Source organism: Lissotriton vulgaris, chromosome 10 (genome assembly GCF_964263255.1).
Source record: "Lissotriton vulgaris chromosome 10, aLisVul1.2, whole genome shotgun sequence".
Taxonomy (NCBI): domain Eukaryota; kingdom Metazoa; phylum Chordata; class Amphibia; order Caudata; family Salamandridae; genus Lissotriton; species Lissotriton vulgaris.
In genome coordinates, this window is record NC_141698.1 from 1,145,863,053 (window position 1) to 1,146,151,410 (window position 288,358).

General features: G+C 45.1%; 1 protein-coding gene across 1 annotated transcript; it reads right to left on the minus strand.

Moving 5' to 3' along the window:
- Positions 1-13,756: 13,756 nt before the first annotated feature.
- LOC147689490 (vomeronasal type-2 receptor 26-like) lies at positions 13,757-207,189 on the minus strand. The gene is made up of 3 exons (XM_086942253.1): positions 206,962-207,189; positions 88,523-88,646; positions 13,757-14,664 (listed from the first exon to the last, which is right to left on the minus strand). The coding sequence occupies exons 1-3, from the start codon at positions 207,187-207,189 to the stop codon at positions 13,757-13,759; spliced, it is 1,260 nt and encodes a 419-aa protein (XP_086798379.1).
- Between the last annotated feature and the right edge of the window lie 81,169 nt (positions 207,190-288,358).

A 288,358-nucleotide genomic window follows, 5' to 3' on the forward strand; every position in this document is an offset into this window, starting at 1 on the left:
GTGCTGTTTATGCAAAGGCCTCGCAGGGCTGTTTATGCAAAGGCATCGCAGGGCTGTTTATGCAAACGCCTCTCAGTGCTGTTTATGCAAAGGCCTCGCAGGGCTGTTTATTCAAAGGCCTCTCAGTGCTGTTTATGCAAAGGCCTCACAGGGCTGTTTATGCAAAGGCCTCTCAGTGCTGTTTATGCAAAGGCCTCGCAGGGCTGTTTATGCAAAGGCCTCGCAGTGCTGTTTATCCAAAGGATGATGGCCGAGGGTGGCCAGGGATGGCGTTTCCGTATGAGAACAGCATTTTTTCCCATTCCTTCGACTCAAAATAGGAGAGAACTTTCTCAACTATCTCTGCTTCTTCTGTGATTTCCTCAGGCGCAGGTTCTCTGATTGTGCGGTGTTCCTGTTGGGCTGAATCTGTTTTGCCATCTTCAAGAGGAATGTCAACTACTTCCTCCTTTGTATCCATTACACTAACCTTTTTAGGATGGATTGCAAATTTATAATTTTGACTGCACGAGATGCTGAAGCTGACCTCATGAGGGAGATGCTACCAAACCTTCACAGAAGTTACAGACAACTAAGGACTTGAAGCAGGGTGTGTTCTTACCTCAGTGTTGTTCAAAATATAAATTTCAGACCTACCACATTCTCTAAACACCTTAAAAGCTCACCCCTCCAAAACTTGCTGGTTCACCCTCTATGCACATCCTGCTCGCCGACGACTTGCTACTAATGAGTCCAACCCCAGTAGACTTACAGCGCCTTTTAAACATCATTTTCTCTTACACACAGCAGAAGAAATTAGAAGTGAGCATCTCAGCAGTTGCGCGAGCGTTCAGATCAAGACGGCCACCTCCCGCTGAGCTGCAGCGTAGGTGCCCGGTATTGATGATTTGGTGTTAGAAGGTAATGACTGCAGGTTATATTTAGAAAACTAAGTACCTGGTCTTTTACGTATAACATTTCTTGAAAAATGTTAAATTGATAAGGCACATAGAATTCTTTCTCATCGTAATGCAAGACAAGATAAGCCTTGTCAAAAGATTTTCAAAGTTTAGCATCATCACCATTTAGTTTTGAAATGAAAGACTGCCAGAGACATTACTTCTTTGAAGGGGAGGATAACATTTTTATTCATCAAGATTTTGCTAAGGAAACTGTCATCATTCTCAGGGATTTCACTGATCTTCAACTGAGAAATTCTGGGTATAAATATGGTCTATTTGATCTGTCCACTATGCGAATATGGAAAGATAGGACTTCTACGTTTTTTCAGCAAACAGATAATCTTTGTTGCTTCTTGGATCAACCTTCACAATCCTCCAGGAAAACAAATGAGATGGATACCTGACTTTAGTGATATTTGAATATCTGTTTTGCTAGCCTTTTGATTAGAGTATTTTATAAGTGCATGCAAAGTAAGGTTATTCTTGGCATGCGTGTGTGCAATTCAAGAGGACTATCTATGTTACTATGTTATCTAATGTTTATTTTTTTGTGTCAGTTTGTGTCCTTCTTTTCTTCTCTTTATTGATGTTAGAGCTAATTTATTGTTTCAATCAACCTTACTCGTCAATCTTTTTATCTATCTTTGTTCTTTTTTCATAATGTCTAGCATTAACGGTATTAGTATTGTTTCATTTAATGTTAATGGTTTACTGCACCCTGTTAAACATACTAAGGTTTTACATTATTTAGCTAGGCATAAAGCAGATATATTTTTACTTCAAGAGACTCATGTAGATGATACAGTTTTTTTCTTACATGAATAAAAAATGGGTGGTTTCTATTATTTAATCTCTGGCTCTCATTAGGAAAAATGCGGTTGTGATTCTTTTTGTAAAAAAATAACATGTTCAGATTTTGCATAAACGTTCTGTTTCATTACAGCCAATATTAAAATTGACACTAAGGATTTACACCTAATTAATGTATATGGTTCTACAAATGATGATTCTGATTTTTGGTCCAGATTTACTTCAGAAGTTCTAAAATTGGGTAATGATCCTCCGATTATTGGAGGGGATTTTAATCTTATTTCTGAACCATTACTGGATATAATCTCCCAAAACAAATTCCGTCCTCCAAAAACTTTTTTAAATCTCAAATCCTTCTTTAAAACTACTTAAATGGTAGATGTTTACTTTTTTTTCGAATCTACATAATTCTTATACTTGACTTGAATATTTGTAAATTTTTTGTAGTCTAATATCCTTAATTTTTAATCCCACTGTTCAGAATATAGATATTTGTGACCATGTACTATTATCATGCATTTTATCCATCAACATGGTCAAGGTCGTTGGTGCATGAATACCAATATTGTTCATATTGGCTAAAATAAGCCAAAGTCTGCAATTGATGAATATTTTTCATTCAACCCTGAAGGTTCTACATCTATCACTAATCAATAGGATGCATTTAAACATATTTCAGAGGAGAAACTACTTCCATTATGGCACATGAAAATGAATTATTTAATACTAAAATTAAAGACTTGGATAAACAAATTAGCCAAATATGAACGTCTATATATTACCTCTAACAACATCAAATATAAGGTACAATTGCAGAAATGTCTTTATGAATTGAACTCTATTTTAAGCAATAGAAAAGGCATACAAATCTCTAATAACAAAGGTAAATTTGGCTTTAGTGCCTATAGATCTGATAGAGCTCTTGCAAACTATCACTGTATAAAAAAAAGAAATAATGCTATTCACCCTCCAAATGGTTCATTTTATTTATCTCACAATTACATAATTAAGGAGTGTATGCAATATTATTCAGATGTACATAACAAACCATCTTCTAATAATATAGTGCATATTGATAGTTTTTTGAAAGTTTGTGGTTTACCTAAGATTTCGCAAGCAAATGCAACTTAATTGGATCTTCCTATTACTTTAGATGAAATATTTTCAGCAATTACATTTCTGAAGACAAACAAATCGCCAGGTCCAGATGGTATTTCAGCTGAATTTTATAAGGAATTTTCACCTCAGCTTTCATCGCATCTGCGTTCTTTGTTTTCTTAGTTTAGTAATACCGGGTCTACTTTGAGGTTGTTCACGGATGCGATAATTAAAGTCTTCTCGAAACCGGATAAAGACCCTTCGCTGGTTACAAATTATTGCCCTATTTCTTTAATAAATCAAGATTGTAAACTCTATGCAAAAATGATTGTACTAGATTAGCTATTGTACTTCCTCATATTATACATGTGGAAAAGTCTGGCTTTATGAAAAATAGACATTCAACAAATAATGCTAAATTATTACCTTATGCAATTGATGAATGAATGAATGATTAAAATGTATAATGCGCAAACAATAACCTACAGGTATTAAGGCGCCTAACAGAAAGAGGTCAAAAAAGAGTATTGCTTTGCTACAGGTACGCTTGCGTGAAAAGGTGAGTTTTCAGAGCCCTTTTAAAAGCCTGAAGGGTAGACAGTGATCTTATTTCCAAAGGAAGTGCGTTCCACCATGTAGGGTCTAAGGTGGAGAAGGCCCTACCACCCCATTTCGCTCTCCTGAAGCGTGGGATCGTTAGCAGAAGTCTACCGGAGGATCGTAGAGTTCTGGTGGGGAGATAGCGGAACAGGATGGAACGTAGACCAGAGGGGCTGTTTCTGGCCAGAGCATTGTATGTCAGACTTAGGATCTTAAAACGGATCCGGGCCTCTACGGGGAGCCAGTGTAGCAGCTTTCTAGCTGCTGTGGCTGAGGAACGCTTGGGGAGATCCAGAACAAACCTGGCAGCGGCATTTTGGACTCCCTGCAGGCGCTGCAATAGGCCTTTTTCAGGCCCGCATACAGTGCATTGCAATAGTCGATCCTAGAGCCTATCAGAGCAACTGCTAGTTGTTTCCTGGCCCGAAGGGAGAGGTAGTTCCTAATCCTTCTCAGGATATGAATAATGCCCCAGCAGGTGGAGATGGTACGACTAACCTGCATGCTCATGTCCAGGGCGGGGTCAATCATGACCCCCAAATTCTTGGCAGAGGCAGTAGGGGTTGGACAGGTTCCCAATGACTCTGGCCACCAACTAGACGACCATACTTCCTCTTTCCCTCCGAACACCATCACCTCAGTCTTCTCTCCATTTAGTTTAAGCGAGTTTGTTGTCATCCACTTGCCGACTGCCTCCATGCAAGATCTAAAATTGGAGGCAGTTGGAACGCTAGCATGGGAGAGAGAGACCAGGATCTGGGTGTCGTCAGCGTAGGAAATTATCTCCATCCCATAAGATCTAATCAGCCTGGCAAGTGGGGTCACGTAGATGTTAAAAAGGGTCGGACTTAAAGCCGACCCTTGCGGAACCCCACAATGCACAGGGAGGGATGGAGATAAATAGTCCCCCAGCTTCACTCTTTGTTCTCGGTGGATGAGAAAAGATGTGAGAAGATCCAGGGCTGCTCCATGCACCCCAATCTCCCTCAGCCGAGTTGTTAGTATAGAGGGGGAAAGGGTATCGAAAGCTGCTGTCAGATCTAAAAGGATCAGGAGGGTGGTCTGGCCCTCATCAACCTGTGTGCGTATGTTATCCAACACAATGGTGAGGGCAGACTCCGTGCTGTGATCCCTCCTTAACCCGTGTTGTGAGAGATCAAGACAGTCCGAGCTTTCGATAAAAGCGGCAAGATGGGAGTTGAGGTGCGCTTCTAGCATCTTTGCTGGGGCAGGGAGAAGGGAGATTGGTCGGAAGTTTTTTAGAACTAATGGGTCCAGGGTGGCCATTTTTAGGAGAGGTTTTACCACCGCTCTTTTCCACTGAGTGGGAAAGACCCCATCTCTCATGGCTCTGTTCATGATGTCAACCAGAGGAGGAAGAAGGGTTTCTCTGCATTGTTTAAGGATCCTTAGGGGACATTCATCCAGGGGAGAGCCAGACTTCGTTTTGTTAAGTAGGCCGTCGAGAAGGTCCACAGAGAGAGGAGGAAAGGAGTCTAAGGTACTCATGCAGGTTGATACTGTCGGGGGGAGATCAATAGGACCTGGGAAAGGGGGCCCATTCATAGTTGATTTTTGAAGTTCCAATGCTGAGTGTATATCAGATATCTTGGTCTGAAAGAAAGAGGCAATGTTGTCGCAGAGCTCTTGGAACGCTATTACCGGATCAGGGGATTGAAGGGTTATGAGTGAGTCTACCACCTTAAAGAGCTCCTTAGAGGAGGTCAAAGAGGTGGTCAGAGTGGTGAAGTATTCTTGTTTAGTTTTGATAACTTCGGTCTTGTATTTTCTGAGCAAGATCTTGTGGGCGTCCTTATCTTTGAAGTTCCATCCTGTATGCCAGAGCCTCTCCTGTCTCCTGACCTCCTGTCTGAGAAGTCTCAGATGTTCTGAGAACCAAGGAGCAGAGGGCTTTTTTCTGGTACGGCGGCAGTATTGTAAGGGGGCTAGTTCGTCTAAGGCTTCTGTCATGGTAGGGTCAAACTGCGTAGCAGCTGAAGAAGCACTCTCCTCCAGAGGCGGGCACCATTTGGATGTCCACTTGGAGAGGGAGCTATTAGAAATAGCCTTGAATTTTCTGCGAGGTTCCTGTATGCTCGGAAAGTTAGGAGGCAGAGGTAAGGTAGGATACTTAAGTAAAAATGGAACTGCCATATGGTCAGACCAAGACAGAGGGATGGAATCCTCAGTCGATAACCTCGCATCATTAGTGAAGATGCCGTCAAGGGTATGACCAGCTTGGTGAGTGGAACCCTTGACCAATTGGTCAAAGCCACATGCTGACATGGTGTCCAAGAGGGAGATGGTATCTTTGTCATCGAGCCTTTCTAGATGAAAATTAAAATCACCTAGTATGGTGAAATCTTTTCGGCCGAAGAAAGGTTCAAGGACATGGAATAACTGTTGACTGAAATTCGAACGGAGGCCTGGGGGACGGTATACCAGAATTCCATTTAGAGGAGTTCTGTGGCCACCTTTTATAGAGAAAGAAAGGGCCTGAAAGCTGTCTTTATGGTCCGTGATAGCGACCGTGTGACAGTGAAGATTGTCCCTGCACAGAATTGCGAGTCCTCCACCCACACGACCCGGTCTGTCGAAACGGGACAGGTAATAGCCCTCAGGTACTGCATCAATAAGAGCCGGACCAGAGGATTCCTTGGCCCATGTTTCGGTAATGAAAACCATAGAAGGCTTTCTGAGGGAAACAAATTCTCTGAATATAAGGTTATTTTTGATGAGAGAGCGGGCATTTAAAAGGATACCCCTTTCGGACTCAGGAGAATCGACCAGATTGGTCTTAAATATTTTGGGTCGGAGTCTTTTTTCTAGAAGGGATGTGACTATCCCTATTGAGAGTCCTGCAACTACAAGTAAGAGGGCAAAGAAGATCCTCAGGGGAATAGGTATTCGAGCATATGCGACTTGGGGGTTTAAGAGCGAGTAGCATTTTAAGGGCATACTTCAGAAGAGGGGGATTGGAGGTGACTTGGGCAGCTATCCAGCTGTCGAGCCCGTCCTCAGCGCGGACGGGCGCAGACGGGCTGGACTCTGGCGTGACTCCGGCGGGCATCCGGCGCGTCCGCAAAACGCGTCCGCTACGCGGAGAAGCCCTTCCCCTTATGTAGGCAGCTAGAGCGCAACAGGGCGGGCCTACCTCCAATATGGCCGCTGTTACACCCTCGCCTCCCCGGGACCAACTCTCAGCGTCAACACTCAGCTGAGAGTGGCCCAGGCGGTAGAGGGAGGAAGGAGGGGTCAGAATGTGAATTCTATCGCTTTTTAAAATCAAGCGCGAGTAATACACAAGTCAAATTACACAGTTTTAAAATGCTTTTTCCTACGAGCGTAGCTCTGCTAGCAATGCAGATTAAAAGGAAGGGCGAGAGAACCTCCGGCTTCCGCCTCAAAGGGTGAAAAGGAAATTCAAGGCGCGAGCTGCAAGCCCCCTTATATAGGCAGCTAGAGCGCGACAGGGCGGGCCTACCTCCAATATGGCCGCTGTTACACCCTCGCCTCCCCGGGACCAACTCTCAGCGTCAACACTCAGCTGAGAGTGGCCCAGGCAGTAGAGGGAGGAAGGAGGGGTCAGAATGTGAATTCTATCGCTTTTTAAAATCAAGCGCGAGTAATACACAAGTCAAATTACACAGTTTTAAATTGCTTTTTCCTACGAGCGTAGCTCTGCTAGCAATGCAGATTAAAAGGAAGGGCGAGAGAACCTCCGGCTTCCGCCTCAGAGGGTGAAAAGGAAAATGCTAGATCATTATTGCCGTTTCCAGCAGGAGCTCTAGCATTAGATTCGGAAAAGGCTTTTGATAAAATTCCTTAGCATTACCTTTTTTGCACCTTGTCTGCTTTCCATTTTGGTATATTGTTTGTTCGTATGATTTCAGCTCTCTACTCTAGTCCGTCTGCCAAACTTTTTATTAATGGTCGACTCTCCCAACCATTTTTCCTCTTTAGAAAAACTAGGAAATGTTGGGCGTTATCTCCCTAAAGTTTTCTTCTTGCAATTGAACCCCTATTAACTGCTATTTTAAATTGTATAGAAAAAAATGGTCCTTCTTGTGTTTCTCATGGTGGGGAATATTGGATGCAATTAAAATGATTGTAGCTTCTTAACTTTTTTATCTTTTTTCAATGCTACCTATTCAACTCCCTCTTAAATGTTATAAGACCTTTAACACATGTTTCTCTAAATTAATTTGGAAGAACAAATCTCCTGGGTTAATTTATAAAAAAAATAAATTGTCTAAAAAATGGTGGGTTTGGTTTACCAGATTTACTTGTGTATAATAAAGCTTTTATGTTAAAACAATGTTTTTTATGGTTACAACATTTATAAACCTAATAATTAATCTTAATGGCTTTGTTACAAAAAAAGATTTCATTTGCAACCGTCAGATATTGTTAAATATGAATTGCTCTGTAACTCTATTCTTGATTCATTCCCGAATGACTTTCTTTCAATAGTTTCTTCTGATTTAGAAGTCTATTTTCAAACAATTGCATCTTCAACCCACATGGTGTCATTGTTATATAAAAAATTAAAGAATTCTGATCGGGTGATGTCAATTTTCTTTCTGCCTTTTAGAATAAAGAATTAGATTTGTCTTTATCTTTTGGTATATGGAGGAAGATTTGGTTGAATTTTGTCTCGGGATGGAAGCATGTAACTTTATAATTCCTTTATATTTTTTAATTGTCTATGGACCCTCTTAAAATTATATAATAGAACACTTTTAAATTCTTCCACTGTTTGTTTATTCCCTCCTTGGTCGTCACCTTCCCAGTCGGTCTTTAGAAAGACTTCCTTTGGTCTCTACGGGTGTCTCTTCCCTTATCCTCTGTCTATTTAAGTCTCTCCGTCTCTCCTCTCTCAATGTATTGAGACTGAACTATTTTGTCTGATGCCCGATGGAGCTACCTGGTTTAGCTATAGGGGAGATGGGCCGTGGATTCCCTCCTTGGTCGTCACCTATCCAGTCGGCCTTTAGACAGACTTTCTTTCGTCTCTCCTGTCGTCTCTTCCCTCATCCTCTGTCTATTTAAGTCTCTCCGTCTCTCCTCTCTCAATGTATTGAGACTGAACTATTTTGTCTGATGCCCGATGGAGCTACCTGGTTTAGCGATAGGGGAGATGGGCAGTGGATTCCCTCCCTGGTCGTCACCTATCGAGTCGGTCTTTAGACAGACTTCATTTCGTCTATCCTTGTTATCTCTTCCCTTATCCTCCCTTTCTCACCTCCCCTGTCCCCTCTACTACTTTTCTCTCTCCTTTCTTCCTCTCCTAATGTATTCCCTATTTTTTGATGTATTGTGTAATTGTTGATCTCTTTCTGTTACATTGTTAATTCTCATGTAAAGCGCTCTGATACCTTCGGGTCTAGCCAGCGCTATATAAAACTCTTTCAATAAATAAATAAATAAATAAAGGTTCGTTAAGACATATGTTATATGAGTGTCATAGTGTTAAGAAGTTCTGAGATGAAGTTTGGTAGATAAATACTCATATATTGCATGTTATTGATACTTTATCATATACAATAGGTATTTATAAACCCTTTTCTCTCTGCACTCAAATGTCTCTGCTGAACAATGAACTTTTTGATTTCCTCATTTCCACAGCTTTAAAGTAAACTACTACTAATTGGAAAGATACCTTATTAATATCAGTTCATAGGTGATGGGATTGGATAATTTTTACTAGAAGTGGTGGTAATTTGACATTATCTGGTATCTTTCATAATACTCTGAATTATTAAAATGTTCAATCAATCAGGGAGGAAAATATAAGTGCGCTACTCACCCATGAGTACTGTGAAAATCTATTGATGATTATTTGAATTTGAATTGTTAGCAAGTGTTAGTATAGTATAACTTTCTAAGGTTTGGCTGAACACTTAACTTAGTAGCTATATTAAGCTGCAGATATAGAATTATAATGTTGTCCTTTTCATTTATTTTACAGTGATATGATTTTTGAGTTATAGGTACTTTTTAAAAATATTCCTGATGTTTATTTATAAATTATAATGTTTATCTACTTACATATTGTTTTATTGGATTAACATGTGTACTTTTTCGCAATTCTTTTGGGTATGTTTTCTGTTATCAAAAACTGAATAAAAAATATCCTCTATAAAGCTAAAGTAGTAAATTTCACGATGAAATGTCGACCTCCAGGGGCCTAGTCCAAGGCTGATCTCTCCTTGAGTGCACCTCACATTATAAATATCTTGGAGAGATTTGATTCTGGAGGGTCCTCCATCCCACAGAGGGAGAGCACGGAGCTAAAGTCTACCTCTTTAACAACAGGATTTTGGCAGCTCACAAATCCTTGCATGATCCAATTCTTGGTCCTTCGCACAGGACTTTCTCACCACCCAATTAGGATGGCGCTGGGTACCGCGGCAGACTCAAAGTCTGTCCGTCACTTCACCGCCAAAGGCAATCGGTCCGATTGCCTGGCGGAAGGTGCAGGATGGCTAAAATGGTGACGGTGCCTAGCAGGCACCGTCCACCAAATTAGGATGTGTGTTCAAAAATGCCTTTCCATGGCGGCTGTGTCAACGTGGAAAGGCTGGTGGGGATTGTGTTTGGGGGCCCATTGCTGGCCCCCTCTGTGTGGGAGGAGGGTGGTTGTGCACTGACCCCCTGCATTTCCCTGCACAGAGTGGCAGGCACCGCAGAGAAATGCACTACATGGCACTTTCACACTGTGAATGGTGCTGCAGCTAGCAGCACTGTCAGCAATGTTCAGGGCCCAGGATGTTCCCCCGTAATGGGGGGCACATCGTAATTCACTTAGCAGGACCACTGCCTTACCGGCACCTGGTCCCCACCATGCACTGATGGCCGGCGGGCTGATGTCTGCTTGCCATCCTAATGAGTCCCTGAGGCAGGCTTAGATAAAGGAGCTTCTATTGGGTTTATGAAGCACCACAGATGGTACCTTCTCATGGACAGCAGTGTCTCATGCTTTTTTAACATCATTGAATCTCAACTTCGAGATACAACCCATGCCATCCGCCTGCAACAATATGCAGTTAAGGTGGTCTCTAATGGACCTCATGTTTGAGAAAGTGTTGACGCCATCTTATCAGATAATCTACGACTCAGCACCTCACCTGTACAGTATCGGAGATGGTGTTAACCTCAAGAACATATGAGTCTATGTCCCCAACAGATGACAGTGTGGCAGCAAATAAATCAGCATTGTGTATCTTATCTTATCTTAACCAGAATTTATACAGCGCACGTTCACCCGGGGGTTTCATGGCGCTCACCAATAGGTCTAGAAACTGAACCCAGGGAAGAGAAATGGAGTACTAGGCCAGCGTCTGAACAAGCAGCCAAGTTTTAAGCTGCTACCTGAACTGAAGGAGAGTGGTAGAGGAGCGGATCTCCAAAGTGAGGGAGTTCCACAGTTTAGTGGCAAGCATGGCAAACCTGCGACCTCCCTTCCGTTGGAATTTAAAACCGGGGACATTCAGAAGAATCTGAGAAGCGGACCACAGGTTGCGAGGAGGAGTGTACTTGGGCAAACGTTCCTGGATGAACCTAGGACTGCGTGCTCGAAGAGCTTTAAACGTCAGGCAGGCAGTTTTAAAAAGTGTACGCTGTGTAATAGGAAGCCAGTGAAGTTGCTTCAGCAGCGGTCTGGCAGATTGCCAGCGTGGGAGGCGATAGATAAGTCTGGCTGCTTGATTTAGGGCCAACTGGAGGCGTTTACTGAGAGCCACAGGGAGGCCAGGTGGATGGCATTAGCATAATCTAAGTGTGATAATACCAGTGCCATACCAACCTGGGTCAAAGCGGACTGAGTAAGCATTCGGCTGATCTTTTTTATTTTCCGAAGCTGAAAAAAGCAGGATGACACCACTGCGTTAACCTGAGGCTTTAGTGAGAGCTCATCATCAATAAGTACCCCTAGACTTTTGACCAATTTGGACGGAGTAGGGGGCCGACCAAGTTTTGAGGGCCAATAATGTGGCCCCCAGAGAAGTTTGCTTTCCCCGAAGAGGACCAGCTCCGTCTTTTCAGGATTCAATTTAGGATGGTTACTGTCCATCCAGTGACCTATAAGGAGCATGGTGGACTGAAATTGGCAAACAGATTCTGGGAGTCATCAATGGTGAAAGTAAGTTGCAGATCATCTGCATAATTAAAAGTAGTGACTTTTACATTTTTTAATGAGTGCAACAAAGGAAGCATATAAATATTAAACAAAATATGATTGAATAAACCTGCTACAAGGCTTTGAACCCATGAAGGTTTATCCAATAATAAAGTGCGATACAGAAGCCAACATTAATAGTTACTCAAAATGCATGGTACATCAATACAGGTAATTAGCATGAGGCTGAGTCAAATGCAGCAAAGAGAAGGACATGAAGGCACATCTCAGAGTAAACTACTCTACGTCATAATCAGTGCAAATCATGTTCCACTTACCGACTTACAATCTCAAACCATAATGTGCACTGCAGGAGTACAGGCAGTAGGAGCCTTGAAATGTAGTAAATTCTCTCTTCGGCATTCTTAAAGAACAGCATGTCAACGCATGATTCACATTTTGTCACATGTGATGAGAGAAGAAATGAAAACACACATCATGGCTGCTTTAGAATTCAAGATGGAGTTTAGGCCTAGTTTGCACCTAGTTCTAACAAGCACAGCAAAATATAGTTTTGCCAAGTGCAGTGTATTTCTTTTAGCGCATAAATATAATGTTAGGTACACATTTACTTAAATCAAAATAATCGCTCTCAACAGTAAAGCTTTGATCTCTAGAAAAACAAGCTGATAACGTATTCAATAAGGATCACATGTTCGAGTCAGTAAAACTTTGTTGTGTACAATACAAAGCTAATTGTGTGTAAATGACCAACTGTGACAATACACCAGTACAACATGACACCTCTTTGCTTTTAATACGTTGGTCTCTGGTGAATTTTCTACCACAAAACTGAGTGCAGAATATTGGCCTGCAAAAATATCAAGTCAGAACAGCGTCTGCAGCTGTAAAGTCAAGGTAAGTACATTGGTAAGTCAAGGTATCAGTGCTGCACTGCACTGTGTGATGGAGTAAGGGCATGAATGTGGCACACTTAACAATATATGTTGTATTCCTGTCATTCCTCTGCACTGGCATGCAATGTCCTGGCTAGCATCAATGAAGGTGCCCTTGCCCCATGGTGCAAGGGTGCCTGTGGGTTGAGCAGGGACTCTCCCTGCACAAAAACATTCCCCTGAGGAATGTTCCTCTTTCTGTGTGTGCTGCCGAGTACAGCACACAATAAAGATGAAGCAACAGGGGGATACACAGATATTTCTCCTTGTTTCGCCTCACCTGGGAAGGCGTGGCCACTCTGATGTATTCCCAGGTCTACAAGTATTGGTAAATCTGGGAATGCTTCGGAATCCATGGGTGGATACTTGGGAACAACCACTCATCCACCCCTGGAATCCCTTTCCCAGGGCAGAGTAATGCAACACATTGATTTGAGTTGCATCACTTTGGATTCATTGTGTCACTCGGGCCACGTAAGGTGGCCGTGCATGGCTTGATGAATCCTACCTATAATTTACATGGCCCTTGCACCCACTTGAGTGGCCCAAGGGTGATTCAAAACCCATATAAATCGCCCTTAATATTTTTACCTCCACATCAATGTGCCTTGATGATATATATGTTGTCAAGATACTTAGGGGCTGATTAGGATGGCAGGGACACTGCCACCATAGGTTGTCCGTGGCAGTTATCCTGCCATCCTATGCAGCTTTTACGCCCGCCATATGTTGATGGCTGGCGGGGTGCAGACGGGTGGAAATCCCGACTGCCATGCATTTGACAGGCTCCTTGAGCCCACAGATGCGGTGGAGGCCGCCCAATCCCTAAAATGGTGGCGTTGCACACCAGGCACCGCCGTAAGTTTTAGGATGGTCCCACCCTGCCAGCCTTTCCTATGGCGGTCCACAGCCTGTAACAAGCTCCCCTACGCCCCAGAGCCTTTTCTTTTGGGGTGGGGGGCACCTATGGTGCCCCCAAATAGATCCCTGTACCAAGTGACAGGTACTGCATGGTGCCTGTCATGTAGCACAGGGATGCGTTGCACATGAGTCTGTCCGCCATCAAAATTAGGCCCATAGAAGTGAAGTTAAGAATAGTAAATCTAAATACACACTTATACATGCCTAACTTGACGGTATAGTGCTATCCAATGTTCTGCACTTGATATTGTTGTAGAACAATAATTTGTCACTTAATATTGTGAGATACAACTATCCCAGTCCTGTAGGTCTCAGAGGGTTCCTTGTCTCCCCATTAGATATTCTTTGGTGTTGAGCTTATGCCTAAGGAGGATGATGTAGACTTTGGGGATGAAGATACAGCCCAGCAGTCCAGCGCTAGAAGTCAGGATGGCAAAGATCTCCACGGCCACCATGTACCTGCCCTTGGTGCTCATGTATGCCGGGATGAAGGAGACCCAGACGCTACAGAACACCAGCATGCTGAAGGTGATAAACTGGGCCTCGTTGAAAGTAGCCGGTAACTTTCTAGCTATGGAGGCGACAACAAAACTCAGAAGAGCTAAGAATCCCATATAAGCAACCGCAGCGTAGAAGGCAACAGCAGAACCCTCGTTGCATTGTAAGATCATCTTCCCAGTTTCTGATCTGGTGTCAATGTCTGGGAACGGGGCCGAGCTGAGGAGCCACACAGTACAGATCACCACCTCCCCCAGTGAGCAGAAGAGCACCAAAAAGCTAGAAACGCGTGGGTCCACCCACTTCCTCAGTTTGCTGCCCGGCTTTGTGGCGTTGAATGCGATGATCACTGTGATCGTTTTGGCTAAAACCGAAGAAACAGCAATAGTGAAAATGATCCCAAAGGCAGTTTGCCGGAGGAGGCAGGAAGTCTTTGAAGGACGTCCAATGAACAGAAGACAGCAGAGGAAGGACAGCAGGAGGGAGACGAGGAGGATGTAGCTGAGATCTCTGTTATTGGCTTTAACCAGAGGTGTGTTCCGGTATTTAATAAAGACTGCCAGCACTCCAGCAGTGAGGAGGGAGAAGAAACTTGTAATGGAGGATAAGGCAACTCCCAGCTGATCCTCATAGGCCAGAAACTCTATCACCCGTGGAATACAGGCATCTCTCTTCTGATTGGACCACTGATCTTCAGGGCATGCTAAGCAGTTCACCATATCTGCAGGAAAAGAAAATTGTTCAGTATTACAGAAGATGCTTTCAAGTTGGGAGAGATGAGTGGAATGTGACACATTATAGTCATTCAGACCTGTCCTATGGCTAGATGTGTACCTGTTTGCCGGTGTACTGTCTGTAGAACATGCACACTGGGCTTCGGAAAGCCATTGCTAAAAATGGATATTGACCCGGCATCTCCATTGAGGTGTCCATAAGGAGAGACATGGGCACAACTGCCAGCTTGCAGGAGTCACCATACTGCGCTTGAGTGCCATCACAAACCTAGGAGTAGTACCTACATATTTGTGAAGTGATTGGCTGTAGGGTGTGGATACACTCACCCTGTCTACATACATGTATGTATTAGTCTGCAATGGGTTATGCACATGGGCAACAGGAAGATGCTGCTTTTCACAGAGGCATGTCCTCAGCCAATAAAAAAATATCCTTAGAGAAGGGATCCTCTAGCAGCACCTGTAATGTAGGGGCCTGGCCCCTGCTTGGAAAAAGTCTCTTTATTGTATTTACCCTGGTGCTGCTGGGTTGGAAATGCAGCCCCTTATGCTACATTATAGGAATTTCTCAATGTTTTCATCTAATCTCCTGATCTTACATAAGCCTCATTAACTTCAAGACCCCTCCTCTGCATTATGGACACAATCTTGAAATGTCTCCTCTCTCTGTGCTTGCGTCCCAATACCTCCATGCACAGCTCTTTGTTCTCTAATTAAGGTTTCCACTGTCAAAACTTGAACTATAAATAGATAATTATCATACTTTAAACAACAAAACAGTATTTAATACTTTAGTCGCAGCCGTTTTTTCGCGGCAGTGTGGCAGTTGCGCGGAGTGGGTGGGGCCGCGTCGGTCGTTGGACATTCGCAGCACCGGCAAGGTAGTGCTCCCGACGGTGAATCACCCAGAGCAACACCCATTTCACACCCTTTTCATGAAGATACCTGCATAAAAGGGTACCATATTTACAAAGTGGCGTTAAGCCACAAAAAGTGACTTAACTCCACTTTATAGATCTGATGCAGGGCAATGCGCCACTGGAACATTGGTAAAAGTGACGTTCCAGTGGCGCAATCCCCTTGTAAATATTCCCCATGGTTGCTTTATCAAATCAAATTTGAATCAATCCTATTATGCATTTCCCAGAATAAAGAGTGTTGCTTTTTTGAAGAAACAAATCTTATTCTAGAAGATTTAGAACCAATTCCTTGGATAATGTTTGAATGCCATAGTGCAGAAGATTGTGATTTGACACATGTTGTGTGCTAGAGCCTGTCCCTTAGACACACAGGTGGGATACTCTGTTCTAACTGGTGCACATGAAAGCTTTTCTTCAGAAGGGGTTGTTTAAGGCATTTTAGGGATGTCTTCTGCTAATTATTGTATGGTTTACTTAAGTAGCATGGACAAAGTCACATGTTTAAACTAAAGAGGAAGGGTGCCAAATTCACAAAGTTTAACTTAGACCTGAGGTTTAAGTTTAGATCTAAAGTCTATCTCTAGACCTGACATCAACGTTTAGACCTCAACTCTACGCTTAGACCTGAAGTCTAACTCTACATCTGAATTCTAACTTAAGACCTTAAGTCTGAGGCACATGTTTAAAATATTTTTGCATGGGGCAGCGCCACAAGCCTTCTGGCTGTGCTGCTCTACAGCAAAATATAAGGGGAGGAATGCACAGTATCTACAAGATATAGCATATTCCATGATAATTTTTGAGCAGGAAGGGGCATCAAAGGGTACATTGTTCTCATTCTGTGTATGCTTCGGAATGCAGCACACATGGAAAGAGGGAAACATGAGTAATAAACACATTTCTCCTTGTTACGTCTGCTTTGGGAAGGCATCAGCTTTGACACTGACCCAGATTTACGCTATGTTGTAAATCTGAGTCCGTGTCAAAGCCCATGGGTGTTGCGTGGGAACACCCACAATAACACCCATGGAACGTCCCTTTCAGGCAGAGTAAATCATTGCCTTAATGCATATTTACAAAGCCATGAAAAGCCACACAGGGTGAACCATATCTAAAAATCGTCACTAACCCACTCCACAGACTCCTGCTAACAAAATTCAGGCTGAACTTAATTCATTACTCACTTGGCAACTTCCCTATGTGGTCAAAACCTGAAGATGGACCACCCTGTGATTGTGATCAGTTTTCAATCCAGGATACCCTCCATTTTATATTTTTTTGTGGTCTGTATACTACTGAGAGGGCAAAATATTTACTCCCTGTTCTAAAGGCTGCTGGATTAATTTTCCTCCAATCACTGGCAGACACTCATACTATCTTTAGCGTTGCATGTTACTTAACAGCTGCCTTCAGATCAAGGAAGAAAAGAATATCTGGGAAAGCTTTATTTTAACTTAATTTTAAATCTGGTCTTATCTCCGATTTTAATTATTGTAATTATGAGGATAAATGAGATTAACAATTCATGTTATAAATTAGCAATCAAATCCTTTGCTGTTTTTTAGAATCTGTATTGTATTGCATCTTTTCCTTTTATGATTTTAACAAAAATCGAATAAAGTGTATTTTGGCTGACTGACACACAGGGTGGCTTTGCTTTGCCTTGCAGCTATAGGCCGGCACTCTGCGCCTCCATAGTATCACAAAACTGACGCTCAGTAAAAGTGCCACAGGGGCATTGTAAATATGTCCCTGAGTTTAGATCTAAAGTCCATCTTTAGACCTGAAGTTTAATGCAGCCGGGCCACATATGCGAAGAGGTCTTGGATTGCCATTTAAGATGTTCCTTAAATGACTTTCCAGTTACATGTCTGCAACTTCGGAGCTCTCATCTTTGATCTGTAAACTGAATGCCTGTGCCCTGAGTGTGCACGGTAAAGCGCTGTGCTGCAGAAAGTGAGATCTGTCCGTGAGTCTGCACAGTACCATACTGTGCTGCAGACACTAACATCTGTGCTGTCAGTGTACAATGTACTGTACCGTTCTAAGCCTGAGTGTCTACAGTAGTGCAGAGTACTGTCGAAACTGAGATCTGTGGCCTGAGTGAGTGAGATATTCTACTGTACTAAAGAAAAAGAGTTATGAGCCCTGAGTGTGCAAGGTACAGTACCGTAATGCAGAAAATTAGGTCCTTGCCCTGAGTGTGTGTGGTAGAAAAGGGGTACCATCCTGAATATCCTGGGGGCAAATAATTTGTACAGGTCCTACTCCCCCTCCTTCTGCCTTCTTCAAGCATGATGCTCCCATTTACATTCAGAGAAGGGCACATAAAGGGTCTTATTCACAAACTGCACTTTGTAGTACATATTGCAGGTCCTACAGTCCTACATATTGCAGGTCAAAATCCTTCAGTTCAAAATCTCCACCACCAGCTGTTGTATATTTTTCATGCATGTCTTTCCTACTAAGGGCCCAATTACGATGCAGGCTGAAACAGCTCAGACCGTCGGTTGGAGCCCTTCAGACCTCATCATAATCGACTGGTTGGATTCCTTTCCAAACGACCCATGTTGATAGGGTCAGTCAGAAGGGAATCTGAATAGGATTTCTGAATGGCCTCCGATGGGCACAGAGAGCCCGTTTGCCATTCGGGAGCCTTCAGTAATTCCTCGGCCGGCTCTTTCCGACTGAGGGATTACAATGGCCGATTCCCACAGCCTTTCTGTGCCAGCCACCTACGACTGACCCAAGACCACCACACATTCAGAAAACACCTCAAGACCTGGCTCTTTGAGCAGTAGCGGCACTCCCCCCTCCCCAGCGCCTTGAGACCCACACGGGTGAGTAGCGCGCTCTACAAGTGTATTGATTGATTGATTGAGTAGTTTAGGGAGGAGCAGGGAGGGGATTAGGATGAGGTAAGGAGAAGTTTATTAATGAACATGCTAATACCAGCCACCACCCACAAATAAATAGGACCATTGTCATTCACAAGCTACCTGCCTAAGGTTACTATTGCCCTAAAGGTGACAAAATAGTAGCAAATGGAGTCATGGCTAAGATGGCAGTCAGGAAGGAGGCATTTTGAGGTGATCTGTTCATGGCCTGGCCCATCATCATGGATATACCAGCCCCCCTCCACAATGTGCCCCCAGAGTGGCTGAAATCTGTAAGCACAGTATAGGGGGCCGCTGAAACGGGCAAAAGCTTGATCCAACAGAGCCAGGAGAGAGGCGAAGACAAAAGGTGGTGACCAATGGACAAAGTGTGGGGGCCGGCTGGGTGCCTTTGCCACTTAACCCCTTCGATGCTTATGGCGAGCTGAGCTCGTCATGCAGTACACTGCTCGTGTGCTCATGACGAGCTGAGCTCGTCATGAACAATGGTAGTAAATGAGAGTCAGCACAGAGGGGGAATTGCTGCAGCACTGATGGTGTTAAAGAACCCTGATTTGCTCTAGTGGGACAGTGGATGCTGGGGGGGCCCTGAGATTGGGGCTCTGATCAAACAGCACAACGACATCCAGGTGGCTTGAGTGCCTGTGGGACCCCGGATTTGATGCAGACCACAGGAGGCCATAGAAGGGACCAACTGGAGCACAGTAGACTCTGGGAGGTCAGGGAAGGCCCCTGTATTGCGACCGGCTGAAGAATGACCTCCAGAGAGGTTGACTAGAAACAATGACCATAAAGAGGCACCTCTGAGCACTGTGAAGAAGCCTGCTCAGGTGGTGTCTACATGGGGGTACTGAAGTACCTGGGACTGCAGAGCAGCCCCCATGAAGTACACTTGTCCCTCTTGGCTGTGAGCAGGAGGTGTGATGCAAAAGAGGGGAGACACGGGGTATAACGAGAGCTGTAGTTGAGAATGACGCAGTGACGTGCTGTGGAACTAAGAGGTAGGTGGAGGGTGCTTGTGCCTAGGTAAGGGGCTGTGAGTTGATGTCCTGCTGGGCGTGCACTGTAAACATTGCAGCTACATGGTTGGCCCCAATGGGGGTCAAGTTGGGAGGCCCTGATGGGGGCAGAAGAAGACGATGTTTGACCAGACATCAGACCTCACACTGCAACCCACCCTGAATGATGGATGACCAAGGGGTGCCCCCGAGACCTAGGGAGGATGTCCCGCCAAAGCCAAGGAATATGTGTCCCATGTCAAACCCTCCTAGACTCCCAGACAGTAGGGATGGATGTAGCACACCAGAGAATGGACTAAAGAATCACACAGGCACTATCCAGCAATTAAGAACACAAAACTAGCCCCAGAAAACAGGACGAACGCATTAGACTTGGATCTTGGTCTCCTGAGGACAGACAACAAGAAACTGGTGGAGAGAGTGGATGGAACAGAGCAAATCATGGGAGATCTGGGGCCCGGTTTAGGGGTAGCGATGCAGAATTCCAGCCCCTACTACAAACCGTTGCCCAACTTTAGGAAAATGTCGAAGACGCAGAAGGGCGTTCGAGACTGAACAATGTGAGAATAGTGGGAGTCACAGAGTTAAAGAAGGAGCCATGCATGTTTCTGGAGGACTGGCTCCCCAGGGAGGTTCTCAAAGGCAAAGCAGCCAAAATACTGATGATTAAACAAGCCAAACTATCTTAACCAATAGTGGCACTGCCGCACAACTTCCACAACAGGGACCATATCCTGCATTTGGCACGGACACACAGACCCTGGCAAATGGAGGATGCCAAAGTGAATATTTATCCCAACTATGCCAATGCCATCCGCAAACAAAGAAATAATTCTGTGTGGTAAAGCAACACATCCACACAACCTTAAATACACTTTTTCCACGCGACTGCGGACGACTGGGAGTGGGGTTGCTACCCCCTCCTGGATCAAGGCAAACAATCTACTAATCAAAAGTTCAGGAGGCAAAAACTGAGGCAGAGAAGACCTTGGGGGTCAGCGTTGGCTCCAATAAGATCCCAGGCAGAGGCGGAATGAGTCAAGGTGGTTGCGGACATCCAGAGCTTCAGATTTTGGGGGTCAAGCAACAAAAAGGCGGCCTTGATGAATGACTCAGAAGGGAATTAAAGCGACTATGGGGACACATGAATGCTCAGGAGAAACTGACAGGCCAGTAGTCACTCCAATGACGGCGGGCACAATATTTTTAAGTTACAGATGGCTCGTACAGGCCGATGAGAGACTGTTGAGTGGCCTACGACTTATTCCAGATGCTGGGCTGCCTAGATAAGAAGAGTGACTACAGCAAGGGTGACAGGAAGGGTGACTACAGCCTACCCAGCACAATTATAGTTCTGGAGTTAGATTCCTGAGTGAAGACTTGTATTCATAAATGCAATGTGTTTATTGTTGTTGGTGGGGCTACAGATACCCCGGGCATTGGGGGCACAGGACATTTTGAAACCACAATGTGAGGCGCTTGGGAGGGGGTCATTCAGGGGATGGTTAATGGTACACTGAGATACCTACAAAATGGAAGAATATGGGCCCAAGTGAGACACTCTCGACAATGGTCACATATCGCCTAACAGACAAGAGTCTTCTGCTTAAGGTGTTATCCTGTAACATAAGTTGGCTGGGATGCAAATAGAAGTGGGTGTAACGTGGAAATATTTGACACAACTGAATCCAAATATTCTCCTCCAAGAGATGCATCTCACAGGAAATGCTAGTTGAATACTTCACCATTGCAGGACACCCCACTAGTACATGACAGATACTCACCAAGATCAAGAGGGGTAGACATTCTGGTTCACTGATAGCTACCCCTCAGGGTATCAAACACACGGACAGATAAGTTGGGATACCAAGCAACAGTGAGTGGTCAGTGGACTGGGCTCTCCTTCACACTGGCCACTTAGTTTTTCCTGCCGGTTTACAAACAATTGCACTAGACAAAATGTGAATGTGACTAGCGGAAGTGGTGGACTCGGTCCTGCTGATTGAGATGACCTACATTTAATACATCATGGAGAAATAGATAGAATGACAAAATCAGCCGATCTACCAAGACCAAGACACAACCCACTCCTAGAGATTTTCCTAAAGACCATGGGATTGGTACACCTGTGCTGAGAGGAACATCAAGAAACCCACCAAGACACATGTAACTCCAATTAGACTCCTTCTACTATTCCCTTGCCATTAAACACCAAGTAGGATGATTTGGGCACTCAGAGAAACACTCACAGGGCATATCTAACCATTCACCACTGACAGTACTTCAGCAGAAAAGCATGAAGAGATCAAGGGAGGAGTGGAAATTTTACCCCTGGGACCAGCAGCCTGGTAGAATAAGAAACGCATGATGGAGACTGGCCCCTAATACTTCCAGAAGAACTGGTGAACAGCTGCCTCGTAGGTCACCCTGTGAGAGACATACAAGACAGTTTCAAGAGAAATCCTATTTGCACACATTATGGGCAAACACAAATAGAGAGATAAAGAGGTGGCAGCTCAAGAGGCACAGATGGCTCAGGGGGAGGGTCATGAAGAGTCAGCTAGAGACAGGGAATAATGAATTGAGGCACCCGCTCTATCAAGAGGAAGTGAAAAGTTACAGGGCAAAGAAAGGCAAACTCTATGCGAAGGAAAGCAGACATTTGGGGGATTCTAAGTCCAGTGCAGAGATCCTCGGTTTTTATAGCATGAGCCTTTGTGACACATTTGGAGATACTTTATTACCAGGCTAGAAGGAGTTGACCAAAGGGCCCTTGCTGACTTTGTGGGAGAGGAGCTGGTGCCTACGTTAAGGGAGATTTGAGTGATTTCCTGGATGTAGACATCTCTGGTGAAGAGTTAGCTGATGCAATCAGCCAAATGAAAATCAGAAAGACTCTGGGGCCAAACAGATTTCCCCCAGCATTGTTCAGGTGTGCAAAAACGCATCTAAGACGCCGACTCCAATTGATGTACAACAGAGCCCGGGGAGTGGACTTTGCTTAGGGGCATCCATAGAGTAGCACTCATACACAAACAGTGAGGGTTTATGCCTTTTAGGGGCACCAGGCACAGTCTCCATAGATTGGTGGGGTGCCTGGTGCATTGCAATCATATTGCTGAGCTGAGGCTCTTCCTTTCTTTAGACACCAGGAAGGCGTTTGACTCTGTCTAATGATAATCCTCCAAAAATGGGACCCAATGGAAGGGCTTGTCATGGGTGAGAGTATTATACAAAGATCCATTGGCCAGGGTGAAACTAAATGATGGCTTTTCCAGAGAATTAGGCAGGGGCACCAGACAGGGATGCCTATTCTCCCTCCTGTTGTTTGAGATGGCGATCAAACTCTGTCATGCTGGTTTAAAAAAGATGTGCTAATACACAGGTTAGAGAGGGACACTGATTGGGAGGAGTTCATATCCCTATTTTCAGATAAAATCCTGCTTTATATCTCTGACCCAGATCCATCGGTTCAGAGGGTTTTTGAAATCTTTGAGGTTTTTGACTTGTTTTCATGGCTCTTCAATAACTGTAATAAATCAATTGCATTTATATTGTTTGGGAAGCTGATGGAAGCAGACTGGAGGAAATCCCTTGCTGGGAAGCCCTGGGGGTCAAGCACCTGGACATATTCATAGCATGAGATTGCATTTAATTCCTAGCAGAAAACGCAGAGAAAAAAATATAAAACAGCAGCTGACCATAGAAGGACGCTGCCTCCCTGCCCATGGGTAAAGGAGCACTTTACACAACTATATATACCTTCCAGAGTTCCTGAAGGTCCTATAGAACACTTTGTTCCCTGTGCCCAAGGGCTTTTTTTAGATCAGCAAATGTAGTCCTGAGAGGTTGGTTCCCAAGAATAGGTGTATGACATGGGCATGGATGGCTAAACCACGTGTGCCTCTACTATGAGACCCCAACAACTAATGCATATAAACAACACATTTATTCACCCTGCATGCCTTTACCATGCATGCCTTTACCCCACATGCCTTTACCACACATTTTTGTGGTAAAGTCTTGACCGGTAAAGGGATGTGTGGTAAATATCACACTCTTACCACCATTCCCTGAGCCCTAAACACTACCCTGACCCCTCTGAGCCCTAAACACTACCCTGCCTGAGCCCTAAACACTATCCTGACCCCAGGTCCTAAACACTACCTTGACATCCCCCTGAGCCCTAAAAACTACGCAAACCCCCAATCCCTAAACACTACCTTATCCTGGGACCTAAACACTGCCCTGACTCCCCATGAGTGCTAAAATGACCCCAAAACTCCTGAAACTAAAGACTACCCTGCCCCAATGAGCTTAAGACACTATCCAGACCCCCAGCCAAAAAACTATCCACACCGCCTGAGCCCTAAAACTATCCTTATCCCATAAAAAACTACCCCAGCCCTCAAAACCCAGACCCAGCTCCACTTACCTCAACGCGCCCTCTCCCGATCCTTCCAGCTCCTGGGCCTGTCCATCCAAGCATCTAGACCTTGCACTGCTGTAACCACATGTATGCGTTGTTAAGGCATATGCTTGGTTAAGGCATGGATGGGTGAGCTTGCGGGGAAACTGCATGCGTTGCTCAGCCTGCATTGTTAAGGCTGATTCCCCCAAGCATAGCATAGGCATCCCTTATGAGGAATGTGTTAGATGGGGGCATAGCCCTCCTGTGGAGGGATTCTTCTCAGGTACGGAACTATACTTGGGGCTATAGAACATCGGTATGTCGGGAATGAGTAACCATACCGCCTCAGTGTCTATAAGCTTGAGTCTGACTAGATATAGTGCCTCACTTGCCCTCCTAAGCTTACCAGAGGAACAAGCAAATTGGCATCCCAGAACTCAGCACTCTCGACCCTTTCAGGGATCACAGTAACAGGACACATATTTTCACTCTCTCACTCACACTTGTCCGCAATAAGATAAACAAGAGACACAAACGTAATTTAGAATATGTATTTAAACTATTGTGCTCTGAAATGCAGTACTCGGGCCACAATTATAAAACAAATGCAAAGTAAAAATACTGTTAGGATAGACAATAAACTTTATACCATGAAAAGCCCTGTCATGTTATATAACAGAGTAACCTAAACCCCTACCCTTTTACAGAAGATAAATGATTATAAATCAAAGATCTCTAGTACCAGACCCGTACCATAGCATACACAGAGGAACGTTCTGGTTCACTGACAGAATATCAATGAAAATAAAACTGCAGAAAAAAGGTAAGTACATAAATATTGAGAACAATATATCATTTACAATAATATAGTTGCATTATATATTGATTTTTAAATATATATTTGATTTAAAATATATTTTACCAAATATAACAAATAAACTTACTGTTAAAAATACATAACAAACTAATATTTAAAATAATAATATAATGAAAGAAAATGTAAATAATATATTATCAAAAATATATGTATACATATTTAAATACACCATAAACGTAAGATATTTAATAAGAAAACCAATTTAATAAAAATAAAAAGTAAACAAGACTTTTGTTTTACAATTTATTTATACATAATTTACAAAGAAAAAATATTAACATTTTAAAATATTATTATCATAATAAATCAAACACATAATTATATAAATCACAACACTGAGGAACTGTTACCGACATAGCCGGCGCTGACTTCTTAACGAGCCATGGTGTTCCCCTCTGCTCAGCCAATCACTAAGGGCGTAGCGGAGAATTAGGCGGGGAACTTGTATTTGAATGCGTTCTAGCACGGGAGTGGGCACTCTGAAAACTGTACCGCTACCTTGCGGATAACATTTTTTATTTTTTTGTTTTAAAAAAACGCTGTGTCGCACCTTAATGTACGTTTTAAAACTGTGAATTTGAATTGAATCTCGAAACTGAGAAACTGTTACCAACATAGCCGGCGCTGACTCCGTAACGAGCCACGGTGTTCCCCTCTGCTCAGCCAATCACTAAGGGCGGGGCGGAGAATTAGGCGGGGAACTTGTATTTGAATTTCCAATGGTGCGGGAGTGCAGCGAACGTGCGCAGCGGGCACGCCAGCGGCGCGCCAAAGGCAACCCCGTCTGCGCCCGTCCGAGCCAGCACAGGACTAGGGGCTAGTCACTCTGCCCGATTCCTCAATTTTACCTCAGAGGAACTTTGAGGGCTTCACCGGGCGTTGCTCCCACTAGACCCTGCCACTAAAATCTACCTGGACAGGAATAGGATCTATCAGCCACGCAATAGCTTTCCAGAAATTTCAACCAGTATGGAGCAGAAAGTTGATGCCATCTCTTCTAAGCAGGTAGCGCTTCGCGTACACTATTTAAATGCATGCTCCCTAGTTAAACATCAGTTAGAGGTATTCATGCTATTGGTAACTGATCGACCTGATATTTTGATTTTAACTGAAACCTGGTGACCCCTGATTCTACACCTGATATCCTGGCTGCACTACCTAATGATTATTATATTCTCCATGCAGACCGTTCATCTGGTAAATCGGGTGGGGGAGTAGCTGCAATTATTAAGCATGGGCGAATTTTGCGAATCTCGCGTTCGCAAATTTTGCGGATTTGCGAACTCGCAATCCGCAAAATCCGCAAATTCTAGCGAATTTGCGGATTTGTTTTTTTTTGTGTTCGCAAGGATTTCTGCCAGTTTGCGGGGGTTTTGTACCAGTTCGCAATTGCGAACTTACATTTCGGCACGCAACGGTCGCGATTATGTTGTTTCTACGTCTGGTTCATCATCACAGGTTCCCAGCACCCTCTGTTTCACCACTGCAACCCTCTGTTACATCAATGCCACCCTCTGGTTCATCATCACTGTAGATTATGGGGGGGAAAAGCAAGCACACCAGCCCTGCTTCAACTGACATGAATTAATTTGGGGTTAGTTTATTAATGTGTCACTGTTTTAAAATTCCAGTCTGGCACCTGCTTCCTTATCTGTAATTTGCTTTCTGTTGCAGTGCATTTTTTTCCCCAGGACCTTTGTGGCCTACTTGTAGCTATTCTATGAGCCTGCTGTGAGGGTCAGAGCAGGGTCATACAATTGTTGCAACTAGCAACTGAATTCTGGAGGGGCCCCAGTCAGGAAGCACTACAGGGAATTCTTACTAATGATGAGTTTGAACTCTTGCACCTGCCGAGTGCTTTCAGTTTTCCAAAACACGTTTTACTGCAATTTCGCTGGATTTGCGGGGAGCGAACACTAGCGAGATCAAATTTGGAAGCCGCAAATTCGTGCGAATATGCAATTTGTTTTTTTGCGGCGTGTTAGTTGGCAAGGTTTTGTGCGTTTTTGCGAGCCGCTCGTAGCGCAAGGCGCGAAGTTACCCTCGCGGTCGTTCAAGGGTGCGGCCATCTTGTTTGCCTGACGTATTTCCATTTCCGGGCGCGAAGTGTAATCTCGCAAAGTCTGCGGCTTGCCTGTAGAGTTTCGCGCGTGTTCGCAAGGAAAATCTCGCGCGAACTTACCCGCGCGGTCGTGAACGGGCGCGGCCATCTTGTTTCTCATTCATTACTATGGTTCCGGACATGGTCTTTGTATCCTCTCTAAATCTCTGCCATCCTTTGCTTGTTTGAAGTTTTTTTTATCTATTTTACTTAATATCATCCATGTTTTCTGTTTTTCTTTCTTTCATGTAGTACATCAGCTTCCCCCAGGGGCAAGAGGAGGACACAGGAGGAGGAGGAGGGTGCTGTTGATGATGCAGGCCAGGACCGGGCAGGCGAGGGCTCCTTTGCTGGCCCCAGTAAGTTTTAATTTTAATATAGAGTACTTATTTTTTCCTAGCGTTCCTCATTCGATTTTTTCTAAATCGTCTTTGATCTTCTTGTAGACAGAATCTAAATTCTTATCCTGCCTCGACTATGACTCTGTGTGGTATTACTAGATTATTCTTATTAGTCTGTCTGTGTAGCTAACTAAGATTACACATTTGGCATTTCCATTGGACTCCCATTCTAGTCAGCAATAGCTCTATGCACTGAGTGCAGTCCTCTGGGATTGTCCATAATGTCTTTTCAAGTATTCTAAATGTTTATGCTTTGACAATTGCCAACAATAAAAAGGTGAATGACCACCAAGAAAGAATAAGATACTACTTTACTTTTGGTTTGGATAGGAGGACAATCCATTGTACTACTGTTGCAGGGACAAATCTGCACAAACAGAACTTTGGACACTAAATAATGCATTGCTTAGCTTATCAATTATAATAGGTGCTGTTAGACTTTCCACATACCTCAGTGATAACAGACTTTGTAGTTGAACCCCCAATCTCCTTACTGACTAGATAGTGTGGCAGAGTCATTTAGCTCCCAAAGTCACCGATGGCAGAGGCACGGACTCATGCTTGCAAAAATTCCAAAACCTTTAGCTCATCCACTCTAGTCTGGAGGACCAAAAACCACAGAGTCTATTTAAGTTTAAAAGCTTTATTAAAAGTAAACACATTTATTAAAATCAAGTTTGTCATAAAAGTAAACGTTTAACTGAAAATGGAAAAGTGCTTAGTGCTGAGCGATTAATTGGACACATTTCTTGCTGTCGAGCCGAGCTCTCACCTGGTTTGAACTTGATCCTCCTCGTGTTCTTAGAAGTCAAGGTTCTGTCTGTTAGGAGAAAAAGTGGTGCGTGTTAAAAATAAAAAGCAAGCATTCATCAGTTGTGCCAAAAAGTGCAGCAAGACAACAGCCTTCCCTATTACATTGTATACTGTTTTTTTCACATTTCTTTCTTCCTCCTAGACCAAACATTATATAGTAATGAGTGGTGTATTCTAACATTATTAAATGTACTTTGTAGGTGGAACATCTGGGGACTGGGCCAGCGCGGAGGTGTGGGCGGCATTGGACGAGGAGGACAACTCTGGGGAGGAGGCGGTGCAAGTGCCGGACAAGGACATGCCTGTGAGGGTTCACACCGTGGTGGCGGGCAGAGGTAAGCTATACATTCCTTACTCATTGAGATTGAAGACTGCACAGCGTGCTTTCTGCACGGGTGTATTACAAATAAACCAGGTATTAGCCTCCTCTAAATGTACTTCGACTTAGCTGTGAAGTTTTTGGCGAGAAGAATCCCAATCAGATCTGAGGTGAACTTGATGGATGGGATGAACGAAAAGCGAAAGAAGGGTGTAAGTGTGGAAGGACGAGAAATGTATTGATGACTGGCAAAGAAGAATGATATGTGTTTGCTTGGTCCCCGAGGTGGCTGGGAAGGAAAGAATATGGTATGGCGCATGGCTGGGTGAATGATGAAGCAAAGATGGGTGAGACAGAAACTGTATGTGTGCATATACTTTGAATGGATGGATGCCTGGATCATTCATGGTACTATCTGACTCTTAGATAGCATATGTGTATCAAGGGAGAGTAGACGGTCACTGGATGAACTAAGTGCCCTAACTCCCCTCTTCCACCATGGATTTGCTTCAACCCTCTTGCAAAGTAAAGTATCGATAGCCAGCAGTGCTCCCAGACCCCGGAACCCACCCGCACGTCCGTTCCAGTGTAGGAAAGGCAAGGAAAAGAAGTGGTAATGTTGTCCAAATACTACCATGAATAGTAGCAGTAGTTTGTATTGCAACTGCAAGCACAGCATATATCCGGTTATTACGGTGGACACTCCCTACCTCTCTTAATAACATTAGTTTAGTAGTAGTACGTCATTCATGTGTGGGGGTATCACTGTTCACTCAATAATAAGCAAAGCACCTAAAGTCATCCCATATGTCATCAAATACATCCCATGTGAAGTGATAGATAATCAGATAATTTAGCTTTTTCATTTTCCTTTTCTAATACTCATTTGCACTGTAGGGTGAAAGCTAAATTAATTAAGCAGTAGCCCTTTTAACAGAGTATTCTCAGTGTCACCCGTAATACAAAAGTAAGAGCTTCACCACCTGCATGTACTGGACCGGTACAGTAACGCAAGTCTGTCTCACTCACCATGGTGTGCGTCTGTGTTTCTCGGGTGCAAGTTCACTGCGCTGGCATTATGCCGGCTTGCATAAGATAACGTACCAATTTTCCTAAACAAGAGAGAAGAAGAAGAATAAGACTGGTGTACTGTCATAGTTGACTGTAATGGAAGTCCACAGTGCTCGTAGAATTTGTTCCTTAAACTCCCACTAATGTTAGAGCAAGGATGAAGAAGTGGGAGGTTAGATAGATACTGTCCTCAATAGTTATGTACTGTGCTTTCAATTTGCTACTTGTACTGTGACAACTTTCTGCTCAATCATTTTGTGTTAATCTTAAGGAGCATTGGTTACAGACTATTTCTTTCTTTCTTCATGTAGTTGCTCCTTCCAAATCCAAGACACCATCAAGGAGGAAGGAGCTGGCTCGAATGGCCCGGCAACGGAGGCTGGATGCCACTGTCGCGGAATATCGGCGGCTGGTGGCCCTGGAGGAGGAGGAGTCGCAGTCTGGTACAACAACAACGTCCACTGGGACAGCTGCATCCTCCTCCGTGCGGGCTGCCAGCCAGCGCAGTGCTCCAGCGGTACGGAGCCGGGCTACCAAAGCCAAACGCCACCGCCGAGCAGCAAAGAAAGCAGCTGCCCCTCACAGGATTTGCAAGGCACACCGGCGCCGCTTATCCCTCAGACTGTCCTACCTGGAGCAGGAGGTCCTGAACTATAAGAACTTGGTGGAGGGCCTCTGCTTCGAACATGCCACCCTCCGCAAGGAGCATGATGCCCTGGCTGCTAAATCCAACATCACCCTGCCATAGTGTCCCTTGCCCCTTTTTTAGAGACTTTTGGGGGGTGGAAATTGGGAGTTGGGTTTTTTGGGGACTTTTGAAGGACAATCGTTGGGGTTAGGGAGGGTCTTGTGGGAGATTATTTTGTTAGGGCTATAAAAATATACTTTTTGAAACTTTATCTGACCATACCTGTTTTTTACTGCTTTTGAGTCTGGTGGGTGGGGGTTTAACAGTAAGTTTGTTTTCCTGAATAGTCCTAGGACTTTGGTAGTACTACTGTCAATCTCTCGTATCTCCTAATACTCCGTTATACTACCTCCAACCAAACGCCTATCTTACCTGTAATTTCTGTTTGCAAGTAGGGCTAGGCCCAGGGATGGCTCTACGGGAAACAGCAAATAAGGTTGGCAATCCTGGGCGGATAAAATTTCCTCATAGCGGTGGTACTAGTGGTGTGACACAGTGGCAGTTGCATGCCTATGAAAAAAAAGAAAATGAAATCTGGTTTGTCCTCCTGAGCAATACAACGTTACAATAGAGAATATAGCAGGTGACAGAAGTACACTAGAACAGTGCCACATTGTAGCCTAACAAATGGTTAATTATAACTACTAATTTGGTTGAAGTTCTTTGACATTAGCCATGGGTCTTTGTCAAGCAGAGTAAGAATATATCCTCAGATTTCTTCACCAGCCTGTTGCTATCACCGTATCGTCCCCAGCAAGTGTGTGGATTTATTGCTGTAATTTAGTCACACATCAATCAAAACCACACAGCCCGGGGGAAGAGGGTTAGGGTTTGAAAAATGGATGGGTACGGGGGTTTTTGGGAAAGGTTTTGGGAGACAAGAAAAAATAGCACAGCATGGACAAACAATTGTGAACATAAACAAATCTTTGGGTACAAACCTATCCATTAATCTTTGAAAGTGCATGCACTACTGCATGCATGTCAGTGAAAAGTAAGTGGTACTTTCGACAACTGTTGAAGAAAGAATGCGACAGTACAGGGCGTGTGTGGAATTATTGATAACTATATTCAACATAAGGTCTCTGTTGCCAGATACCTGAGAGCCTTGCTGGTCACTATAAATCCATTCACAACACTCAATGGGGTTGGTCTGGAAGGTATATTAGATAGAAACGGAGAAATTGCTCTTTTTGTAGGTGTCCCCTCACTCACCAGGGTTGCCCCTTGGTGACATGCTTCATCATTGGGGCCATCCCAGTCCTCTACGGGCTGGGGCGTACTGCGACTTGCAAATTACGTAGGAGCACTTACAAATGACTATGTGTGGTGCAGATGTGATAGTGGAGTGGACTAAGTGATGTGTTAAGGGATCAATTTAGAAGCAGAGAGAGATCCAAGAAATGCAGTCGCAGTCTTAGAAAAACACAATGGATACTGTATCTGTATGTTGTTGTAGTTGTCCTGTTGAAATTGGTAAGTAAGTTGCATGCAGAAAAAAAATCCTCTTATTAGCGGCACTCCTCCATTGCAGCTGACGCTTCGTCAATCGATGTTGGTCACCAGAAGACACCCTGTAAAAAAAGCACAGCATGGACAAACAATTGAACATAAACAAATCTTTGGGTACAAACCTATCCATCAATCTTTGAAAGTGCATGCACTACTGCATGCATGATTGTCAGTGAAAAGTAAGTAGTACTTTCGACAACTGTGGAAGAAAGAATGCGACAGTAGAGGGCGTGTGTGGAATTATTGATAACTATATTCAACATAAGGTCTCTGTTGCCAGATACCTAAAAGCCTTGCTGGTCACTATAAATCCATGCACAACACTCAATGGGGTTGGTCTGGAAGGTATAGTAGATAGAAACGGAGAAATTGCTCTTTTTGTAGGTGTCCCCTCACTCACCAGGGTTGCCCCTTGGTGACATGCTTCATCATTGGGGCCATCCCAGTCCTCTATGGGCTGGGGCGTGCTGCGACTTGCAAATTACGTAGGAGCACTTACAAATGACTATGTGTGGTGCAGATGTGATAGTGGAGTGGACTAAGTGATGTGTTAAGGGATCAATTTAGAAGCGGAGAGAGATCCAAGAAATGCAGTCACAGTCATAGAAAAACACAAAGGATACTGTATCTGTATGTTGTTGTAGTTGTCCTGTTGAATTTGGTAAGTAAGTTGCATGCAGAAAAAAATTCCTCTCATTAGCCGCACTCCTCCATTGCAGCTGACGCTTCGTCCATCAATGTTGGTGACCAGAAGACACCCTGTCCACTGCCTGCCTGATGCTGAATTGTGGCTCGCTAATGTGAAGCCTGACTCCATCCTTTTTTCCCCATTGCACAGACTGAAACCCAGCCTGTAATTATTCAACGAAAAACAGGAAGTGATATAATATTACAACACCACTGATAAATAAATATAAGGTATGTAGGCTGTGGAGTGCAACAAGTCACACTTTGATTTTCCTAGTAGACAGTACAATATTTTTGAAAGTGCGTACTCTGTCTGAGTCACCTTTTGAAGGATAAACAAGTATGGGCAAATTAATGTAGCGGATCTTTCCCCTCAAGCTAGGTGTACTGTAAACTGTGTTTTAGAACAAAATTAGATCTTCCCAGCAGTGCTCCCACCCAGACCCTTACTAAAGCCAGTCGCAAAAATGTAGAAGACCCCCAATCAAATCTCAAAAAACGAGGCCTAGCGGAAAACTGGTGACAAAACGTACTTTGAAAGTAAAAGTAGGCCCAAGTACCCCCTTACCCACCGTGGATTGCATTCAAACCACTTGCAAGCAACCAAGCAAAAGTATCCATAGCCAGCATCGCTCCAAGACTCGAAAACCCCCCACCCAAACACATGCAATAGAAATACTGCTAACCCTAACGAACCCTAAGTTAAGAATAGTGGCAAAGGCCAAATCCCCCCTTTCCTACCATGGATTTTCTTCAAATGACTTGCAACCAAAATTACACATTCTCACGAGTGCTCTAAGACCCCAGAACTCAGTTGCAAAAATCTAGAACACCCCGAAACACATGCAATCCTGCTGCTAGGGCTAACCCTAACGAACCCTAAGTTACAAAAAGTGCCAAAAGGCTTTTCCGCGAGGATTTTGTCCCAACCACTTCTACCCGGTATTAGACCTTCCCAGGAATGGCCCAAGACCCGCCAACCCACCCGCCAAAAAGCATAACACCCCCAAACATTCCAAAAGCAACATCTCCTACTTACAATATTTCTCGGCCTTCGGTCCAAACGCGCTGCGTAGCTAGGCCATAGGTCCGGTTTGCCACCACGGATTTCCTGAAAAGCAAATGCAATCAAGATTAGAGTGTCCCAGCAGTGCTCCCAGACCCCGAAACTCACCTACAAACAGACGGAACCCCCCCTAAGAGCACCTCAAAGGCAAGCAAGTCATCAAAAACACAACAAAAAATTCCGCCTGGGATTTGGTCCAAACCACTTTTATCCAGTATTAGAGCTTCCCAGCAATGGCCCCAACGCCGTCAACCCAGGAGAAAACGAGTAGAAGACCCCCAAACAGCCAAAGAGCAAAAGTACAAAAATGGGGACCTCGTCATTTTTGTCCAAATTTCCCAAATCGCTCCGCGCTCTCTGCAGCTAGGCCCTAACTCCCCTCTGCCACCATGGATTTGCTTCAAACCTCTTGCAAAGTAAAGTATCCATAGCCAGCAGTGCTCCAAGACCCCGAAACCCACCCACAAACACCAGGAAGCCCCCCAAACAGGCCCCCGAAAATGCTACATTGAGCAAAATGTCAGAAATAGCACAAAAAAAATCGGCGTGGATTTAGTCCCAACCACTTCTACCCGGTATTAGACCTTCCCAGGAATGGCCCAAGACCCGCCAACCCACCCGCCAAAAAGCATAACACCCCCAAACAGGCCAAAAGCAACATCTCCTACTTACAATATTTCTCGGCCTTCGGTCTAAATGCGCTGCGTAGCTAGGACATAAGTCCGGTTTGCCACCACGGATTTCCTGAAAAGCAAATGCAATCAAGATTAGAGTGTCCCAGCAGTGCTCACAGACCCCGAAACTCACCCACAAACAGACGGAACCCCCCCTAAGAGCACCTCAAAGGCAAGCAAGTCATCAAAAACACAAAAATATTTCCGCCTGGGATTTGGTCCAAACCACTTTTATCCGGTATTAGAGCTTCCCAGCAATGGCCCCAGCGCTGTCAACCCAGGAGAAAACGAGTAGAAGACCCCCAAACAGCCAAAGAGCAAAAGTACAAAAATGGGGACTCTGTCATTTTTTTCCAAATTTCCCAAATCACTCCGTGCGCGCTCTGCAGCTAGGCCCTAACTCCCCTCTTCCACCATGGATTTGCTTCAACCCTCTTGCAAAGTAAAGTATCGATAGCCAGCAGTGCTCCCAGACCCCGGAACCCACCCACAAACACCAGGAAGCCCGCCAAACAGGCCCCCGAAAACGCTACATTGAGCAAAATGTCAGAAATAGCAACAACAAAAAATCGCCGTGGATTTTGTCCCAACCACTTCTACCCGGTATTAGTCCTTCCCAGGAATGGCCCAAGACCCGCCAACCCACCCGCCAAAAAGCATAACACCCCCAAACAGGCCAAAAGCAACATCTCCTACTTACAATATTTCTCGGCCTTCGGTCTAAATGCGCTGCGTAGCTAGGCCATAAGTCCGGTTTGCCACCACGGATTTCCTGAAAAGCAAATGCAATCAAGATTAGAGTGTCCCAGCAGTGCTCACGGACCCCGAAACTCACCCACAAACAGACGGAACCCCCCCTAAGAGCACCTCAAAGGCAAGCAAGTCATCAAAAACACAAAAATATTTCCGCCTGGGATTTGGTCCAAACCACTTTTATCCGGTATTAGAGCTTCCCAGCAATGGCCCCAGCGCCGTCAACCCAGGAGAAAACGAGTAGAAGACCCCCAAACAGCCAAAGAGCAAAAGTACAAAAATGGGGACTTTGTCATTTTTTTCCAAATTTCCCAAATCACTCCGTGCGCGCTCTGCAGCTAGGCCCTAACTCCCCTCTTCCACCATGGATTTGCTTCAACCCTCTTGCAAAGTAAAGTATCGATAGCCAGCAGTGCTTCCAGACCCCGGAACCCACCCACAAACACCAGGAAGCCCCCCAAACAGGCCCCCGAAAACGCTACATTGAGCAAAATGTCAGAAATAGCAACAACAAAAAATCGCTGTGGATTTTGTCCCAACCACTTCTACCCGGTATTAGACCTTCCCAAGAATGGCCCAAGACCCGCTAACCCACCCGCCAAAAAGCATAACACCCCCAAACAGGCCAAAAGCAACATCTCCTACTTACAATATTTCTCGGCCTTCGGTCCAAACGCGCTGCATAGCTAGGCCATAAGTCCGGTTTGCCACCACGGATTTCCTGAAAAGCAAATGCAATCAAGATTAGAGTGTCCCAGCAGTGCTCACGGACCCCGAAACTCACCCACAAACAGACGTAACCCCCCCTAAGAGCACCTCAAAGGCAAGCAAGTCATCAAAAACACAAAAAAATTTCCGCCTGGGATTTGGTCGAAACCACTTTTATCCGGTACTAAAGCTTCCCAGCAATGGCCCCAGCGCCGTCAACCCAGGAGAAAATGAGTAGAAGACCCCCAAACAGCCAAAGAGCAAAAGTACAAAAATGGGGACTTTGTCATTTTTTTCCAAATTTCCCAAATCACTCTGCGCGCGCTCTGCAGCTAGGCCCTAACTCCCCTCTGCCAACATGGATTTGCTTCAAACCTCTTGCAAAGTAAAGTATCCATAGCCAGCAGTGCTCCCAGACCCCGAAACCCACCCACAAACACCAGGAAGCCCCCCAAACAGGCCCCCGAAAACGCTACATTGAGCAAAATGTCAGAAATAGCAACAACAAAAAATCGGCGTGGATTTTGTCCCAACCACTTCTACCCGGTATTAGACCTTCCCAGGAATGGCCCAAGACCCGCCAACCCACCCGCCAAAAAGCATAACACCCCCAAACAGGCCAAAAGCAACATCTCCTTCTTACAATATTTCTCGGCCTTCGGTCCAAATGCGCTGCGTAGCTAGGCCATAAGTCCGGTTTGCCACCACGGATTTCCTGAAAAGCAAATGCAATCAAGATTAGAGTGTCCCAGCAGTGCTCACGGACCCCGAAACTCACCCACAAACAGACGGAACCCCCCCTAAGAGCACCTCAAAGGCAAGCAAGTCATCAAAAACACAAAAATATTTCCGCCTGGGATTTGGTCCAAACCACTTTTATCCGGTATTAGAGCTTCCCAGCAATGGCCCCAGCGCCGTCAACTCACCTGCAAAGAGGTAGAACAACACCCCCACAAGTGCTGAGTCTTACTTCATTGGGTGTAAACCAGCCCTCTGCTTTGATGGAAATAGGAGTCTGGAGGAGGACGTTAGAAGAGCATGTTCTTCTGAACTTGTGAACCTGAGGAATGCAGACTGCGGCACCTTCAAATCAATTAGCAAACAAGTGAAGACAGTTCTGCTGATGGGCTTGTTTTTGTGATTATCTGATTAAAGTTTGAATTATATTAACTGTGCACAACAAAGAAAGACAGACACACAGGAATAAAAGTGAATAAGGACGAAAAAGAAAGTTAGTGATTCGTTGTCTCATTTTCAGGGCTCGGTATCACGGTCCGTGAATAAGAATAAGGCTTCGTCATCATACTCTGCGAATTCAGGCAGGGTGAAGTCAGTGTCACCTGACAGAGTAGAAATTCCCTCATCTATGTTGCTGTCCACCTCGTCTTCATCCGGCGCGCTTTCTCGTACTCTGAAATCTGGTGGTATGAGGTGCTGATTCATCTTGATCATTAATAATAATAATAATAATAATATGAAATTTATAATGCGCTCAGCTTACCCAGGGGCGTCCCGGCGCAACAGACCAGAAGGAGAGACTCAGCTAATCACTACTGTGGAAACAAGTGGGTCTTAAGAAGTTTCCTAAATGGTAGGATCTTGGGCTCTGAGCGAATCCTGAGGGGCAGAGAGTTCCAAAGAGACGCCACCTGCACAGAAAAACGCCTGCCCCCAGAACGAGCTCTTCTTACTCTCGCTGACTGCAAAAGGTGTTTTTGGTCCGAGCGCAGCAGACGTGGGGGTTTATAAGGACGGGCCATATTAGCAAGGATGGGGGGGCCTTTGTCATGTAGAATTTTGTGGGCTGTACATAGCGCTTTAAATTTCACCCGCTCCTTCACGGGGAGCCAGTGAAGCGCTTTGAGGGCCGGAGCAGCAGACTGCCTTCTGGGAACATCCATAAGGATTCTCGCAGCTGCGTTTTGCACCTGTTGGAGGGTTTTAAAGGTTGCTTCGGGAGCACCGAGAAACAGCGCATTCCCATAATCGAGCCTCGATAGAATTAGGCCACGTATCAACAGCTTCCTTGCTGGATCAGGAAGCAGAGGTTGCACTTTTCGGGCTGATTTCAGTAAGCCAAAGCAAACCCCTGCGGTCTTCCTGGCATGAGTCCTGAAGGACAGATCTTCTTCCAACCATACTCCCAAGGACTTGATCTCCTTCTTGGGGGATGGTGGATCACCAAGAGACCGGGGCCAACAGCTCGCAATAATGGAGGGACTGGAATTGCCCAGGAGCATCAGCTCGGTTTTACCTCCATTGAGCTTTAGGGCGGAGATAGACATCCAACGATAAACATTGGCGAGGCAGTCGTGTAAAACCTCAGGTTGTTCCGCCAGCTGAGTGAGGCCCACCACCAGCTGAGTATCATCAGCATAGCTGATGATCTTCACCCCTGAAGGGGCGACCACTCTTTCAAGTGGAGTCATATATATATTAAATAAGGTAGGGCTCAGCGATGAGCCCTGCGGGACTCCACATTGAAGAGGGATTAGGGCAGATTGCTCTGACCCTTCCCAGACTTGGTAGAAACGGTCAGAGAGAAAAGATCCCAACCATTTCAGGGCCGTCCCTGAGACACCTACCTCTGACAGACGTTGGCGGAGCACTTGGTGACTCACGGTGTCAAAGGCAGCACTCAAGTCCAGGAGGATCACTGCCACTGACCCTCCTGTATCTAGAGTGCTCCTTGCCTCCTCCACTACTGCCAGCAAGGCAGTGTCTGTTCCATGGCCGGGGCGGAAATCAGTCTGGGAGTCTCCTAGCAGGTGGTTAGACTCAAGATGGTGAGAGAGCTGACGGTTAGCCAGCTTCTCTGCAATTTTTGAGAATCCAGGCAGAAGTGAAATTGGCCTGAAGTTGGTCAAGTTGGATGAATCCAGTCCTGGCCTGTCATTGTTAACCTCTACACATTTTTGGGCGAGAGGCGGCTCCGTTTGGAAGTTACAATTCCACCAGCAGCACTGAAAACACGTTCAGAAGACACACTTGCGAGTGGGCAAGACAAGTAGTTTAAAGCCAGGTTGGTGAGCTGTGGCCACAATTCTTTTTTCCCATGCCAATACGCCAATGGGTCAGCATTAACATAGACCTCTGTTGAGTCATTCAGATAGTCCTTGACCATCGAATCAAGGTTCTCCTCCAATGTTCCTCCTCTTTGCTTAGCTGTTGCTGTGACCTTTTGAGAACCAAACCCAAGCCGAGCTAGCCAATCCTCTTCAGCCTCCAATGTTACTGTTGCGTCTGGTGGTGCAGATGATCCGGTTGCCGGTCTCTTTAACGGCTGAGAGGTCACTTGTGCCGCAGCCACAGGTGCAGATGAGAAATGTTGTGACTGGGGATGGCCTGCTGATGCTGATGTACTGCGTTCTCCTTCAATTTTCTGCCGTTCTCTTTCAAACCTCTTGGCTGAGGAGGCTATCCACAGTTTGTAACGTGTAACATCTTCATCAGCAAAAGGAAAGAATGCTTGGCCTGCCAGCGCTTTTTTGTAGCGTGGATCCAGAATAGTAGCACAAATGTAATGCTGGTCTGAGTGGATCATTTTAAGACGTTGATCACCTTGTAGGTGCTCTAATAATTTCTCAGCCAGAACAAAAGAGTCTTGGTTTTTTGGATCTTTTTCAAACACAGAACACACCTCCTTCAGTTGGTGCTCCAGCATGTACAACAAAATAGCTTTTCCCAAATTACAGTCCTCCTTGCTGACTGCACGCGTGAAGAACTCAAAAGGACGAAGCATGCGTTTCAGGCTTTTAACTATGTTCCATTGCGCCGCACCCATCCTCAGGTCCTCCTTCTGAGCTGTACCCTGTGTTAAGAAATAGTGATCGAGTACCGTATACTGCTCATACAGACGCTCAAGCATGTAGAAGGTTGAGATCCAACGTGTTACCACCTCCTGGATGAGTGCTTTCACTGGCATTTGACGTTGATATAGCAGGCTTCTCAGCTGCTTCCGGGCCTTAAAAGAATGGCTGAAATGGTTGCACATTTTTCGGCAGGTGTCCAATACTCTGTACGCTGCACTGTCTTTATTACCCAAGAATTTTTGGACAACCAGGTTTATACAGTGCGCCAAACACGGCACTCTGAAATAGTCACCCTGCTTCATGGCCTTAACTATATTGGCGCCATTGTCCGAGGAAACATAACCAACCTGGCGTTTTTTTGGGGACAGCCAGTTAAGGACCTTTGTGTTAAAGACATCCAAAATGTTTTCTGCTGTGTGACGTTTCTCCAAACCAAACATGGCTAGTGTTGCATGTTTCCGAGCAGCTTTAAAAACAATGTCCGTGTCAACACCTGTGTTTAGCTTTGCTTTAGCCCCTGAAAAAGAGCCCCAGTGTGCAGTGATGCACATGTAATCAGCGCCTGCGCCACTGGTCCACATGTCTGTTGTCAGATGTATAGTGGGAACAGCACTCTTCTGCAAAGCTGCCCCAATCACCTCCAGAACATCTTCATGTAGTGCTGGAACCGCAACTCGGGCAAAATAGAACCGGCTAGGAACCTTCCATTTAGGGCAGAGCGCTGCCACTAATTCTAGAAAACCAACCCCTTCTACAAAAGAAAAAGGGAGAAGGTCCAGAGCTAGCATTTTAGCCATCTTAGTTTTATACAGACGTGTCAGTGGGTGGTTGCGTTCATATTGCGCTTCTGTAAACAACATCTTTTTAATGTTGCCCTGGACCAAGGATTTACGGGATGATGATATCTTCGACCCAGTTACGCTCGCTGATGAACTTTTTCGCATTGGTGTCTCACTCTCTCCCACACTCTTAGTGTGGCTCACACGGGGTGTGCTGCTGACAGGGGTACTGGGTGTAAGTGAAGTGTTTGAATCGTCTTCTTCCTCCTCGTCATCATCAGATGAAAAATCAACGTTTTCATTACGTGCAATTCGGGCTTCCTTGATCGCATCTAGGTGCGCAAACCATTTGACAGTGTGCGTTCCCCTAAGATGACCTCTCTGGCCTCCGGTACCATAGTTGGTACCAAACTTACCACAACTAACTCGAAGCTTACAAATGCTACAAATGGCTACGTTTTGCTTTTTTGGGCAAACACTAAAGAAGTCCCAAACTGGAGACTTGAAATGTCTTTGGGGGCCGGAGGAGGCGGCGATACTGGTGGGGTGGTCCTGCTGCTAATGCCAGATGAAGTGGAGGATGTGGATTGCCGAACTTTAGTACGTTTTGCACTTTCACCACCACTAATTGAGGTCGAGGTGGATGGAGGTCACTTCTTGCGAGGAAGAAATATGGAAGCGGTAGGTGTTGGTGTACTAGTAAACTCAACTCCAATGATTGTTGTCTTTCCATTGCCTCCTCGTCGACATCATCATCACGCTCAGCAGCTTCTCGGGATAGGGTCAAAATGTCTCTTTGCTGCATGCCCGCTGGGGCTGCAGTGACCTTTATGATCAGCAGGAGTATCCGTCACTTCTTGTTGAGCCTCATCACACTCCATAGCTATGAGTTTTTCAACGACCTTCCTTGTACGCTTAGGTATCTTTGTCAGATCATGGTGTGCCTCACTCCCAGACTGCCGGGATGATGGTTCCCAATCTTCATCCAGAATGGGATCATCAGAAGGAGGTGGGCTTGAAGAAGATGTAGACACCCCCTTGATCTTTTCCTTGCTAGGGATGTGGAAGACAATGAATGATCATCAGGAGGAGGGGCTTCCTCAAATGATACCTCAGTTTGATTGTCAATTTCCTGATGTGCCCCTACTTCGGGAGGAACAACTATTGTGGGCACTTGTGACCCTCCATGCACCTCTGCTTGCGCATCTCCTTGCGCTGCCTCTCCTTCCACATGTACTTGGGCTTGTACTACTTGCACATGTTGTTGTTGCGGCTGTGGTTGTTCAACACTTGTCAGATGAGTTACAACAACCTGTGTTGATTCAGGGACATTGCTGCTACTTTCTTGCGATGAGCCAACATCACTGGTCGATGGTGATTGAAGAAGTACACTGACTGCCTTTGAAGCAGTCAAGGGCTTTGACTTAAGTTGGCGTGGTGGTGGAGGCACTGAGCCGAATGGAGCGGGGGTGCTGCTCCCAGCTTGGTCCCCAGCAGATCCCGCTGCTGCTGCAGGCATACTTTTTTTTTTACTCCCAAAAAACGCAGCGGCCGGCACACCAGCCTCCTTGGTAACTTGCTTCTTCTGCTCCTTACTAGCAACTTTCTTGCTAGAGGAGCTACGGAGAACTTTATTTGGGGCCATCTTCTTCAGAGCAGGTCAGAACAGGAGGCCGCAGTTGCACGAGTTGCAGAGTTGTCTGAGGCCAGACGTGACGTCGCGTGACGTTATAATGCACACACACACCGCTGCAGGACTTCTTCCTGGCACTAGTGGTTCTCTTGAGTCTTGTGCACCTAAAAACAATGGAAGACAGAGGAACATCAGTTCAGTTATACACCCCAAAAAAATCGAAAAAAACCCAGAAAAATCAGCACAATCCCATGCCCTCCATGATGCTTAAATTCAAGACACCCCACAGAAAGACTAGGCACATGCAACACTCACTAGTCACTACCCCTGGTGAAAAGGCCACTACAACAGGCCAAAAAACGAAAATCACAGAAAAATCATAACAATCCCATGCCATGATGTTTAAATACAAGACAACCCACAGAAAGACTAGGCACATGCACCACTCACTACCCCTGGGCCCTGGGCATAATGGATGAAAGCTAGGCAAAATGGGTGCAGGCCTGAGAACACTCCCTGCATTCAAAATGGCCCCCTCCATCACAGCACATGGCCAGGGCCTGTAGCAGCACTCAAAATGGCCCCCAACCACATGGCCTGTCCATCCACAACAGGCCCAAAAAACGAAAATCACTGAAAAATCACCACAATCCCATGCCATCATGTTTATATTCAAGACAACCCACAGAAAGACTAGGCACATGCACCACTCACTACCCCTGGGCCCTGGGCATAATGGATGAAAGCTAGGCAAAATGGGTGCAGGCCTGAGAACACTCCCTGCATTCAAAATGGCCCCCTCCATCACAGCACATGGCCAGGGCCTGTAGCAGCACTCAAAATGGCCCCCAACCACATGGCCTGTCCATCCACAACAGGCCCAAAAAACGAAAATCACTGAAAAATCACCACAATCCCATGCCATCATGTTTATATTCAAGACAACCCACAGAAAGACTAGGCACATGCACCACTCACTACCCCTGGGCCCTGGGCATAATGGATGAAAGCTAGGCAAAATGGGTGCAGGCCTGAGAACACTCCATGCATTCAAAATTGCCCCCTCCATCACAGCACATGGCCAGGGCCTGTAGCAGCACTCAAAATGGCCCCCAACCACATGGCCTGTCCATCCACAACAGGCCCAAAAACGAAAATCACAGAAAAATCAGCACAATCCCATGCCATGATGTTTAAATTCAAGACAACCCACAGAAAGACTAGGCATATGCACCACTCACTACCCCTGGGCCCTGGGCATAATGGATGAAAGCTAGGCAAAATGGGTGCAGGCCTGAGAACACTCCCTGCATTCAAAATGGCCCCCTCCATCACAGCACATGGCCAGGGCCTGTAGCAGCACTCAAAATGGCCCCCAAGCACATGAACTGTCCATCCACAACAGGCCCAAAAAACGAAAATCACTGAAAAATCACCAGAATCCCATGCCATGATGTTTATATTCAAGACAACCCACAGAAAGACTAGGCACATGCACCACTCACTACCCCTGGGCCCTGGGCATAATGGATGAAAGCTAGGCAAAATGGATGCAGGCCTGAGAACACTCCCTGCATTCAAAATGGCCCCCTCCATCACAGCACATGGCCAGGGCCTGTAGCAGCACTCAAAATGGCCCCCAACCACATGGCCTGTCCATCCACAACAGGCCCAAAAAACGAAAATCACTGAAAAATCACCACAATCCCATGCCATGATGTTTATATTCAAGACAACCAACAGAAAGACTAGGCACATGCACCACTCACTACCCCTGGGCCCTGGGCATAATGGATGAAAGCTAAGCAAAATGGGTGCAGGCCTGAGAACACTCCATGCATTCAAAATGGCCCCCTCCATCACAGCACATGGCCAGGGCCTGTAGCAGCACTCAAAATGCCCCCCAACCACGTGGCCTGTCCATCCACAACAGGCCCAAAAAACGAAAATCACAGAAAAATCAGCACAATCCCATGCCATGATGTTTAAATTCAAGACAACCCACAGAAAGACTAGGCACATGCACCACTCACTACCCCTGGGCCCTGGGCATAATGGATGAAAGCTAGGCAAAATGGGTGCAGGCCTGAGAACACTCCCTGCATTCAAAATGGCCCCCTCCATCACAGCACATGGCCAGGGCCTGTAGCAGCAATCAAAATGGCCCCCAACCACATGGCCTGTCCATCCACAACAGGCCCAAAAAACGAAAATCACTGAAAAATCACCACAATCCCATGCCATGATGTTTATATTCAAGACAACCCACAGAAAGACTAGGCACATGCACCACTCACTACCCCTGGGCCCTGGGCATAATGGATGAAATCTAGGCAAAATGGGTACAGGCCTGAGAACACTCCATGCATTCAAAATGGCCCCCTCCATCACAGCACATGGCCAGGGCCTGTAGCAGCACTCAAAATGGCCCCCAACCACATGGCCTGTCCATCCACAACAGGCCCAAAAAACGAAAATCACAGAAAAATCAGCACAATCCCATGCCATGATGTTTATATTCAAGACAACCCACAGAAAGACTTGGCACATGCACCACTCACTACCCCTGGGCCCTGGGCATAATGGATGAAAGCTAGGCAAAATGGGTGCAGGCCTGAGAACACTCCCTGCATTCAAAATGGCCCCATCCATCACAGCACATGGCCAGGGCCTGTAGCAGCACTCAAAATGGCCCCCAACCACATGGCCTGTCCATCCACAACAGGCCCAAAAAACGAAAATCACTGAAAAATCACCACAATCCCATGCCATGATGTTTATATTCAAGACAACCCACAGAAAGACTAGGCACATGCACCACTCACTACCCCTGGGCCCTGGGCATAATGGATGAAAGCTAGGCGAAATGGGTGCAGGCCTGAGAACACTCCATGCATTCAAAATGGCCCCCTCCATCACAGCACATGGCCAGGGCCTGTAGCAGCACTCAAAATGCCCCCCAACCACGTGGCCTGTCCATCCACAACAGGCCCAAAAAACGAAAATCACAGAAAAATCAGCACAATCCCATGCCATGATGTTTAAATTCAAGACAACCCACAGAAAGACTAGGCACATGCACCACTCACTACCCCTGGGCCCTGGGCATAATGGATGAAAGCTAGGCAAAATGGGTGCAGGCCTGAGAACACTCCCTGCATTCAAAATGGCCCCCTCCATCACAGCACATGGCCAGGGCCTGTAGCAGCAATCAAAATGGCCCCCAACCACATGGCCTGTCCATCCACAACAGGCCCAAAAAACGAAAATCACTGAAAAATCACCACAATCCCATGCCATGATGTTTATATTCAAGACAACCCACAGAAAGACTAGGCACATGCACCACTCACTACCCCTGGGCCCTGGGCATAATGGATGAAAGCTAGGCAAAATGGGTGCAGGCCTGAGAACACTCCCTGCATTCAAAATGGCCCCATCCATCACAGCACATGGCCAGGGCCTGTAGCAGCACTCAAAATGGCCCCCAACCACATGGCCTGTCCATCCACAACAGGCCCAAAAAACGAAAATCACTGAAAAATCACCACAATCCCATGCCATGATGTTTATATTCAAGACAACCCACAGAAAGACTAGGCACATGCACCACTCACTACCCCTGGGCCCTGGGCATAATGGATGAAAGCTAGGCAAAATGGGTGCAGGCCTGAGAACACTCCATGCATTCAAAATGGCCCCCTCCATCACAGCACATGGCCAGGGCCTGTAGCAGCACTCAAAATGGACCCCAACCACATGGCCTGTCCATCCACAACATGCCCAAAAAACTAAAATCACTGAGAAATCACCACAATCCCATGCCATGATGTTTATATTCAAGACAACCCACAGAAAGACTAGGCATATGCACCACTCACTACTGCTGGGCCCTGGGCATAATGGATGAAAGCTAGGCAAAATGGGTGCAGGCCTGAGAACACTCCCTGCATTCAAAATGGCCCCCTCCATCACAGCACATGGCCAGGGCCTGTAGCAGCACTCAAAATGGCCCCCAACCACATAGCCTGTCCATCCACAACAGGCCCAAAAAATGAAAATCACAGAAAAATCAGCACAATCCCATGCCATGATCCAGCCCCTTCATGATGTTTAAATTCAAGACAACCCACAGAAAGACTAGGCACATGCACCACTCACTACCCCGGGTGAAAAGGCCACAACAGGCCCAAAAAACGAAAATCACAGAAAAATCAGCACAATCCCAAGCCACCCAGCCCCTCCATGATGTTTAAATTCAAAACACCCCACAGAAAGACTCAGTGCACCCACCACTGAGTACCACCTGGGCAAAAGGCCCCAAAACAGCCCAAAAATCGAAAATTCCAAAATTGTACTTGCAGCAACTGTAATGCCCGAAACAAACTTACTTGTGAAATTTCTAATCCAAAAGTGATCCAAAGAAAGTCAAAAAGGCCTCAAATCCAAATATCCAGCAGCATCCACAAAAAGTAATCCTTCCCGCTCCAGATCCAAATGAAAAGTGACCAGGAGATGGACAAAGCACTGGGAGGAGCCTGCTGGACAGGAACAGGAAGTTGAAGACTGTGGGGCACTTCCTTCCTCCCACCCCCCCCTCCCCAAAATGGACTCCTCGCAAAAAAAGTGCAGGCAAATGTCAACCTAAGGAGTTATTCAGATAAAAATCAGCATTTCAAGGTTTATGCTGCTTGCTGGTGGATTTCTTGTGCAGAATTGCAAATTTTATATTTTCGCGTGTGCGAGATTGTTGCTGCTCGCCGCATCTCAAAGCTCGCAATTGCGAAGTACCGCGATACGTGATCACGGCGTACTCGCGTCGTTGGCAAGCCGCGATTACGTAATCGCGCTTGCCAAATTCCCGCGGGGTCCCGCAGCAAGATCCAAAATGGCGCAGCACTCGCAAAATATCAAGAAAAGTAACTCGGCAAACGATGATAAACGCCGCGCGCCGCAAAATTGTATCACCAAGAAAAAAAAAATCCGCTGCGTGCGAATTTGCGGATTTTGCGGGAAATTCGCAAATCTCGCGGATTGCGAATTTACCGAAAATCTGCAAAATCCACGAGCGTAACGGATTTTCCGCCCATACGTAGCAATTATCCATCGCAACCTAACATTTACCGCAGTCTCTTCTTCGAACCTTGTGGCAGTGGATAATTTGGTCATTAAATTGGAATCAGATTCTACTTCACTGTTTTGTGTTGTAATCTATAGGCCTCCTCAGTATATGCCATTATTTCCCCTTACACTGAGTGAGAAGATAGCAAATTTAGCGACCAACTACACTAATATTATACTAATTGGTGATTTTAACTACTGGTTTAGCGACACACTCGGTGGCCCTCACTCACATGAACATACAGAGTTACTAACTAACCTTAACCTTATACGCCACAAGAACGTTATTACCAATCTGGGAGCTGTGTTGGAGGAGGACTCACGGAGAAGCCTGCTCTTTAACCCTCGGTTTACCGCTGTTTGCCGCTGTTTGCCGCTGGAGCTTGCTGCACCCGCTTCGTGGGTGCCGCTGCGCGGTTTACAACGAGGGGCGGTGCTGCTTGGGCGCTGTGAGTCTCAGGGAGCAGGTCTTCACTTTTCCAAGGGCGTGCACTAGCAGGGATTCGGAACACCAGGAGTCCCTGCGCTGCACAGGTGTGTACGGCCATGCCCCCAGCGAGACACGCCCCCGCCCGGCCAAGACTTAAGGCGTGTGGCTGCTGCATTCCTTGGGACGCCACAAGAACGTTATTACCAATCTGGGAGCTGTGTTGGAGGCGGACTCACGGAGAATCCCACTCTTTAACCCTCGGGTTACCGCTGTTTGCCGCTGGAGCTTGCCGCACACACTTCGCGGGTGCCGCTGCGCAGTTTACAGCGAGGGGCGGTGCTGCTTGGGCGCTGTGAGTCTCAGGGAGCAGGTCTTCACTTCTCCAAGGGCGTGCACTAGCAGGGACTTGGAACACCAGGAGTCCCTGCGCTGCACAGGTGTGTATGACCGCGCCCCCAGCGAGACACGCCCCCCGCCCGCAACGCTACCTATTTCACAGCTCGCCTAACGCTTAGCGGGACGCGAGCGGGACGCCGAGCGAAGCCCAGGCAAAGGGCGGGCAGTCTGTGGCAGTCAGAGGCTGGGCTGGGCCACGTTCCTAACATCTTGCCTGTGGACCTGGTAGGTTGCGTGACTGTGTCAGAGGGAATATACCCCACTATGTCTACCCGCTCCGGGAAATTACTTAGGTGCGGGGGAGAGGGCGGAGTTTCTGGGAGTTCTACAATAGGAACCATGGACCGCTTCATAACCAGAGTAGCAGCGGTCATTGAGAAGGAGATCGTTATGACCGAAAGTCGCCTCTCTGCGGTCTACCTACCAGCTAGACGCTCCTCTCTAAGTGCTGTGGCCCAGGCCTTGTCCTCTACTTCTGGACGGGTTCCATCTCCCCACCCCTTAGATGCTCTAGTGCAGCCTCGGTTGTCGGCAATAGGAGCAAGTATAGATAGATTAGAGAATCATGCTGACCTACTGCCAGTGGGGGATGGTATCGAGACGATGGGGGAAAAGATTTCTCATAGTCCACCGTACCCCGCCTTGAGCCAGACTTCCCCAACGTTAGATCAGGATCAGGCTCCCCCTGCAGAGCTGCTACCGACCAGCCAGTCTTTAGGCACTACAAAACAGGCGAAAAGGAAAAGGGTTATGAGCTCCCACAAAGGTAATCACACTACACTTCACAAGCGACCAAGAAAGCAGGGGCAAAGGGGCTTTGGGTCAAAAGTAGCAAACGGTCTAGCTCCAATGTATACTGGTAGGATAGGGGAGCCTCCTATTGTGGGAACAACTTCTGACATTTTGCTTGTACACCCTAAGGCCCATGAGAGGGTAGTTGCTCCCCTAGAACCTGACTTACCTAAAATAATCACGGACCTGATTAAAAGTCTAATGGCTCCGTTGATGGATCAACTTAAGGGTTTGGGGGCGAGAGTGGACAAATTCGAACAATCCACCCTTGATAATTTTTTCTCACTAAAGACTCTGATTAAACATCACTCTAGAGCAAGTGAGGATCCTGCGGGTATGAACACAGGAAAAGGATTGCCAGTAGCTCCTGTCCCAGCGCAGGTTGTCCCAAATTCAACCCTTCTCCCTGAGGTTATACCTTCTAGGGACCTATCTTCAGTCCCCCTGGTCCCTTCTACCGCCAAGACAGGCCCTGCCCCGCATATTTCCCAAAAACAAAGCCCCCTGGGGTCCTTAAAAACCAGCCTAAGAAACCACCTCAGGTAATGACACCGGCAGGTGCGGGTTTGGCCAAGAGCAGCCAAGCTGCCCAGCCGAGTGTCAATGCAAAGGGGGTCGGGGCAGCCCCGCCAGCCAAGGTCAACAGGTGCAATCTGGCATCTGATGCCACTGTAGTTGCTCCCCCAAAGATCATCCCCCGGAGCCCCCCGGTAAATCTTCCCCCCGATTGTCATCCCTACGTTGTAGTGCTTGTCAACGTTCCACCACTGAGGGCTAATCAGATCGAGACCCACCAGACCCTAAAAAATAAGAGTCTCCACTGGTTAAAAACAAACAAACCACTTCCAACAGGTGTGGATGGATTAATCCTCAGTGTGCGTAGGGTAGGCTGAGTGGGACAGGGCAAAAAGCGATTGGAGGGAGACTGTATTATTATTAATTTCCAGGACAACAGAGTGGCAAAGATAATCTGTGGCCAAAATCAAGAGGTGGCTGGTCCAGGTATTAGAGTAGTGGACTTGAGTTATTTTTATCCCAGGCCCGTTGCTAACCTTTTCAGGCCTGTTATTAGGGAGCCTTGTTTTGTTCTTAGCGGAAGTTCACGATATTCTATGGAGCCCCATCTTTATCCCCAAGCAGGATGGCCAGAGATGACCTGGGGCTCTTGGGGACACTGACTTGAGGGTAAGGGTGGGACGGGAGAGGGGGAGCCGCGAGAGTTTTCATTCGCTTCCATAGTGCAGCCCCCATCCCCATCCCCATCCCCTCTCCAAATCCATTCTGACACGGATGTTGGGGAGATGGCAGAGACCCAAGAATCTACTGGTGTATGTGGAATAGGGTGGATTCACAAGAGGTGGCCCCCTGTCACGATACTGTATCCGGCAGCGCCCCTGCTGTGACGGACCAAGTCTTTAAGGTCCTCAGCTGGAACGTAGCTGGAATCTCAAGGAAGTTGACATTGCCCGACTGGAATGCTTTGATGGATTACCATTCCATATGCATTTTCCAGGAGACATGGTGCACGGAGCCCACCCATAAGGCGGGTTATTCATCCTACTTTATCCCAGCAGTATGCTCTGACTCGGGGAGGGGACGCCCCTCTGGTGGCATCCTCATCTGGGTCGCTGCCACATTAAACTGTAGGATAGTGGAGCAGCAGACCGGTTGTCCGGACATTCTTAATATTACCCTGAAGGACCCAAGGGGTCATGCTATTCTAAATATCTTCAATATTTATGCACGAGGTACTAAGGGGGGAAGGCAGTCCCCAACAATTGCACTCCTGGAGGGCCTCCTAAGATCAACCCCATACAAGGCTTGCATCCTGGTAGCCGGCGATATTAACTGCACATTCGAGCCCTTAGGCTCGGATGCCTTGCTGGACCAGGAAGAGGAGGATGCTAGGAGGGGGATTCCCGCCTTAGAAATAGCTCCCATCAAGAGGTGGACAGAGGTGGCCCTGCAAATGTATACCCTCAGTATGGAATTTAACTTGAGGGCCCTTAATGGGAGGTCAATGTCGGACAAGGGGGGGGGGGGGCACACTTACAATAGGCCCAACCACACATCAAGAATTGATTACATCCTGCTTGATGTGTGTTTGTGGAAATCGGTGAGGGATATGGTTGTGGTCACCTCAGTAGAGAGTGATCACAACTTACTTTCCCTCGCTCTAGTCTCCTGGTGGTCAGGCGACAGGGGAGGCTCGGCTCCCTCCTTCACAGCAGATCTGGGCGAGTCGCAAGTTGCACTTTGTGGGAGGCGATTAAGGTGGACTGAACTCGCCCTCTCTGAGAAGGTTGTAGCAATAACCCATCTCCTAGCCCTAGCACAACTTAATCTGGGGACCACCACAGAAAGGATGGGGGCGCCCTGTGGGGTATTTAGCGACCTTACTGAGGCCTTAATAAATCTGTTTACTGCTCAACCAAGTAGAGTAGGGACCAAAGAAAGGCAACCAAAAGTTAAGGGATGGTACACCCACACATGTAGGGCGATGAAGACTAGACTGATAGAGGCAGTCAAGTCCAAATCGCAGAGCAAGACCAGGGAGGCGAGAAAGGCCTACTCAAGGACCCTTCAAACTGCCAAGAAGGAATGGGAGGAAAAGTTCTGGACGGACTTATTAGCTGCTAGTAAAAATAAGGACGCAAGAGGGTTCTGGAATCTGGTGGCCTCCCGTAACAGACCGGACGAGACCCTGAGGACTTGTAACATCCCTCCCCAGATCTGGTCAAAACACTTTGGGGCCCTATATGCTCCGGTTGAAGGTCCCCTAAATAACCCAGCCCCTTTCACCGACTCGCTAGGGGACGTTACTCTTGATCTTTTTACGGCACGGGAGGTAGAGGAGGTGATCAAATGGGTGGCACCACAGAAAGCAGCAGTCCCGGATGGGCTTCCAGGAGACGTTTTGCGCGCATACCCAACTGATTGGGGCATTGTAATCGCTGCGCTTCTAAATGACATTTTGAAGGGTGGCTCAGTACCAGACTCATGGAGGGGGGCGGTGGTGGTTCCCATTTATAAAAAGGGTTGCAGAGATACCCCAGGGAATTACAGGCCAATTAGTCTGATCGACTCAACGCAAAAGGAGGCAGGAAAGGAAATCTTGGGAAGGATTTTACACTGGGTGGACGAAAATAGAGTGCTATCTGACTTCCAGGCCGGTTTCCGTTCAGGAACGGGTACCATTGAGCAGGTCTTCAGGTTAGCACTTTTAAACTGGAAGGTCGTAGAACTAGGCAAGGGCAGTCTTTACTTGTCCTTCATTGACCTGAAGACTGCCTTTGACCTAGTCCCTAGGCTGGAACTTTGGAGGGTACTTCAGGGTCTGGGGCTGCCCCCCTATATTTTGTCCCTACTCATCAAACTCCACACCTCTAACTATGCCCAGGTCCGTTGGGGGAAAAATGGGGAAACAACGGTCAGGATCCCGGTCTGCAGGGGTGTCAGACAGGGTTGTGTGCTAGCTTCCACACTATATTCACTTTACGTTAATGGTGTGGTTGAGCACCTTCAGCAAGAACCAGCGGACGCACCCTGTCTGGGGGGCGTACGGATCCCTACCCTGCTGTTTGCAGATGATACTCTGCTCATCTCAAAAACTCCCCAGGGGCTTCAGAAATTATTGACCCGCTTCCAGGACTTTTGTCTATCCAGAGGATTGGTAATCAACGTGGATAAAACTAAATATCTGATTCTACATCCTCCAAGGAAACTAGGTCGCCCGCCTGTTTTGAACACCGTTCCCTTAGAGAAAGTTTCCGAATTTGATTACCTAGGGTTGCGTATAACTGACAACATGAATTGGTCCTCCCATATTGACAAGATGGTCCTGAATCACAAAAAAGTAGGGGGTGCTCTGCTTAGGGAATTTCGAGCATCACCCAAATATTCTGTGAGACCTGCAATCGAGATCTACAAGGCCAGAGGCGTAACATCAGCATTGTATGGGGCAGAGCTGTGGGGACATGGCAATCTAGAGCCCCTATCCAAGGCTGAAAATAAGTTTTTGAAGGACCTCCTAGCCCTCCCCATGAGTACCCCGACAGTCCCGGTGCTCCTGGACGTTGGTTACAAGAGCATTAAAGACCAGGCTCGCCTCCGACCACTGTTCCTTTGGTCCCGCATATGGAGGGTTCCGGAATTAAAATCTTATGCCGACGGCTTAGTAGAGGTGATGAACATGGGAGGCTGGACCAAGATTAAGTGGTTGAGGGACACCAAAAACCTGCTGGGGGAGCTGGGTTTGGGGGACTGCTGGACTACAAAATCTGCTCCACCAAAGGCTGACCTCAAAAAACTTTATTGGGACTGGGTCTTTGGCAAACTTATTGGGAACCCAAACCATTGTAACTCGACTTCAGCATTTCTAGAAAAAAAGGGCGCGCCAGCTTATGAACCCTACTTGGACTTAATCAACTTACCAGTTGACAGGGCTCTATACATCAAGCTCAGGGTGGGCACCCTCCTGATCGGGGCCCTTGTGTCCAAATGGAAATCCGGCATTCATCTATCGCCTTTCTGTGCCCTTTGTCCATCTAGGCCTGAAACGGTAGCACCCATCTTTTTTGAGTGCCCGGATTATATTAATCCTAGGAGATACTGGCTCAAACCACTTTTTAGACGCCTGGAAACACATAGGCATTTAGTTGCACTACGTATTTTATTGACTGATACCTCCCCTCCAATTGTGTGTGGTGTTGCCACATTTTTAGAACGTTCCTGGTTGATTCGCTGCAAGAGACTGTGAATCTCAATTTAATAGATTTTTTAGTTAATTTATGTAGGGTCATTTCCTATTTTTACTCTCTTAGCATATAATTGTTGACATGTCTATTTTCTGTCTTGTAATGCTGTTTTATATGTATGTTTGCTTCCAAGATATCTTCCATATCGAATAAAAGCTTTCAACCTTATTCAGCATTTGTCCTTGGCGACACATAATAAGGGTCATATACCATGAATCTTATTATCTCTGCCCCTATGATACTTCCATGTTTATGGTCCTACCACTATCCTATAACATTCTCGATTAACAGTACCTCCCAGTATTAAGTCTCCCCCGGTTGAGGGGGGCATGATAAGAAGCTGGGGTACCTTCAATAGAGCGGAGTTCATGAACTCCTTAGCTGGCTCAATCCCAATGCCTACTCAGGATCTACATCTCCATGAAGCCTATATCGCATCATGGCTCCAAAATGTGAGCGATAAGTTTGTTCCATATAAGAAACTTAGATTCAATCGACGGGCTGACGTGCATAAATGGTTCTCCAATGAACTAAGAGAACAGAAGCTAGCACTTCGACAAAGAGAGCGAAAATGGAGACTAAAATACACTCCTGAAGATAAGCTCCTCTATATAGAGGCAGTGAAAAATTATCATAAAGCCATCAATGCGGCAAAGGTAGCTCACTTCTCTACTAGGATTCTGAACTCCAGTAATAAATCGAAGGAGATTTTCTCGATTGTGAATGAGCTATCAAATGCCGAAAGAGTTTCGCTCAAATCTACTCCTACTCAGGAGCTTTGTGACAATTTGAACAACTTTTTCTTTGAGAAAATATCCACAATTAAAGCCAGCATCCCATGCCCTTCTCCCAATGAACCTCTCCTGGCCACACCCACGAACAACTCACTGCTAGAACAGTTCCCTGCGATTAGCCCGAAGGCGTTCTCCTTCCTATTGTTGAAAGTAAAATATGGCTCACTGCGGGACTGCTGCCCGCCATATATCTTGAAAGAAATTTTTCCCACCTTCCCGCAGCCTTCTCTGTCTCTCCTGAATGCATCACTGTCACAGGGCTGTGTCCCTAAACCATTTAAAGATGCAATAGTGGGCCCTTTGGTTAAAAAACCTGGAGCAGATCCATCTAATCCCTCTAACTATCGTCCAATATATCCACTCCCCTACCTAGCTAAAATATTGGAGGCACATGTGGCTAAATTCCTATCCAATTTTATGGAACAATCTGGTTATTTGGACCCCCATCAGTCAGGATTTTGTCCTGCCAACTCCACGGAGTCAGTGATACTGGCAGTCCTGGACGATATACGTAGGAAAGCTGATTCAGACACCCCTCAGGCTTTGGTACTCCTGGACTTATCGGCCGTGTTTGACACGGTTGACCACAGGATACTGGGAGACCGTGTCAGACAGGCTGGTATCTAGGACCCTGCCCTAGATTGGATTGAATCCTTTTTAGAGGGCCGCACCCAAGCAGTACGCCTGGCTAATTTACAGCACCCAAGTTGACTACTACGTGCGGGGTCCCACAGGGTTCCTCTTTATCCCCTCACCTGTTTAATCTGTACCTCCTACCCTTAATCAAGTCCTTAAAAGACAGGAATGTGACGACATTCAACTATGCGGATGATCTACAGCTCACATTCGCCATAGACAACTCCCTCAATTCAATCACTAATTTTCAGGAAACCATGTTATACATCCGTCATTGGATGGACTACAATCACTTGAAACTTAACCCAGGCAAGACTGAGGTGCTACTGATAGGGGGAAGCCAGGTCTCCCGGGGCCCTCACTATTGGCCAGCAGAACTTGGGACCCCCTCCCCCCCAAGCCCTCTACCTCCGTAAAAAGCCTTGGGGTGACCATAGACAGAGATTTATCTCTGAAGACCCAAATAGGGACAGTGGTCTCAACCTGCTTCTTTCAATTGCGAAAGATCCGGAAGATTCACCACTTGCTTACTCATGCAGCACTAATACAGGTGGTGAGAGGTTTGGTACTGTTCCACCTGGATTATGCCAACTCGATCTATTTAGGGTTACCACTCTGCCTGACTAAGCGACTCCAGCTTGTGCAGAATCAGGCAGCAAGATTGATCCACCAGCAGCCCAGGTGGTAATCTGCAAGACTTCTCTTAAAATAATTACATTGGCTCCCTCTGCCTCAACGGTCTGCTTTTAAGACAGGCTGTCTAATTTTTAAATCACTAAATAGCCACAGTCCCATATTCCTTAATAATTTGTTATCTAGGTATATCCCTACCCGGGATCTTCGCTCCAAACATCTCCACCTGTTAGTCACTCCTAAATTCAACCTGAAACGACATGGAGGCTGTCGTTTTGCATACCTGGCCCCACAGCTGTGGAACCCGTTCCCCTTGGAGATACAGTCTTGCACAGAACTATTGTGTTTTAGGAAACTTCTCAAAACATGGTTATTCAAACAAGCACACGACTAACACTTTTTCTTTTTGGCTGCGACCAGTTCAGAATAGCGCCATGAAACCTTGGTGAACGTGCGCTTTATAAATTTTTTATAACATAACATAACATAAAATTACAAAATGAAGTACATTATTAAAAATAAATATAAATGAACACAAATTTCCCACCTAAAACAACACAAAAATAAAAAAATACTTTACATCACACAAAAATAGGATGTTCTACTCCAACTACAATAAATATAACATTTATTAAAATATAATATTTGAAAATACTACCATTTACTATTCCCAAAACAATTAAAACAACAAAAAATATTATAATTAACAACAAAAAATTATATTCCCGCTCCAGTCAGTGCAACAGTAGGGAAAGTGCTGGATAGTGAAGGGGTAAAATGTACTATTCCCACTCCAGTCAGTGCAGCTGTAGGAAAAGTGTTTGATTAGGGAGGGGTAACATTTACTATTCAAACTCCAGTCAGCGCAACAGTAGGGAAAGTATTGGATTGCGGAGGGGTAAAATGTACTATCCCCACTCCAGTCAGTCTAACAGTAGGGAAAGTGTTGGATTACGGAGGGGTAACATTTATTATTCCCACTCCAGTCTGTAGAACAGTAGAGAAAGTATTGCATTGCAAGGGGTAACATTTACTATTCAAACTCCAGTCAGTGCAACAGTAGGGAAAGTGTTGGATTGCGGAGGGGTAAAAGTTCCTATTTCCACTCCAGTAATTGCAACAGAAGGGAAAGTGATGGATTGCAGAGTGGTAAAATGTCCTATCCCCACTCCAGTCAGTCTAACAGTAGGGAAAGTGTTGGATTATGGTGAGGTAAAATTGACTACTTCCACTCCCGTCGGTGCACCACTAAAAACAAGTAAAATATCTTGAGCAAAATAAAAAGTAAATACATTAAAAAACATGTTGAATAAAAAACACAAACCCAGCCCAATATTGTTTTTTAAAGTTGCACAATAAATATAATCATTTAGAAAATAAATAATTATCAATTAATTATTAATTACTAAATAATAAATTACTTCCCACCCTTTATGCCAAAAATACCACATCCTGCACCTAAAACAATTAATTGTACAATTAACATAATTAATTATCAATTAATGATTATTAATTAACAACCAATTATTAACAAATTAAAAAACATTTACTTCCCAACCTTTACCTCAATAATCCCACAACCAGCCCCTAAAAAACAAAAAATGCACAATTAACATAATTAATTATCAATTAATTAGATATTAATTTACAACTAATTATTAATTTATTCAAAAAAATTACTTTGCTCCCTTAACCCCTATAAATGCCACACCTGCAAAAACATTTACATAAAAAACTAGTAATACAACTAACAAATGTAAGTATCAATTAAACACATAACATTAATTTTAAAAAAACATTACTTTATTATAACTAAATTACTTCTCACCCTATACCCTTATTCCCCTATAAAGCCACAACCCAATACAGAACTAAAAAAGACAACATTTAATTACATTAAATTTCACAGCTACTAATCATGAAACTAATATAGTAAGAAACAAAAAAATGATGTCATATACATTTTTAAAATATATGCTATAAAACATGACTAATTAAAAAAAACAATCAGTCAGTCATTCATAAATACTTTTATTTGATTTCATTAAAAAATCATAAAAGGGTGGGTGACCACCATGAGTAAAAATACATTTTAAATTTAAAAACGAAAGAATTTGAAACATTGAGACAATGGCGTTAATGAGTATGCTGGAACTTATAAAATTAGTGAATGATTTCCTTTTTGTCCAGTTCTATTGCAGCCATTTTGAGAAATGTGATTGCTCTGCTGGACAATTGGATTGATAGCCCCCGAGTCATTGGATGTCAGCAGTTCTGCATGTCCGTATTTGTTCCTTCCTGAAGGCTTCCCGGAGGACCGTTCTTCGGGTCACTACCAGGGAAGGGCATATGCATAATAAGTGTAGGAGGGACTCGTCCCAACCTCCGCATAAGCGACAATCGCTGGGTTGGCAGGGGTATTTCCATTTTGGTGTCAGATCTTGTGATGGGAATGACCCCAGCCGCAATAACGTTAAGTAGTGTTTCTCTTCTGGGAGAAGTGATCACATAAATATGATTGAGGTTTCAGCCGCTGATAGCCTTGAATCATGGTCCAGGCGTGTTTTTTTGTGAGACTGATGTTTTGTCCATTAGTAGGGAGGTACTTTTAATTGCGTTGTTCACTACGGTTTTGAAACTGGAGTAATTGGGGAGGGTGAGCCAGGCCTCCTCGACTTGCAATGCCGCGAGGGAGTCTTTCAGTACACTGAGCGTTGAGTTACTTTGCCTGGATTGAGTTTCAATTTCCTTCCAGCAGTAGTGTGCTAGGGTGTTGTCCTCTGCGTCCCTCATTCTCCAGTAGTATTTAACTAATGCCCATGGTCTATCGGGGGTCTGGTTTCTCAGGCCATACTCTAGACGAATTTGGGATGGTGAAATGTGTCGGGGGATTGAGAACAGGACCTTAAAAAGGGTTGATTGTGCTGAGTTTGGGGGGGTGACATCTTTCATGTTTAGGATTTCCGAGCAGTATGAAATCGAGGGTAAGAATTGTCCTTAAATAGCTTTAAGCAAATGGCCTGTGGAGCACCCTGTAAGTTTTTTCTTTAGAACTCTGAAAGCGAACTGCAGTTGTTCAGCTCTGGTACGGCCTTGCCTCAGTTGTAATTTGAAGTTGACGTTGCGGTCTATGAGGAAACCTAAATATTTTTATGAGTCTACTGGGGACAGAGGTTGCCCATCCAAGTACCAGGTGAATTTGCGATGAGCCTTGATTTTAACACGTCTGGCAAAACACATCACTTTGGTTTTTGATGGTTGATGGTTAATTGTGCATTGGTGGTATAAGCTCCTAGTTTGGTGATGAGTCGCTGCAGACCTACAGGTGTTAGAGCGAGGAGCACTATATTGTCCGCGTATTGGAGACTGGGTGTAGGGATGTTACCCAGTTTTGGGGGGTCTGATGTAATTGACCATAGTTGGTTATCTAGGTCGGCGATATAGATGTTAAAGAGGCAGGGTGCCAGCACACACCCTTGTTTTAATCCGGTAAGGATTTGAATCTTTTTGGTTATGCTGTTCCCGTCGCCTTTCCTGACCTGGACCCACGTCTGGGAGTACAAGTTGATTATGGCGTCCAGGAGTTTGGTTGGAACACCCCAGTTGTGCATTTCTACCCATAGCTTGGCACTTGGGACTTTGTCGAAGGCTGCTTTCAGGTCTATGAAGCATGCATACAAAGGCCTGGACTTTTTGAGAGCTTGGTTGGCGAGCAGGGTGACCGCAGAGATGTTAGTGAGTGTGCCCATCCCTGCCCTGAATCCTGTTTGGGTGTAGGGCATAAGGTTACTGCTTCCCACTCAGTCCTCCACGTCTGCCAGCAAGTTTGATGCATACATTTTGGCCTCTACATAAATTAAGGCTATCAGACGATAGTTGGAGGGGTCAGAGCGGGCACCCGACTTGTATATGGGATTTAGAATACTGCCCCTCCAAGAGTCTGGGATGGAAGAAGAAGCTAAAATTGAAGAAAAAAGTGGCGTGAAGAGATCAGACCAAAATAGGGGATTATGCCGGAACAAAGCGTTTGGTAACCGGTTGGGTCCTGGGGCACCCTCAGGTCTCAGTTTTTTAATTATTTTTAGTACTTGCTCCTTCCGGATTTACAGAGAATATTAGAATGCTTCAGGGTTGGGGGTGATTCTAGTATGGCCAGCAACAATTGACTTCTTGTCGATTCTGATCCGTGAGTTGCCGGAAGAACCATTGACATATTGGTATATAGGTAATTAATGTGGGCACTCCAGGAGTCCTCCATGATGTCAGAGTTGTAATGCCGGTTCTTGCCATTTGCTAACTGGTTGATTAATGCCCAGAACTTCCTCAAGTCCCTTTGTTTGGTAGAATGGTGGAGTTTGGCCCAGAATTGTTCTTGGAACACTTTCTTTGCTGCCTTGATGGCTTTTTTTTAGGTTTTTTCTGGCTTTGGTGATTAGTTGCAGGAGGTCCTGGGAGGGAGCGGAGCACTGAGGGCGTAATCTCCTGAGGTATTTGTTCAGTTGTTGTTTTTGCATCCTGAGGTTTTTTGTGAACCAATCAGCCCCTTGGTGACTATTGACTTTTTTTCCTGTGGCCTGCTTGCCAAATTTTTGATTTAATTCTAGGATAAAGCGCTCCCATGCCTGAGTGTTTATGGGTTCTGTTTGAAGGCTTTCTAAGAGGTTGGGCAGGTTCCCATGATGTCGTTGATCGAATCTGATTTCCAAGCCAGACGTTTTAAATTAAAGCATTGCGTTTGGTGTGATAGTACTCTGGGTGGCACTGGGTTGTCTGTGTTAATTACTAACATGAATGTTTGCGGTTGGTGGTCGCTTTCAGTCATATCCCATTTTTGGAAGTTCGTGATAGAGGGGAAGAGCTCGTGATCCGTGAAAGTGTAGTCTATTGTTGAAGCAGATTTGTGAGCAATCCTGGTGTGTGCAGCTGGACAGTCTGTCGGGCTGCTCCCATTTAGCATACTCATTGAAAGCTCCGCCAGACTGGCCGCACATCTCTTGCTGAGTGTAACTTGTTGTTTAGGTGTGTGTATACACTCATAAGTGGCTTGCCGTAAGTTCATGTTAAAGTCCCCTGACAGGATGATGTTTGCATCCCGGGGGGCACGTTTTAGGATTGTCATTGTTGCTAATAAATGGTCCTTACATATCTTTTTCCAACTAAACACTGGATGTTAAGTATCTGCAGACAGGTTAGAAGTGGGTCTTCGAGTTTGACACATTGCAGCCAAGAAGACTCGAGGTCTATTATTGAAGCTTGCCATGGAATATCGATTGAGACAAACGTTGAAAGACCTCCTTTGGCTCTCCCTAGTTTTTCTGCCTTTTAGGCAGGGCTCTATAATTTCTTGTATCCAGTTATGGGGGTAGGGTTAATCAGTCAACAACAACAGGGGGAGAGGGAGAGAAAATAAATCGAAATGGATTCGTTCTCCCTAAACATATGTAAATAAACAAATAGAATCCACTCCTCGTGTTCTGGGTGTATCCTCCGCAATGGGGAGCACCCTCCTTGTTTTTAGGTCCCCATACACACCAACAGGCCCCTTGGTGTCATGCTTCATCATCGGGGTCATCGTCCCCCTCTTCGGGGTACGGCGTGCTGCGACCTACGGGTACGTGGGAGCACTTGATAGACTATGTGTGGTGCGGGTGAGGGGTTGTTTTTATGTGAGTGCATGGTGGGGTTTAGAACTAAGTGAAGGTTAAAAAGGACCTGGCTCGTGGGGTGACTAAAAATTATTTACTAAGCCCCTGGGCTGGCGCTGTTAAAATTAAAAAGTGGGAGGTTGCCCCGCAGATAATGTGCGTTACCTCCTCTGTGTGTGCGTCGACATGTTTCGGTGTAAAGACACCTTCTTCAGGACGGGGTACACAAATCCCCACCTTACTCACGTTTCTCTAACTCGTATTGGAATTTCCAATAAAAAGTGAGAACTATAGTGCAGGGTAAGACAATGTACCTAGCAAAAAACGTTGTTTGTTAGTCAAATTTTTGTAATGGATGAAAAGGCTTAATGAGTCCAAACGACAGGATCTGGTGTGCTATTTAGCACGATTTCAGCAAGGAAATTCCTCCCGATCAATCCCTTCGTGGTGCAGTGATAATGTAGGGTTAATCATCCAAGTTTCCTGGAAGAGAAGAATTTTATGCTTTAAAATAAATTCCATGAAGCCTGGATCTTCAAGTTTTGTGCTGAGCCCGAACACATTCCAGGAGCAGATGTTACAGCCTTGAAGTCGATTGGGAGCTGTGTAGGAGTTGATTCATGCCATGTCTTGAGATTTTATGGCTCTGATTCTGTCCCAGGGTCCAAGGGGCTTAATGGATTCTGGGTTAGCAAAGGTGATAGTAATGTTCTTAGTCGTGCACTTGTTTCTTTTTTTGGGAAGTTTGATGGTCTGATCCTTTTGCCCCCTTTAACAGGCCCTCTGGTTGGTAGATTGGTTGGAGCAGGTTGGGGTAGCAGGGGGGTCGATCTTTTTTAACTTGATGCCCCACTTTGCGAATTGGTCCCTCTGCTGCCAAATTTGTTCAATAAAGGAGGTGGCTGAGAACGAGGCTGTGGTGATTTCTTGTCCCAAGAAGTATGTGTTCTGTTTAAGAGCAATACTGACAATGTCGCTGGTGGTTTTGTGACTCAGGGGGGCAGAGCTTTAAAGAGTTTAAGTAGGATACTTCTATTTAGAATGTCATGGGTTCCCCTTGATACATAATGGGGGATGAAGTCTAATTTGTTGGAATTTGGGAAGGAGTCCTGGTGCGACGCTAGATGTACTGCCCTTCCCAAGACGTTATCGGCCAAGGATGACTCTGTTATTCTCAAGGAAGTGGTCAAGGTTACATCTGCGTTGTTTTGGGTTGGATGTTTGTGGACAATTATCGGGGTTGCTTGGTTGTTTCCCGCATTAGGATTATTGCCTGTGTCAGTGTGACAGATGTCTTCCCCTAGATTTTCGGTTACTGAAGATGCTATACGTGGACTTGGTGTACTTATGTCTGTCGTAGGTTTCTTTAGTTTAATTGGAGAGTTCTCTGGTTGTATTGCCTTGGTGGATTTAAGGTGTTTTTCTTTCAATGGTGGTTTAAATATACTGTAGAATTTCTCTGACAGCAGTAGTTCCCTTTTGATGTTATTTGGACGGTTTGCGTAGGTGAGTTGCATGGATGGATGGTTCAATTGGTCGTTATATGGAGTTGTGTCTGGGGGAGTGAGGGCTGCATTGTGGTCACTCTGTTTCAGTCCCTGATCGGTTTAGACAGGGAATACGTTGGTTGCCTGTCTTGATTGCCTTTTGTTTCTTGTTTTTCTTAGGCGTTTTCTCTCATGCTTGGTTAGTGACTTGATTGGTGTGAGTGGCTCGGATAGTGGTTGCTCCCCATTTTCAGTTGGATGAAGGGCTGAGGTGTTTGAATTGGTGTCAGTAATTGCTGAACTAGGTGCTGCGAGGTCTGACTGTAATTGTTCTGCAATGGAAACAGCGCCACTTTGTGTCTGTTCTCCCACGTGGCTGGGTAGTTCGGGATCAGTCGTCCTTAGTGCATTGTTATCTTGCACTGTTTGCAGGGTGTTTTTTTCTGTGGCTTCCCTGCTTGTGACAAGTAGATCTGATTGGATGGTGGGGACCTCCGCTAGTTTGTCTATTATTTGGGTGCAATGGCAGTTACAGGTTTGATATGTAGTTTCCTGGTCTCGCTGCACCCTCAAGACTATCTCGTTGAAACTTTGTGCAGTTTCTGTTCTACCCCCTGAATGTGGATTGCTAAGATGTTTAAAAGGCCCACTTGGGTATCCAACTTGTCTGCGTGGTACGACATTGCTTTGGCAATTGTGCCCATTATTTGTAGCAAGAGCTGCCAGGCTGATGGAATTGAGTTACTGCCTGGTTCGGTTGGAGAAGCCTGGACGCCGTTTGTCCTTTGTATTGAGCTTACTGACCGAGGGGAGTGTAGAAAGGATGGAGTCCTGCTCAGTGATTTCCTGGTTGGGGGTGATTGCTGAAAAAGATTTAAGTCCTGCATTGCCGGGAGGGGAGATTGCGCCTCCTGTTGGATTACCTGACGGGGGGACTGAGAGTGATTCTGTTCTGCTTGAGCTTCATAAAAAAGTGGAGAAAAGGGAGGCTTGTTAATGGGGTTAGTGTTGGCGAATCCCAGGGACCAGATGTTCCCAGTTGAGTGCGAGATGTTTGTGGTCGTCTCCTCTGCAGGGGCCCCTTCATTGGTACTTTGGGGTCCATCTATACGTGGGAAAAATGAGACAGAAGAAAATGATGTCCAATGTTTAGGATAATCAACTAAAGTGGGGGGGTTGTGTATTTGTGCCTCGAAGACATGGTTGTGCTGCTTATGTCTGAGTTCGAAAGGAATAAGGGCGTTGGACGATAGGAACTGAAGGCTTGGGATGCCAGTAAGTGCTTCTTGGGGGACTTCCAGACGTTTTGGTGACTGGGAACCTTTCCTACCACTCTCCAGGTTCAAAGTTTTCCCACTAGGAGTGCGTGTTGTAACCTCGCTCGCTGGGGGGATGCTGGTTTCGCCTCTTGTGTTGGGGGCGCCAGTGTTACTGCGGAGTCGGTTAGATGAGGTGGATTCTAATACAACTTTTAAAAAGTCAGTGATCAGTGCCTGTTTACTGTTGTTTGGTACTGAGTGGTGCCTCGGTGGGGAAATCGAGATGGTCTTGGTGCTGCCGCCCCGTTTTGCTACAGGAGTCGCCACTATAGGTTTTTTTAGTGTGGCAGATAACCAGTTGCTTGTGGTTGCTACAGTTGTTGCTTTTGCTTTAGTAAGCAGTGGCTGTTTATCTATTGAGGCTCCAATTTCTGGCCCCTGATGTGTTTCATTTTTGACAGAAGGACAAGGGCCGGGGGAGGTCATACATTGGGGTTCTTTGGCTGCTGCCGCTTTAGCTCTCTTCTTGTTCTTTAGTGGAGGTGTGCTTCTTACTCTCCCTGACCGCATCCTCCGTTACACCACTACTTGGGGAGGGAGTGGTTATGGGTATGGGAGCGATTAGATAGGGGGAATTAGGAGGTGATGCAAGTTGCACAGGATGTGCGAAGCAACTGGGGATCTATGTTCTGTGGCGCAGTGGCAACGTGGCCGGATGGCAGTTGGTTGCAGTGGCAGTGATGTCAGAGATGACAGATGGTGGCGGGGGGGGTGAAGGGAAGCAGGTGGCTGGTCTCGTCTGGAGCCTCCTCCTGCTCACCTTTCTATGCACTTTGGAGAACCCACCAGTGACCCACCAGCACTCCTGCCCACTTGCATGTGTCTTAGCTTGGCTGCTTGGCTCCCACTCCGCTTGCTGCTTGGCTGCCACTCCTCATGCTGCTTGGCTGCCACTCCTCGTGCTGCTTGGCTGCCACGCCTCGTGCTGCTTGGCTGCCACGCCACTTGTACCTCCACCTCCTGGGGCACCCCTGACCCGACCCCCACTCACCCCTACTCACCCCTGCGCGGCCCTCTTGTGGAGGGGGGGAAGCGGCCGTTATCTGTTGTCTGTTGGCCGTGGAGGCAGGGGGCAGAGACAGAAGGAGCAGGGAGGCAGCAAATGGGACTAATGAAGCTGATGAGGCGAGCCTGCGCAGGAGCGCTCAAACGCTCGAAGAATGTTCAAGGAATCCTCGCTGGACCTCCCTGGTAGAAAGTCCAGGGGCCTGGGGGTCGTGAGGCTAAGAAGGTTGAAAAGTCGGAAAAAGCCGCAGCCGATGTCGGCGTCGTTCCCCACTGCGGGCTGCAAGCAAGCTCATAAAAACAATAATTTATGGATACAATATTAATGACTTCTACATTTTAAAAATGTATAATATTTACCTTCAAATCCATATTCTTGACAACTTTATTCTGGCACTTGATATTTCCATTCCATGATTTTTTCACTCGATATTTTGGTGAGTCGAAATTTGTTCCTCAATATTCCATCTGATCGGTTTATATCTCAACTGATGCGATGCTCTTGCCTCAAAACTCTTGTTTCATGTATGTTTTTGGACTCCACATTCCAAGTGGAATGCACAGTGAGCAAAACTCTGCAAATTCTCCAGCCTTGCAGAATTTATCACCCACCCAGGTAGTGAGGTCCTAAAGCAGAGAAGTTGGGAGACCAACATGGATTGGTGTATGGGCCATGACAAAATAATGCTGAACAAACTACTGCAATGTCCTAAGAAGTTTGACAAAGTGTGGGGAGTCTGGAGATAAGGCATGGATGACATTCACTGATGAGGAAGGTGGTCAGGTACACAGGGCAAGTCTGAGCTGCATCTAAATTGTGTTGATAATACTCCGTACTGTTACTCTCGGGAGTGTCTGTTTCTCTTCAACATTGGTCTCTTTATGACTAACGTAGTGCTATTAGGGAGTGATACTGCATCAAGTGATGTAATAATAAAGCCTCAAGTTCATGCTGCATTTGTTGTGATAGGCTGTCTGCTTTCCACCCAGATGTATAAAGATAGATACTTTCAAAAGTACAAAAAACATAAACAACAGTAGCAAACGAACGCCAGCCAAGCCTTGAAGTGAGTTCTGCGCCACACAAAGCCACTCACACTTTTTGCAAAACACCCCCATAGAAAGTAATGGAGTCAAAGACGCAATACAACACCCTGTAGAAAAAGAAAATGTTAAAATAATTAAACTAGGTTTACTTTTAAATTATGTGCATATGTGTGTATGTGTTTTTGTGTGTGTGCCTTAAAAAGTATACACAATTAATAATTAGTTAGTTAAATACAATGTTTGATTAAGTTTAATAAATAGTAACTGAACATATAATTGCTAGGTTGTTTCTTTTTTTAATGTTATTTAATAATTATTATGTACTAATATTACATTTGGAAATGGTGAATAACCAAATGTTTGAAATTCACAAATGAGAAAATCCACACATTTAAATGTACTCTTACACTTTGCAGTAAATGTATTCAATTTGGCTTTTCACTATTTCCGATATAAATTTAGTACATAGGGCCTTGTTTTGATGTCGGGAAGAATTCCTTCCGTCCGACACTAACTCGGTCCTGGGACTGACAGACACACAGTCAGCAGTCCCACTCCCATAATTAGGACGCAACTGAACAATGTTCAGTCGCATTCCTACATTTCACTATGGGAGCATGCATTATTGCTGTAAACCAAGGCGTAATGCATGCTCCCAGAGGGAAATGGGAGGTGTGGTTCATCCTTGCACCCCTTGGCAGGCACCCAAAGGTGCCTGTCAGGGGGTCCAGGTTAGGAGCCTGCCAAGGGATGCAGGGAGCAACAGGGGCACCTTGGGTGCCCTCTTCGGGCCCCCCAGAAGTCTGCACACTCAGGGGGCCCCGTTGTGGGCCTACAAACATGCTTTCTGATATGGTTTCCATGTCGGATAGGCTGGAATGGAACCCTTGCTGAACACTGTGCATCGTACTCTCAAGGGCGGAATGGCCCACCCTTGGAATTACTGGCTGGCTTCATACTGGCCGTCGAAAGCCAGCCGGATTGACAAGCTGGTTTACTTTCTGACCATCTAGAACTAAAATCAAGCAACCCATTACGATGCAGCCCTGAAGGCTCCAAATGTCAGTCAGAGCCTTTACGAGCCTCAGTGTGATCGGCCCCATAGTGTAAACGTATGTATCCCCACTCCAGGAAGCATGGAGGAAGAGCCTCAATATATAAGTGGAAAGTTACAGCTAATAACTTTTCACATATCGGCGGAATTCTTAACCACTGGATGGATATCTCCCCATGGTAAAGTAGAGTTAAATAAAAAACTATATATTCAACATTAAAAAAAAACATCTAAAACATATTCCCATGGTAACTATTAATATACCTTAATATTAACTATGTATTTTCTCAGTAGAACAGAATAAAATGATACTACAGCAAAACTAGGTTAATTTTGAACTAAATATTTAATTAATTAAATATATATTACATTTAACAAAGATGTATTTTTTTAGATTTATTTTGAAAAAATCCTACCAAAGTAACATGTTTATATTTATTTATTTATTATGTTGCAAAAAATTATATAGAACATTTATTTAAATCAGTTCACTTTTTAAATAACTAAGGTTACATTTAATATTACATTTAAACTGTTGTTAAACTATTTTATATCATAACAAAATGAATATTGCATCTTTGATATAGACATTTGTTTTTCCTGTAATATCTCGAAAACTACTGCATGAATTTACCACAAATAACAAAAAGGGCTTTTTCTGGAGCAAGTTTCCATAGGAAAAGTGTTTTTTATTTGTCTAAATCTCTGGGGCAGGTTGACAAATCTTCACGAAACGTTCCCAAAATATTGTTCCTCTAGGTCATATTGTGCATGGAAATGTATGGGGTGATCTGTCAAGCTGGGGCTAAGAAAAAGGGGGCAAAAAAGTGTGTTTCTCATGTTAATTCAAACAGGGATTTTGAACACGACTACAGCCAAAGCCACTGGACAGAATCACACCGAATTAGGCAGAAAGATAGCTCTTGGTCCAGAAAGAACACTTTTTGTTGTTTGGTGTAAATCCATTCTGTAGGCTTTGAGATACTAATGTAAAAATAAATTTGCATATCTTTAGGCACAAATCCTTTAGACCTATTTTGCAATGAATCACAAATTCACGGACCAACAGGAATGCTGTGATTGGCTGGCTGCAACCTCTGTAGAAAGTTGCGTCCACCATGTTATGTAACAGGACATGGTCCCCGGGAGCTAAAATTAAACAATAAGAGTGATAGAAGAGGTCAGGGTAGAAGTACCCTGACCCCATGGGCGGAGTACAGGGTGTTTGTCGGACCTCTTATGTGTACAACACATTGGAAAAAGGTTTGTATTGAGAATTACATATATATATATATATATATATTACCTACTGGCGGTCGCCAGTAGGTAGTTATAGTTAGGACCTAGTTTCCATAGGAAATCCTCAACATTCTATTTGGATTAACTTTGGCCCCGGTGGATGAATCTTTGCGAATTTCTCAAAGAAGATGGCTCGGTCCGCTGCGGTCCTTCCCTGAAAGTTTGGGGGGGGATTCGTCAAGTGGGGGCTGAGATAAAAGGGGGGTCCCAAAACGTGTTTTCTCCATGTTATTTTCCATAGGACGTTTCGACACGGCTACAGCTCGAACGGGTGAATGGATTTATAAGAAATTTGTCAAAACGGTAGAGTCCGGCTCGCAGATTACGCTTTTTTTTTAATGCTGTAAATCCGTTCAGTAGTTGCTGAGAAAATTAAAGTTAAAGTCAATTATATATCTATATGCGCGCACGGGTGCGCGCACTCAAGCGGCTGCGCGTGAGCGGAATTTTTTTTGTTGCTGCGTGACGTCTGTTAACGTTCGATTCGAAGGCAATCAGGAAGTGTTGACCGACATTTTGTCACTGCGAGTAAATATATTGTTTATTTCAAAGCATTGGAACATGGAAAGGGGAGAAGGTAGAGATTGTCTTGCCGCGTAGGTTTTCTCAGGATGTGCAGTAAGGCCCTTAAACGCGAAAATATATATTTTTTATTTTAAAAAAGTTGCGGGGTGCGCGCACCCGGTCGAGCACACCTATTTACAAGAGTGTGAAAATGGAGATAAATCAGAAGTTTGAGTGCTTAGATATAAGGTGGCTCTGAAAAGAGCCCTTGTGTTAATTGAGTTTTTTCTGCATTTATAAGTAAGTACCGATGCAGAGCCTGATGTTGCAGAGGAAGATTCTGTTTCCCTCATCCGTGAAATGAACACCATCTCTCCTATAGATGTCTTGCATGTGGTAACGCAAGTTGTTGTGGTAAATAGAACCCATGCTATAATCTCTGAGGAAAGCAGAAACAGATTTATTTACATGTCTCCTTGCTTTCTCAATTTGTGCACAATGTTGATTGGACCAATTCCATTTCTGTCTTTGACATATATAGGAATATACCAAGGCAGTTCGAGGAAAAAGTGTCATCAATTGTCGAAAGGTGTCTTTTAGAAGCATTTCCAGACCTACCCCAGTCAATGTGCCTAGATCGTTCCCACCACAGTGCACAATTATAAGGTCTGGTTCTGGGAGATGCATAAAAGTTTTCACCAATGGTATTAATTGGTGACATCTCAAACCTCTTTGGCCTGTCCACGTTATCTGCACCTTGGGTAAATCAAGGTTGGAAATTCGTCTGTTTGCTAAATATTTTCCACTCCAGTGGAAAATATGCAGCAAACAGACGAATTTAGCTGTGTCCTAAAAGCCAAACCTTCATTTTCAAGGCCGATGCACTGGAGGGAAAACAGTGTTCTTAGTTTGCTGTAGAACATTGAGATATGAACTTTTGACCTGTGCCTTCAGCCAGGTGCAGAATGAGGTGTTACCATGGAAACAGCCAGAGAAGGCAGTGGATGATGGGTGACTTTTATGTGACATTGAAAATATTGTGAGGAGAACCAACTGAAATGTAAATTTGAATACAAAATTTTGCGGGAGGAAATAGGATTGGCTGAAGAGACATATATGAGTCTGTATTGACTGGATATCTGTGCCATTGAATAGAGATATTCTGTCTAGTCTTTGCAAGCAGTGAAAAGATAGGTAGTGCGGACCTTTGTCCCCCTTTTTGTAATCTGTCATGCCTATCTTCTCCCCACTGATTGGTAATTGGTTCTACCCGGACCATTTATTAGAGGTAGCTCGCCCTGCCCCACCGTTGGCTCGTTGCCAGATTACAAATATACAACACTCCAACAAAGTAGTATGATTAAAACGCTTTAATAACTTATAGATATACACAACACTCCAACAAAGTAAACACACGTTAAAACACTCTTTTTAAACAACTATTTACATGGCAGCCTGCTGCAACATCCATCCCAAAGCATTCACAGTCCGCTTGACACTGTCCCTGTCCCTCCTTCCTCGGAGTAGAAACATTGGACTGCTTTGGGCTGTCTTTTAGTCGGCTTTGGGCTATAAAAAAGCCTACAAAATCCATCGGCCTGTGAGGCAGCATCAGTGGTGGACCGTTGTGCGAATAGGCCGGAGGCAACACGACGCGCCGAGATCCGGGCGGCACCGAGGTGGTGTCCAGCAAGTTGTTGCGCTGGTCTGGCCATCCTACAATGCTGCGCCAAAAGACGGCGTGGGGTGCCCTGGGGGGAGGTGACGCGAACGGGCCTCCCCGCCTCCCCAGGTGGAGGCTCCTCAATTGCAGTAGGGCACCCCTTAGTGGTTTACTCGCCGACCAGCTGAGAGGGCGCCCCTTATCGTTTCACTCGTCGACCAGCTGAGAGGGCGCCCCTTAGCGTTTCACTCTACGACCAGCTGCAGTGGGGCGACCCTTAGCGTTTCACTCTCCGACCAGCTGCAGTGGGGCGACCCTTAGCATTTCACTCGCCGACCAGCTGTAGCAGGACAGCCATTAGCGTCTCACCTGCCGGACGGCTGCACCAAGATTGCCGTTTACGTCCCACTCGAGTGGGCCCCCGCAGTTGGTTGGTCGGGGGACCCACTCCGGTGGCTGTGGTGGAGAACTGCTGCTGCTACAGGACTCTCAAAATTGCGGCCGGCTCTTCGGATTCGGGCCTGGTCCACTAAGTTGGCTCTGGGCTACCTTGGAACTCGGAAGCTTGCCTGCTCGGGCATGGGCCCCACCCTTGAAGACGTCCTCTCAGCTTTGCAGATTCTACAGGAGTCGTTGGCCCTCGACTCCCGCGGACTTCCGGTGGGGGCAACCGCCACTATTGCTCGATCATTGCACATTGACTTGTCTTTTCCCCGGGCGGCAGCCGCCTTGCCCCCATTTGGTGCCGTGAGAGAGGCTGATTCAGAGCATCGGCAGAGGAGCACGCCTGCTGCCCCGCTCTCCAAAAGGACCACGGCATCGCTGCGAGGTGGTGGTGCCCTCATGCTGACGCCAGCTTCTGTCTGAATTACCAGGAGACACTGCAGACTACCAACTCGAATCAGTTCCGGTGGAACCTCAGCGTGACCCGGTAGGGAAGACTTTGCTTTCCCCACCTTTGAATCACGGTTCATGCTGCCTGTTCTTACTATTGGCGTTAATGAAATTTTTGAACTGCCAAAAAGGGTTCTGGTCCGACCGCTAGTCATTGGAGACATTCGGACTATACCCTGGACCCGCCCGACCTTGCCCCAAAATGGCGCCGATGTAGGCGGGACTCACAACTCCCTATGATGTTCCGGTTACTTGGCACTGATGTTAAGAGAGATGTATGTGGTCTTATTGCACATGGCGGGCGGTGGGGGAGGGGAGGGTACTGACTGGGCATGCGAACAACCATATTGATGCTGGTCTTTTTATTATTGATCATTTTTATTGTTGCGTTAAAGTAGTGTTGCTCATGATACTCGACGCCTCTATTGCATCATATTCTTATACCACAGTGTAATCTCTCCTTACCTTGTGCGCTTCCAGTCTGCACCGTGGCCGGCCTATACGGTTGTAGGCCCGTATTTGTATACTGACATTTTCACAATAAAGGGTTTTCGAAGGAATTATGGAATCAGCGTCATAACAATCGTCTGGGTTGGTAAGGTTTTGAATAATGGCTGTTATTCCCAAACAATAGAAGACAGATAATGCAGACCCTTTGCTTGAATTTTGGATTGATTGAAATTTGTATCCGTCACGCCTGTGTTTTTCCAGAGGTGTTAGAAAATGGTTGACTGTAGCTTAAGGTATCTGCCGAATATAAGGTATGGTATTTTGTCCAATAATTTACGACTAACTGAGAAACAAATACACAAAGGGGGGAGGATATGGTACACAGAAAATGATGCGAAAGGGATAGTCGAGATCTGTCGTGTCATACGTTCCTGCAGCTAGTCTGGTACGTGGTAAGTAGAACTTTTTCGTGTTTATGTGCACTGATATGCTTTGAATGCTGCGCCCCCCCCCTTCTTTTCTCTTCAGTAGGTCGCGCCCTATAGGCGATGTCCATTTGTTCACAACTGGTGCCGAGAGTGCGCGCACCGGGTCGCGCACAAAAGTTAAAAAGGCTATTTCTATTTACAGACAAATTTCAATACGTTGAAAATAAGGCAAGGTAGAGACTTTCAAATTCAGTACCGCTTTACAAGGAGTCTCTATAGAACCTGAACAGTCAAGAAAACGGTTTTGTTTCCGAAACAAATATTGCCAGAACTTTATTGACAAAAGTATAGGTTGCATTCACGATATAGTTCTGAATTAGCATTTAAAAAACCTATGAAATTCACTGAAAAAACCATAGGTTTTACACACGTTATAGTTAGGAAGTAGCATTTAAAAAACCTATGAAATTCACTGAAAAAACCATAGGTTTGACACATGTTATAGTTAGCTGGACATTTCACTCATATAAAACCAATGAAATTCCCCGTTATAGTTACTTCAGCTAACTATAACTCGCGCGCTCGCAATGCACTGCTCATGATGTTACATATTACATCACTCATCACATGGTTAGTGACATCACTCTTGACATCACTGATAATATCTAACATCTCACATATGCTGCATACAACATATAGGAATAGTATGTCACTGATTCGTGCATGTATGCAATATGTAAAATCTCCTAATGTAGCATATTAACACTTAGATACTGAGACACTCTTGGTAATAATAAAGAAACAATAAACTATATAGATATAATGTATCAGTGATATAGCTACTCATCAATACATTCAGCCACTAAAATAGAAACTGATAGACTGACACAGATATGTATATATTTAAATATTACTCAGTAACCCATGTACTCATTAAGATATATTTAATCACTCAGTTATAGAATCTATTTTTCACCAAAAAACTAACCGTTTATACACTTATATACTACATTTTTGTTCAAGCAACTTTCAGATCTACATATATAAAAATATATGTAATTTTAAAACAAACTCATTTAATAGATGATGTCATGAGTGATGTGATGTGTAACATCATCAGCAGTGGATTGCGGGCGCGCGAGCTATAGTTAGCTGAAGTAACTATAACGGGGAATTTCATTGGTTTTATATGAGTGAAATGTCCAGCTAACTATAACATGTGTCAAACCTATGGTTTTTTCAGTGAATATATATATATATATATATATATATTCACAGAAAAAACCATAGGTTATAGACCATATATAGTTAGGAATTTGCATTTACAAAACCTTGAAAATTCACTGAAAAAACCATAGGTTATAGACCATATATAGTTAGGGATTAGCATTTAAAAAACCTTATTTTATTTGCACAAAACCATTGAAATTCCATATATAGTTAGTTGCACTAACTATATATCGCGGACCCGCAATCCACTGCTAATGATGTCACATATTACATCATTCATGACATGGTCAGTGACATCACTGATGACATCACTGATGACATCTCAAATGACATCACTGATGACATCACTGATGACATCTCAAATGACATCACTGATGACATCACTGACATCTCATATGACATTACTGATTACATCACTGATGATATCATTTATGTGATAATACATCTTCAGACTCTAATATAACCTTTGATACACTCAGTGTAAACAGGCACTCACAGACTGTCACACATCCATGGAGTTACTCACACACCTATTCAGTCATGCAAAGAATCAATCACATCTCCATTTCCTTAACTATACAGTTATACACACCTTACTTATTCAAACATATACTAACACATATTTACTCTCTTATACAATCCTTGATACAAGTTCACAATGATTCATACAGCCACTCTCACATTCACTGACTCTTATGTTCAGTTATTTATATATGTCAACTCTCACATGGAGTGTGTTTTACATATGTACTTACTTTGACATGTAGAACTGAGATATCCATTCACTCACCAATATACTCATGCACACAGTCAACTGTCCATACAGCTGTTTCTACATGCACTTTTGAACCCATACACCTAGGGAATCAACCGCTCACACATCTATGCACAGAGTTATACACCTCCCAGCCACCCACACACACACTCAGTCTCCCATACAAATACTTGGGCAACCATTCAATAAACCATATAGTTACTGATATAGCTACTGATTTAAACATGCAGCAGTTTACAGAAGAACATAAATATTGATTGCCAAATTAAGACACTTTAATCACTAACCCATGCACTCAGTGAGACACATTTAATCATTCTCTCATACAGTCAGTCATGCACCTACTAAATCCTTCATCCAGACACTTATACATCCACTCATTCTTCAATATGTAAGACATATTTTAACTTTACAGAAACATACAGTCACTGGGTGTTGTCATCAGTGATGTCATCAGTGATGTCATTTGAGATGTCATCAGTGATGTCATCAGTGATGTCACTGACCATGTCATGAATGATGTAATATGTGACATCATTAGCAGTGGATTGCGGGTCCGCGATATATAGTTAGTGCAACTAACTATATATGGAATTTCAATGGTTTTGTGCAAATAAAATAAGGTTTTTTAAATGCTAATCCCTAACTATATATGGTCTATAACCTATGGTTTTTTCAGTGAATTTTCAAGGTTTTGTAAATGCAAATTCCTAACTATATATGGTCTATAACCTATGGTTTTTTCTGTGAATTTCATTGGTTTTTTAAAAGCTAATATCTATAGCTGTAAAATATATTCTTTATTAAGTGACGTATCACGTAGCCCGTGAGATGCCTCATGATGCATCGCATAACCGTGACGTATCGTCTCTGCAGCGCAAACCAAACCCAAAACGTAAGCGCGCCAGAACACGCTTAAAGATATATATATATTTTTTTAACCTTAATTAGACAAAATCCACACGTGCACATATCACAAACGTTCAAAAAACACAATATGTCGGACTCCCGTTCCGCTGCCGGTTAGCTGCCCGGTTAACGTACCAGGAAGCACCTTTACCGCGAAAAATCGCAAATTTTTTTTTTCACCCCCCAGGGAACTTTAATAGCCCCCTCATCAATCCTAGGGGTTCAGGAGGGGTCTGCCTTACCCCTTTCATTCATTTACACCTTTTTTTTTTCCACCTCTTGTCTCTCGATCCCACAGAGAGACAAGATGGCGGCCGCTCCAGACTGTTTACAATGATAACAGCCAATCAGCTTCTCCTCAGACTCCCGTTACACTGCCGATTAGCTTCCCGGTAGCTGCCCGGTTAGCTGCCCAGTTCGCGTACCAAGACGCGTCTCTACGGCGAAAAAATCAGATTTTTTTGTTTGTTTTTTTTTGGCCCCACGTGGCTTTATAATATCCCCCTCATCAATCCTAGGGGGTCAGAAGGGGTCTACCTTGCCCTCTTTCCTTCATTTCCCCCTTTGTTTTGGCCTCCTCTTGTCTCTCGATCCTACCGAGAGACAAGATGGCGGCCGCTCCGGACTGTTTACAATATTGACAGCCAATCAGCTACTCCTCAGACTCCCGTTACACTGCCGGTTAGCTTCCCGGTTAGCTGCCCGGTTAGCTGCCCGGTTCGCGTACCAAGACGCGTCTTTACGGCGAAAAAATCGGATTTTTTTTTTTTTTTGGGTTACACTGCCGGTTAGCTTCCCGGTTAGCTGCCCGGTTAGCTGCCCGGTTCGCGTACCAAGACGCGTCTCTACGGCGAAAAAATCGTTTTTTTTTTTTTTTTTTTTTTGGGTTACACTGCCGGTTAGCTTCCCGGTTAGCTGCCCGGTTAGCTGCCTGGTTCGCGAACCAAGACGCGTCTCTACGGCGAAAAAATCAGAATTTTTTTTTTTTTTTTTTTGGGTTACACTGACGGTTAGCTTCCCGGTTAGCTGCCCGGTTAGCTGCCCGGTTCGCGAACCAAGACGCGTCTCTACGGCGAAAAAATCGGATTTTTTTTTTTTGGGCCCGGCGTGGCTCTATAATATCCCCCTCATCAATCCTAGGGGGTCAGAAGGGGTCTACCTTGCCCCCTTTCCTTCATTTCCCCCTTTGTTTTGGCCTCCTCTTGTCTCTCGATCCTACCGAGAGACAAGATGGCGGCCGCACCGGACTGTTTAGAATGTTGACAGACACCGGAGAGCCAATCAGCTTCGCTTCGCAAAGTTCCGATACGCGAAAAGTTCGCGAACCGGAGCGCTGCCCGGAGCGCTGTTACAGATATATATCTTGATTTAAACGTTAATTTCTCAAAATCCACTGAAGCACATATATTGAGACCTAGCAAAGGCACATCGGGCTAACAGTCTCTACAATTTTGCCAAGTTTCGTGCAAATCCATTCAGCCGTTCGAGCTAAAAGTGAGTCCAACCGCCCTATGGAAAACTCAATGTTAAAAACGCGTTTTGGGACCCCCCTTTTTTCTCAGCCCCCCCTTGACAAAACCCCCCCAAATTTCCAGGAGCTGCTCAGAAACAAAATGTGCCATTTTCCTGAAAATGTCAGCCGGTCCGTCCACAAACGCCAAAGTTATTAGACATAGCATTTTCAGAAATCCCATAGGGAAAAAATCCTAACTATATATACCTACTGGCGACCGCCAGTAGGTAATATATATATATATATATATATATATATATATATATATATATATATATATATATATATATATATATATATATTCACTGAAAAAACCATAGGTTTCACACCAGTTATAGTTAGGAATTAGCATTTAAAAAACCTATTAAATTCACTGAAAAAACCATAGGTTTCACACCAGTTATAGTTAGCTGGAAATTTTACTGATATAAAACCATTGAAATTCCCACGTTATAGTTAGATGGACTCACTATAACTTGCGCGTGCAATGCACTGCTGATGACATCACATATTACATCACTCATGACATGGTCAGTGACATCACTCATGACATCACTGATGACACCATCCAGTGAATGTGTGTCTTTCTGAAAAATAAATATATTTTATATATGTATATGTAAAAGTTGATGGAAGAATAAATGTTTAAATAAGTGTCTAAATGGATGGTTTTTAAAAATTGATTGGTTAACTGGCTTAATAAGACATCATCAGCAGTGCATTGCACGCGCAAGTTATAGTGAGTCCATCTAACTATAACGTGGGAATTTCAATGGTTTTATATCAGTAAAATTTCCAGCTAACTATAACTGGTGTGAAACCTATGGTTTTTTCAGTGAATTTAATAGGTTTTTTAAATGCTAATTCCTAACTATAACTGGTGTGAAACCTATGGTTTTTTCAGTGAATTTCATAGGTTTTTTAAATGCTAATTCCTAACTATAACTGGTGTGAAACCTATGGTTTTTTCAGTGAATTTCATAGTTATTTAAATGCTAATTCCTTTGTATATCGAGTTTCTAACCTTTTTTTTTTTTACAATTTGCTGTTTTTTTTTAAGTATTCATTTTTTTTATAATTTTTTTCTTTTGCGCTCTGGGTGCGCGCTCCGGGAAGCTTTCAGCTAAGCTCTCCTGTAAGCTTCTCCGAGAGCTCATCTGAAAGCGCACCCAGAGCGCAACTGTCGTTCGTGAAAAAAAAATATGAATGAAAAGTTAATAATAATGCAAAACATTTCGTACCATACAAATAAAATTTGTTTTTTTTAATATGGAAAATGATTATGCATTTCTATTAAAGATTGATGACGTCACTTCTGCGCGCAACGTACGTGCCCTCGGAAGCGCCTACGTGCGCGGCGCCTAAACGCACGCAAAAGCGCCTACGATCGCGCCACGTTTGCGCCCCGGAAGCGCCTACGATCGCGCTGCGTAAACGCACCCGGAAGTGCACCTGAGCGCGCAGCGTAAACGCGTCGGGTCATGTGACCCTAAAATAACACTTTTCATTGGTTGCTAACAGTTTTTTTTTACAATGAATGAAATCCCCACCCATTTCCTTCACTTCTTCTTTCACTTTTGTGACTGAAAGACCTGCCTTTTTTGCTGCTCCATATTCCTGGATTCATCATGGCTGCCAGACCATCCAGCAGTGAAGATGACTCCAATGATTTCATTGATGAAGAGCCTCCTACCCCAAAGGTGAAGGGACATTTCATCTGGAAATTTTTTAAGTTTCCAGCAGACCAGAAAAAGGTGAATGCACCAAAAGTAGAGTGCAGGATCTGCAAAAAGGTCCTGTCACGGGGTAACCCCCTAAAAAAATACTCTTTTGGCAACTTCACCATGATTCGCCATGTGGAGACCAGGCACCCCCAGAATTTTGCCCGGGAAAGTGTCAGGGCTCTGGCACAGGAGGTTCCTAGAGATGGGGCCTCTACATCAACAGGAGGAGCAACTTCTTCCAGAAGAGAACAATCTCAGGGGCAGGTAGCAAACATTCAACCTGCATTCAACCATGGGGTCGTCAGATGCAGATACTGCAATCAACTCCTCACCTATGGGGAGCAAAGTGTCCTGCTCATGGTTCGGGCATTAGAGAACCATCACTGCCCTTCCCACCCCTAATTTTTTTCTTTTCTTTTTGCTCCTGTTGAGCAGTTTCTATTCCCTGTTTTTGTTCCTCTTCAGTTAAAAGAAGAAAACCAAAAGTTCTTTTCAGAACTACCTCCAATTCTCATCAAAGAGCTATAATCTTAAAAAATGAAGAGTAAGTGAAATATAGTGCATTGATAATTGAAAGGAGAATGAGTAAGAAAGAACAGAAAGGTATGAGAGGTGAAAGGAAGTGAAGTAGGAGGACTGAAAGAAGGTGAGTGTTAGAAAAGAAAGTTATGACACAGTGAATAAACTGGAGGCCTCATTTCTGAAAAGTGACGCATCGCTACGTGAAAATAGCGATGCGTCACTTATCTGGACGCACTCCTTATGACATTCCACATATGTCATATTTAATATATGACTAATCAATTCGCAAGGAGTTACAGATATGTCAGTATTTCTGACATATCTGTAAACACAAAAGTAACGCATTGCAGGAGTGCGTCACAAAAGTGACGCAACTCCAGTAATGTGTCCTTTCACATGGAAAAAGCACCATGTGAAAGGTTTGCTGTGAAGCAGGCGCAAGATTTTGGCGCAACTGCATCCTAAAAGTGACGCACTGCGTCATTATTACCAAGCTTTTTGCAAGGAACACCCCCTCTGCATGCATTATACCTGACACTATTTTTTAAAAAGTGACGCATCTAGGTACATGGGTCACTTTTTAAAACTCTGCGCCATATTGTATCTGCATCAGGTATAATGTATGCAGAGGGGGCAATCCCTCGCAAAAAGCTTGGTAATAACAACGTACTGAAATCTATGAGATTTCCCTGCGTCACTTTTAGGATGCTATTGCGTCAAAATTTTGCGCCGGCCTCGCATCACTTTTATGTTTACACATATGTCAGAAATACTGACGTATCTGTAACTCCTTGCAACATGATTCGTCATACATTAAATATGACACATCTGGAATGTCATAAGGACTGTGTACAGAAAAGTGACGCATCACACCAGCAGTGTAATAAAATGTGCCTCGTTGCACTATATTTAAAGGATGCAACAGCATCCTAAAAGTGACGCAGTGAAATCTCAAACATTTCACTGCGTCGCTATTACAAAGCTTTTTGTGGGGGAACACCCCCTCTGCATGCATTATACCTCACGCAGATATAATGTGGCGCTTGATTTTAAAAAGTGACCCATCTACCTAGATACCTCACTTTTTAAATATAACGCAACGCAACACATTTTTTTACACTACTGGTGCAATGCGTCACTTTTCTGTGCGCACTCCTTATGACATTCCAAGTAACGCATTGCTGGAGTGCGTCACAAAAGTGACGCAACTCCAGTAATGTGTCCTTTCAAATGGGGAAAGCAGCATATGAAAGGTCTTGCCTCAGTCTAACACCTGCTGTAAAGCAGGCACAAGATTTTGACGCAACAGCATCCTAAAACTGACGCAGTGAAATCTCAAAGATTTCACTGCGTCGCTATTACAAAGCTTTTTGCGGGAGAACACCCCCTCTGCATACATTATACCTGACGCTATTTTTAAAAAGTGACGCATCTAGGTACATGGGTCACTTTTTAAAACTCTGCGCCATATTGTATCTGCAACATGATTCGTCATACATTAAATATGACACATCTGGAATGTCATAAGGAGTGCGCACAGAAAAGTGACGCATAACACCAGCAGTGTAATAAAATGTACCTCGTTGCACTATATTTAAAAAGTGACGCATCTAGATAGATGCGTCACTTTTTAAATATTGCATAACAATGCGCATTTTTTTACACCGCTGGTGCGTCACAAAAATTGACGCACAGGAAGCGCAAAACTAACAGCGCAAGGCCTTCATAAATATGGTCCTGGATTTTCCCCGTGCTTCCGGTGCGCGTACCATGCGCTTCCCCCGCGCAAAACGAAAAAAATTTTTTAATGCCCTGCAGGACCCTATTTTAGTCCCTACATCAAACCTAGGGGGTCAGAGGGGGTCTACTCTTCCCCCTTATGGTCATTTGCCCCTTTTTTTTTCAAACCCCTTGTGTCTCGATTTTACCGAGACACAAGATGGCGGCCGCTCCGCACTGTTTAGAATGTTTACAGACAACTGAGATCCAATCAGCTTCCTGCGCGCAAGTCGCGTGTCGCGCCTGGAGCGCACTCCCGTGCGCGCACGGGAGAGCGCCTATAGATATATATATTTTTTTGAACCTAAATTACTCAAAATCCACTGGAACACATATCTTGAGACATAGCAAAGGCACATCGGGCTACCAGTCCCTACAATTTTGCCAAGTTTGGTGGAAATCCATTCAGCCGTTCGGGCTAAAAGTGAAATCGACCGCCCTATGGAAATTAACATGGGGAAAACGTGTTTTGGGACCCCCCTTTTATCTCGGCCCCCGCTTGACGAATCCCCCCCAAACTTTCAGGGAAGGACCGGACCGCCATGAGACCATTTTCCTGAAAATTTCAGGCAGATTCGTCAACCGGCGCCAAAGTTATTCAAAATAGAATGTTGAGATTTAACATTGAAAATTATCCTAACTATAACTACCTACTGGCGACCGCCAGTAGGTAATATATATACATGTATATATATATATATATATAAATATTAAAAGTACATTAATTTATTTTACCAGCATTTCTGTATAGTGTTATTATAAGGCCCTGCCTCTATTACTTCTCTAGGAGTGTTGCAGTGCCAGTGGTTGGCTGTGCCTGGTGCTGGGAATACTCTAGGTTGGTGAATAGCAATGGCCTTACTCTTTTATGGGTTTATCTTTGTCCCTCCCAAAACCCATCCTTGAGCCTCCCTTAACTCCTCCTTAACCCTCTCTAGCCCCCTCTCTTTTTGTAGTAAGTATTCCCCATTTTCTAGTAATTGCTCCCTGCCCCTAATCCACATTTACAACAAAAACATAGATGTATGTTTATGGAGATCTCCTCCAACGAGAGAGAGGTCTCGGCATTTAAATATTAGGAGAGACAGAGACGTAGGTCTCTGTATGTAGGGTGGTGAATAGTATTTTATATTATGTGAGTAGTACTATTGTTTGTGCTACAAAATGCAGCTTGTGAATTGGCCTGAATTGACCTGAGTATCAACATCTTTGTCTGATCTTTGATCTTTTCCTTGGCCCTTCTGTCTCTCTTAGTTCATCTCTCCTCTTTGCTTGATACCGTAGGCGTTTTCTTCTCCCCCTCTTATTCAAACATCTGTGACTTTACACTTCACCTCTGTCTCCTGCTCATGTGTATAGATAGTCTAATGGGGAGTTTTGTGGCATAGGCAGCTTCAGATGAGATACAGAAGAGATAAATCATAGATGAAGAGAAAGACAGACAATGGAAAGAGAAGGAGAGCACAAAATAGAGAGACAGAGTAGCAGAATGCAAGGGAACCTAGGAGAATTGACAGAAGAAAGGGAAGACAACAGTGGATAGAGCAAACATAAGACCCAAATGGAGTCAAAGCAGTGTAGGAAGAGAGAGAGTACAAGGAAGGAAAAAGAGAGAAAGTGAAAACATGGTTAAGATGGATATAGACAGAGACAACTGGGGACAAGAGAAAGAGGGTAGGAGGGACAGAGTTTGATGGAGTAGAGAGACAGAGAGAGAGAGAAAGACCGACAGACTGACAAAGACAGACATCGAAGAAAAATGTGTTGCAAGGAGGGGACAGAAGGAATAAAGAGAGCACACTGCACAGAGAAAACAGAAAGGAAGACAGTGCGCTGTGCTGCCAGGAGAAGAGGGTCTAGTGAGAGATCCATTATCCTGAAAACTGAAGGAAAGGGGAGTGAAGGTCTTTCCGTGAGGGGTTGAAATAGGGCCGGCATCATCATTAGTGTTGCCTAGTGCAACAATCTTTGTTTGACATAGGTGAATGGGGACTCCCTGTGATACTTTAAGGTCTAGAGGAGGAAGTGACAGTCTATACCAAACAATGAGGGGAACCTCTATACTGACGTAAATTTCTTTACATCTGAGCATTAAAGTCTCTACAAGGTTACAATTACGATGCTGCATAAGAACAAGAGATAATTCATTAAGACATGGAATGCATATTTGATTTCTTTCATTTATTTTATATCTTTTGCATAACAAATTATTTTTTTCTTCATTTTCTAGTGATCATTTTATCAAAGTTACAAAAGAGTGACATGGTAACATATGTATATATAATTAAAAAATGCATGGTTGGATCATGTCCAAACACAACCCCCTAAGCAATACATATAAAATAACTTTCACTCATACCTTCATTCATACAAATTCAAACTTTCATACCCATTATTCTAACATTACTGACAATAACACAAAACAGTGAAAAAAAGTGAACAACATGTATCGTGTCCTCCGATAGACTCCTCAGAATATGGATTTACCCCGTTTTCTTATTTCTTCCTTTTTGTTTTGAGGGATAGCAGTTTTTAGTGCTCATTTCCTTTCCTTCTCCAGATTTTGATTTCTGATTTAAACTGAGGGTGTCTGATGCGTACGGCAAGAAATAAGATAACGGGGTCTAGCCATATTCTGAGGAGTCTACCGGAGGACACGATACATGTTGTTCACTTTTTTTCACTGTTTTGTGTTATTGTCAGTAATGTTAGAATAATGGGTATGAAAGTCTGAATTTGTATGAATGAAGGTATGAGTGAAAGTTATTTTATATATATTGCTTAGGGGTTTGTGTTTAGACATGATCCAACCATGCATTTTTTAATATATATACATATGTTACCATGTCACTCTTTTGTAACTTTGATAAAATGATCACTAGAAAATGAAGAAAAAAATAATTTGTTATGCAAAAAATATAAAACAATCTTTGTTTGACCCCGCCATAACCTTATTCTTCATATATTCCCGCTCTGCCACCTGCCAATGGTGCTCCTATCCCTCCTTAGCCCCTAGGTGCCATGTATTTATTGTATAGCTCTAATGATCCCAATGTAGACTATCCTAGTGCTTTACATCATATACAGAGAACAAAAAAAGTGTGTAAAGCAAAGAATAGGACATGTCACTTAAAACGATAATGACTAAAATATTTAGGAGTCACGCGTCATCCACCATGGTAGGGTTGGAATGTAGTTCATTAGTAGGTGAAGGTAGGTACCTACCACTAGTAATAAGTCCACAATAACAATATAAGGTTCAATCAAGGTCTGGAGAAATAATCCCCTTGCTCAACCCTTATAAGAAGAAGTGTGGCTCAGTGGTTAGAGGCGGCAGACCTGGAAGCTGAGATCGGTCCTGGACCAGGGTTCAATTCCCCGCCTCGGCGGGTCTTGGGCTCAAAATATTCCACGGACTCGATAATACTCGCTCCGGTGCCTACTCGACTCACGGGTTCACACTCTGCGACTCTGGGCAATAGCTTGCTTAATCTCCACAACGGCCCCTCGCGGCAGGATGCCTGGCTTTCACCTTGTGGATACCCTGCCGGGGGTAATCTCACAGGGGAATACCAGGACGGGTTCCCTAAGCAAGTGCTTAGATACCGACCTCGCTTGGTGATTTGCGCTATATAAATACATGTACATTTACATACATTTACATTTACATAAGCTGGCTATGAGCATGCAGGCCTTACGTTGGCGATAGGTTTGTTAAGCATTTAAAAACACCAATATGTTAAATAAGTAAGAGACAACACACAAGAAAAACCCACACCAATTTATAAAAATTGGGAAATTATGTTATGATTAAAATGACACCAAGACAACAAAAACCCAATGTGGGGAACCAGAGACATTGATTTTTAAAGAATAAGCTATTTCTAATGCCTAAACGCTAAAAGCACCACTTTGGGACTTCTGGTTGTGATTAACCGGTGCAAAGTCAAAGTTTCTGGACTGACACTTAGCAGTAGGACCATGTCAAGTTTTTACCTTCTGACTACGCCACTTTTTTTGAGCTTTCTCTCTTGAGGTCAAGCAAGGAACCTTGTCAGGCAGGGTTTTGAGTTAATGACAGAAGTTTGGCTCACTGCGATGCCTAAGTCATCTCCTGGAAGTCTTGCCAGCAACAAAAAGCTCCAGAGATTCAGCAGGGCAATTGTGAATATCAGGCTGGGTTGTAATTCAACGTCTCTGGCTTAACTCCCGTTGATGGGTGGGTCACCATCATGGTTATTTTTACCAAAAATTCTCTAACCTTCTCCAAACTTCTGGACATTTTTCCAGAATTAACTTTTGGGTTACTGAAGTGTAGAAACACCAATCCAAGGTTCCAGAAGCTCTGAGTTGCTCCATGGGTTGTTGTTACTATGTGTCCCACAATGAACCTGGACAAATCCTCTAAAGTCCAGCTGAAGGTTATCAGCTGGTTTCTTCTTGCTCGAGATGATACACGTGGAGCTCTTTTAACATGTTGCTTTCAGGGAGTCCACTCCTTCTCTTTTTAAGGCAAGGCAAAGACCTTAAATCTATAGTTCCAAAAGTGTGCAGCAGGTGCAGTCATTCAGAGTGCAGTCCTCTTGGGGCAGACCAGGGTCCTCTTTTATGAAAAGTGACGCATCGCTGCGTGAAAACAGCGATGCATCACTTTTCATTGCGCCCTCCTTGCGACACTAATGATGCGTCATATTTACAGTATGACGCATCATGTAGCAAGGAGTTACAGATACGTCAGTATTTCTGACGTATCTGTAAGCGCAAAAGTGACGCATTGCTGGAGTGTGTCACAAAAGTGAGGCAACTCCAGCAATGCGTCCTTTCACATGGTGCAAATCCCATGTGAAAGGGCCTGCATCAGTCTTACACCTGCTGTGAGACAGGCGCAAGATTTTGACGCAATGGCGTCCTAGAAGTGACGCAGTGAAATCTCATAGATTTCACTGCGTCACTTCTATGACCCTTTCTTGCATCAATACGCCCCCCTGCATACATTTTACCTGGTGCAGGTATAATGTGGCGAAGGGGTTTACAAAGTGATGCATCTAATTAGATGCGTCACTTTGTAAATATGGGGCAACAAGGTGCATTTTTTACGCCACTAGTGCGTCACAAAAAGTGACGCACCAGCGGTGTAAAAGTGATGCACAGCCTCATAAATGACGCCCCAGACTTCCAGCGGGTCAGTCCTTCTTCTTGTAGTTTTAAGCAGGGATCTAAGTTGCTGGGCAGCTCTCCCATATGTATCCAGTGTCCATGGGTGATAAGCATCAGGGCACCCTTGCAGGGTGCCACCCTCAGGTATGATCACTTCCTCCAATGTGAGAGTTATTCTTAATCCAGAAACACTATTTCATAAAAATCCAAAATGGAGAAGTATCTCTGGAGGTTAATATCAGACTAAGTCAAACCACTGATACGGCTATGTTCCTTAACACTTCCATTCAAGCCCCTCTGCTAATTCAATTACTGGGGCTCCTGTCTGGCTTGGGGTGCAGAAAGTGAGGGTGAGCTTGTGCCCTGTCGTAACTGTCATTCACTCTTTAAAGACCAATTTAGCTACTCCACGCCCACCCTGCCTTTTGCTCGGCAACTTGCAGATCTCCGACGACCCGATGCCCTTTGTCCCAGCTCAGGCCACTTCACACCTCATCAGAGCAATATGGACCAGCCTGTCAAAGGCTGGCCAATCAGGAGAGACTGCTGGAAGGATGGCGAATCAGGAGAGACTGCTGGAAGGCTGGCCAATCATGAGAGACTGCTGGAAGGCTGACTTGTTAGTACATCATAAAACATAGTTCTATAACTTAATGTTCTGTGAAAGTTATATTGAATCTAACCATGGCAAGTTGTTGGATTTATTCTAATGATCATTTTAATATTTGAAGTACATTATTAGCTGGCTTCTATGTAAATGTAAATGTATTTGCATTTATATAGCGCACTACTTACCCGTAGGGTCCCAAGGCGCTTCGACCGCTGCGAAACCCTTCCTGGCTTCCCTGAGAGATGGTCCCTTAATGGGTATCTCCAGGGTGAGACCAGGCATCCCCTGCGGTCTGGTGGGGCCGTTAGTGAAGATGAGGCAAGCTAATGCCCAGAGTTGCCGAGTGTGATCGCTGATCAGAGTGGGCACCGAGGCGAGAGAATTATCAAGTTCGCTGACCCTGGTCCAGAAACCTGCCGCGCCGTGAATCGAACCCTGGTCCCGGGCCGTCCTCTGCTCTCGGGTCTGCCGCCTCTAACCAGTGAGCCACACTACTTCTATCAATAGTTATAATTTATTAAATTATTCCTATGTTAGCCTTTGGAGCCCATGTGCTACAATGGGAAACTATGCAGTTACTCTTACACCTGGGCATAGAAAACATCCCTTATATAATGTTCATGTTTATATTTGCAAGACACCCTATCCCTGGGGCACCTAGGGGTGACACAGACTACTGGCCCTGGGTTTGGTTCTCATGGCCCCGGGCGTAATCAGAGTGACTTACCACCAGTGTCAATCAAACAATGGGGCTGATCGGGGTAAAAAGGATGAATTTCTCACAGGTAGGCATTACATTTTACAGTGCTTGCCATGGAGAAACGAAGGGGCACTAAGATATGATGCTGTTGCTCTCTCCTCCAGTGTTTGCATACTTTAGGCAACCTTGCACTAATGCACACACACTTGGACCATGGTGCAAGGGAGTTCAGGTGATTTCAAACTTAGGTTTTATCCTGGAAGGGTGCCCTTCCAGCATAAAATTATATATTTGACGTATGTGCAACCCTTTACCACTTTGTATGTGAGTTGTACTGTGCAGCACGTATGTAAAGTTTGAAAGGTTTGGAGAAAAGAAATCCTTCTTTAAACTTCATGTCTGTTTCATGGATGCATAATTTGTTTATGTCAATCCCTCCATACCAACGTTAGTAAATGGAAATCAAAATCTATGGGTGAGTGCAGGGGAAGGTCAATCTGCCACCCATGGTAAGTGCCCCAAAAATACTTTGCACCAGGTTTGCATCACTTTTCTGAAGCAAACTATGCACAGAGTCTTTGTAAACCTGGCCATAAATGTAATACATGATTGAGGATTCAAGCTAATAAAATCGCATTGCACCCCAAAGGATGCCTTTTTAGAATGTTGGAATAACAAAAGATTGGGAAGAAAAACAATAATGTTCTAAACTTCTGCCTTTCAATTTGCATGCAAGATGTTGAGGCCAGTTCATAGCTCAATGGGTTATATCTGAAGGATTGCCACTTTTGAACTCCAAGTACAGAAGGATCTATGTGATAAAAGCGATAACCCAGTAAGCTATCTACAGATAATGCTAATCTGTGATCTGCATGTCACATTTTGTGCATTGCAGCAGAAACATTAACCCTCTATGCTACTATATCATGAGTCAAAACTGTGATAGACAAATCTAAGATCCTCCCTCAATTGCATTTACCACCACAGTTGTCATTCTATTTGTAATAACCCCTGAAAATGCTGCCCACACAAATCTCTCTGCAGGATCCTCTTATCTCAGTTCAGTCTGCCATGCAGAGGGCACGTCCTTGACATTGGCACCTAGTGCCACTGTACCAGGGGCTGCACCTCAAAGCCATCATTGGGTTGGGAGAATGGAGAGGGAGAGGAGAGAGAATAAAAAAATAAAGGTGTGGTTTAATTGATGACCATGGACTAATTCTAGCTTTGACAGATCCTTAAATTATATGATCATTCTGTCCAAATAACTTTTTTCCCATGTGACTGACATGGTGAACATTTGTAAAGTAAATATTTAAAATGAAGAGGGTTATTTTCCAAGGTAACTCACACTCATGAGCAAATTGAACATCTTCTCATTTGGGCCTTTGAAAAGAATCATTGGTTGTCAAGCAGCGCTTTACCACTTACCGCTCTTGTTGGTAATCTCTCCTTCTGGGCAGAGGGTGCAGTCATAGCAACAGACAGGTTTCTCCTTGATAGGGACCTTCCTGTATCCAGGAGGACAACTCTCACTGCACAGAGAGGTTGGGATCTGGAGAGGAAGAGATGGAGATGTGTGAGACATCAACAGGGAAAGAAGCAAAGGGGACATGCAACATTATCACACATCCTGCGGACTGAGAAAGAATTTGTATAGTTTGTCATGTGAGAGATCAGAGTAGAAAGAAATAAGGGGCTGATGTCATAGGTTCAGTGGGAGCGATTGAGGGAGTGAAAGAGGTGGGAGCATGTACTTGCATCAGTGTGAGGGATCTAGGGAGTGAGAGATGTAGGGCACATGTGATAACATCAGTGTGAGGGAACCAGTGAGGTAGAGATGTGGGGCACATGTGGTTGCATCAGTGTGACAGATCCAGGGAGAAGAAGATGCAGGGCAGATGTGATCATTTAAGTGAGTGGATTCCAGAGAAGACGAGATGCATGGCATCTGTGGTGGTATCAGTGCAAGGGTTTACGGGAGGAAGGGATGCAGGGCAGATGCGATACCACCAGTGTGAGTGTCCAGAGAGAAAGAGATGTGAGGAAGATGTGATAACTCAGTGTGAGGTATCCAATGGCCAGAAAGCCAGGGGAGGTGTGATAATGTTAGTGTGAGAGATCCAGAAAGGAAGAGGTGTGGGGCAGATGAGATAACAACAGTGAAACAGAGAGGACATAGTTAAGGGCACTTGATATAACAGAGTCAGGGTCTTCATGGGGAACAAACACAGGGTACATGCCATATTATTACAGAGCCAGGAGGTCTGAGGACAACAGGTTAAAAGACAATACTAAGATACCTAGCATCCGAAGGAGGAGGAACGGGGATGTCAATATACAGACCTTTTTGAATGTGTAGGTGTAGTTTACATATACAGACCCTTATGAAGTGTAAAAATACTTTGGAAATTAGAGTTTCTTAAGAGTGAACATTCTTGTTTGAAGGGGTTGACAAGATTTTCCTGATCCATTTTTGCAATGGGAAAAATATTTTTGCATAGAGTAAATGAAAAAATGAGCAAGTACACTTTCACTTCCTCAGGATTTTTCTGATGAATGTATGTCACAATTTCTCATTCAAAGATGGGATTTCTACATTGATATTAGCAATAGTGCGACAATCACTTTCTGGATTACTGTGAACGTATTTTTGAATTCCAAAAATAATTAAAATCTTAATCAAAAGTTGGAGGAACCTGTAGAAGTAGTTTTACAATTTAATTCGTAACATCCACCTAATAAGTCCTTGGATGAGGAAGAGATGAAAGGGATCCCCCAAAGGTCTAGAGCCATCCTCAGCCACAGTGCTTGTGTGCTGAGGAGAAATCCAGGCTGTCCTGGCACCCACCCATATGGAGAACACTGGGGGCTCCCCCACGCCACCCCAAGACATGCCTCCAATGGGGGTGTCAGCGGCACTCAAATCCCCCTTCAGCATTCTGATGATGTCAGTGCGTGCATGGAGCACCAACATCATCAGATGGTGTCTGGAACATGCTGGAAGTGATTTTCTTTCAGTGCATTTTAGAGAGAGGTCTCCGTTTAGGTAAGCCCTTCTCGTGAGAGAGGAGTTTACTAGGCAGCCCTACATAGGGGGAAAGGAGAGAGTTTTTCCTTTCCTGCCATGTCTGTCTGTAGAGGATTTCAGCTCTATGGTTGCGGGTGGGGCTGCGATTGTGGAGCAAGAAATTGAATCTAACAGACCATGAGGGTTTATTTTTTGTTGTGGTAGTGGTCCCTTGGGCAAGAGCCACTCTCCTTATGGTCTAATGATATGACTATGTTTCAGCTCCCCCACAGGCTAGTTAGGCCTTTCTTTTTTGGCTAATTCCCCCCCCCCAGGGGAATCAAAACCGACTTGACACCAGGGATGTAATGTTTGCAATAATTGTCTATGGGGTCGCTTTCCTTTGGGGCTCTTTGTTTGTATTCCGTCCCTCCCCCCAGTAAGGGCAAATCAATCATTTTTAGGCCGTTCTTCAATCACGGTTGGCGGAAGCCCAGCATACATCATAGAATTTTGTTTAAAATGTGATCAACCCTTTTGGTAAGAAGCCCACTAGGGATAGTGTGTAGAAGGGTCACCCCTCTTGGGGGCCTTTGTTTCTTTTTATATTCTCCCCCCCTGGGGTGTATAAGTCATTTCTGGCCTATATGTCCTTTGTGAGGGTACAGAATCATATTAGAAAAAAGGATGTTGTTTTAATGGGAGTAACCCTTGGGAACCATATTTTTCTCACTGTCCCTTCCATCTCCCCTGGCAGATTAGGCCTTTTTAGGATGATCTGTCCTCTGGGGGTGATGGAAGCCCATTATATACCAGGGATTTTGTATTGTAATGTCCTCTTATGTTTGGATTGTGCTGTTCCCTTTGAGGGCATATTTCTTTTGGTTTTTGGTCTTTTTTAGTGGATTGGGCCTCAGGGTGGGAAGTAATACTTGAGTCAACTTGGAAAAACGTTATGTATGTGATGGGTGATTGTCTTCTGGGGTAAATTTTGCTGTTATCTATTGGTGTATTTTTTTGCCTTTGTCTTGTGTCCTTTCAAGAAAATACCAGCAGCTTTGATTGATAGTTTATAACTGTTTTGTGTTTACTTTTATTTATTTTTATTGCAGAGCCAATCGTTTCCTTTGTCTTGGTGGTGAAATCTGTGTGTTTCTGCAGCTTTGGCAGATCTGTAGTTTGTGGAGTTGTGGTTGGTAAGTGACACATTTTGTAATCTTTCCATCTAATATGTCCCCTTGGCCTGTTTGTATAATTTGTTTTACTGCTGTACTAATGTTTGAATCTTTTGCTTTTTATATGATTCTCTTTCAAAACTGCATTGATTTGTGCATGTTCTATCTTGTGATATGTGTAATGTGTTTTGTTAGTTTTTTCCTTTCCATTGGGAGTTCAAATCAAATAACAAATATCTTTATTCAAATCTTTTTAATCAATCCATCAAAGTTCATAAAATCAAAATCACTCATTAAAAAGGTTTTTCTTTCTTACATAATACTTTATATTACAGCTTTAAAGTTCATTCCATTAAATGTTAAAACACCATCAATAAAAAATCATCTTATTTTCTCATAATTCAAAATATTTTAAACCTAAGATCATCATTCAGTCATTGGGACTCCTTTGGTGCTTGCTGTGTCTGGAGTAGGTGCAGTTAATCCTTAGGCTTGGGTCTCTGGCAAGTGAGTGGCATATTTTTTGAGAACACAGGTCTTTGCGTGCTTTCAACTGATTGACGTTCCCTTCCAGAATACTATATGGCAGTAGTTTTACATTCTGTTTGATGAAGTCACACTTTGTTTATTTCTTATTTTACACAGTGTTGTTTATTGTTGACTTATTTGTTTGTGTTTCTTTTAATAGTAAGGTTAATGGCTAACCAGAGGTTGGCCGCTCCGCAGGTTGCTGGTTTGCTTTTTTAATCTTCCTTTGACTATGGTTCTGAGACTTGCTCTGCATCTGAGGCAGAGAAGAAGTCCAAATTTCTGGCAGTGAGTTTTTTGTGCGAGAGGAATCATCTGAAAATGACGTCCCTATCATTGTGAAGGAAGTGCTGCATTTAGAGGAGAACACCAATATGCCACTAGTGCAGCAGCATGAATCTGGATTGCGGCCTGGGGCTGAAAGGGTTCCCATTGGAAGTGCTGAACTCTGGGTTGCCTCATACATCATGCAGCAGGTGTTGCCTATGTTTAGTGGTGTCACACGGGGAAGAGTCAATACTGAAACCTATTTGTCTATAAATGTCTTTGTTTATGGATGGTGTATTTTTGGATGACACTGCTGACCAGACTCATTTGAATGCTGAACAGTGTTTGAGGGACAACAGCGCCAGACTTAAGTCCCACTCCAGAGCTAACCAGTGGCCTTCCACAAATATGAATCAGTTGAAGAAGTTTTTTTTATGAGATTCACAAGTAAGCTGTCTTCATATTAGTCTTCTAGTCCAACTGTACACTTCCTGCGCCCAAGAATCGTGCTAGGTATTTGCTTCTGCTTTGGATGCTGCATTTTGTTGATAATGGTTCAGCATTGCCACAGGATCACCCTGATTGTGAGCAGCTCTTCAGAATGCTGCCTGTCCTTGATCACTTTGTAGATCATTTTCCGTGGCAAGAAATAGCTGTGGATGATTCTTTGGTCCTGCTCAAAGGCTGTTTAGTTTTTAGGCAGTAGATTCCTAGCAAGAGGGCACGTTATGGAATTAAGCTGTATATGTTCTCTGAGAGTAGGACTGGATATGTCTATAATTTCAGGTTGTACACTGGTAGGGATTCTTCCATTGAGCCCCTAGTTGTCCCCCCACTTTTGGAGGTAGAAAATTGTGTGGGGGCTTGGCAATGAAAATCCTTTGTAGGTGGATAACTTCTACACCGGTGTGCAATTCCTCAAAGAATTGTTCAGAGTAGACGCTGTTGCATGTGTCAGAATCTGCTGTAACTGTAGAGGTTAGCCTAAAGAACCTCTATGTAAAACAAAACTTTAAAGGGGGCAGTGCAGTGTTTTGGCAGTGAAAAGCTACTACCTGTGACGTTTTCAGACAGCAGAGATGCCCACATGCTGACTATCATTCATCATCATCATCATCAAAATACTTTATGTGGTTGAATAAACCATAAAAGTATGATCCTAAGAACAGTTTAAAAGTTAAAAATGAATCGAAAAGATCCAGTCCATACAATTCTGATGTGCAACATCTGCAATACATTAGAAAGAATAGACAAAACATTAAAATCATTTTAGAAATAATAAGGAAGTTCAAGGGGCGGTTGGGAAGGAGTCACAATTATACAGAGTTTACAAAGACCTTATAAACATTAATGTACAATCCTTGAATGATCATAAAGATACTACAAACCCAGTGCTCTGACTCTAATACGCCTGTCGACAACACACACAAAAGATTCTTTGGTGTCAATGCACAGCACCCTAAGTGAAGTTGAGCACTGCCTAACCCTTAGTAATCTGCATATCAGAAGCGGTCAGACATTTTCTCGGTCTAGCATACCTGGGGCAGAAGAAAAATAAGTGGGATAGAGTCTCCTCTGCATCACAGCACACTGGGCTGATAGTGCTTTCAGCAATTTTTGATTTCCATCTTGAGCAAAACGTTTAGAGTGGTAAAGTGCCATTACATAATGCAAATGAGTCTAGCAGCATAAAGTGGGAAAAAATCTATGAAGCATTCCAACTCACAATGTGGTTTGAAATTTAAAAACGCAGTAGTTAGTGACCCATGAGTCCTATTGCTGAATTCCAGATCTCACATATGAGCCCAATAGTTGGGCCTCTAATAAAAAGAGGCGTGCAGCCCTCACAATCACACCAATATGCTGGTAATCCCAATTGGGTCAACATTAGGTCAGGGCGTAGTTTGCGAAGTAGCGCTTCACGAAGCAATGCGAAGTGCACTTCGCACTACGTGAGCTACGCGTAGCACTATGCGAACAGCGTAGTAGCATCTTTACACTGTGCAAGATGCCGTTTTCAATGATTGCACAGTGCTGACAAGCATCTGGCACTGTGCAATCATTGAAAACGGCATCTTGCACAGTGCGAGCTGTAGTTTTCTGCCGCTCGAGGAGATTTTTACTCGCTCAGCAGCTTTCTCAACGCGGACTGGTAGTTTCTCATCGTGAGCGGTCGCGAGCATATGCGACCACTGTCACTGAGAAACCAGACCTCCCCGCGTTGAGAATCTTGCAGGGAGTATTATTTTCTATTCTCGCGATAGGCAACTTGATGTTGCTGATCGTGAACGAGGAAAAAGTCTCGCTAAGATGTCATTTTTGCTTGCTCACGGTCGCCAACTTGTCGTTGAGGACCGCGAGCAAGCAAAAAATGACCGCTGTGCTACGCTACGCTACGTGTGTTCATACTATGTTATGTGCAGTTCGCGTAGTGTGAAATTTTGCAAACTTCGTAAACTATGCAAGCGTAGCGTAGTGTTTTCCCAGGCCTAGTCAACATGCCCTTAACATAGCACAACCACATTTTTCTATGCCTATATCTACTTCAGCTATATTCCTAAATGCATCAAGGTATGTACTGAGAGATGGGATGCACTTGAGCCTACGCCAAAATGAAATATGATGTAGCTGTTCCCTAGAAGAAATGAAGTGGATACCCTTCTCCCATAGTAAGGGAACTAGGGGTGTGCTTTTGGGAAGAACAATGGGGATATTAAGAAGTTATTCTCTGCTGTGCCTAGCCACCAGATATACACCATAACTCAGCCCTATATGGGGCACTACCTTCCACCTTTGCAATGTAAACCTTTAGAGCTGGTGAAATAGGTCTAATCTTTAAGGCATAATATATCCTCAAGATGCTAGACGTATGGTGGCAGATGTTTAAACTCCTTTTCCTAACTTGGAGGACTCATTGCATGGACTGGGCTAGAGTTACTTCAATCTAGTCAAAGGAGGGAACCCTGTCAAGACTATTTCCATCAAGGGGGATGGAAACCCTGAGCAACCTGTGGGGATTATTAAATATAAATTTAGTTTTTGTTTTTGTATTATTAACCATCAACCCATGGTCATAACAAAAAGCAGCAAACCAATTACCCAGCATCTGCAAGCCAGCTGGCATTTTAAAGATCAGTAGAGTATAAATAAAAGCAGAGGGTCTTTTATACCTGTAACCCTTGGTGTGTGCACATCCAGATAAGCTATCACATCGTTAAGGTATAAATAGGACAAGGTAGGGACAATACACATCACTGCAAAACACCTTTGTAGACTCCAGTACATTCCATCAACTTCCCCCTGGCACCCCAGCGAACTTGGGCATAAGTATCCTGGTACAAACACACAAGGATACTCAGAAGATCAGGAGGGACCTTTTTCATCTACAGTGTCTCCCATAGTTTTTAACGCAGGACCAAGTTTAATGCAGACTTCAAGTTCACAAATACTAAATAAAGATGTGGCTTCTGCAGTATATTACCTTGTTAATAGAAGTCACATCTCTTCTATTAAAGGCTTGAAAGTTAGACACGGCATTGCGTTTGTCAATCCAAATGTAAATTATTTCTAAGATCCACCTGCACAAGACCTTTTGGGCCACATCAATAATGTTTATTGACCTATAATTAAGTGGGGAGTCCCTAGAGCCCTTCTTGTGAACAGGGACAATTTCTGATGCTTTTTAACTATAAGGAATTCCAACACCTTCCAATATTGCATCAGATATTCTCTTAATGTAGTCAAAGCAAAACATGACTGGGATCCCATTGGGTCCAGCAGCTCCTCAGGTTCCAACAGAGGACCATAGAGGTCAGAGAAATGCTTGAACAAGGAGTCCAAATTAAGTGTGCTTGCTAAGTAGGACTTTCCACTCCCACCCCCATTTGCTTTCATCCCTCCAAAACATCTTATCATCCCTGGTCTTAGCTAACTCACGCTGTTGCCTGAGGCTACTTATACGTTTTTCACTTTTGTCTGATGTAATTTATGCTGCCACTTTCGATAGCAAGCGTAGTGCATTTTTAGCCTAAATTTAACCCTTGTTGTACCAGTTTTAAGTGGCACTGGCCCCTGATATGGCTTCCGTTGAAAGCATTGGCCTGAACAATTGAAGAGATGATGCTCAGAGTGTCAGGCTGCGGCACACCTGCACCAGAGACACCGGGCCACGGTGTGCATGCTGAGAGCGCCAGGCTGCGGCACAACTGCCCCAGAGACACTGGGGCCACGGTGTGCATGCTGAGAGCGCCAGGCTGTGGCACACCTGCACCAGAGACACCAGGGCCACGGTGTGCATGCTGAGAGCGCCAGGCTGTGGCACACCTGCACCAGAGACACCAGGCCACGGTGTGCATGCTGAGAGCGCCAGGCTGCGGCACAACTGCCCCAGAGACACTGGGGCCACGGTGTGCATGCTGAGAGCGCCAGGCTGTGGCACACCTGCACCAGAGACACCATGGCCACGGTGTGCATGCTGAGAGCGCCAGGCTGCGGCACACCTGCACCAGAGACACCAGGGCCACGGTGTGCATGCTGAGAGCGCCAGGCTGTGGCACACCTGCACCAGAGACATCGGGGACAAGGTGTGCATGCAGAGAGCGCCAGGCTGAGGCACACCTGCACCAGAGACATCGGGGGCAAGATGTGCATGCCAAGAGCGCCAGGCTGTGGCACACCTCCACCAGAGACACCGGGCCAAGGTGTGCATGCTGAGAGCACCAGGCTGCGGCACACCTGCCAAGAGACAACGGGGACATGGTGTGCATGCTGAGTGTGCCAGGCTGTGGCACACCTGCCCAGAGACAACGGGGACATGGTGTGCATGCTGAGTGTGCCAGGCTGTGGCACACCTGCACCAGAGACACCGGGGCCATGGTGTGCATGCTGAGAGCGCCAGGCTGCGGCACACCTGCCCAGAGACACTTAGACCAAGGTGTGCATGCTGAGAGTGCCAGGCTGTGGCACACCTGCACCAGAGACACTGGGGCCACAGTGCGCATGCTGAGAGTGCCAGGCTGCGGCACAACTGCCCCAGAGACATCGGGGTCAAGGTGTGCATGCTGAGAGCGCCAAGCTCCAGCACACCAGCACAAGAGACAACAGGGCCACGGTGTGCATGCTGAAAGTGTCAGGCTGTGGCACACCTGCACCAGAGACACCGGGGCGATGGTGTGCATGCTGAGAGCGCCAGGCTGCGGCACACCTGCCTAGAGACACCGGGGCCATGGTGTGCAGGCTGAGAGCGCCAGGTTGCGGCACACCTGCCCAGAGACACCGGGGCCAAGGTGTGCATGCTGAGAGCGCCAGGCTGTGGCACACCTGCACCAGAGACACCGGGGCGATGGTGTGCATGCTGAGAGCGCCAGGCTGCGGCACACCTGCCTAGAGACACCGGGGCCATGGTGTGCAGGCTGAGAGCGCCAGGTTGCGGCACACCTGCCCAGAGACACCGGGGCCAAGGTGTGCATGCTGAGAGCGCCAGGCTGTGGCACACCTGCACCAGAGACACCAGGCCCACGGTGTGCATGCTGAGAGCGCCAAGCTGCGGCACACCTGCCCAGAGACACTTAGACCAAGGTGTGCATGCTGAGAGTGCCAGGCTGTGGCACACCTGCACCAGAGACACTTAGACCAAGGTGTGCATGCTAAGAATGCCAGGCTGTGGCACACCTCCACCAGAGACACTGGGGCCAAGGTGTGCATGCTGAGAGTGACAGGCTGTGGCACACCTGCACCAGAGACACCGGGGCCATGGTGTGCATGCTGAGAGCGCCAGGCTGCGGCACACCTGCCCAGAGACACCGGGGCCATGGTGTGCAGGCTGAGAGCGCCAGGCTGCGGCACACCTGCACCAGAGACATCGGGCCACGGTGTGCATGCTGAGAGCATCAGGCTGTGGCACACCTCCATCAGAGACACTTAGACCAAGGTGTGCATGCTGAGAGTACAAGGCTGTGGCACACCTGCACCAGAGACACTGGGGCCACAGTGCGCATGCTGAGAGTGCCAGGCTGCGGCACAACTGCCCCAGAGACATCCGGGTCAAGGTGTGCATGCTGAGAGCGCCAAGCTCCAGCACACCTGCACAAGAGACACCAGGGCCACGGTGTGCATGCTGAGAGCACCAGGCTGTGGCACACCTGCACCAGAGACACCAGGGCCACGGTGTGCATGCTGAGAGCACCAGGCTGCGGCACACCTGCACCAGAGACATCGGGGGCAAGGTGTGCATGCTGAGAGCGCCAGGCTGGGGCCCACCTCCACTAGAGACATCGGGGGCAAGGTGTGCATGCTGAGAGCACCAGGCTGTGGCACACCACCACCAGAGACACCGGGGCCAAGGTGTGCATGCTGAGAGCGTCAGGCTGTGGCACACCTGCACCAGAGACACCGGGGCCATGGTGTGCATGCTGAGAGCGCCAGGCTGCGGCACACCTGCCTAAAGACACCGGGGCCATGGTGTGCAGGCTGAGAGCGCCAGGCTGCAGCACACCTGCCCAGAGGCACCGGGGCCAAAGTGAGCATGCTGAGAGTTAGTATCAAAAAAGAGGAGTCTTGGGCTATTACTGCTCTTATCGGAGCAGAAGGTCCATACGCGACATGCCCAAATGACATAGAATGCAAAGATAGTCGCGATGTTCCTAAAGGTGAAGGAAGGTGTTGGTACAGACTGTAGTGCCGGTGGATCAGAACAGGGTAGCCTGGTGGTCGCCCTGGAAATCCATTTTGTTGGATTTAATGCCCTCACACACCCTTTCAGGTGTCATGCTTCATCATTTGGGCCTGCTCCTCGTTGGGTCGGCGGTGCAATACCCAACGGGCAACACCTCAAAGAGGGGCTCTTTGGCGGAGATCTTTTTCCAACTGCCGTATAGATGAAGTGCGGGTGTGGGGCCAGGATTTAAGGTAGACGTGGTTTAAGTGAGATAAAATAAAGCTAGTGGTACCAGAGACGCTTTATTCAGGAGGGCCACTGCTTTAGTTAAAACCAATTTCCTAGAGGAGGGTAGTAGAAAATGATGTTTCCTACTCTCTTCTGGAGTGTGCTAGAGTCCGGTCGACATGTTTCTCGCTGCTCTAAAGTTTACTGAGCGATTCTTCAGGACCAAGGGGACTGATTTAGCAAATATCTAAGTGTCAAAATAACTGTCTACGCTACTGTCATAAGATGGTGTGTGTAAGTTAGTGTAACTACCATCCTAGTGAGTGGAAAAAAAGGGGGAACAATATTACCCTTCTTCACGTTGCGATTGTTAATACCTAAAGTTAAAAACAATCAGACAACAACAGTGTCCAGCGGGTAAAGCTTCAGGAGATCTTCCACCACAATGTTGATGAATGCCTGAGCTTCGTGTCGAGCACCTACCCATCGCCGCTGGAACCCGTAGACAGTTATTTTGACACTTAGATATTTGCTAAATCAGTCCCCTTGGTCCTGAAGAATCGCTCAGTAAACTTTAGAGCAGCGAGAAACATGTCGACCGGACTCTAGCACACTCCAGAAGAGAGTAGGAAACATCATTTTCTACTACCCTCCTCTAGGAAATTGGTTTTAACTAAAGCAGTGGCCCTCCTGAATAAAGCGTCTCTGGTACCACTAGCTTTATTTTATCTCACTTAAACCACGTCTACCTTAAATCCTGGCCCCACACCCGCACTTCATCTATACGGCAGTTGGAAAAAGATCTCCGCCAAAGAGCCCCTCTTTGAGGTGTTGCCCGTTGGGTATTGCACCGCCGACCCAACGAGGAGCAGGCCCAAATGATGAAGCATGACACCTGAAAGGGTGTGTGAGGGCATTAAATCCAACAAAATGGATTTCCAGGGCGACCACCAGGCTACCCTGTTCTGATCCACCGGCACTACAGTCTGTACCAACACCTTCCTTCACCTTTAGGAACATCGCGAGCATGCTGAGAGTGCCAGGCTGTGGCACACATGCACCAGAGACACCAGGGCCACGGTGTGCATGCTGAGAGTGCCAGGCTGCGGCACACCTGCCCAGAGACACCGGGGCCATGGTGTGCAGGCTGAGAGCCCCAGGCTGCGGCACACCTGCACCAGAGACACCGGGCCACGGTGTGCATGCTGAGAGCGCCAGGCTGTGGCACACCTCCATCAGAGACACTTAGACCAAGGTGTGCATGCTGAGAGTGCCAGGCTGTGGCACACCTGCACCAGAGACACTGGGGCCACAGTGCGCATGCTGAGAGTGCCAGGCTGCGGTAGAACTGCCCCAGAGACATCGGGGTCAAGGTGTGCATGCTGAGAGCGCCAAGCTCCAGCACACCAGCACAAGAGACATCAGGGCCACGGTGTGCATGCTGAGAGTGTCAGGCTGTGGCACACCTGCACCAGAGACACCGGGGCGATGGTGTGCATGCTGAGAGCGCCAGGCTGCGGCACACCTGCCTAGAGACACCGGGGCCATGGTGTGCAGGCTGAGAGCGCCAGGTTGCGGCACACCTGCCCAGAGACACCGGGGCCAAGGTGTGCATGCTGAGAGCGCCAGGCTGTGGCACACCTGCACCAGAGACACCAGGCCCACGGTGTGCATGCTGAGAGCGCCAAGCTGCGGCACACCTGCCCAGAGACACTTAGACCAAGGTGTGCATGCTGAGAGTGCCAGGCTGTGGCACACCTGCACCAGAGACACTTAGACCAAGGTGTGCATGCTGAGAATGCTAGGCTGTGGCACACCTCCACCAGAGACACTGGGGCCAAGGTGTGCATGCTGAGAGTGACAGGCTGTGGCACACCTGCACCAGAGACACCGGGGCCATGGTGTGCATGCTGAGAGCGCCAGGCTGCGGCACACCTGCCCAGAGACACCGGGGCCATGGTGTGCAGGCTGAGAGCGCCAGGCTGCGGCACACCTGCACCAGAGACATCGGGCCACGGTGTGCATGCTGAGAGCACCAGCCTGTGGCACACCTCCATCAGAGACACTTAGACCAAGGTGTGCATGCTGAGAGTACAAGGCTGTGGCACACCTGCACCAGAGACACTGGGGCCACAGTGCGCATGCTGAGAGTGCCAGGCTGCGGCACAACTGCCCCAGAGACATCCGGGTCAAGGTGTGCATGCTGAGAGCGCCAAGCACCAGCACACCTGCACAAGAGACACCAGGGCCACGGTGTGCATGCTTAGAGCACCAGGCTGTGGCACACCTGCACCAGAGACACCAGGGCCATGGTGTGCATGCTGAGAGCACCAGGCTGTGGCACACCTGCACCAGAGACATCGGGGGCAAGGTGTGCATGCTGAGAGCGCCAGGCTGTGGCCCACCTCCACTAGAGACATCGGGGGCAAGGTGTGCATGCTGAGAGCGCCAGGCTGTGGCACACCACCACCAGAGACACCGGGGCCAAGGTGTGCATGCTGAGAGCGTCAGGCTGTGGCACACCTGCACCAGAGACACCGGGGCCATGGTGTGCATGCTGAGAGCGCCAGGCTGCAGCACACCTGCCTAAAGACACCGGGGCCATGGTGTGCAGGCTGAGAGCGCCAGGCTGCAGCACACCTGCCCAGAGGCACCGGGGCCAAAGTGTGCATGCTGAGAGTGCCAGGCTGTGGCACACATGCACCAGAGACACCAGGGCCACGGTGTGCATGCTGAGAGCGCCAGGCTGCGGCACACCTGCCCAGAGACACTGGGGCCAAGGTGTGCATGCTGAGAGTGCCAGGCTGCGGCACACCTGCACCAGAGACACCGGGGCCATGGTGTGCATGCTGAGAGTGTCAGGCTGTGGCACACCTGCCCAGAGACACCGGGGCCAAGGTGTGCATGCTCAGAGCGCCAGGCTGCGGCACACCTGCCGAGAGGCACTTAGACCAAGGTGTGCATGCTGAAAGTGCCAGGCTGTGGCACACCTGCACCAGAGACACTTAGACCAAGGTGTGCATGCTGAGAATGCCAGGCTGTGGCACACCTCCACCAGAGACACTGGGGCCAAGGTGTGCATGCTGAGAGTGACAGGCTGTGGCACACCTGCACCAGAGACACCGGGGCCATGGTGTGCATGCTGAGAGCATCAGGCTGTGGCACACCTCCATCAGAGACACTTAGACCAAGGTGTGCATGCTGAGAGTGCGAGGCTGTGGCACACCTGCACCAGAGACACTGGGGCCACAGTGCGCATGCTGAGAGTGCCAGGCTGCGGCACACCTGCACCAGAGACATCGGGGGAAAGGTGTGCATGCTGAGAGCGCCAGGCTGTGGCCCACCTCCAACAGAGACATCGGGGGCAAGGTGTGCATGCTGAGAGCGCCAGGCTGTGGAACACCTCCACCAGAGACACCGGGGCCAAGGTGTGCATGCTGAGAGCGTCAGGCTGTGGCACACCTGCACCAGAGACACCGGGGCCATGGTGTGCATGCTGAGAGTGACAGGCTGTGGCACACCTGCACCAGAGACACCGGGGCCATGGTGTGCATGCTGAGAGCGCCAGGCTGCGGCACACCTGCCCAGAGACACCGGGGCCATGGTGTGCAGGCTGAGAGCGCCAGGCTGCGGCACACCTGCACCAGAGACATCGGGCCACGGTGTGCATGCTGAGAGCACTAATTTAGGAAAATAAGGGGCCCCTGCCTAATCGGATGAACCCTGGCAAGGAAACAGCATGTAGGGGTAAGGTACGAACAAAAGTACACCGGGTTATGTGGTGGACCGTACAGACGGACGATCTGGTAATGGACGGATCCTCACAACCACAGATGGAGTCCTCCCTGGATTCATGAGGGTAAACACTTTACCTGCATCAAACAATCGTGTCCTGATCGATGGTACCATATACCTTTATATAGTCAATCCATTGGAAAGAATACCACGCATATCCACCGATTCAATCATTGTACATAGGAGGACCCATCGTTCACGCATCCATAGACCACCGTCAGGATATCTTCCACACAACAAAAAACCAGCAGGTGGCTTGACTTCCTTACCATATTACATCGGCTTGGGCTTTATCCGCCAGCAGATACTGGTGCATGAATACAGACTTCCTGAAGAAGGCTCACGCCGAAACGCGTTGAAAAGGAATGCACATCTGTATTTTTAATAATTAATCAAATTGTCTATTTTTGCACTATTTGCACATATCTTGTCTCTTTTTACCTATAACAATTTGCACGTATAATGAATTAAGAAAAACAATTGCTAAGGGAAAAAAAAGATGTTAAAAAAAATAAAATATCATAAGAACTCAACACTAGAGTGTTTCCAGTCATTAGTTATTTAGTTTTCCTTCCCCATTTTTCTACCAGGCACATAACCCGGTGTACTTTTGTTCGTACCTTACCCCTACGTGCATGCTGAGAGCATCAGGCTGTGGCACACCTCCATCAGAGACACTTAGACCAAGGTGTGCATGCTGAGAGTACAAGGCTGTGGCACACCTGCACCAGAGACACTGGGGCCACAGTGCGCATGCTGAGAGTGCCAGGCTGCGGCACAACTGCCCCAGAGACATCCGGGTCAAGGTGTGCATGCTGAGAGCGCCAAGCTCCAGCACACCTGCACAAGAGACACCAGGGCCACGGTGTGCATGCTGAGAGCACCAGGCTGTGGCACACCTGCACCAGAGACACCAGGGCCACGGTGTGCATGCTGAGAGCACCAGGCTGCGGCACACCTGCACCAGAGACATCGGGGGCAAGGTGTGCATGCTGAGAGCGCCAGGCTGGGGCCCACCTCCACTAGAGACATCGGGGGCAAGGTGTGCATGCTGAGAGCACCAGGCTGTGGCACACCACCACCAGAGACACCGGGGCCAAGGTGTGCATGCTGAGAGCGTCAGGCTGTGGCACACCTGCACCAGAGACACCGGGGCCATGGTGTGCATGCTGAGAGCGCCAGGCTGCGGCACACCTGCCTAAAGACACCGGGGCCATGGTGTGCAGGCTGAGAGCGCCAGGCTGCAGCACACCTGCCCAGAGGCACCGGGGCCAAAGTGTGCATGCTGAGAGTGCCAGGCTGTGGCACACATGCACCAGAGACACCAGGGCCACGGTGTGCATGCTGAGAGTGCCAGGCTGCGGCACACCTGCCCAGAGACACCGGGGCCATGGTGTGCAGGCTGAGAGCCCCAGGCTGCGGCACACCTGCACCAGAGACACCGGGCCACGGTGTGCATGCTGAGAGCGCCAGGCTGTGGCACACCTCCATCAGAGACACTTAGACCAAGGTGTGCATGCTGAGAGTGCCAGGCTGTGGCACACCTGCACCAGAGACACTGGGGCCAAGGTGTGCATGCTGAGAGTGCCAGGCTGCGGTAGAACTGCCCCAGAGACATCGGGGTCAAGGTGTGCATGCTGAGAGCGCCAAGCTCCAGCACACCAGCACAAGAGACATCAGGGCCACGGTGTGCATGCTGAGAGTGTCAGGCTGTGGCACACCTGCACCAGAGACACCGGGGCGATGGTGTGCATGCTGAGAGCGCCAGGCTGCGGCACACCTGCCTAGAGACACCGGGGCCATGGTGTGCAGGCTGAGAGCGCCAGGTTGCGGCACACCTGCCCAGAGACACCGGGGCCAAGGTGTGCATGCTGAGAGCGCCAGGCTGTGGCACACCTGCACCAGAGACACCAGGCCCACGGTGTGCATGCTGAGAGCGCCAAGCTGCGGCACACCTGCCCAGAGACACTTAGACCAAGGTGTGCATGCTGAGAGTGCCAGGCTGTGGCACACCTGCACCAGAGACACTTAGACCAAGGTGTGCATGCTGAGAATGCTAGGCTGTGGCACACCTCCACCAGAGACACTGGGGCCAAGGTGTGCATGCTGAGAGTGACAGGCTGTGGCACACCTGCACCAGAGACACCGGGGCCATGGTGTGCATGCTGAGAGCGCCAGGCTGCGGCACACCTGCCCAGAGACACCGGGGCCATGGTGTGCAGGCTGAGAGCGCCAGGCTGCGGCACACCTGCACCAGAGACACTTAGACCAAGGTGTGCATGCTGAGAGTACAAGGCTGTGGCACACCTGCACCAGAGACACTGGGGCCACAGTGCGCATGCTGAGAGTGCCAGGCTGCGGCACAACTGCCCCAGAGACATCCGGGTCAAGGTGTGCATGCTGAGAGCGCCAAGCTCCAGCACACCTGCACAAGAGACACCAGGGCCACGGTGTGCATGCTTAGAGCACCAGGCTGTGGCACACCTGTACCAGAGACACCAGGGCCATGGTGTGCATGCTGAGAGCACCAGGCTGTGGCACACCTGCACCAGAGACATCGGGGGCAAGGTGTGCATGCTGAGAGCGCCAGGCTGTGGCCCACCTCCACTAGAGACATCGGGGGCAAGGTGTGCATGCTGAGAGCGCCAGGCTGTGGCACACCACCACCAGAGACACCGGGGCCAAGGTGTGCATGCTGAGAGCGTCAGGCTGTGGCACACCTGCACCAGAGACACCGGGGCCATGGTGTGCATGCTGAGAGCGCCAGGCTGCGGCACACCTGCCTAAAGACACCGGGGCCATGGTGTGCAGGCTGAGAGCGCCAGGCTGCAGCACACCTGCCCAGAGGCACCGGGGCCAAAGTGTGCATGCTGAGAGTGCCAGGCTGTGGCACACATGCACCAGAGACACCAGGGCCACGGTGTGCATGCTGAGAGCGCCAGGCTGCGGCACACCTGCCCAGAGACACTGGGGCCAAGGTGTGCATGCTGAGAGTGCCAGGCTGCGGCACACCTGCACCAGAGACACCGGGGCCATGGTGTGCATGCTGAGAGTGTCAGGCTGTGGCACACCTGCCCAGAGACACCGGGGCCAAGGTGTGCATGCTCAGAGCGCCAGGCTGCGGCACACCTGCCGAGAGGCACTTAGACCAAGGTGTGCATGCTGAAAGTGCCAGGCTGTGGCACACCTGCACCAGAGACACTTAGACCAAGGTGTGCATGCTGAGAATGCCAGGCTGTGGCACACCTCCACCAGAGACACTGGGGCCAAGGTGTGCATGCTGAGAGTGACAGGCTGTGGCACACCTGCACCAGAGACACCGGGGCCATGGTGTGCATGCTGAGAGCATCAGGCTGTGGCACACCTCCATCAGAGACACTTAGACCAAGGTGTGCATGCTGAGAGTGCGAGGCTGTGGCACACCTGCACCAGAGACACTGAGGCCACAGTGCGCATGCTGAGAGTGCCAGGCTGCGGCACACCTGCACCAGAGACATCGGGGGCAAGGTGTGCATGCTGAGAGCGCCAGGCTGTGGCCCACCTCCAACAGAGACATCGGGGGCAAGGTGTGCATGCTGAGAGCGCCAGGCTGTGGAACACCTCCACCAGAGACACCGGTGCCAAGGTGTGCATGCTGAGAGCGTCAGGCTGTGGCACACCTGCACCAGAGACACCGGGGCCATGGTGTGCAGGCTGAGAGTGCCAGGCTGCGGCACACCTGCCCAGAGACACCGGGGCCAAGGTGTGCATGCTGAGAGCACCAGGCTGTGGCACACCTCCATCAGAGACATTTAGACCAAGGTGAGCATGCTGAGAGTGCCAGGCTGTGGCACACCTGCACCAGAGACACTGGGGCCACAGTGCGCATGCTGAGAGTGCCAGGCTGCGGCACAACTGCCCCAGAGACATCGGGGTCAAGGTGTGCATGCTGAGAGCGCCAAGCTCCAGCACACCTGCACAAGAGACACCAGGGCCACGGTGTGCATGCTGAGAGCACCAGGCTGTGGCACTCCTCCACCCGAGACACTGGGGCCAAGGTGTGCATGCTGAGAGTGTCAGGCTGTGGCACACCTGCACCAGAGACACCGGGGCCATGGTGTGCATGCTGAGAGCGCCAGGCTGCAGCACACCTGCCTAGAGACACCGGGGACATGGTGTGCAGGCTGAGAGCGCCAGGCTGCGGCACACCTGCCCAGAGACACCGGGGCCAAGGTGTGCATGCTGAGAGCGCCAGGCTGTGGCACACCTGCACCAGAGACACCAGGGCCACGGTGTGCATGCTGAGAGCGCCAGGCTGCGGCACACCTGCCCAGAGACACTGGGGCCAAGGTGTGCATGCTGAGAGTGCCAGGCTGCGGCACACCTGCACCAGAGACACCGGGGCCATGGTGTGCATGCTGAGAGCGCCAGGCTGCGGCACACCTGCACCAGAGACACCGGGGCCATGGTGTGCATGCTGAGAGCGCCAGGCTGTGGCACACCTGCACCAGAGACACCGGGGCCATGGTGTGCATGCTGAGAGCGCCAGGCTGTGGCACACCTCCACCAGAGACACTGGGGCCAAGGTGTGCATGCCGAGAGTGTCAGGCTGTGGCACAACTGCACAGGAGACACCGGGGCGATGGTGTGCATGCTGAGAGCGCCAGGCTGCGGCACACCTGCCTAGAGACACCGGGGCCATTGTGTGCAGGCTGAGAGTGCCACGCTGCGGCACACCTGCCCAGAGACACCGGGGCCAAGGTGTGCATGCTGAGAGCGCCAGGATGTGGCACACCTGCACCAGAAACACCAGGCCCACGGTGTGCATGCTGAGAGCGCCAGGCTGCGGCACACCTGCCCAGAGACACTTAGACCAAGGTGTGCATGCTGAGAGTGCCAGGCTGTGGCACACCTGCACCAGAGACACTTAGACCAAGGTGTGCATGCTGAGAGTGCCAGGCTGTGGCACACCTGCACCAGAGACACCGGGGCCATGGTGTGCATGCTGAGAGCGCCAGGCTGCGGCACACCTGCCCAGAGACACCGGGGCCATGGTATGCAGGCTGAGAGCACCAGGCTGCGGCACACCTGCCTAGAGACACCGGGGCCATGGTGTGCAGGCTGAGAGCGCCAGGCTGCGGCACTCCTGCCCAGAGACACCGGGGCCAAGGTGTGCATGCTGAGAGCGCCAGGCTGTGGTACACCTGCACCAGAGACATCGGGGGCAAGGTGTGCATGCTGAGAGCGCCAGGCTGTGGCACACCTCCACCAGAGACACCAGGGCCAAGGCGTGCATGCTGAGAGCGTCAGGCTGTGGCACACCTGCACCAGAGACACCGGGGCCATGGTGTGCATGCTGAGAGCGCCAGGCTGCGGCACACCTGCCTAGAGACACCGGGTCCATGGTGTGCAGGCTGAGAGCGCCAGGCTGCGGCACTCCTGCCCAGAGACACCAGGGCCAAGGTGTGCATGCTGAGAGCACCAGGCTGTGGCACACCTGCACCAGAGACACCAGGGCCACGGTGTGCATGCTAACAGCGCCAGGCTGCGGCACACCTTCCCAGAGACACTGGGGCCAAGGTTTGCATGCTGAGAGTGCCAGGCTGCGGCACACCTGCACCAGAGATACGGGGCCATGGTGTGCATGCTGAGAGTGTCAGGCTGTGGCACACCTGCACCAGAGACACTGGGGCGATGGTGTGCATGCTGAGAGCACCAGGCTGCGGCACACCTTCCCAGAGACACTGGGGCCAGGGTGTGCATGCTGAGAGCGCCAGGCTGTGGCACACCTGCACCAGAGACACCAGGGCCACGGTGTGCATGCTCAGAGCGCCAGGCTGCGGCACACCTGCCCAGAGACACCGGGGCCATGGTGTGCAGGCTGAGAGCGCCAGGCTGCGGCACACCTGCACCAGAGACACCGGGCCACAATGTGCATGCTGAGAGCACCAGGCTGTGGCACACCTCCATCAGAGACACTTAGACCAAGGTGTGCATGCTGAGAGTGCCAAGCTGTGGCACACCTGCACCAGAGACACTGGGGCCACAGTGCGCATGCTGAGAGTGCCAGGCTGCGGCACAACTGCCCCAGAGACATCGGGGTCAAGGTGTGCATGCTGAGAGCGCCAAGCTCCAGCACACCTGCACAAGAGACACCAGGGCCACAGTGTGCATGCTGAGAGCACCAGGCTGTGGCACACCTGCACCAGAGACACCAGGGCCACGGTGTGCATGCTGAGAGCGCCAGGCTGCGGCACACCTGCACCAGAGACCTCGGGGGCAAGGTGTGCATGCTGAGAGCGCCAGGCTGTGGCACACCTCCACCAGAGACATCGGGGGCAAGGTGTGCATGCTTAGAGCGCCAGGCTGTGGCACACCTGCCCAGAGACACTGGGGCCAAGGTGTGCATGCTGAGAGTGCCAGGCTGTGGCACACCTGCACCAGAAACATCGGGGCCATGGTGTGCATGCTGAGAGCACCAGGTTGCAGCACACCTGCCAAGAGACACCGGGGTCATGGTGTGCAGGCTGAGAGCACCAGGCTGTGGCACACCTGCACCAGAGACACTGGGGCCAAGGTGTGCATGCTGAGAGTGCCAGGCTGCGGCACACCTGCCCAGAGACACCGGGGCCTAGGTGTGCATGCTGAGAGTGCCAGGCTGCGGCACACCTGCCCAGAGACACCGGGGCCATGGTGTGCAGGCTGAGAGTGCCAGGCTGCGGCACACCTGCCCAGAGACACCGGGGCCAAGGTGTGCATCCTGAGAGTGTCAGGCTGCGGCACACCTGCCCAGAGACACTGGGGCCAAGGTGTGCATCCTGAGAGTGTCAGGCTGTGGCACACCTCCACCAGAGACACTGGGGCCAAGGTGTGCATCCTGAGAGTGTCAGGCTGTGGCACACCTCCACCAGAGACACCGGGGTCAAGGTGTGCATCCTGAGAGTGTCAGGCTGCGGCACACCTGCCCAGAGACACCGGGGTCAAGGTGTGCATCCTGAGAGTGTCAGGCTGCGGCACACCTCCACCAGAGACACCGGGGCCAAGGTGTGCATCCTGAGAGTGTCAGGCTGTGGCACACCTCCACCAGAGACACTGGGGCCAAGGTGTGCATCCTGAGAGTGTCAGGCTGTGGCACACCTACACCAGAGACACTGGGGCCAAGGTGTGCATCCTGAGAGTGTCAGGCTGTGGCACACCTCCACCAGAGACACTGGGGCCAAGGTGTGCATCCTGAGAGTGTCAGGCTGCGGCACACCTGCCCAGAGACACCGGGGTCAAGGTGTGCATCCTGAGAGTGTCAGGCTGTGGCACATCTCCACCAGAGACACCGGGGCCAAGGTGTGCATCCTGAGAGTGTCAGGCTGTGGCACACCTCCACCAGAGACACTGGGGCCAAGGTGTGCATGCTGAGTGTTGATGCCTGGGGATGGAGTACTGCATTAACCTAATAGTTTTCACACCCGATTGGTGTTGGTTTGTGTAGAGTTAAGGATATTATTACAAATCACAATAGGGACACGTTGTAATGACTGTTTTTAATTGCTGCCAGGTTCTGAGACTGGGATGACCCTGACTCACTGAAAGCCTTGCATTCCATTAGTAGGGTTACTGGGTCTTGGAAACCTTTAGTTTAAGCACTGTCAAGAGTTTAAAAAACCTTTCCCGGGAGAAGGCGGCAGAGAAAGTTAGTGGCTACTTTAAGTAACAGCCCATCATGGAATGTACTGCCCATTCTCACAATGGATTTGGGGAAATGTGTAATATTTTTATTGATTTCACAGATTGTTCCTTTAGAATGTACTTATTTGTTTTATTGAGATTTCTTGTGATTGTGAGCTACTTCGTAGCACTAGTGGGTTGACAAAAGTTCGCCTGTGTTGTCTTTTTCCTGACAGATGGAAATGATTAGATTCAGTATGTTATGTTATGTTATGTTATGCGTTTTTATTTGGCGCACAGCTGCTCCAGCTAAGGAGCGTCCTGGCGCCCGACAAGGCAGCTGCACAACACAACTAAACAATAAATAAGCAGTGTAAACGAACTAAGGGAATAAAAAGGTTTTCACCGCACGGCGAAAGGAAAGCAGATCCCTCATAGCACGAATCGCCGGGGGCAGGGAGTTCCACAGGACCGCCGCGCGCACTCGAAACGAAGGTCCTCCAGCTCTACTCCGCTTGAAGCGCGGCACAACAGCCAGTTCTAGGTCCGCAGATCTTAAGAGTCGAGCTGGGGTGTAATGAGCTAGGAGGGCCATGAGAATCGTTGCTGCAGACCCCTTCAGAATTTTATAGGCGACACAGAGGACCTTAAACTGGATCCGCTGGGCCACCGGGAGCCAATGCAGTGACCGCAGGGTACTGGAGGTAGGATAGAATCTTGGGAGACCTACAACCGCTCTTGCTGCAGCGTTCTGAATCCGTTGTAGACGCTCGATCTCTGCCTGATTCAGACCAACCAGTAAGGAACTAGCATAATCCAGCCTAGAGATGACAGTGGCTTGGATCATGAGTTGCCTGCTGGGGGCATCGAAGAACTTAAGCACTGGACGGAGCCCGCGCAGGATGCCAAAGCAGCAGGCCGCCGTGCGTTTGGTATGACACACAAACGTAAGGGAAGGGTCCAGCCAGACCCCGAGGTTCTTAAGCTCGGCGACTGGGATGGGAGCAGGACCCAAATCCCCAGGCCACCATCTCTCTCCCCAAAGATCCGTCTGTCTGCCAAAGACCATGACCTCGGTCTTACTAGCGTTCAGCTGGAGACAGTTGGACGTCATCCAGCTGGCGACCGCCCACAGTCCTTGTTGAAACCTGGGGGCATCAACTTCGGCATCCCCGCTGATCGTAACCGCTAGCTGGGTGTCATCGGCGTATGACACCATCGTCATACCCCATTGCCTGACAACCTCAGCTAGCGGCCTTATGTACAGATTAAACAACGTAGGACTCAGCGAGGAGCCTTGGGGGACCCCCAGGTTCAACGGATGGAATTTGGACTGGTAAGGTGGGACGGTCACGCTAAAGGCCCGGTTGGCTAAAAACGACCGGAACCACTGGAGAGCGATACCGGCGACACCAGCCTCCTCTAAGCGCCGCAGAAGGATCGGGTGCGAGAACTCTGCCAATTTTTCACAGTGCTCAACAGAGCTCTGGTACGTCGTTGTTACCTTTTTGGCAGTAAGGTCTTTCAATACCTTAAAGATAGCCTTAGATGGGTTTGAACTAGTCCTGAATTGTGCAGCATAAAATGCGGCACGAGTTCTACATTCCGCCCGGTGATACACTTTCACAGTAGAAAGGTAGAGAACTTTCTTCGTGCTGTTGTAGGCTTTACGCCAAGCCCGCTCTGCACGCCTGCAAGAGATCTTCAATGCTGCTCTAGTCTTCTGCCTCAAGCCTGAGTAGCTGTTTCAATATTCTGTCACCAAACAGATAGTTGTTGCTTATTTATCTTATGCAGCCTCTGGACACTAGAGCGGACCCATCCTTTCCACAGGGAAAAGAGAAGGGTCTAACCTCCAGCGAGCACCCAGAACACACATTCCATCGCTTTTCATCTCTCTCCGAAAGTGGCAAAGGCTTGTTAATGCTATAGAGGACACAAGGAAAGTCAGAGGAAAGCTAGGTGAAAACTCCCAGGCGGCGAGCCACCTCCCCCACCCTTCTAACTGCGTCCCTATTAACCTCTGACATACACCAGTGACCACGTGCTTGGTGCCTTAAAAGGTCGCAGTTTATTAAAACATAACATGTATCCATATTGCGCCAGTTTCATGCTCATGTATAACATTATGTTGCCACTTATATTGTCTTTGAATTTGTAGTCCTTTTAGTCCATTATTGTTTATTGTCTGTCCTCAGGCAGGCCAATCCCTAGGGGGGGCCCTACCACCAGCGCCATTGTTTCCGCGTTGTTAGGCTTCAACTTGCTACCGATTTGGTCGGTGTCCGTCAGGACCAGCCCAGGCTGAAAGTGCAGTCCTGCTTGCCTTTGACCACCTTCTTGGCCCCTTCCTGCTCTTCCGGATCCCCACTATGTGGCATCCAAAGGACCCTGTGTGAGCTCTTCATCTATCGAGCCTGGTGCTGAGTTCTGACATTTCGCTCCTTCTGGTACCCCTGCTGTGAAGCATCCCAAGGGCCCAGCGTGAGCATCACATCTACTCCGCCTGTGGGTGATTGCCACAACTGGCTCCCTCAGTGCCCCTGCAGTGAGGCATCTTAAGGACCATGTGTGAGTCTTCCATCTACCTCTAGCAATTTATCTCCTTTTTCTATCAATCTAAGGTTTTCTCTGCTTCTCGTCTATCCCTGTAGCTATGACGCCCGCCTTTCAACTGGATAGGGTAGGTGGGCTTCACGTTTAATTGTCTTCAGCGAGGGGGGAGTTGTGCATAGGGTGGCCTTTTGCCCCATTCTCAAACCCCCTTGCTGCTTACTATCACGCCCCCTGATTGGGGGGCCATCTACCGCCCAGGGGCAACCAATCCTGGTCGCCCCCTCTTCAGGGCTCTCTCTTTTGGGGGAGGGCTACCCACCCCCGGGTGGATTATGTCCCGGGCCTCCATTGGGTCCAGCTTTGCCTTCCCCAGCCCTGGCTTCGAGTGGTTGTTTTTAGGGCAGATAGAGATGAAGCATCCTCAATGAGTGAACGTCACAAATCACTCCCATTGGTGTCACAGAGAAATATTGCTCTGGAGTCTTGGAAAATGATTTGCGATGCTTTGCATTTGTCTTCAAAAACGCCTGTGAGACCCTTGCCTTATCAAAAAGGAACACTGTTGGAAAAATGCATCCCTTGACCCATTTTAGAAAAGTAAAATACTCGTAGGGACACCAGAGAGGACCTAACTCGCTTGTAGGGCTGGTGCTAAGAATACGTTTCCAGAGCTTTTCCTATGTCCGACTTCAATCCTCTGCATGTTCTCGTGTAGATGCTCACATGTCATCGGCCTTCCTTCCCACACACTGTCAGGCCCACCTCTGCTTGTGTGGCCTCGTGCTCCACTGCCATAGACACAGCCGGAGTTTAGCTTCATGCCTCTTTCCCTCTTAGCATTCACTCCACGCTTTGCTGTGAGGTCCCATGCAGCTCTTTCTCAGGACCATTCTCTGACTTGCTAAATCACTATATTTAGATCAGCCCCTAACCAGGGCCGGACTGGGAACCAAAACCGGCCCTGGCAAAGTGCTCAGCTGCCCCCCCCCCTCCCCACTGGGGGGGGGGGGGGTTGGAGGTGCCGCCGAGCGCTTTGCTTGGGCCGGTTTTCTGCCGATTTTGTTGCAGGGCCGATTTTGCTGCAGGGCCGATTTTGCTGTAACAAAATCGGCCCCCAGGGGCTCAAAACCCGCCCCCACCCTTGCGGCGCACCAGGGGATTGCCCGGTGCCCGCTATGGCCAGTCCGGGCCTGCCCCTAACAGTGCATGTACGACGCCAGTGTTTCCCAAACTGGGGTCCGCGGACCCCCAATGTCTGTGACACATTCCCAGGGGGTCCTCAGGCAGCAGCTTTAAAAGCACTGCAAAGTTCCATGAATAATTAGCAGTTTTCGAGCAACAATAAAAGTGTCAAGATAACTGTGTTGATTAATGTAGCTGCTGCAGAGAGATGAGAGTTTTGTCCTGTGGCTGCATTGACATATCTAATGTAGCACAGAGGGTTAATAGGCCCACTGCAAAGAACGTGTACCCTGCAGATTCTTTTGTTACTGTGCAGTTCATAAGTGACTATCGTAGTCTTACACAGAGATCTATAAACTGTTATCAAAGAACTGCTTGCAACTGCATGGTACCAGTTAGTAACTTATGCTTTTTCCCAGTCTCTCATTATCTAGATGCTGCTAAAAAGGTTTATTTGGGTGGAAATACATTTTTATTGTTAAAGTCAATGCTAACCACTGTATTATGTTCTGAAATCTGAGTTTGTGCTTCTCCAGACCAAGCACTTTACAAATTCCTACCAGTATGAATAGCATGTGAATCATACACCTTATAGTCCCCTTTGCCCTATGTAACATTTTCTTTACACTGATGTACACATATATTTCATTGTCTCTATATGTTTGTGATGTAAAGTGCTCTAAAATCCTACCATGGTATGAGAGATGCTATAAAACAAAAGAAATACATGTGACAGAGGGGCTGTGGAGAGATCAGAGATACTGCTGGACGGTGATAATAAGGGAATCATTGAAGAACCTCAAAAAAGATTATCGTATCCTGGTGTATAGTAAGGTCATCATTTACTTTTCTTTAAAAGTGAATACAATTCAATATATAATAATAAACGTGTTGTGTAATGCACCAATATTTCCTACATTTTCTTGGGGGGACGGCCTCCCAAAGCCCCCATTGTAGTGGTCAGGCTCACTCACTGCACTTGGTGTGCACACTATGGGGCCTGGTCTGAAAACATTTTCAAGGGCTGCTTTGGGTTTGCAGTCTGGCCCTGGCAGGAGCAGGTCCCTCGTAGTGCGAAATAAAACCAACCATTGAAAAGTTATTTACGGAGATGCAGTACCAACCTTCCCATTAACATTTTTCGTTTTTTGCAGACTCTTTCAATAAAAAATACAAACATTTTTAGTGATTTGAGTCTTTGTTTTGTACGCAAACAGTTTTGATAACTGTTTGACATTTAAATCATACAAATTGCTTGGGGGTCCCCGGCTTCAAGTGGTGACTGAACGATGGGTCCTCAGGAGTTAAAAGTTTGGGAACTTACTGTTTATTACAATTACACTTGCTCTAGGAATTTCTGTCTCATCTACTCTACCAGAAGATCCCACGGAGGCAACCTTCCCATCTCACCTCGACAAGGGAGAGTCACAATCTCCTAATGCCAAGGAAGGTACCGTAAAACATGTATTCGCGTTTAAGGCAAGGTATAGCAAAACGGCCACCGGGTAATAATTCAGTTGCCTGATGTTAAAGTCAAATTATGTATTACATATTAATCAGCAAGAATGACACTCATACCTTTGTGCACAACTTGTGCAACAGCCGGCCCCAAGATGTAAAAGGTGTAACCTTCTCAAAGCAAATGATCTACATGTCTTTTTTACATGAGCAGGGCTAAAGGATTACTAGTGTGCTGTGGTAAACAGGGTAAGGGATTTTTTAGGAGAAAATATAACCCTAAAAGGAACATTGGTTCTCTTAGGAGTGGACTACGTAACTCAGCAGGCACTAAGATCTAAACAGAGGGGGTTGCTGTTTAATTTTATCCTTCTGGCTAGAAGGGAAATTTGTAAAGTTTGGTTAGATCCTCAACCCCAAAATACAATACCTTGGCTGAACGTGGAGAAATTGACATGTAGATTTGATGTCGATAGGGATAAAAGTACTCCGGCTGAGGCGTGGGAGCCCTTTTTAAATTGTCTGAATTGAAAGGTATCCTTGGTAAACTAATTTGAATATCTAATTCGGAATTTAGTGCAATGATTACATCTAGCCATGGATTGGAGTGTTGAGTAGGCATGGCCGCTTCCCCCGCGCTCTTCCAAGGAAGGACAGTTGGGTGCCTTGGAAGGTACTGTATGTATCTGCTTGGACCAAAGAAGGATCAAGGGTGTTTTGTTGTGCAAACTGGCCCATACTGCAGTAACCATGGTGTAATGAGGACAAAAAAAAAATAAAAAAAGTATGGAATGGAGAAGAGTACTGCAATTCAACGCCCAAACTGGCCATGGCGTCTTTGTAAGCTCGAGAGCTAAACGCAGGAAGCTGGTCAGAGTGTAGAGTGCCTATTGCATGTGTGCCGATAAAGACTCGCAAATCTTTTATAACAGTTTGAGCATCAGCCGAGCGCTGAGGCCACATCCAAAGGAACCTAGAACACAAATCCACTGGGATCATGATATATTTAGGGTTACCATCCCTTTGTAAGTGACTGCAGTGGTCCAGGTAAACGCAATCTAATGGTTTATCTGAAATTAACAGGGGCATCTCGCACAGGACGTTTCACAATAGAGATATTCATCTTTTGACATATTTCACAGTTCAAAACATAGTTTCTGGTCTGTTTCCTAATGCCTGGCCACCAGTATCTTTGTTTTAATAATGATACTGTGGAGGAAACACCTGCATGAGCAGAGGCGAGCCCTTCATGTGCTGCTAGGATAAGTCCTAATCTATGTTCTATGATTGGAATTACCCTATCCCCCACACCAGGGATTCGAGCAAATGGAACATTGTTTGTATCAGTTATATATAAGTATTTGAGTGGAAACCCTTTAGGTAACGCTGCACCGCTGACTTTGCTTGACGCATTGACAGACAGTACTATTTCACTGTCTATTTTCCCTTATGAGCGAGTGATTACAGCTACGGAAGCCATTTGCAGCAGCCCCCATCGAGGCTTCATCAGCCAATGAATTCGCTTCAACGTGAATGCCATCACGTTGATGACTCAGCATGTGTATCACGTGGGTGTTTTGTAGTCCTTCTCGTAATTGAACTACTTGTTCCCAAAACATTTTATGCTTGATTGTGCCACCTTTTGCAACTTTGAAACCGTTTTGAAGCCAATTCTGTAAATATTCATTGTATGACTGAACACAATAAAAGGAATCGCACACTATTAGGGCCCGATTCCGATCCTGGATTTTTTTTTCCATACAAATAGGATTTGTATTTTTTTCCATACAAATTGTACAAGTCCCTTTCAACCCGTGTAGTACGATTCGTACGGGAAAAATACATACAGATCGGCCCGATCCTTACAAATCGGATCGGGAAAAGCTGTACGACACGGACTTGTAAAAAAGACCATACAAATTGTAAAAAGGCTGTCCAACCCATCAAGTACGATTCGTACCTGGTTGTCAGCATACGATTTGTATGGAAAATGGCCTGTATACGGGGAATGACTTGTACCGGGCAACAAAGCGAACCCCTATATGCCTCGTACCCTGGTATGACTTGTTCTGGGGGTACGACTCATACTGGGGTACGGGTCGTATAGGGGTATGAGGCTTACAGGGGTCCCCCAACATGCGAGGCGTGTGTATGGTGCGTACCCCAAAATCGCGTATGTACACACCGTACCCCAAAATCATCCGTGTACGCACCGTACCCCAGAATCGCATATGTACGCACCGTACCCCAAAATCGCCCGTGTACACACCATACCCCAAAATCGCCCGTGTACGCACCGTACCCCAAAATCGCCTGTGTACGCACCGTACCCCAAAATCGCCCGTGTACACACCATACCCCAAAATCGCCCGTGTACGCACCGTACCCCAAAATCGTCCGTGTATGCACCGTACCCCAAAATCGCCCGTGTATGCATCATACCCCAAAATCGCCGTGTACACACCGTACCCCAAAATCGCCCGTGTACGCACCGTACCCCAAAATCGCCCGTGTATGCATCGTACCCCAAAATCGCCCGTATACGCACCATACCCCAAAATCGCCCGTGTACGCACCGTACCCCAAAATCGCCTGTGTACGCACCGTACCCCAAAATCGCCCGTGTACACACCGTACCCGAAAATCGCCAGTGTACGCACCGTACCCAAACATCGTGCATTTACCCACCATACATACGCGATTTTGGGGTACGGTGCGTACATACACGATTTTGGGGTACGGTGCGTACACAGGCGATTTTGGGGTACAGTGCGTACATACGCGATTGGGGTACGGTGCGTACACAGGCGATTTTGGGGTACTGTTCGTACACAGGCGATTTTGGGGTACGGTGCGTACATACGCGATTTTGGGGTACGGTGCATACATATGCGATTTTGGGGTACGGTGCGTACACAGGCGATTTTGGGGTACGGTTCGTACATAGGCGATTTTGGGGTACGGTTCGTACACAGGCGATTTTGGGGTATGGTGCTTGTACGGTGCGTACACGACCCGTACCCCTTCATCGCGTATGTACGCACCATACCCCACTTTCCGTGTCATCCGTACGCACTGTACATACGCACCGTACCGCTGTATTCATGGGGTGTACGACGCGAACATGGGGTGGTCTGTCTCGTACTATTTTCGGGGCGTACAAGACTTTTCCAGCACTTTTTGGCTCTTGTAAAAAAAGAGCTGTACCGAGTGCCGTTTGTACGAATCGTACTTGCCGGGTTGTAAACTGCTGCCGGAAATACATGGGAACATCGCGTACAGAGCAATCGGAATGGGAATCGCTTGTATATACGAGTTGTATGGTCTTTTTTACAATTTGTATGGAGTGCGTCTATTTGTACAGATCGTACTTCCTAGGTTGTAGGGCCTCCTTACAAGTAGGAGTTGTATGGAGAAAACGCTCCATACCACGGTTTGTACAGCGTTTTTCCAGGATCGGAATCGGCCCCTAAGTGTGGGAAATTCGTGATCCGTATTTTCAAGTGCCATGAGGAATGCTTGTAGTTTAGCTTGCTGAGATGTACACTCTCCTAGAGATTACGTTTTTGTGACCATAGGTCTGAATTTGATATTGCGCATATGACCTTTAATGATTGCGCATGCCGCACTATAAGCTTGTTTACCCCCAGTAGGTGATTGTGCAGATCCGTCAGTATGAATTATACATTCATACTGGTCAAGAGCCTGAATTTCTGTCGGCAGAGGACATTCTTTTTCGTATTGCAGGAATGCTTGTGTTTTTAAATAAGGATCAAAAACTTATTCAAGATCTATTGTATCCATCTTGGATGTAAAGCTTTTGCATTCGGAATGCTCACTTTTGTTAACTGCCGCTAAGGCTGGTACAGGTGTCACAACCATAATGCATTTTCCCTGACGTAGGGCTCTCTCTTTTGCTACAGTGGTTTGAACTGCTGTCAGAATTTTTTCTGTAGAAGTGAATTTTCATTTCTGCTTGTGTGTACAAATGTGATTTGTAAGCAATAGGTACTTTTTCACCTTCATTAAAAGTTAAGTAGGTGAATCCGCATTGACCCGGAATAATTCGGATCACTAAGTTGCGTACATTTATGCATGTTTGCAAATGTTTTGTTGGTAACATGTCTGTTTGGAGTAATCCTAGAATTTCTGGGTGTTCTTGTGTCCAATTTGTGTTTGAGAAATCAGGTTTGATTAATTCGCAGAGAGGTTTAACCCTTGCTGCGTAGTTTAGAATGTAAATACTTCCGACATTTAGGAAACCTAGAATTGACTGTAGATTTTTTCAGCGATTTTGGCTTTTGGAGCAGCACACACTTTTACCTTCACTTGATAACTCATATCCTAGAAAAAGGACGTTAAGATGGGCAATTCTTTATTTCTTAAGATTGAATTTGTACCCTTCAGAGGCGAAGCCCAGTATTATGGTGTTCACCCCATTCAATTGCCTATCCAGTTCATCATCTGTCAGATAGATATCATCAACATATGACAATGCCTTGTCATCATAAGTTTGTAGTAACTCTGTTACTGTTGCTGAGAATAACCACTATTCTTGAATCCATGAGGGAGACAACAGAACTGGTGCCGGGTCCCCATTATTGAGAAAGAGGTCAAATACCTGCTTTCAATTGCAATGTTTTGACAAAAGAAACCATTTGAAATGTCTAATGTGGTTTTATATTTTTTATGCACAATGTAATTCATTAACCCCTTGCATGCGCAGCGAATTTCTGCGCTGTGCGGGCGATTTAGAGAGTGGGCGGGTTCATGACGGCCCCCAGCCGTCATTAGCACACACCCACCGTGATGCATGGCGGCCGGGGGCCGTCATCAGCATGGAAGGGGTTAAAGCTGTACTATGTACATTTTTCACTGCAAATATTTTGCAACAAGAGTTTAGATGTCTGTAATCCAAAACTAGATGATATGTATTATCTGGTTTAGAGACAGGAAATAAAGGATTGTTCATTGATGAGGTGCATGTCTCAATCATCCTTTATATTCAGGTTGATCTAAAATCTCCCTGACCTGTTTTTTAGCTTCTTGCTTAATTGGATACTGCCTTTGTGCAGTTGGTTGATTTTTTAACTGGATTTTGTGGTGAGGTGAATGCTCATCCCATCCTTCATGATTCTTATATAATGCTGGAGTTTGGGCAACTGGCCATTTTCTGGCATACGTGTATTTTAAATGTACTGGTATATGATTAGAGAAGGCTGGCATAATGATGTCTTTGTGTTTCATAAGGGCAGGATGCACACCTATTGTATCCATTTTTAACTCGTATTTTATCCATCTTTAATCTTGCATGCGTGCAATATACTGTAGTGCTGTGCCCACTTTAGCACTTAGGTACTAACATCAAAAGAGGTGGGACTGTTGCCAGTCCCCAGATATGCACAGCTATGTGCCACTTGGCTTAACATTTTTCGACCTTTTAACACCATCGATGCTAGTGTTATTTTCCTCCTGTGCTGGAACTTGAGATTCCCCATTGTTCATGACGAGCTCAGCTCGTCATGAGTGTATGGAGGTGTACATCATGACGAGCTGAGCTCGTCATGAGCGTCCAAGGGGTTAATTTCCACTTTCTTAAAGTAATCCAAAACCTTGTTTCACTAGTACTCGAACATTTTCACAGGGGGACCACGAACTCAGTCTGTATGTTATTTTTCAAGTTTCTACTGTTAAATGGGGTCACTAGGACTTGCACCAAAAACAGGAATGAAACGTGGGTTCAGTCAAGCAGTGTTTATTAACCCAATGCATTTCGGGCTGCCACGCCCTTCTTCGGGGGTCACTGTAAGTAATAATAACAACATGGCACGAATTATAAAACTGTTATCAACAATATACGCTTATTTACACACAACTAGGTACGACAACATAATCGTTTTGTGCAGTGTAAAGAAATAATCATATGCACCCCAAGTTGTCTCAGTTGTTCAATGAACCAATTCGATCAACATTATCTTCAAAACTCTAGCGCGGTTGACACCCCTCCCAGTGCTTCCTCAACCTGTGCACCCTCGTCTATCCTCCAACATACACCCATCCCATTCTCCTGCAGCGTATTACTTCAGCATTCTTGAAACTGGGAGTTAGTGTTCGCTTAACAATTCTTTTGTCAGACTGTTCACCATCCTTTCTCAACAACAAGTAAATGCATTTACATTCCTACTGTAATATTTTCATGAACGGTGACAACCTTTCCAACTCCCTCTGAATATCAAACATTGGAGTGTCAAACATTTAAAACGACTCGCTGCATGTTAATGTTATCATCGTGTAGCAAATTTCAATGTTCCCACATACCTGCTATTCTGTTGTTAAAAGCATATTCCTTTCATCAGCCAAACCTCTTGCACCCCACCTTCCCTCTGCCTTTTAAATCTCTCATGTAGTCTCTAATTGGTTCAAAATCTGAAGGGAACTTCCGCCCTTCCCCCATCATTAATTGCTTACAACTGCTGGTATTCCTTCCACAACTCAGTGCCCCATAATCCATCTGTTCGGTTTTAAACCAAACTGAAACCGCATTTTGTCGTCTCCTCTAGTTCAACAAAAACGTGTAGGCGTCCTAATGTTTCCAAACAGTTCTGCAATCGCCCGTTTGATCTGCTGTTATGTCCTGAACCATGATGTCGCTCTTCGTTCGTGGACCCGTGTTTTTCTTGAATTTTTCTTCCTCCTTCTTTGCGGGTGCAATCCTGGTGTTTGGGCTCTAGTTATGATGTGTTTCATAAGGGCAGGATGTACACCTATTGTATCCATTTTTAACTCGTATTTTATCCATCTTTAATCTTGCATGCGTGCAATATACTGTAGTGCCGTGCCCACTTTAGCACTTAGGTACTAACATCAAAAGATGTGGGACTGTTGCCAGTCCCCAGATATGCACAGCTATGTGCCACTTGGCTTAACATTTTTCGACCTTTTAATTTCCACTTTCTTAAAGTAATCCAAAACCTTGGTTCACAAGTACTCGAACATTTTCACAGGGGGACCACGAACTCAGTCTGTACGTTATTTTTCAAGTTTCTACTGTTAAATGGGGTCACTAGGACTTGCACCAAAAACAGGAATGAAACGTGGGTTCAGTCAAGCAGTGTTTATTAACCCAATGCATTTCGGGCTGCCACGCCCTTCTTCGGGGGTCACTGTAAGTAATAATAACAACATGGCACGAATTATAAAACTGTTATCAACAATATACGCTTATTTACACACAACTAGGTATGACAACATAATCGTTTTGTGCAGTGTAAAGAAATAATCACATGCACCCCAAGTTGTCTCAGTTGTTCAATGAACCAATTCGATCAACATTATCTTCAAAACTCTACCGCGGTTGACACCCCTCCCAGTGCTTCCTCAACCTGTGCACCCTCGTCTATCCTCCAACATACACCCATCCCATTCTCCTGCAGCGTATTACTTCAGCATTCTTGAAACTGGGAGTTAGTGTTCGCTTAACAATTCTTTTGTCAGACTGTTCACCATCCTTTCTCAACAACAAGTAAATGCATTTACATTCCTACTGTAATATTTTCATGAACGGTGACAACCTTTCCAACTCCCTCTGAATATCAAACATTGTAGTGTCAAACATTTAAAACGACTCGCTGCATGTTAATGTTATCATCGTGTAGCAAATTTTGATGTTCCCACATACCTGCTATTCTGTTGTTAAAAGCATATTCCTTTCATCAGCCAAACCTCTTGCACCCCACCTTCCATCTGCCTTTTAAATATCTCATGTAGTCTCTAATTGGCTCAAAATCTGAAGGGAACTTCCGCCCTCCCCCGTCATTAATTGCTTACAACTGCTGGTATTCCTTCCACAACTCAGTGCCCCATAATCCATCTGTTCGGTTTTAAACCAAACTGAAACCGCATTTTATCGTCTCCTCTAGTTCAACAAAAACGTGTAGGCGTCCTAATGTTTCCAAACAGTTCTGCAATTGCCCGTTTGATCTGCTGTTATGTCCTGAACCATGATGTCGATAACTAGAGCCCAAACACCAGGATTGCACCCGCAAAGAAGGAGGAAGAAAAATTCAAGAAAAACACGGTTCCACGAACGAAGGGCGACATCATGGTTCAGGACATAACAGCAGATCAAACGGGCAATTGCAGAACTGTTTGGAAACATTAGGACGCCTACACGTTTTTTGTTGAACTAGAGGAGACGACAAAATGCGGTTTCAGTTTGGTTTAAAACCGAACAGATGGATTATGGGGCACTGAGTTGTGGAAGGAATACCAGCAGTTGTAAGCAATTAATGACGGGGGGAGGGTGGAAGTTCCCTTCAGATTTTGAACCAATTAGAGACTACATGAGAGATTTAAAAGGCAGAGGGAAGGTGGGGTGCAAGAGGTTTGGCTGATGAAAGGAATATGCTTTTAACAACAGAATAGCAGGTATGTGGGAACATTGAAATTTGCTACACGATGATAACATTAACATGCAGCGAGTCGTTTTAAATGTTTGACACTCCAATGTTTGATATTCAGAGGGAGTTGGAAAGGTTGTCACCGTTCATGAAAATATTACAGTAGGAATGTAAATGCATTTACATGTTGTTGAGAAAGGATGGTGAACAGTCTGACAAAAGAATTGTTAAGCGAACACTAACTCCCAGTTTCAAGCATGCTGAAGTAATACGCTGCAGGAGAATGGGATGGGTGTATATTGGAGGATAGACGAGGGTGCACAGGTTGAGGAAGCACTGGGAGGGGTGTCAACCGCGGTAGAGTTTTGAAGATAATGTTGATCGAATTGGTTCATTGAACAACTGAGACAACTTGGGGTGCATATGATTATTTCTTTACACTGCACAAAACGATTATGTTGTCGTACCTAGTTGTGTGTAAATAAGCGTATATTGTTGATAACAGTTTTATAATTCGTGCCATGTTGTTATTATTACTTACAGTGACCCCCGAAGAAGGGCGTGGCAGCCCGAAATGCATTGGGTTAATAAACACTGCTTGACTGAACCCACGTTTCATTCCTGTTTTTGGTGCAAGTCCTAGTGACCCCATTTAACAGTAGAAACTTGGAAAATAACGTACAGACTGAGTTTGTGGTCCCCCTGTGAAAATGTTCGAGTACTTGTGAAACAAGGTTTTGGATTACTTTAAGAAAGTGGAAAATAAAAGGTCGAAAAATGTTAAGCCAAGTGGCACATAGCTGTGCATATCTGGGGACTGGCAACAGTCCCACCTCTTTTGATAATGATGTCTTTGCCATGTGGGCACTCCCTGACAAATTCTGGTGGCCAGTCTTTTTCTGCTAGAAGTATGTCATAGCCCCTCGAAAGTCGCTCCCAAAAGAGTGCTTTCACTTTTCTTGGTATGTCTCCCTCCATCCAGAGTGTTAACCAACCACAGCACCGAGACCGCCCTCATCGCCGCCACTGACGACATCCGAGCCCTGATGTACAACGGGGAAACAGCGGCCCTCATCCTCCTAGACCTCTCTGCGGCTTTCGACACGGTCTGCCACCGCACCCTAGTGCAGCGCCTCAGCAATGTCGGAATCCAGGAGAAGGCGCTGGAATGGATCGTCTCCTTTCTCGACGGAAGAACACAAAGAGTCCGCCTACCACCGTACAGGTCAGAGGCCACCAAAGTCATCTGCGGCGTCCCTCAAGGATCCTCACTGAGCCCGATTCTCTTCAACATCTACATGAGCCCCCTCGCGGCCATCGCACGCCAACACAACCTCAACATAATCTCCTACGCCGACGACACCCAGCTGATCCTCTCCCTGACCAACGACCCCGCCGCCGCCAGAGCCAACCTGCACGAAGGGATGAGAGAGGTAGCCGAGTGGATGACGACGAGCCGCCTGAAGCTGAACACAGATAAGACGAAGGTCCTCATCCTGGGCTCCTCGCCCTCCGCCTGGGATGACTCCTGGTGGCCCCCCGCCCTGGGCACCGCACCCAAACCGACGGACCACGCACGCAACCTGGGTTTCATCTTGGACTCCTCCCTCTCCATGACCAGGCAAGTCAACGCCGTCTCCTCGTCGTGCTTCAACATCCTGCGCATGCTTCGGAAGATCTTCTGGTGGATCCCCACAGAGACCAGGAAGACCGTCACCCAGGCCCTCGTCACCAGCTGACTGGACTACGGCAACGCACTCTACGCCGGAACCACCGCCAAGATCCAGAAGAGACTCCAGCGCATCCAGAATGCCTCAGCCAGACTCATCCTCGACATCCCACGACACAGCCACATCTCCGGACACCTAAGAGACCTGCACTGGCTCCCGGTCAACAAGAGAATCACCTTCCGCCTCCTTACCCACGCACACAAAGCTCTCCACGACCAAGGCCCGAGCTACCTCAACAACCGAATCAACTTCTACGCTCCCAAACGCCACCTCCGATCCGCCAGCCACGCCCTCGCCGCCGTCCCACGCATCCGCAGAGCCACTACAGGAGGAAGGTCCTTCTCCTACCTGGCCGCCAAGACCTGGAACTCCCTCCCGGCCGACCTGCGCCTGACCCAAGACCACCTCTCCTTCAGGAAGAAGCTCAAGACCTGGCTGTTCTAGCAGTAGCGGCACCCCCCCCCCAAGCGCCTCGAGACCCTACGGGTAGGTAGTGCGCTCTATAAATGTCTGTGATTGATTGATTGTCTGTGATTGATTATTTCATATAACCTTTGTGGTGCGCTAACCCTTGTGTCTGTGGTTTCAAATTCAATGTCTTCATTCAGGTCCACTGTCTCCAGAAGTCCCTTCAGGTTCTGGCGAGCTACTGATACTTCTGCTGCGCTGTCCAACATTGTCTGAGCCCATTCTTCTTTCCTGAGTTGTGTCCTCAAGATCCTCGGCATGTCTGATTTTTAGACCTGCTACCTTCTTTTTGGTGAAATTAGTTTTTTAGTTTTTCTGAACGTATTGAACATCTTTGGACTTCACACGTTCTTATTTGTTGTCTGACCTTCCTCTTCCTTTAAATGTCTGTGATGATATCTGAAAGGTGCAAGTGGAATGTGTAACAGTATCTTGATACCTGTCAGTTTTTTCAAATTATCCCTATTCCTGAGGTTGTACCTCCTTTCAGAGGGCTATTTTGGGGATACCTGCCTCGGGATTGAGAATATGTCTCTTTGGAAGATTGTTTGCTATTTTCCCACTTCTTTTTAGGGGATGTAGGAGTGTTTTTAGTAAAGACATTTTCAGGACTTGGGGTTTAACTGGTTTCCCTCCCAAACTGTCTCCGCCTAATTCTTCATAGGATTTTTGAATTATTCTGGGTAGTTCTTGTAGTTTTACAGTTACATCGAATTCCCTTAATTTCTGGCGGATAGCCACTGCAGATGCTTTACCTTTAATATTAGCTAATATTATTGTAGAAACCTGTTTGAAATCTTTCAGTAGTATTATACCTAAATTCAGAGCAGGCTCTGCCCCGTAATGGTTTTGAATTTTGTTTCAGGACATCAGGTATTCCTGCCATAGACGGAACACCATGTGTTTTAGTATAAAAAGCAGCAAAGACTGTGCAACAAGTGGTGCAGTCTTCCAAATGTGGGGTTATCCCCATCAGTATACAGATAGTTAGAATTCTGTGTTTGTCATAGGGACTGGTATTCGGAAATACCGCTTCAATTTGAGTAATTTCTTTAGCTATCCAAAATGGAATTTGTTCACGGTTTGTGGAAAATGTACCTATGAGTGAGTGTAAAGTCTGTGGTGTGATTTGTAGTGTATTCCCCTGGTGAGAGGTTTGTTGTGGAATAACTATTAGAGGTTGTACTGTGAGCGTCCGCATGACTTATTGGACCAATTGTCTGTAGATTTTGATTAACTCTTTGAGTTGAGCAAGTAATTCTACATCTGTCATGTCTTTGATTTCAGGAAGAGTGTGCAACCTGCTAAAATCTGCCATGTTGCCCCTGGTCTACCTAGTGGACCGAGCCTGGTAATGTGATTTACATGTTTTAGGGTGCCTTTAAACCAGAGCTCATGCTTCTGGTATGTGAGTGGAATTTCAATATCCTTGAAAGGAATATATTCCTCTGGTGGATCATCTTCTTTGTAGAAGTGAAACACATGTGTTACTAGATTTGATTCTAAGAATACTATCCATGAATAGAATACCTCTGTCTGGTGATATTCACATGCCTCTATCACAAACACTGCCCTACCACCTCTTGATATTAGGCCATGTTTTATAAGTTTTAGAGTGATTGCTCTCCTTAAATTTGGAGGAATGATTATAGCATTCCCATCAGTTTCATTAAAACCTTTTAAGTTAAAAGCTGGTACGATGTTTTTGCCTGTCGCTCCACCGGTCTTGGTGTTATCCTCGTTGGCCATTGTTTACTGAAAGTTGCAGAGCAAGTTTCAAGGAACAAAGATAAGGTGCACAATATTTTGGAACATTGTATCCTTCAACGTTGAACAAACCCAATACTAATATGTAGGATTTTCCGTCCTACTCAGCAATGATATTATCCCTTGCCCACTCCAGATGTCTTATGGACTATTATGAGTAGGGGGACTCTGAGAAAAGCATGACTGAGTTACTTCAGTATCTAACGTTAAATTAGTGCCTTACTAAAATATTGGGCTCCATGTAGTGTAGTTCCTATATCCCTGATAGGCTCTGCGCATTGGAATAACATACACAATAGATTTGACATAGGACTGAGGTCAGTATGTTTCTATCAAGTATATTAAATGTAATTGTGTGTGTGTGCCAGCTAACTCAGAGGTCACTAGAAACTTCTTGAATAAACAAGAACGGATCAGTGTCTGACAACCGCATAAACATGACAACTTTGTATCACCTAGAACTGGAACAATATCTTCAGAGTTGTGGAAACAATAGATTACAGTTTCACTCAGTCAATCGTGCATGCTTCATTTCTACAGAGTTGCAAGGAAATAGTGAGACAGGGGTTTCAATAAAAGGGTTTATTGAACTATCTTATTTCTCATGCAAGAGATATGAACTGCTACAATTGTAAGACAGAATGCGAAGTAGAATATGTACAGAGTTAGCAGTAATATAAAGTAATATTGTAATAGCATGGTTTTGTGGCTATTAGATATTCATAAAAATACATACATAAATACATACATAAATAACACAGGCCAAAATACTCAACTGGTGCTTCTGGAATAATCCTACCCCAGTGTACCTAACCTACGTCTAGTACGAGGGAAGAAATATGTGCTCTTTTTAGCTATAGTCTATTTTAATCTAAGTTCTAGTTTTGCCAAGAGTTGAAAAAAGTTTCTCTAAGTTCTAATCAGCTACATACCTTAGAATGAGAGAGGTTGGTATCTCTTTCCCGGGACTCGATCTCTAACACCCCGCAAGGGCCGTCAGAAACACTGAAGCTGGATTCTCGGCGAGTAGGATGGCAGCTGTTGGTCAGTGCGTCAGTTGGGGACTTGACATCCTTCGGGACTTGCTGTGGCGAGCCGCGTCGTGCAAGTAGGTAGTCGAACCGCACCGTGCCTTGCCATAGCAAGTGAAGGTATATTTATACCTTGAAGGTGTTTAAGAATGCCAGTATTGACCTACAAGTCTGACATATGAACGTCACGAATGAACCCCTAAGGAATAGATGTTCATGCATAATAAATGAGTCTTGAAGAAATCAATACTCAGGCAAGAGGAAGTCCTAAAGACTTAAAAGTGTGGTTTTCCAAGAACTCATTGTGACAAAGAGGATCGGATGTAGTTGACCATGCCAGTATTTGGGTTGCATGAGCAATGCCTAAACAAGGGCTGGATTTCTGTGCCTAAATAAGGGCAATGTGAATTGTTCCTATATAAGGGGATGATTCGGGAAATCTTTATACAGTATCTAAATCGACACACAACAGTCCCCGGGGCAGAGGCTGGCTCTCGTGATCGAGGACTGACTGCTGCTCTCGCTGGTCTTGTTTTACTCACAGTTCTTTTGCCGAGTGCTGGCGGACCGACACATTAAGCACAGTGCTGGGCCCAGAACCACTGCTCCTCTGCACCAAAGACAAGAGATCACCCAGACAATTTTAATTAGTGCACACTCCTATCTGCGGCACACCCTCAGTGCTCAGGAACCATGATGGCACTCTACAGGTTCTTGTTCCTGGGTCTATGAAAGTGTTTCAAGATCATCATCTGTAACTGATTGTGGGACAGTTGAAAATATGTCAGTGTGGGTAGTCCAGAGATCTGGAGAAAATAATGCTCTCTAACACTGAAGCTCCTCCTAATGTAGGCACAGATAATTCGTGTTAGGGTACAGGATTGATGGCACCCATGTGCTTCCACCCCTAGCTTTAGATAATTTAAGTTCCAGAGCAGTTCCAGGTTCCTCTCTTGTTTACAATGTGTAGCCTAAATGTAAGGTTCTTGTCTCGAGTCACTTTTAAGCACTCCACACCTAGTAATGTAGAACTATCTCGACTGGGTTCCCATTAGTCCTTGGCCTCAGAGAGAACACAACGGGCTCAGTGCTGACATGAGGAGCAGATGCTCACAGCCTCGACAAAGCAGATGCAGCATTTCAACCAGGCTGAGGGCAGGAGCCCGATTGTGCTTGTAACAGTTTGAGTTACCTAGGCGCCCAAAGATCATTCAGCATCTTATATAAAGTTAATATTATGTATTGGAATCTTATGTAGCATGAGCTCGTCCCGAAGATATCAGAGCACTTTTCATGAGCACCAGTTGCGTTACACAAGGACACATTCATTTCTAGGCACACAGAGATTGCGTGATTTGCCAAGAATCACAGGATGTTGGGTGTCCCTGCCGAGACCCAAACCTGGTTCCCAGCTGCAATGTCTACCGCTCCTTGTTGTTAATATCACCCATAACAATTGCACTAAAAGCAGTAGTACTAATAATAACAATAGTGCTGACAATTATAAAAAATAATGTTATTGCTATCAATAGTGTGAGTATAGTAGTATTATGATATGCATACTGTGAGTGAGTTTCTTTGCCTCTGTTATCCCAGGTGAGGCCTCTTCTGCTGACAATGTAGAGTGGAGGCGGGTGTGTGACATCCTACCCCGCGCTGTGTTTAAATGAGCAGATACTGTTTCTGTATTTGTAAAAGCTAATTTATGTCAAATAGGTGTATATATGCAAAATAGATCGATAAATTGTGGGCACTAACAGCTGCACACCAGAATAGCTATTGACTAAGAGGTGAGCACAGCCCCCGCTTGGTAAAGCGGTATATCCTCCCTTAACTCACCACACATTTTTGTACAATCGTATTGGTATTACACACTTTTTGTGTACACCATTAATTAACACGCTATTTTGTTATATTTTGTTTCCACTCTTCTGTTGCGTAGGCTGTTGCTGGCGCAAACTGATGTATAGCACGGGTACTCAATACTCAATTGCATTTCTCACAGTGACTCAATTTGCAGCAGAAAGTACACATTTTACTTTTCTGTCCTGTTCTGCTCTAAATGCTCTGTTTCTGCCACATTAGGAGCCATAACTGTGTGAAGCTTTTGGAGGCGGCAAGTAGAAGTGAAAGTGGAACCTTGCATCTGTGAGCCTCGCACTCTGGCAGCTGGTGCAATAAAACTTTAGAGTGGAGGCAGGGAGTGCCTGCCTCAATGTCACCTCCATTGTTCTGCTTGCCTGAGACAGGGATGCACTTTAGGGTAAAGCAGAAGGCATTAAACACATTTATGTTTCTAAAATAAACAACCGAACAAAGAAAGTTCTGCCCGCTGCTTGAACAGCGTCATGCAATCACTGCAATAAATTCACTTATTTTACTTTTGGCACACACAAGTGTAGTTTTTCACATAATTGCGTGCGAGCTTTGGGTCAGCCGCCACCGGACTATGGTAACAAGGGGTGCAGCACTTTGTTTACTGATGTGGTGGGGAACTTACTTTTGCTTTTCCTTAGAATGACAAGGGGAGGGAGTGGAAAAGTGAAGAGATGAGCAGGGAAGGAATAAGCCCAGGGAGGGCGGGGAACTGATGGAGCGGGAGGTTAAAGCAAGGGTGCAGTGCACCGAATGTAAGCAAATCACATCATGCTTGCAAGAAGAGGAAACAATGAAGAAAATATTGCCTTCAAGACTAAATATCATGTACAGTGTAACAACCCAAGTAAAGGGGCCAGTAGCCATGTCAGGATACAAATGAAGAAAAGGCGGTACTAAGGAGGGACTAACAAACCGATTACTATACAGAAGCCTGCATTCATGAGGTACAAACACAGAAGCCAATGACAAATATGGGCCGAGAGTGGGCGGGGCTTCTCTTCCATACTTCACAACAGCAGATCGCCCGAGAAGCGCATGCGCGCTGACTCAGGCTCGACCTAAAAAAGAAAGAGTAAGTCAGCACCTGGAGATTATATTTACCAGAGATTTTAAACACTTTTAAGTCCCCACCATTTGAACATCTCGATGGAAATAAAATTGTTTTAAAACAGACTTTAAATCAATCTACTAAAATGTTAGCTTTTTTTTTTGGCCAGTAGGCAATTGCACATAAAAATCATGCCTGGTCGATTATTGATTTGTATCATAAAATCGAGTCCCAACACCGCCTAATCACTTATTTTAAACCAGCTGGGAGGGATAGACTTCTCATGTTAAGATTTGGTCGCTATACAACAAAGGATGGGGGCCAAGATGGATGACATCACAACCCTGTAGACTATTTGGCTATGTCAATGAAACATTACTGCATATTGTATGTATATGCCCTAGTTTGCGGCAAGAGAGGCATACACTGTTAAAATCAGCTTATAAGAACATAGGATTAAGAATGTTCCATCAAGAAATGATGGCATGCCTTTTAGGGCATAACATTAACCTAACAGTGCATTTTGTCAAGTTCATCCTAATAGTTGAGAAGGAATTGATCCAGGATGATGCTTCATCCGTACTATAGGAGCAGGTAGGTTGTTTTAATCGGACTCAGTTCAATACTGAGATTAGGCACCGATGTACCTTGTACATTAAGTTACTGTTTAGTATTTCATATTTTGCTATGTGTGTGCTCTAAATATAGCTTGTTCAAAGGGACAGCGCAACAGCACTTTAATTACTGGGTTGGGTATGACAGCATTGATTGTTGGTATGGCAGGTATTATCTTATATAGAGACATTATCACTAATAAAGAATTTGAATTGATATAATTAAGATATGAACAGAATACTATTTTTATGAAGTTCCATGAGATTTCAGTGGTCCTGTATGGCATGTTATTTTAATATCTGTAATGTATCTGTTCGAAATGTTTGACTTCTCTCTTTTAAGAAATCTGCTGTTTTTAATCTCCATGATTGTATTGATTTTTACTAATTAAGCAATACATATTTAATACACATAAATAGCCTGGGGAATGTTGATGCTTCCCTTTGAGCAGGGAGGGCTAGGTGCCCTGCCTTGATTTTGTACTGTGCTTGCCCACTACTGGCTCTTTCCAATTGAGTACATGGCACATACAATGCATGAGCATGATCATGCAGCACCATACTCTCGTCATATGGTGCTATATTTGACCCCTGGACACACACTAGTGTAAATAGACACCATGGCATGCACAGTTTGGGCCTGGAACCACCTCCTTCAGCAAGCCCAACTAAGACCCCTTTGTGTTCCCTTGGTGCCACTCATTGCTCACCGCTCCTTACCAAACATGAGCAATGCTGGTACCCACTCAAGGTTGCATTCTCTGCAGCTAACTTCCATAGGAGATATATACCCAGTTTGTCAGACCACAGCAGGCCATCCTTGGCACCAATGTGACCTTGCTAGACATATGTACATACAACCAGGTCAGGGCAGCAATGTGGTTGATACACAATGCTTTCCTCAAGCCTCCCCCACATTTCAAGTCGGAGATTAGTCTAAAGGCTAAAATGGATAAGCTAGGGGGACGCCTGGGCTCGCAGGCGCCTTTCTTCATAAATAACACTGCGGGGTTAGGAGGCTCCATGGTAAGAAGGGTAGGCTGGCGCAGGGCTGAGCCTAACAATGGCAGTGTGGCATCAACAGCAATTAGCACTGACAGTGGGAAGTGTAAAGTCCGGGGCACCATGATGCGGAAGCTGGAGGCCAGGTAGCAGCACAGACAAGGGGTGTTAAGTACCGATGAGTAGGCCAGCCCAAGCTTTGGACCCTGCAACTTGAACAGGATACTGAGGTAGGTCGGGTGGATACGTGTAGGGCCAGGATACCCCAGGCACAGCAACTACAGGGATCCCAAAGATGGGGTCTGTCCGTCCAGAGTGGGGAAGGAGAGGTACTCGATAGGCACACCCCACCGCCCTCAGTCATTATCTGACATGCGGGTAGCAACAATTGGGTTTTATTGGGCAAGGGGGTCCTGGTGGCAGGGATAATCGCAGTAGCAAGCAGGCTAGCAAAATATAAAACCCAGACTGCACCACAGGGGGTCTCAGTTGTTTCACAGGCTGCAGGAAAAGGGGGGGGGTGGACTCTGTTAGTGCGCAGAATCACTCGGGGAAGAATCACTCGGTAAAGAGGATCAACACCTGGATTGGGAAAGTATTTCAAACAACCCACTTGCAGTATATTCCACAGGGGTGCATCAGAGAGTGACGATTTAGATTAGGATAGGGAACAAACTAGCAGGGGTAGAGGGTTTTGAATTAGGAGGATATGATCTTTCAGTGTAGGCGGTTGGGGGGGGCCAGATAGTCGGTCAACTATGCTGGCCTGTGGCAGTAAGGTCATAATCGGTGAGCAGCAATTTAAGGTCCTTGGGGGGGGGGGGGGGTTCCATTCACGAAAGGGGTCGCCCAGGGGGAGGGGCCACTGGTCTCTCCCAGAACTTCAGGGGCAGGATATCCATCGCTTACAAGGGTGCGGGGGAGGGAGTCTACGCTTTCCTCAGGCTGGTAGCCACCCCTCACATACACTATGACATCATCAAGGTGCGCAAGTGTAAGGGCCCTCCTGTTATGGTTAAATGGAGTTCAGGGAGCTCACGCGGGTAAACGGGCCCTGGTTGCGCATGCGCATCTCGGACGTGAGAGCGTAGCTGTTAAAAGGATCTGACACTGGTTAGAGACCTTGCCGTATGACCAGAAATTATTAGAAATGCAAATTTAATATCAGGATGTTAGATTCGGTTAGGAACCACGCTGTATTAGATACTTGTTAAGGTTAGCCCATCATACCCTGTCAAAATGGATGTAAATCTAATATTCTGATGTTTGCATTTAATAATTCGCTTAATGTTAATTTTATTAAAATTTTTAATTTTGTTTCATATTTTAATAAATACGGCCGGGGGTCTCGAGCTCGAGACCCCCTGCCTTCCAAAGAATTCTGTTGTTGGTCTATAGAATGTGTAACTTTGGTCTGCACGCTAAGGCGGGGGGTGGCCGGCAGTCCCAGACCATGAGAAAAGGGGGGGCCAATCGGCCCCCACGCACACATGGCTGGGCCCGGCCCCCCCTCTCTCCGCCGATCCTGGTTGGCTTGCGTGTCACGCCCGTGCCCCGGAAGCAGTTTTGCGCTTCCGGGGCAGGGGGGCGGGACCGCGGCATAGGAGGGGTTAAGAGCCTGGGAGCGCGGGAAGCGTCCTCTTTGCGCCCGCGCTTCCCAGGCTCGCTCCTCGCCCCACTGAGGGGGCCATTAATTTTCCCCACCCTCCATCCCCTGGTAAAAGAATTCTGGTATGGAAACTGGTAGGTATACGGTGTAATGCTATGCAATGTCGTAAGCTTAAAGCTTTTCCTCCTTAGGCCTTTTTTCGCACGTTTACAGGTGATGTTAATATGTATATGTTTGCTGGATGTATATTGCGGTTGCATTAACTCCTTTTCTCCTTAGGCCTTTTTTCCCTATTTAGTCTAGTAACTGTCGCATTTATTATGTGGATCTGACGGTAAGGTCATAATCGGTGAGCAGCAATTTAAGGTCCTTGGGGGGGTGGTTCCATTCACGAAAGGGGCCGCCCAGGGGGAGGGGCCACTGGTCTCTCCCAGAACTTCAGGGGCAGGATATCCATTGCTTACAAGGGTGCGGGGGAGGGAGTCTATGCTCTCCTCAGGCTGGGAGCCACCCCTCACATACACTATGACGTCATCAAGGTGCGCGAGTGTAAGGGCCCTCCTGTTATGATTAAATGGAGTTCAGGGAGCGCACGCGGGTAAACGGGCCCTGGTTGCGCATGCGCATCTCGGACGTGAGAGCATAGCTGTTAAAAGGATCTGACACCGGTTAGCGACCTTGCCGTACGACCAGAAATTATTAGAAATGCAAATTTAATATCAGGTTGTTAGATTCGGTTAGGAACCACGCTGTATTAGATACTTGTTAAGGTTAGCCCATCATACCCTGTCAAAATGGATGTAAATCTAATGTTCTGATGTTTGCATTTAATAATTCGCTAAATGTTAATTTCATTAAAATTTTTAATTTTGTTTCATATTTTAATAAATACGGCCGGGGGGTCTCGGGCTCGAGACCCCCTGCCGTCCAAAGAATTCTGTTGTTGGTCTATAGAATGTGTAACTTTGGTCTGCATGCTAAGGCGGGGGGTGGCCGGCAGTCCCAGACCATGTAGTCTAAAGGCTTTATACAAGGATGCAGGTTACCACACCTGTATGTCAGCCCCAACCCAGCTCGGAATGGGAAGCAGATCTGGGGATCCCCCTCAAGGAAGAGCAAGGGAACATTTGCTGCCCTCAATCTCATGTCCTCTCCCCTAACTATCACCTGTGTTTCAAGATGCATTTTAATTCCCTGCAGCACCCATACTGAAATCCTGTAAGACTGCATAAGATGGGCCTGCTTGATGAGGAGCGCTGTGTATATTGTTCCGTGCCCAGTGCTTGTTTCCTTCATTCTGAATGGATTTGACCTGGCATGCAGAGATTCTGGCAGATGGTTTTTGATGCTATTGTGGCAATCTTGGGATTTACTTTGGACCACTCGCCGAGGGCTGCATTAGTAAGCTATGTAAAGGACGGCCTGTACGCCTATGCTCCTGTTCCTTGTAAAGTGACAAGTTCCGAAGCACAGGTAAAAGCGGCCACTGCCGCTGGAGGTGACGTGGCTTCGAGATGATGCCTAATGTCAGGAACAGCTGCCTGCAAAATCTAGACCTAAAGATATTTGGTACCCTCTAGAGATATACCTGTGCACGCACATAGAGAATGGAGGTGATGCAATTGTTCCCTACCCAGAAGAGGGCGCTTTGTTGGAAATATACACCGTATACTGCAGTGTTGTAATCTTTTCTGTATTGTTTTTTAGAATTAATTCAATAAACATATTTATGGGGCTTGTGCGTAAGAAATCCTGGTGGGAGTCAAACAGGTCACCCCTGTAATGAATTATTCTAGGGGTACAGGCTGGAAAAATGTACAGTATTGCTGTTTCCCTTTGTGCTGGTTGAGCTGGTGCCCAACATCCGTGGTTAGGCAGATTGCAAAAAAACGAGTCCGATTTCAGTGAAAAAATGTGATATGTCCAGGTTGTGTTTTAGGGCCCTTTGTGTCACATCTAACTAGCCCTAGCAAAACAAGTGAGGTACCATTTGTATCTGGATGTTTGGGTAAATGCTAGGTGGTAGGAAAGTAGTTGCTCCCAGCGGATTTCAGAACTTTCTTGTTTTTAGTCGAAGTTTGATGTCTGCATGGGCTTATGGGTAGGAAAACAAGGAGGGATCCACACAAATCACCCCTCCGTGGATTCTCCTAGGTCTCTAGTATTGCAAAATATACAGGTTTGCTAGGTTTCCTTAGGTGTAGGCTGAGCTAGGGCCTATGATCCGCAGCAAGGCACATTTCACACAAAAAAGGATCAGTTTTTAGTGGAAAAATGTGATGTGTTCTTGCTGCATTTTTGGGGCCTTTCCTGTTGCAGGTACTAGCTCTACCCACATGTGGTACCAATTTGTATTGGGAGATATGTGGGAATGGTTGATGGTAGGAAATGAGTTGCTTCCTGATGATTACAGAACATTTCATCACAGAAGTTTTAGTCAAAGTTTGAGGTTTGCAAGGTAAGAGTGAGTAAGAAAACCTGGTGAGAGGTATGCAAGTCACCCCACACCGGATTTCCACAAAGGTTTAGTTTTCAAAAATGTGCAGGTTGACACTTTCAAAAATGGGTTTGTTTTCAGTGGCAATATGGGATGTGTCTATGTTATGTTTTGGCACCTTTCCTGTTGCGGCCACCAGCCCTATCCACACATGTGGGGCACCATTTTAATTGGGAGACATGGGGGTGTGGTAGGTGGTAGGACATTTGTTTCTGCCTACACATTCCATAACTTTCAATCACAGAAATGTCAGGAAAATGTTTTTTTTAGTTGAAGCTTGAGGTTTGCTGGGACTTCTGGTTAAGAAACTCTGGTGAGAGACATGCAAATCACCCCACTGTAAATATTTCCAGATATCTACTTTTGAAAAATGCACAGATTTGCTAGGTTTACTTAGGTGCCTGCTAATGTTAGGTTCCAAAATTCACAGCTAGCCACATTGTAAAAAAAGGGTCAGGTTTCAGTGGAAATATGTGATGTGCCCATGTTGGTTTTGGGGTCTTTCGAATTGCAGAAACTGGGTCTACCCACACAAGTGTGGTAACATGTATGTTAGAAGACTTAGGGGAACATAGAATAGTAGAACAAGTGCTATTACAAATGGTGTGCCTTCCAAATGTAAGCCCTGTTACATTTACCAACACTCTGTTTGCCGCCACAGTGGGACCACAGCCCCCAGCAGCACACGAGGCGCGCACGGGGCCAACGCGTCTTGCAAGTGCCAGAAGGCGTTTTTAAGGAGAACAGGGCTCCGGTGGAGCGGGAGCACTGTTACAGTTACCGACACTCTGCTTGCCGCCACAGTGGGACCACAGCCCCCAGCAGCACACGCGACTCACATGCCGCCAACCCGTCTTTTAGGTGCCAGGAGGTGTTTTTGAGGAGAACAGAGCTCCCGCGTTGTGGAACACGCGTGGGCGGTGCGGGGAGGAGCCCGGGCCAAGGGCAGGCCCGTCTGTGCCCGTCCAGGACTGTTAGAGGCCAGGCTTGGCTACCCCCTGACGTCACCATTACTAATCAGCTGGTTCCTGCAGTGGTGAGTGGGGTATATTATCCATCTTATGTCCGGGGAGATTGACATCATGGGCAAACGAAACCTAACTCCCGCAGAGCGTAATACCATGTCTATTGACACCATGCTGGATAGGGTGATGAATATAGTCAGTACTGAGATTGAATTAACTGAGAGGCGCCTGTGATGGGCTTAACAAAACCTCACTCTGCCACACAAAATGAGAACATTGATGTAAGTGATCCCCAACTAATGACACATAGTGAGGTTGATCATGGCCTACATGGCCCACATTTATTAATTGGAGAAAATAAACTGGGTGCTCAGAGGACTGAGGAAACTGGCCACATGGGGGCAACAGCAGATCTTGAATCCGGTATTTGTCCAATTGACATCTTACTCTCGGCCACTACAGACATATCCCGGAATTTAGAAGTATGTGGAGCAAAAAGGAAAACGAAGACAGTGAAACCAATTTGCTCCAAGTGGAAACAAACTCCACACTTGAACTCCCAACGTACCATGCTAAATACTTGGATCCAGGGCCCGAAAGCCCCAGTGGACTTAACACCCTGCAGCGACCCAATTGACTCAGTTTCACTGGAAATTTTTTAATAATTCTGTACATATTCAGACGGAATTTATACAGACTCATTTTTCTCATTTTACACTTGGGGACACTGCTATTGACATTATTATAGACACACTGTATGACTTAGTTAAAGGGCTTTTTTTTGATAAAAACTTTGCAAACCTATGGAAGCGCTTAGATCGTTTTGAAACCCTAACTACTAGGGTAAAACTAGAGTCATCTTCAAAGCGCTATGCATCACCCATAGGGCTCTTCAGGGCAAAGGACCTCCGATCCTTAGGAGCCTGTTGTGCCCCTATAAATCATCTCGGGCTCTCCGGTCGGACCGGGGTAATCTTGCAAGGGTCCCCAGAGTTAGGAAGGCACGCACAGGGGGTCGCCGCTTTTCCTTAAATGCAGCAAAAAATTGGAACTCCCTCCCCAATTGGATTCGCGCCGAACCCTGTCATCTTAAGTTTCGAAAGGCACTTAAAACAATTCTCTTTCCTAAGGACTCCTAATTATTGGTTTTATCCGCAGTTTGCTTTTTGTTCTATTTTCTGTTAGCACTGGGACGCTTTCGGGCAGCCATGCGCTTTATAAATCAAATTTCATTTCATTTCATTTCAAATCCCCCAGCAAGAATTCCAAACAGCCATCCCAACAGGGTAGCCTCCAGAAAAAATTAGTGTGCAACAACAATCATCCTTTACTTCCAAGCAGCCCCCTGTCTCTTGTGATACTAATAGTAAAACTAGAGATTTCATCCTTTTAAAATCTCGCATTGACTCTGTTAATACCAAAATATAATTCCCACTGTTTTATCAAATCCCACTACTCAAACCAGTGTTTATGCCGTCTCCGCAGCTTGCACGAGCGCTGTTTGTATCAATAGCAGCGGGTATGCTTAGTCAAATAAGGATTTTTTAAGCCTACCCCTCAGCTTCTTATCCGTATGCCCTGATCCTCGCAGGAGTGCCTCCTTTAGAGAAGAGCAAATCTGAGTCCTGGGAACAATTACGGTACAAAATTGTGGACTGGTTGCCTAAATACAAAGGGTACAGGAGGTCTGATATAAACGATATTTTATTGGTACGAAGGCTGGGTTGGGTTGGATCGGCGGAAAAAAACTATCCGAGGCGATTGTATTGTTATCAATTTTCACTGAACAAGCCTTGTTAGATCAATATTGGCCACAAGGGAGATTAACTGCCCCCTACCTACAAACATCTGTGCACTACCCCTTGGCTTCTTCTATAGACCACCACCTGAACAGCAATCAATAATCAGCCCCCCATGCCAGTCCGTAAATAGGTTATCTGCCATTTCTGATCTCGATACCCTTGATTGACCTTCACCTAAATCTCAATCAATTGAACCAGCCCCTCCGGCACCTACGGAGATCATCCCAGCTAATGACGACCCTGAGGCCGAAACGATTCTTGTGAACAACTGTCCTGACTCACTATTACAGGTGTTGAGATGGAATGTGGCCGGATTGGCTTCTAAATTAAATATCGATGAATGGGTCAATATGGTAAACAAACACGACATCCTTATGTTTCAGAAGACTTGTGCAACTAAAGAGTTATATCTTGAGGATATAAATGTTTTAATATTATCTCCCCCCATCCCAAGCAAGGCATACCCTCGGGTGGTCTATCGATATGGGTCAGTATTGCATCGGATGGCAGTGTAAAATCAATTCCTACCAAAAATGCTATTTTTCAAGCTTGATATACATTATATATATATAAATGTGATGTGAACTAAGCCCGAAACGCGTCATCTGTTGACTGCTGGTAGGTTTCAATAAACATCTTGCCTGAAAAAAAGAAGTGGTTTGCTTCTCTTTCTTCGCCGCCGAGGCTTTGGTGGAAGTGGAAGGAGTGCTGTTTGCGATATATATATATATATATATATATATATATATATATATATATATATATATATATATATATATATATATATATATTACCTACTGGCGGTCGCCAGTAGGTAGTTATAGTTAGGATTTTTTTCAATGTTAAATCTGAAAATTCTATTTGGAATAACTTTGGCGCCGGTTGACGAATCTGCCTGAAAATTTCCTCAAAATGGCCTCGCGGCGTTCCGGTCCTTCCCTGAAAGTTTGGGGGGGATTCGTCAAGCGGGGGCCGAGATAAAAGGGGGGTCCCAAAACGCGTTTTCCCCATGTTAATTTCCATAGGGCGGTCGATTTCACTTTTAGCCCGAACGGCTGAATGGATTTCCACCAAACTTGGCAAAATTGTAGGGACTGGTAGCCCGATGTGCCTTTGCTATGTCTCAAGATATGTGCTCCAGTGGATTTTGAGTAATTAAGGTTCAAAAAAATATATATATCTATAGCCGCGCTCCGGTACGCGCACCGGTACGCGCACCGGGCGCTTACCGCGACTTGCGCGCAGAAAGCTGATTGGCTCTGGGATGTCTGTAAACATTCTAAACAGTCCGGAGCGGCCGCCATCTTGTGTCTCGGTAGGATCGAGACACGAGAGGTGGCCAAAACAAAGAGGGAAATGACCATAAGGGGGCAGAGTAGACCCCCCTTGACCCCCTAGGTTTGATGTGGGGGCCATAAAAGGGCCCCGCGGAGCAAAAAAAAAAAAAAAAAAAATTTTGATTTTCGCGGGGTGAGCGCCCGGTACGCGCACCGGTACGCGCACCGGTAAGCGTACCGGGGAGTGTACCATGGGGAAAAAGAATGACAGTTTTAAAAGTAGCTGTTTAAAAAAAAAAATGTTTTGTTGTTTTTTTTTATACATACACATACATATATATATAAATGCATATGCATATATATATATGCATATATGTGTATATGTGTGCGTGTAGAGAGAGGTAGAGAGGTAGAGGTGTAGAGGTAGAGAGGTAGAGAGGTAGCGGTAGAGAGGTAGAGATTAGTAGAGAGAGAAGAAGAGAGAGGTAGAGAGGTAGAGAGTAGAGAGTGAGTAATAGAGAGTAGAGAGTGAGTAGTAGAGAGTAGTAGAGAGCAGTAGAGAGAGTAGCAGAGAGTGAGTAGTAGAGAGTAGTAGAGTGAATAGTAGAGTGAGTAGTAGAGAGTAGTAGAGAGTGAGTAGTAGAGAGTGAGTAGTAGACAGTAGTAGAGAGTAAGTAGTAGAGTGAGTAGTAGAGAGCAGTAGAAAGTGAGTAGTAGAGAGTAGTAAAGAGTGAGTAGTAGAGAGTGAGTAGTAGAGAGTGAGTAGTAGAGAGTAGTAGAGAATGAGTAGCAGAGAGAATAGTAGTGAGTAGTAGAGAGTGAGTAGTAGAGTGAGTAGTAGAGACTAGTAGAGAGAGAGTAGTAGAGAGTGAGTAGTAGACAGTAGTAGAGAGTGAGAAGTAGAGAGTGAGTAGTAGAGAGTAGTAGTGAGTAGTAAAGAGTGAGTAGTAGAGAGAGTAGTAGAGAGTGAGTAGTAGAGAGTAGTAGATAGCGAGTAGTAGGGAGTAGTGAGTAGCGAGTAGTAGGGAGTGAGTAGTAGAGAGAGAGTAGTAGAGTAGTAGAGAATGAGTAGTAGACAGTGAGTATTTGAGAGTAGTGGAGTAGGAGAGAGTAAGTAGTAGAGAGTAGTGGAGAATATTCCAAAGTTTGGCACAGCACCACTTTCACAATGAGTCCAATCAAATCATATCACTTAGAGTCCTTATTGAAGCGCTGAATCTTGGTGTATATTCAAATGCTTTTATTTTCCTTAAGTTTATGTACCACAGCCAGCCGAAAGGTTTCGTTCTGTACAACAGAACTTCTTCAGGGCTTTCTTATTTCCTTCAAGTTATGTCGGTATCCAGTTGTCATATAACTAGATATTTCTTCCAAATGTTAGACGAGACATAAGTATATTCTTATTCAAAGTGACTAGGTATCAATTTTACCCACACAATTCGGGCAGACTTGAGTAATTTATAGCATCCTCAAAGTCAGTCTTTCAAAAATTCCAAAGTATAGGACATGATAATCCAAATCCAAATGTTTCTCAAGAAAAGTAATTTACAATCGTTCGGAATATCGGTGTTTGGGCAGATATGATCCAGGGACCCCCAGTATGCAAGGGGAATTAGTCCCCCCTCTACAAACGCGCCAGTGGCCTGCATTGCAGAGAGGTGTAACAAGGGTGTGGCCTCATTACACTTCTCTGCAATGCAGCTCCCTCGCGCATACTGGAGGCTCCTGGTGGACCAGTTGACCCCAGGGACCCCCAGTATGCAAGGGGAATTAGTTCCCCCTCTGCAAACGCGGCAGTGGGCTGCGTTGCAGAGAGGTGTAACAAGGGGCATAGTCTCATTACACCTCTGCAATGCAGCCCCTGGCGCATACTGGAGGTTCCAGGTGGGCTAATTGGCCCCCAGGGGCCCCCAGTATGCAAGGGGAATTAGTTCCCCCTCTTCAAACATGCACGGGGGCTGCGTTGCAGAGAGGTGTAAAAAGGGTTGTGGCTTCATTACACCTCTCTGCAATGCAGTCCCCTGGCGCATACTGGAGATTCCTGGTGGGCTTTCAGGTCTTATATAGTTAGGAATTAGCATTAAAAAAACCTTTGAAATTCACTGAAAAAACCATAGGTTTCACACCAGTTATAGTTAGGAATTAGCATTTAAAAAACCTTTGAAATTCACTGAAAAAACCATAGGTTTCACACCAGTTATAGTTAGGAATTAGCATTTAAAAAACCTATTAAATTCACTGACAAAACCATAGATTTCACACCATTTATAGTTAGCTGGAAATTTTACTGACATAAAACCATTGAAATTCCCACGTTATAGTTAGTTGGACTCACTATAACTTGCGCGCCTGTAATGCACTGCTGATGACGTCACATATTACATCACTCATGACATGGTCAGTGACATCACTGGTGTGAAACCTATGGTTTTTTCAGTGAATTTCAAAGGTTTTTTAAATGCTAATTCCTAACTATAACTGGTGTGAAACCTATGGTTTTTTCAGTGAATATATATATATATATATTACCTACTGGCGGTCGCCAGTAGGTATATATAGTTAGGATTTTTTCCCTATGGGATTTCTGAAAATTCTATGCCTAATAACTTTTGCGTTTGTGGACGGAATTGGCTGAAATTTTCAGGAAAATGGCACATTTTGTTTCTGAGCAGCCCTTGAAAATTTGGGGGGGTTTTGTGGAGGGGGGGGCGAGAAAAAAGGGGGGTCCCAAAACGCCTTTTTCCCATGTTAATTTCCATAGGGCGGTTGGACTCACTTTTAGCTCGAACGGCTGAATGGATTTGCACGAAACTTGGCAAAATTGTAGGGACTGTTAGCCCGATGTGCCTTTGCTAGGTCTCAATATATGTGCTTCAGTGGATTTTGAGAAATTAACGTTTAAATCAAGATATATATCTGTAACAGCGCTCCGGGCAGCGATCCGGTTCGCGAACTTTTCGCGTATCGGAACTTTGCGATGCGAAGCTGATTGGCCCTCCGGTGTCTGTCAACATTCTAAACAGTCCGGGGCGGCCGCCATCTTGTCTCTCGGTAGGATCGAGAGACAAGAGGAGGCCAAAACAAAGGGGGAAATTACCATAAGGGGGCATAGTAGATCCTCGTTGACCCCCTAGGTTTTATGTGGAGGTTTTAAAAGGGCCTAGGAGGGTCCAAAAAAAAAATTTTTGCGTGGTAAGCGCCAAGTTCGCGAACCAGAAAGCGTTCTGGGCAGCGAACTTTATGGATAAAAGAATGAAAGACTTTTCTAATACTGTATGTTAATTATTTGTTGGTTTTGTTGATTATTTTTTATTTTTTTTATTTTTTAAGCAATTATTTATTATTGTGATTGTGTTTCAAAATTTAATAACATTTCTAACATTTAACTAGTTTATGAATTACATATAAAAATGATTAAAGACTCAAACAATTTTTTAATATTACATACAATTTTATTTTTCGGATTGTTTTTCAAAATTTAATACAACGTCTAGCATTTCACTGTCTGATATGTGTTCTTGTTCAGTGAACATAAGTTCCAACATTTGACCGTCATCATAATAAAGTAAATGATCCACAGATTCTACACATTGAACTAATTCATGGTCCCGTGATTCATCCATGAAATCTGAGTCATCATTGTCCTCATTAACTTTTTCTGTGTTGTTCTCCAGAACAATTTCGAAGGAAACATTCTGCTCACCTTCCATTTTATTGCTGTAATTTGCATAAAAAATAAATATATCAGTAGAGATAGGGCACTGTTGGGTTTAAGTTCAGACAGGTACTTGTGAGTTTATAACAGAGAAGTAATCTATGGGCACTGTATGGTTTCAGGCGTGAAGTAGTACTATTAAAAAGTGCCTGTGAAGAAGCCTAAGTAAATTCATAATTATACCACGGAAACCTAAAACAGTCCATAATTATAATAAAGAAGCCTTTCTCAATGTCTAACTCTTACAGAGGGATAGTATATAACTATCTGAAAAAGTTTACCATATTTACTTATAGTGCACAATATACTTCAGTTTTAAAAATAACAACTTACCTTTAGAAACAAGTTGATGTTATTAGTGATATTCTAAATGATATATACAACAACAAGTAGTAGTCAAAATGGCTGTGTTTCCTTCTCTTCCTTTATATATATTCAGGTATATAACCAATCAAATGTCAGGTAATAAAAGTAGAAAATGAAAGTAACATTTTCATTGGTTGTCAATTCCAACACTTCAGATGTGTTTTGTGAAGTAATTTACCTCAGGGTACTTGGAGAGGTCTACAGGCTAAATGGCTAAATGAAATTTCAATGAAATTTGTGAGAATGGAAGGGATTGTTATGTAGTATGAGCTAATCTATATTTGGTGAGAGTGTCTCTAGTCGTTTTTCTGTAAATTACTTTCCCACCTTTTTTTTTGGACCGCTTTCCGGGAAGCGGCCCGGTTCGCGAACCTTAAGCGTCACGGGAGTCCACCATTTTGTGTTTCGGGCGCATTAAGATACAAGATGGAGGGCAAATAATGTTTAGAATGGGTAGAAGGGGTCATGGTAGACTTATCTTGACCCTCTAGGTTTTCTGAGGGTGGCTGAGGAGGCTTATATGTGCGGAAAAAAACATTTTTTTAAAAAATTCCGCGAGGTTAGCTTTCGGTTCGCGAACCGGGTAGCGCCCCGGGGAGCGAATTTTGTGGAAAAATAATGAAAAAAATTAGAAAAAAATAATAATTGTGAGTGATCAGATGAAGGGTAGCTCTGAGAAGAGCTTTTGGGTTTATGGTACATTTTGGTATTTATAAGTAGGTACCAATGCACAGTCTTAAATTCAGAATGAAAATTCTGTTGCCCTCATCTGAGAAGTGAACTCCATCTCCTCTGTAGATATCTTGCATGTAGTAACGCAAGTTATTGTTGTACAGAGAGCCCATTCCATGGTCTCTCATGAAAGCTGAAACAGATTTGTTTACATGCTTCCTCGCTTTCTCAATTTGTGGACAAAATTGGTTGGACCACTTCCATTTCTGTCTTTGGCATATATTGGAATATACCAAGGCAGTTTGAGGAAAAAGTGCCATTAATTGCTCAAAGGTGTCCTTTAAAAGCATTTCCAGACCTACCCCTGTCAAAGTGCCCAAATCATTACCTCCACAGTGCACAATTAACAGGTCAGGTTTTGGCAAATGCATAAAGGTTTTCACCAATGGTATCAATTGGTGACATTTTAATCCTCTTTGGCCCAACCACTTAATTTCCACATCTTGTAAATTGAGGTTAGGTAAATTTCTGTTCTCAGCATACCTTTGAGCCCAGTGGATGTAACTATGTCCAACAATCCAGACCTTAAACATGGTGGGAGAAGGTTGTTCTGCAGTCAGATGAAGTGTGGTAATGAAAGGGCAGTTGAAACAGTAGGAGTTTCTAAAGAAAAAAAACTGTGGATTTACAATGCTAATGATTCATTAGCAGTGATTGGTGCATTTCCATTTCTGAAAACAGAAAGTTAGGGTGCATGGATGTGTTCTTTGAAACATGTCATTTGAATGGTCAAGGAAGAAACATTTAATGAAAGATTGCACTGGATACGCAGGTGCACTGAGAGTTCAGAGTTCAATTGAAACATTGTTGTGTGAATTTGCAAACATGAGAGGTCTTCCAGGAGGTGGTTGCTATGGAAACAAGGCAGACAGGGCAGAGGGGGGAAGGGTTTTGATTTGAAAAAAGTGAGGGAAGAGGTATGATTGGCTAATATGAGAGATATGTGAAATGAATATCTGTATTTCTGTGCTTTCAATAGCTGCAGCCTTTGGAGTGCATCCTTTTTCTTCTGCTGAAGACAATTTGGTGTATTTCTGAGACTGTTTTCAAAACTCAAAAAATATTTGCTAAGGTGAGAAAAGATTTATTTAATTTAGATAGAGAATAGTATGATTTAAGGAGAAAATGATGAAAAAAGCTGTGTTTATAAAATGTGGTTTTGTCTCTAGTGATATACTAATAGAATTAGTTTCATAGAGAAATTGTAATTGCATATTTGGTGTAACATTCTGGCATGCAGTAACACAAGATATTGTGATACATGGAGCCCATTTCATGGTCTGTTATGTAAGCTGAAACAGATATGTTGCTTTTAAAAACGATTTAAGAAATCAATTACATTTCTGGATATGTACTGCTAGAGCTTCATAGGTTGTTTTGAGCCATATTTATAAGGTATTTGAGTGTCTAAGATGTTATGTTTTCCTTTTAAAATGTAAAGTGTTCCTCATGGGGCAAGTGTCTTGTAAATACGCTCCCACTTGTGCTTGGCAAATTTAGATTTTGATTATGGGAGTTACCTAGCCATGTTAATAGTGTCCCGAAAATGGTGCTAGGGAATTGCAGAAAACACTTTCATGTGTCTCAAGGACATTTTTAGTCATTTCTTCATGAATGCAGGTATACAATTGATTTATATGCTGTGTTTAAAAACGAATTTTGAAATGAATTAAATTTCAGGATATGTACTGTTAGAGCTTCATAGGTTGTTTGGGGTCATATTTAGAAGGCATTTTAGTGTCTTTGATGTTATTTTTCCCTTTTTAAATGGAAAGCGTTCCTCATGGGGCCCTGAGCAGTTCTTAGCCATGTTATTTAATAGGAAGTGGATAACATGGCTAAGAGCATTTGCTGGAAAATGCATGAATATCGCTGACTTTTCTGCGATGTTATGTTTACCTTTCAAAATGTAAAGTGTTCCTCATGGGGCAAGTGTCTTGTAAATACGCTCCCACTTGTGCTTGGCAAATTTAGATTTTCATTATGGGAGTTACCTAGCCATGTTAATAGTGTCCCAAAAATGGTGCTAGGGCATTCCAGAAAACACTTTCATGTGTCTCAAGGACATTTTTAGTCATTTCTTCATGAATGCAGGTATACAATTGATTTATATGTTGTGTTTAAAAACGAATTTTGAAATCAATTAAATTTCAGGATATGTACTGTTAGAGCTTCATAGGTTGTTTGGGGTCATATTTAGAAGGCATTTTAGTGTCTTTGATGTTATTTTTCCCTTTTTAAATGGAAAGCGTTCCTCATGGGGCCCTGAGCAGTTCTTAGCCATGTTATTTAATAGGAAGTGGATAACATGGCTAAGAGCATTTGCTGGAAAATGCATGAATATCGCTGATTTTTCTGCTATATTCATGCATTGCGGCCGTTTTTTTTCACATTGCTTCATAGGTTGTTTGGGTTCATATTTAGAAGGCATTTTAGTGTCTTTGATGTTATTTTTCCCTTTTTAAATGGAAAGCGTTCCTCATGGGGCCCTGAGCAGTTCTTAGCCATGTTATTTAATAGGAAGTGGATAACATGGCTAAGAGCATTTGCTGGAAAATGCATGAATATCGCTGATTTTTCTGCTATATTCATGCATTGCGGCAGTTTTTTTTCACATTGCTTCATAGGTTGTTTGGGTTCATATTTAGAAGGTATTTTAGTGTCTTTGATGTTATTTTTCCCTTTTTAAATGGAAAGCGTTCCTCATGGGGCCCTGAGCAGTTCTTAGCCATGTTATTTAATAGGAAGTGGATAACATGGCTAAGAGCATTTGCTGGAAAATGCATGAATATCGCTGATTTTTCTGCGATATTCATGCATTGCGGCCGTTTTTTTTCACATTTGCAAGCACTTCTTAGCCATGTTATCCAATGGGAGGTGGATAACATGGCTAAGAGCATTTGCTTCAAAGGTTGTTTGGGGTTATACACCATTTTTGGGAAATTATTAACATGCCTATCTAACTCCCATAATCAAAATCTAAATTTGCCAACCGCAGGTGGGAGCGTATTTACAATAAATTTGCACCATGAAGAACGTAAAATAGCATACTAGATACTCAAATGCCTTATAAATATGACCCAAAACATCTTATGAAGCACTAGTAGTGCATATTTCCAGAAATGTATTGGTTTTCATTTAATGATTTACTTCATTGGTAGGCCTTCACATGTTTTTTTACCTTGTTTTTTTTCAGTGAAAATCTTATCTGCAACCATGTGTTGGCCTCACCTCAAATAAACAAAACAGGTGATGGACTGAATGTGGATCAATGACACACATTCACCCCAGTCTAAAGATCAGGGCCTAAACAAATCTTTAGATAGGCTACATCTTATCGTCATCCTGAATTAATGATTTAAAATATTAGGGAGTGATTTATGAGTGTTGTATGCCTGTTTTGTACCATTGAGTGTCATTTTTGTGATGCAGTGCTGGTGGAAAATATTTGCTATGTTAAATAATTAGTACGGCATTAAGTTTTAGATGACTGTTATTTATTTACTGTTTGGTAATAGTGGTTAATAACATTTTATATTATATTTTTCCACAGATTCAACTGCAGATTCTTTCATAGTTTGGAAAATGCCTTCCAAAAGTAGAATACGAAAGGCTAGAAAACGTCAAAGACAGCAGGATGATGTTTTATTGCAGCAGTCCTCTTCCCCAAATACTTGTCAAAACACCAAGAAAGGTCCGGGTAAGAGCACGAAATCATTCTTAAGAAATATTTGTAGTAAAAAAAGTTTTGCTCAAAAAAATGTTTCAGTTCACAAAAAGAAAAGTAATTTAAATGGAAAGGAGAGACCCATCACAAATGTTACTGGTAGAGGAAGAGATAACTCTGTGCATGATAGTAGAAGGAAACAACAGTTTAGGGACATTCGAAATCGAATGTTCCGTAATAGGATATTAGTTAATTTATTGAAAAATATTAAAAAGAAAGGCCAACAGAAAGCGGCATTTTATAGGAAGAAGAAAAATGTAGAGAAAATTATTGATCATGCTTTTGAAATTAAGCGAAAGTTGTTTATTTTGGTAATCAATAGAATTAGGAAACTAAGCAAGGTAATTTCTGATTTCAAAACAAAAAGTAGATGGAAGAGAGTAGTAAATCGTACTAACTTTTGTGAAGTTTTTTCCGGAGAATGGATGCATAGTTCAAGTTCTGAGGCATTTTTTAATGAGGAGACTTATTTTCAGGATAATGATTTGGTGCATGCAGTTGACATCAGTGGTCGAGCTTATGAAGTGAAGGATGGTTGTCCAGTTGAAAAAGAACAACTTGTGACAACAGAGACAGAAGAGGCGCTAAGTGATGAGGTTTTAGGAAGACGTCCTAAGGGTCCTGTGTACATTTGGAAGTGTAGTTCTATTTGCAGTGTGCGACAGGTTTCCATCAATTTGCTTTGTGATTTTATACGGACATTTAATAAGAAAAGTTTGAAGCAGAAAATGAAGTTGTTGCAAGATTTAGATCCTTGCAGAGTGAGACAAATGACAGGTTTGCGTGGTCATTCACTGGCTTGTCTTTCCAGGAGAGTATGCCAGAGTGTTTTTCATCATTTCAGGATGCTAGCAGTGCATCATAATAAAGTGAGAAAATTAGTGAGAATGTTGTATTATGCTAAGAGTCCAGCAATTATGCTTAAACAATTATGTGCTGCTCTTTTGCATGGTTCTGAAATAGATGTGAAGAATCTTTGTGAAGAAATTGAGTTTTGTTACTTTGGTAGTAAAGATGAGAATGTTCAAATTGACCCTGAAGTAGAGGGTAATGTGGAAGATAATGTACAGGTTTCCAGTACAGATAATTTTCAGAAGGAAATTGCCACGTTTCAGATGAAATCAAGTGAGAGGCCTAATTTCACTTGTGTATGTTGTTGACGCACTTATTATAAGAATCAGACTAAGGTAGTGGATTTATATGCAAAAAGTGAAAGGGAAAATAATAGTGAATGGAAGGATTTTGCCACATACTTGATGGTAGAAAATTATTTTGATTTGGGATCGGATCAACGTGTGTGTACTTATTGTTGTAATAAATTAAACCAAAACCAGATGCCTGCTAGGGCAGTTCATAATAATCTGGAATTGGTTGAGATTCCTTCTGAATTGAAGGATTTAAATACTTATGAATCTATTTTGATTCAAAGTATCCATCCCTTTCAGGCTATTGTAAGAATGGAGCCAAAGACAGGGAAGTTGCCTCCAGCAGATTTACAGAGAGGATTAAAGGGAAGAGTTGTTTATTTGCCTCTATATTTGAAGAAAAACATTAACACAATTGGAATAGAAAAAGTGGAAGAGGAACCTCTGGTTATCTTGGTTAATGGGGTTCCGACAAAGAATAAGAAAATATGGCAAGATTTAGTGGATGTTAGGAAAGTCAAAAAGGCAACAGTGTATTTGAAGAAAAATAATAAGTACTATAAGAATGTATATGTTGCAGAAGAGGAAGTAAGTGATGAAGAGGATAGCGATTTGTGTGCTGGCCAAATTGAGAAAGTAGAGGCCTCTAAAAGTGAAGAAATATATGAACATTATAGTGTTCATCCTTTGCATTCCAAGGAAGTCATGGGGAATGCTATTGAGTTGTTTCAAATGAAACAAGCCAAAGGGAGTCCCATTAGTGTTTGGGAGGAAAGTTTGGAAGCTCGGTGTTTCCCACAGCTATTTCCCACAGGTCAAGGAGGAAGATATGATGAGCGACCTCATCAAATTCCTGCGTCTGAATACCGGACTTTACGATTGTATGCAGAAGATCCTAGGTTTCGGCAATGCATTCCCTATTTGTTTCATCTCCTGTTTGAAAGCGATCTGTCTGGACTGTCATATGCAGTGAACCACATCTTAAAAAGTGGTATACAGATGCGAAACATCTCGGCAAGTGACTTTATGCATAAAGTCAATGTCCAAGACAGTATTTTGGATTCTCACTTAATTAATCTCATGGCGTGTCAGCGTGGTACTAATGAGTACTGGTACCGTCGTCATGGTGATTTAAAATGTATGCTGAGGAACTTAGGAACTCCAACATGGTTCCTCACTCTGAGCTGTGCCGAGTATGGCTGGGAAGACTTACTTGAATTTCTACGAGAGGCAAATGGAAATATTGAAAACATTGAATTCAAGACACCTGGAGAACTGTGTTCTTTGGATCCAGTGAATGTATGCAGGTACTTCAATCATAGATTTGAAGCTATGATGTCTTTCATCACAAATAAAAAGAATCCACCTCTTGGAGAGGTGTTGGATTTCTTCTGGAGAAAGGAGTACCAAGCAAGAGGTGCCCCTCATATACATATGTTGCTGTGGATCAAGGATGCACCTAAATTTGGAACAGATCCGGATGACTTAGTGATGAATTTCATCGAACAGTATTCTACGTGTGCTGTTCCAAATGCAACGGAGAAGAAAAGTCTAAGAGAACAAGTTCTACGTTTCCAAAGCCATCGTTGTGGAAAGTACTGTCGTCGTAAATTCAGAAACAAGGACAAGTTCTACACCAAATGTCGTTTCAACTTTCCACGACCGGTGATTTCTAAAGGAAGAGTGAACAGTTTGATGTCTTTGCTGCGACATAATGTGACGAGGAAATCACCCAAGAATACATACAATTTGAAAAGGAATGAAGAGTCCAAGTACATCAATGACTACAACCCAGTGATTTTGTCCATGTGGAATGCCAACATGGATATACAGTTTGTGGCTGACAACTGTATGGCTGTGGCTCGGTATGTGACATCTTACATCACCAAAAAAGAAAAGACCGAACTGAAGGATATGTGGGAGGACATTTCCCATGAAAAGAGCCTCAGCAAGAAGTTGTACAGTTTCAGTCTGAAGATGTTGTCGCATCGAGAAATCGGAGCTTACGAATGTTCTGATCGATTGTCTTCAGCAAGTCTCTATGCCAAATCCAGGAGTCTCGTTTGGGCGAGTCTTGGTCTTGCTGCAACGCGAAATCGAGTTCTAAAACCTGTCCGGGAAATTGAGTATTTGGCAGAAAAGGAACCAAACAGTACCGACATTTTGAAGACCAACATGTTGGATACATATTATCCAAATCGAAGCAGTCACCTTGACAATGTTTGTTTATATGAGGTTCTCCAAAATTATATATTCAAGAGGAACATCAAAGAAGATATTGAGAAAGGAGTGTATGCTGTAATTGGAAGTGAGGGATGCCTGGTCAAGCAAAGAAAATGCCAATTAGTAAACCATCGAAAATTGAGTGGTGAATCTCCAGAAAAAAAGGAGTTTTTTCTATTTAGCACTTTTGCAACTTTTCAAGCCTTGGCGTGCAGAAGAGGAACTGCTTGGAGATTTCCTCTGTTACGAAGACTCTTTCAATGCAGCCAAGGAGTCCATAGAATGTCCTGCTTTTTCTAAATATCAAGAAATGCTAACTTTGGAAATTGAGCAGGAAGCAACGATTGCAGCCGAGATTGCCAGAGACAGTTCTCAGGACAGTCAGAGTTCTGTTTCATTGAGTCAAGATCCACTTGGAGGACCTATTATCGAAAATGAAGCTGCCACTGCTATGAATGAAGTAGAAAGAGCCATGGCACATGCTCAGGAGGATTCAGTTAACTTAGAAGACTTGGAAAAACAACTCAACGTTGAGCAGAGGAAAATATATGATGAAGTTACCAAGGAAATTGAGCACGGATTAAGTCATGAGAAGAACAAGTGCTCATGTACATCGTTGAAGCCTGTCCGACTGTACGTGAGTGGAGAAGCGGGAACTGGAAAAAGTTTCCTCATTAAAGCAATCTCTTGTTATTTGCAGGAAAGGACTGAGTCATCGCTGTCTTGTGTTGTCACCGCTCCTACTGGACTGGCAGCACATAACATTAAAGGTATTACTTTGCATCGTCTACTGATGCTGCCGGTGGAGCATGACAACAAATTACAATACAACAAGTTATCTGGAGATGCTTGCTGTGAAGTTTCAAGAGTCTTGAGGAAAATGAAACTACTTATCATTGACGAAGTAAGCATGGTTTCCAATGTCATGCTTGCCTTTGTGCATTTGAGAATGCAAGAAGTACTTAAAACTGAATATGATGTCTTATTTGGTGGGAAACACATCATTGTTTTCGGAGATCTTCTGCAGCTGACACCAGTAAAAGGTCAACCTGTGTTCAAAATACTCACGCATGAAGATACCAGGAAGTGCCTAGGGAGCATTGGCAACGTCAATATATGGTTAAACTTCAATTATGCAGAACTGCATCAAAATATGCGTCAGGCAAAGGATGAAGATTACAAGAATATTCTACAAGATATTAGAATTGGAAAAGTGACCGAGCATGGGAAAGAAGCTTTAAATGCACGATTACTGTCAAATTTATATCCCAAACAAGAGATTGTGCCTGAGAATATTTTTCAGAAAATTACTGAGAAGAAATCCGGGATATGTCTCATGCCAACTCTTGCAGAATGTGCCATCTTCAACAACAAGATGTTGAATTTAGAAAAGCAAGAGATTGTGAAACTTGAAGCTATCGACAAATTAGAGCATATGGGATCAACAATTATTTTGTCAGACAATTTGAAATCAAAATTGGATTCATTAGAGAAGACTATATCTAAGACAGCGGGTTTTGAAAAGACTTTGAATGTGTGTTTAAATTGCCGAATCATTTTGAGAAGGAATTTACATGTAGAAAGAGGTCTGGTAAATGGATCAATGGGTAATGTTGTTGATTTTGAGAAATACAAAAATAGAGATGGAATAGAATTTTTAAGAATTGAATTTGATGGCATTGAGGAAGTACAGCAAATTGGTCGTTGTTCTGCTAGGTTTTTGCTTGTTAAAGACTTATATGTTCGCCGTAAACAGTTTCCTGTTTGCTTGGCATATGCGGTGACAATCCATAAATCGCAAGGTTTAAGTGTAGACTGTGCATTGGTGAATAGTGGCAGTTCTGTGTTCAAGGAGGGTATGGCATATGTGGCATTGTCACGAGTTAGAACTTTATCGGGATTGTACTTGATTGACTGTGATGTCACAAACATTTGTGCGGATCTAGATTGTGTTAAGGAATACAATAGGTTAAGAAGAGAGTATGCGCCACATTTGCCTCAATATCCTTTGTTTGAGAAACGTGTGGTAGGCCAGAAACGTAGAAATATCAGTAATAGTAGGGAGGTTGTTGCAAAAAGACTAAAAGTCAATGAACCGAAAGTTGTTAGCAGAAAGAAAGTGGATTCTGTTGAAGATGTTGTTGGTTTTCAATTTGAAAACAGTTCTGGTGTCAACTGCTATGCAAATGTAGTTGTTAATGTTCTCTTTTCACTAGAGAGTTTAAAAGAACAGATTGTGTTCAATTCAGAACAAAGTTTATGCTGCTTGTTGAATTCTGTGTTAGAGAAATGTAGCACTGATCGAACAAAAGTAGAAAGTGTGTCTGAAGTTCGTTATCTGTTAGATGAATGTTCAGGTCAAACAGACTTCTCTGAAAATAATCAGCAAGATTGTCAGGAGTTTTTAATGTATATGCTTGATGTATTGCAAGATGAGGGTGTAGATGTAGATCACCTGTTTGGGCTTTCTTATCAATGGCAGCATGACTGCGAGAACTGTATGGTATCAAGTACTACTAGTGTAGACTCAGAAAGATTTATATATTTAACTTTGCCAGACAGTAAATCAGTGTCCTTTAATAAGCTAGTAAATGCAGCGGATCACAACATGGAGTGTAGCCAATGTAAATGTGATATGATGTCAACATTATTTATACGTAGATATAGCCAGTATGTCATTTTAATGATCCAACGTTGTAGGCCTGATGGATCAAAATTGTCAACTTTAATAAAAAAATTTGTGGCTTCTCAGCTGTCAATATCAGGGAGGACTTTTGTTACTGTAGCAATTATCTATCACGATGGTCCATCAACAACATCAGGACATTATACAGCTTACTTAAAGTCTGGAAACGGCTGGTCATTCTGTAATGATTCCGTTGTAACTTTCAAAAAAAAATTGCCGTTTGACCTTAAAAATTCTTACCTGGTGTTTTTAAAACCAAAATTTTAAGTAGAGGGAATGTAAGTCTGCAATGCTGTCTAGATTAAAAATCCAACTATATAAACCTGATGCAAGTAAGTCTGCTTCATAGTAAGCAGTATCAGTGTCATAGGAAAAGGAGAACATGAGTGACAAAGAAGAGTAAGATATTAGTAGTCCAGGATTGTGAAAATAATCTCAAATATTTTATTTTTGAAAGTTGCGAAAATAGAAAATGTCGGGATTTGATTGGAAGAATTACAAGACTTGCGAATCGCGGCAACATGATTTGGCCTAGTGGAAACATGTGATATAATGAGAGAAGTTTTTTTTCTATGTAACATATTTTACGTATCGATGGAGGTTTTCTTTCAGAAAGTGGCGGGCTGAAAATATTTATAGCACAACAGAGTGGATGCTGTTTATAGGAGATCGTTCGACGTCATTGAAAGTAAGTTAATTTTAAGGAGTTTTGAAATCAGATTTCTTAGGTTGTATGGGTTTTTTAAACACAGTCATTTTGATTGTGTTTTTTTTTCCCCGCTGTTACATGATGAATACCTTCAAGTCACTGATTTAAGTGAAATTTGATACATTCTGAGAACAGCAAAAATAAACCATTTAACATGTATAATTAATGTTATGCTTTTTGTCCTTATGATATACATTTAGAAATGTGAGGTACATATGGGTAAGCTGAGTTCTGTAAATATCAATTTTAATGCTTACAGTGCTGTACTTCTGGGTAGTGTTTTTTTTAAAAAAAGAAAAGAGGCCTCACCTCAAAGAAAGCTCTTGAAAGCACACATCTTATTTGCATCCTAAAACAATCATTTACAATGTTAGACACAATTTTATGATGGCTTTACATCTTTTTTGCGCTGCTATTGCATCACTATTGTGAGACATTAGCAGTGCAAAAAAAACACCATGTTCCAAAATAGGCCTCAGTTCATCAACATCAAGATACAGTTTCTTTAAAATATATATCTTTAGGATTGTGTAGGGCACGTAGAGAAGCAGAGACTTCTGTAAATGTCAAAGTTGTTGAAAAACTGTTTGTTTTTGAACCTTTTCCCTTGTCTTTTCTAATTTTTAAATACATGTTTTAATATTTTTGGAAATGTTTGTTCTCTGTTTTACAGATTGAAAGTATGAAAAAATATTTTAAAAAGGTAACAAGAATTATAAGGTAAATGTTTTCTACTCTTTTTACCCGCAATGCACTGCTGATGATGTCACTGACACTATCTCTCATTTACTCTCTATAGCTGTCTTTCTTTTTACATTATTCTCTGTTTACTTCCCTTATACTAACTCTTCTTTTTTTTTAAAAAATATTTTTTTTGGTTCGCTTCCAGTTCGCGAACCGGTCAGCGAACTTGAAGCGAACCAAAAGAAATAGAGCTTGCCAGAGTGATAAACATTCTAGCAATTTTGTTTGAAAGGGGAGGTAGTTCTGAAAAGAACTGTTTTTTTTTGTTTTTGTTGTTTTATTTATTTATTTTTTTTTCTGAACATTTTTTGATTTTTTTGTATTTTTAGAACTGTTTTATGTTTTTTTTGTGTTTTTTATGGAGGGGAAACAACAAAAAACAGGCATTGAAAACGGCTCAACAGGAGCAAAAAAAAAATTACTTCTTGGGTGCATTAGGGCATTTATGGTTATTGAACGCCATATTAATCAGGTTGACGCTCATGTTGCCATACGACAGCATAGCACCACAGTATATACAAGTAAACCTCATATGTTGGAAATTTGGTTGGATGTTTGGCACAGTTTCCTGTGCCTCTCTTCCTGTCAAAGACATTGTAGAGGTAGATCTGGCCACAGGAGTTGTCGGGGGATTGTCTTCTAGGTCCCTTAACTCAGCCCGGCTGTAGTTTAAGGGATGCCACCTGCTCATATGTCGATGCATCGTATAGTTGCCCATACTGTATTTCTTCTCTGTGCCTCTAGACAATCTGTAATCACAGATGAGGCAGGTGGCATATTTAGCATTCACCTTCTTTGATCCAGGAGGGATGGAGAAAAACTGCCAGATGAAACTTGTTTTTCTCTTTGAAACACGGGGCAACTCTTGGATAAATTGTGGTTGCTCTCTATCTTCTTCTTCTTCTTCCTCCTCTTCCTCCTCTCTGTTAGAGTTAAATTGACTAGGTGGTCCTCTCTTCTTATGAGGAGGTTGAGGTGGTGGTGGGGGTCCACCAGCTGCAGCAAGTACAGAAGCCATTGCTCAATTGTAGGTAAATGGTCTTTCTCTCACCAAGATAAAAGTCGGAGTGAGGAAATAAGGAGGGGTTTACATGATTTGGGAAAAGCAAAAGTTCTGAACCAATGAAAAGTGTTATTTTTAGGTCACATGACCTAGTCATACATCATTTGGAAACCAAAAGTGAAATGAACCAATGAAAAGTTTGATAAACAAGTCACATGACCTGTTCCGCTTACGTTACGCGGTGCGCGCCGCGTCCCGGATCGCTTCCGGTTCGCGGTCCGGAGCACTTCCGGGAGCGCTAACGCGCCGCGTCATTAGACGCATTACGCGACAACGTGATACGTCGCGCTTCCGCGACGCGTCACAGTTCCGCTAACGTAACGTTGACCGGTTCGCGGACTAGATCGCGGCATCAAGATGAGCTAACGGAAAGCTTCCCGGTTCGCGAACCGAAAGCGAAGAAAAAAAATATTTAAAAAAAAATTATCAATAAACATCTAAATATATTTTGGGATTTAAAGAAGAATACATTTTACAGCTACAGATGTTAGCTTTTAAAAAACCAATGAAATTCACAGAAAAAACCATAGGTTATAGACCATATATAGTTAGGAATTTGCATTTACAAAACCTTGAAAATTCACTGAAAAAACCATAGGTTATATACCATATATAGTTAGGGATTTGCATTTACAAAACCTTATTTTACTCGCATAAAACCATTGAAATTCCATATATAGTTAGTTGCGCTAACTATATATCGCGCACCCGCAATCCACTGCTGATGATGTCACATATTACATCATTCATGACATGGTCAGTGACATCACTGATGACATCACTGATGACATCTCAAATGACATCACTGATGACATCTCAAATGACATCACTGATGACATCACTGATGACATCTCATTTGACATTACTGATCACATCACTGATGATATCATACATGTGATAATACGATGAACCTCTTCAGACTCTAATATAACCTTAGATACAATCAGTGTAAACAGACACTCACAGACTGTCACTCATCCATGCAGTTACTCACACACCTAGTCAGTCATGCAAAGAATCAATCACACCTCCATTTCCTCAACTATACAGTTATACAAACTTTACTTATTCAAACATATACTAACACATATTTACTCTCTTATACAATCCCTGATACAAGTTCACAATGATCCATACAGCCACTCACACATTCACTGGCTCTTATGCACAGTTATTTATATATGTCAACTCTCACTTGTACTGTGTTTTACATATGTACTTACTTTGACATGTAGCACTGAGATATCCATTCACTCACCAATACACTCATGCACACAGTCAACCGCCCATACAGCTGTTTCCACATGCACTTTTGAACCCATACATCTAGTGAATCCACTGCTCACACATCTATGCACAGAGTCATACACCTCCCAGCCACCCACACACACACTCAGTCTCCCATACAAATACTTGGGCAACCAATCAATAACCCATATAGTTACTCATATAGCTACTTATCAACACATGCAACAGTTTACAGAACAACAGACATAAGGATGCACAAATTAAGACAGTTTAGTCACTAACCCATGCACTCAGTGAGACACATTTAATCACTCACTCATACAGTCAGTCATGCACCTACTAAATCCTTCATCCAGACACTTATACATCCACTCATTCTTCAATATGTAAGACATATTTACACTTTACAGAAACATACAGTCACTGGATGTTGTCATCAGTGATGTCATCAGTGATGTCACTGACCATGTCATGAATGATGTAATATGTGACATCATCAGCAGTGGATTGCGGGTGCGCGATATATAGTTAGCGCAACTAACTATATATGGAATTTCAATGGTTTTATGCGAGTAAAATAAGGTTTTGTAAATGCAAATCCCTAACTATATATGGTCTATAACCTATGGTTTTTTCAGTGAATATATATATATATATATATATATATATTACCTACTGGCGGTCGCCAGTAGGTATATATAGTTAGGATTTTTTCTCTATGGAACTTTTGAAAATTCTATGTCTAATAACTTTGGCGGTTGTGGACGGAATCAGCTGAAATTTTCAGGAAAATTGCACATTTTGTTTCTGAGCAGCCCCTAAAAATTTGGGAGGGTTTCCTTAAGGGGGGGCCGAGGAAAAAGGGGGGTCCCAAAACGCGTTTTTCCCATGTTAATTTCCTTTGGGCGTTTGGCCTCACTTTTAGCTCGAACGGCTGAATGGATTTGCACGAAACTTGGCAAAATTGTAGGGACTGTTAGCCCGATGTGCCTTTGCTGGGTCTCAATATATGTGCTCCAGTGGATTTTGAGAAATTAACGTTTTAAAAAATTTATATATCTGTGACAGCGTCCTGGATAGCGCACCAGTTCGCGTACTTGTCGCGTAACGGAGCTTTGCGATGCGAAGCTGATTGGCTCTCCGGTGTCTGTCAACATTCTAAACAGTCCGTAGCGGCCGCCATTTTGTCTCTCGGTAGGATCGAGAGACAAGAGGAGGTCAAAACAAAGGGGGAAATAAAGGAAAGGGGGCAAGGTAGACCCCTTCTGACCCCCTAGGATTGATGAGGGGGATATTAAAGTGCCCCGCGGGTCCCAAAAAACAAAAAAAAAAAATTGTTTTTATCGTGGGGTGCACCTGGTTCGCGTACCGGAAAGCGGTCTGGGGAGAGTACCTTAAGGAAACAAGAATGATTGACTTTTAACTTATTGTATGTTTATTGATTGTTCGTTTTGTTTTTTTTTGTTTTTTTTATTTACGTAGCTATATGTAGGTACCAATGCAGAGTCTATAATTTAATAAACGCCGTCTCCTTTGTAAATATCTTGCCTGTTGTTATAGAAGTTATTGTGGTATATGGAATTCATACCATAGTCTGTCTGGAAAGCCGAAACAACATGGTGGCAGGAGATATAAAGAGATGTTAAATACACATTGGGGATTATATAGTGGGAGAAAGGAAGTAACTATGAACAAAGCTAGTATGTAACACCAAAAAGTTGCAAAGTATATTTTAAGTCTGACTTCACGTTATAATACATTTGCTACTAGTTTTCAACATATATATAAAAATAAATAATGTGTCAAACTATTTTTGAATTATGAAATAAAAAATTATTTTTCAGATTGTTTTTCAAAATGTAAAAGAAAATCTAAAAAATCGTGATCATTTTTTTCTTCATTTTTCAGTAGAAAATCTACTGCATCTACACATTGCACAAGTTCATTGTTTATTGTGTCGTCGTAGAAATCCATGTCAACTTCTGTCTCCATTCTTTTTTCCGTTTCAGTTTTCATGTTGTTTTGTTGTTCTTCCATTTTCAATTCTGAAAAATGAATTTTTAAAAAATATATCAGTACAGATAGGGCGCTGTTGGGTTTCAGTACAGATAGGCAGTTTGGTTAATTAAAAAGTGTTTTTTTCTTTGGGCAGTGTATGGTATCAAATTGGAAGTAGAAATATGAAGAAAATTATCAAATAAACTCTTAGTCAATTCTGAATTATACTATAGAAGTCTAACTCTATCCTTAACTCAAGGCTGGCGCTAGGCATGGGCAGCTTGGGCTGCCGCTCATGGTCTCGCACTCAGCCCATCAGCATGGTGCCACACACTGGTGATGTGTCCATTTGTTTTCCTGGAGATCTAGCACAAAGAAAGGTGTCGCCTGCAATTAAGGTCCATTGGCGGGGGCCCCTCCTTGGGCCTCTCATGGATGGTGTCAGGAGGTATAGGGGAGGGAGAAGGAGACGCTCCCTCAATTGCAAGGAGACCATTCACAGACACTGTGGGGGGCCCATTGTCCAGCATTTTGGCGCACCCTCAGTTTTAAAAATAATATCTTACCTTTTAAATATAATTTGAAGTTATCAGTTGATTTTTTGTTGTTTTGCACTTCACGAAGTAGTAGTCAAAATGGGTGTGTTTCTCTCTCTTTGTATATTTATATTCAGGTACATAACCAATGAAATGTCATGATATAATAGTAGAAATTGAAAGTAATCTTTTAATTGGTTGTCATTTCCAAAACTTCCGATATGTTTTGTGAAGTAATTTACCTCAGGGATTTTAGAGAGTTCTACATGCTAAATGGCTAAATGGTATTCCAACAATATTTGTGAAAATGGTAGGTATTGGTATGTAGTATGAGCTAATGTTTAATTGGTGAAAGTGTCTCCAGTTGTTTTTCTGTAAATTGCTTTCCCACCTTTTTTGAGCGAGTGCTTGTCAGTGTGTTTCCCAGTATGTGAATTTGCAGCGTTACGGGAGTCCTCCATTTTGTGTTTCGGTAGAATTGAGATACAAGATGGAGGGTAAATAATGTTCAGAATGGGTAGATTGGGGTAGTTTATACGTATCCTGTCTCCCTAAGTTTTCTGAGGGTGGCTCAGGACGCTCATATATGTCGTTAAAAAAAATAGTTTTTTATCGCGTGGTAAGCTGCCGGTACGCGAACTAGTTAGCGTACCGGGAAGCGAATATAGGTGAAAATAAGTGAAAAAAGGTACATTCGAGATTTCAAAAGAGTACACTAAGTTAAGGTAGCTCTGAAAAGAGCTTTTGGGTTTTGTGTATGTTCGAGAAACTTATAAGTAGGAACCAATACACATTCTTAAATTTAGTATGAAAACTTTGTTCCCCTCATCTGAGAAATGCACGCCATCTCCTCTGTAAATATCTTGCATGTAGTAACGCAAGTTATTGTTGTAGATGCAGCCCATTCCATGGTCCCTCATGTAAGCTGAAACAGACTTATTTACATGCTTCCTCGATTTTTCTATTTGTGGACAAAATTGATTGGACCACCTCCATTTTTGTCTTTGGCATATATTGGAATATACCAAGGCAGTTTGAGGAAAAAGTGTCATCAAATGCTCAAAGGTGTCTTTTAGGAGCATTTCCAGACCTACCCCAGTCAAAGTGCCTAAATCGTTTCCGCCACAGTGCACTATTATGAGGTCTGGGTTTGGCAAATGTAAAAAGGTTTTCACCAATGGTATCAATTGGTGACATTTCAATCCTGTTCGGCCAATCCATTTAATTTCCACATTTTGTAAATTGAGGTTGTGCACATTTTTGTTTTCAGCATACCTGTGAGCCCAGTGGATGTAGCTATGTCCAAGAATCCAGACTGAAAACATGGCTAGAGGAGTTTTTGCTGCAGTCAGATGAAGTGTGGGAATGAAATGGCAGTTGAAATAGTGAAGTTTGTAATGAAAAAAAACTGTGGAGTTTGAGTGCAAATGATTCATTAGCAGTGATTGGTGTATTTCCATTGCTGAAAACAGAAAGTTAGGGTGCATGGATGTGTTCTTTGAAAGATGTAATTGGAATGGTTAATAAAAAATGATGTTATGAAAGATTTCAGTGTATTAGCAGGTGTACTGAGAGTTCAGAGTTCATTTGAAACATTGTTGTGTGAACTTGTGAACATGAGAGGTCTGGCAGGCGGTAGTTGCTATGGAAAAGAGGTAGAAAGGGCAGAGGGGGGAAGGGTGTTGATTTGAAAATAGTGAGGGAAGAGTTTTGATTGGCTGACATGAGAGATATGTGTCATGAATATCAGCGTTTAAGTGCCTTTGTTGGTTCCAGCCTCTGGAGTGCATACCTTTAATTCTGCTAAAGAATAATTGGTGTGTTTCTGAGACTGTTTTGAATTTCAAAAAGAATTTGTAAAGGTGAGTTATCGTTTATATATTTTAGATAAAGACTAGTATGCTTTTTTGCGTAAATAAGAAAGTCAGCTGTGTATTTAAAATGATGTTTTGCGTCAAGTGTTTTGCATTCTGCTTTCAAAGGTGATTTTGGATTCTTTTACCAATTGTAATTGTAGATAATGTAAATTATTAGTACTGACAAGGTGTGTATGTACATAGGAGCTGTGCTGTGTTTTCAAATTATGATCAGAAAATCGTTTTTAAGGAAAAGGCATGCTTTAAAAAATTATGAGAAACTATGTTCTTGTGATGTGACTCCTGCAATGCGTCGCTAAAATCAATTCCTACCAAAAATGCTATTTTTCAAGCTTGATATACATTATATATATATATATATGTGATGTGAACTAAGCCCGAAACGCGTCATCTGTTGACTGCTGGTAGGTTTCAATAAACATCTTGCCTGAAAAAAAGAAGTGGTTCGCTTCTCTTTCTTCGCCGCCGAGGCTTTGGTGGAAGTGGAAGGAGTGCTGTTTGCGATATATATATATATATATATATATATATATATATATATATATATATATATATATATATATATATATATATATTACCTACTGGCGGTCGCCAGTAGGTATATATAGTTAGGATTTTTTCTCTATGGAACTTTTGAAAATTCTATGTCTAATAACTTTGGCGGTTGTGGACGGAATCGGCTGAAATTTTCAGGAAAATTGCACATTTTGTTTCTGAGCACCCCCTAGAAAGTTGGGAGGGTTTCGTTAAGGGGGGGCCGAGGAAAAAGGGGGGTCCCAAAACGCGTTTTTCCCATGTTAATTTCCATTGGGCGTTTGACCTCACTTTTAGCTCGAACGGCTGAATGGATTTGCATGAAACTTGGCAAAATTGTAGGGACTGTTAGCCCGATGTGCCTTTGCTGGGTCTGAATATATGTGCTCCAGTGGATTTTGAGAAATTAACGTTTTAAAAAATGTATATATCTGTGACAGCGTCCTGGATAGCGCACCAGTTCGCGTACTTGTCCCGTAACGGAGCTTTGCGATGCGAAGCTGATTGGCTTTCCGGTGTCTGTCAACATTCTAAACAGTCCGTAGCGGCCGCCATTTTGTCTCTCGGTAGGATCGAGAGACAAGAGGAGGTCAAAACGAAGGGGGAAATAAAGGAAAGGGGGCAAGGTAGACCCCTTCTGACCCCCTAGGATTGATGAGGGGGATATTAAAGTGCCCCGCGGGTCCCAAAAAAAAAAACAAAAAAAAATTGTTTTTATCGTGGGGTGCCACTGGTTCGCGTACCGGAAAGCGGTCTGGGGAGCGTACCTTAAGGAAACAAGAATGATTGACTTTTAACTTATTGTATGTTTATTGATTGTTCGTTTTTGTTTTTTTTTATTTACGTAGCTATATGTAGGTACCAATGCAGAGTCTATAATTTAATAAACGCCGTCTCCTTTGTAAATATCTTGCATGTTGTTATAGAAGTTATTGTGGTATATGGAATTCATACCATAGTCTGTCTGGAAAGCCGAAACAACATGGTGGCAGGAGATATAAAGAGATGTTAAATACACATTGGGGATTATATAGTGGGAGAAAGGAAGTAACTATGAACAAAGCTAGTATGTAACACCAAAAAGTTGCAAAGTATATTTTAAGTCTGACTTCACGTTATAATACATTTGCTACTAGTTTTCAACATATATATAAAAATAAATAATGTGTCAAACAATTTTTGAATTAAGAAATAAAAAATTATTTTTCAGATTGTTTTTCAAAATGTAAAAGAAAATCTAAAAAATCGTGATCATTTTTTTCTTCATTTTTCAGTAGAAAATCTACTGCATCTACACATTGCACAAGTTCATTGTTTATTGTGTCGTCGTAGAAATCCATGTCAACTTCTGTCTCCATTCTTTTTTCCGTTTCAGTTTTCATGTTGTTTTGTTGTTCTTCCATTGTCAATTCTGAAAAATGAATTTTTAAAAAATATATCAGTACAGATAGGGCGCTGGTGGGTTTCAGTACAGATAGGCAGTTTGGCTAATTAAAAAGTGTTTTTTTCTTTGGGCAGTGTATGGTATCAAATTGGAAGTAGAAATATGAAGAAAATTATCAAATAAACTCTTAGTCAATTCTGAATTATACTATAGAAGTCTAACTCTATCCTTAACTCAGGGCTGGCGCTAGGCATGGGCAGCTTGGGCTGCCGCTCATGGTCTCGCACTCAGCCCATCAGCATGGTGCCACACACTGGTGATGTGTCCGTTTGTTTTCCTGGAGATCTATCACAAAGAAAGGTGTCGCCTGCAATTAAGGTCCATTGGCGGGGGCCCCTCCTTGGGCCTCTCATGGATGGTGTCAGGAGGTATAGGGGAGGGAGAAGGAGACGCTCCCTCAATTGCAAGGAGACCATTCACAGACACTGTGGGGGGCCCATTGTCCAGCATTTTGGCGCACCCTCAGTTTTAAAAATAATATCTTACCTTTTAAATATAATTTGAAGTTATCAGTTGATTTTTTGTTGTTCTGCACTTCACGAAGTAGTAGTCAAAATGGGTGTGTTTCTCTCTCTTTGTATATATATATTCAGGTACATAACTAATTAAATGTCATGATATAATAGTAGAAATTGAAAGTAATCTTTTAATTGGTTGTCATTTCCAAAACTTCCGATATGTTTTGTGAAGTAATTTACCTCAGGGATTTTAGAGAGTTCTACATGCTAAATGGCTAAATGGTATTCCAACAATATTTGTGAAAATGGTAGGTATTGGTATGTAGTATGAGCTAATGTTTAATTGGTGAAAGTGTCTCCAGTTGTTTTTCTGTAAATTACTTTCCCACCTTTTTTGAGCGAGTGCTTGTCAGTGTGTTTCCCAGTATGTGAATTTGCAGCGTTACGGGAGTCCTCCATTTTGTGTTTCGGTAGAATTGAGATACAAGATGGAGGGTAAATAATGTTCAGAATGGGTAGATTGGGGTAGTTTATACGTATCCTGTCTCCCTAAGTTTTCTGAGGGTGGCTCAGGACGCTCATATATGTCGTTAAAAAAAATAGTTTTTTATCGCGTGGTAAGCTGCCGGTACGCGAACTAGTTAGCGTACCGGGAAGCGAATATAGGTGAAAATAAGTGAAAAAAGGTACATTCGAGATTTCAAAAGAGTACACTAAGTTAAGGTAGCTCTGAAAAGAGCTTTTGGGTTTTGTGTATGTTCGAGAATGTTATAAGTAGGAACCAATACACATTCTTAAATTTAGTATGAAAACTTTGTTCCCCTCATCTGAGAAATGCACGCCATCTCCTCTGTAAATATCTTGCATGTAGTAACGCAAGTTATTGTTGTAGATGCAGCCCATTCCATGGTCCCTCATGTAAGCTGAAACAGACTTATTTACATGCTTCCTCGATTTTTCTATTTGTGGACAAAATTGATTGGACCACCTCCATTTTTGTCTTTGGCATATATTGGAATATACCAAGGCAGTTTGAGGAAAAAGTGTCATCAAATGCTCAAAGGTGTCTTTTAGGAGCATTTCCAGACCTACCCCAGTCAAAGTGCCTAAATCGTTTCCGCCACAGTGCACTATTATGAGGTCTGGGTTTGGCAAATGTAAAAAGGTTTTCACCAATGGTATCAATTGGTGACATTTCAATCCTGTTCGGCCAATCCATTTCATTTCCACATTTTGTAAATTGAGGTTGTGCACATTTTTGTTTTCAGCATACCTGTGAGCCCAGTGGATGTAGCTATGTCCAAGAATCCAGACTGAAAACATGGCTAGAGGAGTTTTTGCTGCAGTCAGATGAAGTGTGGGAATGAAATGGCAGTTGAAATAGTGAAGTTTGTAATGAAAAAAAACTGTGGAGTTTGAGTGCAAATGATTCATTAGCAGTGATTGGTGTATTTCCATTGCTGAAAACAGAAAGTTAGGGTGCATGGATGTGTTCTTTGAAAGATGTAATTTGAATGGTTAATAAAAAATGATGTTATGAAAGATTTCAGTGTATTAGCAGGTGTACTGAGAGTTCAGAGTTCATTTGAAACATTGTTGTGTGAACTTGTGAACATGAGAGGTCTGGCAGGCGGTAGTTGCTATGGAAAAGAGGTAGAAAGGGCAGAGGGGGGAAGGGTGTTGATTTGAAAATAGTGAGGGAAGAGTTTTGATTGGCTGACATGAGAGATATGTGTGATGAATATCAGCGTTTCAGTGCCTTTGTTGGTTCCAGCCTCTGGAGTGCATACCTTTAATTCTGCTAAAGAATAATTGGTGTGTTTCTGAGTCTGTTTTGAATTTCAAAAAGAATTTGTAAAGGTGAGTTATCGTTTATATATTTTAGATAAAGACTAGTATGCTTTTTTGCGTAAATAAGAAAGTCAGCTGTGTATTTAAAATGATGTTTTGCGTCAAGTGTTTTGCATTCTGCTTTCAAAGGTGATTTTGGATTCTTTTACCAATTGTAATTGTAGATAATGTAAATTATTAGTACTGACAAGGTGTGTATGTACATAGGAGCTGTGCTGTGTTTTCAAATTATGATCAGAAAATCGTTTTTAAGGAAAAGGCATGCTTTAAAAAATTATGAGAAACTATGTTCTTGTGATGTGACTCCTGCAATGCGTCGCTTTTGCGGAACAGATATATGATGCATTTGTGTTGGTATTGTTATGGTGTATATGTAAAAAATGATGCATAAGTGTTGCACGGGCATTGTAAATACTCTCCTATGTGTGCTTAGCAATTTCAATTCACTTCCCCCGGGTTCAAGGGCCTTGTGAATACGTCCCCATGTGTGTCTGGTCATTTGAAGTCACTTTCCCCGTAGTGCAAGGCCCTTGTAAATACGCCCCCATGTGTGCCTGAAAAATTTTCATTTTGATTGTTTGAGTTACATAGACATGTTAAAAGTTATTGAAAAAAAGGTGCAAGTTCCTGAAAAAAACTTTTTCATGTGTATTAGGGCATCTTAAGTCTGTTCCGCATGAATGTAGGTGTATTATTGTTTTACATAAAAGGTTTAAAAACTTTTTTTGAAATCAAATTTATGCACACTTAGGGCCCGATGTAGGTGGTCGTTTCAGGCCATTTACCGACCGGTTACGGCCGATTTCGGCCGTTTCCGACCGGTACATGGCCAATCGTTATGTAGGGGTCTAAATCCAAGGCCACATGTAGGTAAATCTACATTTACAGAATCGGAAAAATTATCGGTTCGGTAAAATACCGAATCGGTAATTTTACCGATTCTGTAAATTTCCTATGTAGGGGGGACTCTTCTGAGTCTCAAAGGCCGTAACCCCTTCGATGCTTGTGACGGAACCATTCCGTCATCAGTCAGGGTTGGGCTGTGCTGATGACGGAATGGATCAGTCACGACCACACCCATTTCAATGAGGGACAGCACAGGCGGGGAATTCCATTAGCAGCGAAGGTGTTAACGAATCGGTGTTTTAGCATGAAATCCAACTTCATGGTAAAATACCGATTTTGGTGTGCATGCACATGTGTGCGTGCACACCTATGTCATGTGAAAGGCAGACCTGTCCTTAGGGCAGGTATGCCTGTGCCTGTTTTGAGGGTGCCAGAGGGTGTCAAAGTGACACCCCCTGCATCCTTGTGAATTCTTTAATTACCGATTCGGTAAATACCGAATCGGTAATGCCTAATCATTCCTATGGGCTTCAAAGCCCATAGTAATGATTAATTGTTGGAGTTACATAGCCATGTTAAAAGAAAATGATGCATAAGTGTTGCAAATACCCTCCTATGTGTGCTTAGCAATTTCAAGTCACTTCCCCCGGGTTCAAGGGCCTTGTGAATATGTCCCCATGTGTGTCTGGTCATTTGAAGTCACTTTCCCCGTGCTGCAAGGCCCTTGTAAATACGCCCCTATGTGTGCCTGTAAAATTTTCATTTTGATTGTTTGAGTTACATAGCCATGTTAAAAGTTATTGAAAAAAAGGTGCAAGTATCTTAAAAAAACGTTTTGATGTGTATTAGGGCATTTTAAGTGAGTTCCCCATGAATGTAGGTGTATAATTGTTTTACATAAAAGGTTTAAAAACTTTGTTTGAAATCAAATGCATGCACACTTAGGGCCCGATGTAGGTGGTCGTTTCAGGCCATTTACCGACCGGTTACGGCCGATTTCGGCCGTTTCCGACCGGTAAATGGCCAATCGGTATGTAGGGGCCTAAATCCAAGGCCACATGTATATTTTAAATGATGTTTTGCGTCAAGTGCTTGCATTATGCTTTGAAAGGCGATTTTGCTTTTTTTTACCAATTGTAATTGTAGTTAATGTAAAGTATTAGTACTGATAAGGTGTGTATGTACATAGGAGCTGTGCTGTGTTTTCAAATTATGACCAGAAGAGTCCTACCTACATATGGGTGGCTTTAAATCGGTATATTTATCGATGTTTTATTTTACCGAATCGGTAAAATTACCGATTCGGTAATGTATTGCCCCTTACATGACAAATTTTGTTATCTGGTCGGTAACGGCCAAAAATACAGTTTTTTGGTCGTTACTGACCGACCTACATCTGGCCCTTAAAGTCTTAGAGACAGATTTATGATGGTTGTGCGCCTCTTTTGTGCTGTTGGAGCGTCACTTTTGTAATGCAGGAGAGATTTACAAGAAGCACCATGTTGCAAAACAGCAGCTGCGGGTCGAGGAGGGAGTTACGGTGGGACAGGCATGCGGGGAGGGGGAGGGGCAGGGTGGAGGGACGTAAACACTGGCATATGGATTATTGCAGGTAAGTACACAATTTAATGTGTGTAAAGTTTCATGTGGGCTTTTTTTTGCAGGGTGGGTAGTCATTTGCATGAAAGCTCTGTAATTCTATCACTATCACAGTAAAATTTAAAAAATTTTGATGAATCATCTTTATAGCGTTGCTGAATCAAATTCTTACTGTTGATTTACTGTTTGGTATTAGTGGTTAATAGCATTTTTTATTATATTTTACCACAGATTCAACTGCAGATTATTGAGAAATTAGACAATGCCATCTAAAGATAGAATCCGAAAGTCTACGAAACGTCAAAGACAGCAGATTACTACATTTTTGCAGCAGTCCTCTACATTTAAATCACCTCAATGCACGAAGAAAACTTCGGGTAAGCGAACGAAATCATTTCTTAGAAACATTTGTAGAAACAAAAGTATAACTACAGAACAAGTTTTAGTGCCGAAAAAGAAAGCCAATTTAAATGGAAAGGAAAGGCCCGTCAAAAAAGTTTCTGCTACAGCTGGAGATAACTCTGTGCATGGCAATAGAAGGGAAAATGTATTCAGGGACATTCGTAGGTGAATGTTCCGCAACAGGGTAATTGTCAATTTGCTAAAACAATTCAAGAAAGGCCAACAGAAAGTGGCATTTTATAAGAAAAAGAAAAATGTAGAGAAAATTATTGATCAGGCTTTCGAAATTAAGCGAAAGTTATTTATTTTGGTAATTAATAGAATTAGGAAACTAAACAAGGTAATCTATGTTATCAAATCTAATAGTAGATGGAAGAGAGAAGTAAATCGAAGTCATTTTTGTGATGTTTTCTCAGGAGAATGGATGCACAGTTCAAATAGTGAGGCATTTTTTAATGAGGAGAGTTATTTTCAGGACAATGATTTGGTGCATGCAGTTGACACCAGTGGTCGAGCTTATGAGGTGAAAGACGGTCAACCGGTTGAAAAAGAAATACTTGTGTCTGCAGATGCAGAAGAGGCGTTAAGTGATGAGGTTTTAGGGAGACGTCCGAAGGGACCAGTGTATACCTGGAAGTGTAGTTCTATTTGCAGTGTGCGACAGGATTCCCATCAATTTGCTTTGTGATTTTATACGGACATTTCATAAGAAAAGTGTAAAGCAAAAAATAAAGATGTTGCAAGAATTAGATCCTTGCAGAGTGAGACAAGTGACAGGTTTGCGTGGTCATTCACTGGCTTGTCTTTCCAGGAGAGTATGCCAGAGTGTATTTCATCATTTCAGGATGCTAGCAGTGCATCATAATAAAGTGAGGAAATTAGTGAGAATGTTGTATTATGCTAAGAGTCCAGCAATTATGCTTAAACAATTAAGCAGTGCTCTTTTGCATGGTTCCGAAGTAGATGTGAAGAATATTTGTCAAGAAATTGAGTTCTGTTACTTTGCTGGTAAAGAGAACAATGTTGATATTGAATCACTAGAAGAAGGTAATGTGGAAGACAGTGTACAGATTTTCAGTACAGATAAGTTTCATAAGGAAATTTCCACGTTTATGGTGAAATCAAGTGAGAGGCCTAATTTTACTTGTGTGTGTTGTCGACGGACTTATTATAAGAATCAGACTAAGTTAGTGGATATATATGCAAAAAGTGATATGGAAAACAATAGTGAATGGAAGGATTTTGCCACATACTTGATGGTAGAAAATTGTTTTGATTTGGGTTGCGGACCAACTTATGTGTACTTATTGTTTTAACAAATTAAACCAAAACCAGATGCCTGCTAGGGCGGTTCTTAATAATCTGGAATTGGTAGAGATTCCTTCTGAATTGAAGGATTTAAATACTTATGAATCTATTTTGATTCAAAGTGTGCATCCCTTTCAAGCTATTGTAAGAATGGAGCCAAAGACAGGGAAGTTGCCTCCATCAGATTTACAGAGAGGATTAAAGGGAAGAGTTGTTTATTTGCCTCTAGATTTGAACAAAAACATTAACACAATTGGAGTAGAGAAAGTGGAAGAGGAACCTCTAGTTATCATAGTTAATGGTGTTCCGACAAAGAGTAAGAAAATATGGCAAGATTTAGTGGATGTTAGGAAAGTCAAAAAGGCAACATTGTATTTAAAAAAAAATAATAAGTACTATAAGAATGTATATGTTGCAGAAGAGGTAGTAAGTGAGGAAGAGGATAGCGATTTGTGTCCTGGTCAAATTGAAAAAGTAGAAGCCTCTAAAAAGGAAGAAATTTATGAACATTATAGTGTTCATCCTTTGCATTCCAACGAAGCTATGGGGAATGCTATTGAGTTGTTTCAAATGAAACAAGCCAAAGGGAGTCCCATTAGTGTTTGGGAGGAAAGTTTGGAAGCTCGGTGTTTCCCACAGCTATTTCCCACAGGTCGAGGAGGACGATATGATGAGCGACCTGTTCAAATTCCTGCTTCAGAATACCGGACTTTACGATTGTATGCAGAAGATGCTAGGTTTCGACAATGCATTCCCTATTTGTTTCATCTCCTGTTTGAAAGCGATCTGTCAGGATTGTCATATGCAGTGAACCACATCTTGAAAAGTGGTATACAGATGCGAAACATCTCGGCAAGGGACTTTATGGATAAAGTCAATGTCCAAGACAGTATTTTGGATTCTCACCTAATTAATCTCATGGCGTGTCAGCGTGGTACTAATGAGTACTGGTACCGTCGTCATGGTGATTTAAAATGTATGCTGAGGAACTTAGGAACTCCGACATGGTTCCTCACTCTCAGCTGTGCTGAGTATAGCTGGGAAGACTTACTTGAATTTCTACGAGAGGCAAATGGAAACATTGAAAATATTGAATTCAAGACACCCGGAGAACTGTGCTCTTTAGATCCAGTGAATGTATGCAGGTACTTCAATCATAGATTTGAAGCTATGATGTCTTTCATCATGAATAAGAAGTATCCACCTCTTGTAGAGGTGTTGGATTTTTTCTGGAGAAAGGAGTACCAAGCAAGAGGTGCTCCTCATATACATATGTTGTTGTGGATCAAGGATGCACCTAAATTTGGAACAGATCCGGATGACTTAGTGATGAGTTTCATAGAACAGTATTCTACGTGTGCTGTTCCAAACACAAAGGAGAAGAAAAGCCTAAGAGAACAAGTTCTACGTTTCCAAAGCCATCGTTGTGGAAAGTACTGTTGTCGTAAATTCAGAAACAAGGACAAGTTCTACACCAAATGTCGTTTCAACTTTCCACGACCGGTGATTTCTAAAGGAAGAGTAAACAGTTTGATGTCTTCACTGCGACATAATGTGACGAGGAAATCACCTAAAAACACATATAATTTGAAAAGAAACGAAGAGTCCAAGTACATCAACGACTACAACCCAGTGATTTTGTCCATGTGGAATGCTAACATGGATATACAGTTTGTGGCTGACAACTGTATGGCTGTGGCTCGGTATGTGACATCTTACATCACCAAAAAAGAAACGACAGAACTGAAGGATATGTGGGAGGATATTTCCCATGAAAAGAGCCTCAGCAAGAAGTTGTACCGTTTCAGTTTGAAGATGTTGTCGCATCGAGAAATCGGAGCTTACGAATGTTCCGACTGCTTGTCTTCTGCAAGTCTCTATGCCAAATCCAGGAGTATCGTTTGGGCGAGTCTTGGTCTTGCTGCAACGCGAAATCGAGTTCTAAAACCTGTCCGGGAAATTGAGTATTTGGCGGAAAAGGAGCCAAACAGTACCGACATTTTGAAGACCAACATGTTGGATACATATTATCCAAATCGAAGCAGTCACCTGGAGAATGCTTGTCTGTATGATGTTCTTCAAAATTACGTTTTCAAAAGGAACATCAAAGGAGATATTGATAAAGGAGTGTATGCTGTAATTGGGAGTGAAGGATGTCTGGTCAAGCAAAATAAATGTCAATTGATAAATCATCGAAAATTGAATTGTGAATCTTCTGAAAGAAAAGAGTTTTTCTATTTAGCTCTTTTGCAACTTTTCAAGCCTTGGCGTGCAGAAGAGGAACTGCTTGGGGATTTTCTCTGTTACGAAGACTCCTTCAATGCAGCCAAGGAGTCCATAGACTACCCTGTTTTTCCCAAATATCTACAAATGTTGAATGCAGAAATCGAGCAGGAAGCAACAATTGCAGCTGAGATTGCTAGAGACAGTTCTCAGGACAGTCAGAGTTCTGTTTCATTGAGTCAGGATCCACTAGGAGAACCAGTTATCGAAAATGAAGCTGCCACTGCCATGATTGAAGTGGAAAGAGCCATGGCACATGCTCAGAAGGATGCAGTTAACTTAGAAGAATTGGAAAGACAACTCAACGTTGAGCAGAGGAAAATATATGACAAAGTTACCAGCCAAATTGATCATGGATTAAGTCATGAGAAGGAAGAGTGCTCATGTACGTCGTTGAAGCCTGTCAGACTGTACGTGAGTGGAGAAGAAGGAACTGGAAAAAGTTTCCTCATTAAAGCAATTTCATGTTATCTGCAGAAAAGGACTGAGTCATCGCTGTCTTGTGTTGTGACCGCTCCAACTGGACTGGCAGCTCATAACATTAAAGGGATTACTTTGCATCGGTTACTGATGCTGCCAGTGGAGCATGATAACAAATTACAATACCACAAGTTATCTGGAGATGCTTGTTGTAAAGTATCTAGAGTCCTAAAGAAGAGGAAACGTCTTATCATTGACGAAGTAAGCATGGTTTCAAATGTCATGCTTGCTTTTGTGCATTTGAGAATGCAGGAAGTTCTTAAAACAGAGTATGATGTGTTATTCGGTGTCAAACACATCATTGTTTTTGGTGATCTTCTGCAGCTGACACCAGTGAAAGGACAACCAGTGTTTAAACTGCTTACACATGAAGATACCAAGAAGTGCCTAGGGAGCATTGGCAACGTTAACATATGGTTAAACTTCAGTTATGCTGAGCTGCGTGAAAATATGCGTCAGGCGAAGGACGAAGATTACAAGAATATTCTGCAAGATGTTAGAATTGGGAAAGTGACTGAGCGTGGTAAAGAAGCTTTACATGCACGCTTAGTGTCAAATTTATATCCAGAAAAAGACATTTTGTCAGAGGATATTTTTCGGAAAATTAAAGAGAAGAAATCTGGAATATGTTTGATGCCAACTCTTGCAGAATGTTCCATCTTCAACAACAAAATGTTGAATTTAGAAAAACAAGACATTGTAAAACTTGAAGCTATTGACAACATAGAGCATATGGGAGCAACAATTATTTTGTCAGAGAATTTGAAATCTAAATTGGATTCATTAGAGAAGACTATATCTAAAACTGCGGGTTTTGAAAAGACTTTGAATGTATGCTTAAATTGCCGAATCATTTTGAGAAGGAATTTACATGTTGAAAGAGGTCTGGTAAATGGATCAATGGGTAATGTTGTTGATTTTGAGAGATACAGAAGTAGAGATGGAATTGAATTTTTAAAAATTAAATTTGATGGTATTGAGGAAGTACAGCTAATTGGTCGTTGCTCTGCAAGGTTTTTGCTTGTTAAAGACTTATATGTTCGCCGTAAGCAGTTTCCTGTTTGCTTGGCATATGCGGTGACAATCCATAAATCGCAAGGTTTAAGTGTAGACAAAGCTTTGGTGAATATTGGCAGTTCTGTGTTCAAGGAGGGTATGGCTTATGTAGCATTGTCACGAGTCAGAACTTTATCGGGATTGTACTTGATTGACTGTGATGTCACAAACATTTGTGCGGATCTAGATTGTATTAAGGAATACAATAGGTTAAGAAGAGAGTATGCGCCACATTTGCCTCAATATCCTTTGTTTGAGAAACGTGTGGTAGGCCGGAAACGAAGAAATGTCAGTAATAGTAGGGAGGTTGATGCAAAAAGACCAAAAGTCGATGAACCCAAAAGTGGAAGCAGGAATAAAATGAATTCTGTTGAAAATGTTGTTGGTTTTAAATTTGAAAATAGTTCTGGTGTCAACTGCTATGCTAATGTAGTTGTTAATGTTCTCTTTTCACTAGAGACTTTCAAAGAACAGATTGTGATCAATTCGGAACAAAGTTTATGCTGTTTGTTGAATTCTGTGTTAGAGAAATGTAGTGCTGATAAAACGAGAGTAGAAAGTGTGTCTGAAATTCGTTTTCTGTTAGACGAATGTTCAGGTCAACAGAATTCTCTGAAAATATTCAGCAGGATTGTCAGGAGTTTTTAATGTATATGCTTGATGTATTGCAAGATGAAGGTGTAGATGTAGATTATCTATTTGGCCTTTCTTATCAATGGCAACATGACTGTGAGAACTGTAGGCTATCAAGTTCTAATAGTGTAGACTCAGAAAGATTTATATATTGAACTTTGCCTGACAGTAAATCAGTATCCTTCAATAAGCTAGTAAAGGCAGCCGATCAAAACATGGAGTGCAGCCAATGTAAGTCTGGAATGCTGTCCACGTTAATTTTACGAAGTTATGGCCAGTATGTCATTTTAATGTTCCAACGATGTGGGCCTGATGGAACTAAATTGACAACTTTAATTAATAATTTTGTGGCTTCGCAGTTGTCAATATCAGGAAGGACTTTTAAAACTACTGCAATTATATTTCATAATGGTCCTTCAACTAATTCAGGACATTATACAGCTTATTTGAAATCTGGAAACGGTTGGTCATTCTGCAATGATTCTGTTTTAACTTTCCAAAAAAGATTGCCTTTCCACCTTCAAAATTCTTACCTGGTGTTTTTACAACCAAAATTTTAGGAAAAAAAGCTTGGGATTTGTTCAGAGGAATTTCAAGATGTTCTAATGGCTCCTACTCTATATGGCCTTGTGGATAATTGTAGTACAGAGCGAAAACTGTTGGTTTTTATAAGCAAAGTCAAGTAGCAGATCAAAATAAGGAGTAGAGGAAATGTAAACACAACAGGTGATGGACCGAATGTGGATCAATATCACACACTCACCCCAGGAAACAAGGAGTAGAGGAAATGTAAGTCTGCAATGCTGTCCACATTATTTATGGAAACTTATGGATGAAATGTCATTTTACAATTTCAACAACATAAACTGGAAGAAAATAAGTTGTCCAGTCTAATTAAAAATGTTTTGGCTACATAGTCATCGATTTCAGGAAGAACATTCGCAACTGCAGCTATAATATAATATACTGGTCCTTTGACAACATCTGGATATTACACAGCTTATTTAAAATTTATAAAATAGCTAGTCTTTCAGCAAACATTACTAATTGACTATGAAGCAATGTTGCCTTTTGACTTGTTTTTTGAAGTCAGAATTTAGGGTAGGTAATTGGACTATAATGATTCTAGGTGTTGCTGTAATTTAGTGTGCTGTTTCAAATTGCTTTGTATGTCTCAGTTTTCTTAAAACAATTGAGTTTATCTTTCAGAAAGTGGCGGGCAGAAAATAGTAACAGCACAACAGAGTATAAGCTGTTCATAGGATATCCTTTGACGTCATAGAAAGTAAGTTAGTTTGGAGAAGTTCCTATTTCTGCTTATTTATATTATTTGGGTTTTTTAAACACAATCATTCTGATTGTGTTTTTTTTCCCCGCTGTTATATGATGAATACCTTCAACTCACTGTTTTCAGTGAAATTTGATATTTTCTGATAACAGCAAAAATAAACCATTAAATATGTTTAATTAATTTTCTACTTTGAATTGTGATTTCTAATATATATATGGATTGGTGTGGCTCACTGATTAGAGGTGGTAGACCTGGAAGTAGAGGTCAGCCCGGGACCAGGGTTCAATTCCTTACGTGGCAGGGTCTTGGGCCATGGTCAGCGGTCTTGATAATTCTTGCCTCGGTGCCTATTCCAACTCTGGGCAATAGCTTGCTTAATCTCTACTAACGGCCCTATCAGCGCCGGGGATGCATGGCTTCATCTTGGGGATGCCCAGGAGGGATCATCTCTCAGGGAAAGCCAGGATGGGTTCCCCAGCGGTATACAGCGCTGGGACGCCTCTTTGCTGGGGCAGCTGTGCGCTTTACAAGTATACCACATTTAACATTCATTTTGTCCCATGCTCACACTTTTTTTACCACCTTCTATTAATTTAAATTTTTTTGTTCTTTCTTACACAGATTAAAAGTATAAAAAAGATAATTTAGTACAGTAATGACAATTAAAAGGTAAGTGTTTAGTACTCTTTACGTTACATGTCTATCAGATTTAACTTTTATTAGTTCCACTGCTTCTTTTCTTTAACCCTTAGTTTCCTGTCTTTGCTACTTCCTTCATTTCTTTTTCTTTTACTTACTTATACTACTCTTTTCACTTCTTCTATCAGTCCCTCTTTCAACAGTAACTGTGTTTCTCCCTCTATTTGTCTTTCTTTTCACATTACTCTCTGTTTATTTATTCGTCTTTTTTAAAAAAATATTTTTTTTAGTTCGCTCCCGGTTCGGTTCCACTCAGTTCCGACCCTAGGTGGTTTAACAGCACATGATCTAGGGCAATTAGAGAACTAAGAGCTGCTCTTTCAGCCTCACACAGAGACCCTAACCTTATCAGATCACTATGGTATACTTATAAAAGAGTAGTGAAGCACAGGCAAGATGTGATTTTAAAAGAGCACTGGAGTAACTTGGCTCGTGCTGCAAATCTTAATAATACAAATAGTTTTTGGACAGCCGCCAAGTCACAGAGTGTTTGGCAATACACTAACCCCGTTAAGCTGTAATATATCGAGTGAATCATGGGTTGCCCATTTTTCAAAAATATATGCTGTTACACCTCAGTGTGAAGATACTTTTGTCAACTTCGCTGCCGCCCAAATCCAAATATCTTTATCGGAAGTAGAGGATGCAATTAACCAGAGTCTGGGCAATAAAGCTCCAGGCCCGGACGGGCTACCAATCGACCTTATAAAATCTAAGCCAGAGTTCTGGTCCCCTTTTCTACTCCATGTTTTTAATAACTTGACAACAACTAAAATCCCCAATACTTGGTCTACATCAGTAATTGTTCCCATTTTGAAAAAGGGAGATAGATCAAACCCAAGTTGTTATAGGCCAATCTGTGTAATTGACAATACACTCAAGATATTGGGGAGGGTCTTATTTAACAAAATCAGACCTTGGGCCGAGGAGGAAAATATATTAAATAAATGTCAGCTGGGTTTCCGGAGTCATCTTGGAACGGTGGAACAGTGTCTTAATCTTAATCTAACTATAGGAAAATATACCATCGCTCAACACAGTCCCCTTTACCTAGCTTTTATGGACCTCACCTCTGCATTTGATTTTGTTTATAGATCTCGGCTCTGGCAATGCCTTTTAGACTATGGGTTGGACAAAGACATGGTGTATTTTTTAGCGTCTCTACATAGGCATTTAACGGCTTGGTTGAGAATATGCACGGAAGGGGCAGTTTCAGGGGACATAGTGGTTGGTAGAGGCGTCAGACAAGGGTGTGTCCTTGCCCCACTTTTGTTCATTTTATATATTAATGAACTACATATTGCGCTGTCTGCCTTAACCACAGATGTTCCAATAATTTATTTTTTTGTTTTATTTTTTTTAAAAGTTCTTCATTGTCATTCACACAATATACACAGCTTTTGGAGGCTGCAACCCAAAGGCCGGCAGCATGGAATTTCAAAGCTTATGATCATGTTAACACAACCATAATACCGGCAACCTGCACGGTCAGGTGGCGAATAAGAAGTTATCTCATATATAGTCATTGTTCGTGTGAAACATATACACTTCTTGAGCATCAGATTCTCAGAGGGTCGCTTAACATAATTAACAAACCCATAAACCCAACCTGCCTGCCAGACACCCAACCTGAGTTACTCTATTATCTTAATCATTTGCCTAATATTTCCAACTTGCATCTGTCACAATCCATAGCGCCCGCTACTTGTTAAACTTCAGTTCGTACAATCATCCAAAGGTACCCCCACGGTCCACAACTCATCAGCACACAACCACACAGGCCCACCTCCTCCACTCATCTCCATACAAATCAATATACTTGCAACTCTGAAGAACCCTGCCCCAGCCATACTGCGAATGGTTCCCAAATATCCGCAGGCCGAGACCTGCACGGCATAAGGTCCCAGTAATTAGTCAATTGGTCTCTGCAGTATACTGCCGACCGTATCCAGCCCGCCACGGTGGGAGGAGCTACCCTCTTCCAATGCAATGCTATCTGGCGCTTAGCCAGCAGCAGCAGTAGAGCAGTCAGCTTACGCGAACCACCCGGGATTTCCATAACAAAACCCAAAAGTGTCATTAGCGGGTTTGCACGTAATTCCAGTCCAACAATGCGCCCTATATGTCCTAACACTTCCCCCCAATATTGCTCCATCTGCCTACAACCCCAAGTCAAGTGAAAGAAATTCACCTCTGTGTCCCCACACCTCCAACAGTAGGTATTACCCTGAAGGCCCATCTGACAGAGCTGCTTGGGCGTGCAATATGTTCTGTGCAGGTAATTGAAGTGAATGAGCCTCAATCTATAATTAGGTGACAAGCACTTGAGCTGTGCACAGAAAAATGACCATTGTTTATCAGTGATTACTATGCCTGCTTCCCTTTCCCACTCAGATTTGGAAGCACTTGCTATTATTGGTGAATGTTCCTGCGTGATACTATAAATACGGGTAATCAGTTTACGAGGGGAGCTATTAGATTGCAAGTCCTCTAGTTCCGGCAATGGGGAAGGAGCTTTCGGAAACTCTGGATAGCGAGCCCTACACGCAGCTCTCAATTTGGATGAATAATAGCATATCAGAAGCCGTAGGCACTTCTGGTGCACACATCTGCTGCACTGTCAAAAATTCCTCAGCTGGATATAAATCACCAGCCACCTTCAACCGACGCTTGCTCGCTCATTCTGTCACTGCTTTGTCCTTTAGTGGTCCCAGCAAAATGGTTGCCTCCCAACGGCATCGACCGTGCATATAACTCCGCGATTCCAGTCCTTTTAGCTATTTTCGACCAGGCCCAACCCGTCGCTTCAACTGTGTTAATATTCGGGGTGGGAGCAGCAATGTCAAGCTCAATGGCCACATGTGGTTGGAATGGAATTGGGTGTTGCCAATAATGTAAATATTGTGCGTGTGCACTATACGCGTAGAGCTCAAAGTCAGGAGCAGCTAGTCCACCTTGACTAAAAGGAAGCGTCAGTACTTTCCACGATACCCTAGGTTGCCGTCCCACCCAAACTAGCTCCAAAATCACAGTCCGTAGCCATTTAAAAAAATGACTGTTCAGGGGCATAGGGATGTTCCCAAATAAATAAAGCAATTTAGGTAAAATTACCATTTTACTAATAGCTATGCGTCCCGTTAAGGAAAGTGGCAAGTACCTCCATCTCTGTACCTTGACTTCTATCCATTCCATAACTCTACCATAGTTAGCTAGCCATATTTCTTGTACGGATCTGCTGAACCAGATACCTAAATATTTAACGCTGTCATCCGTCCATGCTATGGGGAACTCTGTGTCACACCTCGCAGTGCCATCCGTTAGCGGCATCATCACTGACCTGTATACCTGTGAGGCCTGTGCGGCCTCCATATCTGATAAATTCTCACATTATCGGGTCAACGTTTTTCTGCAGGTTTAATCATGTATATTGTCATATCGTCTGCATACATAGAGACGAGTAGGCCTCTGGAGGTGAAACCAATGCTACGGTGAGTGTGATGCTGTCTTATGCGGGCCGCCAGAGGCTCAGTAGCGATAGCGAAGAGAAGCGGCGACAGAGGCAACCCTGTCTTGTGCCTCTCGTTATGTCAATCCCAAAATCTGACCATTTACTTTCACCCCAGCCGTGGGGGCAGTATATAGGAGCCAAATTTGTTGTATAAATTTAGAGCTAAAACTTCCACTCAAGGGAATCGAATGCCTTAGTGGCATCCAACAGAGCAGCAACCGCCTGCACACGTGGCTCCAGATAGTGGAGTAATCCAAATAGCACTCTCAGATTATGTGATGTTGCGCGACCTGGGACGAATCCCGATTGGTCCCAGGTCCAAAAGTGTTCCCGGCAATTCCACCGATCCCTCATTCAGCACAAAATAATCAGTTAATTTCTCTCGTAGTTCTTCCCTTAAAACTTGGTCTAACAACGCTCTTGATCAATTATTACGGGAGAACTTGGCGGCTAGCAGCTAGTCGGGAGGCTACGAGACACGGATGGTGTTTTCAGCATTTTCAAGCGTCTCCCTGCGTGATTCAGCGATGACTGTGTAGGGGCACAGCGCACGAGTTCCGGGCCGATGTAGTGGGGGAGTGAGAGATTCTCACTGGCTAATCGGGGGCTTTTGGACACAGAGTCTAGGTTCCAGCATCAGCTCTGCACCACCGCGAACGGTAGTCTTTTGTGCCACTGTAACTAACCGCGTCACGTTGCGGGGTTCAGCAGGACTGCTGATACCTCACGCTCGGTGGGATTATTCTCCAAAAAACAAGCGAGCCCCAGGAGGGGGAGAGGACCTGGCTGGAACGGGCAGAGACACCAGGGCGGATGCCGCCATTGCCGGTGAAGTTCCATCGACGCCAAATACGAATAAGGAGGTGAGGGGGCTCAAAGAAAGCAGGACTGAAGGGGCAGTTGCCCAGTGGTTTAGAGCTGCAGTAGAGGTGAGAAGGGGGTGCAGTGCAGCCTCCAGAATTTTGCATGCAGGCAGAGGCTGGGGGCTGACTCATACCTGTGCACTTCATTCCCCAGAATCCACCAGGGTGGGAAATCAAAAGAAAGTTCACGTTGATAATACCCCACCTAGAGGAGCAGCAGAAGTTGCATCTTGTGATTCAAGGGATGATTTACAAAGACTACAAGCCTTAAGATATAGTTTAAGAAGTAAGAAACGAGACGTGGTGATTTCTAAAATTGCTAACAATTCTATACCGGAAAAAAAAGGCATAACACTTCTGAAGAACAAAGTCCCGCTTTCGATAAATAAACCACCCCTCTTTTCTAAAACTAAGACAAAACCAAAGAGGAAGAAAGGTGATAATTCACCCCCCCCAAACAGTCGTAAATAAAACAAAACCGGCTCCCTCACTTAAACAATATTTTAAAGTGATACCTCCTATTCTAGAGTTAAAACCAGTATCTAGGGGGCACACTTTCACGAAGTTTTCCAGAGGGTTTTTTGAGCCCGAACAGATACCAGCCCTTGGTGGATCAAGGGGACATAATAGATATGCAGAACTCGGGGTTAAATGACACGTTGGATAGTCCACAAGCTGGATTGGTAACATTAAGTAATGATGATTTATTTGCTAAAGAAAATAAAGACTCCCAGCAACAATTCGAGGATAAGATCCAGGCGGGCCCGGAGCCAATATTAGGGAGTTTGGAAACGGATATATCAGATGAGGATGAGGATGACGACAACCCTAAGGATCAGTCAGTTTTGTTAATGGTGCAGGCTTTAAGCCATGAAATGAGGAATGGTTTCAAGGTCTCACAGAGAAATCAACAAGAACTTAAATCCTATAGTGAGAAATTAGAGGAAAACTTAGATGCATTGGCTGTCAGAACTACAACTCTAGAATGCAAAGTTATAGACCTAAAAAATCTAGCTTTGCAACATACAAAGAAGGTCGATGATATAAGACTGAGAGACCAGGCATATCAGGAAAAACTGGAATCCATTGAAAACGCTCAAAGAAGAAATAACCTTCGCTTACTGAAAGTACCAGAAGGGGCAGAAGGGGATAACATCGCTGAGTTCTTAGTTAAGCTAATCAAACAGGCCACAGAAATTGAAATCTCAGAGCAAGATCTAATCAAGGATATACAGAGAGTCCACAGGGACCCTTACAAACTGAAGCCAAATAAGACGAGGCAAAGAAAGATTCTGATTCACTTTTTAACATATTCCTTGAAAGATTACATTCTGAATAGAGCCTTAAAGAGTAGCTCACATGTAGCGGAGGGGATTACCTTTCAAATTAGATCAGACGTCTCTTCAATCACGCCGTCCAGACACTGGGAGCTAGGGAAATTACTAGACCTGTTTAGGCAGCAGGGTCCAACAGCACAGCTACAGTTCCCGGCATCTTTAAAGGTTATGTTCCAAAACAAAATGAGGGTATTTAAAAGAGTCGAGGAAGCAGAAACATATTTACAATTAATATCAGAATCTGCTCAGGAGGAAGGGGTGGTTTAAAGTATAGTTGTTTTTTTAAGTTCCTATACTGCTGTTCTCCTACCTTCTTCTTATCGGAGTTCTTTCTGGGTTCTACATGTATAAGCCTTATAGGCAAAGGGCAGAACAAGGTAAAATTATTTTTAAAAAAATATATACAATTTGGAATAAAAAAATGGGGGAAAAATATTATACAAAGGGAGACAATTCATTATGTAGATATAAATAAGCCGTCTGATGTTAGGAGGGGAGCCTCAAGGCCAGAGTAGGGCCAGGAAGAAGTAGGGGGGTTCTCCAGGAGAGCACTAGGGAGGGAAAAGGGGAGGGTCAGGTTGGGGGGTAGGGAGCATGTGGGAAAAATTAAAATCCCAATTCGCCAATTTGTTTTAGATGATGATAATTTCCATCCACTAAAGAAGAAATGACACAGTCCAAGCTAACCCAGGATACGTATCTGAAGGTCTTAACCTGGAATTTAAATGGTCTGAGGGTAGCTCATAGACAGGAAAGAATACTTCAACACATGAAAGACGCACCAGAGCAGATTTTCATACTCAAGAAAATCATCTTACAGAGAAAGAACTGAGGGAAGTATGTAAGATGAAAAAATGGATTCAAGATGTGGTCTGCACCTCTCAACAATTAACTATAAGAGGAGTAGCTGTCCTGGTTAGAGCGAACCCAGCATTAGTAGTAGAGAAGTCTACAGTTAATAATAAGGGTAGGTGGGCCATAGCAGCAATTATATATAATTCCTATAAATTTACAATTGCGGGGTACTACGGCCCAAATATGGATGACCCTCTCCCGCTTATGGAAATGATGGAAGAATTGTTAGAATTCAAGGATCCCCTAATTTTAGCGGGAGACTTTAATGTGGTCTTAGATCCCCAAATGGATAAAACGTACAGGGACAGATCCATATACAACTCTAAAACGAGGAATTTTTTGCTGAACGCTATACATCAACTAGGATGGGTGGATATTTGGAGGAAAAAATGGGGAACAAAAAAGGAGTATACATTTCACAATAAGAAGTTAGGACATAAATCAAGGCTACATTTTTTGCTGATTTCATAGGAGCTGGGGGTAAGGTCAAGGAGGTTAAAAATGTAGGCGGGCACCTTTCAGATCATGCAGCAGTTTCCTAAGTTTTAAAGCTTTCGGGACTGCAGAGAATGAAGAGGTGGACTTTAGATCGAAGTATCCTGCTTGCAGAGGATGTGACAAAAAAATTGATAGAGGAGTCAGAGGGATTGTTTGAGCAAAATTTAGGAACTGCCCCAATCAAAGTCGTTTGGGATGCTTATAAGGCCTTTTTGAGGGGAGTGATTTTGGCTATCCAATCCACGAGGCAAAAAAGATTTAACACTAAGGTGTCTGAAATTGAAGCTAGAAGAAGACCTAATAACTCAGAACCAACAGGGTGAACCATTTATTCTTCAACAATTAGCATTATGTAAATCTGAATTAGAAGAGGTGCTGGACGCTAGACTCAGGAAACGGTGGCAGGCTAGCTCTCTTGCCCACTTCGAGTATGGTGAAGCTAGTGGGAAGCTTTTGACATGGAAAGTTAAAAAGGATCAATCTAGGAATAGAATCAAAGGGATAATGTCTGATATAACGGGTGAGATTTCAGATAGTGAGTCTGATATAGAAGAAGCCTTTTTTAGTCACTTTAAACAAGTGTATAACGAAGACTTGTTTCCGCAGGATAGTTCAATTCAAGAATGGTTAGAACAATATGCAGTCCGGAAATTGAGGAAGAAGCAGCAAAAAACTTAAATGAGAGAATAGACTTGCAGGAAGTGGTCTCTGCAGTTAATTCAGGCAAGAGAGGCAAGGCACCAGGTCCTGATGGGCTGCCAGCAGAGCTATATAAAACTTTGGCTCCAGTTGTCGCCCCAATTCTCTGTAGGCTGTTTTCCTCTATCTTCGAGGAGGGGGGAATTTGCCCCCATCATGGAATGAAGCAACTGTAGTGCTAATTCTTAAACCATCCAAGTCGGAGGCGCTGTGTGATTCATATAGGCCAGTCTCTCTGCTGAATCTAGATAATAAATTATTTGCTGGGATTTTAGCAGAGATTGAATGGTGTTGCCAATAAATTAGTGCATGGGGATCAGAAGGGATTCGTTAGAGTCTGATCTATTCAGAACTTGATCTTAGCTTTAGTGGGAGCGATTGATATAGCATCGATTTACAAAATGCCTATAGCTAATATTACGCTCGATGCCGTCAAGGCATTTGACCGCGTTAACTGGGTCTACTTAACTAGAGTACTAGAGAGATGCAATTAGGGAAAAAAATTCTGCAGAGCTATATCTGCAGTTTATCAACATCCCACAGCTAGAGTACTGGTTAATGGCAATCTTTCAACACCTATAACTATCAAAAGAGGGACTAGACAGGGATGCCCCCTTTCGCCCCTGCTTTTTAATTTATATATTGAGTCCCTGGAGGAACAAATCAGGCAAGATATAAACATTGTGCCCTTTAGATTCAGAAATTGGGAAAGAAAAGTCTCATTATACGCCGACGATATGTTAATATACACTTCAGATCCAGTTCAGGCAATTCCGTTAATATATAGAGCAGCTACCCAGTTTGGCCAGCTTTCCGGATATTAGATTAACCAGGCCAAAACAGAAATTTAGAAGTTCAGCTTCCTATTTTAAAACATGAGATAAGATACTTAGGGATCCAAATTACCCAGGATATTGCAAAATTTACAGACAGAAATTTAGATAAAGCAAGGAAAGAAATTACGGAGTCCTTAAAGGGCTGGTCTCTTCTTCCTCTTACATTGATTGGAAGGGTAAACATTATAAAAATGATGTTGCCTCCTAAATTGATTTTTTTTGTTTCTAAATATCCCTTTATCCTTTAATGAAGCGAAGCTCTGAGCAATTCAAGCTAAATTTAATTCCTTTGTATGGTCCTCAAAGGGTATAAGGATCTCATGGAGGAAACTGCGTAGGAAAAAAAATAAAGGCAGTTTGTGTGCCCCAGACCTGAAGCTATATGCGTGGACCTTACTACTCAAAGCAGGGATATTGCTTTGTAATTCTCCAGATGGATCAGAAGCAGGTATAATGTTTAAAGAAATGCTGATAGGAATCCAAGGGGGTTTAATTGGGTTTCTATATAAATATGGCAACCCACGCTTCCTTAAAGAGGTTTGATTGAAGACGTTGAGCGATATGGCTTTTACTTGGGCTAGAGTAAGGACATCTCTAAAACTCGCATACCTTTCTGCCATGGCTCCTATTTGGGATTCCCCTGATTCCCCAGAGTGGACCAAGGATAGTCTTGCAAAGCCTTTGCTTAGTGCTGACATTAAGTATTGGTCTCAGTTAATGCCTGATGGGATGCTTGCATCATGGGAGGAGATCTCTAGCGTGACTGAAAACAATCTATCTAAGGTTAAATACTTTCAAATAAAGAGTTTGAGCCAGGCGTTAGAATCGCAAGTAGGAAGAACAAATGTTTTGGAGGAGTTGCTTCAAGGGAAGAACAGGAAGATAAGGACAGCATCCCTCTACTGGGCCATTTTGGAAGCAGACGACGGCGATTTCACACTGCCAGTTCAGCTAAGGGGAGATCATATTCCGGACGTCGATTTGGAGAAGATATGGCAAGTATCCTTTGACATACTACACACTACAGTTTCTCCTGCCAATTTAAAACACAATCACTCTTTCTCTCTTCACCGAGTGTATTGGTCCCCTGCTAAGCTTGCTAAATTTACAAAAGGCAGTACTCCTTGATGCCCAAAATGTAAGTTGGAAAAGGCGAACGGTCTGCATATGTTTTTACCTGTCCGGTCCTGTATACATTTTGGTGTGCGGTATTTGAAGGTATGGAAAGTATGGAAAGTATGTTGAAATTTAAGATACAGGTTAGTACTTTACTTATATTCTTTGGTATTACTTCGAATTATGAATCAATCTCTCGTGATGGCAATAAGCTGATCTTTTATTTAATTATTCTAGCTCGCAGAGAAATCTGAAAATTATGGATAACAGATACCGCACCAACTTATCTAGATTGGATCAAGGCAATTAAATACACTTTGAAATTAGATTGCATAAAGTGGAAGAGTAAAAAGCACTTTTGGACTCCATGTATTGCTTGGTTGGATAGGCTTTAAAAAAAAATTAAGGTCCAGTGATTATGCCTTTTTGCGGAATAATATACTCTAAGATCAGTTCCATGGTGGTTGGTTAGAAGAACTGAACTGCTTATTACTTATTCAGGGTATCTGCAAAAAGTGCTTCCAATAAGATCTTCGGAGTTCTTACAAAATGTGTTGTAAGTGGATGTATGACGTTACAACGCATGCTTTTACCATGCATGCCTTTACAACGCGGTTTTTACATCGCAAACCTTTACAACGCATAGCGCTTAGAGGTGCTGGATAGTGAAAAGTTTCATTTTCTATTCCAACTCCAGTCCCCGTGGACACTAGGGAAGGTGTTGGATAGAAAATTAAACTTATTCCTTATCCTAGAGCGCCCCCCAGCGCAATGCGTTGTAATGGTTTGCGTTGTAATGACCGCGTTGTAATGGTAGTGCGTTGTAAAAGTTTTGTTGTAAAGGTTGTTCACCGTTGTAAGTGGATGGTTACAGTTGAATGTACTTCGAGAACATCTTTTGGCGTATGAGGACAAAAAAGAGAAAAAAAACAACGCTCTTGATGGAAATCTCCAGCTAAAATGCTGCACATATTGCGGTGGTATTGACAACTATATACGCACAGGCGCATGATCGGAAAATGTCCGCGATAGATGATCTGCATCTATCACCTGAGAGTGTATGTATTTGGACAGTAACCAGTAGTCAATCCTCGACCATGCGTTTCTATGTGCAGACACACACGTGCCCCACGTTCCACTGGGTGCAAAGCCCTCCAAGTGTCAACCAGGCACTCTTCAACCATTAAATCTCTCAATGTCGCTGCTGCTCTAGGGTGGTGTTCACGAGCCTCTCCCTGTCTGTCAGCAGTAGGAGACAGGACCACATTGAAGTCACCCCCCATAATATCGCCGCATGTCCACAGGACTGAATTTTTTGCCACACAGTTTGAAAAAAGGTAGGGCTATCTACATTTGGGACATACACATTAACAATCAGCACGGGGGCATCACACAGCGTACCCAACAACAATATATATCTACCGTCTGTGTCTATAATCGATAAGTGTGTTTTCTACTGCAAACTTCTACGTATTAAAATAGCCACCCCTCTAGCATAACTTGAAAATGGAGCTTCCACGATCTCTCCCCACCGATGGTGTTTGAGCATATTGGTATTAGCAGATGCTAAGTGAGTCTCCTGCAACAAGCAGATATCCACCCCTCGGCGCAGCAAATATGAGTGGATTAACCAGATGTTCCAATAATTAATGGTAATAAACTGCCGGCTCTGTTATATGCAGATGATGCTGTTTTAATGGTACACACCCAATGCTCTGTGTATTTTAGTTAGGGAGTTTGTAGTTTTCATGAATAGACTGAATCTTTGCATGCATTTTAAGAAACCTTTTTTAATGTGCTGTGGTCCTAAAAAATGCTTTATTAATGCCATTACTTCGGGCCCAGATACCCTGTTACACACTCGCACTTTACCGTACCTGGGTTTACAATTTTCAGATAATGGATCATGGGTACCTCATTTGGCATACGGCCGGACCAAATTTTTAAAAGCAGGTAATACAATAATAAGTCTCCCTCAACCGAAAAGAATTGAGTTAGTACTGTCCCTACTTAAAATTTATAGGACACAATGTGTACCAATCATGACTTATGGGGCTGAAATTTGGGGTTTTATTAACCTGAAAAGCGTCCAGGTTGAAGAAAATAGATTTTGCAGGAGAATTTTCGGGTTACCAATGTCATCACCTACTTTTACCTGCCATAACGAGTTAAAATTATTTTACTTAGAGGATTACATTAGGTCCCGCCCATTCATATATTGGCTGAAGGTCTGGCAAAACCCGGGAGCCTCGCTAACACAGGGAAATCATAGTTGACTGCTTAAAATGTGACAAAGGAGGAGACATACCGTGGCTCGCAGAAGTGCAGGCAAGTATGACAAGAGTTAACTTTGATCATATCTTTCATAATCCAGACCAATTAGATGGAATTGATAAAAGATTGTCCGCAAATCCTTATACAAACACTATGGGGACATAAGATATGCACAGGAACACAACAAAGTATCTGTGGCACAATATATATCAATGGCAGAAGAAGGTGGACATCCACTCGTTTGCCAGCTAGGTATCTTTTAAGAGATATCACTGATTGGGAGCGAAGCCTTCTCTTTTGCCTTAGATCCGGCACAATAAAATACTTGCTGTGTTTTCCCTTAGGCTATCAACCCAACATTGAGGATTTGGTTTGCCCCAGTGGCAATCTAGGGAAGCAGTCTATGTTGCATTTTCTGTTCTTCTGCACTTTTTATTAAAAGTACAGCATGCTGCAACTGATCCCATTTATTAGGGCTAATGGAATAACGGATTTTAAGGTTTCATATAAAACTATTCTTCAGCTTAATGGTGAGGATTTAACATTTCAAGTTTGCACTTTTTTAAAAATGGCTATTCGCTCACGTTCTTCCATGAATTACTGAATGTTGGACTAGGACGCACTTTATGCACGTTTTGATTTAATGAATTATGTGATATGAGTGATACCTGGACGTATAGAGCATCATGTATAGAATTTAATAGGTTTGTCCTCCTTGCTGCTATCTTTTCAGTCCTGTTTGCACTTTTAACATTGGTAATTTCTAACACGTTGCTGCTATTTTCTTGTGATAATTATGACATTGTTTTATGCGGCTTTTAATGTGATATAATAATAATCTGTCCATCTCTGCTGCTATTTTCTGAAATATTTCCACTTTGCCACTTTAGTATATGGAGCTGCTATTGAACATGTGTGATAATTCTGCGATGGTTCACTGAATTGTTTTATAGTCGAGTTCTGTAAACTTAAGATGATGGATCAATGTAAATTCTTTTATGATTAATTATGTGAGAAATGTTTGTGCTTTTATGGATAGTGCATATCCGAATAAAGATCAATGAAACTGAAAACGGTAAGCCAGTGTGTAAGAAAGAAGAAGTTTTGAGAATTGCCTTCTAATTCACCTGTTATTATATAGGTTTTTTTGATACCTATTTCTAAATTTAAAAATTTACCATGTGAATTGCTCTATACTCATTAAACAGTGAAAACACATTGCAAGATGCAGCTAAGTTATAGGCTCTGGGTTCCTTGAGTTCTTGGAAAAGCCACAAACCCTAAATATCCCCACAAACGGAAGTCTCTAATAGATGTAATGGCATATTGCTTTTGTAAATCAGCCATCATGAGGAGAAGTTACAATTAAAAATGTTGTCACAATTGAAAACATTTTCCTACCAATTTTCATTTTCTTTTATTTCAACTGTTAGCTACTTTGAGAAAAACATTGAGGCATTCACACAAAGGCTGTATGTCAGAACAACAAAGGCCATGACAACGAAGGTCTTTTATTTCAAACAGATATGCCTTTACTACACATACCTTTACCACCTAAAAAATTATATACATACATATATTTATATATATATATATATATATATATATATATATATATATATATATATATATATATATATATATATATATATATATATATATATATATATATATATATATATATGTAAAACTACTCTGCTCCTTTTTGTTCCCTCCTCCATGGGCAAAACGGACGCAGACCTCGATCGTGGATGGCTCTGCCCCCCTGTGGTGTGTCTGGAGCCAGGGCTCACATGGACAAAGGAGGTTGTTGTGCCCCCAGAACTGGTTTGGACTGGGCTCAAAGCCCTGGGACAGAAGAGAACAGAGATTTACTGTATAAAAATAGGGTCCCAGGCCCCAGACTTTTAGATGACTTCTAGGAATCAAGAGGAACCTTTGCCAAGGAAAAGTGCTGTAGAAGCTGAGGAGGAATACTGCCCCTGTGATGTTTGCTGTCTGGGGTTGGCCTGCAGTGGCTAGTTGCTGCCAAGGAAAGAAAAAAAGGACTTTGCTGTGTCCCCTGCTTTAGGAAGATCGGCAAGGGGTGTAAACCTCACTTTGACTCCTGTTCTGAAGTCTCAGTGACACAAATACTTCACCACCAGTTCTCCAGAAGTTCCTTGCTGGGATTTCGCTTCTGCTAAGAGGTGCCGGTTATTGTTTTGGACCTCTGCAGGCTGTTTGCCGCTGGAAGCGGGGAAAAGTAACACAACTTTGAGAAACACGACGCACCTGTTTCCCATGCATCGCCGAAGAATTTGTTTCAGGGTTTCCCGCAGCTCGAGAAATCACTGCACTGTGCATCAAGTGCATTGATCTCCGAAGTCCGAGGTCACAGCACCGATTCTGACGCAAGGCCTGTTGTGCGGCTGCAAGAGCCCACGCATCACCACAGATCATTGCATCACATTGTGGCGCATTACTGGGAGACGCAGTAAGAAACTGATGCATCACCTCCCCACGCAGTAAGAAACTGTCACATCACCTCCTCTCCAGTAAGAAACTGACTCATCACCTCCTCTGGGCAGCAAAAGGAAACCGGCACATCACCTTCCCTGGAGCAAGGAACTGACGCATCACCTTACCTGAGTGTAAAGAACCGATGCATCACCTTCCCTGTGACCCTTTTTGATTGTGTGTGTGACACATTCAAGGTACTTTGCGTAAAACGTGTTACATCTGCAACTTGGTTTGAACTGAAATATTTCTACCTTTTGAAATTCAAATTTATAATACTGTATTGTGGATTTTTTATGTTTTGGTCTTGTTTGGTTTAGATAAAGATCACAAATTTTTCTGAACTGTTGTGGTGTCCATTTGTAGTGTTTTCACTGTATTACGGTATATGTTCACAAATGCTTTACACACTGCCTCTGAGATAACCCTGTCTGCTCGGGCCATGCTACCAAGGGGGTGAGCAGTGGTTATTTTAGAAGTGTATCCCTCTTACTATGACTAGAAAAAAAGGGTCCCTACTTGGACAAATGTACCTACTTCTGCCAAATAGAGATGCCCATTTCTAACATTGGTGGTTAGCGGTGAATATGCGGTGAACATGGTTAAATTTAGCTGTTGAAAGTCTGGTTAATTGTTGCACCTGTTGAGCCTTGTCAAAATGGAAGTCAACTTTTGGCACCTGCACATCTACAAGATAAGCGAACTAGGGGGATACCTGTGAAGAGGCGATTCACAAGGCAGGATCTTGAGGCAGCCCTGCATAGCTATGAGGTACTATGCTGGGAAGCAACACTAGCAGATGACTCTGAGGAGGAATCTGAGGGGGAGGATCCTCAGCCAGAATACCAAGGGGGAGAGTGGCCCTGAGGAGGAAACATTTTGGGAAAAATTGGCTCATGAAGTGAGGAATCTGATTCGTGCTTGTGACCAGAGGCTGAGGCAGCTGGACCGGGAGCACGAGGAGACAGATCAATCAATGAATCAACAGGGATTTATAAAGCACACAACTTACCTGTGAGGGTCACAAGGTGCTGGTGGGGAGGGGGCAGCTCTGGTTCAGTCAAAGAGCCAGGTCTTGAGGCTCCTGCTGAAGGCATGCCGGGTGGGGGAGCTTCTGATGTAGACTGGGAGCTCATTCCAGGTTTTGGCTGTGATGTAAGAGAAGGCTCTTCCACCTGCTCTGGTTCTGCGGATGTGGGGTGTCCCTGCGAGGGCGAGGTTGGCGGAGCATAGGTTTCTCTTAGGTACGTGAAAGGAGAATTTCTCGTTGAGGTTTTTGGGTCCGATGTTGTGGAGGACTTTTTAGGCGAGGGTGAGCAGTTTGAAGGTTACTCTCTTCTCAATGGGGATCCAGTGGAGGTCTCATAGGTGTTGGAGTGTCTTGGGCTTCCAAGCACGAGTCTGACTGTGGTGTTCTGGATGGTTTGGAGCCTGTGTAGAAGAGTGCTGTTTATTTCGGCATAGAGGGTGTTGCGGTAGTCCAGTGTGCTTGTTATGAGAGTGCGGGTGATGGTTTTTCTGCATTCGGGGGGAATCCATTTGAAGGTCTTGCGGAGGATCTGAAGGCAGCTGAAGCTGGTGGAGGCGATGGAATTGATCTGGCGGGTCATGATGAGGGAGGAGTTGAGAATGATATTTAGGTAATGTGTGTGGTTTGTAGGGGTGGGCGGGCTCCTGAAGGCAGAAGGCCACCAGGAGTTGTCCCAGGTGGAGGTGGAGGGTCTGAGGATAAGGATTTCAGTGTTCACAGAGTTTAGCTTCAGGCAGCTGTTTGTAATCCATAGAGTGAGACTTTGCTGAAAAAGAAATGTGTGTAGCTCAGGAAGTGAGCTTTGCTGGGCTGGAGGTGAAGTCCAGCACAGATGGTGGCAGCAAAAATGGTGTTATGTAGTGCTGAGGGAGCAGCACACACAAGATGTGGCACCTGACTTGCAGGAGGGGGGTGACATATACAAGGGGGTTCAGGTTGATGATGTTGCTCCAGTGGTGTGCAGTGTCCCTGAAGTGGATTGAGAACTGGCACAGGGGATCATATTCCTAGTAGTGAGAGGGACACTCTACTGACTATAGATGAGAGGTACAGGGTGAGGGGTTACCCCTTGCTAGAAGTCCCGGTCTGGGAATGTGGAGGCCACCAAGAAGAGTGTAGGTTGAGTGACAGAGACAGTCTTGCCAATCTTAGGAGAGTTATGTGGGGTACATGTGTGAGGCATTGGATGGTGAGGCAAAAGGTATCTTGGTTAACACCTGCATGGGGCTGTGTGATTCAAATAGCGGAGAGCATATTTTAAGTCCCTGTTTTCCAGATCTTTGCCAACACCTGGTGGAGTGTGAGTTCTCTGGCCCCTGGGAGCTCACACTGGAGGCAGACCTTTTGGTGTATTCTGTAGGGTCTCAAGAGGCATCTGGGGGTGCTCCTGAAGGAGGTGGCTCATGTTTGCCCCAACCAAGTGAGGTAGGGGAGGGACGTGATGGCACAGATTGGTCCAAGAGTAGTGGGAGGGTGTGATGGGTCCCATGTCTTGTCTCAGAGGAGAAGGAGTTGGAGTGGGCTGTGTCCTGAGGTACCTGAAACCCAGTCTCAAGTCATGGTTGGTTCCATGAGGGTACACCAGGAGGGGGCCAAGTCTGTCCCAGGGGCCATTCCCTGAGGGGATCCAAAGGTGTCAGTTGATCTATGGGATACTGCTGTAACTAGCATTCCACCAGCTCTGTTGACTGGCAGCCCCTCTGCATTTGGGGGTGTGCGTGAGTCCAGAGAGAGGGGTGAGGGGGGATGCAGTCCCTAGTGGAAAGAACAGTGGTTAAGGGGTTGCCAGCTCTGAGGTCAGAGCCCCCCAGGACTAACCCTGGAGAGGCCACTTCTGGCCTGGGGAGTCTTCATGCTATGTCAGGCGGACAAGAGGCAGAAGGGCCTACACCAGGCAGACTATTACCCAGAGGAGTGTGTTTCCCTTCGGGGTGTTGGTGTTTCCCCCATTATTCCTGGGTTGCCAGGCACAGGTCCAGCCTAAGGGTACAAACCCTGGGTTGGAGGGCCAGTTTCAGGGTATTCCCCCCTGACTTGAAGGAAGGGGAGACTGCTAACAGTACCCCTACTGGTTTGTCTTCTTAGGTCACCGGTCTAGGTGGGAGGGGGCAAGTCCCCAGTATGGGTTCAGGGAGAGAACAACCTCACCCCTGACCTCTGCCCAGTCTAAGGGTACAGACCCTGGGCTGAGATCTGATCCAGGATAGAACCTCTGAACTGGTGGGCGAATTGTACAGGAACCCTGCCACAGGTGACCTGACAATTCTGCACGGGGGTTCCGCTCCAGGGGTCTGGACCAAGGTAACTATCTCTGCCAACTAGAGACCCCCATTTATAACAGATTCCAACCTATGGGCCTCAAACTGGTGGTCACAAAAAGTTGGTCGGTAAGGTTGACAGTGGCAGTGTCTGCCGACCCCGCTTTTGGTGCCAGGTAAAATACTTGCATATCTGAACACTCTGCTGGCTCTGTGGATGTGAATTGCAAAACTGATGTAACTTTAAAACGGATTTTAAATTGATTGCGAATTTAAAAATCTTTTATTGTATTATAATTGATCGCAAATTTTAATACACATACCCTCTGTGTTTCACGCTCAGGTTTCAGGTTTTATAGTCTTTATTTCGATTTAAAAAATCATAAAAGACACATTGTAACATATTTTAAAAATTCCCAAAATTTTCAAATAATCTTAACAGTGTACATTTGTAATAGTTATAATTTAAAAACGCCACAACATCAACTTAATACAATAACTAGACGAAGTAAAAAGAACTGGGCAAAGCAAAACAAAACAAGACCACATTTAAAAAGATTAAAATATTATTAAACTACATGAAATACAAAGACAGACCTGTGCTTCACGCTCACTCACGGAGCTGCTAGGGGCTTTAGGAACTCAGTGCTCTGTGTTGTAGCCTGCCCGCCCCGGTCCGACTCGGTATCCAATACCGTTGAGCGGAGGGCGGGACAGGTACGAGCCTGAGAGACACACTTCCTGTTGTAGAGTCGAGAGGTTAGCGCTCTAGCCTTTCTGCAATAGGGGCTATTTAGCCACTCGTCGGTACTAGCGCGCAGCGGTTGCGCGCAGGGGGGCGCCTTCATACGCGCCGAAGACAAGCCAAAGACCTGCCCGTCTGCGCCCGTCCGCGCCAGAACGGGCCAGGGGCCATGGAGGATCATACAATTCTACCTTATGTATCCTCCCCGGAAAGGCTAACATACTCCTCTAAGGTATTGCGGAGTCTAAATACTCACTATGCGTTAGGCGTAAGTTGCACCGCTCGGCCAGAGGTTGAAGGCCCTTTCTCTTGCCGCCTCTGTCACACTCAGTTTTCCACGCAAATGAGAAAGACACACCATAGAAGCTGTCCCAATCCTATAATCTCCACCTTATCGCAAGTCGCAGATACCTTTCCATTGGGGAGGAAAAACATCTTATGTGACATTAGGTCCCTTTCGAAACATACCGCTGAGGTCTGGGAACTAATCTCTTCCAAACAACCTGAGGTATGTTATCTTACGGAAACGTGGCTCAAACCACACTGTACTCCAGCCATAACTCTAGCTACCCCCTGTAACTATAAAGTAGTTAGAGTAGACCGTCCTTTGAAAACTGGCGGCGGGATTGCTATTGTATACAAAGAAGAGCTGGTAATCTCGGTCCTAGAGGAACTCAGCTCCCCCGACATTGAAATTCTAGTTTTCAAAATACAGACATCCCCTAAAGAAAACTATAGAGGCGCTCTAGTTTATCGGCCACCTGGTCCCTACAAGGATTTCACCAACATCCTGGTTGAATTACTCGCCCCACATATCAATAATGATAGTGAGTTCATATTAGTTGGAGATTTTAATGTACACAGTGAGAAATCAGATTGTAATGAGGCACAATCTCTACTAACAGACTTATCATCCTTAGGCTTAATATTAAGGAATAGCGGACCTACCCATCAGGCAGGTCATATCTTAGACCTGATATTATCCAATGTCCCGCTTGTCTCCTGCCCGCCTGCAACTCAGGTGAGCTGGACTGACCATTTTATTGTGGAATTCACTACCCCCTTCCAAGCACCTACTCCTTCATGCCCCAGCTCTTTGCCTTGCATCCGTAGACAGTGGCATAAAGTTACCAACTCTACCTTTAGAGAAAATTTTAATCCCCCTATCCTCCTACCTTTGGATAACATTGAAACTGCTCTCAATAAATTTGAAGAAGAAACCAAGAAAGTCATAGATAAAATTGCCCCACTAAAACATTTTAAATCTAGGCCAGCCAAAAAGCAAGAAATCTGGTTCTCTGACCATCTAAGAACACTTAAATTAGGTGCTAGGAAATTAGAAAAAAGATGGAGAACCTCCCATCTTTTAGAGGATAAGAATAAATAATGGGACGCATTATCCTTCTACCATAAAGCGATTCGTACTGCACGAAAAGCCCATATCGCATCACAAATACAAGAGGCAGGGAACTCCCCCAGGGTTCTTTTTCAAATTTTACAAACATTCGCTAAACCCACTGCATGCAAAGCCCCTGATATGTCCTCCCAACAGTTGTGTGATGACATTTCCTGCTTTTTCACTAATAAAATTAATAAAATCTATGATAAAATAGTGTGCACAAACCAGGCTACACTTTCAGACTTAGAAACACCCCCGAATCTCACAGAATCTATATCGGATGCACACTCCCTAGACATCCTTCCCCCTATTTCATTACAAGAAACATCTATCTTAATAAAACAGATTAAAAGCGGGAGTCCAGAGGACACTATCCCCGCCAGGTTAATGCCTGCATTGGACAAGCAACTATGCGCAACGATCACTGAATTGGTGAATCTTTCACTTATCTCAGGCATTGTCCCTAAGGAATGGAAGCGAGCCCTTGTCAGACCTATATGAAAAAACACCGCTTTACCCTGGTCTGACTTAACTAACTTAAGACCTATTTCCCTATTACCATTCTTAGGGAAACTTATAGAAAAGCATGTGAATCGCCACCTATCCGGACATATTGAACTTGCCAATGCTCTGGATGACTCCCAGTCAGGATTCCGCCCCAAGTACAGTACAGAATCCACCCTCCTGTCTGTTACTGATGACCTCCACGTGTACCAGGACAAGGGCCTCTCAGTCATCTTGGTTCTATTAGATCTATCGGCAGCGTTCAACACCGTGTCCCATACCATCTTGACTCAACGGTTGTCGAACGCTGGCATTAAGAACAAAGCCTTTGACTGGTGGAAGAGTTTCCTATCTGATCGCACCCAGAGAGTCACCATGGGTGCGTATCGCTCAGCGGAAACAGAGATTTCTAAGGGGGTGCCACAGGGCTCGTGTTTGAGCCCCACTCTTTTTAATATCTATGTGGCACCCCTGGCAGGAGTATTGCGTAGGTACGGCTTCATCCCCGTATCATACGCAGATGATACACAGCTCCTCCTTCCCTTTAAAACTCTTTCCGCTGTGGTCAGGAACTCATTCTCTTCAGGCATGAAAGAAGTGGCAACATGGATGTCTACTAACTATCTCCAATGTAATGTCAGCAAAACTGAGGTCATGTTGTTTGGGGAGGCTAAAATACTGTGGACTCCGGAATGGTGGCCATCAGAATTAGGAGCAGTCCCTGAACCTAAACAGGTAGTGAAAAATCCGGGAATTCGGTTTGATCACGACCTGTCATTAAAACAACATACAAGCTACATCTCAGGGATATGCTTCCATACCATCAGTCTGCTCCGCAAAGTCTTCCCACTTCTACCTGACTCTGTTAGGAAAACACTTGTTCAAGCACTGATCCTTAGTCGGATCGATTATTGTAACGGCTTGCTGCTCTCTGCGAACGAAGGAGTGTTGGCTAAGTTAAAAGTCATTCAGAACACGGCAGCCCGCCTTGTTCTGAATGCTCTCCAGAGAACTGCCTCCAAGCTCCTTCTTGAACAACTACATTGGCTCCCAATTTGACAAAGAGCAAAGTTAAAAATATGCTGTCTGATCCATAAGTGTTTGAATGGACAGGGGCCGGTTTATCTTGAGCGTAAATTTGTTCCTTATGTTCCAGCACGATCCCTCAGATCAAGTAACGATCTCCTCCTCATGGTCCCTCGCATCAAAAAGGCCAGACACGGAGGTAGAGCCCTGTCCATCACTGGTCCCAAGCTGTGGAACAAACTTCCTCTGGCTCTAAGACAATGTAAAGAACATCTAACATTCCGTAAACTCTTAAAAACTGTTTTGTTTAAAAATGAAATTTAATTCCATTTCCATACCATGCCCGCTGTCTTACCGGTTCCAAAAGCGCAGAGATACTCCAGTTGGAGTGGATTCAAGCACTATATAAACCAATAAATAAAAATAAATAAATAAATAAACCACAAAGATGATTGTTAGACATCTTAGAGTGTTCCTGGGCCAATCCCTGTGCATGGAAGCTCAGGTCTTCAAAAATGGGGGACTTTGTTTTTAAATGAAACATTTGTAAAGAAGTGCCATCCCAATTCTTCCTTTGTCCAAGCCTTAGTGGTGAGTCACTTGGATTATGGTAATGCTTTACTCACTTCTATGAAAGAGTCCTATTTGACAAAACTACAGGTGGTTCAAAACACAGCAGATCTCTTATCTGCAAAGCTCCTGCAAGGTCCTCATCTGCTTCTCTTTTACGGTCTTTCCATTGATTGCCAGTTCGTAAAGAGATTGTCTTTAAGATCTGTTGTATGACTCACAAAGCCCTAATAGGGAAGGGCTCACAATGCTTAACCTCGAGGCACACTCTGTAAAGTTTAACAAGTCACTTCATTCACGTGAAAAAAGGCTGCTTGTGATCCCTTTGGTTAAAAAGTCTCACTCAGGGGGCATGCTCTCCCTGTTCATTTATGTTTCTGTACGGATTATCTCAAATTTAGTAAATCACTTAAAACTGAACTGTTTTAGGGATAGTTTTTGAAGTGACAGCGGTATGGTGTCTGGAGGCTCCTTGTGCCGAGATAACCCCCTGGGGGTGATTTGTATGCAATATTAATTATTGTAACATAATATGTAAAATTTTATAAGGACACCATCAGGTCCAGGGCTTTCCCTACAAGGCTGTGTTTAATAGTAGAAACAACCTTGTCTAGATTGACTTCCGTCTCTGAAATGACTTTTTCAGTACATTAAATTGTTTGATTGGAGGTCCAGAGTAGTATTTGTTAAACGTGTCACCCAAGGATGTCGACAAGCATGAGTGTTAAGAGAAGAGAGCCTTCAAGTTAAAACTTAAACAGAACCGAAATGTACACATGCCAGAATTTGGATCATTTTTCTACATCTCAAAGCCTGATTTTCTCCTACCCCAAGGTAAAATATATTGTTCTCTGATTGTCTGCCTTTTCTTCCTGTCCAGATGAATTGGTCCCAGTGTCTGTACCTGAGCCAGCCAAGTCAAACTGGCCATGTAACCGGAACAGCTTCCAAAGACAGAGAAAATTGATGCAACTGCCTAGCATAGTTTTTGTATGTGTCTGTACCTTGCTGCAAAAGAAGCCATCAACAATCAATTCTCAACCCACCTCGAGCATCACCACTTGCTAGACAATCCCCAATCAGGACTCAGTAAGAACCACAGCACCAAAACACCACTCATGGCAGCCACTGATGACATCCAGACCATCCTGGACTGAGGAAACACAGCTGTCCTCATTCTTGACCTCTACATGGCTTTGGGTACTGTCTCCCACAACACGCTCATCAGAACACTCCATAAGATTGTCATCCACGGATCCACGCTTACCTGAATCTGCTCCTTCCTCACAAGAACAACACAAAGGGACAGACTGCCTCTTTCTCCTCAGAAACCAAGCACCTGATCTGCAGACTCCCTCAGGGATCGTCCCTCAGCCCTATCCAGTTCAACATCTGCATGACACTGCTCACCAACATTATCCAATCACAAGACATCATGTCATCTCCTGTGCCAATGACACGCAACTCATCCTCTCCCTGATGGGCAATACAACTGCCACTAGAACCAACTTCACAAATGCATGACCATGGTAGCAGAATGGATGCAAACCATCTGTCTTAGGCTCAACTCTAACAAGACAGAGGTTCTGATCTTTGGAACCAGGACCTTTTCATGGGGTTATAACTTTTGCCCATTGGAGCTAGGAACAACATCTACCAACCATGCAAAAAACCTGTGGGTCTTCCTAGATGACACAATGATGGCACAGGTCAATGCAGTGAGTGCCTCTGGCTTTCACATCCTACATATACTATGAAAGACTTCAAGGTGATGCTCCAGAACACCAAAAGGACAGTTATGCAAGAACACTTTGCTAGCTGGCTTTAGTAGCTGTCTAGACTACGACAACGCATTATACGTTGGAATCTCCAAATAACTTATTCACAGATTTCAGATCATCCAGAACACTACTATGATACTGAAATGTAACCTCTCATACTGCACCCACATCGCATTTCACCTCAAAGAGCTTCACTGGCTCCTCATGCACAAGCACATCTAATTCCAGCTTCTCATGCACACATATATTTTAAACAATACTGGACCAACTTACTTCAAAAGTCACATACACTTCCACCAGCCTGCCAAACAACTCTGCTTTACTTCACTCTTACTTGCACGCACCCCGCATATCCGTAAAAGCAAAGCAGAAGGTCTCTCATTCTCTTACATCCCACAAAAACATGGAACAGCCTCCCTCATCACATCAGAACCTCTTCCTTACTTCGAGTTCCGCAAGAGGATAAGACTTTGCTGTTTGAAGTCCTTCCTTGATTTCCTTAGGTAGTCATAATCACAGTTCTCTCCACATACACTCAATCCTAGATTTACAGACCTCCACTCACCTATACGGCTTAAACAGAAGATTTCTTCCAAGCACCCTCTAGTAAGGCCTGTGCGTGATTGCAGCCCTGGCTCCACGAGGAGAAAAGCCTTATGATGAATCATGATACCCATCGGGTGTTTGAGGGCTCGGAATTCCATGTAGGAAGACCATCTCCTTAATTGAATCATTCCCACCTACACTTTATATTTGACATTGTTTCTTCCTATAGGAACACATACCCCCTGTACCCCTTGTTTTGTATTTATTCATTCTTTGAATAAAACCACAGGGACTACATGCCTACATGTCTGCTCAAGAGCCTCATTACCCTCATGGGTGATTAGTGCACTATACAAATGAACATAATATAACGTAGCATACCATTGCATAACAAAACCTTTCCATAACATATCATAACATGCATCTCTATTCCAAAGTGCAGTAGTGATTGTTTGTATTTGGTATCACCTGACAGCTAGCCACCCTGTTTTATTTGGACAAAACTGCTGCCTGGCATCCAACCCAGATGCTTAGCTCAAATTTGTGTTTTAATAAGGATTTGCTGATTGGTCTTTGAGGCATGGAGCCACAATGTCTCAGTCCACTCAGATCTTGTGAGTAGTCAACCAGACTACTGCACCTAAGTATTTAATCTGTAAGACTTCTACCCTGATTAGAAGGTAGCAGTCCCATCAACACCTACTATTCTAGAGAATGCACAGAAAATAAAGCTGCTACTCCCAGTCACATAGGGCATAGGATCTTTGCTGGACCTTATCCTCGTACCCTCGGAGAGGAATCACGACTTTACATTACCTAAACGTAACCTTCTTAGGAAACAAGAAGAGTATGATTCTTATGCACTCTCGATTTCTAACCCCCCAAATCTCCGACTGCAAGAATTTGTTGTTTCCAAAACATTTGCGGATCTGGTTCCTTGGGTGAATCTCTGCAAAAGAACTGAGCAGACCCACCCTGGTCCGGACTCTCCCTGCACCCATCAAACCGTTGGATCTTTGGTATGAAACGAAAGCTTGACAGCTAAAGATATAGCCCAGGAATTGTTTCTCAAATATTAGCTAAGCATTATAAATCATAGTTGAAGCTTAAAATTAAGTAATTAAGTTTATTTGGATGCAGTTACAAATGGCTCATTGAAAGAGTAATTTACAAGGACTAGAAATTGGCCCATATACGACCATTTTTAGCTGTTGCAAATGGAGATTCAGCCCATTTGCCACCGTTAAAATGGCTTTTGCCATGTACCAACCCTCAGTAACCTATTTCTGACTTGGTAAATAGGGTTTGCTAGTTGCTATTAGGAAGGAGCGTGCCAAGGGTGTCCTTTCTTAACAGCGGGTCACAGGGGTATGTGCACTTGTTTTGTGACCGCAACATTTTTCATTTTACTGCCTACTTCAAGTAGGTAGTTAGCCAGTTGCAAACAGTAAGGGGGGCCCTTCTCCTTAGTGAATGGTAGCACATTTTTCTTCTTAAGAGCAGGCAGTGGCCCCACAGACCACTGCCTACTCTAAAATGAAAAGTACACCTTTTGTTTTGCTTTTTTAAGTACATCCTTTTTCTTTTTGGGCTGTCTTTGAATATAAAGAATATTGCTTTAATTAAAAAGCAACCACACTCATGGTGGTTGGCTGACACTAGAAGCCCACCATCCCTGTGATCACAGGCCATGCCCAATGGGTCACACATTGCAACCTACCTCATGAAAATGAATGAGGTAGGTCATTTGCAATCCCATTGCTAGATGTTTCTGATACACAGTACTTTTTAATGAGCAACTTGCAAATTGTGATTTGAGAGTCACAACATGAATTGGTTTTACTTGTGGCACTTAGTGTATTATTTTTTTAACAACAACCATTGTACGTGGTTAGTAAACTTGATTATATTAGCAACGTCATCAGCATGTGGTCAACCCTACACACACGGCAACTGGTATTTAGACTGTGGTGGAAAATGTGCTTACCCATGAGGTCAGCAAAGGCTATACTCTCTGCTCCTCTGATAAAGTGCTGCCACTTGCTTTTAGAGACCCCGCATTCCTGGTGGGGACCTCTAAGCCTTCAGAGCATCCACTGCAGTGGTGTTTGCTTTGAAGGCATAAGAACTTGCAAGATATAAACTTTTGTGTTTTATATTATAGTTCATGAAAAACAGTAAAGTAAATGGTCCTGGAATTTGAGGAATTTTGTCCTTGAGTGTGGGCATCATTTGACAATTTCCGTGCCATGGGTCGCCAAGCCTGACACGGTAGGCCTGGGCTGGGAAAAATTGTGACCTTCATTCTGCCCAATACAGTCCAGGCATTTGCTACTGTAAGCTGGCGGTCAAGTGGAAGACAAGCTATCAGGTTAAAGGTCTCTGCCACTTGAGAACATTTAGGCTCTACCGGTAGAAAACTCACATTGTTTGACCTCTTTCTATGAGCCTCATTTACCATAGATTGACCCACTGCAGCACAGCAAGCCTTCCTGCTGTTTGACCTCTTTCTATGATCCTCATTTACCATAGATTGACACACTGCAGCACAGCAAGCCTTCCTGCTGCACTGCCGTGCGTCAAAAGAAAAGGGTGAGAATGCGCAATATCTACAAGATGTGGTGCATTCCTGTCCTTCTCCCCTGCACTGGTGCACAATGGGATGGCATGCATCAATCCAGGCACCCTCATAGATACTGCACATTCCTACCCCTTTATTTTGATGCACAGTAGCGCAGCAGGGAGGCTTGCTGGGCCGCAGTGCATCAAAATATTATATAGTAAATGAGGCCCATAGAAAGAGCAAAAATGAGGAGAAATTAAAGTATTACTACTCATTGCACCACATTAAGTCCTCCTTTTGAAAGGCACATTTTTAGTGCTGCCTCAGATTTACAGATCCATGTACATCTGGGGCAGAGTCAAAAAGCCCTGGGTATTCTGGGAAAGCCCACAGCAGCACCCATTGCATGTCCCTTTGCTGCAGAAAAGCTGTGTTGCAGAGGGTAGAGTAGCAAGTCACTGTTAAGCCACGCAAAATGGCTCAACGCAGCCTTCTAAATATGGGCTTGCACTGACCCCGCTGGAGCATGAAAAAAGTGACATTCCCATGGCGCTAGGGGCTTGTAAATATGTACCTGAGAGGTAAGTGGGGCAACTGAACCATGATAGATTGTGGTTCACCTGCTGATACAAACTCAAAATGAGGCAACAATGACTTCTCTGTTGATTATTCTTATTCTTGCACATCCATCTGGTTCTCACCTTTTTTCCAAGTCTGTTCCCAATTCAGACAGGAGCCATTACCTGCTTAAAGTCGGGGTGCCAATGAATGGCTCTGTCATCAATGATGAGTTGTTCCTCTCCAGAAGGGCTTCGATGGAAGCTTCCCACTTTGATTCTTGTATAATTAGCCCTACCAAGGTAATGCCAGTTAAAAATGTGAAAGTGCGTGGGCGGGTCCCCAAGATCATCGAAGTAGATTTCATCACCAGAGGAAGTTTTAAAATGAAGATCCCTCATGAAATGATGTAACTGGAAGAAGAGAAATGGAAAGAGGACACAGTGAATAAATAACCACACATTGCAATAATATCTACAGCAGAATGAATAGGGTCCTGACTAAGCTGCTACTTTCATTGTTGCACTGGAGGTTGTGATTAAAGCCTTTTTAGTGGCTCACAGGTCATAAAGGTTCCAAATCAATGCACTACATGGTAAGTGCATTGTCCAGTTTAGTTATGTGGACAGAGCATGCAGGGAAAGAGCTGCTGCACTGGGTTTGAGGCAATGAATGTGCTATTGAAACAAGATGGACATCAGTGGTAGAGACCACACCGCCCCTGTTGAAGAGCGTTGGATGCTGGCACTGGGCCAACAGGTCAGATTGAAGTGAGAGGTGTCACAGGAGGTGGTCATGACGGCAAGTCAAGTCAAGTCAAGTCAAAAGATTTATATAGCGCGCTACATACCCATAGGGTCTCAAGGCGCTTGGGGAGGGGTGGGGGATTATTTGTCGAATATCCAAGTTTTAAGTTGCTTTCTGAATGCTAGGTGGTTCTGAGTAAGGCGAAGGTGAGTAGGAAGAGAGTTCCAAGTTTTAGCTTCAAAGTAGGAGAAGGATCTGCCTCCCATGGTGGTTTTGTTGATGCGAGGTACAGTGGCAAGAGCTTGGTTGGAGGAACGTAGCTGACGGGAGGTGGTGTAAAAGGACAGTCGTGTGTTGAGGCATTCAGGTCCAAGTTCGTAAAGTGCTTTATGTGCGTGGGTTAGGAGGCGGAAAGTAATCCTCTTATTTACGGGGAGCCAGTGGAGGTTTTTCAGGTGACCAGAGATGTGTTCTTTACGCGGGATGTCTAGTATGAGCCTGGCAGAAGCGTTCTGGATGCGTTGGAGTTTTTCTGGAGTTTTGCGGTGGTACCGGCTTAGAGGGTGTTTCCGTAGTCCAGGCGGCTAGTGACCAGTGCGTGGGTGACCGTTTTATGAGTTTCGGTGGGGATCCAGCGAAATGTTTTTTTGAGCATGCGAAGAATGTTGAAACAAGATGATGAAACGGCGTTGACTTGTCTGGTCATCGAGAGTGAGGAGTCCAGGATGACGCCCAGGTTCCGTGCGTGGTCTGTCTGGATGGGTGCCTTTCCAAGGGCTTCTGGCCACCAAGAGTCGTCCCAGGCGGAGGGGGAGGTGCCTAAGATGAGGACTTCTGTTTTGTCGGAGTTCAGTTTCAGACGGCTGTGCTTCATCCACTCGGCCACTTCTTTCAATCCTTCGTGTAAGTTGGTTTTGGCGGTGTTAGGGTCTTTGGTGAGTGAGAGGATCAGTTGAGTGTCGTCAGCGTAGGAGATGATGTTGAGGTTGTGTTGGCGAGCGATGGTCGCGAGGGGGCTCATGTATACATTGAAGAGGGTGGGGCTGAGAGAAGATCCTTGTGGCACGCCACAAATGACTTCAGTGGCTTCTGACTTGAATGGTGGGAGGCGGACTCTCTGGGTTCTTCCGGTGAGGAACTAAGTGATCCATTCCAGTGCTTTTCCTTGGATTCCGACGTTTCTGAGGCGCTGTAGAAGGGTGCTATGACAGACTGTGTCGAAGGCAGCGGAGAGGTCGAGGAGGATGAGGGCGACTGTGTCTCCGTTGTCCAGTAGAGTTCGAATGTCGTCAGTTGCAGCAATGAGTGCGGTCTCAGTGCTGTGTTTGGCTCGGAAGCCGGACTGTAAGGAGTCAAGGGATTTGTTGGTTTCGAGGAAGGCGGCGAGTTGGTTGTTGACAGCTTTCTCGATGACTTTGGCCGGGAATGGAAGAAGCGAGATGGGGCGGTAGTTTTTGAGTTCGGTGGGGTCAGCTGTGGGTTTTTTCAGAAGGGCGCTGAGTTCTGCTTGTTTCCAGCTTTCCGGGAAGGTGGCGGAGTTGAGGGAGCAGTTGATGACATCTCGGAGGTGTGGTGCTATGATGGAGTCTGCTTTGTTGAAGATGTGATGAGGGCATGGGTCAGTTGGGGATCCTGAGTGGATGGAGTTCATCAGGCGGATGGTGTCTTCGGTGGAGATTGGGATCCAGTCGTTGAGGGTGTTCAGGGGGGGTGAAGGTCCTGCAGAAGGTTGGGTGGGTTGGTCTCAGGGTCGGTTGTCGAAGCTGTTGTGGATGTCTGCGATTTTGTTGTGGAAGAAGGAAGCTAGGGAGTCGCATAGGGCTTGGGAAGGGGTGATGTCGTTGGAGTTGGCTGATGGGTTGGTGAATTCTTTGACGATGTTGAATAGTTCCTTGCTGTTGTGGGCGTTGTTGTCTAGTCGGTCTTTGAATGCGGCTTTCTTGGCAGATCGGATTAGTTGGTGGTGTATGCGGGTGGCGTTTTTGAAGGCGTCCCTGGTGCTGGTGTTTGGGTCTTTTTTCCAGGCCTTCTCGAGGGAGCGACAGAGTTTCTTCGATTTCTTAAGATCATCGTTGAACCAGGAGGCGTTTTTGCTGCCTGGTTTGCTTTGACGTTTTTTCAACGGGGCTAGGATGTCGGCGCTGTTGGATATCCATTGGGTGAGGTTAGTGGCTGCTTGGTCGGGGTTTGAGGAGTGGACAGGAGGGTTTTGAAGAAGCGATGAGGAGATCTGGTTGATGGTGATTTTGTTCCAGTTTCTTCGCATGGTGGGTTGAGGATGGTTGTAGATTGTGGACTCGTTGTATGTGAAGTGAACGCAGCTGTGGTCCGTCCAGTGAAGAGCTGTGGTGTGACTGAAGGAGACATGTTTGCTGGAAGTGAAGATAGGGTCTAGTGTGTGGCCAGCAATGTGGGTGGGGGTAGTGACTAGTTGTTTGAGACCGAGGTTGGCAAAATTGTCCAGAAGGGTGGTGGTGCTGCCGTCGTTGCTCTTTTCCAGGTGGAAATTGAGGTCTCCCAATAGGATGTAATCCTCGGAGGGGAGGGCGTGTGGGGTGATAAAGTCAGTGATGTTGTCACTGAATTGCGCACGAGGTCCTGGACGCCGGTTTTCACCTGTACCTTCTTCTAATTATGACAGATCTTTGAAACAAATATACCTTTACATCCACTAGACCTTCCTGCTTGTGGGGGTATATATGACTTGTAGGTTCACCGAGAACCCGACGAACCCAAAGCCAATAACTGAGCAGCGTCTTGCAATGGTTTATTATTGTGCCGGGTATATACCAATTCATTTGGGAAAATATATGCAGTGAAAAATTGGGATGAAAGACACATATGTATTTCTGAAATTGGAACAAAATACAGAGTTTATAAGCAGTAGCTATATGCACATTTCTGAAATTGTAAGTACCCATAGTAGCATGATAATAAATGACTTCTTTTTTGCACATTGTCTTTCATTTGAAAGGCAGTAATGCATCAAAAGTCAATAGGTAATAACAGTTGCTTTACAATTCTGTGTTACCCTAAGTCTCCTAATAAAAGTGGTACCTCACTTGTGTGGGTAGGACTAGTACCCCCGCGAACGGAATCAGCTCAAAACCCAACGTGGACACACTTCATTTTTACAGTGAAAACTGAGCCTTTTTTTTTGCAAAGTGCCTAGCTGTAGATTTTGAACCCTAGCTCTGCTGGCACCTATACATTTTTGAAAATTAGACACCCAGGGGAATACAGGATGGGGTGACTTGTCTGGCTCTCACCAAGGTATGTTACCCAGAATTCCTTGCAAACCTCAAACTTTGTAAATAAAAAAACACATTTCCGTCACATTGTGTTGAAACAACTAGCAGATTCTAAATACACATTTATTTAATTCTCTTTCGTTACATATTCATTTAATCTATGAATTCATATGACAAAAAGCACTGTCAAGTTTCCTGCAATCATTATCAAAACCTAACATAAGCCTACATTACACAAATTCTATGTTTTGTTCCTGTAGTGTTAGGTGTGGTGAATGCATGAGGACCTGAATGATGGGATGTTTGAGTAGTTAGATTACTAATATGTATATGTGTACAAAAACTTTGATAGAAAAACAGACATTTGAGGTGAGCAGATCTAGAGTGTCGCTGGTGTTGAGAGTGCTCTAATAGGTGCTGCTTTCCACCTAAACTTGAGAACTACCCAGAGTTCTCTCCTTTTTTGCATAATTTATGCGTCACTCTATGCCTGAAAGGGTTTTGTTTTGACTTAATACTGGGTGCTCCCTTGTGTCTGGACAAAGCTATACCTCTCTGAAGAGCTCTAATTAGAGCGAAACACTGTGTCAGGGGTTGCTTTTACTCATTTCAGGTTGGCTTGAGTTGGTATTTCACTAATTCAAAGCTGTAATATTGTGCCTGGAGTGATAAATGGCTTTTGTAATTTTACAGCTCAGCAAGGACAGCACTGTACTAGTCCTATGCTTAAAGACTTTGCTGTATAAATTGCAAAAGACTTTGTCATTTTCTATCTCGGCGTGGATAGCACTGTGCTAATCCTATGCTTAAAAACTTTGATAGAAAAACAGACATTTGAGGTGAGCAGATCTAGAGTGTCGCTGGTGTTGAGAGTGCTCTAATAGGGGCTGCTTTCCACCTAAACTTGAGAACTACCCAGAGTTCTCTCCTTCTTCTTTGCATAATTTATGCGTCACTCTATGCCTGAAAGGGTTTTGTTTTGACTTAATACTGGGTGCTCCCTTGTGTCTGGACAAAGCTATACCTCTCTGAAGAGCTCTAATTAGAGCGAAACACTGTGTCAGGGGTTGCTTTTACTCATTTCAGGTTGGCTTGAGTTGGTATTTCACTAATTCAAAGCTGTAATATTGTGCCTGAAGTGATAAATGGCTTTTGTAATTTTACAGCTCGGCAAGGACAGCATTGTACTAGTCCTATGCTTAAAGACTTTGCTGTATAAATTGCAAAAGACTTTTTCTATCTCGGCGTGGATAGCACTGTGCTAATCCTATGCTTAAAAACTTTGATAGAAAAACAGACATTTGAGGTGAGCAGATCTAGAGTGTCTCTGGTGTTGAGAGTGCTCTAATAGGGGCTGCTTTCCACCTAAACTTCAGAACTACCCAGAGTTCTCTCCTCCTTTTTTGCATGGTTACAAAGGTATGTATACAACAATGATAATGAATAATATGTGTTTTTAAAACCTTGGTAATTATAATTGAAATATTTGTATGATATTCACCCTGCACTTGTGTTATTGTGAGCCCTTGATATCATACAAAATATAGTGGAAGTATGTCTTTTTAAAAACTATTTTGAGTTGTCTTTGATTCCTTCACATTCATCCAAGGTACCCTACCACATTGTCATGGCCGGGTTTTCTGATTAGATGGGATCAGCCCCTAGGGGCCCCTCCAACCCAGCCAGAACGTAACCACATCCCTCCTCAGGACCATCTATCCAGGAACCTAGGTACCTACCTGAGGATGGGGAACTCGCAATATACAAGCTCATATTATTAGAAACACCACTAAATCTATAGGGATACTAAGAATACTCAATGATGACTAAGGATATCCATGCCCTACCTTATAGTCTCGCGGCCACTCAGACCCAGACTAATCTACCCCAGGGCAGATATGACACACAATCCGGTGCGTCTACACATGGGCCTGCAGAACCCAATGCTCTCTTTTCCAAACGGTTTACAATCCGGCAAACCTACACGCCAGTCATTCCCCCTGGCGCTCTCACTTACACAAGCCACAATCCTGTGGGTATCCGCGCTGGTAATCCACCCCAACGCTCTCACTAACGCCGCATATCAACGACGACCACATTCCTATGAACACCTTCAGTTATATGTTGGGAAGTCTCTCTCTCCCTATTCACTAAGGGCTTGCTACTACAATATTAGGAGTTAGCCAATTAATATAATGTACCTCTTATTCTTGGCATCATAGGTCCACTCGCTCCCTATTTATGTGATCACCACCTACCTGACTGGGGTTACTCATCCATTCATATAAGCCCTAACCACCTAGGAGATACATTTACCTGGATTGAACAAGAATACAAGGCACATGGCAGTTCACTAATAAACTGGGGGGTTTCTTTAATCACAACAATATAGATACATACACAGATCTGTATTATAATTAACACATGTAACTGACAAAGACTATAGATAGAACACACCGCTGCAAGGAAAAGGATTAGCAATACAAAAGCCTAGGGAATAAAGATAAGATTAAGATGTAAGTGTGAAGTAAACTAATATGACAGGAGCGCTTTCACCTGATTAGTGTGAAGTCTTGTTCTAGCTGTCATCTGGGCTCCTCTCGTGTCTGTGTCTTGGCTCATCTCAGACTCTCTCTCTCTCCTGCACTCTTGGATACACCTCTGCGCTGATCACTTGGCACTGGACTTCTCTTCCCCACGGACTCTCTCTCCACATTCCAACTTCAATCTAATAGTTTCGGCCGTTCTGATACTGTTCATTTCACTAGCTTGTTCACTCTGTTTCAAGGTTTCTGTACCAATGTCCAATTAACTCCAGCTGCTCCCACAGGTTAATCCACGATCTCTACTTCAGTCTCTTCTAAAAAGGCATTACTTCAGACTCCAGCTATTCACACCTCCTCCTGATAAGTAACTGCTTCTGACTGCTTCCTTCAGTTCCAGCTCACTGACTGTCTGTTTGTCTTCTCTCTGTTCCAAGCATGTCCTGTCTCTTCTCCTCTTGCAATTCCACTTCTTTAACTCTACCAACACTCTCTGCTCCTTCAATTTTAACTCAGCTCTCTCCAGCTTGAACCCTCTCTCTCTCTCCTACTCAAACAGCTCCTCACTCTTCTACCACTCCAGCTTGACTCCTCTCCGCTCTGCCAACTCCACTCGACTGCTTGGCTCCGCCACCTCCACTCGACTGCTTACCACTCCTCCACCTCAACACGACTGACTGACTCTGCCTCTGCACTTCACTGATATAGAATGCTGTTTCCTCATGGAAAGTTCCAGCCATCAGCCTGACGCCCACCAGATCTCTGCATCACCTCGCATCAAGGACACACACCCAGCCGGCCGGCCTTTTGTTGTGTCTTCCACACAGAGAATAATACAGCCTACCGATAAGGGCTGGCCCAGACCGGTTCTCTCCAAGTGAAAAACAGCTTTAACTATAAACTTTACCTTTACCCTGAAAAGCCTCTCAGCTCCATCAAGATGGAGTCCCTCTAGTTCTAGGCCTGTAGGCCTGAAAGGGATGAAATACCCCTTAGCTCTGTCAGAATACCTACATAAACCATACCAATGTGTCAAGCATGTCAAAGCCAATAGGCAATAGACAGGTTAGAGTCAAGAATAAGGGATCTATCATCATATTAAGCAGCTATCCTCTTCTAGGTCTGGAAGAAAGGGCTTAAAAGGGCCAACACAAGCTAAGAATACCTATCCTAGATGTGAGCAAGATTAAGATCTATATCACTGCTAAATAGAGCCAAAAACCCTGCCATTACACACATACAATAGAAAATGTCAGACTGGGTCACCTCAGTAATGAGGAGGTAACATGGCCAGCCCTAGCCAGCTATAGACCATATCCGCAAATAGGAGTTTTCACAGCAGCAGAAATTTGTACACTTTATACAACTATTATTACACTATACAGACAACTAATATAATTTGTTATGCGAGACATAATATCAGCCCCAGCAAGGGCTGGTCAATCTGCACAACCACAATTGTAGATGCCCACAATTAGTCCAGTGACTGTTAATGCAGTTATAGGTAACGTTTCCCTTAGACCGGAGCAGATTCCGTTCTGGATGCACAAAAGAAATCAGCTTGAAGCAGTGTTTCCCCATCCAGGACCCCAAGATAAACATAGAGGGCCATATTATCAAGAAAGGGCGATACAATATCGCCGCTTTTATCAGCAGGAAACTGACGCTAAAGCGGCGATAATGGGCTTGATAATATGCCCTTGTGAATTCGCATAGAAGCCCAAGTTAACAACAGAACCTGGGCTTCTATGGGAATTCACAAGGGCATAATATCAAGCCCATCATCGCCGCTTTAGCGGCAGTTTCCTGCCGATAAAAGCGGCTATAATGTTTCACCCTTTCTTAATAATATGGCCCAGAATTCTCACAACATGCCTTCCTTTGGAGATGGTTCTCCCGGTACAAAACTGTGCCACGTGGGGCACAGTAATTGCGGCTATGTATACAACATCAATAGCTGTTGCCCATGCCCTGGATCAGGGAATGATACTGATCAGCAATTATGCTACAGTCTCTTTCGACAAATCTAAACAAACTAACCCACTCTAAATCAATATTTCATAATACAAAATCTGCTCTTCTGAAGTTTGACAGAATCCTAGAAAACAGCATACGGGGCTCATAATGGGAATCCTTATGGAACAACCGTAACATATTGTACAAGAGTAAACCTCTACACAATGCGACATGGATCAAAAAAGACATACTGTTCCCATACCAACTGTTTGTGGGGTCATATCCTATTCCATTCAGTGACCTGCAAAACAAATACGATCTTGAACCAATAGAATTTTACAACTTTCTAAACGTAAAAACAGCACTGTCCAAAACCAAACACTCCCTGACACCACCCTCCCTCCCAACATACCTTGCCAGATTAAACAGACTGGGCCATCAGGTTTCCCTCCTCTATAGACTCAGTCATCCCCAACAATCTAGCCTCACTGTCCCAATCACACAATTCTGGAATAATCTCTTGTCTAGTCCAATCACAGAAACAGATTGGACCAGTACATGGGTATCTTGCACAAGACACAAAATCAGCCCTACACTATCCCAGACAAAATACTGGCTCCTTCATAAGGCCTTCTGGACTCCGGCGCGAATATTTGCACACAACATCAGCCCAGACGCCTTTTGCTGGAATTGCAAACGTGCAGAACGTGATTTATCACACATTATCCTAGAATGCGACTGTGTAAGACCTTTTTGGGAGAAGATATTCGAGTTTCTCTCAAAACTATTCCACATTACACCAGCTAAAGAGCTCCCTTACTTTGTTTTCGGATTCACCCAGGACCCTTCCCTTGACGCATACGATAAGGCGCTACTTGATCTCCTACTCACAGCGGCGGTTAAGACAGTCCTTAGTAACTGGAAAGATACCAGCAAAGCCAACTTCGCAGGGTGGCTGAATTGGATAATCAGCTTACGTGGTGCCGATAATGTAGTACTCCAACAGACACCGTGGCGCCCTCCCACGAGAAAACTGTGGTCAACTCTTGACAACTATTTCACGACACATAAGCCACCTTAAACTGGTCCCACACCGTCCTCGATCCATTAACACGTGTTTGCAGACTCCCATCATTGTATTATTTATCATGGTGTTTTTTGATGAGTAAAATGATGTTTGAGTAAAATGACTGTGACTAAAATGTTGTTGAGTATAAGATATATGCTCTACTACTTTCGACAAGATATCAGCTATGTACTTTTGTATCGACATTTTCTTTTTGATGTAAAGTAGCGTACTGTAATATTCGCCCGTGAAATTCTGACTCTGATTATGCTACTTGATCTACTCATTGTATGTTTATGCTGAAACAACCAATAAAACTTCTTTGAAATGAAAAAGTTATGCTACAGTCTCCCAAATTATTTCTAGTATCATTAAAGAGGAATCAGCAGCATTTGGTGGTATAGAAATGTCTCACCCAGATACCATTAGAAAATCAGGAGTAAGAACTGCCAAAAATTATTATTGCTCAAACATCTAGAGGTTGAGATCCTTTGAGAGTCAGGCCTAACAAACTACAAATTAAGTGTAATTCTGAAAAGGATAACCCCAAAACAGGTATCACAGTCTTTAAAAGAATGCTGGGATAATAAGAAAAATAAAGACAAGATTAAATTACAAGGTGGATCTTCTGAGATGAGCTACAATTTGCATAACCATGAAACAATAAAGCAGCTTTAAATGTATAAGGCCACTGATACACATCCTTCTCATTGCATTCAGGATTCATCCAAAAAATGCTCGGAGAGAGGAGGTCGATCAGAGCGCAGATTGGAGGAGTACGTGAAACAGATGAAGGAATCACAATGCTCTTCTGACTTCATAATAAAAAGGAAAGAACAATTTCCACAGTAAAAACCTCAATTTGAAAAGAAGAAGGTGGCTGAGATAAAAGACATGCCACACATATTGAGGACTTTGCTTCAGAACAGAGTGGGCTCTGACTCTGCTAGACAGCACAACAGAAGTCACACTAATTTGCTAAAATCATCTAGAGTGCCTGGTGGCAAAAACAACTAGTGACTATATTCAGGTACAAACACCGGACCAGAGACTAAGGGGCTCATTACGATGGTGGAAGGACTGCCACCGCCAGCCATGTGAATTTGCCCCCGCCACATTACGATGGCGGAAGGACCGCCACTGTCTGCCATGCGGTAGCAGTCCTTCCGCCATTGGACCGTGAATTTCCCCCGCCACATTACGATGGCGGGGCATCTAGACTGTGACCATGGCAGATGGAAAGACCGTCCACCACGGAACCACTACAGGTAATCAGACCGAATGCCTGGCGGAGCGGTCTGCAGGCATAACATGGTGGCGGTGCCTAGCAGGCACGTCCACCATATTATGATGCAGGCTGTGAGCCAGCCTTTCCATGGCGGCGACACTGTCATGAAAAGGCTGGTGGAGATCCTGTTTGACGGCCCATTGCAGGCCCCCAATGGGGGGTGTATGTGCATAGGTACCCCCTATATTTGAGTACACTAAGTGGAAGGCACCGTGTGGTGCCTGCCACATAGTGCACTGTAATGCTCAACATGCATTTTCAACATTGCGGTGGGTGCTGCTGTCATTGGAGAGTGACACAGGTACGCTGGGGAGGAATAGGTTGTTGCAATACTTTTCTCAGTGATTGCAATAGTAAGGCTAAGGCGATCCCTATTTTAATGGAGCAACTGTGCCTAATCGACATATGGAGAGATAGGTTCTGTACACAACATTTACACCCGCATTGAGTTTTAGTAAGTGTTCAAAACATTAGCTCGCAGATTAATTAAATGTGATCATCTTCCGAGGACCTGCTATGACCACTCACCAATAATTTTAGATTTAGCACTTCCTCCTGGAAAATTTGAGCTATTAGCCTCGTGCTTCCCACCCTTATTGATCAAATTAACAATTCCTAGGCAACTTAGGGGTCCTGTAGGGATATCAGGTAAAAACCACATTGATAAAAAAACACAAATATTGTGTGCAGTGAAGCAGTGTACAGGAAGGATAAAATAATGTAACAGGTTCATATAAATCTGATTTATTTAAAGTGTATTACAAAGAATATTTTTAATTAAAAAACATATACATAGTAAATCAATAAAACAGTTAATACATGGAATTTCAACATATATACTCCATCACATTAAAATCAATTTGCATGGATAAAATTATACATTTATAAAGCACAACAACCAAGTGGGTGAATGCAGAATCTCTACGCGCGTTTCGGCGTCACACACGCCTTCTTCGGGAGACCACTTGAGATTTCTAAGAAAAGGGATAATATATATGAACACATATATCTTACACCTGTACACTGCGATGATTCGCATTTACTCAATGGAAAAGTCAGAGACTGGAATGGAGAAGCTGGTTCGTGCCAAAAGAGAAGAAAATCCAAATCACCAAACCCGAAAGTGCAAGGATGCAAAATGCATTTGACATGAACATGAAAGATTTGTCTATGATAGACCGAGGCTCTAGAATAGTGATGAGTGAAGGAAAAATGAAGTAATAGCTCTAGATAGAGGTGATGAACTGCAGAGTGATGTGCAGTACCGCAACCAGTGATGGTGACATGGTGGTGATGGGGCCCTTACCTAGAATTTCATAAAGACATATGCAGGGTGTTGGACTTGGCCTTTTCCCCCCAAATTTTTCGCCTTTGACCCCCTTGTCTAGGATGTCTCCCCCATGGGATTAAACCTGTATAGGCCATGAGTGGTGTGAGACACCTTGTTGAAAATGTAAAGACATGTAATAGTGTGAGCACTTGTGAATTTCCCCATTTTAGAACTGCACCTGACTGAAATGTATTGTATTTCAAATGGATGCCATGGCCATGGGTTTCGCCACTGGACTGCCATAGGTCAGCGGTCTAGATAATATTACCCAGGTCCCCCTAGCTTTTGGAGGGAAAGCCTGGCACCCAGGGTGCTCACCCCCTCCCCTTGAGCCAGTTTAGGCCAGCTTTGCCAACATTCTAGAAGGCTCTGGCACTGCCTGGGAGGAGGGTATAAGTAAGGGGGAAGTGCCACCAGAGAGTCAGTCAGCGCTGGGACAAGGAAGAGAGGGGACCTGCTGTGAGGTGCTACCGCCACACGGGCCTGTGAGCTGGGCCCTGCACCCCTAGAACCCCCCCTCTGCTGCCCCATGGACCCCTGACAAGGGAGAACCCCTATCCAGGTCACTGACGCTGTTTGACCGGGTACCACGCCAGCGCTGTGTGAAGAAGCGCCCAGGAGGTGAGGAGTGTGCCCCTGAGGAACTGCTGTGGGACTGTCTGCCCCTTTGAAGCACCATGGGGAAGATTGTGCCCACAAAAGAAATGCTGCTGGCTGAGGTGCTGTGAGGCCCTGTGAAAGCGCTGGGCCCTGGGACTGTTGTGGCCCCCTAGTGCTGTAAAGCCTGCCTGTCAAGAGCTATAACTGCGAAGCGCTGAGGAAGTGCTAGATTCCTGCCCCCTCTGCGTGTTCTGAGGAAGAAGCTGAGGTTGTGGGCAGAGGGAGGAGCAGTGCGCTGTGAATAGCGCCATTCTCCTGAGGAGAATCACGCTGGAGGAGCCTACCCTCGTTTTGGCGCGCTGTCCGCCATATAATTAATTAATTAAGAAGGGAGCCTACCCCTTATTGCCGCCGATATCACCGCCGCAGCCCGAGGAGTGTTGGCGCTGCCTTGCGCTGGTTGTAAATAGGTGAAATCACCGCCGCGGCCCGGCGCTGCCGAGGGGACCCCCACTGCTGTGGGCATCGTCGCGGCGGCCCCCGGTACCAGGAGAGGGCCGCTGAAGTGAAGGAAGGGCCGCGCTCGGCCCTGAGGCCGCCGACTCCCGCATCACGTGACGGGGGCCAGGCCGCGTCATCGGCCCGCCCCCGCCAATGCCGCGCACGGATTGGCCTGCGCGGCCATGACCCTTGAAGGCCGCGCACGGATTGGCTGTCGGCCGGGAAGGCTGGGAGAAGCCGAATCGAGGCCCCGGGTCCCCGTGAGGTAGGAGGGGGACCCGGGTGAAGCGCCGGAGCGGGCCCCCCGTGGTCGAGGGGGAGCCCCGAAGCAAGAGCAATCGGGGAGGGTGCCCACCCCGCCGGTTAGTACCACCGCGCTGGAGGGAGGAGCCGACGCGAAGCCCTGGGTCCCCGTGAAGGAGGGGGACCTTGGTGAAGGGTTGGTGCGGGGCCCCCGTGACTGAGGGGGAGCCCCGATTACTAACGACCGGAGCGGGAGGCCACCCTGCCGGTCTGTGCCCCCACGCGAGGGGCCGGTGAGGTAGGCGGGGCCGGGGCACACTGTCGGTGCCAGCCCCGCCTCCCGACCTGAGGCGGCCGGAGAAGGGAGCCCCGAGTGTGCTGTGGGAGCCGGATGAGGTGGGAGGAAAGCCAGGCAGGCTTCCCCCCACGAGTGCCTAGACACCGTGTGTCTCCCCGGAGGCCTTCTTGAGGCCGTGTTGAAACCCCGGGCCCCTGTGAAGAAAGGAGGCCCGGGTGTGGCGAGTGTGGCCGCTCAGAGGCCGTTTTGAACCCCCGGGGCCCCGTGAGGAGGAGGGGCCCGGGCGACGCCGCAGTAAGAGGGGGCCTCGAGGCACATTGCCGGTGCCTGACCCCCTCTGCCTCAAGACTGCATAGGCCTGAGTGAGGCCTTGCGGGCCCCTCTTAGCTGAAGAGAGCCCCTGTTTGGGTCCAGAAGCCTCGCAGAGGCTATCTTAAAGTCCCGGGCCCCCGTGAGGACGGAGGGGCCCGGCTGTCGTCGTGAGAGAGACGGGGGCATCGAGGCACATTGTTGGTGCCTGCCCTTCTTCAGTGAAGCCCTGCACCTGCTGAGGACCCTAAGCGAGAGAGAGCCCAGGAGCAGCCGGTGAGTGGGGCCTGTCTTAAGTTGGTGAAGGGGGCGCAATGGGGTACATTGCCGGTGCCCGCCCCCTGGGACTGTGTTACCCTGTCAGGCGCCCCGTTTTGCGGAGGGCACCTGCGACTTGGGCTCCAGATTTGTTGAACTGCCCTAACTTTTCTGCAACTAACTGCCCTACCAGACAACTCAGGAGCAAGCCGGTTGCCCTTATTGCATATTCTGGGGGAGAGAGTCTTACCCCCCCTCATTGCAAATTTAGGTCCCTACTGTCTGGGTTGCCCTGAGATCCCCAGTTATTAAGGGAGCCTGAGGGAGGAAATGTCTAAGGGAGTCTAGAAGTAAAGAGGGTTGACTATTGGGTACACCCTGATGTTCGATACCCCTAGTTTGATGGTAGAGGGAGCCTAGTTGATTCCTTACAGGTGTTCCTGGTCTATGAGGAGGGCCCCTACCGGATATTAATGCTGGGCGATGTATGTTCTGCCCAATGTTGGTCAATAGGTTTGCCTGATGTGTTATTCCAGGCCTTGCTTATGTACCAGGTTAATGGGCCAGACGGGCTGATTTATTACAGGTGTTCCTGTTTATGATGTGCCGTGATGCCTTAATGTTTTTCCCTTACAGGGGTTGGGTTGGCGTCATTGTGCATGATGTATTTCTATGCTAATGTAGAATTTTCCAATTACAGCCTACCCTTAAGGATGAGAGTATGAGTTGGCCCCACCAGATTGGCCCCAGATCTAATGACATTTTGATCCCATCCTTTTTCTTCCTTACAGCATGGACTACTTCCTATGTAAATAATTCTCCCCATTATTCACTTGGCTCTGGCGCCATTTGGCGTCCTGTTGTGACACTACTGTTTTGCATTTTTTTGCCTAGCAGGTTGGAAACCCTACTAAACTACGTATCATTTTCCAACTCAAACTGGTGTCCTGCCTCTTTTGTGGTGTGCCTGGTGTGTTGACTGAGGGTACTGCGTGAGTGCTTTACATGTCCTCGAAGTTTGGCCTGCCCGCTTGGTTCCATGCTACCCCCTTGGAGATTTGGGTAACCCCCATTTCTTACACAGGGGAATTAATTGCAGATGTCAGGTCACTTAAAAACACGAATCTTCTGCCGACCTTGAATAGGTTGAAATAACAAGGATGTAGTCCAGTTTTGTTTACTCTCTTATATGCCGGCACAATATATTGCTAAGAGCCTCCAATGCCACGTTGTACAATCGCTCATCTAAATTGCGCAGTGCTCACGGGTCCCCTTGAAAGCTTAAATCTCTCACTTAAACCCCCCAGAGCTTTCGGCTCTCCCTGTCACATTTTCTTGTTTTATAATTTGAATTCTGAAAATCGCTACCCTTAATCCGCTAATTAAAACACACAACCAGCTTCTCCATTCCAGTCTCTGACTTTTCCATTGAGTAAATGTGAATCATCGCAGTGTACAGGTGTAAGATATATGTGTTCATATATATTATCCCTTTTCTTAGAAATCTCAAGTGGTCTCCCGAAGAAGGCGTGTGTAACGCCGAAACGCACGTAGAGATTCTGCATTCACCCACTTGGTTGTTGTGCTTTATAAATGTATAATGTTATCCATGCAAATTGATTTTAATGTGATGGAGTATATATGTTGAAATTCCATGTATTAACTGTTTTATTGATTGACTATGTATATGTTTTTTTAATAAAAAATATTCTTTGTAATACACTCTAAATAAATCAGATTTATATGAACCTGTTACATTATTTTATCCTTCCTGTACACTGCTTCACTGCACACAATATTTGTGTTTTTTTATCAATGTGGTTTTTTACCTGATATCCCTACAGGACCCCTAAGTTGCCTAGGAATTGTTATTTTGATCAATATTGTGCCCTGACCTAGGAACTTGTTACTAGTCTCAGGGTGTCCCTTTCTTATTTGTTCGCTTCCCACCATTATCCTTATTAGACCCCGTTTTAAGGCAGAACTTTATAATAACATAGGTACAGTCGACAAGTTTGCGACAGTTTGAGAGACATATAAAGTCTCTATCAGGGGGGTCACCTTTGCAAAGCATGTATGGGTTCCCAGGTCTTTGAGAGGTAGTCTCATGAAACTGGAAGTAGAAGTAGAAAAGTAGAAATTGCACAGTTAGAGAGGGAACATCAAGGTTACAGTGATCCCCAAACCCTCCATGACATTGAGACAAAGCTTAAGGAGAATTATGACATGGTGGACAGTGAAATTAAACACTTGGGTAATACTCAACTGCTTAGATGCATGGAAAAGGTGAAAGACCTGGAGCTACTCTGGCAGGGTCTAGTAGAGACGTTGGAACAATCACAGAAATTTTAGACAAATCTGGACAGTCCCTCTATGACAGTGAAAATATAGCAGATAGATTTTGCAGATACTATGCCGCTTTGTACAATTCATGAATTACTGCCAACTTTGAGGCTATACTTGATTACTTGGGCACATAATCATGTTATGACTCACCCCAGAACAAAGAGAGCACCTTATGACCCCCCGTGGAGCTTGCTGAGATCCTTGAGGTATTAAAGAACATGCGAGCTGCGGATGCCCCAGGAATAGATGGCCTCACTGCCTTTTTTTACAAGACATATCAGGAATTGCTCCAACTCCAATTATTTACATTATACAAGGAGATGGGTGATGCTAATGGTATGCCGTCTTCAAAGCAGGAAGCATTGATTCTCACTCTTTTTAACCATGTAAGCAATTTAATTCATATTCCTCCTATAAATCCCTGTTACTTTTAAATATTGACACCAAGATTTTTGCTAAAATCTTAGTAAATAGACTAGCTTCATTGGTCCCATTTATAGTCAGTCCCAAACAGGCTTCATGCCAGGCCATAGCATTAAGGTTAATCTTAGAACCCTCTTCTTTGCAATACAACGTGTTGACCCTGAGGTAAAGGCAGCTACCATTTTTTTAGATGCTAAAAAGGCGTTCAACTTCTTGCAAATATGGCATTAATCAGCAGTGTTAGCCAGCAGGTAGGCGGTAAAGGGGCCCCAAATGTCCCGCGGACGGGACGCGCTCGGCAGTCCCTCCGCATTACACGTGAGTTGATCTCGACAGTACGTTACATCTTGCAGCCAGTGTGCCAACTTAGGAGCTGGGCGGCCATCCCAGTGCAGCGAGACCCTGCGCTTCGCAAACTGTAGCGCCAGCGCCACACGTTTGCGGTTCACATTCCTAATATGCAGTACATGCCCCAACAAACAAACTTTCAAACTAAATTTGACTACATCACCCACCATGGTTGACAATGTTGCCGTGAATTCACCCCAAAAGTCTTCTACATTGGCACAGGTCCAGGCTAGATGCTGAAAATCTGCATTTTCAGCCCCACATCTTTTACAGCAAGGAGAATCTAGCAAACCGAATTTATACAATTGTATTGGGGTATAGTATACTTGATGGACATATTCATAGTGAATATATTTAAGATTACCATTTGCAGCAAATCGACCCGTGAAACGGCAACTCATTTCCCACTCTTCTTCGATTAGAAGTTGTGGCAGGATAGCATTCCATTTTGCTAGTGCGTTTTCTGCAATGAATGCCACTTCAAGGTGTGAGACTGTATACAAGCATGAAACCAGCGTTGTAGTGTTTTGTGCAGTGTATAGAGATTGCAGAGCTTCTAGTATTGGTGGTTTCCCTGGGAAACTAGAGTACAAAGTTTTTAGTGCTGTCCGCAATCTACTATAAATAAATGTCAGCATAACGACATTTTCCCTATTCCCCACAAAGTCATTGAGTTGCAGAAACTTGACCATTTGGGTAAACGTCACCCACAGTGTGTGCCCCAGCAGCATGCATCATTTTAAGTGATCCAGTCTCGCCAGTCACCGATATATCCATATGATGGACTAGAGGCATCGCCGGTGAATATAGTGGTAGTTTCTTAGCCCAACGTCTCAATTCTTGCCATGCCTGATATGTAAACTTCACCGTGTCAATTTTGTACTTTCAAGAACCGTAGTGTTATTCACTACCATTGCCTTAAGAGGTATGGGATGAGTGGCACCCGCCTCTACTGCATCATGCGGTGCTTACGGTGGAGCCTTTTGCCAATAATAGGCATAGTGCGCCAGGGCACAAAGATAGTATAGCTGCATATCAGGTACAGCAAAACCTCCCATTTCATACTGTATTGTGAGTGTCTCCCACTTTACCCTTGGCTTTTTGCCCCCTCATGCCAACGTAATTAACAGTGACCATAAAGTAGAAAAAAAAGTTGCGGGAGGCGTATAGGTATATTCACAAAAAATATAAAAACCGTGGTAGCACTACCATTTAGAGGATCGCCATCTGTCTGCAAAAGTAAGTGGCAGTTTGATCCATCTAGCTACTTGGTCTTCGAGTCGCGTAATTGCAGTACCGTAATTGGTGCTAACAACAACTTGAGAGTCCCTGTGAGCCCAGATACCCAAGTACTTGACTGGCTCAGTTGTCCATGCTATTGGACATTCCAGCTCAAATGGCGTAGTACTTTCCATCGAGGGTAATACTATCAATTTGTTCCAATTTATGGCAAGGACAGAATACCATTCAAACATTACATATTCACGAATCAACCTGTCTAGATGCGCTGCCGATTCTCGCATGTATAGGACCATGCCATCTGCATACATGGACACTGCTATGGCCGTTGTAAAAAACACAGTGCTGCATCGGCATGCTTTGCCGCAGAATATATAGGCCAGAGGCTCCATAACTAATGCAAAAACTAAAGACGACATTTGACACCTCTGTCTCGTGCCATGCCTAATGAATATCGTGCCCAAGGTCTGGCCATTAACCAGTATTCGGGCCACTGGGCTAGTGTACAATATTGTAATACAATTAGTATAAAAATAGGGAACCCCCATATGGTGCAGTACTGCAAACATATAAGTCCGAGTGATGGAAATAAATGTCTTTGCGGCTTCCAGCAGGACTGCCGCCACAGACATTTCAGGTTTCAGGAGGTTCAACACTGTGAATAGAGTCCTGATGTTGTGAGCAGTGGAGTGGGCCGGGATAAACCCTGACTGGGCAGGTAAAAATCATAACCGATATTTGTAGGTGTAGTCTAGTCGCTAGCACTTTTGTGAGGATCTTGACATCCGTGTTCATCAGTGATAAAGGTCTATTGGAGTCTCATTTGTCTGGGGCTTTCCCTGGTTTCAATAGTGTGATAATGAGAGAGTCGCACAGTGTATCCAGGAGATGCTGCTGTTCATGCACCTCATCAAACATGGCCTACAGATGAGGCACCAAGATATCCACATATTCTTTCTAGAACTCTGCCGGAAGCCCATCCGTGCCCATAGCTTTACCATTTGGCAGTGCTGCGATAGCATTCCTAATCTCACCCGCTGTCAACGGATGCATCAGGAAGTCCTGTTGCTCCTTCGACAACCACACCAGGGCAATGTCATCTAAGTATTGAGCAATGTCTTCCTCATTCACAGTATGCCTAGCCTCATACATATCTCTATAGTGTTGTGTAAATGTCCCAAGTATCTCCAGCGTATCACAATAAATATTCTCACCTTCTGCAATTGACTGGATCAGGCAGTGTTTGGTCCATTACTCTGTAATCCTGCTCGCCAATGCATGACCAGGACGCCCCCCTTCCCCATTATATCGGGCTTGCCAAAGTCTGGACATATGTTTCACCTCTTGCACTGCTAACTCATTGTATTCAGTAATTTTTGAACGTATAGCGGAGAGCAGGACCGCTTCAGTCGTCTCTTCATACCGCTGTTCTAGTTGACCCAATTCCTTTTCTAGCCATTTCATTGAGCCACTGAGCATTTGAGCACCCCAGCCTGCAGGCCTATGCTCACGCCCCGTATAGTGACCTTGAAGGCCTCCCATAGAGTGCTGCAATTCTGCACTGATCCTACATTTTCAGCTAAGTAATTGTCTATAGCTTCACGCACTCCTCCATGAACACTTGATCTAGCAGCTCGGAGGGTTGCAGTCACCACTGAAATTGGGGTAGTGTGTAAGTGGGTATTGTCATAGTAAGTTGTACTGGGGAATGGTCTGATAAGGTACAAGGAAGGTAAACAGCCCCAGTGATCCACGTGCTAACATCCGCAGTAGTCAGCCAGTAGTCAATACAGGGCCACAAATTGTAAGCATATGAATGGCATGTACCCTCCTGCACGCCAGGGTGTCTCAGTCTCCAAATGTCTAAAAGGCCTAGATCTTTCATACCAGTGTGAATTGCCTGTGTGGCTCTTTTGTGGACAGGGTCTGAAGCAGTGCGGCGGTCCAGTGCAAGATTTAAAATCACATTAAAATCCCCCCACATTTAAGTGCAGTAGGTGGTAACTGATATATTTTGTTCCATAACCATGCATAGAAATCAGGGTCATCCATAATCGGCCCATACACATTGACTATTGAAACTAGCGTACCACACAGTTTGCCTTGAATGAGTACATAGCGGCCAGTGTCATCAATTTCCACATACGTACTAACAACAGGGAGAGGAGTTGGCCTAACGGCTAGGGCGTTCGACCTCGGACCTGGGGAACTGGGTTCGAGTCTCGGTAACGACGCTGCACATCCTGTGATTCTGGGCAAATCACCTAATCTCCCAGTACCTAACAAAAAAACTAATGTTTGCCTCGAATGAGTACATAGCGGCCAGTGTCATCAATTTCCACATACGTACTAACAACAGGGAGAGGAGTTGGCCTAACGGCTAGGGCGTTCGACCTCGGACCTGGGGAACTGGGTTCGAGTCTCGGTAACGACGCTGCACATCCTGTGATTCTGGGCAAATCACCTAATCTCCCAGTACCTAACAAAAAAACTAATGGGTGTCTTCATGTAACGTAACTGGTGCTATGTAAAGCGCTCTGATACCCGATTCGGTTGCGGGTCAAGTTTGCGCTATATAAAACTCTGCAAAAAAAAAAGGAACATTCTTTTTTATTAGGACCAGAACCCCACGCACATATGAGGAATAGGAGGAAGCAAAACGAGCACCCACCCACTTAGTGGCTATGGAGGATGCTGCCGCCTTGGTGAGATGTGTTTCCTGCAGCAGTGCCACCTGTATGTTATGGCAGTCTAGGTACACCAACACTTGCCTTGTTTTCTTTGGATTATTGAGCCCTCTAACGTCCCATGTTATCCAGTGCAGTCTACCCTCTGCTTGGGTCATTCGCACTTGTCACAACAAAATACTCAGCATATATAGTACGTGACCTGTATACTCCAATCACCCACCATCTTTGTATTCTGTTAGTCAAGAGTGGATCTCGGAACAATGCCCCAACGAAACCTCCACCCACCACAGCATCCCAATCATATTGCAGAAACCAACATAACTGAACAGCAAACCTATACTCCCCCACCCGGCCCACAGCAAGCAGCTAGTCCGCTCACTGTGGAGAACTGCAGTTAGTAACTGTGCGGGGAACACCCTCATTGAGTACACCAGTCGCCCAATGACCCCCTTGATGTGAAAAAGGGGGGTCAGGGCACACTCGACATTCTCTCTGTAATAGGTCCTACCAGCATGGGGCCTACATAAGGTTATCGTAGAGGTCTCCAGACAGGGAAACATTAGGTCGCGTCACCCACCCCAGCAGTTAAGCAACAATATCAAGAACACATATAATCAATCATTACAAGACAGCTATCAATTTAGTCCTGCATGCGATACAGCTGTGTGTGAAAATCAGATTGTAAAAGCCATTGATGGCGGGGACCACTTTAGACAAAGTATTGTTTACCATGGTGCCCACCGTATGGAAAAAATGACAGTAGCATGACATCTCAACGTCAGTCTCGAGTCAGTTGCCATCAAAACATCACATCAATCACAAAAGGGGGTGACATAATGCCTCCCTTCTCCATTACTATACCAGATCAGCCAAAACAGTCGCTCAGTTTATCAGACTTCTTTGTCCGCCTCATCCCCATCCACTCTTGCTGGTTCTTTGCGCTCAAGCTGCTTGATGAAGTGTAGAGCTTCCCTTGGAGTCGTGAAAAATCTTGTTTTACTGCCATGTTGGATCCAGAGGCCCGCTGGGTAAAGCATGGCGTATTGTATCCCCAGAGCTTGCAACCGCTTTTTTTTACCGGTTGGAACTCGCGCCTTGCCTGCTGTACTGCTGTCGTGAAGTCTGGGAGGAGCTGAACCTCCACCCCTTGATATTTGGTAGTGCCCATCTCCCTCGCCAGCCGAAGTGCCGCGATCCCGATAGTTATGCAGCCTGGTGATTATTGTTTGGGGGTTGGCCCCGGAACAGGTCGCAGCACCAAGGATCTATGCGCCCGCTCAACCACCAACATGATGGAGAAGTTCTCTGCGCCAAACAAAGTTTTGAGCATATCCTCAACATATATTTCCATCTTCATAACATTGGTGGACTCCAAGACCCCAAGAATGAGCAGATTATTACGCCGGGACCTGGCTTCCAAGTCCTCATTCTTCGCATTTACTACTGAGAGCAACTTCTCCATCTGTGCGCATGATTTAGCAGTAGTGTCCACTTTGTCTTCAGCGTTTGGAAAGGGGCGACCACTCGGTCCCCCCGAACGTATGGTGGAGTACCCCGATCCCCCCGGGAAAACCATTTTGGGCGGGAGGCGTGTCCCGGCTGGTATGCCCGAAGCGGCGTAGCTGGGGCGCGCCTTTTTCCCGCCCAAGAGAGGGTTGTCCTAGACACCGACACCGCCAGCCACGCCCGGGAGGAGGATTGGAGGAGGGTCTACGCCCGCCCGAAGAAGGATAAAAGGAGCGACAAGCCAAGGAAGCATCCTCTTGTTCCTGTGCTCTGAAGCTGCACCTCCTCGTTGCACGTGAGCTCGAGACGGAACGAAGAGCCAATTTTGAAATTTGTAATTTTCTGTTTTCTCTTTTAGCGCTTGAAGCCTTGTCCAGGACCTTTCAGTCACTATCGTGAGAAAATGCCGGGCAGAAGGGTCGGGAAGAAGGTTAGCACCGAGCAAATGCTTCGTATGCTGGTGAAAGACATGGCGGAGATGAAGAAGAAGATGGCGGCCAGGGACGGTACGGACCGGCCTAAAAGAATCATCGGGCCAGCATTGCGGGGGGTGGTCCCTTCCGGGAAAGGAAAAAGGGCCAGGAACAGGGCAAATGGAGACGAAGTTCCAGTTCCGGAGGCTCCCCCGGCAAGCCCGCCCAGACCGGTAGAGGCTACTGTGCCGATCCCCGACGCAGGGCAGCCGATCCCTGTCGTAGTTACCCCTGTGAACGAAGGGGATATGCCACCAGAGTTGGCCGCCCAACTGGCGGCATGGTTGGGCAGGAATAACGAGGGTTCTGTTGCTCCGAGGGACACGGCCGAAGAGGCCAAACTAATAATGAAGCAGTTGCGGCAATCCCGAGATGCTGCAAAGGCACCTTGTTCTTTTGTTTCCCCGGAGGCTCCCGTGGGTCAACCAGGATCGGGCGTTGTTTCGGCAGGGTCTACAGTTACGACGGCAGGTTCAGGTAAGCAGCCATTGCCGATGGTGGGGGAAGGATCAATACCTTCGAGGAGGGAAAAAGTTGTTCAGCATATCCCGATCGAGGTGAAAAAGAGGATATGGGCAGACAAATATGTGAACATGTTTTCCTTGTTGACCGATCATTACGAGATCGAGCATGTAAAAAATCAAAAAGAGTTTCTACATCCTAGTGTATGGCGAGCCAGGATGGCCGGTTTCAGAGTTGATGAATCAATAGGCAATTGGGGCAGAGCGTTTGGAATGTTCATTGCAATTATGGGGGAACGAAGGCCCGAATTGTTGAGAGAATTGGCCGTGTACCAGACACGTATCATGGAATTCTATGAAACTTATGGGGGTAATCAATGGTGTTCGTATGATAATATATTTCGTAAACCCAAGGAGCACGATTCATCCCTGACGTGGGATTGTTTTGACTCCATTTCATGGCAAAAAATGGAAAAACCTGGCGTGGGGAAGTCGCCATCGTTGGGGGGTGATGGGGTTGAGTATTCCCGCCATTCGTCAGGGGCGCCCTTTCGGGCAGGTTCCAGTAATGACCGGAACTCAAAGAATAGTGGCAGCTCAGGTAAGAAAGGGGTCTGCTGGAGCTTTAACAGAGGAAAATGTACTAGGCCACAGGGTTCTTGTAAGTTCAGGCACGAATGTGCGGGGTGTGGGCAGTCCTCGCACTCTGAGACCATGTGCAGAACCAAGGCTAATGATACGGGGAGTAGAGGAGGCACCAAGCAGGTCTGAAAGAGTCCGAGGGGCGCCTCTGCCTACCCCGGTCGATATCATGGCACTGATCCCTTGGCTAAACGAATACCCAGATCATACCTCCGCTGGGGTGTTGCGGGACGGTTTCTCATATGGTTTCCGCATCCCGGCGGGGGATTTTCTGGGTGGAGCACAATGTAAGAATCAACTATCGGTGCAGCAGAATGCGGCGGTGGTACAAGCAAAGATTGGTAAAGAGGTGGCCCGAGGTCGGGTTGCTGGACCATATGACAACCCGCCAGTTGCTAATTTTGTTTGTTCACCCCTGGGTGTAGTTCTCAAAAAAGATCCGGGGGAGTTCAGGTTGATACATAATTTGTCAGCTCCGAGGGGTCTTTCGGTGAACGATGCTATCGACCCGGGAGTATGTTCGGTGCGGTACGCATCTTTCGATGAGGCCGTCGCCATTTTGAATCGCCTGGGGCCCGGAGCGCTGATGGCAAAATCAGATATCGAGTCAGCGTTCCGGTTGCTCCCGGTACACCCAGATGATCAGCGTCTTCTTGGTTTCATGTTTCAGGGTCGCTATTACATGGATAAATGTATGCCAATGGGTTGCTCCATTTCTTGTGCGTATTTTGAGAAGTTCAGTTGTTTTTTGCAATGGGCTTTCACAAGAACGACAGGGTTTACACATGTGATGCATTATCTTGATGATTTTCTATTCCTGGGGGCAGCCGGGGACACAGAGTGTGCACAAGCTTTGAATGAATTTTGTGATCTAATGAGACGCTTTGGCGTGCCATTGGCACCCGGTAAGACAGTAGGGCCGTCTACTTCGCTCGAGTTTCTTGGGATAGAGCTCGATTCCGAAGAGGGGTGCTTCCGTTTGCCTAAGGAAAAGGTGACGAAATTTAAGGCATCGCTTGAAACATGTATTAGCGAGACAAAAGTAAGATTGCATCAGTTGCAGCGGGTTGTGGGTCAACTCAATTTTGCCCTTAGAGTAATGCCAATGGCGCGCCCATTTTCCCGCTCCATTGCTCAGGCCATGGTTGGCCTTAAGGAAGGCCACCACCGCACAAGGCTCTCGGCAGAAGTTCGCCAGGACATGCACATATGGTTGGCATTCCTTGCGGATTTCAACGGTCGGGTCGTGTGGAGCAAACCCGCGGTTTCCTCTGAGGAGCTGGGGTTGTGGACGGACTCGGCAGGGAGTGTTGGATTTGGCGCAATTTTTGGTAATCATTGGTCAGCACAAATCTGTCCGGCAGAGTGGCACGAGAATGGGCTCACAGGTAACATTGGGTTTCTCGAGCTGTTCCCTATTCTGGTGGCCCTGAAAACATGGCCTGAGGGGTTTCGTGACCGCTCTGTGGTGTTCTGGTCTGATAATATGACCGTTGTGGAGTGTATCAATAGTCAGGCTGCCCGCTGCAGATGGATCTTGAGATTGCTGAAAGAAATTGTTCTGCTGTGTATGAGGCTAAACGTCCACTTTAGGGCAAGACATGTGCCAGGGGTGTTAAATCAGGCAGCTGATGCGCTTTCTCGTTCCCGTATGCAGGCCTTCTGGGGTTTCCTACCCTCAGCGGACCCGGTGGCGGCACCATTTCCCGAAGCTCTCTGGTCTCTCGGTGCCCCGTACTACAAGACCTCGTGGGAGAGAGTTTAGCACCCAGGACAAGGAAGGTGTATGAAGGGGCGTTCCGTTCCTATTGGTCCTTTTTGGGTTCTGCTGGGGGGGAGCTTTGGGGCCAAGAGTAGTATGTCCTGAAATTTCTGTTATCCTTGCATCAGGCAGGCAAATCAGTGGCCACGGCCCAGAGGCACCGGGCCGCCATTTCTTTCATGGCACGGGCTCATGGTATCCACGACCCCACAGCATCTTTTGTGGTACAGAAGGCGCTGCGAGGGTGGCAACGCCTTGAGGGTCGCAGAATGGACGAAAGGCACCCGATAGGTCTGGAAAGGTTGGCCCTGTTAATGTCTGTACTCCCTGCAACATGTTCATCTCAATCTGAGACAGTACTATTTCGAGCCGCTTTTTCATTAGCATTCCATGGGGCTATGCGGGTAAGCGAGCTAGTAGCACGGAACAAGCAGGATACGGGGGGGGGGTCTGTGCCGAGAGCACATCCAAATTAGGGGGGAGACAATGGTAGTCTCGTTTGCCAGGTCCAAGACCGATCAGGGAGCGATCGGGGACAGTGTAGTAATCCAGCGGATTCCTGGATCTCTCATGTGCCCGGTGGCATGCGTTGAGGAATATTTGACGCAGAGGGCGGCATCATGGGGGGGAAGCTTGCTGAGGCACGCCGACACCACCCCACTGACGAGGTTTCCGTTCCAACGGGTGCTGGCGATGGCAATTGCAGCCGCCGGCTTGAACCCGTGCGAGTTTGGGACCCATTCCTTCCGGATAGGGGCTGCTACTGAGGCCACAGCCAGGGGTCTGAGTGTCGAAAGAGTGAAACAGTTGGGGCGTTGGTCCTCGAATTGTTATAAACGGTACGTGCGGTTGCACATGTTGTGAAGCTAATGTCATGCACTCGCGCTTCTTGTTTTTGTTTGGTTTACAGTTTCGCAAGCTTACGAGGCGGGGCAGACTGTGCAGTTGACCCGACACCTGGGGACCAGCAGTCAGAGATCACCGGCTGAGGAAAGAGTGGTGTGGGTCGTGGGACACTCATACGTGAGGCGTGCCGCAGACGTATTCAAAGCAGGTGACATGATTCACATGGCTGGGGAATACGGGTACAGGGTGACCTTCTACGGAAGGGGCGGGCTCTGTATTGACCAGTTTCAAAATTTTATGGAGGGTTTGTTAGGGCGGACGAGGTCACCGCCATCTATAATCATAGTGCATCTTGGGGGCAATGATTTGGTGACCATTGGTCGACGAGTACTTCTCGAGGTGATACTATCCACTGTAAGTTGGTTGGCGAGAAGGGTCCCGGGGTGCACAATTGCATGGTCCCACATGATCCCACGGAAGGTGTGGCGGGGGGCTAATTCTGTGTCTGCTTTAAATCACTCTGTGAAGAAAGTGAATAACAAACTTGGTAGATTGTTTCGTACAAATACATTGCATTCTATTCCGCATGGATGTATCAGGGGGGATCAGATGTATCTAGAGGACGGGGTTCATTTGTCCCGGGTGGGGAATGCTTTACTCATAGGAGACTTCGTAGCTTGGTTGAGGAATTTGCAGCCATGACCTTTAAGTAGGAGTTTTGTGGGGGTCCGGATAGCCGGTCAACTATCCGGGCCTGTGGCGGTAAGGTCATGATCGGTGAGCAGTAATTGGAAGATCCCTAGAGGTTTGGGCGTCACCCATTATGGATGGGAGCGCCCGGGGGGAGGCGGCCATTGGCCCCTCAAACGGGGAGGCAGTCCCCTCTAAGGATGGGGACGCCGAAAGGGAAGGCGGCCATAGGCCCCTCCCTGGGGAGGAGGGGCTACGGACCCCTCCTCGGAATTTCCCAGGGCCCGGACATCTGCGACGGCAGATGTGGTAAGTTGTGTGGGGTGGGAGGGGGGTCAACGCTACCTTCTAGACACCTCACACGAGTCCTCGGACGACCACTAAGATGGCGTCGAGTTAACAGGGGGCCCCCGCTAAGACAAGGGAAATTGGAAGTAGGCACAGAGGTACAGTCCGCTGTGCGACCGCCCCTCACAAGTGAGGGGGGAATTCTGGTATTGGGGATCTGACACCGGTTACGACCTTGCCGTTGGCCCGTAACGTTAGGATGTACAATTTCAATGTTCAGAAATGCATTTACAGGATGTTTAGTATCGGCTAGGAGAACCTTTGTATTAGAGATGTGTTAAGGTCAGCCAAGAACATCGTAATGTGTAAATGAAATTGTACATGATATGAAACTGTTATTTTAATGTTTTTAATTTTGTTTCATATTTTAATAAATACGGCCGGGAGGGTAACTCCCTCCCGCCTTCCAAAAGTTCAGAACCGTTTCCGTCTTCCCATCCTTGGGGATTTGTGTTGAGAGGGGGTGGCGGGTATCTCAGCCATAGGAGATACGTTGTTCCGCCTCTGCTAAGCGTACTCAATGCTTGTCCAGTTTAGACGCCATGGGTCCATGCGGTGGTTGAGTGTGTCGATTTTGCAATCAATAGTTTGTAAAGTCTGTTGCATGGTCAACCAAATACGTTCCAGTTAACTGGTGCCCCCAGCCTCCATGTCTGTCTCTGTGTCTGATGCTGCTTGTGATATTGTTTTTTTGAGGCGCTTTGATTCAGCTGTACTTACTTATCTGGTTTTCCCATCTCGGCGATGAGGTTGCACGGTGCGCCGTCGCCTTGCAAGCACTATTTCACTAGATATAGTTCCGGTCTCCCACCGCGCTCCACTCAGTGTCCACAGGTCAGTAGTGTGATGCAAGATCACCATCCCACTGATGTGAGTGGTTTAACCCCTTCCATGCTGGGCCGATTCTGCTCGTGTGCTAGGCTTTTAAAGAATGAATGGCTTTATGACGGCCCCCAGCCGTCATGAGCACACGAGCACCGTGATGCATGACGGATGGGGGCCGTCATCAGCATGGAAGGGGTTAAGCTCCGAACCCCCGGATAGTAGCCCCCTGGTGCACCTCCTGGTAACTCACTGACCCACACTATTACAAGGGAGGCCACCAGAAGCATCTATATAGGCGTTTTATATTGGTGCGAAAATGAGATGAACATAAATATCAAAAACTGTCACTGGCATGCCCCTGCAGTCAAGCAAGTCAAAGCGAGTCCCTGCACTCACTGTGTGTAGTGTAAGAGGCAGGCAGATGTATAATGTGCGACATTGGGCGCAGGGAGAAAACGTTTATATTGGCCACGATCGCCCGGTAGCAGACACCGCCATTTTCCGCTGTGCATACCAGAAAATGGCGTGTGTCAGGAGAGCTGCATCTCTTCGTAGGAACCCCCAGCAGGTGCGTGCCAGCCAGCCTTTGCAGCTTGTAGTGGCATCAGACAGTCTTGCCGGTAAGCCCGCTCTCACCCAAAGCAGCCGCCCGGGTAAACAGAGCGCAGAGTCTCCGCGGTCACGCCGCTCCCACTGGCGGCCTCGGATCCCTCAGTGCCGGAGCCAAGGAGCACACTCCCGGCCAGCGCGGGCCACTCTGGACTCGCTCTCCTCATCAGCGATGATCCGCAGTGGGGCCGCTTCTTTCTCCGTACCTCACAGCGGGTTGCCAATCCGCCTCGATCTTGTCGCACCTTGCACTGCACTGCCTGCCGCACGAGCAGTGCCTGGAGCGCAGCAGCAGACCACCGTAAGCGGCCACAGCAATCACAGGGTCCCGGTCGCAATTTTCTTTAAGTAACGTGAGCTAGCGCTGATAGGCAGATTAGAGTGCGTGTAGCTCACCAATTTTCACCACAGGGACATCTTTGTGCTGCCCACAGCTAGGGGAGACATAGCCGCTGGAAAGTACCAGCGGATGCCAGAGAAAGAGGCAGGCTAAATGTTAGATTATGGCCCTGACTAGTTGAGCTGCACTAATGTGCGGCCATCTTGCTTCGGGCTCTCCAGCCCCCCTGAGGTGACATCACTTGTGTCTCATCAAAACCATTGATAAACGAAGATAAGAGGCAAGAGGACTTAATTTCCCATGATCCATCATCAAAGAAAGTGACAACACTGCATTTAGAAATCTGACCGAAGTGACATCACTGGAGTTCCTATAATCTATCTGTACAGGAATTTATATCACTTTCCGTCTCCTCCTTTTCAAGGCATCCCAGGACCTTGGGAAAGCACCTCTCTACCTTTTAAAATTACAAGATAACATATAATCATCTGCCTTAACCAGCACACCACACTCCTGTGGTATTTAGAATTGTTATGTGTCATGGTGGAATGTGTACTGACGTAAGACACGGGCTAGTGTCTGAGTCTTTTCTGTAACCTCACACCTAACACCCACCCACCACCAGGCGTCACAGGTCATGTGACACTGGCCAATAAAAGGGGCTGAGCGCACGTGCTCATGGCCCATTACCCATCCACAGCCACTGTGTCTGTGTCTCATTTACTTAGCTACAGAATGAGGGCCTAGCGCCCTCAGCAAACCCTACAATGGCGACGAGGCGGAGCTGTGCCCAGCGTGCCACAGCTACATAAAAAAAAAAAATCGTGGGGGAAGAGGAGAGAGCAGCAGGGCGATGTCGCGCCCCCCCTCACTCGCAGGATTGGCGCCAGCTCTGCCGTGAGGCCCGCGGGGCGTGTGCCTTGCCCCGGGTCTAGAGGTCCATGAAGAGGTGACCGGGAGCCCACCCCGCACCTCCCATGCCTGCCAGGAAAGCAGACGGGACAGAGCCCATCTGCACCTGCCGCAACTGTGCCTGCAGCAGCGTGACCCCTGTCAAGGCCCGTAGGCCGGAGGTTAGCCCGGGCGCTGAGGATTGCCTGGGGGCCGCGCAAGCTTGAAGCGACTCCCCCCCTATGTTTGGACATTAAAGCGGAGCCCACCCGCATGGCCCTGCCGCCTGGCCAGGTGCGATGCGGCCGAAAATAAACATTAAGTGAAGCAGGGCCAGCGGAGCCCACCCGCGGCCTGCCTGCAGCGTCCTCGCCGCGCAGCGTATGTGAAGTGAGGCTGCGGCGGCGGGGTGTGTAATCTTCAAAGGATATTATACAGATCAACAAGAGAGAGAGGACTAGATAAGCTAGCCTGTATCCCCAGTTTATATATGTAAATCAATAAAGGCTAGCTAGTTTAAGGGGAGTATTAAGGAGACTCTGGTACGTCAGCAGTGACAATATGTGGGAAAAACACTGTTTTCCTTTGAAAGCCCTCACCCACCGACCTAGTCGGTGGCATGCTTCATCATCGGGCCCACCACAGTGGCACCGAATGTGCCCCGGGTGTGCTTCAACGCCAGGTGACTGCGGAGCTGGTATGTTGCTGAGTGTGCAGTGAAGGGGTGTGAAGGTGAGTAATTAAAATGCTATACAGGAGGTCCCAGCACCCGAGGGTATTAGCAATATTTAATGAACTGGGCCTCTGTTAGCAGGTTAAAAGGCAATAGGACGTTTTAAGGGAGAGTTACAATGACCTCCAGCGTCCAGTGTGGTCTACATGTTTCAGCCAGTGCCTTTATTATAAGCTGGCTTTCCTCAGGACCAAAGAAGGGTGAAAAGTGCAAATAATAAAAAACTATATTAAGTGAGTGTTGTTGTTTTCTCTATGTGTCGCGCACGCTAAGGCGCTATAACTGTTAGAGGGGGATTCCCTCAAGCTTTTCTACACAGAACACATAGGACAAAGACAGGACGTACAAGGAAGAGTCATATTAGGTTTACATTGAGTAAAAGACCACTTTTAGCCGACTTGTAAGGTGGTGTCCGACCTATATGCGGCTAAGGTGAGCTCATTGGGGACTCCATAGAGCTTGTGAGGGTATATTCAACCGTTAGTGAGGGGTGGTGGGCTAAAAACGAAATCACAAGGTGAGGTACAGGGAAGTAATAGTACTAAGTCCTCACTCTGTTATTTCAGTGTAAAAAGCCTCATGGGTCGCCTGGCAGAGAAAGAGACCCTGTAGGGATAAAAATCAGACATACAAGGCTTTCTAACCTGTAGGGAGAGAAAGTTCTTACCCCATTGGCTGGATTTAGAGGGTTACTCACGAGTAGTTCGGTCTGGTTCCTCCTAGGACCTATTCATCCATCCGCGGCGCCCGAAATGCACTGACTGGGCCGCAATGCTTGTCTTTTTATGCTCTAATCGTAATCTGTTTCACCTGGTTAGAGTAGACAGAGAAGGCGGTATGCGCGTAAAACGCCCTATCATGCTGCGACCAACTGCACATGTGCAGGGGAGCAGCGCGTGGGCTCGCGCATGCGCGGAAGGCTGGGCGCGTCGATGCGCATGCGCAAGAAAGCGGGGCTAGTGCGCATGCGCGTGGCATCGCCGGGTGAGCGCTGCAAGCGCTGGGAAGTATGCGTAGCCTGTGTGAGAACAGGTGTGCATAGCGCTGGATGTGCGCTGGCCTGAGCGTTTGTAATTGGCAAAGTATTAAGCTCTGGCACAAGTAAATAAACACAAGCGCTGGGCAAAGTGAACAACCTGTGGGTTTAACAGGTGTGTGTAGCGCTGGTTATGCGCTACCTAGAGGGACAATGTGAATGAAATAATGGGCCACTATGTAGAGAATGGGTAATGCCCATCAGACTTAGGGAATACTAAGTAGAGGGTGGGGGATCACTAGTTGGAGAGAAGGGGTCAGGGTGGACGCTCATGCAGGGGGACAGGGGCACAAGTGTCTCACATGAAGTACTAGGTGCTACTGGGTAGGACCGGGGAGGTAATTACTGGTTCACAGCCCAAGCTGTATGGGCGGGCATGATATGGTTATACTGTTAGGCTGTTCCATGGAATGGCATCGTTCAGGCCATGGATGTGTGTGGCTAGGCGGTAAATCCAGCGTTGCTCTTTTTGTAGAAGGAATCTTTCGTCTTTAGCATTGTCAAATTTCTCAATGACAGTCCAGGAGAAATCATTTGGTGTGTGGTTGTGGGTCAGGAAGTGATCTGTAAGTTTACTTATATTTTTCCCACATCTTATTGTACTCCTGTGTTCGGTCATTCTTGTGCGTACCTTACGTGTGGTCATGCCAATGTATCTCAGGCCGCATCTGCACGTTATCAGGTAGACAAGGTTGGTGGAGTTGCAGTTAGTGAAATTTCGTTGTGTCCAGGTTTTGCCCGGTTCCAGATTGAGGGTTTTGGACGGAGATGTTAGGTGGCATACGCTGCAGTTGTTGCAGGGTTGGTGTCCGATGATCTTGGGCAGGCCCCATGCGTTAACAATTGTGTTGTCTCTGTTCTGGTTGGTGGTGCGTGGCCTGGTGTTGACTAACTGGTCTCTTAGGTTGGTCGATCTTTTGTAAGCAATGCGTGGTTGTTCCCATTGTCTTGTGCCAGAGTTGATAATTTTCCAGTGCCGTTGTATAATGTTGGAAACTTGATTCGATGCTGTGTTGTACGTAGTTACACAGGTGAGGACTGGTTCTTCCTCAAGTTTGTCGTAATTTTCCAGGAGGGCTTCTCGATTTTGATTTCTTGCTCTTTTGCGGGTTTGGTTTATTATCCTGGTGGGGTAACCACGGTCTCTCAGTTTGTGAACTAGGTCATTGGACTGTTGTTTATAATCCTGGATATTACTGCAATTGCGCCTAATGCGTAAAAACTGCCCGTAGGGCAAGTTTTCCCTCAGGTGTCGAGGGTGAAAACTGTCAAACCTAAGCAGTGAGTTTCTTGCTGTGGGTTTGTAGTAGGTGGTGGTGGTTAGCTTCCCATTGTCAGGTTTAATGTTCAGGTCCAGGAAGGGTAGTTCAGTGGTACTGCTGGTACATGTGAAGCGTAAGTAGGGGTCCAATTGGTTGACCCAGAGCATGAAGCTGTCCAGTGATTCTTGGTCTCCTTTCCATATTAAGAGTATATCGTCGATATACCGACGCCACATCCGTATGTTGGCAGAGAAGGGGTTAGTGGGTTGTTGTATGTGGGTGTCTTCAAAGTGGGCCACGTACAATCCTGCCACACTAGGGGCAAAAACACTGCCCATGGACGTTCCATTCGTCTGTAAGTAGTGCGTGCCTTCATATTCAAAATAGTTCTCTTTGAGAGCCAGAGCCGCGCAGTCTAAGATGAAGCTACGGGGGGTGTTGTACTCCCAGGGGTTTGTCATTAGGACATCATGTAACACTTGGAGTGTAGCGTCCTGTGGTAGGCTAGTATATAGGCTTTCTATGTCTAGTCCTGCCATGAGTTCTGTGGTGGGGTCAAAGTCAATATCTTGAATCACACTGAGGAGATGTTTGGTGTCTTTGATGTAAGAGGGGGTCTTTTGGACAAGTGGGTTTAGGAAAAAATCACAGAACCGTGATAAGGGCTCTAGAAGTGACTTGATCCCAGATACGATGGGTCTCCCGGGCGGTGGAGAGATACCTTTATGTATCTTGGGGACCGTGTAGAAGTAAGGGGTCTTTATTTCTTTGGGACAAAGGTAGTCCGCCTCTTGTTTAGAGATGTGTTCGTTGTCTTTTGCGTTGGTGACCAGTTGGTTAATGGTGACTTGGAGTTGTTCAGTCGGGTCTCTGGTGAGGCGTTTGTAGTTTCTTGTGTCACTGAGGAGCCTCTTACATTCGAGGTCGTAGTCAGTCTTGTTCATCAAGACTATTCCTCCCCCTTTATCTGCAGGTTTGATCACCAGTGTGGGATCATTTTGTAGGCGTTGGATGGTACTTCTATCTTTGCTGGATAGGTTGTTGAAGGTGTCCTTTTGTTGTAGATTTTGTATATCGGTGTAGACAGCCTGTTCGAACGTCAGGATTTCGACCGGGATGCTACCCGGTGGGGGGGTGAAGGAAGACTTCATTCTCAAGCCTGTCTCGTTTGGTGTGCTGGTTGTCTCCGACATGATGTTGTCCTTTTTCTCAAAGAAAGCTTTAAGTTTAAGTTTCCGGAAAAACTCGGCAAGCTCGACGTGTAATTTGAACATGTCTAGCCTGGGAGTGGGGACAAATGAAAGGCCTTTGTTGAGTACTTCCATTTCTTCTGTTGTTAACTGGGTATCAGATAAGTTGAACACCAGTGGGTGTTGCGGTGCTACTTGCTGGTTCCCGGTTGTTCCCTGGTTTTGTTTCTTGTGTTGGCGCTCACAGGTTCTTCCTCTGGGGTCCATTGGACATGACCCGTGTTCCGTCTCTTGCCCCGGCCTCTTCTGCCCTGGGATAAAAAAGGATACCGGGGGTTTTGGTTCCCTTGGAAGAACGGCATGTTGCCTTGGGGATACATGTGAGGGTATCCAAAGTAAGGAGGTGGGAAGTGGCCTAGGAGGGGCGGTGGTGGCCCGTAATTTTGGTTTTGGGGGCCTTGCCATGGTTGTTGCCAATGTTGTCCCCTTCTTCCTCTTCCTCTTGATGTGTTGGATCCTGTGCTAGAGTTGCTAGAGGTGCTTGAGACAGAGCTGTTGTCTGAATTTTCAAAAGTTTTTTTGGGGGGGATGTAGTCGTCCTCCGAGTACGGGTAAGTTTTAGAATAGCTGAATCTCTTCAGGTCTTTCTCGAATTTCTTAATTTTGGTCTGGGTTAGGTAGTCTTTATATTCCGCTATTTCGCGGTTTTGGTCCTCGAGTTTTTTCTTAAAGCCCGTGATGGTGGTTTTGAAATGGGACTCTGTTGCTTGGATTTCTATCATGATGGCATCTGATAGGCGTTTGGCAGTTTTGATGATTAAGACTAGCCAGTCCCTAGTGCAGTGCCAGGCGATCTGGGCCCAGTCTTTACGAAATGCTGCGTCATCCAGGAAGATCCTGGGGGCATTGGTGACTAGAAGGCCGGTAGGAGCTGTATTGGTTCGTAAGTATTGTGCCAGGATGACCCCATGCAGAACAGTCCGGATCCTGTTCCTCTTTTTCTCCGTAAGTGAATCCCAGTCCGTGGTTTGTGCTACGGTGGCCGGGATGTTGAAGTCTGCCAGGAGTGAGGGGTCAGCTAGAATTTCGCTGATATCCTCAGCAGTGTAAGTAAGGCCCATATTTTCGGCCATGTTGAAGGGAAGGAAGCTCTCACAGCTGCGCGCTGCTTAGTAGTATACAGATCAACAAGAGAGAGAGGACTAGATAAGCTAGCCTGTATCCCCAGTTTATATATGTAAATCAATAAAGGCTAGCTAGTTTAAGGGGAGTATTAAGGAGACTCTGGTACGTCAGCAGTGACAATATGTGGGAAAAACACTGTTTTCCTTTGAAAGCCCTCACCCACCGACCTAGTCGGTGACATGCTTCATCATCGGGCCCACCACAGTGGCACCGAATGTGCCCCGGGTGTGCTTCAACGCCAGGTGACTGCGGAGCTGGTATGTTGCTGAGTGTGCAGTGAAGGGGTGTGAAGGTGAGTAATTAAAATGCTATACAGGAGGTCCCAGCACCCGAGGGTATTAGCAATATTTAATGAACTGGGCCTCTGTTAGCAGGTTAAAAGGCAATAGGACGTTTTAAGGGAGAGTTACAATGACCTCCAGCGTCCAGTGTGGTCTACATGTTTCAGCCAGTGCCTTTATTATAAGCTGGCTTTCCTCAGGACCAAAGAAGGGTGAAAAGTGCAAATAATAAAAAACTATATTAAGTGAGTGTTGTTGTTTTCTCTATGTGTCGCGCACGCTAAGGCGCTATAACTGTTAGAGGGGGATTCCCTCAAGCTTTTCTACACAGAACACATAGGACAAAGACAGGACGTACAAGGAAGAGTCATATTAGGTTTACATTGAGTAAAAGACCACTTTTAGCCGACTTGTAAGGTGGTGTCCGACCTATATGCGGCTAAGGTGAGCTCATTGGGGACTCCATAGAGCTTGTGAGGGTATATTCAACCGTTAGTGAGGGGTGGTGGGCTAAAAACGAAATCACAAGGTGAGGTACAGGGAAGTAATAGTACTAAGTCCTCACTCTGTTATTTCAGTGTAAAAAGCCTCATGGGTCGCCTGGCAGAGAAAGAGACCCTGTAGGGATAAAAATCAGACATACAAGGCTTTCTAACCTGTAGGGAGAGAAAGTTCTTACCCCATTGGCTGGATTTAGAGGGTTACTCACGAGTAGTTCGGTCTGGTTCCTCCTAGGACCTATTCATCCATCCGCGGCGCCCGAAATGCACTGACTGGGCCGCAATGCTTGTCTTTTTATGCTCTAATCGTAATCTGTTTCACCTGGTTAGAGTAGACAGAGAAGGCGGTATGCGCGTAAAACGCCCTATCATGCTGCGACCAACTGCACATGTGCAGGGGAGCAGCGCGTGGGCTCGCGCATGCGCGGAAGGCTGGGCGCGTCGATGCGCATGCGCAAGAAAGCGGGGCTAGTGCGCATGCGCGTGGCATCGCCGGGTGAGCGCTGCAAGCGCTGGGAAGTATGCGTAGCCTGTGTGAGAACAGGTGTGCATAGCGCTGGATGTGCGCTGGCCTGAGCGTTTGTAATTGGCAAAGTATTAAGCTCTGGCACAAGTAAATAAACACAAGCGCTGGGCAAAGTGAACAACCTGTGGGTTTAACAGGTGTGTGTAGCGCTGGTTATGCGCTACCTAGAGGGACAATGTGAATGAAATAATGGGCCACTATGTAGAGAATGGGTAATGCCCATCAGACTTAGGGAATACTAAGTAGAGGGTGGGGGATCACTAGTTGGAGAGAAGGGGTCAGGGTGGACGCTCATGCAGGGGGACAGGGGCACAAGTGTCTCACATGAAGTACTAGGTGCTACTGGGTAGGACCGGGGAGGTAATTACTGGTTCACAGCCCAAGCTGTATGGGCGGGCATGATATGGTTATACTGTTAGGCTGTTCCATGGAATGGCATCGTTCAGGCCATGGATGTGTGTGGCTAGGCGGTAAATCCAGCGTTGCTCTTTTTGTAGAAGGAATCTTTCGTCTTTAGCATTGTCAAATTTCTCAATGACAGTCCAGGAGAAATCATTTGGTGTGTGGTTGTGGGTCAGGAAGTGATCTGTAAGTTTACTTATATTTTTCCCACATCTTATTGTACTCCTGTGTTCGGTCATTCTTGTGCGTACCTTACGTGTGGTCATGCCAATGTATCTCAGGCCGCATCTGCACGTTATCAGGTAGACAAGGTTGGTGGAGTTGCAGTTAGTGAAATTTCGTTGTGTCCAGGTTTTGCCCGGTTCCAGATTGAGGGTTTTGGACGGAGATGTTAGGTGGCATACGCTGCAGTTGTTGCAGGGTTGGTGTCCGATGATCTTGGGCAGGCCCCATGCGTTAACAATTGTGTTGTCTCTGTTCTGGTTGGTGGTGCGTGGCCTGGTGTTGACTAACTGGTCTCTTAGGTTGGTCGATCTTTTGTAAGCAATGCGTGGTTGTTCCCATTGTCTTGTGCCAGAGTTGATAATTTTCCAGTGCCGTTGTATAATGTTGGAAACTTGATTCGATGCTGTGTTGTACGTAGTTACACAGGTGAGGACTGGTTCTTCCTCAAGTTTGTCGTAATTTTCCAGGAGGGCTTCTCGATTTTGATTTCTTGCTCTTTTGCGGGTTTGGTTTATTATCCTGGTGGGGTAACCACGGTCTCTCAGTTTGTGAACTAGGTCATTGGACTGTTGTTTATAATCCTGGATATTACTGCAATTGCGCCTAATGCGTAAAAACTGCCCGTAGGGCAAGTTTTCCCTCAGGTGTCGAGGGTGAAAACTGTCAAACCTAAGCAGTGAGTTTCTTGCTGTGGGTTTGTAGTAGGTGGTGGTGGTTAGCTTCCCATTGTCAGGTTTAATGTTCAGGTCCAGGAAGGGTAGTTCAGTGGTACTGCTGGTACATGTGAAGCGTAAGTAGGGGTCCAATTGGTTGACCCAGAGCATGAAGCTGTCCAGTGATTCTTGGTCTCCTTTCCATATTAAGAGTATATCGTCGATATACCGACGCCACATCCGTATGTTGGCAGAGAAGGGGTTAGTGGGTTGTTGTATGTGGGTGTCTTCAAAGTGGGCCACGTACAATCCTGCCACACTAGGGGCAAAAACACTGCCCATGGACGTTCCATTCGTCTGTAAGTAGTGCGTGCCTTCATATTCAAAATAGTTCTCTTTGAGAGCCAGAGCCGCGCAGTCTAAGATGAAGCTACGGGGGGTGTTGTACTCCCAGGGGTTTGTCATTAGGACATCATGTAACACTTGGAGTGTAGCGTCCTGTGGTAGGCTAGTATATAGGCTTTCTATGTCTAGTCCTGCCATGAGTTCTGTGGTGGGGTCAAAGTCAATATCTTGAATCACACTGAGGAGATGTTTGGTGTCTTTGATGTAAGAGGGGGTCTTTTGGACAAGTGGGTTTAGGAAAAAATCACAGAACCGTGATAAGGGCTCTAGAAGTGACTTGATCCCAGATACGATGGGTCTCCCGGGCGGTGGAGAGATACCTTTATGTATCTTGGGGACCGTGTAGAAGTAAGGGGTCTTTATTTCTTTGGGACAAAGGTAGTCCGCCTCTTGTTTAGAGATGTGTTCGTTGTCTTTTGCGTTGGTGACCAGTTGGTTAATGGTGACTTGGAGTTGTTCAGTCGGGTCTCTGGTGAGGCGTTTGTAGTTTCTTGTGTCACTGAGGAGCCTCTTACATTCGAGGTCGTAGTCAGTCTTGTTCATCAAGACTATTCCTCCCCCTTTATCTGCAGGTTTGATCACCAGTGTGGGATCATTTTGTAGGCGTTGGATGGTACTTCTATCTTTGCTGGATAGGTTGTTGAAGGTGTCCTTTTGTTGTAGATTTTGTATATCGGTGTAGACAGCCTGTTCGAACGTCAGGATTTCGACCGGGATGCTACCCGGTGGGGGGGTGAAGGAAGACTTCATTCTCAAGCCTGTCTCGTTTGGTGTGCTGGTTGTCTCCGACATGATGTTGTCCTTTTTCTCAAAGAAAGCTTTAAGTTTAAGTTTCCGGAAAAACTCGGCAAGCTCGACGTGTAATTTGAACATGTCTAGCCTGGGAGTGGGGACAAATGAAAGGCCTTTGTTGAGTACTTCCATTTCTTCTGTTGTTAACTGGGTATCAGATAAGTTGAACACCAGTGGGTGTTGCGGTGCTACTTGCTGGTTCCCGGTTGTTCCCTGGTTTTGTTTCTTGTGTTGGCGCTCACAGGTTCTTCCTCTGGGGTCCATTGGACATGACCCGTGTTCCGTCTCTTGCCCCGGCCTCTTCTGCCCTGGGATAAAAAAGGATACCGGGGGTTTTGGTTCCCTTGGAAGAACGGCATGTTGCCTTGGGGATACATGTGAGGGTATCCAAAGTAAGGAGGTGGGAAGTGGCCTAGGAGGGGCGGTGGTGGCCCGTAATTTTGGTTTTGGGGGCCTTGCCATGGTTGTTGCCAATGTTGTCCCCTTCTTCCTCTTCCTCTTGATGTGTTGGATCCTGTGCTAGAGTTGCTAGAGGTGCTTGAGACAGAGCTGTTGTCTGAATTTTCAAAAGTTTTTTTGGGGGGGATGTAGTCGTCCTCCGAGTACGGGTAAGTTTTAGAATAGCTGAATCTCTTCAGGTCTTTCTCGAATTTCTTAATTTTGGTCTGGGTTAGGTAGTCTTTATATTCCGCTATTTCGCGGTTTTGGTCCTCGAGTTTTTTCTTAAAGCCCGTGATGGTGGTTTTGAAATGGGACTCTGTTGCTTGGATTTCTATCATGATGGCATCTGATAGGCGTTTGGCAGTTTTGATGATTAAGACTAGCCAGTCCCTAGTGCAGTGCCAGGCGATCTGGGCCCAGTCTTTACGAAATGCTGCGTCATCCAGGAAGATCCTGGGGGCATTGGTGACTAGAAGGCCGGTAGGAGCTGTATTGGTTCGTAAGTATTGTGCCAGGATGACCCCATGCAGAACAGTCCGGATCCTGTTCCTCTTTTTCTCCGTAAGTGAATCCCAGTCCGTGGTTTGTGCTACGGTGGCCGGGATGTTGAAGTCTGCCAGGAGTGAGGGGTCAGCTAGAATTTCGCTGATATCCTCAGCAGTGTAAGTAAGGCCCATATTTTCGGCCATGTTGAAGGGAAGGAAGCTCTCACAGCTGCGCGCTGCTTAGTAGTATACAGATCAACAAGAGAGAGAGGACTAGATAAGCTAGCCTGTATCCCCAGTTTATATATGTAAATCAATAAAGGCTAGCTAGTTTAAGGGGAGTATTAAGGAGACTCTGGTACGTCAGCAGTGACAATATGTGGGAAAAACACTGTTTTCCTTTGAAAGCCCTCACCCACCGACCTAGTCGGTGGCATGCTTCATCATCGGGCCCACCACAGTGGCACCGAATGTGCCCCGGGTGTGCTTCAACGCCAGGTGACTGCGGAGCTGGTATGTTGCTGAGTGTGCAGTGAAGGGGTGTGAAGGTGAGTAATTAAAATGCTATACAGGAGGTCCCAGCACCCGAGGGTATTAGCAATATTTAATGAACTGGGCCTCTGTTAGCAGGTTAAAAGGCAATAGGACGTTTTAAGGGAGAGTTACAATGACCTCCAGCGTCCAGTGTGGTCTACATGTTTCAGCCAGTGCCTTTATTATAAGCTGGCTTTCCTCAGGACCAAAGAAGGGTGAAAAGTGCAAATAATAAAAAACTATATTAAGTGAGTGTTGTTGTTTTCTCTATGTGTCGCGCACGCTAAGGCGCTATAACTGTTAGAGGGGGATTCCCTCAAGCTTTTCTACACAGAACACATAGGACAAAGACAGGACGTACAAGGAAGAGTCATATTAGGTTTACATTGAGTAAAAGACCACTTTTAGCCGACTTGTAAGGTGGTGTCCGACCTATATGCGGCTAAGGTGAGCTCATTGGGGACTCCATAGAGCTTGTGAGGGTATATTCAACCGTTAGTGAGGGGTGGTGGGCTAAAAACGAAATCACAAGGTGAGGTACAGGGAAGTAATAGTACTAAGTCCTCACTCTGTTATTTCAGTGTAAAAAGCCTCATGGGTCGCCTGGCAGAGAAAGAGACCCTGTAGGGATAAAAATCAGACATACAAGGCTTTCTAACCTGTAGGGAGAGAAAGTTCTTACCCCATTGGCTGGATTTAGAGGGTTACTCACGAGTAGTTCGGTCTGGTTCCTCCTAGGACCTATTCATCCATCCGCGGCGCCCGAAATGCACTGACTGGGCCGCAATGCTTGTCTTTTTATGCTCTAATCGTAATCTGTTTCACCTGGTTAGAGTAGACAGAGAAGGCGGTATGCGCGTAAAACGCCCTATCATGCTGCGACCAACTGCACATGTGCAGGGGAGCAGCGCGTGGGCTCGCGCATGCGCGGAAGGCTGGGCGCGTCGATGCGCATGCGCAAGAAAGCGGGGCTAGTGCGCATGCGCGTGGCATCGCCGGGTGAGCGCTGCAAGCGCTGGGAAGTATGCGTAGCCTGTGTGAGAACAGGTGTGCATAGCGCTGGATGTGCGCTGGCCTGAGCGTTTGTAATTGGCAAAGTATTAAGCTCTGGCACAAGTAAATAAACACAAGCGCTGGGCAAAGTGAACAACCTGTGGGTTTAACAGGTGTGTGTAGCGCTGGTTATGCGCTACCTAGAGGGACAATGTGAATGAAATAATGGGCCACTATGTAGAGAATGGGTAATGCCCATCAGACTTAGGGAATACTAAGTAGAGGGTGGGGGATCACTAGTTGGAGAGAAGGGGTCAGGGTGGACGCTCATGCAGGGGGACAGGGGCACAAGTGTCTCACATGAAGTACTAGGTGCTACTGGGTAGGACCGGGGAGGTAATTACTGGTTCACAGCCCAAGCTGTATGGGCGGGCATGATATGGTTATACTGTTAGGCTGTTCCATGGAATGGCATCGTTCAGGCCATGGATGTGTGTGGCTAGGCGGTAAATCCAGCGTTGCTCTTTTTGTAGAAGGAATCTTTCGTCTTTAGCATTGTCAAATTTCTCAATGACAGTCCAGGAGAAATCATTTGGTGTGTGGTTGTGGGTCAGGAAGTGATCTGTAAGTTTACTTATATTTTTCCCACATCTTATTGTACTCCTGTGTTCGGTCATTCTTGTGCGTACCTTACGTGTGGTCATGCCAATGTATCTCAGGCCGCATCTGCACGTTATCAGGTAGACAAGGTTGGTGGAGTTGCAGTTAGTGAAATTTCGTTGTGTCCAGGTTTTGCCCGGTTCCAGATTGAGGGTTTTGGACGGAGATGTTAGGTGGCATACGCTGCAGTTGTTGCAGGGTTGGTGTCCGATGATCTTGGGCAGGCCCCATGCGTTAACAATTGTGTTGTCTCTGTTCTGGTTGGTGGTGCGTGGCCTGGTGTTGACTAACTGGTCTCTTAGGTTGGTCGATCTTTTGTAAGCAATGCGTGGTTGTTCCCATTGTCTTGTGCCAGAGTTGATAATTTTCCAGTGCCGTTGTATAATGTTGGAAACTTGATTCGATGCTGTGTTGTACGTAGTTACACAGGTGAGGACTGGTTCTTCCTCAAGTTTGTCGTAATTTTCCAGGAGGGCTTCTCGATTTTGATTTCTTGCTCTTTTGCGGGTTTGGTTTATTATCCTGGTGGGGTAACCACGGTCTCTCAGTTTGTGAACTAGGTCATTGGACTGTTGTTTATAATCCTGGATATTACTGCAATTGCGCCTAATGCGTAAAAACTGCCCGTAGGGCAAGTTTTCCCTCAGGTGTCGAGGGTGAAAACTGTCAAACCTAAGCAGTGAGTTTCTTGCTGTGGGTTTGTAGTAGGTGGTGGTGGTTAGCTTCCCATTGTCAGGTTTAATGTTCAGGTCCAGGAAGGGTAGTTCAGTGGTACTGCTGGTACATGTGAAGCGTAAGTAGGGGTCCAATTGGTTGACCCAGAGCATGAAGCTGTCCAGTGATTCTTGGTCTCCTTTCCATATTAAGAGTATATCGTCGATATACCGACGCCACATCCGTATGTTGGCAGAGAAGGGGTTAGTGGGTTGTTGTATGTGGGTGTCTTCAAAGTGGGCCACGTACAATCCTGCCACACTAGGGGCAAAAACACTGCCCATGGACGTTCCATTCGTCTGTAAGTAGTGCGTGCCTTCATATTCAAAATAGTTCTCTTTGAGAGCCAGAGCCGCGCAGTCTAAGATGAAGCTACGGGGGGTGTTGTACTCCCAGGGGTTTGTCATTAGGACATCATGTAACACTTGGAGTGTAGCGTCCTGTGGTAGGCTAGTATATAGGCTTTCTATGTCTAGTCCTGCCATGAGTTCTGTGGTGGGGTCAAAGTCAATATCTTGAATCACACTGAGGAGATGTTTGGTGTCTTTGATGTAAGAGGGGGTCTTTTGGACAAGTGGGTTTAGGAAAAAATCACAGAACCGTGATAAGGGCTCTAGAAGTGACTTGATCCCAGATACGATGGGTCTCCCGGGCGGTGGAGAGATACCTTTATGTATCTTGGGGACCGTGTAGAAGTAAGGGGTCTTTATTTCTTTGGGACAAAGGTAGTCCGCCTCTTGTTTAGAGATGTGTTCGTTGTCTTTTGCGTTGGTGACCAGTTGGTTAATGGTGACTTGGAGTTGTTCAGTCGGGTCTCTGGTGAGGCGTTTGTAGTTTCTTGTGTCACTGAGGAGCCTCTTACATTCGAGGTCGTAGTCAGTCTTGTTCATCAAGACTATTCCTCCCCCTTTATCTGCAGGTTTGATCACCAGTGTGGGATCATTTTGTAGGCGTTGGATGGTACTTCTATCTTTGCTGGATAGGTTGTTGAAGGTGTCCTTTTGTTGTAGATTTTGTATATCGGTGTAGACAGCCTGTTCGAACGTCAGGATTTCGACCGGGATGCTACCCGGTGGGGGGGTGAAGGAAGACTTCATTCTCAAGCCTGTCTCGTTTGGTGTGCTGGTTGTCTCCGACATGATGTTGTCCTTTTTCTCAAAGAAAGCTTTAAGTTTAAGTTTCCGGAAAAACTCGGCAAGCTCGACGTGTAATTTGAACATGTCTAGCCTGGGAGTGGGGACAAATGAAAGGCCTTTGTTGAGTACTTCCATTTCTTCTGTTGTTAACTGGGTATCAGATAAGTTGAACACCAGTGGGTGTTGCGGTGCTACTTGCTGGTTCCCGGTTGTTCCCTGGTTTTGTTTCTTGTGTTGGCGCTCACAGGTTCTTCCTCTGGGGTCCATTGGACATGACCCGTGTTCCGTCTCTTGCCCCGGCCTCTTCTGCCCTGGGATAAAAAAGGATACCGGGGGTTTTGGTTCCCTTGGAAGAACGGCATGTTGCCTTGGGGATACATGTGAGGGTATCCAAAGTAAGGAGGTGGGAAGTGGCCTAGGAGGGGCGGTGGTGGCCCGTAATTTTGGTTTTGGGGGCCTTGCCATGGTTGTTGCCAATGTTGTCCCCTTCTTCCTCTTCCTCTTGATGTGTTGGATCCTGTGCTAGAGTTGCTAGAGGTGCTTGAGACAGAGCTGTTGTCTGAATTTTCAAAAGTTTTTTTGGGGGGGATGTAGTCGTCCTCCGAGTACGGGTAAGTTTTAGAATAGCTGAATCTCTTCAGGTCTTTCTCGAATTTCTTAATTTTGGTCTGGGTTAGGTAGTCTTTATATTCCGCTATTTCGCGGTTTTGGTCCTCGAGTTTTTTCTTAAAGCCCGTGATGGTGGTTTTGAAATGGGACTCTGTTGCTTGGATTTCTATCATGATGGCATCTGATAGGCGTTTGGCAGTTTTGATGATTAAGACTAGCCAGTCCCTAGTGCAGTGCCAGGCGATCTGGGCCCAGTCTTTACGAAATGCTGCGTCATCCAGGAAGATCCTGGGGGCATTGGTGACTAGAAGGCCGGTAGGAGCTGTATTGGTTCGTAAGTATTGTGCCAGGATGACCCCATGCAGAACAGTCCGGATCCTGTTCCTCTTTTTCTCCGTAAGTGAATCCCAGTCCGTGGTTTGTGCTACGGTGGCCGGGATGTTGAAGTCTGCCAGGAGTGAGGGGTCAGCTAGAATTTCGCTGATATCCTCAGCAGTGTAAGTAAGGCCCATATTTTCGGCCATGTTGAAGGGAAGGAAGCTCTCACAGCTGCGCGCTGCTTAGTAGTATACAGATCAACAAGAGGTCGGACACCACCTTACAAGTCGGCTAAAAGTGGTCTTTTACTCAATGTAAACCTAATATGACTCTTCCTTGTACGTCCTGTCTTTGTCCTATGTGTTCTGTGTAGAAAAGCTTGAGGGAATCCCCCTCTAACAGTTATAGCGCCTTAGCGTGCGCGACACATAGAGAAAACAACAACACTCACTTAATATAGTTTTTTATTATTTGCACTTTTCACCCTTCTTTGGTCCTGAGGAAAGCCAGCTTATAATAAAGGCACTGGCTGAAACATGTAGACCACACTGGACGCTGGAGGTCATTGTAACTCTCCCTTAAAACGTCCTATTGCCTTTTAACCTGCTAACAGAGGCCCAGTTCATTAAATATTGCTAATACCCTCGGGTGCTGGGACCTCCTGTATAGCATTTTAATTACTCACCTTCACACCCCTTCACTGCACACTCAGCAACATACCAGCTCCGCAGTCACCTGGCGTTGAAGCACACCCGGGGCACATTCGGTGCCACTGTGGTGGGCCCGATGATGAAGCATGCCACCGACTAGGTCGGTGGGTGAGGGCTTTCAAAGGAAAACAGTGTTTTTCCCACATATTGTCACTGCTGACGTACCAGAGTCTCCTTAATACTCCCCTTAAACTAGCTAGCCTTTATTGATTTACATATATAAACTGGGGATACAGGCTAGCTTATCTAGTCCTCTCTCTCTTGTTGATCTGTATACTACTAAGCAGCGCGCAGCTGTGAGAGCTTCCTTCCCTTCAACATGGCCGAAAATATGGGCCTTACTTACACTGCTGAGGATATCAGCGAAATTCTAGCTGACCCCTCACTCCTGGCAGACTTCAACATCCCGGCCACCGTAGCACAAACCACGGACTGGGATTCACTTACGGAGAAAAAGAGGAACAGGATCCGGACTGTTCTGCATGGGGTCATCCTGGCACAATACTTACGAACCAATACAGCTCCTACCGGCCTTCTAGTCACCAATGCCCCCAGGATCTTCCTGGATGACGCAGCATTTCGTAAAGACTGGGCCCAGATCGCCTGGCACTGCACTAGGGACTGGCTAGTCTTAATCATCAAAACTGCCAAACGCCTATCAGATGCCATCATGATAGAAATCCAAGCAACAGAGTCCCATTTCAAAACCACCATCACGGGCTTTAAGAAAAAACTCGAGGACCAAAACCGCGAAATAGCGGAATATAAAGACTACCTAACCCAGACCAAAATTAAGAAATTCGAGAAAGACCTGAAGAGATTCAGCTATTCTAAAACTTACCCGTACTCGGAGGACGACTACATCCCCCCCAAAAAAACTTTTGAAAATTCAGACAACAGCTCTGTCTCAAGCACCTCTAGCAACTCTAGCACAGGATCCAACACATCAAGAGGAAGAGGAAGAAGGGGACAACATTGGCAACAACCATGGCAAGGCCCCCAAAACCAAAATTACGGGCCACCACCGCCCCTCCTAGGCCACTTCCCACCTCCTTACTTTGGATACCCTCACATGTATCCCCAAGGCAACATGCCGTTCTTCCAAGGGAACCAAAACCCCCGGTATCCTTTTTTATCCCAGGGCAGAAGAGGCCGGGGCAAGAGACGGAACACGGGTCATGTCCAATGGACCCCAGAGGAAGAACCTGTGAGCGCCAACACAAGAAACAAAACCAGGGAACAACCGGGAACCAGCAAGTAGCACCGCAACACCCACTGGTGTTCAACTTATCTGATACCCAGTTAACAACAGAAGAAATGGAAGTACTCAACAAAGGCCTTTCATTTGTCCCCACTCCCAGGCTAGACATGTTCAAATTACACGTCGAGCTTGCCGAGTTTTTCCGGAAACTTAAACTTAAAGCTTTCTTTGAGAAAAAGGACAACATCATGTCGGAGACAACCAGCACACCAAACGAGACAGGCTTGAGAATGAAGTCTTCCTTCACCCCCCCACCGGGTAGCATCCCGGTCGAAATCCTGACGTTCGAACAGGCTGTCTACACCGATATACAAAATCTACAACAAAAGGACACCTTCAACAACCTATCCAGCAAAGATAGAAGTACCATCCAACGCCTACAAAATGATCCCACACTGGTGATCAAACCTGCAGATAAAGGGGGAGGAATAGTCTTGATGAACAAGACTGACTACGACCTCGAATGTAAGAGGCTCCTCAGTGACACAAGAAACTACAAACGCCTCACCAGAGACCCGACTGAACAACTCCAAGTCACCATTAACCAACTGGTCACCAACGCAAAAGACAACGAACACATCTCTAAACAAGAGGCGGACTACCTTTGTCCCAAAGAAATAAAGACCCCTTACTTCTACACGGTCCCCAAGATACATAAAGGTATCTCTCCACCGCCCGGGAGACCCATCGTATCTGGGATCAAGTCACTTCTAGAGCCCTTATCACGGTTCTGTGATTTTTTCCTAAACCCACTTGTCCAAAAGACCCCCTCTTACATCAAAGACACCAAACATCTCCTCAGTGTGATTCAAGATATTGACTTTGACCCCACCACAGAACTCATGGCAGGACTAGACATAGAAAGCCTATATACTAGCCTACCACAGGACGCTACACTCCAAGTGTTACATGATGTCCTAATGACAAACCCCTGGGAGTACAACACCCCCCGTAGCTTCATCTTAGACTGCGCGGCTCTGGCTCTCAAAGAGAACTATTTTGAATATGAAGGCACGCACTACTTACAGACGAATGGAACGTCCATGGGCAGTGTTTTTGCCCCTAGTGTGGCAGGATTGTACGTGGCCCACTTTGAAGACACCCACATACAACAACCCACTAACCCCTTCTCTGCCAACATACGGATGTGGCGTCGGTATATCGACGATATACTCTTAATATGGAAAGGAGACCAAGAATCACTGGACAGCTTCATGCTCTGGGTCAACCAATTGGACCCCTACTTACGCTTCACATGTACCAGCAGTACCACTGAACTACCCTTCCTGGACCTGAACATTAAACCTGACAATGGGAAGCTAACCACCACCACCTACTACAAACCCACAGCAAGAAACTCACTGCTTAGGTTTGACAGTTTTCACCCTCGACACCTGAGGGAAAACTTGCCCTACGGGCAGTTTTTACGCATTAGGCGCAATTGCAGTAATATCCAGGATTATAAACAACAGTCCAATGACCTAGTTCACAAACTGAGAGACCGTGGTTACCCCACCAGGATAATAAACCAAACCCGCAAAAGAGCAAGAAATCAAAATCGAGAAGCCCTCCTGGAAAATTACGACAAACTTGAGGAAGAACCAGTCCTCACCTGTGTAACTACGTACAACACAGCATCGAATCAAGTTTCCAACATTATACAACGGCACTGGAAAATTATCAACTCTGGCACAAGACAATGGGAACAACCACGCATTGCTTACAAAAGATCGACCAACCTAAGAGACCAGTTAGTCAACACCAGGCCACGCACCACCAACCAGAACAGAGACAACACAATTGTTAACGCATGGGGCCTGCCCAAGATCATCGGACACCAACCCTGCAACAACTGCAGCGTATGCCACCTAACATCTCCGTCCAAAACCCTCAATCTGGAACCGGGCAAAACCTGGACACAACGAAATTTCACTAACTGCAACTCCACCAACCTTGTCTACCTGATAACGTGCAGATGCGGCCTGAGATACATTGGCATGACCACACGTAAGGTACGCACAAGAATGACCGAACACAGGAGTACAATAAGATGTGGGAAAAATATAAGTAAACTTACAGATCACTTCCTGACCCACAACCACACACCAAATGATTTCTCCTGGACTGTCATTGAGAAATTTGACAATGCTAAAGACGAAAGATTCCTTCTACAAAAAGAGCAACGCTGGATTTACCGCCTAGCCACACACATCCATGGCCTGAACGATGCCATTCCATGGAACAGCCTAACAGTATAACCATATCATGCCCGCCCATACAGCTTGGGCTGTGAACCAGTAATTACCTCCCCGGTCCTACCCAGTAGCACCTAGTACTTCATGTGAGACACTTGTGCCCCTGTCCCCCTGCATGAGCGTCCACCCTGACCCCTTCTCTCCAACTAGTGATCCCCCACCCTCTACTTAGTATTCCCTAAGTCTGATGGGCATTACCCATTCTCTACATAGTGGCCCATTATTTCATTCACATTGTCCCTCTAGGTAGCGCATAACCAGCGCTACACACACCTGTTAAACCCACAGGTTGTTCACTTTGCCCAGCGCTTGTGTTTATTTACTTGTGCCAGAGCTTAATACTTTGCCAATTACAAACGCTCAGGCCAGCGCACATCCAGCGCTATGCACACCTGTTCTCACACAGGCTACGCATACTTCCCAGCGCTTGCAGCGCTCACCCGGCGATGCCACGCGCATGCGCACTAGCCCCGCTTTCTTGCGCATGCGCATCGACGCGCCCAGCCTTCCGCGCATGCGCGAGCCCACGCGCTGCTCCCCTGCACATGTGCAGTTGGTCGCAGCATGATAGGGCGTTTTACGCGCATACCGCCTTCTCTGTCTACTCTAACCAGGTGAAACAGATTACGATTAGAGCATAAAAAGACAAGCATTGCGGCCCAGTCAGTGCATTTCGGGCGCCGCGGATGGATGAATAGGTCCTAGGAGGAACCAGACCGAACTACTCGTGAGTAACCCTCTAAATCCAGCCAATGGGGTAAGAACTTTCTCTCCCTACAGGTTAGAAAGCCTTGTATGTCTGATTTTTATCCCTACAGGGTCTCTTTCTCTGCCAGGCGACCCATGAGGCTTTTTACACTGAAATAACAGAGTGAGGACTTAGTACTATTACTTCCCTGTACCTCACCTTGTGATTTCGTTTTTAGCCCACCACCCCTCACTAACGGTTGAATATACCCTCACAAGCTCTATGGAGTCCCCAATGAGCTCACCTTAGCCGCATATAGGTCGGACACCACCTTACAAGTCGGCTAAAAGTGGTCTTTTACTCAATGTAAACCTAATATGACTCTTCCTTGTACGTCCTGTCTTTGTCCTATGTGTTCTGTGTAGAAAAGCTTGAGGGAATCCCCCTCTAACAGTTATAGCGCCTTAGCGTGCGCGACACATAGAGAAAACAACAACACTCACTTAATATAGTTTTTTATTATTTGCACTTTTCACCCTTCTTTGGTCCTGAGGAAAGCCAGCTTATAATAAAGGCACTGGCTGAAACATGTAGACCACACTGGACGCTGGAGGTCATTGTAACTCTCCCTTAAAACGTCCTATTGCCTTTTAACCTGCTAACAGAGGCCCAGTTCATTAAATATTGCTAATACCCTCGGGTGCTGGGACCTCCTGTATAGCATTTTAATTACTCACCTTCACACCCCTTCACTGCACACTCAGCAACATACCAGCTCCGCAGTCACCTGGCGTTGAAGCACACCCGGGGCACATTCGGTGCCACTGTGGTGGGCCCGATGATGAAGCATGCCACCGACTAGGTCGGTGGGTGAGGGCTTTCAAAGGAAAACAGTGTTTTTCCCACATATTGTCACTGCTGACGTACCAGAGTCTCCTTAATACTCCCCTTAAACTAGCTAGCCTTTATTGATTTACATATATAAACTGGGGATACAGGCTAGCTTATCTAGTCCTCTCTCTCTTGTTGATCTGTATACTACTAAGCAGCGCGCAGCTGTGAGAGCTTCCTTCCCTTCAACATGGCCGAAAATATGGGCCTTACTTACACTGCTGAGGATATCAGCGAAATTCTAGCTGACCCCTCACTCCTGGCAGACTTCAACATCCCGGCCACCGTAGCACAAACCACGGACTGGGATTCACTTACGGAGAAAAAGAGGAACAGGATCCGGACTGTTCTGCATGGGGTCATCCTGGCACAATACTTACGAACCAATACAGCTCCTACCGGCCTTCTAGTCACCAATGCCCCCAGGATCTTCCTGGATGACGCAGCATTTCGTAAAGACTGGGCCCAGATCGCCTGGCACTGCACTAGGGACTGGCTAGTCTTAATCATCAAAACTGCCAAACGCCTATCAGATGCCATCATGATAGAAATCCAAGCAACAGAGTCCCATTTCAAAACCACCATCACGGGCTTTAAGAAAAAACTCGAGGACCAAAACCGCGAAATAGCGGAATATAAAGACTACCTAACCCAGACCAAAATTAAGAAATTCGAGAAAGACCTGAAGAGATTCAGCTATTCTAAAACTTACCCGTACTCGGAGGACGACTACATCCCCCCCAAAAAAACTTTTGAAAATTCAGACAACAGCTCTGTCTCAAGCACCTCTAGCAACTCTAGCACAGGATCCAACACATCAAGAGGAAGAGGAAGAAGGGGACAACATTGGCAACAACCATGGCAAGGCCCCCAAAACCAAAATTACGGGCCACCACCGCCCCTCCTAGGCCACTTCCCACCTCCTTACTTTGGATACCCTCACATGTATCCCCAAGGCAACATGCCGTTCTTCCAAGGGAACCAAAACCCCCGGTATCCTTTTTTATCCCAGGGCAGAAGAGGCCGGGGCAAGAGACGGAACACGGGTCATGTCCAATGGACCCCAGAGGAAGAACCTGTGAGCGCCAACACAAGAAACAAAACCAGGGAACAACCGGGAACCAGCAAGTAGCACCGCAACACCCACTGGTGTTCAACTTATCTGATACCCAGTTAACAACAGAAGAAATGGAAGTACTCAACAAAGGCCTTTCATTTGTCCCCACTCCCAGGCTAGACATGTTCAAATTACACGTCGAGCTTGCCGAGTTTTTCCGGAAACTTAAACTTAAAGCTTTCTTTGAGAAAAAGGACAACATCATGTCGGAGACAACCAGCACACCAAACGAGACAGGCTTGAGAATGAAGTCTTCCTTCACCCCCCCACCGGGTAGCATCCCGGTCGAAATCCTGACGTTCGAACAGGCTGTCTACACCGATATACAAAATCTACAACAAAAGGACACCTTCAACAACCTATCCAGCAAAGATAGAAGTACCATCCAACGCCTACAAAATGATCCCACACTGGTGATCAAACCTGCAGATAAAGGGGGAGGAATAGTCTTGATGAACAAGACTGACTACGACCTCGAATGTAAGAGGCTCCTCAGTGACACAAGAAACTACAAACGCCTCACCAGAGACCCGACTGAACAACTCCAAGTCACCATTAACCAACTGGTCACCAACGCAAAAGACAACGAACACATCTCTAAACAAGAGGCGGACTACCTTTGTCCCAAAGAAATAAAGACCCCTTACTTCTACACGGTCCCCAAGATACATAAAGGTATCTCTCCACCGCCCGGGAGACCCATCGTATCTGGGATCAAGTCACTTCTAGAGCCCTTATCACGGTTCTGTGATTTTTTCCTAAACCCACTTGTCCAAAAGACCCCCTCTTACATCAAAGACACCAAACATCTCCTCAGTGTGATTCAAGATATTGACTTTGACCCCACCACAGAACTCATGGCAGGACTAGACATAGAAAGCCTATATACTAGCCTACCACAGGACGCTACACTCCAAGTGTTACATGATGTCCTAATGACAAACCCCTGGGAGTACAACACCCCCCGTAGCTTCATCTTAGACTGCGCGGCTCTGGCTCTCAAAGAGAACTATTTTGAATATGAAGGCACGCACTACTTACAGACGAATGGAACGTCCATGGGCAGTGTTTTTGCCCCTAGTGTGGCAGGATTGTACGTGGCCCACTTTGAAGACACCCACATACAACAACCCACTAACCCCTTCTCTGCCAACATACGGATGTGGCGTCGGTATATCGACGATATACTCTTAATATGGAAAGGAGACCAAGAATCACTGGACAGCTTCATGCTCTGGGTCAACCAATTGGACCCCTACTTACGCTTCACATGTACCAGCAGTACCACTGAACTACCCTTCCTGGACCTGAACATTAAACCTGACAATGGGAAGCTAACCACCACCACCTACTACAAACCCACAGCAAGAAACTCACTGCTTAGGTTTGACAGTTTTCACCCTCGACACCTGAGGGAAAACTTGCCCTACGGGCAGTTTTTACGCATTAGGCGCAATTGCAGTAATATCCAGGATTATAAACAACAGTCCAATGACCTAGTTCACAAACTGAGAGACCGTGGTTACCCCACCAGGATAATAAACCAAACCCGCAAAAGAGCAAGAAATCAAAATCGAGAAGCCCTCCTGGAAAATTACGACAAACTTGAGGAAGAACCAGTCCTCACCTGTGTAACTACGTACAACACAGCATCGAATCAAGTTTCCAACATTATACAACGGCACTGGAAAATTATCAACTCTGGCACAAGACAATGGGAACAACCACGCATTGCTTACAAAAGATCGACCAACCTAAGAGACCAGTTAGTCAACACCAGGCCACGCACCACCAACCAGAACAGAGACAACACAATTGTTAACGCATGGGGCCTGCCCAAGATCATCGGACACCAACCCTGCAACAACTGCAGCGTATGCCACCTAACATCTCCGTCCAAAACCCTCAATCTGGAACCGGGCAAAACCTGGACACAACGAAATTTCACTAACTGCAACTCCACCAACCTTGTCTACCTGATAACGTGCAGATGCGGCCTGAGATACATTGGCATGACCACACGTAAGGTACGCACAAGAATGACCGAACACAGGAGTACAATAAGATGTGGGAAAAATATAAGTAAACTTACAGATCACTTCCTGACCCACAACCACACACCAAATGATTTCTCCTGGACTGTCATTGAGAAATTTGACAATGCTAAAGACGAAAGATTCCTTCTACAAAAAGAGCAACGCTGGATTTACCGCCTAGCCACACACATCCATGGCCTGAACGATGCCATTCCATGGAACAGCCTAACAGTATAACCATATCATGCCCGCCCATACAGCTTGGGCTGTGAACCAGTAATTACCTCCCCGGTCCTACCCAGTAGCACCTAGTACTTCATGTGAGACACTTGTGCCCCTGTCCCCCTGCATGAGCGTCCACCCTGACCCCTTCTCTCCAACTAGTGATCCCCCACCCTCTACTTAGTATTCCCTAAGTCTGATGGGCATTACCCATTCTCTACATAGTGGCCCATTATTTCATTCACATTGTCCCTCTAGGTAGCGCATAACCAGCGCTACACACACCTGTTAAACCCACAGGTTGTTCACTTTGCCCAGCGCTTGTGTTTATTTACTTGTGCCAGAGCTTAATACTTTGCCAATTACAAACGCTCAGGCCAGCGCACATCCAGCGCTATGCACACCTGTTCTCACACAGGCTACGCATACTTCCCAGCGCTTGCAGCGCTCACCCGGCGATGCCACGCGCATGCGCACTAGCCCCGCTTTCTTGCGCATGCGCATCGACGCGCCCAGCCTTCCGCGCATGCGCGAGCCCACGCGCTGCTCCCCTGCACATGTGCAGTTGGTCGCAGCATGATAGGGCGTTTTACGCGCATACCGCCTTCTCTGTCTACTCTAACCAGGTGAAACAGATTACGATTAGAGCATAAAAAGACAAGCATTGCGGCCCAGTCAGTGCATTTCGGGCGCCGCGGATGGATGAATAGGTCCTAGGAGGAACCAGACCGAACTACTCGTGAGTAACCCTCTAAATCCAGCCAATGGGGTAAGAACTTTCTCTCCCTACAGGTTAGAAAGCCTTGTATGTCTGATTTTTATCCCTACAGGGTCTCTTTCTCTGCCAGGCGACCCATGAGGCTTTTTACACTGAAATAACAGAGTGAGGACTTAGTACTATTACTTCCCTGTACCTCACCTTGTGATTTCGTTTTTAGCCCACCACCCCTCACTAACGGTTGAATATACCCTCACAAGCTCTATGGAGTCCCCAATGAGCTCACCTTAGCCGCATATAGGTCGGACACCACCTTACAAGTCGGCTAAAAGTGGTCTTTTACTCAATGTAAACCTAATATGACTCTTCCTTGTACGTCCTGTCTTTGTCCTATGTGTTCTGTGTAGAAAAGCTTGAGGGAATCCCCCTCTAACAGTTATAGCGCCTTAGCGTGCGCGACACATAGAGAAAACAACAACACTCACTTAATATAGTTTTTTATTATTTGCACTTTTCACCCTTCTTTGGTCCTGAGGAAAGCCAGCTTATAATAAAGGCACTGGCTGAAACATGTAGACCACACTGGACGCTGGAGGTCATTGTAACTCTCCCTTAAAACGTCCTATTGCCTTTTAACCTGCTAACAGAGGCCCAGTTCATTAAATATTGCTAATACCCTCGGGTGCTGGGACCTCCTGTATAGCATTTTAATTACTCACCTTCACACCCCTTCACTGCACACTCAGCAACATACCAGCTCCGCAGTCACCTGGCGTTGAAGCACACCCGGGGCACATTCGGTGCCACTGTGGTGGGCCCGATGATGAAGCATGCCACCGACTAGGTCGGTGGGTGAGGGCTTTCAAAGGAAAACAGTGTTTTTCCCACATATTGTCACTGCTGACGTACCAGAGTCTCCTTAATACTCCCCTTAAACTAGCTAGCCTTTATTGATTTACATAATCTTCAAAGGAAGCAAAGCGGCCCTGGTAAATCGGAGGAAGTCGGGTGCTCACCCCGACCCTGTAGCGCCTACCGCTGATGACCCCAGCCCAGGGCCAGAGGCGCCGCTCTATCTGAGGGCGGGAAAAGAGCGGCCAGTGAAGAACCCCTAGACTGCCAGTGAACCGTCCCCACCCCGCGCAGCGAGAGTGTTGCAAACTGCTGCCGCGGGTGGGTAAGGGGGGAGGAAAAGCAAAGGACAGTGCGGCCCGCGGCCGCAAGAGCAAAAGGAAAAACACAGGCTCAATAAAGAAACTTACCGAGAGGTAGGAGGAGATGCTGCCGTCAGGCGAGAGGGCCTCGCAAGGTGTGTGTCATAGGCGGCCGTCGGAACCAATCAGGGCCGGCTCTAGGCATGTGCAAGCTGTGCACCTGCACAGGGCCACCAAACCCCAGGGGCCACCAGGCCAATTTATATCCTTAATATAATAACCCTCTGAGGATGGATACATATTTGCGTGGTGGCCCCTGGCAGGGATTTGGTGGCCTCCGGCTCTGTTCCACTTCTAAACTCCCTGACCCCCTCCCCTCTTTACTGGCCTGCGCGCTCCGCCCCGCCTAGACCCCCTCTTCCGGGCCCCCTACCTACGCTCCCTGCCCAGGGCCACCATGAGCCTAGAGCCGGCCCTGAACCAATGCCCGCCCACTGTCAAAGAGGCCAGGCCGCGCCAGCATGGTGAGAGATCCCCCAGAGTAGGCAGTGTCACCGTGCCACCGACTGAAAAGTGAATCCATGCCACATAACATTCACTGAGACGGACATAGGTGTGTACAGTACACCACTGTGGGCATCAAGGTGCAAACAAGGAAGCACTCGCCAAGAGTCTTGCCCTCAACTCCTCTGCCCCGTTTCGGCAGGACAAGTTGCAGCACCACGGGACCAGCGGAGGTTCCAGAAATGAAGGAAAACGGCCAGGGACTGACATAGCAAGCCCTGCAATGCCATCTAGTGGACCTTTTCAGTATGGCCGCAAACGAAAATGAACAAGCCTGCAACAAGCAAAACAAATCCCTGCAGCACATCTAAGACACAACCAAGCCATGCATGAACCCCCCCCCCCCCCCCCAGGACAACGTGAGGCATACAGACATGCCAGAAGGGTGCCAGGGCACCACCCAGCGGTGAGGACAAAAGGCACTACGCAGCAACGTCCCAAGAGCGCAGGACTAGCACAGGGGTAACGGTGGCTGCGGAAAGCAAGGCAGACTCCCAGCAGAGGACAACACAGCAGCGTAGGACTGGCGTACTGATGCCACACCATGGGAGAGATGCCACGACACCGACAAGTGAGTGCGCAGGAGTGCGCCAGGAGCGCAAGGACTCTACACACGTACCAGGGCAGCACAGCACTGCGATGCGCAGAGAGTGCGCAGGACGGCGCAAGGAGTGACAAAACTCCACGGACCAGGAGCAGGAGACAGAACAGAGGCGCAGACCACCTGACGCACAGGGGAAACGGAGAGACCAACGAAGGCAGAGCAGCACCTGATGGCCACAGGTTGTCGTTGCAACCGCAAGGAAGAGAACGCATCACCACCACTACGAGACTCCCCACCAGGCAAGTGCGACACAGTGAAGAAGCGCGACAACAGCCGACACTGCTCCACGGTCCCCAGAAGAAAGCAAGCACACCCCGTGAAGTAACGGGAAGTGACTGAACACGAAGAAGCTCGGAGCGGTGACGTAACCCTCCGCACAGAAACGCAGCACAGGAAGAGCGCGGACAAAAGCGTGCCAACGCTACAGCACCGGAACGGAGCAAACAGCGATCAAACAGAAGACAGAAAAGCGTGAGGACTCACGCAGAAGACCACCCCGATGGTCACCCCACAAAGCCGACCCCTCAGACGGTCGCACGAAGAACCCGGACGGTCACACACGTGACGCACCCCAGAAGCCGGCCAGCCAGATGGCCGCACCAAAAGCCGACCCCCTCAGACGGTCGCACGGAGAACCCGGACGGTCACGCACGTGACACACCCAAGAAGCCGGCCAGCCAGATGGCCGCAACAAAAGCCGACCCACCGGGGGTCGCGAAAGGAGGTGACTGAAGCAAGGGTCAACAAACCACAACACAGAAAGTATCCCACAAGAGAACAGAAGATAGCCTGCCAGCCTCGGCAGAGTGGACCGGCAAGAGGTCCAAGAAGTTTGAACATCAAGACACAGTCCACGATCAGCGACTAACGAACTTCAACAACCACAATTCAACATGTAACGTCTGAAGAGAGAGAGAAGATGGCAACGCCCGGTCCAGTCACAGATGAGAAGAGACAGTGTCCGTGAACCAGGAAAAGACTGGATGGAAGCAGGCGGAGTGCACGCTGCCTGGAGAAGTCTGGCCAGAAAGAGGAAGACAGCAAGGTGACCAGACCGCGTTGCGAAAAGGAGAGGAGGTCTGAGTGGCACGACGCCACCAAAGAAGAAGAAAGGAAAAGAGGTCTGGTTGGCACGTCTGCCACCACCAAAGAGAAAAGGAGAAGGAGAAGAAGTTTAAGCAGCACGATGACAGGAAGACAAGAGGATAGAAGAGAACTAAGAGGAGTGTGGACCAAGACACTACGACAATCAAAAGGGGAAATACCGAGGAGAACGTGAGAGGTGCACAGCAGTCCACACGCACGACCAGGACACACGTAACATCACTGGAAGCAAGCATCCACGTGCGAACCCGACAGTCATCCAGGAATGACGGAAGCGAGCAAGCCGGTCTGTTGGCAACACCCACCTCTGGGATGGAACGGACACCAGGGCCATGGAAATCCAGGGGCAGAGGCCTCAGGGACACCGGTGGCAGCGGATCCCCAATGAGAGACGGACTGTTGAAGTTCGCCCTGAAGATCCTGGAAGACCGAAGGTCGCACAAGACGGAACCAGTGCCAACAACACCCTTTCAGGTGGAACTCGGACACGGAGAAGAGAACCCGTAGCGACGTCCTTCAACATGTTGAAGAGGCAAGGCAGCATGTCCACCAGTCCAGTGGAAGCCTGGCAAAAGGGCCTCCGGGTCGTCCGGTGAGAGGGGACACCCACGAGAGAGGGGTATCCGTGAGAGGGGTAACCTGCAACTGAAGATCCCGTCAAGGACAGACACCAGTTTAAACCGAGCACTTTGACCAGGACGGTCCCGCGAAAAGTAACACACTTGGGACTCAATGTACATTTATACTTCTGACGTTCACAGGATGTGGAACAGAGCAAGAGAGACTGTAAAGCCCACTTACAAGCTGCAAGTCTGTCAAGGCAAGAAGAGCCATCATTGCCAGCAATTGAAGTGACTGGCGGTAAAGAAGACTACGTGGGAGTCGTCGTGATTTGAGTTAAGGGTTTTGTGTGAACTCTATTTTCTTTCCCACAGGTTGGACTTTAGTTAGTGTAATTTTATTAACTAAGGTTGGGAGGGATGTACTGACGTAAGACACGGTCTAGTGTCTGAGTCTTTTCTGTAACCTCACACCTAACACCCACCCACCACCAGGTGTCACAGGTGACACTGGCCAATAAAGGGGCCGAGTGCACGTGCTCTGGGCCCATTACTTATCCCCTAACATGGTGTCCGTGTCTGCTTACTGAGTGATTGCATGCCTGCATGATGAGGGCCTAGCGCCCCTCCCCAATCACCACGGAATGTAGAATGAGGTAATTCAGAGAGGCATTTGGAGTGGACATATCGGGAGGCGGTGGCATTTTATGCTTCCTCTTTCAAGTGGTTGTTAAGCTGTTTTTCAACCTTGAAGAAATCTTCATTTTGGAACCTGCTGATTTTCGTCTTTATTGCAACATTGAAATTGGCGACGATCGGGAGTATGAAGATTTCAAGGCTTTGAGACAGCATTCGCATGTTTTCAGCTGTACTTATTCTGCCGGAAAATGTACAGACATTGAACTTTGAAGGAATTCGAATTTCATCAAGAAACAGCTTCTGGTCATTTTTCACTAGCTATTTTATGCAACCTTACCAAACCTAGCGCTGAAAATTATATTTTAGCGCTGACTGTTTATATGAAATTTGTGTGTATATGAAGTCTTCTAGTGACACTTTTTTGTGAGAACAACTGAAGATTTATTACAGCTTGAAATCGTTACCTGTGTGTTTCATTTCCCTGGTGGCCGTTGCCGACCGCATTAATCGAGCTTTCAAGCTGTAGCGTTTGTCCTGCATTTCCTGAATTGCATCTCGAGCAGACCCTGTTCCAGATTCCAATATGCTGAGAGCACTTCCCATGGAGTTTCTTTATTCTCCGTGTTCGACTCTGATATGACATCTGCTTCATCCTGCTAAGCATTCTGGGAGTTGGCAGAGTTCAAGCTCAAGTTCACGCTACGTAAAGAGACGTGATCTACGTGCCTCCATTTTAATAACGATTTCAATTTAACTTTACTGACTGAAGTTCGTCGACAATTACTTCCTCATTATTTTTGCTTTAATTTTTTAGGAATTAGAAACCAGCCTTTTATTTACTTGTGCACTATACACTATTAGTGTATTCCCTATTCAAACTTTACCATTTTTACAGCTAGCACATCACGGTGATGCGCACACCTTTTCATCATCATCATCATTATTTTAGGAAACAGCTACGATTTTTATTAATTTTGCCATGTTGTTTTAATTATTACTTTCAGTGTGGAATTATTATTTTGTAATGGCTAACATTGCTGCACCCCCCATTTTATACAAGTAGCAGGTGAACCTAATATCGAATGAGATCTTTGGTTTCCTATGTTTTTAGCTTATGTTGATGTACTTGAAAAAGATGGTTTTTCCACCAAAAGAAAATTAGCATTACTTAGACATTGTTTGGGTGGTGCAGGCATAAAAGAATTTGACAGTCTTCCTCCTATACATAGCTGCCAAGGTTTCAGATTGCCATGTGTGACATTTTCAAAATTTCAGTGTTATTATGAGTGACATTTCAATGACTATGAGTGACACTTTCTCACGAACAAAATCAAGCAATGAAGACCATTGAAACATATAAATATTAGAAGTTAAACCCATGTGAGGAACAAGAAACTCTAATAAAAATCTTAAAACTGCTGCTATACAGGAGAAATGGAAGGACACTAACTAATATGGCACAGAGAGCTCTGCCCCCAAACAGGCCACTTGTTTCTGCTAGGAAGTCTCAGCTTCCGTGCTCGCAACAATACCAGAGTGCACATTAGTGTTATTAAAAATGTTAATTGAAAGTACCGAGAAACGCCATTAGGAACAGGGCACTCTGCAGCCAGCCAGCCAGCACTTGACTGTAGCGCCTGAAACACTACACAACATTCGGAATGACATAATATTGCAGATGTAAAACAAAATAGATAACAAAAGATAATTCAAATTTTCTTTTAACTCTTCTATGTAGTTTGATAGATGTGATGAAAACATTTCGTAATGGAAAAGGTCAGAAGTTCGTAATGTAAAAAAATAATCCTACTGATTATTTAGGTTTTACTTGTCTTTCATTTTAAAGTGTGTGCGCTATTATTTTATATGCAGTTTAAAGTGAACTGTGCCTATACCTTACACTTGGGCACTGTGAACACCGATGCGGACCAAACATGACAGCTAGAATGGGTTGACCCAGGCGATAGCTGTAATCATTTTCAAACTGGGGCCATACTGCGTGATCACAGGGGTGCAGACTGAGGCGGTGTTCAGACACATGGCTTTACCCAGGAGCACGACCACTTACAGGGCTTAAAGACAACAAAGCATAGGGTTGCTCTAGGCTACCTTCTCTGGCCGTGGAATTGACAGGCACGTCAGCATACGAAAATGTCACAGATAGCAATCTGAAACCTTGGCAGCTTTGTCAGTATCAGACGTGTTTAAAATAATTGGGCTTTGAATTGGATTAGCAGCGACCCACACACTTACTTGTACTCTTTAGCAAGCAGCCCCATCAGCGGAAAGGGCCAGCCCGCTGCAATGACTTTCTGCAGCCCCACATACTGCTCCTGGTAGCGGCCGCGGCGGGTGCATGACTCGCTCCGGCCCCGTAAATCTCATGGCTGCTAAAGTGTATTGCAGCACTCCTCCAGCCATGAAGGTGTGTGTCCGGTCGCCGCAGGTTCTCGCAAAATTATGCCGCGCGGCGGGCCCTGAACGCGGATGTGAGGCAGCTAACATCACTGTTGCCCTGCAGCTTGTCTATTAAACGTGTCCTCACTTTAGTAAATGCAGCGGCGGGCGAGAATATACCTTGGCGCCCCTGGTGAGTGCCTAGCTGTGTCAGCCAGCATCGCCATTAATTGAACTGCGTGTCAAACAACTTAAGCTGTGGCGCGGCAGGAACTTACAGCGGCGAGCGCCAGCCTGGAGCCAGCGCCGAGGATTGTCACAATGTAGCCGCCTAGCGCTGCCGCACTCTCACTCAGCCCACTAGCTGAGTGCTGCCATTTTTACAACATACATCATTAACTTTTTATGAAGTAAGAGCAGCTGCTGGCACACGGTGATGGATCAAGCCCTGATCTGTTGACTGGGTAGGAGTGTTCTGCTTAATTCAGATACTCTGTCCATCACCACCCCCTTTTTGAATCGTGCTGGCACCGGCAGCCGCACATCTCTCGGATTTGGAGCAGCAGGAGCCATGCACAGGCACCCCCAGTGGTGCGAGCTGGTACGTCAGCAAAATGCGTGACAATGCATTTCAGTGCGGTGATGCGGAACACCGCACTGAAATGCGTGAGTGTCACACCTGATGAGTGACACTAGGCAGGACTGCATATAGAAGATGCTGGTGATATTGATATTTTTGAGAAGGTTACTAGACAGATGAAGATTTGTTTTGGAAAAAAATCAACTTTGTAATGGAAAGATTAAAAAAATGCTCACGTGCCCAAAAAGTGGAAGAGTCAATTGAAGAATCCGTGTCTGCCTTACGTTCTTTGGCTTGTTCTTGCGCATTTTAAACTATTTCATATGAGCAAGTCCTCAGGCATCAAATAATGATGAAAACTAAAAGTAAAAAAATTCAAGACAGACTGTGGTTCTGCGCGAAATCTTCTCTCAGTGCTGTCATTAATATTGCGAAAAGGAATTGAGCAATCTGAAAAATGTGTAACTAAAGTTAGAAATCAAACTACAAAGGTACAAATTACTGAGCCTGAAGTTTCCTTAGTCAAAAGTCAAACAGGTTCTAATGTCAATCAAAAAAGTATCGTCAAGAAAGATGTTGAAAAAAAAATGTTGAGAATAGACCTTATTTTGAAAGGAATACTGTTGTGTGCTATAGGTGTGTCAGCAGCAACCATGTCGGTAATTATAAAGGATGTCCTGCTTGGGATAACGTTTGCGTGAAACTTAAAAAAAGGGGCATTTTGGTAATGTTTGTTGTTCTACTCAAAAAATGTATTATATTTCTCATGAGGAAGAAGAGGTTCTTCAGGGTATAAATTGTATACTTTCTGTTAATGAATCTGAACAAAAGAAATTCTCTTCATGCACAGCAATGATAGATGGAAAACCAGTTGAGTTAATGGTAGATTCATGTTCGTGGTACAATATAATTGGGAAAACATAGTTTGATGATATTTGGGGCATGAAAAACAGTGTCTCTTCCTGATATTCAGCCTGGAGGTGTGGTTCTGTAAATTATGGACCCCGCTATAATGTGGTACCGAAGCCCCACACTCGTGTCAGAAAATATCCCCGTACCATGACGAATTTGGTATCGGCAGACCGGTAATGATCAAGACGTTATACCCATGCATTTGCGTCGTGATTGAGTGATGCAATCACGTTAAACTCACACTCTCTTATTGAACCCTCGGGTTCCATTTTGCGAGCGGCATCCATCTTGTGGTTGCCCTTACATAGTCAATTGATAAAGGCCGAAATCGAGCTGAAAGGACACGTAGACCTTTTTGATAACTCCTCTGTGACTTGGGCGAGCTGACTCCACTGCCTCCAGCCAAACCTGCTCGGGCAGTCCCCATCCCAACGGCCGAGCGAGATTAGCATCAAGGTGCAACATGTCATAAACCGTTTACCGCATACAAACCACGCTCTATCATACACACACCTGTCCCTGTTTCTTCTTTATGGCTAGTTTTACAAGGAGGAGGTGCCCGATTTTATTGGGGGTTCATCAATATCTGATGGTAGTTCTGGGCCTGGCTGAGTAATCCATCACAAACTGGACAAACGAAAATATGGGTTTGCCATCATGACTTTGCTTTTTCATTGTTGTGAAAATATGTATATGGTTGTACCGTAAAACAAAGAATTATTGCCTGAAGCCGATATTTTCGTATAAAAGGAGAAGGCTGGTTCTGTAAAAACGAACAGTCTCCTGAGAATATACACACTATGCTGTTGTACTTCTAGGACGCTTGTTACTTGCTTGCAGCCAATAAACCTTGATCCCTGACATCACCTAGAAGACTCTGTGTTTCTGTGGACCAGAAAAGGAAGAACTCAAGAGGTCTCTGGGTGTTCCCCCTGGCACCACCGGGTTCCTAAAAATCCGGCACCTCAGAGGGTATTCAGGACATAAAATTTACCTTGAAGGATTTTTTTGAGACAAACATTGAATTTGAAGGTAGAAAAATTAATGGTAAAGTATATGTGGCTACAAAAGGAGTATCTATTTTAGGTTGGCCACATCAACAAGAATTGGGCATAAAACTTCATCCTAATGCTTCTCCTCAAGTAAGTGTTATGTCCATTATTAATGAGACGTATGTTCCCTATGCGGGAAGGGTATGCTCATACGTGGGTCCCGTGCTCACTAAGCCACTGCAGTCAAGCTATCCTGGCTGAAGACGGCTGATAGACAGAAACCAGTCCTAGGAGGCTTGATTCCGGTCCAGGGAAGACATGGCTTGGCAGTTCGTGCTGGACTGTTCAGATGAGGAACAGGGTCAAGACTGATTTGCATACGGCCATGTCTGAAATGGGGTGGCTTGGTGAGCAAAATAACGATGGATTAAACCCATATCTGTGACTGTGGGTGAATGTTTTGCCATTGTGCATCTTTCCATCTATCATCTTGTGTGTTTCAAAGATCCTCTGCTACCTGTTGGTGTGGTTGCATGGAAACATAATACAGGTACTGGAATGAGTGGGGTGGGATGCGCAGTGGAGTGCGTGCATTGGGTGTGAAGATCTGTGGGTAATTCTGTATATGTTTACCTTTATATGATAGTGTACTCCGCATCCTCAACGCTCACCTTTTATTACATCAGGGACATGCCTACCTGGCAACCACAGGTAAGGGTATCCATTGAACCAATGGACATGATCTTGTTTCTTTATTATTATTTTGCCCCATTCTCCCATTCCCTTCATTGTGACACAGGCCATCAGAAATGCAGTCCACATAACAGTGAGGGGCGTGGTGGAATAATTACAAATATCGCTCCTGCTGGGTTTAGGATAGCTCAGGTTAGTGCATCTGACACAATCTCTGGTGTATTGTAGCACACCCGGGGCCATGACACCATTAGACTACAGATTAAGAAGTGTAAAGAAGCAAAAAAGACAAGAGACACCCAGGCTGTTTTGAACCGTTCTGCCACTGTCATATTGCAACTGCTGCCTCGTTTTTGTGCCCTGCACTGCGCCCGAGGGAATCCTGCACCATCGGCACAAGTGGACCGCCCCAGCAGAACTACCACTCCCAGGGGGCATTGCTTTCGCGGCAGGTGCCGCGCATTAACATTGCTCTTGGCTCCCTGGAAAAAAACTTTTGTCTTCAAGCGTGTGGTAAATATTACAGTCAATATTGCTGTCTGATTACATTTCCGGCTTCTCATTTCATGAGAACTATTACCGCTGGTTCATTGACATTGATTGACTGGTGGGCGGTTCTAGGGTTTTATGAGACAGTGGTTAATTTACCCCAAACTATTAATCTTCGAATATTGTTTATCTTGCCAAATGTGATGTAAGAGAGGGTTTTCATTTTACTTCCCATTAGAAACGAATTGTTTAGGAATTTTAGAGGGATAAAATCTGTTTCTTTATAGGATAGGGGCTGCCTTCTGGAATCGTTATGGGGAACAGAAAATTGCACAGTTCAAACAGTGGACAAATATCAAAGCAAGCTAAGGAATCCAGTGCATCCTTAATGAAATACTTGACAGGGGCAGTGGGCGCCCTAGAAAAGCACATTTCCAACGCGGAAGAGGCCTTGAACAAAGAGTCATTTAGTACGATTGGCTCTAGTGAAGCCTACTCTCCCACCCATAGACTGCTTGAGGGGGTTTCAAAATCTAACGCAACAAAGGCATCTGTGGAACAACAGAATGGTTGTGTCCATAGAGGGGGGAACGAGATCTCATTAATTGATCTCGAAGCAGCGCCGTTACCTCCACAAAAAAGAGCGTGTGTATCTAAGAACTTGGACGCCCACATATCTTTACCACCACAGATTCACGTAGCTCCCACTACCCCAAAAATTTCAAAACCCTATCTTAAGTCTAATTATGGAAAGAATTGCCCAGCCACTAGTAAAGTCAAAGAACGTGCAAGTCTTATTAATCTTAAAAGTAAAAATAAAGGCCAAGCAGCTAACAACATGACAGGAATCATGAACTCATAATCTGATTTAACCATCTATATCAAGGAGTCCATTGGTACCCTGGTGAAAAGACTTGATATAATCAAGCAAGGCCTGGCATCAATCTCAGGGCACCTAAAGGACGTACAAGTAGAGCCAGAAAGGGGCGGAGGACTACACAAAAACTGTAGCAAGATACCAGTTGATTGTGCCTCTAGTCGTAGTTTACAGACCAGGGATAGGGAGAGATCTAGTTCTATTGCGGGTTATGGGCCGAAGAAGGTAAACTCTCCTAGTGTGCAACTAGCTAGGACCGTAAAAGAGAAGGGGGGTGGAAATGACCCGGATAGAGATCGATGTGATGATCCATTTAGTACCGATACTTGCCTTAGCCCAGAAATACGAATGACCCATAATCAAGTGTCCACATTAAACCATGTCAACTTGAACCTTCCACCGGCAGCGGTTCCCTATACTTTGGTTTTGGCAAATGTGCCATCGCCTACCAAGGGAGACAAAGAAAAGTGGATGATGTTGAGGAATACATCGCTATATTATCTAGGGGCCAAAATAGGTTTGACCCAAGAGATGTTTTATTCCTATAAAATGGTGAGACGGGTTCAGTGGGTGGGCCCTAGTAGAAAGATTTTCAAAGGGGATTGTGTAGTTCTATCCTTAGGCTCCCCTGCCCTAGTACAAGAAATTTTAATTTGAGTTGGTACAAATAGATCCACGACTGAGGGAATTAACGTGTTACCCCTGGGCTTCTTTTACCGGCCCACAATGCTTAACAGAACTACTGCCCTTCCTACTGGTACACACTGTAATTACCAGTGGAGTTACAACTTCGAAGTGTCAAATCAGTCTGGGTCCTTATACTTGTTGGAAGAGGTGGATTGACGCAGAGTCACAAATGTTAACCTGAAGATGGTGACTAGTGGGGTGCCTGAGATAGATCAGAGAGTACGTTATTTGGTACCCCAGGAGACACAACCCAAACCTGTGTCTAAGGCAGTGTGTGGGTGTTATCGTTTAGCGGATCTGCCTTCTTCAACTTATAAACATCTAAATCATCATACCTGCATAGGCTCACAAAAAGTGGGAGATCTCCCTGCAATAAGTGTCCAGGAAGCGGACCAATATGCCCTCGTGAGCAAGGAAGCATCTAGCGAAGTAGTAACAGCTGGAGCTACAGAAAGCAATCTGAGTGCTGTAACATTGTTGGAGAGGCGTTATAGCCGGGGGGGAGAATGGCTTGATATTAAGGTCTCAATCAATGTATGCCCAAGGGCAGGTAACAATAGCATTCTGGAACATCTTTGGGCTCCAATCCAAGGTCAATAACCCAGTCTGGAGGGATTTTATTGCAAACGTTGATGTCTTGTGCCTGCAGGAGACATGGTTGTTGGACGAATTACATATTGATGGTTTTAAAACGTTCCACGTTCCCGCGTTGCATTCAACGCACAGGAGACATAAAGGGGAGTTATGCATCTACATCTTGAATATGCTGAGGGCTCAGAAGATAAAAATTATTAAGTTATTCACCTATTATCAAATTGTCACCATATACTTCTCCCCGCAAGTCGAGTTAGCTGTCATCAATTTCTATAACAACATAGATAGGGGCAACTTCATTGACTTGTTGAAAAATGTCAATGATGATATAAGTAATTTAAATTGCATTAAAAGGGATGGATATCATCATAATTTGGGGAGGGGATTTTAACAACCGTGTTTGCACCCAGTATTCTTGTGGGTTTGGGGAAGTTGAGGAAGAAGATCATGGCTATGCAGCCCACTTTGTACACTCGATTAGGGGTGAATGTTTTAATGAAGTTATGGCTTCGCATTATCTTGGCTTTGCCAACACGTTGTGCTCCCCTCCCGTAGAGTTTGGCCCCAAGTTTACTGGTCGAGGCTTTAGCTCCACAATAGACTTTATTATTCTCCCAAATCAATTCACAAAGTGGGTTAATAAATTCAGTATCCACCAAACGGGCTGGCTCAGCAATCATCTTCTGCTAAGCATTAACCCCCCATAATCCCTCATAATCCCCCATAGGAGTACTTCAGTAGTTGAGAGCTTGGCTTGGACACAAGGTAGTGTGTTGGATCGCCAGAATGGTTATTCATTGTGCTGGGCTAAGAATGATCCCGAGGCATTGAATACAAAACTAATGTCACAGGCTATAATTTCCATTAATGAGTGCACCAAGACATACTCCCTGTTAAAGGCTGCGTTACACAAGACAGTGAGTGACTATGAGGAAATCAGAGGGTATAGGAAGGCCTATAATCTTGCTAGAAATAAGCATAAAAAAGAAATAAAAGATCAGGCCTGGAACAACCTCTATGAAGCATCTCTATGTAGGGATTGCTCATATTTCTGGCAGGCTGTAAAGGCCCCTTTCTTTACAAATAACGAGGGAGCTAGGATTGAAGTGGCAATTAGTGAAAATTCCTGGGTTGATTATTTTTCTTTGGCCTATGGTAACGGGGGCAATAATACTTTAGTATCCAACGAACCAGTACTACTGGGCGAGTACATTCACATATCACCGATAAATATCCAATTTACACATGATGAAGTATTGGTGGCCATAAATGAGAGTAAATGTGGAAAAGCACCGGGCCCCAATGAGACTACGATCGACTTGTATAAATTCACCTCCGAGCTATGGTCCCCACTTTTAAATCGTGTTCTCGAAGCCAGTTGTGCAAAGGGTTTATTAAATCCTGGTCGGAGTCCATAATAATACCCATCTTTAAAAAGGGGGACTGGGAAAATCCCGCTTGTTACAGACCCATATCCCTTCTTGAAAAGACTGCAAGAGTGGGCTGAATATAATAATATCTTAAGCCCCGTTCAATATGGGTTTAGGGAAGGGGTACTGTTGAGCAGGTTTTTTTTAATTTTTCAATCATACACGGGAAATGCACCCAGGCTAAGTCAGGAAAATTATTTGTGGTATTTGTAGATCTTACCACCGCCTTTGACTGTGTCGATCATAGTCGGCTATGGCAGATCTTAGAGGAGCTTAAGGTCAACCAGTCCCTGGTGTTGAGACAGCTATATGTGGGGGCATCAGCTAAGGTGAGGTATGGTTTAGAGGGGGAGTGCACCAGGTCTTTTCGCGTGGAGAAGGGAGTGAGACAAGGCTGTGTACTGGCACCTTTCCTCTTCTCAATATATACCAACGCTTTGGAGGAGGAACTGGTGGCCAGCGTGAGTGATTCTCCTTCATTTAACAACAATCAGATTGTCTCCCTTCTTTACGCGGATGGCGTGGTTTTAATGGCCAGAACCAGCTTGGCCTCCAGAGGGACCTCACTACTTACATTGACTGCATGGGCAATAGGGGACTGAGGCTCAATGTGAAGAAAACGTTTGTTATGTCTTGTGGTAAGGGCAGGAATAACCGTTGCACACTTGTAGCTGGGACCGATAAAATTGAACCGACTAAAACGTTCTCCTACCTTGGCATTCTGCCGGAGGACACTTGTTCTTGGAGCCCCGCTGTTAAGAGTAGTTATTTAAAAGGTCAACGTCGGCCGTGATGACATTTTCAAAAAAGATGGGTAGAAGGCCGCCGGAGATCTTATTGAAAACCTACCAGGCCAAGTGTATAAGTATACCCACATATGGGGCAGGGGTCTGGGGGTTTTATGACGTCACACCAATTCTGGAGGTAGAAAATGCTTTTCTTCGATTTATACTAGCTGTTCCTCAGAGTGCATCTGTTTTTAATTGTAATAGTGAACTGGGGATCCATCATATCACTGACGTGAATAAAATGCAACCTATGCTACTTTGGCATAGAGCCTGGACTGCACCCAATCTTGGGTTTAAACAAGTTATTATTAGAGATTCTATGGGCCTGGATCAGGCTAGAAAAAGTCCTTGGTTAAATTACATTAGTAAATTATCTAACAATTTGGGGAGACCTGAGTTTTATGTTAACCCTGATTCCTTACATTCAATATCTAGAAAATAGCTTAAAGTTGTATGTCTGAACCACTTTGAGACAGTAAGAATGGGGTTGGAGTTTAACAAAAAAACTGTGATTCAGCATCAACTTACCCTGGTCTGGTCTGTAGCTCCATTCAACCCTATTTAGTACGGTGTTTAGGGGGTTACGATACATACATTTTGACGAGGTTTAGGTTTGATTGTTTTCATCGTCTGGTTTCATTCCCAACAGTCAACGACTGGCCCAGACAGCTTTGTCCTTGTCCGTGCAACAATTTATCAAACCAAACGACCATGCATGTGACTCTTTTCTGTAAATTTTATGTAAATGAACGGGCCAGATGGATTATTCCCTTCTTCAGGAAGGGTACATGGCGGCAATGCCGTCCGGCCTTTTTATTTCTTCAATTATTGTGTAATGTGTATTGTGTTGGAATCATGTCTGTTTTTTTAAAAAGCATACTGAGAAAAAGAAAAAGTATAAATTAATAGCTTCCTGCTTAGTTTAATGTATTTTTAAGTGTATACATTTAATGAACTGAAATTTTGTATATTCTTGCTTTTATGAGTTTATCAATTTTTAACATCGAATAAAGCATTTTTCTGATTCTAATTCTGACAACCGGTCCTTTCCATCTATGCACTCAGGATGTAAAACACCATCCCTTTTTCAAATTTGGAAAAGAGTTGATGAATGACCTCTTTAAAGAACCTTACATCACAATGCAATACCAGTCCACGAAGCTGCCACCTCTTCTATCAGTTATTGACTTCATTCTTGGTTATGACGTTGTACAGTGCTCCACTGTCTTTTGGATAGGTTTGCAATAAAGAAATACCACATACGTACATACATACATTCATATATACATACATATATGAGTGTCTGTCAAAGGGAGTATGTTAGATAAAAAATATGACCTGTCTGACTGTTTTTGAGAAGCAGAACTAAGCGAGCTTGTTCAGAACTCTCCCATAGTGTACCACTATTGAACTTCAATCTGTGCGCTTTTCTTGGTGAAAGCAAAGTAATAGTTGCTGACAAGATTTATTAATCACTAACTCCTTAGTATGACTCACCAGTATCACAATAATATGTTGTCTGATATATTTTACTTTAATTAGAGGTTGTTGTGAAAGAATTACAACTACCATTTTTCAACTTCAATGTACTCTCTCTATTTGTCCTGCTCTCTCTTTCTCTTTTGATTAAGCCGTACTTTTAGATTTTGGTCTCACACTGGGGTACATGTTGGACATCTTCAGTAGCCATTCTTTAACCTGTTTCTGCTCTTCTCTGGGCTCATCTATAAAGTTGCTATGGAGGCCGTGTTAATCTGATGATATCACTATGAAATAATTCCCCCAGCCAGAACATTGACAACTTTGGCGGCCATTGGGTCCACTTGGGCTTAGTGTGAGTAGGGGCTGATGGCATGGAAGATACTGTAAGCACTTTTCTTTTTAAGACACTGCCCATGCAGGTTTGAAAGATCCCTTAATGGCCCTTGATAGAAGCAAACTCCTTTGAGTGTCATCACTGAACTCTACTCATTGTGCAAAACTGAGTTTGTTTTATCCAACTGAGGGGCTAATTTCAAGACATGTTGAGGGTATAAAATCAAGCAAGAAATTGAGTCAGTGAGTGTAAAGTGAATGAGTGAACAAATGATTGAGCATATAGGAGGGTGGGGGAGTCAGTGAGGTAGGCTGGGGGCTAATAATTGAGATGTCAGGTAAGTGAGTTACCAAGTTGATAAGTAAGTGTGTGATGTGGGGGTCATATAGAGTTTGAAAAAGCTAATGAACAGCCAAACATTTGGTGGTTGACCCATCTGCCAAACTCGCTGATCTGCGCCATTTCAAATTAATTAGGTTCTTAGATCCTTCTGGCTGAACTTCCTGAGATGGTATGAGTCACCTTACTCATCAAAATAAATCCTCTCAACAAAGCTAAAGCTTTTGTTTGCTCTCCGGGAGCTGTTTTCAGATCTCATTCAAGGAAGGCATGGGCAAGCCATCTGCCAGTAGGGCAATGCTAATTAACCTACTGAAGACTTAGGCAGGTTAAAGGTAACTTTTCCTAAATATTTATTTAAAAATCTACTTTACCACTGAATTGGATTGTTTTAATTACATATTGAAAATAGCTGTTTAAGCAGCTCTGTAGCTTTCCCCAATTCAAACTAGCATTATGCCTTTATTTTAGCTTTGGTATTTTCTTATAGGAAAGGGACAGCTCCTATAGTGAAAATAGGTTTTGGGGCTATTCACTGAAGGAAGATGCAAATAATAAACCCTTGCTTGTTCCACTTTTAAATACCAGATACTCTGCCTTGTGGGCTAAGTGGCCTAATTAGAAGTGACATTTCATTTACAAAAGTAAGGTTTCTACCAGTCAGATAGATGTTATTTTGACAAATTCACCTACATATTTAAATGGAGCAAATTAGCGTATGGAACAAACTGTGCTGCAGCCCGTGAGCAATATATTACCTTTCCCATGCCATTGGTATATAGGGGAGCTGCATATGTCAAGTAGGATTTACACAATTCATCATGTTTTAAGAGCCATATCACATACACTGGACATAATTGCCTTAGTGTGCAGTGCTAAAAACCAGCAGCATCAGTTTAAAAGAAATGGGAGAAACCAGGCAGAAAGGACAATGTCTTGAATTATGTAAAAGCTTTAGAAGAGGGAGGGGAGGATTACCAACCATGAGTGCCAGCCTGGTTTCAAATCACATGGCAACACCAACACTGCTCATTTACACATTGAGCCAATGCCCTATTAACATCATTTGAAGATGACCTTTCCTTCTGATATTGTTAGGGTTGTATGACTCAATTACTACTGCCTGACCCACGACTGCCTGAACCACGACCTCCTAAACCACGAAAGTCTTAACAACGATCTATTCTTTACAACTACTTTTTTTATTATGACTTCCTTATCAACGAAATTCCTTTTATTAGTCATTTTTTGTGGGGGGGAAACCCCCCACAACCCCGAAAATCCCTTTATAACATTTTTAATTTTTTAAATAATTAATATTAGTATTCATTTAAAGAATTGACCTACATTTTACGCCAGCCAGGGTGCATACGAAACGATTCTAATGTTTACTTTTTTTTCTTAACCTATCGCGTGATACATTTTCTGATTGGGCAGAAATGAGTGACGTATCACTCCAACAAAGCCCAATCGTAGTGATCGTAAGGGAATGGTAGGCGGAAGACAGCGGAGAGAAGTGACGTGGCCATCAAGTCGTGGTTCCGGCCGTCATGGTTCCGGTATTCGTTGTTGAGCAGTCGTCGTTGTTCTCTCCTCGTTGTTCAGGTGAGTCACTGCTCAAGCATCGTGGTTTAGGATGTTTCCCATTGTTAGACTTCTTAGCTGCCTGAAATATCGAATGGGATTCAGAAGCAATGTCCTTCATTGGTTCTCCTCCTATCTTTCCACCCAACACAGGGTTGTTCACATGGGTACCTCCATGTCTTAAAAGATCCCTATCACACATTGCGTACACAGTCTTCCATGCAGGCCAATGCTATATTCAAATTTTATGTGGGACTGCTCGGAACTGTTCTCACAGATGACATCAAGATTCCGAGTATGCTGATGAAATATAACTTGAAAGTCTCCTCTTCTTTAGACACACAAAGTCTCAAACGCTGCAGGCACGGTATAAGTTGATTTGATCCCACTGAAGGGTTAATTTCTAGACATATTGTGGGTAACAAATCAAGTGAGCAAAGTGAGTGAGTGAGAAGAAAGTAAGTGAGTGATCAGATGGTTGAGAATATAAGAGAGTGAGTGAATCAGTGTGGAAGGGTAGAGGGCAGTAGTATGAGTGTCCTGGTGAGTGAGCTAACAAGTCAATAAGTATATTTGTGATCTAGAGGTGCCATTTAAAGTTTGGAGGAGCAAATAAACAGCCATGAGTTGCTAGTTCATCCATCTGCTGAATTTACTGGTTTAGTACCATGTATAGGGGTGAGCAAACATCTGAATTTCTACTAGTGGAGCTTCAGCTGGCTCCTCTAGACCTGTCATATATGTGTTTGAAACCTTCATTAGGTTGAGGCTATTCACATTAGATTTCCTTTCGTCTGGCCTCCATGGGAAGCATGATGGTCCCCGGTATGAAATCCATCAACTAACCCCAAAGTGCAGGAAGAATTCTCACTCTTTATCAGGCTTGTTGACTGTTTATTTTACTCAAACTCCCACTTTTGGGTTGTTTATCTAATATAGACTGCCTACAGAGAAGCTGCTGATGGGCTCCCTCTACTGTAGGCATAGAGATACCAGCCAGGTGGGTGGGCAGGATTGACAAATCAGGCAGATGGTACTCCGCCAGGGATGTGGAGGCAACATTTATTTATCTATGTATTTATTTTGGATTTGTAATGCGCATGGCTGCATCAGCGATGAGGCATCCCAGCGCAAGCAGAGACCGAAGACAAGATCCTGAAGTGCAACAGAGTGATTAAACAGCAAAAGTAGGAGAGAGCCATGTCTTTAAGGCTTTTTGAAACGTAAGATGGTTCGGAGTAGCTGTAATAGTAGCCGGGAGCAAGTTCCAAAGTTTTGCCGCAAGACAGCCGAATGATTGCCCCCCGGCCGTCGCTCTCCAGATTCGAGGGGTGCAGACCAGCCCGAGTTCAGTAGATCTCAATAAACGCCCAGGCACATAGGGCTCCAGCAAATGAGATAGCCCTAATGGAGCCTGACGCATATAAATCTTATGTGATATGAACAGCGCCTTAAAATGAATGCTGTTTTCAACAGGCAACCAGTGGAGTTTAGGGAGCACATGCACCATTGAGCAGGATCTAGGCAGTGCAACCAGAATCCGAGCCGCCGCGTTCTGGACCCTCTGAAGGCGATTGATGCTGGCCTTATTAGCTCCCAAGAAGAGGGAATTACCATAGTCCAGTATGGACAGAATTGACACCTGGACAACCGCCTGGCGCACCTTGGGAGGAATGAAACAAAGCAAAGGTTTCAGGCCCCGCAGAAGCCTGCAGCAGACCCCAGTGGCGGCTTTCGATTGTTTGTCAAAGGTCAAGCCATTTTCAAACCACACACCCAAGTTCTTCACAACCTCCTTAGGGAGTGGGGCAGATTTGAGGTGATCCGGCCAGCACTGCTCAGACCATAGCTCCTGGTCCTTCCTGAACAGCAGAATCTCCGATATACTGGCATTCAACTGTAAACAGTTTTCCGCCATCCAATCAGAGACTACCAGGAGATCCTCTTTGAACTTACCCAAATTGGTATTGCATTTCTTCGAGAAAGTGATCACCAAATGGGTGTCGTCGGCATACGACAACAAGGACAGTCCCCTGCCCTTTGCCACCTCCGCCAGGGGTATAACATAAAAGTTGAACAAGAGTGGGCTTAATATTGAGCCCTGCGGCACCCTCTGATGCAGAGCAAACTCCTGTGAGTAAAAAGGTGGTACTAAAAACTGGAAGGACCTCCTCTCCAGAAAAGACCGGGTCCAGTCCAAGGCCACATCCCTGATCCCAATTTCCTGAAGGCATTTGAGTAGTATTGTAAGATCCTGGATGTTGATAAGAAAGCAGCTGAGACAGGTTTGAGTTGAGTAGGAGCTCAGGTTTATTGGAGAATAAGGAGACACATACAGATCTCATCCAAGCTGAAGGCAATAACTTCCCAGCTTGAAAACATACATTCTAGTAACTGTGGTAACCACATGGAATTCATGACATCATACATTGTGGATCAGAGAGTGAAAGATGCTAAGGATGCTACACATCTTCCCCCCATTAAAAAAAAAACGAAAACTAGAGTAAAAGAAGAAAAAAAAAAGACATTAATTGTAAAACAACAAGTAAACAATAATTGTAAAACAATCGATAAACGACAATACTTTCATTAAGAAACATAGTCTTTCAAATGAGAAGGTTTCTTGACAGACCTGGAAGAGCGTCGAAATACCCTAGGAACCTCATGATTGGTGTCAAACCGGGAACCCTCAACATCCGCCCTAACATCAAGAGCAGGAGTTTGATGATTTCCAGATAAAACACAAATTCTATTTAAGTTCCAAATCTTGTGGTCAAGGGTTCTCACAGCATTTTTAAAGACTTTTATTACTTTTATTGGTTCAGAGTATTTGATTTTTTTTACCAGGAAGCTTAACAACTACCATGTCACCAACCTTCACAGGCGTCGCTTTAGCGGCATGTTTGGAATCGAAGTAGAGCTTTCTGTTGGAAGAGTTCAAAATCTCTTTCTCACGCCAATTAAGTCCATTATTTAAATCACTATCTTTAGAACAATTAGCAATTTCATCACTCAAATCCCTCACCCATGTTGGTTCTAACAAAGTACAAGGTGACCTTCCCCTAAAGAGAAGAAAGGGCGATTTACCTGTGGAGGAGCGAGGAGTGAATCTATAATTCTCCACTTTTTTAAGAACTTGTTCTTTCCAATTGAGACCTGCCCCTTTAGCCCAAGAGATGGTTTCTTTGAGTACTTTGTTGAATCTCTCCACCATTCCATTGGTTTCTGGGTGATAAAGGGCACATTTTTTATGATTTATCCCACACCTAAGTAAGAAAGACTCCATTTCCCTGGAAACCAATTGAACCCCATTATCGGTGAGAATGGATTGTGGAAAGCCTTCCCTTGCAAATAGGGTCTCTAAGAATCTTATAACACAGCTAGTCTCAATATTTGAAGTGAAGTGTATCTCAGGCCATCTAGAAAATAAATCCATTAAAACAAAAATGAAAATTTGCTGCCCATCAGTGCAAATAGGACCAAGGATATCAAATGAGACCTCTTTCCACGGCCCACCAGGGAGATCCCTAATTATCATAGGTTGCACTCTGACAACTTTGGATTTATCACTTAGATTACAAACCACACAATCTCTAATGACACGCTCAATGTGCAAATCCATGCCAGGCCACCAGTAGGATGAGCGAACTCTTTCCTTAGTTTTGATCATACCAGAGTGTGACTCATGCACCAGGTCAATGATGTGCTTACGTAGTTCAGACGGAGGAACCAATCTAGTCCCACGAACCAAAAGATCATTACAAACTGCCAAGTCATCCTTCACCCCCAGAATTTCGCACACTCAGCAGATCCCTGTTTCTTAGAATGCCAACCCTTCTCCAAAAGACATCACACCAGAGAGAACAGGATCAGATGATAATTTAGAGCGCCATTCAGATTCATCAATGACCTCAACAGATACAGGGCAAACCTGATATTTATCCTCTTCATAGTCATCTTCTAAAGGTACGTCCTGTGAAACATCAACCAGCCTTGACAAGGTGTCAGCAACACAATTCTGAACACCTGGTATATATTTTATTGTGAAATCAAATTCTTGAAGTGCAATAACCCATCTAGTTATTCTACTGGACACTAAATCAATTCCCTTTTGGCGAAAATCTCACACAAAGGCTTATGATCAGTTTTAACTATGAACTTGCTTCCCCACAAGAATTTCTTGAATTTTTTGACAGACCAAAACACAGCGAGAGCCTCCCGTTCAATAACAGAATAGCGAGTCTCAGGATCCTTAAGACCACGCGAGGCAAACATAATGGTCTCTAAGACTCCGTTATTCTCTTGTTGGAGGACAGCACCAAGTCCCTTGAGACTGGCATCAGTAGTAAGAATGGAAATCTTTTGAGGGTCAAAACTTCTAAGATTAGGAGCTTTTTCAAGCCCCTTTTTTAACGTCTGAAATTCAGACTCACAAGTATCATTCCAAATGAATTCAGAACCTTTTTTCAACAGACTCCTTAAACCTACACACTGACCAGCAAAACCTTTAACAAACTTGTTATAATATTCTATCATACCAAAGAATTTCATCAGTTCTTCTCTGGAAGAAGGAGGAGGCATCTTAACAATTGTATCTACCAAGTTGGCCTTAGGTGCAATACCATCTTTTGAAATTGTGTGACCTAAATAATGAATTGATGAGACACCAAAATGACACTTGTCAATCTTGATAGTAAGGTTGGCCCTTTCAAGTCTACTAAGCACATCAAACAGGATAGATTCATGTTCAACATCATTTTTACCAAATACGAGAATGTCATCTTGGTACACACACACTTTCTCACAACCTTTAAGCACCTTCTCCATGATGCGCTGAAAAAAAGACGCCGCTGAAACAAGGCCAAAGGGCATTCTGATGAATCTAAATGTCCCAAAGGGAGTAATAAAAGATGTAAGACTTCTTGAAGATTCCTCAAGCTCAATCTGGTGGTAAGCAGAGGCCAAATACAAAGTGCTGAATATTTTTGCATTACCCACTTTAGTCAAAAGATCTGAGATGTTAGGGAGAGGATATCTATCACTGATCACACACTTATTTAACTGCCTCAAATCAATGCATAGACGCAAAGAACCATTGGGTTTGCGAGCAGCGACTACGGGCGCAATCCAATCAGTTCCTGTGACTTCCTCAATGATCCCTCCCAACTTTAATTTTTCCAATTCGCTTATCATCTCATCCCTGAGGGAAATGGGAACAGGTCTAGGCTTGCAAGCATAGGGTTGAGAACCAGGTCGTAGTGGAATTTCAAGTTTGAAATCTTTGAGACACCCTAGTTCATCTCTAACAGCCTGATTCATGAACGGGCCGTTTTGCGAGCCCCTAATAGCAAATCATAGCGATTCGCTATTAAGGACTCGCAAAACGGTAATCATGTAGGAATCGCATAATAAAATGCGATTCCTACTGATTCTTTATTTGCGATTAGCAAATTGCTAATCGCAAATAAGGAATGACTCGCCATTCATTCCTATGGGCCAAAAGGCCCATAGGAATGAATGGGGAGTATTCCTTATTTGCGATTAGCAATTAGCTAATCGCAAATAAGATTGCGATTTGAAGGGTGCCAGGGGTGTCCACAGGACACCCTGTAGCACCCCTCAAATGACATTACACACAGTTGTTGCACACACACATGTCCAAAGGACATGTGTGTGTGTTACATGCATCTCAGAAAAATGCATTTAAATGCATTTTTCTGTGTTTTCGCAATTTACCGCGAGGTCTGACCTCGCGGTAAATTGCGGCAAGAAATTGCGAATTCGCAAATTTTAATTGGATGTTGAATTGCATTTAAGGAATCTCTAATAGAGATTCCTTAAATGTAATTCCTCGCACATTTGCGACATCGCAATTAGCGATTTTTGCATTTGGGGTGCTGAATCCCAAATTCAAAAATCGCTCTCGCAAAGGGCCGGATTCTCAGAATCCGGCCCCTTGCGAGCGCAATTTAGGGTCATGAATCGGGCGGTAAATACCTTAGGAAATTGCATTTTAATGCGTGACAACAGTTCAACATTGGAATCAACTTGGACCGAGCTAACAAGTTCTTTGAGTATTATGGGATTGGGAGAACTGGGATCAAGCATTATGTGGAGATCCCCTTGATGAAACCAACTGATGATACTGTCACCCTTCTGCGAAACATAGATCTTGCCAACAGTATAACGATCTTTGTACTCAATTCGTCCTGTAAAGCATCCCAACAGAGGAATGAGTTTACCTCCATATGCTAACAGGCGAATGTCAGCTCTAGACAATTGAGTCTTGTTGGACAACTTACCCAAATAAAAATTTCTAGAAATAATTGTTATTTTTGCACCAGAGTCAAAAAGAACATCTGTTGACTCACCTTCAATTTCAATAGTGTCAATAGGACAGTTTCTAAGATCAGCTGTGGTAGTGACTTGGACAATAACCTGCCCACACACAAAATCTTCCTCTAAACATTCATCATCAACAAATTTCACAGAAGTGGAAGGGGTTTTACTTTTGCACAAACTTGAAAAATGTCCCTTTTTCTTACATTTTGAACAAATGGCATTAAATGCTGGACATTTCGTGTCATTAGCGTAATGGCCAACTTTGTCACACCTGAAACACTTAGGTACAAAGGATTTCTTTTTAACTTTTGAAGGATTGAGTGACCCTGAAGATTTCTGTGAGTCAGCTACCGTATTTTTAACAACATGCACTGCAGGTTGTTTGTCTTTATTCAAGGTATCTACGCATTTTAGAGAATGTTCAACTCTTTTAGCAGGTTGTAGAACCTCATCTAAAGATGGTTCATCTTTTAACCACAATTCATCTCAAACTTTTTCAATGTTACATCCCACCATGAATTGGTCTCTAATTCTTTCGTCAATGGAAGTAGCAAATTTGCAAGAGGAAGCTAATTTCCTTAATTGTGTGAAATAACCCTCAACAGTTTCTCCTTCATT

Excerpts from the sequence above, each read along its gene's own strand:
- LOC147689490 (XM_086942253.1), bottom strand. The coding sequence starts at position 207,189 with ATGAGGGATCTTCATTTTAAAACTTCCTCTGGTGATGAAATCTACTTC. Across the intron at positions 88,647-206,961 it reads TTAAGCAGGTAATGGCTCCT|ATCCCAACCTCTCTGTGCAG; the intron begins GTCTGAATTGGG and ends CTTCCTCTCCAG. Across the intron at positions 14,665-88,522 it reads AGAGATTACCAACAAGAGCG|ATATGGTGAACTGCTTAGCA; the intron begins GTAAGTGGTAAA and ends CTTTTCCTGCAG.